The sequence below is a fragment of the Pezoporus wallicus genome, unplaced genomic scaffold (assembly GCF_028554395.1).
Source record: "Pezoporus wallicus isolate ANWC-B61680 ecotype Strahan unplaced genomic scaffold, APGP_CSIRO_Pwel_v1 contig_7293, whole genome shotgun sequence".
NCBI classification, from domain to species: domain Eukaryota; kingdom Metazoa; phylum Chordata; class Aves; order Psittaciformes; family Psittacidae; genus Pezoporus; species Pezoporus wallicus.
In genome coordinates, this window is record NW_026637242.1 from 159,731 (window position 1) to 403,523 (window position 243,793).

At 38.9% G+C, this 243,793-nt stretch overlaps 1 protein-coding gene across 1 annotated transcript; it reads right to left on the minus strand.

Moving 5' to 3' along the window:
- Nucleotides 1-92,234: 92,234 nt before the first annotated feature.
- CHSY3 (chondroitin sulfate synthase 3) lies at nucleotides 92,235-240,628 on the minus strand. Its single transcript, XM_057404373.1, has 3 exons — nucleotides 239,857-240,628; nucleotides 237,887-238,170; nucleotides 92,235-94,305 (listed from the first exon to the last, which is right to left on the minus strand). The coding sequence occupies exons 1-3, from the start codon at nucleotides 240,557-240,559 to the stop codon at nucleotides 92,743-92,745; spliced, it is 2,550 nt and encodes an 849-aa protein (XP_057260356.1). The 5' UTR covers nucleotides 240,560-240,628; the 3' UTR covers nucleotides 92,235-92,742.
- Between the last annotated feature and the right edge of the window lie 3,165 nt (nucleotides 240,629-243,793).

Here is a 243,793-nt window from a genome sequence, read left to right on the forward strand (position 1 = left end):
TGACCTAGAATTTCAATATTGGATTTTGAATCCAATTTGAATTTGAAGTAAACTGGACTTGTTGAGTTAAATCAGACACATTTTCTCCATTTTACATTAGCAAAGGAACATTTGGTGTCACATAAGCTGGCTTTCATGCTTATTCAGGAAACTTTTTTATGCCTTGAAAGTTTTTAGTCTGCATGTGTTAGTATGTTCGGTGCATTAACCATTTGCACAGTTCACCCATTAGAATCTGAGCTTATTTTTTTTAAGTCTGTACTAGGATGCTGTCATCTCTACTAAGGGACACCAATCACAATTAAATAATATATTTATGGTGTGCACCTTGTGGGTTTTACAGGGATATTGCAGGATGTAGGTACTCTTACTACAAGCTAGTTGAATCTTTCTTTTTTCATACATTCCCTTTATTACATCAAGTAGGAGTATGAGCATATTACAGATGGACAGACAGAAAAGGCATAGCTGAAGGTTGTTTTACCTGTTTATATCTTATCATATTGTAAGCATTCTGGCTGATGTACTCCATAAGGCTAACATTCTGCTATTTTTTTGATAAACTTTATAAAGAAGAAATGCCACCTTTGCTATGGTTGCAAAATTAGTATTAAAATCAACTATATGTTCACCAGCTGTCATCAGTACTGCATTTGGAAACATGTACTCCTGACCAAGAACTGCACAGTGATATTTTGAAACAGCTGGCAAAATCTCTTTCCTTCTATTCCTCTTGAAGTATAGCACTTTACTGGTAAATGCTTTGCTGAACAATTTGTGGAGCTCACGGTGTGAGTCCTTATAATTAGAATGAATTTGCAACACTGCTGACAGCACCATACCTGCACTTTGTCAAACTGATCCCACTCATCTCTGAAATAAATAGATTAAATGAAGCTGTTAAATTCTGTATGTCAGAAAAGTTATTCATCAATCCTGAAATACATGACTATGTGTTCTAGTAAAAAGACTGGAAAAGTTTTGTTCCATGGCCCCATTAATTTTATTGCAGCTAATTATATATTATACCTTATGGAGATATTTCTTTCAGATATCGCTTATTATCCATAATGGACTAACTCCTCACTGAGCGTTAATGTCTAGAAGTAAATTGATCAGGAAAAACAGTTTAAGTCCTTTCTGGTTGTAACATGAAAAAAACAATAACACAGCGTAGGGTGTAGCCTAAGTTATTCAGGGATAAAGGAGAATCAAAGTTGTTTTGCTTGTTTTTTTCAGAAGAATTTCAAAGGTATGACTGAGTTCTGTATTTCTGACTTACTGACATGATAGTCAGTAAGTGGTCTAACAATCCAGAATTTTTTTAAATGCATCTTTTTGCTAACACAGAGGGATCTCATTTAGTAAGTCATGGAGTACTAAGAATGAACCATAAAGGCATTTCTATTGATCTTACTATGAAAGCTCTGAAGAGCCATGTACCTACAGATAAGTACAATTTCATCCACTCTGTTTCTATTCACATGCAATAGATCAGTTTACAAAAAATCCTTAGGAAAAGATAGGAAACTATTTGCTAGGCATATACAACTAGAATTTAGGAATATCTCAACTCAGGTCATACTCAGTATGTTGAATTCAAGACTGCAAAAGTGATCAGCCTTTCTTATGAAATTTAGGCAAATTCCTTTGAAACTTTTAAGATAGTGTATCCACATTTCAGTACACATGTAAATGAAAGGCTTATGAACCAACAGGGCAAATAAGACCTGATTGGTAGCAATTCTGATAAATTTCAATCACATCTTGATCTCTCTGCCTTTGCCATCATGTTTGTCACAGTACTTGTTAGTTTAGGGTGTTTTTTTAACCTTATGACACAGCATTCAAGGTTTTCTAAACTCAAGAGTGACATCACATATCCATTCTTACTCATATATGAAGAAACGTTTTAATATCTCGTAAAATATTGGGAGATTTCATTATACTCTAAATTCAATGTAAGTAATTGTATTTGAGATAAGTTATGGTACTTCTGGAAAGCTGAAGATACAATGGCTTGGATTTAATTTTCATTGAAGGAAATGGAAACACTTTAACTGATTTAATGAGTCTTGGGTTTGATCCAAGATGCACTTTGACTTAATTGGACCATTCCTTGGAGTAAGTGCAATACCTACTTGAGTACTCATATGCAATGAGCGTTTGTAAGATATAGTCCTTAGATGTGAGCATCTGAAAGGGAATAAGAAACATTCTTATGCTGTAACTAGTTAAATTTCACAAGAGATAAACACCATTGAAGTTTTGCAAAAGTAAGAGTTATTTTTATGTTAACATAGTAGAACAACACATCAGGCATTTGCCTTTCATATTTCTGCAAAACATCAGTAGAAATACATACTTTTTCACATGTTATTACAAACTAAACTTCCAAGGGACTGAAAGAAATAGATTCAGAACTATGTATTATAAATCTAGTCTTGTAGCTAAATATAGTAATGCCTTGGTATATTTATTTAATGACACAAAATAAGCAGTACATACTCTCCTTCACTCCTGTGAGATCTGTTTCCCTCTTTACCATCTGTAATAAGATTATCAGTAGAGATAAAATATGGAAAATATGGTTTTAATATAACCTTAATCATAATGTGTTAGACTATATTAATGTGAAGCTTTTTCTACCCAGCTGTGACACAATGCCTTTCCTGATTCCCTATCCACTGCAAATGTGAAATGCCTTCAATTCATCATTGAAGAGGCAGGTTAAGTTGTTATTATCAAGTAACTCAGCTTGACACAGAATCAAGCCAAAGTAGCTGGGTGCAGAGGAGATGATCTGCATGTACTACCTACACAGCCAGTGATTTCTGCAGCCCTCCACAATCTTCTGTACAAAGTAAAAAATAGTATTTGGCATTCTAAGGACGTATTTCCTCTCATCTACACAAATTCAGAAGGAAAAATTTGATGAGAAAAATCAAAGATAGAATATTATGTAAGAAAATGTTTCCATCTCTGTCCAAGATGTCCAGTCTTTCTTACAAGTCAGAGTACAGAATTAAGTGCTATCCAGCTCTGCTCTGCCAAATATGCCAGTGTAATCTGTATTTCAAACAATTTAAGTTTGTTATTTTTCCAAATTTTATGAATCTTTCCAAATTTTCCAAATTTTATGCACTGGATTGAGTTAATCTAAAAAAGCCTTTACGTTAACAGTATTAAAAATGTAGTAAATAAATGACTTTAATTTCTCTTTAAGACTTTTTTCAGATGTACTCTAAGATATAGTAATTAACAGGATTTAAAGATAATCACAATAGGTTGGTAAAATTTGAGTTAGGTGACATCCACTAAGGGATGGTGCAGATGCGAAATAAGAGTTGCAAGCTGCAGTGACCTGTGACTAGAACTGGCTTAATACAAGTGGCATTATAGCTGAACTGTACATTGTTAATATCATACAGGCACTGATATATGAAAAAGAAGGTAAACCAACATGACCAGGAATAATTGTAGGGCAAAATCACTGGGCTGCTTAATACATGGCTTTTAATTTGCTACAGTTATATGCATAAGAGGCTGAGTAGTAATACAGTTCTCTTTATATTCCTTTCTGTAGCTAGAGAATACAATCTTCCATTAGATGGATATATAACAACGACCAGCCATTTAAGCTTTCTATCCACAATTTGCATGTTGATCTTGCACGTATTAAGAAGGCTGACACTCAAAACCCCCTTGAACAAGGTCATTATATGTCTCCTGAAACCTTGCTTACATTCCTGTTTTTGCTGCTTTTCCTCCTTTGGAAGTATAACATGAAAAGTGAATAGTGTAACTATGGCTAGAGAGTATACAGCCAAAAATTCTGGTAAGACCGCCAGGCCTGGGCCACTGGATATGTTAGGTATCTAGACAGAGTACTTCATTTATGCTATAGCACTACAGTGCTTTGGAGACTTAAAAATGTGAGCTGAAGGGAAATAACAGGAGATACCAAACATCACAAATTCACAGCTGTTGAGAAACCAACAGGCAGTATCTGTCTCCTCGAGCCCAACAGCTGATCTTCACTCAGCACTGTAAAGGGAATGAAACTCTGTACGATCCTTATCACACCACATGAAAAGAAAGTCCTTCCAGAAATTCAATACATCTACCAGCTTTACCTAGAGAAGACACACCAACCAGGCAGTTAAGAAACTAACGTGCCTGTGCTGTCAAGAGCTTCTTTTTCAAGACTTGTAGCAGATACATCATAAATTTGCTATATGAAGAACTGTGTGGAAACAGCCTACAGAATTTACCTGAGCATCAAAATTTAGTAACAACACCACATGCAGGTTCTGCAGCTCTGGAGCAAGATTACTGGTTCTTTTTAAAGACTGATTGCTATTCTGCAGGCCTGTGTGACACTAAAGAATGCAGTGATCTGGAGGATATGCAAGTTCATCACAAAGACTGCAAGAGATCACAGTGATTATTTAATTTCACCATTTCCCCAGGAGCTACGAATCCTCTGGAAGATAAACTAGCTCTGAGAATGATAAAACGAATGACTCCAAGGAATTGCAAGGTCATTTCAAGTATCTTTTCTTCTAATTAGGCTCATCTAACTTCTCTGTTGAATTTGACAATCTTCCAACATTTTGTGTCATCACATGAAAGTGTACAGAAACAGCTTTCACAAGTCTTTTCCATACCTAAGCACATTTGGTTGTAATAAACATTTGTACCAGTTTGCAATAAAATTCTGTAATCTGACGTAGTATCTCCACACATCAGCATCTAGAAATTGCTGCTGCGTAAGCTCTGATCTTGTGAATAATTCTAACTACTAAGATAGTGCCGTAACTTTAGAAATATCTGGTTTATTTAATTAAATGACACAACCCATATAACTGATTACAGAATTGGCATGTCAGCAACAGAAAGCCAACACAGCAAAACACCATTAAGGAAAATTGATGATCCTTAAGTCCACCTTAAGTCAATACTACTTTAACAAACAAGATTTTTCCATTTGTATTCCCTGAAGTTTATATGGCTAAATTTAAAAAGAAGATCATCTTATTTTCTGAAGTATTGTGTTGAAAGTGCAATTTCCTCACACGCATTTTTGTGATGGAAATTAAATCTTCAGAGAAATTAGAGAAAATTGAGAACTAGGTGAAAAATTAAACAAATTAGCTAGCAAAGACATACATATTCTTCCTTAAATTGTCTAGTAAATTATAAAATATGAATTTATGAGAATAATGTTTTCAATTCCAACGACTGAACTGCCCGATTAAAGTCTCATACTGCTTTCCTAAGAAGAGGTAGTTGAAAAGAAAAGAAAGCAAAGATAATGTAGTCTGTTAATCTTGATGGTGTATTTTGATGTTTTTGCATCTGCTTTTGCAGCACAAATTCAGGCCCCAAAACTTAGATCAATGAGATTCAGTATTCAAGACCTGATTTTTATGGAGCACTTTTGGGCAAAGTTGACAGAAACTGTCAAATTTACGACTTTTTTCTTTTCTTCTGACATTTCAAGGGAGAAGCAACACTGTCATTGCAAAACATGCACAGTATTTGGCCTGAGTTAATACAGTCCAAAGTTAACACTGAGCTGCACAGCTTTTTTTCTTTTTTATTTTTTTATTGATTATTTTATGATATTCAAAGCAAAAGGCCTTGTAAGAACAGCTCCCAGTTAAGAGTTTTTACACTGATTCAGAGATTTGATTGTATGACAGAAGCACAGAATCATTAGGATTGGAAGAGACCTCTGGAGACCATCCAGTCCAACCCTCCCTGCCAAGGCAGGGCCACCAAGAGCAGGTTGTACAGGAACGTGTCCAGGCAGGTTTTGAATGTCTCCAGAGAAGGAGATTCCACAGCCTCCCTGGGCAGCCTGTTCCAGTGCTCTGCCACCCTCAATGTAAAGAAATTCTTCCTCATGTTGAGGTGAAACATTTTTTGTTTTATTCTCTAGCCATTGCTCCTCCTCCTGTCACTGGGCACCACTGAAGAGAGTCTGACACCATCCTCCTGGCATCTGCCTTTGAGATATTTATATGCATTAACAAGATCCCCTCTCAGTCTTCTCTAAACAGGCCCAGCTCTCACAATCTCTCCTCATAAGAGAGGTGTTCCAGACTTCTGATCAGCCTTGTGGCCTTCCGCTGGACCCTTTCTAGAAGCTACTCAACTTTCTTGTACTGAAGAGCCCAGAACTGGGCACAGCATTTCAGATGTGGCTTCACCAGTGTTGAGTAAAGGGAGAGGACACACTCCTCCCGATGCACTCCAGGATACAACTGGCCCTCCTGGCCGCAAGAGCACACTGCTGCCTCATAGTCAACTTACCATCCACCAATACCTCAGTCAGAGAGTGATTCATTAAGACAGGTACAAATCAGTAGAGGGCCATACCTATGCTGCTTTCACTTCAACTGTTGCCTCATTATTTTATAATGGTGATAGTCTTACTATGGTTCTCATGTAGTTAAAGACGTAAAGCATTCACACAGAGATGCACATCTATTTTGAGAAGGAGAGTTTAAGTTGGCAACATGCACACCTGTCATCCCTTACCTGCAGAGATTCAGCATTCATACAAAAAAAAAACAAAAAAAAACATAGACAACCAAAACGCCATTGTAGTGTTCCCTACAATAGGTAGTAACTGAGTTTACTAAAACAACCCTTTTACATTTATTACATTCCAACATTATCTTTCACTAAACTTTTGTTTGTTTGTTTTTTGTTTACTGGCAGGAAGCCATGGTGTTACTGCTTTATATTCATAGCCAGTGTTAACCCAACTGTAAAATAAATTATGTGAACTATTTTCAGAAACACTGAAGTGGCAAAATGTTACAGAAGAAAATGTAGTAAAATGTCCCCTTTTTAATCATTTAATCAAATCAGGATTGCCAGAATTTGCTAGAACGAAGTTATTGTCACATGTGAAACCCATTCTCAGGAACAGAAAAGGCAATATTTGGATTCTGAAGTGCTAAATAAGTTATAAAACTTTATCACTCTGTATTTAAAATTCTTCTCTGCAAGAACAGAAGGGACCCACAAGTTTCTGTAAGAAAGAGTCAATTGTAGTTCACTAGAATATTTTGGAAGACAAAATGGTAATCTTTTTGCTGCTCTCCTCCCTGACTCCCTGTCTCCCTGTTTCCAGGAAAGAAACATGCTGCCTCTTAAATAGACCATGGAACTTCCCTGTGATAGATCTTATCTGTCAAGCCTCCATTTTAAAATAAGATATTATCAGGATAGCATACAGGTTCACATACTGGAAAAAATGGCTTTCTCTCTAGAACTTCCAACACAGCTACACCATGCAGCAAGCCCTGTGGAAAGACTGGAAAGTAGAAAAGGGCATCATTGCCATGATTGTGATGAATCAAAAGCGTTTACATTCCAGTCATCTGAACCACATACCTAGGTAGATTGGAATAGAGAACAACCAACCAAAGGAGTCACTACTTACTGCATTGTCATTAACAGAGAATGTGTACTTTTTTTAGTCATATCTGAGCATTATTTACTCTTGTCGTGGTTTAAACCCAGTCAGGTAACTTGTTCACTCACTCCCAGTGAGTGGTGCCGAGCTGACAACAATCGAGGTCAAATCTCAGTAAAGCTAGTGATAATTTTAAGAATAATTCCAAATTAACAAATTCCCAGTAACCTTATGTATCACCTTATGTTCTGTGAATTACTAGCAGTATAAGAAAGCCTCTCTCCCTCAGCTGATGGAAATTTTTACAGTTGCAAAAAAGAATGTTTAGATAGTCCATTCTACTCTTAATAATAACCGAGCATTTCACAGCTTAAAAATATCCAGAGTCAGGTATGCTACCTGTTTCAGCATTCCTTTTGTCCTGAAGAGTCTGAATGAACACATACTCTAACAAAGACTTTAACAATTCCCTTTAGAATTTGCTGTTACGTTTCAGAAGCTAGTAGTTTTGCCCCCTGTTGATCAGATAGTGATGAATTCAGATGGGAACTGGAAACTGAAAGACCAGATTGCTCATTTAACAAGAAGGAATGCTTTGATCACTGAGTCATCATCTAGCAGTGTGCATTAAGTATCTTACCCCATCACCATTTACAAGAGCTCTTTCAATGATCAAGGCAAGAAGGTTTCTTCTTCCCTTTTCTAACTATTTAGAAAAATTAAAAAAAAAAAAAAAAGAAAGAAAATAAAAAAGAAAGAGAAAGAGTCAAGCAGATTTTCATTTTGTGGCTGGCAAGGGAGAAATAGATTTCTAACACACCTTTCCCTAGAGGGGCTAGGGAAAGCAAGTTTCTTCATTTCAACTAGTTGCCAGCAAGAAACATATCAAAGGTGGCTGCTCTCTTTTACATATACTGTTAGCTCTGCTTGTTTGTATATTCACTAGAATGAATGAGACACCTTAGTCTCCTCATGTTCATACCCAGGGAGTTAGTGCCATCAGCCTGAAGAAATCATACACCTGACTAGAAAAGAAATGCACAAAATCCACTACACTGAGGTGAGATGCTAGGGGGGTCTGTCTCAATTCATGGCACAATACTTTGTGTGCTGAGCAGTTAATATTTCTGTAACTGGTGTGGCATTCCAGCTGAGTGAAAAATCTATATTTATTTCACTAGGCTACCAGCTACTACAACTGATGAATTAGAAACAATTTTCACTCGTTTAGTTATTTCAGAAAGTACAATTAAGGACAGCACTGTAGGATGAAAATGTATGTACTCAGGAAAGTGGAAAAAGACATACCACTATTTTAATTCCAAATGCCTCAGGGTAATTTAGAAAACACATTGCACTGTTATTTTGAAGCATAAAGATTCCACGGGAGGGGGGGAGCATTTTATAGTCTAATACACTTTTTACCGTAACACAAGACACTATTCAGAAATGGCAGATTGGCAGGCTCAAGTAACTAGAAATAAAATTAAACCAGAAATACGAATCTTCTTTTTTTTTTTTTATTATTTTAATTATAGGAAAAGGTGAAAAAACAAAGACAGGGTTTCTCCATATGGGCTCTGTAGCTTTGGGTGAAAGGCACAGCTCTGCCTTTGCTTTATTTGACCTTTGCTTTGCAGTAAAGGTTACAATTTTAATATTGTAATAATCACCTGCTGAAGTAGGAAAAGAAATTTTCCTCAACATAGAGTGACCATATTTCCAGCGTATATTTAGTAAAAGAACAACTTGCCTACCTTCGAGAGACATGCATCAACACAAACACAAGAAAAACTCTTAAGGTGAAAATTCTGGCAAGGTACTTTTTGTTTTCCACATGCAAGATGAAATCCCAAGCATGAATGAGGAGCTTCCTTGGCCTCTTGATGATTCAGATATACTTGTAGGTTTCCAGTTCTGACAAGACACTTGCACAAGCTGTGTTACCCTTTCAGACATAAGCAGTCATAACACTTCTATTACACACTGAGAACCTCTTGAGGGACAAGCCTGCACTGTAGTTGATCAACAGTTCAGTTCTCTCAAAATGAGCAATGTCTGCCAGCATAGCTTCAGATGCAACTAAATAGCTAGTATTATCCCAAAAATCAACTTCACAGTACCAAACTGAAGTTTTGCTTCTAGATTATTTGTCCCTAACAATCCAAATTGATGGACAAATCCAATGTCAGCACTTCCCAGCAGCCCATACTGCGTTAGTCTTAAATTCTGGCACATTTCAAACTTAGTTTTTCTGTCCTTTACAAATCACAGCTTGTTTTAGCTTACATTTACTGACTTACTCCTATCACAAGACCCTTCAGTCTTTAGCTCTATCATCACAGAAGGTACAGTTTATGCTATCTAGAGGCCCTTCTACAAGCTATTGATCTAAAGCCATTATCTTTTGTTGATCTGAACCCTAGCTCCACCCTAAAGTTTACTATTCATTGCAATTATATATAGCTACAAGGCTTGTCTTGATGCAGTGCTTAAACTAGCAGCTCCTTCTGAATGCAACTCTCCTGTAACTGCCAGAAAATTCTAAACCAAACCAAATCCCCCAGCATCAGGCCAGGCCCCTGTATGGTGCTTATCTGATGTTTACCTGTCAAAGACATAAACATATGTTTATGTCTTTATAAAGTTTGTCTGATATTTATCTGTTTACCTGATCAGATAAACAAATGATGTTTATCTGTCAAAGACATAAAGGGACAACGTTGGTAGCATGATCTGTAAAAACGAGCCTTACTTAGGTTTACTTAGACTTTAACTTAGAGCCAGGCTTAGTCTGTCTCACTGACTCCTTACTGGAGTATAGACATGTTATTTGCACTTGTGCCTCCTTTTCTAAATTTGGTATCAGCAGAGCTATGTTGTGGTACAGTTCAGATACAGATTGTTAATTATGCAACTCATCTGCTGTGAGCACCACAGAATAAAAAGAAACCTTAAAGAAAATACTGGAAAATAATTCTTCTTATAGGGTGCTTGGGTCAGTTCTGTAAAATGGATAAAGAATGACACTATATTCTATTTGGATTTAAATAGGTTATGCAGTGCCTGGGAGAAAAGGGCACAACGGCAGCTAGTGAGCTTAAGCAAAACTGGGAGAGCATGTAGGAGGAGCTTCATGTACAACTCTTTCTTTTTGATTATGTCTGTGTGGATCTCTCTACCTTCTGAGGATTCAAAACTCTGCATAGAGTGTCAAAAGCCTACCTGTTGTACATAATGATTTAGATTATTACCTCATTACATGTCTCTCCCTTTTCATTTTTTTGTCTGTATAATTTTTCAGTTCCTTAATCACTATGAACTTAAAGATTACCTGTGTGGTGTATACCAGATACAGCTGATATGCCTGTTAAAAGTCTATGTTCAGATATTCAACAGGTTGTGGAGGGTTACAGAAGTATTCCCCTGAACCAACTTGTACTAGGGTATTTGTGCAACAAAATGCCTTTGTCAAATTGGCTGGATTTCTGAGGCATTTTAGAAGGTGAAAATGGGACAGCACTATCTCATCAGGTTTAGATTTCGCAAGCCATTTATAAGACTTTTTCCACACCATTCAAGAACAGTATTTGCAGCAGTCTTCTCGCTGTCATAACTATAGGGCACATGACCTACAGGCAGGAGTTACCCTGCATCAGATCAAATCAGCATGAGTACACTGAAAAAAATCTCTCCAAATTACACCTAGGCACCTGTTCTGACCTACTTATTCCAGACACTGCTTATCCAATGAGTCTACTCAAATGTCTGGCCAGCAGTTAGCAAACACAGTATTGTTGTTATATTTCATTGAGGTATAGCCAGAGAATACTGGAAGGATATTCTTCCATCCTGACAGACGTCATCTTTTTTTTACACCCTGCCCTCAGTCTGTTCCCAAAGCATTCATTTGTATGCCCCATGCAATGGGGGCAATGTACTGAAAAACATTCTTCTTCATGCTGTGGTAAACAGTATTAAGCAAATGTGTCTCAGGTTGTAATGGTCTTTTCCACACATCCAAATGTATGACCATATTTTTTCACATCACCTTAGTAGACCGAAGAGGTACGTACTCTACTGTGCCCCAGAGAGTCCTACAAATTCTGGTAATAGCTACATGATTTGGGAAAAATGTAAATATTTTTTTGGGAATGTGAACTGCATTCAAAGCCTCGCCTTACAAAATGGTATGTTTTGAGTGATTAGAGATAAGGATACAACAGCAAAACTTTGTAGACATTTTTCTAACACATGAAAAAGACAATTACTTGGGTTTTTGAAGGCTAACTGGGACCCGATAGCTGTTTTTTTCCACCTTTGTAAATACAGATGATTCTGAGCCCTGGCAAAATTGTATACTATTTCTATTAGGTTTCATATACTGTTATTTATATCCTTCTGTTGAATAGGTTCTTCTGAGTAGCTATTATGTGAACAAAGAATGCAATGCTATCTCTTGCATGCAGATAAAAGGTGGCATACCATATTCTATGAGCTAAGAAAGAACAGCTAGTAGATCTTTGCCATGCAATTTCCCCCCTATCAAAGAGAACCTTCACCTCCCCACCCCATCTCCCATATCATCTGATTTCTGAGCAGTCTGGCTCCTGACAGCCGTGGACTCCCTGGTGGTACCTGCTGTGTCTGATGTTTTCTTCCTGGATTCTTCAATCAATCAGTGTCAAACCTGAAAACAAAACAACATGTTCTCTCTTTGGGCATCCAAACAGTTTGAAATGGTATGTTTGTGAAACAAACAAAGTTTTTCAATATGAGGCCTGGAAAGATAGGAACACATACAGGTGTCATTGCCCAATGAATTTTCCTACAGGTACAACTTCATTTGTCAGAATGTCCATTTTCCTGAAAGCAGCTCTAGGGTTGAAAAATGAAACTAAATGCATTCTGAAAACAAGATTAATTATGGGAATTTGTCTCTCTTTTCAATAACATTATATTCACAAATCAGAGCTGCACCACTGTTTTAATAGCATAAATTGATTGAATTCTGTCTCGAAAATAGGGAAAGGGGTATGGAGCTAAGCTATACAAAGGCCCATTCCTATATCCAGAGTTCCACAGCACATATCAATGAGAAGAAAAGCTTTTACTGTTGGTGTTTTTAAGAAGCCTTTTCCATTGTAAAAATAGTTTGTCAAAGACCTACTTCCTTTAAGAAAAGAATGTATTAGGAATGTATTATGCAGAAAATCCTGAGCATTTAAGAGAGTTAAGTTAGCCTTGCCAGGCTAACTCTTGCTGATATTTAAGTCTGCTTTGATCAACTCATAAGAGAAAACACATATGAATTCATGGAAAGGCATTAGGCAGTGGTTTGCATTGTCTGATGACCTCTACTTCAGAGTCATTCTGGTGCGAATATGTATAGAAAGAAGTCATAAACTCCTTTATAGGCCTCAAATTTTCTTGCAAGCTGTCACTAAGATCTGTGCAAATAAAATGAAAATTAAGAACTTCCATTTTCTTGACACAAAGGACTATCCTCTGGATAAGAAGTGAAGCACAGCTTTTCCTTCTTGGTTGCCCACAGTTACTCTGAAATACCAGAGAACAGCAAGTGGATCATGTCTACACAGAAACTTTAAATTGGATTGAAACTGGGACAAAAACAATAGCTGTACTCTGCAGCAGTCCTCCCATTTCAAAGCTAAATTTTCAAACTGTTTTTTTAATCCTTTCATGGTGCAAAATCGACATTTAAAAACTTATATGGGCTATAAGGTTGACCTGTTCATTGAACAAACACTTTACAGTGACTGCATCAGGTTAGCTGAGGATTAAAAATATATGTTTATTTAATGTGTGCATTTCTGAACTCCAAAATCTGAGGTAACGAGGACAATGAAAGAGAAGGGTTTTTTTGGATGACTAGCATTTTGGGCCTGGCCTGGCACCTGGATACAGAACACAGAATAGTCTTCAGATACTTTTGTTTTGCTTCAACCTTAAGATGCTTCTGTTTTACTGCAGAAGTTTGTTGTTTTAGCTTCGGCTCCTAATACATCTGATCTGTAGAGAGTTCTTTCCACAGCTTGGTGTGCTGATGGTGACAAGTCAGTACTTTCACTGAGGTGCTCCCTCAAAGCCCTGGCTCTGCCAGGCCCACCCCACTTTCTTTTCTCTGGAGGTCTGATGTCTGACTTTTCCTTTGGTTCTCAAGTTTAGTGTCCTGGGTTCAGCAGTAGCAGTCATTTTTTCTCCTTCTTAGTAGCTGGTGCACCGCTGTGATTTTGACTTTAGGCCTGGGAACAGTGTTGATAACATCAATGTTTTTAGTTACTACTCAAATGTTTTAGTCTGACCAAGGACTTTCTGAGCCTCATGCTCTGCCAGGGAGGAGGGGGAGCCGAGAGGAAGCAGAGACAGGACACCTGACCAAAATTGACCAAAGAGGTATTCCATACCACAGCACATCATGCCCAGGATGTAACTGAGAGTTACTCAGAAGGGCTAGGGCACTGCGTGGTTGGACCAGGTATTGGTCAGTGCTCAGTTGGGCAGGGTGGGAGTGAGTTATTGTCCTGGGTTCAGCAGTAGCAGTCATTTTTCTCCTTCTTGGTAGCTGGTGCAGTGCTGTGTTTTGACTTTCGGCCTGGGAACAGAGGTGATAGCGATGTTTTGGTTTGGCCAAGGACTTTGTGAGCCTCATGCTCTGCCAGAGAGGAGGGGAAGCCAGGAGGAGCAGAGACAGGACACCTGACCCAAACTGACCAAAGAGGTATTCCATACCACAGCACATCATGCCCAGGATGTAACTGGGAGTTAGCCGGGAGGGCTGGGGGACTGCAGGGTTGGAGGAGGTATCGGTCAGTGCTTGGTCGGGCTGAGGGGGGCAAGTTATCAGTCGGCTGGTGCTGAGGTGTTGTATTCTCTTCCCTTGTTATTTCCTTTATCATTATTATCATCGGTGGTAGCAGTAGTGATTTGTGTTATACCTTAGTTACTAAACTGTTCTTATCTCAACCCGTGGGAGTTGCATTCTTTTCGATTCTCCTCTCTGTCCCTCCGGGAGCAGGGGGAGGGCGGGGGGGGGGGGGGGGAAGAGAGACAGTGTGGCTGGGTCTAAACCACAACATTTAGCTAAATATATTTATTTTCTACATTAAAATGCATGGATCAATCTGGAAAAAAATGTAGAAAAACAATTTGAATGTCAAGGGGCAAGCCCTGACATGGGGTCAGGTTCCTCTCAATCACAATGGCAATTAGACCTATTCTAAAAGGCTTTATTCAGAGATGATTAGGATCAAATCTTGATGAAAATTAAATTGTTGTCCCCTTGGGTTAGTGCCAGAAAACAAAATTTGCTTTTAAGTAAAGTGTGAAAATCGTCTGCAGAGGGTTTTGCTCTGGGTCCATAGGCTTTGGTTTTTTGAGTCTTGGTGTGAAGGTGTAATGAGAACTGACAGCTTGAAAATAAAGCCTAATATGCAGAAATGATTGAAATATTAAACTGTTATAAATTGCAGATATTAACGAAGTGCTAAATGGACATGGACAGTGGGATTGAGTGCACCCTCAGCAAGTTTGTCGATGACACCAAGCTGTGTGGTTCAGTTGATGCACTGGAGGGAAGGAATGCCATCCAGGGGGACCTTGACATGCTTCTGAGGTGGGCTGATGCCAACCTCATGAAGTTTAACCATGACAAGTGCAAGGTCCTACACCTGGGTTGGAGCAATCCCAAGCGCAGCTACAGGCTAGGCAGAGAAGAGATTCAGAGCAGCCCTGCGGAGAAGGGCTTGGGGGTTTTGGTCGATAACAAACTTAACATGAGCCAGCTTCAGTGTGTGCTTACAGCCCAGAAAGCCAACCGTATCCTGGGCTGCATCAAAAGGAGCGTGACCAGCAGGTCAAAGGAGGTGATCCTGACCCTCTACTCTGCTCTCGTGAGACCTCACTGGAAGTATTGTGTGCAGTTCTGATGTCCTCAGGACATGGAACTGTTGGAACAAGTCCAGAGGAGGGCCATGAGGATGATCAGGGGACTGGAACACCTCCCGTATGAAAACAGGCTGAGGAAGCTGGGGCTGTTCAGCCCAGAGAAGGGAAGGCTGTGTGGAGACCTCATAGCAGCCTTCCAGTATCTGAAGGGAGCCTATAGGGATGCTGGGGAGGGACTATTCATTAGGGACTGTAGTGACAGGACAAGGCGTAACGGGTTAAAACTTAAACAGGGGAAGTTTAGATTGGATATAAGGAGGAAGTTCTTTACTGTAAGGGTGGTGGGACACTGGAATGGGCTGCCCAAGGAAGCTGTGAATACTCCATCCCTGGCAGTGTTCAAGGCCAGGTTGGACAGACCATTGGGTGACATGGTCTAGTAGCGTGAGGTGTCCCTGGCCATGGCAGGGGGGCTGGAACTAGATGATCTTAAGGTCCTTTCCAACCCTAACTATTCTATGATTCTGTGATTCTATTGTTCTATGATTCTAAATTCAGTACTGCTTAGTTTTTTTTAAGATCTGTCACCTGTATGGGCATGTGAGTCATTTTGGTCCTCTGTTCGTTAGTGCCACAGCACTTGTCCTGTCAGAATGCTTCCATCCAGACGAAACCAGTGCAAGGAAGGGCATTATTCCGAGCAGTGAAACACCAGATCATGTCATTTGGCTTTTTCTTCACTCTCCTTCAATGCTGTTTTTCAGGTAACCTTAGTAACTGACCTCCTCCTCAGCAACAGGGAGGGGCTGGTGGGGAATGTGATGCTTCAGGTCAGCCTTGGATGCAGCGATCACAAGACAGTGGAGTTTGAGATCCTCAGGACAGTGAGAAGAGCGTACAGCAAGCTCACTGCCCTGGGCTTCAAAAGAGCAGACTTAGGCCTCCTCAGGAACCTGCTCAGTAATGTTCTATGGGATACAGCCCTAGAGGGCAGGAAGGCTCAAGAATGTTGGCTTATTCAAGGATCACCTACTCCAAGCTCAGGAACAATGCATCCTGACAAGAAGGAAATGGGGCAGGAAGCACAGGAAGCCTCTATGGATGCATGAGGAACTGCTGAGAAAACTCAGAAGGATAGCGAAAGCCTATAGAAGGTGGAAGCAAGGGCAGGTGGCCTGGGAAGAATACAGCGATGCTGTCTGGTCAAGAAAGCTAAGTCCCAGTTAGAATTAGGTCTGGCCAGGAATATCAAGGATAACAGGAAGGACTTCTATAGGTGTATCACAAACTATGATTAGGGAGACTACGGATAATGTGGGCCCTCTCTGGAAGGAAACAGGAGCACTGACTTCCTTGGATTTGGAGAAGGCTGAGGTTCTCAGTGACTTCAGTCTTCACTGACAAGTGCTCTAGCCACACCACTCAAGTCTTGGGAGACAAATGCAAGCACTGTGAGAATGAAGACCTTAGGCCCACTGTAGGAGAGGAGCAGGAGCAGACCTCATAGCAGTCTTCCAGTATCTGAAAGGGGCCTATGAGGATGCTGTGGAGGGACTCTTCGTCAGGTACTGTAGCGATAAGACAAGGGGAATGGGTACAAACTATAACAGGGGAAGTTCAGATTGGAAGAAGGTCTTTACTGTTCCTTACTGTAAGGCACTGGAACAGGTTACGCAAAGAAGGTGTAAATGCTCCATGCATGGCAGTGTTTAAGACCAGGTGATATGGTCTAGTGTGAGGTGTCCTTTCCCATGGCAGGGAGGTTGGAACTAAATGATCTTAAGGTCCCTTCCAACCCTAACTATTCTTTGATTCTATGATTATACTACAGTTCCCACATGCGCATGAAGCTTTATTACAGCAACGATCACCTACTGTGGGCCTTAGAGTAATTCCAGTTAGAGGCTAGAATATTCTTTTTAAAAGGGATCTTGATAGACACAAGTCCTAGTACTCTCTGGCCCTTCAGATTCCAGTATAAACTTACCAGCACACCATAGGATCCTGGATGACACAGTGTCCTTAGACTGAGAAGAATACAAATGGAAAAACAGGACTGGAAGATAGCTAGAACATTGCTCTTGCCCCAACTCCCATGGTAGCAATCATTGTACCAGTGAGGCAGTAGTACTAAACAGACATGAAGAGATAAATATCTTGTTTATCTGACATATATAATTTGTCACTCTGATGGGACAATATATGGCAATTTATTGTGGCAATTTTTTTAAATCCCTATTTCCCTGTCAGTTAGAGTTTGCACTGTGACTATTGGTTGTATTTTAAAATAAAGCTGAATTGTCATGATTTAGTTTTTTCAGTACTTAAAAAGACAGCTCCTAGGCAACTTAGTGAAAACAAAGGGTTATACGGGATAGAAAAATACAGCAACATCTGAAGGAATTCTGGCTAGATGAGAATGTAAGTACAGTAAAAATGAAGTCTTTGTTACCTACATTAGTTAAAATTATACCACTAAAACCTATATACCTTTAATTTATAAAAATATTTTCTTGAAAAATTCAGAAAGAACAATAGAGCACATTTTAGGTGTTTAATACTACAGTCACTATGATACAGGCTTAATAGTACATCCAAGAGTAAAGTGACTCTCTCCTCTCCAACAGAATATATATTAAATTAATGCATTGAATGAATATATAAAGGGTGCTTGAGTCATTTGTACAGTATCAAGAGCAATAAGTTTTGGACAGACAATTTTAAAAATAAATTCAGCATTCTAACAGTAACCTCCCATCTGTATCTCATTTACTGTTTTGCATATAAACTTCTCTCACTTTGAGTTTACACAAGCTTCTACAAATTTCTTCCAAAATCTAGCACTGGGTTTATTTGTTATTCTACTAACAGTGGTGGCCTCAAAGAGTCACTTCATTAACTTAATCTGTTGCATCATTTTTAGTTGCCACTAGTAAAGACACCAGAGAGGTGACAATCTGATTTTAGTAAGGGACATGGCAATTCATCAAGTGACAGGAATAAATGGGTAAGATAAACAAATGTAACCCAGAAGTCAGGAGGAATATTTCTGTACACAAAACCAGAAATTCCAGTTTATAATTATGTAGTTTTATTTTACCCATTCCTGACATCTGGAAGAACACGCTTCCTTTTTTGAAGGGCACTGCAATATAAATGGTTTGCAATTTGTTTTTCTCTGTTGGGCCATAGGACCCAAAAACTGCAGAGGGTTCAGTCAAATCAAAAACAAACACCGTTGCTGGCTTATATCATAATGTTGATAATGATGCTGACAGGAGGTAAAAATCAGCTACGTAATGAAGAAATTGAGGTTGTAAGAATTTATAGCTTGCCTCCTAGGCACATAGCCTCAAAACAGGTTCATATCTGTTCATGACTACATATTTTGTCCTGAATAAAGAAAGGCCCCAAAAAAGGGCCTTTAGTACTATGAAAAGAGTACAGGGCTACTAAGAAAGTGAGAAACAGCAAGACAAGTGGGAAAACAGCAAAACAACAACAGAGAAAAAGAGCTTGAAAAAGGGATGGAAATATTGATCTATACATAAGAGAGTAAATAATGATGTGGTTTTTGGGAATAAGGAGAGAGACATTGGAAAATGAGCAAATATGAAAGGAAGTGACTCAAAATGGTTTCTATTAAGATAAAAAATGAACGTTTGTCATAAAATTATTATTATCCTTATTATGCTTTATAGAAATTACAAAAATCACAGCAGAAAGAGTACTAGATAAGATCACAAGGGAGTAATAACGGACTTCCAACTGTTGCTACTAATTACATGAATTTGATGCAGTATTTTAAGGGAATGAGAAAACTTACACTCTGGATGATAAACATATAAATGATTTTAAGTAACAAAAATACTGTCAAGTAAAAAAAAAAAAAAAACAATCCAGCAATAAAACCTTTAAATTTAGGTTGTCCAAATCACTTTTCAGAAGGGACCTGTGCTCCAGGGTGCCCCAAAATTTTGGGCACCAAAAATCAGATACCCTAAAACATGTTATTGCTTTAAATGCGTCAATCCCACTCAATATGTGAGAAACAGAGCCTTTAAAGTAATTCATAATTTATGAGAATTCTGGTCTGTTTTGAAGATGTGTCTAAAAAATGTTAAATGCATTCTCAGAAAAGAGATTTGTAATGGCATAGAAGGTAGGTTTCTGCATTGGCAGAGCATGAAGGAAAGCAATACAGTTAAACTGTTATTCCTAAACCAATAGCTTCTTGAAATTATTAATTTAAATAATGATCAAAAAAGGGATTTTAATATGTTGGGTAGGAAATGTACAGTGAATTGGAGAAGGTCTTTTTTTCTGTTCCACGGTAGTTCTGGGTGTTACCTTGTAAAGCTACAGCTAAAAATAAGTTGCAGACTTTATGATCTCTCAGATTGAGTTCACTTCTTAAAAAAATTTATTGGATTCTCTATAATTTCTATTTTTCTGATCCTCTTACAAAAATACAGGAAGGAATCTGCTCAGTTATACAACAAAAAGAGAGGATTGCCTTGTTATGAGCAGCTAAAACATCTCAGAGACAACCACATACAATCATGGGAGTAAGTTACGACACTTGATTGATTAACCATTGAATCAATCACTTAAAATCAAAGTACAATAATTTCATATCAATGAAACTTCCCTGTATTCATATTCTGAAGAACAGGAAGCCTTATAACCATTCAAACTAGACTAGAACCTGACGCAAAAAGTGGCCACTCTGTAGTAGCTGATGCTCTAGCCGTGCAGCAAAGCTGCAAACCCTCATAACAGAAAGCCAGCATGTATCTTTGTTCTCCAAGGTGCTTCTAACATTTCACTGGCTGAGGAGACCTCAGCTGAAAATTTTGTAGCAGACTTCTGTGTGTCTCTGCACTTGCATGAATAACTATTATTAGGTATTTTGCAAAGCTGGAATAACATAGGCTGTTTATTTGCAAGAGAGCAAGATGAGACATTTTAGTTGTCATATGTAGGAAACAAAAATATTTCCTTTACAGTACAAAGACATTTGCAGCTGCCTCCTACACACCCATTTTGTGATCAGCCTGTATCCACTCAGAGCTTGGGGATAGACAGCAAAACCCATGTAAAAGGCTACTATGCAGGAACATAGTTGTCCTGGAGAACAGTAGCTTAGAAAAGACACCAGTGGTCGCCTGCTCACCCCTTTATTGAGCTCCTGACCTGCACCAAGATAATGTCATTTCAGCAGAATCCAATATATTCCTACCTGTCTTATTTGTCTAGCATCCACACAGGCTCATTTCTTAAATTCATATGTGTGCACAATCACAGAACAGCTAAGGTTAGAAGGGAACTTGAGAGTATCTGGTCCGACCTCCTTGGGCTGAGCAGGAGGGTTGGACCAGATGGACCAAATGGACTTAATGTTCGCTACCCAGATGGCTTTTGAAGATCTCCAAGGATGAAGGCTCCATCATCTCTCTGGGCAGCCTGTGCCAGGCCTCAGCCACCCCACCAATAAGAAAGTGTTTCCCGACGGTCACACAGAACGTCTTGTGCTTCAGTGTGTACCCACTGCTTCTTGTCCTGTCATGGGGCACCACTGGAAAGAACCTGATTCTGTCTTCTTTGTATACTTGGAGAGAGCTAGTAACTCTGTCCAGGTATCACAGTATCACAGTATCACAGTATGTTAGAGATTGGAAGGGACCTCGAAAGATCATCTAGTCCAATCCCCCTGCCGGAGCAGGAACACCTAGATAATGTTACACAGGAATGCATCCAGGCGGGTTTTGAATGTCTCCAGGGAAGGAGACTCCACAACCTCCCTGGGCAGCCTGTTCCAGTGTTCTGTCACCCTCACTGAGAAGAAGTTTCTTCTCAAGTTTAAGTGGAACCTCTTGTGTTCCAGTTTGTACCCATTACCCCTTGTCCTATCATTGTTTGCCACTGAGTAGAGCCTGGCTCCGTCCTCGTGACACTCCCCCTTTATATATTTATAGACACTTATAAGGTCACCTCTCAGTCTCCTCTTCTCCAAACTATAGAGACCCAGCTCCCTCAGTCTTTCCTCATAAGGGAGATGTTCCACTCCCTTAATCATCTTCGTTGCCCTGCGCTGGACTCTCTCCAGCAGCTCCCTGTCCTTCTTGAACTGAGGGGCCCAGAACTGGACACAATACTCCAGATGCGGTCTCACCAGGGCAGAGTAGAGGGGAAGGAGGACCTCTCTCGACCTACTAACCACCGCCCTTCTAATACACCCCAGGATGCCATTGGCCTTCTTAGCCACAAGGGCACAGTGTTGGCTCATGGTCATCCTGTCGTCCACTAGGACCCCCAGGTCCCTCTCCCCTACACTGCTCTCTAACAGGTCGTTCCCCAACCTATACTGGAACCTGGGGTTGTTCCTGCCCAGATGCAGGACTCTACACTTTCCCTTGTTATATTTCATCAAGTTACTCCCTGCCCAACTCTCCAGCCTGTCCAGGTCTCGCTGGATGGCAGCACAGCCTTCTGGCGTGTCAGCCACTCCTCCCAGCTTAGTGTCATCAGCAAACTTGTTGATAGTACACTCAATTCCCTCATCTAAATCATTGATGAATATATTAAATAATACCGATCCCAGTACTGACCCTTGAGGCACTCCACTAGTTACAGGCCTCCAACTAGACTCAGCCCCATAGACTACAACTCTCTGGCTTCTCTCCTTCAGCCAGTTCGCAGTCCACCTCACTACCTGATCATCCAGTCCACACTTCCTCATTTTAGCCGTGAGGATGCTGTGGGAGACTGTGTCAAATGCTTTGCTGAGGTCAAGGTAGACCACATCCACCGCTCTGCCATCATCCATCCACCGTGTTATTTCCTCATAAAAGGCTAAGAGATTGGTCAAACATGATTTCCCCCTGGTGAAGCCATGTTGACTGCCCCTCATAACCTTCTTATCCTTGATATGCCTTAAGATGGTACCAAGGATAAGGTGTTCCATCACTTTCCCAGGGATGGAGGTGAGGCTGACCGGTCTATAGTTACCCGGGTCCTCCTTCTTGCCCTTTTTGAAGACTGGAGTGACATTTGCTTTCCTCCAGTCCTCAGGCACCTCTCCCGTTTCCCAAGACTTGGTAAAGATGATGGAGAGTGGTCTAGCAATGACTTCCGCCAGTTCCCTCAGCACCCGCGGGTGCATCCCATCTGGACCCATGGATTTATGGATGACCAGATTGCTCAACTGTTCTCTAACCCATTCCTCATCGACTAAGGCAAACTGCTCCGTCGACCTGACTTCATCTAAGGTCTCAGGGGTACAGGGCTCTTCAGGACTGCCCGCAGCAGAGTAGACAGAGACAAAGAAGGCATTCAGTAACTCTGCCATCTCTTTATCTTCTGTCACCAGGGCACCCATCTCGTTCATCAGTGGGCCTACATTGCCTCTGGTGTTAGTTTTGTCTGCCATGTATTTGAAAAAGCTCTTTTTGCTGTCCTTGACCCTTCTTGCCAGGTTTAATTCTAAGGATGCCTTAGTCCTCCTAGCTGCCTTCCTACATCCTCTAGCAGCAGCCTTATATTCCTCCCAAGTGGCCAGCCCCTCCTTCCATGACCTGTAAACTCTCCTCTTCCACTTGAGCATACCCAGCAGTTCCCTATTTAGCCACGCAGGTCTCTTGGCCCTCTTCCTTGACTTTCTACGTGTCGGGATGCTCCGATCTTGAGCACGGAAAAAGCAGTCCTTGAATGTCAACCAACTATCTTGGGCCCCTTTACCTTCAAGCAGCCCTGCCCATGGGATTTCCCCTAGCAATTGCTTGAAAAGGCCAAAGTTTGCCCTGCTAAAGTCCAGGGTTGCAATTCTACTTGGTATTCTACTAGTCCTGCCACACAAGATCCTGAACTCCACCATCTCGTGGTCGCTGCAACCAAGGCAGCCCTCAACCCTTACTGCTTCGACCAGATCCTCCTTGTTAGTGAGGATGAGATCCAGCAGCGCTCCTCTCCTGGTCGGCTCATCCACCATTTGCAGGAGGAAGTTATCATCCATACACTGGAGGAACCTCCTGGACTGCGGCTGGGTTGCCGAGTGGTCCTTCCAGCAAACATCAGGGAAGTTAAAATCCCCCACGACGACCACGGCCTGTGACTTTGAGGCCGCTCTCAGCTGCCTGTAGAAGGCCTCGTCAACTTCCTCACCCTGATCCGGTGGTCTGTAACAGACACCTACAACAGTATCCCCCCTGCCAGCCTGCCCCTTAATTCTCACCCACAGACTCTCAACTCGCTCATCATCTGTCCCTGGACAGAACTCGGTGCATTGTAGTTCCTCCCGCACATAAAGAGCAACCCCACCACCCCGCCTGGCTGGCCTGTCTTTCCTGAAAAGGACATAGCCTTCCATGACTATATTCCAGTCATGTGAGCTGTCCCACCACGTCTCTGTAATTGCCACCAGATCATAATCTCCTGACTTAACACAGGTTTCCAACTCCTCCTGCTTATTTCCCATGCTGCGCGCATTGGTGTACAGGCATTTCAGGGAGTGAGCTGAGCACACCGATTTCACCCTAGGATTGTAGGAGGCCTCCCAGTCTTCATTAATTCTGGAGCGCTGCCCCACTGGGGCAAGCCCAGCTACAAGCCCATCCCCCTTCGAATCTAGTTTAAAGCTCTCCAAATGAGCCCTGCTAATTCGTGCCCCAGCATCCTTTTCCCTCTGTGAGACAAACCTTTCTCACTTGTCATTGTCCAGACTGGTGCCCTATAAAACCAGCCGTTATCAAAGAATCCAAAGCCCTGCCTGTAGCACCAGTCTCGAAGCCAATTGTTCATGAACTGAATCTTCCCATTCCTTCCCACATCAGTGGAAGATGGAAGGAGAGAGGAGAAGATCACTTGAGCCCCAGACTCTTTCACCATCCGCCCCAAGGCCCTGTAGTCTTTCTTCATCCCCCTCAGACTGCAGGAAGCAGCTTCCTCCCCACCTGTCTGGAAGACCAGCAGCGGGTAGTAGTCTGTCGGGTGCACCAGGTTGGGGAGCGCCCTGGTGATATCCCTGATCCGGGCTCCAGGCAGACTACACACTTCCCTATGATGAGGGTCAACTCTGCATATCGGGCCCTCTGTTCCTCTCAGAAGGGAATCCCCAACTACAATGACCCTTCTTTCTTTCTTAACAGAGGCAGTCTTGAGGTGCAAAGTCGACTCCCTTTTCCTATGTGGCCTTGTGGGCTGGCCTTGCCCCACATTCTCACCTACCTCTCCTTCAAGATCCAGGGCCTCGAACCTATTGCGGAGGGACACCTGGGGAAGCAGGGCAGGAAGGGGGGAGGGTTTCCCACGACCTCGAACTGGAACTCGCTTCCAACCCTCGTCGTCTTTTTGGTCCCCTACCTCTGCGCAACAGCTACAGGGCAGGGGCTGCCTCGGGCCATCCCCCTCTGTGTGAGAAGGCAGGGGGTCCTTCCCCTTTTGGGGGGTATCTCCCTGGAACCGTTTCGACTGGCCCGCCAGGGAGTTACTCCACCAGTCGATCTCCCTTTCACACTCCCTGATGGTCCTCAGTGTCTCAACCTCCTCCTTAAGTCTTGCCACCAGGCTAAGCAGATCTTCTACCTGCTCACACCTCCCGCAGGTGGAATGCTGTCCTCCCTCCCCCGGCAGCAGCAGGCTCTGGCACTCCCTGCACCCAGAGACCTGAACAGCCACGGTCTGGGACGGGGTCTCTGTCTGAGTTGCTGTAGTCACATTACTGCAAGCTCTCTTTCTGGAGGCAACCATATTGGTGCGCAGTCTGGGACACCAGCAACAGGGTCAGCAACATGACCTGCTTGTTCCTCCCTGCGCCCGGTCGCTGCCTTCTCAAAGGCTTTTTCAAGGCAAGCAGCAGGGGAGTGGTCGCCGTCACCGTGTGAACGCCCCCCGTCACGTCAGCCTCTCTCTCGCAAGGGCTGCTGGGGCTTCGGGGATCGGGAGATGTCGGGAATCGCGATGTCTCTGCGCTATCCCCTCTGATTTTCCTAATCTCCGTTGACCCTCGCGTCGCTGAAGCGTGCCGGCTGTGGCTCTAGCTAGGCTAGCTCCGATCAGCTGACATCCACATTGATCAGACTTCCTCCTAGCCTTCTCTTCTCAAGGCTGAACAGTCCCAGCTGTCTAGAAAGGCCAGTCTGGCATTCAGTACCTTCAGACTTTTCCATATTTTTCCTGTTTGCTCAGTCACAGTCACTGTATTTCTCCCAGCTTACATGTCCCTGCATCCACCTTCCATCTGTGACTGTGGCCAGGAGCTACTTGTTCACCCACTCAGGCCTCCTGACATTTTTGCCTGATCACCTACCTGTTCATTGGGATGGACTACACCTGAGCACAAAGGAGATGACCCTTGAATATTAGCCAGTTTTACTAGGCCATTCTTCCTTCCAGGGTTTCTTCCCATGGCGCTTTTCCAAGCAGATCTCTGAAGAGGCCAAAATCTGGTCCCCTGCAATCTGGGGCTGTGATCTCATTTTTCACTCTGCTCACTACCTCCTCTCTGGAATCTGAACTCCACCATCTCACAGTTGCAGCCACAGCTTCCTTCAGCCTTCACACTTCCAGTGAGTCCCTAATTGTTTAGTAGGAGATCCAGTAGTGGACCTGTCCTTTTTGATTTCTCTATCAGTTGGGTCAGAAATTGTCACTGTTGCCCTTAAGGTAATCCTCTTAGGTTGCTTATGTTGTGATGTAGTTAAAGGCTCCCCTGAGGACCGCGTCCTTCGAATGTGAGGCTAATCTTATCTGTCTGTATAGGGCCCCATTCTGCTTTTTATTCCTCATTAGGTGGCCTATAGCAGACACCCACTACAATATCATCTTTACCTGTATTCTCTTTAATCTTTATCCATAAACTTGCAGTTAACTCCCTATTCTCTCCCAAGTAGAGCTCCATGTACTCCAGCTGCTTTGTCATGTAAACGGAGATAATCTTCCCCCTCATAATCTTCCTAGTTTATCTTTCCTAAAGAGCCTGTATCCCTCCATTGCAACATTTCACTCATGAGAGCTATTCCACCATATCTCCGTGATCCCAACAAGATCACAGCCCTACAACAGCCCACAGTTGCATAAGTCTCCAAATCATGATGCTTATTCTCCTTACTGCATGCTTTAGTATTCAGGTACTTCAGAGAGGAACCACCACATACTGATTTCCCAGAAAGGTTTTGGAGATTTGTCTGTAATGCTGCCTTGTAGGCTTTTCCTTGCTTATATGCAAATGGTGGAGATGACCCCCTTTAAGCCTCATTTGTGGATTTTGTGATCCCTTCCGGTCATTCCACTGGGTGCTGTTTGCTTTTTAAGCCTGCCCATCATTCCTTCCAGGAGTGTTAGTAACACTCTTCTTTCATCATCATTCACAGTTTCAAGCCCTTCTTACCAGCTCAGACATCCCGACGGCAGAGATATCTCTGTCATGCTTAGTGATGTGGAGCCCATCCCTCAAAAACAGCTGATGATCTGTAAAAAGTGTACAGTAGTTGTAGAACTCAAAACCCTGTCATGAGCACCAGCTCCACAGCCAATTATTGATCTGCTTATCAGTGTCCTCCTCCTCACACCCTTTCCTCTCACAGGCAGGATTGAGAATAACACAACCTGGGCCTCCATGCCCTTGACTACTGCCCCCCAGAGCTCTGAAGTCACTTTTCATTCTGTGCAGGTTGCCCATGTCAATATCATTCATACCCACATTGAAAAAAAGCAGGGGGTAGTAGTCAGAGGGTGAGACAAGCTTTGGCAGTCCCTCCAGAACATCCTGGATCTGAGTTCCCAGCAGGTAGAAAACCTGCAGATGACAGGTCATATTGGCAGATTGATGCCTCTGTCCTCTACAGCAGTGAGTCACCCATTAAGATCACTTACAGCTTTTTTATGGTGGCCATGCTTGGTTTACTGTTAGGGAACCTTGTTCCTTTGCTTGAAGGCACATCTAGATCCTCTTCAGCTCTGAGGGCAGTTAACCTATTTTGTAGTTGTAAGCCCTAAAGTAAGGCAGGAGCCTTCCCCTTCATGCTTCAAGCCAACTTCAATCCTTTGCCTTCTACAGAGGCTGCACTTATACTACAAATAGACACTGCCTAGGGGCACCTCAATAGAGGTGCAGGTCTGGGGCTTTTCAAATTGTTGTATCTCAGGGAAGATCTTTGTTTATCTCCCTTTCATCTTTTCTGATGTTATGCAGATTTCTCAGTTACTCTCATTGCTCCTCCACTTAGAAGGAACTCCCCCAAGATGTCACACATCCTGCAGGATGGAGGGCCATCCCACATGGTGGAGCTTGGAGCAGGTGATCCTTGAATATCAGCCAGCATTCTTCTGCCCCTCTGCCCTTCAGGGATTTATCCGATGAAACCTTAGGTTCCTGAAGAGGCCAAAGTCTGCTCTTTTGAAGCCCAGGGCAGTGAGCTTGCTGCACACTCTTCTCACTGCCCTGAGGATCTTGAACTCCACCATCTCATGATCACTGCTGCCAAGGCTGCCCTGGAGCATTACATTCCCCACCAGCCCCTCCCTGTTGGTGAGCATGAGGTCAAGCATGGCACCTCTCCTTGTTAGTTTCTCTGTCTCTTGCATGAGGAAGTTGTCTTCCACACAATCAAGGAACCTCCTGGATTGCTTGTACCCTGACATGCTGTTCCTCCAAGAAATATCAGGGCACAAGCACCTCTCAGTGTGAGGACAGAACACAGAAATACTCTTGAGTCCCAAATAAAGAAACATGATGTATATTCCTGGTCATCAATTCAGAAAATTAGTGGCATGGTTTAAACCCAGATGGTAACTCAGAACCACACAGCCACTTACTCACCCTCCTCTTGCTCCCTCTCCCATGGAGAGATGGGGAGGAGAATCAAACGAATGTAAAACTCACATGCTAAGAACAATTTAATAACTAAAGCACAATATACTACTATTACTACTACTACTAATAATAATAAGGGGAATAACAAGGGGAAAGAATATAAAACTAAATGGGGAAAGTTAAAACAAAACAAATAATAAACACAAGTGATGCACAATACAATTGCTCACCACCTGCCAACTGATACCCAGCCTGACTCAAGCAGCGATCTGCCTTTCTGGGTAACTCCCCCAGTTTATATACTGGGCATGACGTGCTGTGGTATGGAATACCCCTTTGCTAGTTTGGGTCAGGTGTCCTGTCTCTGCTTCCTCCCAGCTTCTTGTGCTCCTCCTCACTGGTAGAGCATGAGATAGTGAAAAGTCTTTGACCAGGGTAGGTGCTACTGAGCAGCAATTAAAACATCAGTGTGTTACCAACATCGTTCTCAGACTAAACCCAAACCACAACTACTAGGAAGAAACTTAACTCTATCCCAACTAAAACCAGGACAAATATTTATAAATGAAATATTGTCAGTTTAAGGCTAGTTGTCCAAAATTCAAGAAAAAATTTAAAAAATAATTTGTAATGAAAGGACCTAATATCTTCATAAGCAGTCATAATCTGTTACGGGTCCAACTGGAATATCAGGTGGAACTGGTTCACAAGGTGAGATTCACAAGGGTGTGAGATCCAGTATCATGCTGGAGTCAGGAGACTGCTTTTCAGAACTCACTCATGTCAGTACCAGTCTCATAAGGACAGGAAATTATGTTTGGCAGCAGAAGGAAGAGATTTTAAAATAAAGTATTAAAATACCATCAGTGAAAAGTCACAAGAAATTAGTTGCCAATATCTAGAAGTGTACATGGGCTCTTAACTAATTTGAAAGAGCATCATATTAGTTAGGCTGAAGAGCCTACAAAACCTTTTAGCCAGGAGACCAAAGGATTTTATCTCCTTATAGGAACCAGCATTTAAAATTGGATTCTTTCATGGAAAATATGCCTCATCTTACTGTTGTTATACAAAAGCATAGAGAGAAGAAAATATGAAGACTCTTCTCACCTTTGTTCCCCACGATAGAAGAGTTCTTCAGTGACAAATGAACTCTCAGATGAGATTGGTAAAGAGATTATTTTTGCACTTATTGCTTCAATCGTCTGAGTCTAAACTTCTTACTAAGAAACTGACTTCATCCTGGAAATTAACAAGGAGTTGTAAAGTAGTTAGATAATTATTTTTTGAGCTGTCTGACTCACAACAAGATCAGGGAACAAACTTTCACTTCTTAAATTATGCCCTTACTTAAAGGCAGGTTGACTGGGTAATGAGCAATATGCAGGAACTGCTGCGCTTTCTCTTAATTTGATGTCATCTGAAAATCAGAATGAAGCCTATAGTTTTAGGGGAGTTATTTCCATGAAAATGGCAGGTGCTGTTGGGAAAGAAAATAAAATTGAAAAAGACTGGCCAGCAGAAGCAAGAAAAGCAGACACAAATTCACAAAATATGGACACAAAGGAAATAAACTGTAAGGAAGGTCTGTCTGCCCTGTCTTTACCTATGGAAAACTCATCTCTAGTTCTGCTGAGTTCCTTACCTCCACCTTCCCCAGCCATGTGGAGTTCCCTTAGATTCATCTTGACCATCACTCCTTTGTGTGTAATTATCACTTGAAATCAAATAGAAGTCTACAGTCCCCAGCTCTATAATTTCAAAGTCTGTCTGCAAAGTTCCTATTACACTTTGGGGCCCTATAAAATCTTAATAGCAAAAAAGAACATTTAGAAAAACCTTAGGGCAGGACAACAACAATATTTATTGTGATGATCACTAATACCAGTAACTGCAGAGCTCTTTATCTCATTTAATTTCTTTCTGAATGTCTTTCCAATGTCAATATCCTCCTGTTTGAACTTGGAAGTAATAATACTGAATCAGTTTCAGCATCACAGGGGGAGCACGAATAAACTCAAATTGTAAAGAAAGGCAGTTACACAAATAGATAAACCTCATAGACTTGGGCAATGTCTTTGTCCAAGTGACAAAGAAGTATTTAACCATTTTTTTTTAGAACTAAAGCTCCGAGTTATTTTTTGTAGCAACTAGGAATTGGGTTTATAAATCACATATTTCACTGCTACGTTTGGGTTATTTTTTGTTTTTTGGGGGTTCTTTGGGTTTTTTTGTTTCGGATTTTTTTGTTGGTTTTTTTTTGGTCTGTTTTCTTTTTTTAATTGGTGTTGAGAGTATAGCCAACAAAATAATTTGGAAGTTGGAGAGGCAAATGACCTAATACTTTAACAACGTACTGATTGCTAATCTGCTGCATTTGGGTTGATTTCTTTTGAAAATCATCCCATTTTATTACAGTGTTAGTCTTCACGGATTTTTTGAGGATTGTGCTCATCAACAGCACATGAACCATTGTGCATGGAAATAATTTGCTGGATATCATATGTGAGTTTTGCACTAGAGTTTTTAACAGGTGTTTTGATTCCCCTGCTTACGTCAAAGAGGAGGCCTTTACTTCTGGGAGATTTTGAGCACTTAGGGTGAAAAGAATCCTCAATTCACATCATTGAGATGAGTTGCTGTGCCACTGGTACAACAGAACAATGTCTCTGCAGTCTCCATATTTAAATATTGCTCTTTGAGAAGGAAAAAGCATTGCTGAAAACTTAAGGTTGGTTTTGGATGATATTTTTAAAGCCATGTTAATAACTCCCTGAATTCTTCAGAAGTACGATTTCCAAAGATGCTTGGCCAAGAAAGCTGCCTTGTTCTCCTCATTCTGAGGATCCTCTCAAGAGCTTAAGGAATGTTTTGATAAATTATTCTAGTCTTCTGTTTGAAGCCTCTACAGTTCCACTTCAGAAGCTGTACAAACTTTTACCCCAAATTTCTTACAGAGTGAAAGCATGGAACACGTCAAGGTGTAATTCAGACCTCTCCAGGCCTTCTTCTCTTCTGAAAAGGGAAGATCAGCCAGACTGTTCACAACACTTTCAACATAAAAGGCTTATTCCTCACCATGTCAAAGACCTTTCAAAAAAAGTGCATGCACAATTCATCACCCACTCCAAAGATATTGATATGATGCATGATTTAGTGGCACAATGAATTAATTTCTGTGCTGTGTTTCTCTGCCTTCTCTTAAGCATTTATAATCAGGGATTTCACACTTTTCGAAAAAAGAAAGAAAGGGCTGTGACAGTTTAGATCTGATCATTTAGGATAAATTTCTTAACTATGTCATCCAGAGAAGTGAAATAGGACCTTATAGGCAGAGAAATCCATGGGATCTATAGGTACTTACATCTGGTATGTATCAGCTCTCCCTCCCTAACTCGCCTAGGTCACAGGTAGTCCATCACAACTACTTGGTCAAAATGATCTTCATTATCTAATAATATTCCTACTTTCTAAATGTGGCTTGGTTTCCAACATAACAATCCAAGTTTTTAACCTTCTTAGGATGTCAGAAAAAAAACCCTCACGTCACAAGAAACCAGTGGTAAGGCTTAAGGGACCTTCCAGCAATTTACTAATGTCAGCTTCGTTAAGGATTTTAGCTGGGAACCTTAATTCTCAGCATTTTCCATTATTTAGGCTTTGTGGTAGGTTAGCATTTAAATGATGATAACAAGCAATGGCAAGGAAGCTATTTACTGTGCTGTATTCAATGGATATTATTAGAAAAAAAAGACCTAAGATTTTAAATTTGCTGATAATATCTTGAGGAAATCTCTTCTTGTGTCTCACCCAGAAGTGTCAGGAAAGGTATTCTATTTTTGTTTGTTTATTTCATCTGAACATATGAAGTAAGCTGTAATGGATACAGTTGCGTTGCCTTGAAGTGTTTCAGGGCCATACTGGCTTTGCGTTTTACAGATGAGAAGATGTAGAGAATGTTGACCAAGTTTTCTGCCACTTTGGCATCTGTTTAGGACTGTGTTGTTTGAGGCTAAAAATGGGGAATATCTGTTCAACTGAATAACTTGATAGAAAGCTGAATTAAAAACAGAAAGTCCATTAGTGTCATGTGTTTCAATTTTCCTCAAATATGACCAGACAAGTATTTAGAAATTCAGTATGCAGGGTTTTTTTTCTTTCCTTGCAAAGAGAGAAGGAGAAGAACTTAATGGCCAAGGTGACAGTTTAAGTAGAGCAAATGAAAGGCTTTCAGAGGTTACTGCAGTTTCTATTCTTTGGACTTTGTCATTTCAGATTAAAGAGAAAACATTTTCAGATCTGTAGGCACAGACCTCATGCATCTTGACTGATCTCTATGTTCATTTGAAATGGAGCATAATTTAAACGGGTGGAGGTGAGGGAGTGGTATTTGGTTTGGTTTGGGATATTTGTTTTTTTGTTTATTTGTTTTTTTTTGGGGGGGGGTTGTTTGGTTGGGTTTTTTTGGTGGAAAGTGGTTTTTACAAAATTTGGTACAGCAATCAACACCAACTAGGTTGCAATCTCTTCTCATCAGCTTCTGCTTCTACAAGGATCTTAAGAAAGGTTTGTCCTTTCAACCCCTCACTCTGCCTTCTCCAACTGCTTTAATTCCACATAAAAATGGAATTTTTAAAATTTGGCTTTCAAACTAGACTGTGAATTCACCTCTGTCTGTGACACCGTAGAACATTCTGCATAAGCCTCCACATTCTGTTTCATCACATTAAAATATGGATATCCTGTGAAAGGAATTTGTAATGTTTTGTTGGTTTTTTTTTTGTCCGGCACTTCAATTTACCAGTGTCATTATATGCATGTTTCAGATGAAGAAATTATAGCCGTGTCTCCAACTGATGCTTTGCACCATTTACTATTTTTTTCCTGTGTTGCTATTTATTCCTTTATTGACAATTTGCTTACCTTAGTCTTGCTATTGTTTCATCATTTGCTTATCATCATTTTTATATACAACACAAAAAAGAATGTTTCATAAATGTGCTTAGGAGATGAAAATATTCTTTTGGGTGTATTATATTTAGTTTTAAAAAGATATATCCAAAAACATTTTAATATATAGATTATATAAGCAAATGCAGGAGAAATCTTTATTCCAATCCCAAAGAGTCCTAAGCTGCTGACAAGCTCAGAATAAGCATTAGTTTTGTATAGATTAATGATTAAGCAATAAAAGTAATTTCTGAACTGCTCATTGTTTCAGTATTATTCCATTCTTTATAATACATATTGTTGTTGGTTTTTTAAGCTTGCAAAACCACATTCAGATAGATGGACAGCCAGATTCCTATTGAAATAAAAATCTGACATTTAAATAAGCTCATAAAGAGTTTAAAGAGTATGTATTTTAGGAATATATTCAATAGTTAAGAAGCACAAAATTTAATTGCTATTTCTAAAAATGTTTAACAAACATAACATCAATCAAAAGCTAGCCAACCCTAGCTGTTATCATTATCTCAAAGTGATTGCAATCATTTGGAGATTGGATGTTTTTATGATTAATATAATTTGTACTGCCTGTATTTCCTAAGTACTTTCTCTGCAAAAATGACCACAGCAATGACCTCATCTAGAAATATAATGAGCAAGAGGAGGTTCTCATGTAATTTGCTACCACATATGTAAAATAATGATGCCTCCTGGCTTGAGACATATGGTTGTCTCATTATTCAAAATAATAATAAGGATCATCTGCTGCTTCTTACATAATAGAATTGGTAATCATTGTTGTTCCCTGATAGCCTTATAAATGTTCACTAATTAAATGCCAGACTACCATCTGCAGGAGCACTACTGGTGCACACTATATTGTGGATACTTGCTGGTAGCAAGCCTGCTAACAAAACACTGTAATGACAGGAAAACAATCTAACTTCCGACATGCACAGAAAAAAGAAGTAGGTACACCCTGATAAGGATACACCCTTCAAATGTAGGTGATGGACCGTCTAGGACTTGCTGAAGTTCAGAAAAGTTGATGTGATGTCCCAATAAGGAATGGATTGGTTCCGTTATTTTGGTGAGCGTATGTTCTCTCTTCTTACCTACTGATCATTATTACGCAAATGGAGGGTAAAATCTTCCCAGATCCTACTAGGAGCACAATAGCTCTGAGAAGAAAAGTAAAGGAAACTGTAAGGACCAGAATACATTATGTACTTCATTCAGGAGTACATCAGTCTTTCCTGCTGTTTCAAAGAGGAGAGATTTAGATATAGATATTACTGTAATGTCAATGGTTTACTTCATAATGTTCGGAGAAGAAGCTAGAATATTTCTTTGACATCGTATTTGGAGAGCACTGACCCATGGAAGTACATGTTAATATCTGAATGGACCTTCCAGCTCAACATGTAAAGGGAAAGAAAGTTTCACATAAATGTAGAAGAGGTAGGTTAAAACAGAAACCTTGTCAGTACCACCAAAATAAAATTTAGAATTTTGACAATGATTTAACTCCTTTGTGTATAATACTAGTGCAACAATGCAGAATGCAAATTCACAGGGGTTCATTCCACAAAGAGAAAACTGAGCGAATTGCAATCTAATCATGCTTATATAGTGAATTATCTGATTTTTCAGGGTTTAGTTGGAATACCAATAATAACTCAAATTAAGAGATTGTTTTGAGTGCATTCATGCAGGTAGTAAAGCTAAAATAAAATTAAACATTAATTCCAACTGTACCATGAGGCTGCTTCACCTAAAACTAAATTTTAATAAACTCACTGAAAATTAATTATTTTAATGTATCGGTTAAATTCTTTAAAATATCATATAAAATTGGGGCTAAGTATTGGTTTTGTTCTAATTGGTGCAATTTTTCCATTGACTGCTGCTGAACACAAGTCCCAGTGCAAAAGAAGATATAAGAATATGATGTTTGTGTAGGGTACAGAATTTACCATGTTGGAAGCAACAAGCCATTAATTTGTTTTAGCTGTCTGTGGAACTGCACTACATAAAAATATGCAATATTCACATACCACTGGCATGAGATTTTTTTAAGAAGTAAGTTTTTTTTTTATGGGTAAGAGTTAAGGGTTGGTTTTTTTTAACTATTAATTTTTGATTCAGACTTAAAGCCTTTGATTTCCCTTTTGCTTTTTGCTTTCCTCTTGACAAAGGTTTCATGAAAATAACTAAATATACTACTACAATTAACAGCAAGTTCAACATGCACAATTCATAAACTATTGCAGACTAATGGTTCCATCATTATACATACATTAGGAATTCCATCATAGAATCAATTTATCCTATGAAAGAATGGAGTAAGACTTTTGTCTTTTTTCTATGTTGGGATTAATAACCCCAAAGTCACCAGGATCTTTAAAATATTTAACGCTCAGATTCCCCTCTGGTTAAGCCATCCTTTAGCAAATGATGTAAGATTAGAACAACTGCTACCTTTGTCCAAAACTTAATTTAAAGATATGAAGCTGCTTAAAAAATAAAAGTGAATTTGTGGGATATATCTTTTATGAATGATAAAAGCAATCTCAATGACTCTCCAGTGTTTATGCTTATGAAAAGTAAGTTTAAACATGAGGTGAGAGGAGTCTATGCCTCAATTTATAGTTTATAGGTGAGCTTGAAACCCCTAAGCTAAAATACTTTGAATGGAAAATCTGATAGAGCCATCAGGGCACAGGACAATTTAGTTCCACTACAAAAAAAACATTTCAAGTAGAAAGTAGCAAGCTGGATTCCCCTGGGAGCTTACCAGATAGTAAGTCCAAGATTTGTAAATCATATAGAGCAGTAATGGAACATGAAGCTTCAGTCTATATGTCATTAAATCTGTGTTCAGCAAGTTAGATCTTTGGTGTGCTTTCAGCTTTTTTCTGGAGACAAAACGATATGCAGAACTAAGAGGCTGAATGGGAATGCTTTTAGAGTTAGGCCTACCTTATCAATTAAAAAAAACCAAAAAAAACCCTACAAACAAACAAAGTAACAAACGAAACCAGAAAAACTACAGCTCAACAAGTTCATAAACCCTCCAGGCAACTTTTACTCATGTAATAGGCATTCTCTTTGGACATAATCTAGGGCTAAGTGTGGCAGAAGGGTAATATGCTGCGAAGTATATCTGATAAACATTGTAGATACTATGTACAAACAGCTTGCTTCAGGGGAACATGTTTTCTTGCTGAAAACCTCTATTTAGCTGAACCTATGTAATGTAGCATCTGTTTACAATGAGATTTTTGTTTTTTACACTAGTTATGTTCTGAAATTGAGCACTGACTACTGAATTGATGGTGCTGTAAGAAGACCACCATTTAAGACCAGTTTGAGAATGAGAATTACAATGTTGAATTAACAGAAAGAATATAACAGCAACAAAATGTGCACATTTTTCCTTTAAGTATGATATCTTTTTTAGGTTTATAGGGATGAAACACCAATTTGCTTCACAGCTCGCATACAAAGCTCTCTTGTATTCCCTCATTTATAACCTGGAGCTGCAATACAAAATTCTTGGTATGTCACATCTGTAAGAGTGTCTGTGTAAAATTCCTGTGAAATGATAGTGATTTGGTTTGGGAATTGAAATTGAATTTGAATTTGTAAGTTTCAAAGTTCTTGGGAAAACTTACTGTCCTGTCAGTTTAGGAGTGATGTTAGCATCACCAGCCAAAAGGGAGGAGGCAGCTTTTTTAAGTCATTTAAAAAAGCAGAATTAGCAGAGCTTACTGCTAGATCTCTTCTGCACCACTAGAGTAACTAGATGTCACATTATTAGATCCTGCTTCTGACGCTCACTCTTGTTGTCAACCTGTTGACCAAAACATTACCAAGATCAGGTGATTCCCTTGCCAGTGTCTGAAATCAGAAAGTCAGAAAGCACGCCTACCAAAGTCATACCCAAACAAAGTGCAGCTGAAACACTGTTCAGCTGTTTGGGGTGTCACATGTTTGGTTGCAGCATGCAAGTTTTTGTCAATTATTTATATGGCATTAATCACTCTCAGAGTGGAAAAGAAAGAGCACTCTAAAACATGCCAGCTTTTGTTACTTCTGGTGCTTCAAATTAAAATACCAGTATCAGACAAGAAAATAACTGATGGTGCACATTTGTGGAAATAGATACCCTAAATGCAAGAAATGTCAAGGTTTTACCCTTTACTAAGCACTAGTGTCTATATATGCCCACACATTTCAAATGATCTTTATACAGGATGCTCTACAGCCCAGAAGTCTGTTCTGGTGCGAAGGTATAAAGAGGAAAAATACCTGCATAGGGTAGCATAGAACAGAAAAGATTGAGATCTATTTGGATATAAAAAATAATAATGACATCCCTGCAGTTTTCTTGGTTATTTGCCAACTTGTAGCAACAATCAGAATTTACCAGAGTTGAACTGAGTGGTTAAATGTATTAGTTACATTAAATGCATATAATTCTTGATTCCCAGTACTAATCTGAGTGTCTTTCTTAAGGCCTGAGACGAAGATATTGCAAGCACGAAGTTGTGAGGTGTTTAGTTTTAGTTATGCAATGCATAGAAAAAAGTCACATCTTAAAATGTTCTAAATAAAGTACAAGATTCAGATATAGACCATGTGAAATGATGAAGAAAGACAGACAACCAGATGTGATATTCAGTGTACTGTGGTGGAAAAAAATGGTGGTATTTTTGGAATATCAGGCACAGGCATGTGGGAGGGAAAATCAAGAGTGAGGATCTGCCAGGGTGATCTTGGACCAATAGTCAAGAGAGAGATCAGAGGCACTACAATTCAGAAAGCAAAGAACAGACTTTTCAGAGTTGCAAGTGTGAGTAGAGAATGTTAATTCCTGGGAAACTTAACCTGAAGAACAAAATCAGTTTTTGCCTGACTGCAATTTTTCTATTGAAAGAACCAACTTACTCTGTAGTTGTTACAAATAAACACTTTATCTCTTTACCTAAGTAATGTTTGCAATATAGCATTTCACATTTCTTAATGTGAGGGAGACATCCAATGCCTGATGTTTCTTTCAACATGCAGAAATGAGACAATAGAAGTTAAAGATTTAAAATTTCCTGACATGTTTAATGATCTCTTCATGCTTAAAACTAGTATATCATGGATACAATTCAAGTTAATTTTCCCCAACATTTTAGTTCCCATGTGTATGCTTTACCATAAGCTAATACGTAGCAGAGGAGCAGATTTGCCATTAAATTCAGAATACAGATATGTGACCAAAATTTAGTGATGCTGATAAAAACCCTGGCGGTTTGTTGTGTTATTTTATCTTAAAAATGAGAACAGGACACAAACAGAAAGCAATGATACAGAAGTTAAGCAATACAGTAAAATAGTGCGTGGACTGATGTTTTAAGATGCCTGTTAATATTCATTGTCTTACACATGACCTTATATAGGAATGGGATCTAAAAAAACTACGATAAATCTAAATTTCCTCAAGACTGTCAGACCTCTGAACTCTGAGATCAATAGGTGTGAATTAAGATACCAAATCAAAAAGGTACCACCACTTCCAGGAATGATTCTTTGATTTTAGTCTTTAAAATGTACTTGAAATGTAAGTCCTTCTACAGCAAAGTGCTTGCTGATAAATACAGCACTCTCCTGGTTTGGAAAATTCAGAAGGAAAGAAAAAAGGAAAGGAAATAGATGAAATTTTTATTTATACTATGTAATATATATATGTACATAAAGACATGTGTAGATACAATTAAACACACAGATGGCCTTTAGAATACTCCTTTCCTGCATGGCAGCATATTTCAGCCATTTCACATTATTTCAAGGGCATCAAGGGCAAAATGAGCATTGCTAGAACAGGTTTTGCATTTCAGTCATTGTGATGGGCAGGTAAACTCAGCCCAAAGCAAAGTGAACAAAAAAACTCAGGCTGCAAAAGTAATGACTTTTCTAGGATATACAGTATGCAGCAGAGAAAAAGGCAACAAAGATGACAAAAGGACCAGGCGGCATGACTTAGGAAGAGCAGGTAAGGATACGAGACTTGTTCAGCTTAGAAGACACTGAGGAGTGACCTTAGGGCTGTCTGCAAATACATCAAGAGGGGTACCAGAGAGGGAGGTACTGATCTGACCCCTCTGGTGCCTGGTGATAGGACACAAGGGAAAGACTTAAGGCCACATCATGGGAAGTTTGTAGTGAATATTAGGAAAAAGTTCTTTACTGAGAGGGTGGTCAAGCACTGGAACAAGCTCCCCCAGGAAATCTTCCCCTGGCCCCAAGCCTGTGCTCAGGAAGTGCTTGGACAACAGCCCTAGGCATGATTTAACTTTTGGGTTGCCCTGTGTGAGGTCAGGAAATAATTTTAAAGATCCTCATGAGTCCCTTCCAATTCAGAATATTCTATGATTCTAAATGGAAGCTTTAAGCTTGCTAGTGTAAATATTAACTATTTATAATCAAGTTTTATTTCATATAAAACCATAAATTTATTTCTGTGACTTTTTGTTTTTATTAATTACAACAGACGATTCTTCCTTGGATATAAGCTTCAAACTGTTTTGTGGACTTTTTTCTTTATATAACAAAAATTAAAATAAAATCCCATGATGTTTAAAGGCAAGCTTTATCCCAGAGCATGGAAATGCCCAATAGTCCTCTGGCCTTATTTCCGGGAAGGTTTTCGTATCAAAGTAAATATGAAATGTCTCCTTTGGTGTTATATAATGCATTTAATAAAGACGCAGATAAGTTTTATTTTAAAAGCTGCAGTTTATTGGTGTTTATAGAGTCAGAAATACACCTCAGGATTACTGATTCCTGAAATTTCTTCTGACATTTGTAAGAACTAGTTATTCATATACTCTTCAGCTAGCATCTGGCAAGTGTTATCAAATCAGAAGCTGACAGCAGAAATAGTGGTAGGAATGGGACTATCCTTTTGTTGGATTATTCTCTTTTAAGCTCCCCTTAAAGTAATTAAAGAGTAAGGCATTCATTTAGAGGAAAAATCATCCCTGCAAAATAGCAAGATGAGAGCAGAAGGAGAAAGGAGGGGGTGAATGCTCTGTGACTCGATAAATTGTTTGAAATATTTATTTTATTTTTTCTATTATGCATTAGGTGTTAAAAGGGATTATGGAAATGTGGTGGGATAAAGACGAATGTGCTGTTCTTGTGTTGAATGACTTCCAGGACAGCATCTAATTGAACTGTTTATCACTTTGGAAGGTTGTGTGAAACATGGCTGTCAGAAGACTTCAGAATAAATTGCACTTCATCCTAACATAAAAACAGAATGCCACCTTCATTTATGATTTTTAAAATTCCAATGTTGTTATTTAATCTTAAAGGATCATGCCAGGGCTGTTGAAATCAGTGAATCACCCACTGTTTGCTACATTTTTCTGCTAGCAGTTTTCAGCTTAACAGGGGTTTTATACAAAATAGTCTTGAGGTAAAAAATAGATCAAGTGATTTTGGGGAAGGAGAAGAAAATATAGCAATATAACAGCATACTTAATTTAAATTTACAAGACTATTCCTACACTGAAACAACTAATAATAATAGTAGGTTTTATTCCAAAGGATTTACCACAGGGCATTTACACACACAAAGATGGACTATTTGGTAACCTGTGATATAGCTCAAGCTGGGGTTCCTTTGCTGTCCTCATGAACAGGCACCCTAAAGCCATTGTGGCTTGTTTATATTGTGAAGCTACAGTTCCCCTGCAGAGGCAGAACTACATTTGAGACCTTGTGCCCATTCAGATTTCAGTGCTGGAGCTTCCAACAGGGACAGTCCTGGAGCTGACAGGTTCTTACTGATGGAGTCACCTGGCCAGCAGGTACCTGGGTAGAATCCATTTCACGCATCATCAGATGTAACCTTTTACTCTGTGAATCATGCTACATTGAATCCAAATAGTTCGCAGAAAATTCATTGAACACTCAGAAAAATTACAGAGCTTTGCACCAAGTGCACTGAGCTGATTGTCAGCTCCTGAGGCAGAAGGCTGTCAATAATATATGGAGTACTGTTTCACTTTTTCAGCATTTTCTCAATGTGCTGCTAATGTCAAGATCACTATGGCAAGTGTCTTGCAGATGGGACACAATGATTAAGGACAAGAAATAATTAGCTAAGAGCTTTGCCTTCCCTTCACCTAAGTGTTTCCTAACTAACTCAAGCATCTTCTCAGCTAAATTGTGCCAATGAAAATTTTCTGCAAAGTTTTCTCTGCGATTAACAGTGCCAAGAGAAACTTTTGAGTGTGATTTGAGAGAAAGGAAATACTTTGACAAATATCCCAGGCTGAACAGTTGCTCTTGGGAAGAAAAATGTTGCTAGTGAATATCAAATTGTCGGTGCCTGTCTTGCCTTACCAAATTTCCCAGTCAATCTTTTGTCAGAAAATCAGAACTATCCTTTTTTTACTCACTTCTACACACACAGCTGGCTTTGTCTACAAAGAATACACACACAAATTTCTAAAACAAGCTCTTTGTGCAATTAAGGTAGTTTTATTTCCAAATAAATTAATTCGGTTTTGGCATGCATTTAAACTTAAGATTTTTTTTCCTAAGAATATTCCTTTTTTTTTCTTTTTTTTTTTCCCAACAAAACTGGTTGCTTTGATCTGTATACTTTCTGCTGAATGTACATGAAATTCTGCAGCTCCGCGCTTGAAGCCCTAAACATCTTGAACTAAACGATGACAATGCTCTGGTTTATCTGACCAAGTCCTTTTTGCAAGAAGTCACATTTCATTGAAATTATCCTCAGAGGTCATCTTCTAAGGGATATTTTTAGGAGATTCCTTTATTTTTATATTTTTAATTAGATTAACCTACACTTGCAATTGTCTTCATTTTTGTAACGTAGCAGTGCTTAGCTACCTTCTGCTTTCTGCTGGTGCTTTCCAAATAGCTTAAGCATGAACGACAGTCATCGACTTGCTTTATGAACCGTTATGAATTTAGGGACAGACTTTGCCATGGAATTACCCAAAAAAGGTTGCCAAAACACCAGCAGCACTTCCTCTCCATAGAGAAAAATCCAGGGGAGCTGCAGTGACCTGATTCTGCAATCCCTCATTGAAATAAAAGCATAATATGCTGAACTAGATAGAGAACATTTGGCAGTCAGAGGCATTGTTATGCCTGCACTGGTGTTGTATTAGGGCCATGACAGGATGGCTTAGCTAGCAGGGTTTCTTAGCAGTCTATACCTAAAAAATTTAGAAGTATATTCCCCCTCCACAGAACCCAATTGCTGTCAGTCCTACAAGTGCTTTACAAAAGCCTAGCACTTTTATACTATTATAGCTGACAGGAAAGGACATGATCTGAAGTGGTTTCAATATTTCTCACAAAGAGGCCAAGCAGGGCCAGTCTTCCATCTGAAACTCCATTATGTGCACAGTTTAATTTAACAAGTAGCTGTATTTCTGCTGTGTACTTTCTGTCCCTCATTGCTATGTTGTTTGTTTCCAGACTGAATTGCTTTTATTGATTTTGTACTGTTTTGTCTAATGATTTTTCCTGTAAACCCCACTTAATATGATATATGACCCCCATTCCTCTGCTGCAAATCCAGTTGTGAGGTGCTTACTCTACCAGTAAATCAAGTATTTTAAATATTACCTCAAAGGGTCTTCTCACCAAATTTCTCTGTCACATCTTAGAGTTCTCCTCTGCCTTTTCTTCCTCGTCACTTGCCGTTTAACATCTTTATCTCTTGACATACACACACTCCCTTTTGGAACACACTTCTCACAAACATCTTTTGAGGATAAGATATCTGGGGGGACTGCAGTAGGCTACCTTTTTTAATATTTAGCATGTGGCTCACATGGTTTGCTTATCCATAGCCCTGACAGTTACAAAAGTAGGCTGTAGATGGTTTAAGCATTTAAGTGTCAGAAGGAGACTTCAATCTGATTTGATTTACTATCCACATAATTAGAAACAAATAAACAAAACCCCGTAAAAGCTGTGGTTTGAACTCACATCTCCCTCATAAGCCTAAATAAATTCAGATTACGGTATATTTTACCTTGTTTCTGTGGTACAAAACTACAGAGACGATAAGTTGTCTTGAAATCGGCAAGCGGCTAACTCATCACTTCATATGCGCTTCCCATGGATTAAACCTAAAATGTCAAAACCAATAAGAGTAACCTGTGTTGAAGACAAAGGGATTTTTCTGGCATTAGTCCAGGTGAGCTTTCATTTATGTCTTACATATTAAAAGCTAGAGCAAGGAAAAGATTCCTAGTGTCTCCTGGTTATGACTGCATAAAAAAACAAACCTTATGACACTCTAAAAATAATCCTTTTTCTTCCCCTTTTTATATTAACAAACCCTAAAAGGAAAATGTAACAAAAAGCAGAAATAACTGGTACCTTTTCACTTTACTTCAATCACCAAATCTAAGCTGATTTTTGGTCTAAAACCTCTGCTAGGATTAAAGCATTGTTATTAAGTCCGATTACACAATAGTTTTAACAAGTTTTCTCCTCCAATCAGCTTTAAAGAGTGTTATATAAAAACCTTAAAATCAGTAAATGCATTGATCACAAGATCGAATCAAGACTTACCCATTTTAACTGCAAAAACGATGGTGGAGCTAAAAGAAATTTACAGAATATACCAGAGCAAGTAAATCTTATTTTGCATTAGTTTGATGAAGCAGAAGTGGTTAAGTGATACTAGATAAAATGGATTGTACTGAAATAGCTTGACTTGACAAAACTTACCTACTAAATGCTGCCATTATAGCTATCAGTTTTCTGTAAGTCTTTAACACTGACAATTGCCTCTTTTCTCACAGTTTATACCTGAGCAGCCAAATGCAGAACATGAAATCAGATGCATGTAGGCAGGAATTGCCTTATAAGTGGATTCAGATGACATAATTTCTGCATGCAAAATTTATTTTGTCAGTCAATTTTATATGCTGCAGATGTAGGTAAAGTTACAGAATTTTATTTCTTTGGCTTGTGTGTGGAGGTGTTTATTGTCCTTTCTTCAGTAACAGTTTAGCAAGTGGCTGGTGCAGGCTACAGAGGCTAGAAAGTGCCTGTGCACTGCATGCTTAGATATCTTTTATTTGAAATGGGCACAACATCACCCTGCCCTTGGACTCTGCATAAAGGACATGATAGACAACACCAAGCCCACTGAACACTGGTCTGATAGTTTGTTCAAAATTAAACTAGCACTTTGTTTCTACTTGGCTATGCATGATGAAGTATTCCATATCTAAGTGATTGCATTTGTTCAGATACATATTTTAGCTGTGTTTTCTGTTTTATGTCAATTCATCTTGACAAGCTGAAGAACATACATACCGTTACAGGTTATTTTCTCAGAACAATTTTTTCTATGCCTCATATTTCCTCAGGTCTTTACCCCAAAATAATTATTTGATTTTGCTTTATGCTATATAAATATGCAATGCTAATAGATAACCTTACATAGTTTCCTGGTTTTAATTCCCCTCTTGATTCCAGTGCTTGAATCTGGTGCTTAACTCCTGAGGATATATTGTAAAGTGAATGATTCATTCAGAAGTAAACAATTGTTCACAACCTGGTATGCACAGTGTAACTTCACAGCCATCTTGTTGAAAGTATATTTGAGCTAATACAAACTGGGTTTATGTGAGACTAGAAAGAGAAAGATAGAAAAACAACCCAGCACACTCATTCTTCATTCACGGCATCTAGGGAAAAGAGCATATGGGTCTCTTCAGTACTTGCTCTCATCTTAGTCTCAGCAATATTACTTCAGTGTGTACTCCGTAAAGAAAACAATAAGCTTCACAGACTGAGAATGTAATTTGTGTCTACTGTGTCTTTAAGGAAAAGACGGCTTAATGCTAATAAAAGCCTTAAATAACACTTATAGGGGTTAGTATACCTGTATTTATATAATTATATAGAATTATTTTAGCTCTTAAATCCAAAATACTGTACAAACATGGCATATTCTCTCTGAAGTCACTGAAGAGTTTTTACCTGTTAAGCAAAATTCTAGTACAGAGGGAAAATTTTGCTCATATCAAGTTCTAGCTATTATCAATTGCAAATGACAATGATTAAAAGATACAATACCATTCACTACATTACCTGCTAATATCTCTAGAAGATTAAATATTCTTGAATAATTCATCCATTGCTTGTGTTAAACAAAAGGATATCTTCAGGAGCAGGGAAGCAAAAGTCTTTTCCCAGCTATACCTTTACTTTCTATATATAATCTCCTGTTCCTGTGTGCACAGCTGAAGAAGGCATATGCCTGGGTCTTTTTGAGGACTGATGCACAATCTTTTTGTGAGATAGCTTCCCCTAAAAGCTGTCCAGCTGCAAGTTACATAGCAGAGGCAAGAGTTCTACTGGTGCCTGTCTTACTCCTCCTCAACCTCAGTATTTATATCAAATTCCACCAAAAGATTGCACGGCAAGAATTTGACAGGGAAGAGGTAGTACTTATCTGTAAAGTCAGAGTTGCACCAAAAGGGTATCTTCAGGAGATCAAATACCACCACTTGGGAGAGGTGTGTGCCCTGAAATGTGCATTAGTCTGTTGCTACTTCTCAATCTCTAGTGAGTACAGTATGACCAGATCAGGAAAGACAGCATGCATCATTACAAGATTACAAGCACTTTTAATTCAGTCATACTGACCTTCCAGCAGTGAGCTTAAAAAGAGCTGAAAACCTTTCAGTGATAAGACTGATTGACATTGAAACTTAATTGTCCCTGGTGTTCATGAGACTAAGGGCCTCGCCTTGTCAATGCTTGCACTGGTTTTGCTAGCACCAGTAAACAGAATGTTTTATCAGCTTTGACAGTTATTCCTGAGAGCAAGGATTTAAAATGAGCTAGTCAAAAAAACCCCAAATATCCCAGTTGCTATTTTTAAAAAATAAGTATTTGATATTTCTTACTGAGACAGGTAACTTCTGGAATCCGCAGTTTATTTGTTCACAGTATTTTTGGGTCTTGAAAATACAGTAACAAATTTGCGTACTGAATTTGTATTAAATTTAAATTCAATACCCCCCAAAAAGCTAATCAAAACCCAACAAAACTAATAAAAAACCAAACCAAAACAGATTTGTCAGGAGTTATTATGAATGACAAATAAACAGCACAAGTGGAAACTCATCCACTGTTAGACCTGTTGGTGAGATTTTTCTGCTAGAAACTGTGGAAACATGCACTGATACACTCTGCCTAGCTCTTCAGTCCAAGATATATTTGTATTTCAGATATGTTCACCATGCAGTGAAGTTACACAACCTAAAAATGAATTTAATTAGTTCAATGAAAAAAGTTGAACTCAGTGACAGACTAAATGAACCTAATCTCTTACAAAAAGGCTGGAAATGCAGGGGGAGCATCCTACATTCAAAAGCAATTTTGGAATCTCTGTAAGGCTGAATTTGTTTTCTAATATTGCAGGTCAGTTTGCGGATTAGTGGAAATGCAGTGTACAATGGGTGCAAGCAGAAAGCTCCTGAATCTAGGTGTGTTTAGCAAAAATATCCAGAATTATTAGGCACCTTCTGATTCCTATTAAATTTCAACTGAAAATCTTTCAAAAATAGGAGCCTGTCTATCATTCAAAAAAGAAGAAAAATCATCTGAATTGATTCCTAACACTCCTTAGTCACCACTCCTTAAGGAAATGGAAAAAGAAAAAAACCCAGGCCCCTAAAACACTACATGAAATATTGATAAATGCATGCTGTCAAAGCAGAACTTTATATTCTGCCAAATGTGTGTCTATATCTGAGATGAAAAAGAGAGAACTGAAAAGGTACACCTGACTTGCTTTTAGAGATCTATCAAAGATTTGCCACAACCAGTAAAAAGGTATATACAGAATGAAAGACAGGAAAAAAACAGTAAAAATAATTATTGGAAACCAGATCAAGACTATTACTATGTGAACCAGGTGAGATATGCCTCTTCCTGTTCCCAGTCCTGGAAGACCCTTATGTACAGGTATTAGTATCGGTGCCTGAGCAATTCGTATGTATCTTTAAAAGAGAGAATATTAATCGAATTTTTTTCTTTTTTTTTTCTTAAAAAAGAAGGTAATGGTTGGACTTGATGATCTTAAAAGTCTTTTCCAGCATAGTTGATTCTATGATTCTGAAGTTATATCTGATCACATCTGTAAGACAGGATTTAAGTCCAGTAACAATAGCTCCCAACCTTTCTTGTTTTGCACGCTCCCTAGCAGTTCCAATAGTGTGTTAAATAGAGTGAAGGCAAGACTACATGCAGACTGATTTTCTTCTCTTTCATAAAGACGCTAATTATAGGCTATGGAGCCTGTGGTTTCTGTCCGTCAGGTGTCTATTATCTGGACACAAAGCTCCCTGGAGTACTGGACTTTCTAAACATCATCTTATTTACCTAACAGAAAGCTATAACCTACATTTACAGCAGTGCTTGCCTAACAGAGAAAAGCACCCCAAGCCATCGTTGCTTTAGGTGGCATCACCTGAACAAGCTGAGCTGGAAACTCCTGATTTGAGCAGAAACACAGTGTAGACTAACAGGAAAACATTCTAAATGACTGCCGAATACATAACCCGTACAAGTCCATAAATTATTTTCACAATGCAAGATGCCTCTGCCACAGAGGATTCTGCCACAATGGACTTTCATATGAGTGTGGCTTCAACCAAAATAAAAAGTTTTGCCTTTAGCTCTATACTATTTTGATCTTAGCAGCCACTGAACAACACAAAGTAAAGCAATGTGCAATGGTGATTGTACATCAATGCAAGTAAATGTCGATATTTTGATTGAGATAATTATAAGGAAGTATAACCTCCTTCCTGCCTAAAGTGTGTTTCTGTTTTTTCACAGTTATATCAGATTTGACATTTTAAATTATAAAATCATAGTTATTTTATAATTTTAAAAAACTTCATGAAAAAATAGAATTCCAGATCAAGTCACAAAACTGCCAATGCATTGTCTTTCCATATTTACTTAATCTAAAACTTCCAATATTACTAACATAAACTAATCCTCAGAGGGGCATATTTACCTACTAACTACCTACATGGAAATGAGAAAGGGCTTATTAGTAAGAGCTAAGGACTGCAGTTTGCTCATCCTTCCACATACAAGAACACTGACCCAAGCTCACATTTTAGAAAGAAAAATTCCAGATCTGGGCCCAAGTTTATGATCCTATTTGTAAAGCAGTTGCCATTTTGGCAACATCAGGCACTAAAACCATGTAGAGTCTAAACCCATTCATAATTACATTCTAAATTGTAGGTTTGATTCTGTCTCATTTATATGAAATATTCCTCCTTTTATATGTTCATATATTTATACTTGTCTGTCTATATATAACATAGCACCACCATCTATAAATGGTAATATCCAACAATGCAAGAATAAGTTCCAACTGTTGATTAAAGCATACTTAATAATTTAGACTAAGCAATATTTTTATGAAAAAGTTTTGAAGACTACATAAGAAATGCAAGTCCTGACCAAGCAGGATGTGTGCAATGTGTCTTATTCCACAGGTTATTTCCTGTGATGTATTTATGAGTCTTCTATAACTGTTCTTTCAGGTTCGTGAATGTCCTGTATATCATCACGGGACAAAACAAGGATGTGCCATAACTCCCCCGCAGTTTTTGATAGTAACTCAACTTCCAGCTGTAAATGTAATTAATACACACAGTCTGTGATGTCTGTAGGTGATGTTTTGTGGCCAGTATGTCTAGGAAAACTGTAAGAGACATGACAAGTATGAAGAAATATGGAAAACTCACTCCAAAACCATATAAACGATCCATTCTCCATAATATTGTTTTGACCCATTCCATCTTTCACCATTAGGTGAAAGTCACGATTTGCTTTATTAGACTGTTACAGATTTATGATTTGTTATTACCATCACAAGTATTTCTCTTGCTTACCATTCAGCCATAAAGAATAGAAAAAGATAAATAATTCTTTAGAAAGATGGTGTTCCTTATCTTAATTAGATATCATAACAAATGAAACCCATTCATTGAAAACTAAAACAAAGCAACACTCCACACCAAAACCACTTTGTATTTCTAAATGCCATTTGTTAACTTGTAACATAACTGTTATCAGTTTAAGAATTGAGTGACAATAGCAATTATAATGTAATTAATAACATTCAAATGTTATTAATGTTACCACCATCACCTGAGGAAATGCTTATCAACTGTTTAGATTTTGCTATGGGAGCAGCCTGGCTTCTCTCTCACCTATGTGCTCTTCTAAATGTATCATGATCTTTGTGAAGAGCATGTGAGACAATTAAGCCCATTCTTCTTTTGAAGTTTTTGGCTACAAAAAGATTTAACTCCATTTTTAATGCAATCTAGTATTCTTACTGATGTTTTATTAAGGCTATCCTTTGGCAAAAAAACGCTATCTGTCAAGACAACTCAAAATTAAAAATCCTATTCCCTGATCACACAGGAAAACAGAATAGGACAAGGCTCAGCTTAGCCACTGAACTGCTCTGTGGTTTTCAAGTGCCCTGTGCTTCGCAAGCACCCAACTACAGCACAATCAACTTACCAGAAGGAAGAATTAGGAAGAAAGAAAACACTCTCAGCAAACCTGGGAAATGCAGGAGAAGTTTTATTTCAGTTCTATTTGTGTTTTCCTTCAGTAAGTCTTCATTTTCAGCCTGTGTCCAAAAGCACATTTTATGGCTTTTGCTGCATGCCACAGACTTGGTTTACTCAAGCACTAGTTCCTAGAGGAGTAAAAGACACTTGATGCTACCTCTCCTAACCCACATTCCCCAATGAGAATTGCTCCTATCACAGTTCTTCTAAACTGGATGAGCTCTCAGTCTAATATTCTGCGACTTCCACAACCACAGAAAAGCAAAGAGAAGTGATGCTAGCCCTTCAGTCTCCCACACCCTGCTTCAGCCCTCTTCAAATGCATCTTGGCAGCTCCCACCCCTGGTTTCCACCCACGTAGCTTAATTAGGTCACCAGCTTCCCACATGGTCCAGCTCGCCACCCTGCTTGCTGAAAGGGCTGGTGTGGTGGCAATCATGAGGTTGGGTAGGCTGATGGAGAAAGGAGGCGGGTGATCTTGCAAGCTGTGCTTGCATGACGTTTGGGCATGCATATTGACCTCCATCAGCAATATGACATCTGCCATGCTGTAGGCACTCCTAGAGGCTAGGTCTCATTAGCCAAGGATTATCTATCCACTCCAAATCATCGAAAATGCAAGCTGAGGTCTTGCAAGTGGCACATTTCTAAACAGGAATGGAGGTAAGCCAGGGACAGAAAAATTTCCTAATCAGGACTCCTGTGTCTCAGTTAGATCCTAATTTTCAAAGCACTGCTGTTATGCAGCCATATAATAAAGCATTTAACAATAATAGGAATTCTGATTAAGCAAAATGCTGTGCCACATAAAACAAGATTGCAGAGATTAAGAGCATTTGTCCCTAGCTGCCGTACACAGATAATGCCTTTATACATGGAGATCATTGGTCAGCATATCTAATATTTTAAATACCCAAAGAACTAAAATAAGATAGTTAAAAATGACAGAAAAAGTTTTTTTAAATCTAAAGACAGCATCTAAAACCAGGAAAATGCACAAAATAACCATTAATCATTAAGACATACTTTTACTGCAGATTGTGCAAAAAAGACCTATAACATAGAGAGAATCAGAGAAATTATCCTCACACATTTTTCACATACATACATTGTCATATGTATACATACAATGTACATTTGTATACAATGATACAAATAGCGTACATATTAATCATCTACTTAAAGGCGTAATGGCATTCAATTTCTCTCGCAGAAATAAGGTACTTTACTTGAAAGATAAGTTCAGACTGGAAAATAGAAGTCCTGGCCTTGAAAATGCCAAATGCCTCTTGGGATATACTCGCTTTGGTAGAAAGGAGGATACTGCTAGAACCTTCGGCACATATCTTGGGCTTTAATTGCCATCATAGGTAAAATGATGAAGCTGAGTGTTAATACTGATTTGTTATTATGCTAATCTTCTATTAATTAAGATTTTAATCCATGATGATGGGTAAAATATAATTTTCTCCACTTTCAAGATTGTATTTCAACACTTCAGTTATAGGCATCTGTAATAAAGCCCCACAAAAATCGAAGATGAGTCAACACAAAGATTTGTCTAAATTTTGCATGGTTATGCAAGACTGTAGAAGACAGCTAATGCTTGATATTAAAGCCAACATTTCTTCCTAGAAAAGTTTAAGAACTTGCATGGTGTTCTAATGGCTTATTACATGCTGAGTTATAGCATAGTTTGGAGTAGAATTTCACTTTAAATATAAGTCCACCTGAGAAAACAAAATGTGGAGGAAGAAAGCAAATTCTTCAGTTTATCCTATTGTTCTCAATGCTGACAGAAATTTTTCTGTCAGAGTAGATGGTTCAGACCACAGATTTACAGTAGATTTGTTCTACTTTGTTTTAGGAAAAACATCTCTCTTTTCCACTTCCATAAGGAAATGTTAAATCCATGTATCTTACTTTCATGGTATTTAGTGTGATGAGTCCGAATGTGAATTGTTTTCTTTCTGAAGCTTATTTTCTATCAAATTGTATTAATTTTCCATGTAAATGTCCAAAGGATAATTTAAAATATGTTGCCTAGGGACATCACATCAAATGATAAAAAATTGACGTTCTGCATAAAATTAATCATATTGAAAAGACAACCAACCCTTAGCCTATTGCCTTTTAGGATAGTTTAGGACACCATGAACATGCCTGTTGTGTCTACGACTGCAGTTGTTAAACTATCTGTTCTCTTATTTTCCGTATCTGATAAATACAAAGAGATTAATCAAATTTATATTAGATGATATTGGGTGGTAAAGAAGTTAAAAAAATGTCTCATGGTTTGTTTTTTTTTAATTTCCTTCTTATTATGTATGCACATCACTACCATCTTGTAGAGCAATAAAGATCTCAATTTCTACATCCTTGGCTTGAATATGGTAACTGTTGAAAAGTTAGCAGAAGTTTCAGAGGGAAATAAAAGAAAAGATAAAATCCAAACAAGAGGCAAAATATCAAAATTCTTGAAAAATATATTGATCATCTCTGCCAGTTAAACAATGTTTTTTGGTGTAATTTTGCCTTACTGTGAATATGTCCCATTCACCTCCATACATAGACATATAGAGCAACCCCCTTTATGTACAGAAAATATTTGATGCTGAATTTTATTTATTATTGAAAATATCAAAGATTTATATTCTACATGCAGTCATCAAGTTTATCTAAATTTACATCTTGAGTTGTGGTTGGGTTTTTTTTTGTAATGGTTTGAGTATTCTTTTTATTTCTTTTTAGAAAGCTGTCACTTTCAGTTTCAGTGTAATATACTCATTTAAACATTTCCTTAGTCTTCTGTATAAACACATCAGGTAACTTTGCAGAAATTGGAAAGACTTTGTTCAAAATTTTAGAGCTTGGTGCATGTTACTCAATGTAGAAACTGGTATTTTTTTTAAATTTTTTTAGGCTAAAAATAGATGTTGTGTGAAAGACAGGAAATATCAGAGTGAAGATTTTTTCAAAAAATATTGTCACTGAATGAGTCTTCTGACCTGAGACCTACAGTATAATGGCACAGTCTGATCCATGAATTTATATTTTCATATTTATCAAGGCATCATCTTAATTCTATTTCAGTGTATAAACTTAAGAGACATGTTCTCTGCTTGATGCTATCACAGGTTATTACTGGTGCATAAGAATATGGATTCTTCAATGCTTTAACTCCATGGAGGGTAGAATGTGCCACTCCTGCTTATGACAAATGCCACCCTATTGTATGAGAGCTCTATTTGGGGCTACAGAAACAATCAGGTAAGCAATGTAAACACTGTAGCAAGATTTTTAATAGCAAACATTTTCAAACAGCTGCTCAAATGTTTGCTTTAAATTAATCTTTTTGAAGTTAAATTCTAAGTAGCTGCCCTTAGACAAAGCTACCATTATCAGAAAGCGCAACTAAACTTCTTCCCCACATTGGCTTATTCACAAGTATGGAAAAAGAAATATTTGCTAACATTTTTTTGCCAGTTTGAATTCTTTAACAGTCTTTCAAATAAAAAAAACCCTGATCCTTTAAATCTTAATAGGTTTTGCCCTTATTGCAACTGTTAACTGTGTATTACAACATATAACCCCCACAGACCACATAAAATATCAGAAAAGCACAGCAGCAGGTGACCAGAAGGGAAGATGTACGTGCAGAGGGACATGCAGGGTTATAGTATAGCAGAGTGAAACCCATCCATGATACATCCCCACTGCAGCTCCAAACTGAGCAGTGGCATGGTCTTAGTTTGTTGTTGCCCTGGGTTCAGCAGTAGCAGTCATTTTTTCTGCTTCTTAGTAGCTGCTGCTGTGCTAGTGGAAAAATGGAGGGTTCAGGCCCTGTCAGCATGGGTTCATGAAGGGCAGGTCCTGCTCGACCCACTTGATCTCCTTCTACAATAAGTTGACCCACTTGGTTGATGAGGGAAGGGCTGTGAACATCATCTATTTGGATTTAAGTAAAGCATTTGACACTGTCACTATCACTGTTCTCCTGGAGAAACTGGCTGCTCATGGACTGAGTGGAAACTGGTTGGCTGACCAAGCCCAAAGAGTGACAGTAAATGGTGTCACATCTAGTTGGTGACCAGTCACAAGTGGTGTCCCTCAGGGCTCGGTGACAGGGACAGTGCTGTTTATGATCTTCACTGGTGATCTGGACAAGGGGATTAAGTACACAGTCAGTAAATTTGTGGATGACACCAGGATGGCTGGGAGTGTTGATCTGCTGAAGGATAGGAAGGGTCTGCAGAGAGATCTGGACAGGCTGCACCTATGGGCTGTGGCCAGTGGTGTGTGGTTCAACAAGGCAAAGTGAAGGAGGCTGCACTTGGGACACAATAAACCCATGTAGATGAGACCCTCAGTGATATGGTTTAGTGGTAGTCTTGGCAGTCCTTTGTTAATAGGTGAACTTGATGATCTTAAAGGTCTTTTCCAACCTAGGTGGTTTTATGATTCTATGAACACACAACTTCGGATGAAATAGAAGTGGTGCATAATACTGCTGTAATGAAGAAAAGACAACCTGCTTTTCACATACGTCCTCTTTTCTCATTTTGTTAGGAGTGGGAATAGTTTCACAAAGATTTCACTGAGAATTGAAGACTGATATAGTAGAGATACGATCCAGCATTAGAAGGTATTTTGTATGCATTTGTGGTTCTTTTTTGTTGGCTGCAAAACCTAATTTCTTATTAATTTGTTACCAAGCCTCTCATATTCATGAATCCATGAATGAAGCTGAAGTAAGAAAATTTTCATCAAATGCAGCGAAATGCAGAATAAGTTGGCAAAGGCTGGCATAACTGTAAATTTCTCAAAACAATAACTGTTTTTCTCAGGTGTAAGAATTTGCAATAGTTGAAAGGTCCAAGATTTTCAGTAGGCAGCTAGCCAAGTGCTATACCCTGCATTTGTGTATCTTTTACATGAATTTATTTGGCAAAGTTATAGACAGTAACTGCTACTGCACTTGAACACTTCTGTATTTATGAAACTGCACATATTTAATCTGCATAAATTTGTCTTCTTTATCAATGTTAAGATTATATCTCCAACATCTATCCCTTTCTTTCAGCTAAAGACTGTCAGCTGTAGAGATGGAATCTTCCTAAAATTTTTCCTTAGTTGAATTTTATGTATTGATATGCAACACTAACCACAGCACTTCAGCACTTGTATTTCCAACTTGATACATTTCAGTATCTCTGTTATCAGGCTCCTGTTGCAAATACAGCCAAGTGTAACTGCAGGTATAGAAAATGACTCAATTTCCTGTGCAGAAACCAATCTCTTTTCTAATGGTGTCAAATTGTGCTGCTTATTTTAGATGCTAAGTTTTTCAGAATCAAGTGCACTGTCTATCTGGGTGGATTAGCATCCTGCTGCAAAGCTGTGGGGTCAGAGCCACTTGTTTCAGAGGGTTATTGCCAAATGCGTATAAAAGTGTTATATAGGGAATGCAGCTCATCACAGGACACAACATAAGATATAAACTAGATTTTTAAAGTGTTAGAGGCTCAAAAAATACCTATTGAATCTACCTTCACTGCACCTAAAATGCTCAGAATGTACTCCTGTGGGATTTCCCAATGCAGATGTCCCTAACACGATATTTTAAAGGAGTAATATACATGCTAACTAACTGGGACTTTCCTTTGCAGAGAATGACAGTCTCCTGGGAACATAATTTTACTCTAAGAGATGTCCATATGCAATACATGACTTTGGGGTAGAAAGAACAACAATGAAACACAAATTGAGTGCTTTGCCAGGAAAATACACTTTAAAAAAAATTCAGAGTGCTGCATAGACAATTGTCTATCAGACAGAAGCCATGTGGTGAAAATGTGTATGAAGTACACTATCATCATATGCCAATTTATTGGCAGTAATGACCTGAAGGGACAAAGTGGCACCACCAGTGAATGAAGTGGTTCACCAGCTCCAGGATTACAAAGACAATGTCTTTTTCTCTTGTCTCAGCTGTGGAGAAACTGTCCTGGGAGCTCCAGTAATTCAAAGAGGATGTGTCCTACCCCCACCTGTACGGACCAGCATCTCAGCTATTTAAAGTAAGTGTTCTTTCTTACCCTCACTTGAGAGGGAGGGCATAGATGGGATACAATAGAAGGTACCCTGCAGTTTTACCTGTGGGACCATAAAAGGAACATGAGGAATTGGGATGAAGACCCTGCCTTGACTCTAGAGACAGAATTACAAGGAAAAACAGTCACAAATGGGGATCCTTCCAGGAAAGCTGCTGCTTTCCCAGGTAGAGTGGAAAGGCAGATTTTTACTCCTAATCTGAGTCGAATTATGGAAAATAGTTTGAATCCATTTTACACGAAGCAACTAAGTGAAGAATCCTATGACCAGGACTAGAGAGGCGCTGCCTCCAGCCAGGTGGAGGAGAGGGACAACTGGGTTTACCAGACTGTGTGGATCAGATGGCCTGGCACATCAGACCCACAGGAGCATAAGGCTCTAGTAGTTACTGGTGCACAGTGTACCTTGATTCCATCAAGCTATGAAGGGACAGAACCCATTTTTATTTCTGGAGTGACAAGCGGATCCCAACAGATGACTGTACCGGAGGCTGAGATCAGCCTGACTGGGAAGAAGTGGGAAAAGCATCCCATTATGACTGGTCCAGACGCTCCATGCATCCTTCACATAGACTATTTCAGGAAAGGGTATTTCAAGGACACAAAAGGGCACTGGTAGGCTTTCAGTGTAGCTGCCTTGGAGAAAATTAGGCAATTGTTCACCTGCCTCTCAGAGGACCCTTCTATTCTGGGGTTGCTGAAGGCTGAAGAAAATCATGCGCCGATAGCTACAACAGTGCACCGGCAACAACATTGTACCAACAGAGACTCCCTGATTCCCATCCATAAGCTGATCTGTAGACTGGAGAGCCAAGGAGTGATCAGCAGGACCTGCTCACCCTTTAACAGACTCATACAAACAGTGTGAAAGTCTAATGGAGAGTGGAGACTAACAGTAGGCTGTTGTGGACTGAATAAAGTCACACCACCATTGACTGCTGCCGTACTGGACATGCTAGAACTTCAGTATGAACTGGAGTCAAAGGCAGTCAAGTGGTATGCCACGACTGATATTGCCAATGCATTTATCTCAATCCTTTTGGCAGTACAGTACAAGCCACAGTTTGCTTTTACTTGGAAAGGCATCCAGTACAGTTGTACTGTACTGCCCCAGGGGTGGAAACACAGCCCTAACATCTGCCATGGACTGATCCAGACTGCACTGGAACATAGGCAAGCTCCAGAACACCTGAAATATATTGCATTGACATTATTGTGTGGGGTGATACAGTGGAAGAAGTTTTTGAGAAAGGGAGGAAAATGTAAGTGGCGAGGAGAAGCAGACAGGCCAACCCAATATGGGTGATAAGCAACTTCTACTTTATTTGTGACGCAGTTCACACATATATAGGAGTGGTATTCAGCCATTCCTTCTTGACACAACAGTATTGGTTAGCCCCCCACAGCTTCCTCCACATTCTCCTCCCATGTCCGGTCTCCGGCTACCTGTGGGGGCCACCCCCTGCCTTGCTTGCACAGTCCTCCAGAACTTTATGGTCCTGCTCTTAGAGTCATTCTGCAACAGGAAAATAGTCCAAATCCATCTGAAAGACAGTTTTCCCATGAAAAAAAGTAAGGTCAAGAAAACTGCACGGGAGATCAAGGTTTTGGGAATAAAATGGCAAGATAGACAACATCAGATCTAGCTGAATATGATGAACAAGATAACAGCAATATCTCCACCAACTAATAAGAAAGAAACGCAAGCTTTCTTGGGTGTTTTGGGGTTCTGGAGAATGCACATCCCAAATTACAGTCTGATTTTAAGTCCTCTCTATCATGTGACCCTGAAGAAAAATTATTTTAAATGGGGGTCTGAGCAACAACAAGCCTTTGAGCAAACTAAACGTGAGATAGATCACGCAGTAGCCCTTGGACCTGTCTGGACCAGGCCAGACGTAAAAAACGTACTGTACACTGCAGCTGGGGAGAACGGTCCTACCTGGAGCCTCTGGCAGAAAGCTCCAGGGGAGACTCGAGGTCAACCCCTTGGCTTTTGGAGTTGGGGATACAGAGAATCTGAGGCCAGCTATACCCCAACTGAGAAAGAGATACTGGCAGCCTATGAAGGGGTTCGAGCTGCTTCAGAAGTGACTGGCACTGAAGCACAGCCCCTCCTGGCACCCTGGCTGCTCATGCTGGGCTTGATGTTCAAAGGCAGCGTCTCCACTACACATCATGCAACCAATGCTACATGGAGTAAGTGGGCTGCACTCATTAAACAATGAGCCCAAATAGGAAATCCCAGTCATCCAGGAATCCTAAAAGTCATCATGGATTGGCCAGAGGGCAAAGATCTTGGAACATTGCCATATCAACAGAGGAGGAAGCCACGTGTGCTGAAGAGGCCCCACCGTATAATAAACTGTCAGAAAGTGAGAAGCAGGATACCTTATTTACTGATGGGTCCTGCCGTATTGTGGGAAAGCGTTGGAGATGGAAGGCAGCTGTATGGAGTCTCTAATGACAAGTTGCAGAACCTGCTGACGGAGAGGGTGAATCGAGTCAATTTGCTGAGGTGAAAGCCATCCAGCTGGCCCTGGACATTGCTCACAAAGCCTCACAAATTCCTTGGTCAGGGTAAACATCCCTTAGCAGCAACCGAAAACATCGGTTTCACCAACATTGTTCCCAGGCTGGAAGTCAAAACACAGCACTGCACCAGCTACCACAAAGGAGAAACATGACTGCTACTGCTGAACCCAGGACACCAGGACACATGGTTTCCTTTTTATAGGTCATTAGTGCATGTTTTTATGTGAAGATAAGATTAGTTTTTCCTGCTTATACTACTTTGCACGTACTGATACGGGATGATATTTTCCCTCTCATTTACAGTCATGCAGCATTAAATGAACTATTTGTAGCTCTCCCTGAAAGCTTTCAATGGAACTGTTTCAGATAATTTAGTACCACCTTCAAAGAACTAGTATCTAGTTATTTTCCCAGCATCTCAGGTTTCTCTACCTAAGCACAAAACGAGACCCTAGCAATCACTAAACTTGACTGAGAAAGCTTACTATATTATGCAGAAATGCAGGTTAGGGAGCATACAGGCATATTTTATACATAAGCCTATGAATGGGATGCACCCAAAACTGCTTGGGGAGGTGTCTGTTGTCATTATGAGGCCAGTCTTGATCCTCGTTGAAAGAGGATAGTGATCAGGGAATCAGAGGAGGGAGATAGCTCTTGAGGACTGGAAGAAAGCATGTGTCACTCTTGTCTTCAAAAACAGGAGAAAGAAGAACCCAGGGAACCTTGATCCCAGGGAAGGTGTGGGGAAAAGCCCTGTAAGCTGTTTCCAAACACAGGAGGGAAAAGAGGTGATTGGAGTAGTCAGCATGCATTTTAAAAAGGAGAAATCATCCCTGACCAACTTGTCAGCCTTCTACATGGCATGGCTGGTTTGATGGACCAAAGGGGAGCAGTGGATGTTCTTTATCTGGACTTAAGTAAGACTTTTGACAGTGTCCACCATAACATCTTCATAGGTAACTTATGAAGTACAGACTAGACAGAACTGCCAAGAGTCCAGTGAAGGTCTATGAATATGGTTAAGGGTCTGGAACACCTTCCATATGAAGAGAGGCTGAAAGAACTGGAGCTATTCAACTGAGAGAAGAGAAGGCTCTTATGTCTGTAGAAATACCTGATGGGAGAAAGGAAAATAAGGAAGCCAGATTCTCCTAAGTGGTACTCACTGTCAGGAAAAGAGGCAAAGGACACACAAATTGAAATTCAGTAGAAGCTGTTTAAACATGAGGAAACACTTTTTTAATGTGAGTGTGGTCAAACACTTCCGCAGATTGCCCAGAGAGGTTGTGATGTTTGAACTTATGGAGATAAGGAAAACCTGACAGGAGCAGCCCTGAGCAACCTACTGTAGCTGACCCTGCATTATGCAGGGAGTTTGAATGCATGATCTTCAGAGGTTGCTTCCAACCTCAACCACAACCACACTATGTTTCTGCAATTGCTGTTTTAAAACAATCTATGCACTTTTAAATCATCATTTTCATCTCATTTTAATATTTTGAACAAGAACAGTGTCAAGAACTGCTCCTCAAGAACAGCACATAAAAAAATGCACACAGCAGCACCTTGACAGAAGAGAATATACCTGTCAGAATGCATGATAGTCTTATTACACACTTTAAACTACAGAACATGACTTTATGCAATATTAAACATAATCTGAACAGAAAAAAAATGGCTCATCATATGAAGTTTTCTTCATTTTAAGTTAATCACAATGCATATTCTCAGACTTGAAAGGCTGATGTTGCCCTAGTTTCTATTTACTGTAGGTAAAACCCCCATAGCCACATAGTGATTAAAACCATAAGCACACAGGTCTTGTTCATCTTTTACAATATCTATAATTCCGTGAGAGTAACAGCTACTGTTCTCTGTTATAAAGTGAAATGTACTGACATGAAGTATAAGCCTGATGAAGAGTAGCTCTTCTATGTATGAATGAAAAATATGTATTGGTTCTTCTTCAGTGCTCTAAAGCTGTTCATAGCAAACAAGGTTGAAGTGATGTGATGCTTTCATTCTAGTTGTCCCTTTTCAGTTTTCCTTAATTTTCTCATATACTCAACGCCTCCACGAATTCGTGCTTGCATGAATACATGTCATTGGAACCAACATTCCCCACATTTAGTCTCAAGTTTAAATATGGATTTCTGCAGTATAAGCAAATGTAACTGGTTTTCAGATATGTGACCATGTGTTCTGGTTTCAGGTGGGATACAATTAAGTTTTTTCCTAGTAGCTGGTGCAGTGCTGTGTTTTGGGTTTAGTCTGAGAACAATGCTGATAAGACGCTGGTATTTTAGTTATTGCTCAGTAGCACTTACTCTGATCAAGGACTTTTCAGTCTCTCATACTCCGTCACTGAGGAGGGACACAAGAAGCCAGGAGGAAGCAGAGACAGGTCACCTGACCCAAACTAATCAAAGGGGTATTGCATACCACAGCATGTCATGCCCAGTATATAAACTGAGGGGAGTTACTCAGAAAGGACTGATCGCTGCTAAGGTCGGGCTGGGTATTGGTCAGCTGGTGTATTGTGCATCACTGCTGTTTATTTTCTATTGGTTTGTTTATTTAGGTTTTTTTACCCTTTTATGTTATTTTTCTTTATATTTCCATTATTATTATTGGTAGTATTATTAGTAGGAGTATATTGTACTTTATTTTAATTATTAAACTATTCTTATCTCAACCTATGGGTTTACATTCTTCTGATTCTCTTCCCCATCCCACCTAAGGGTGTGGAGAAAGAAGGGTGTGAGCAACTGTGTAGTATGTAGTTATTGGCTGGATTTAAAGCATGACACAGTGAAAACATTTCTCTCCTTGCATATTGCTCAGACAAACCCATAACTCAGAAACGAGAAACATTAATAGAAAGGAAAGTAGTTCATTTCATAGAGACTTCTGTTAGCAAGGATGTAATTTCAACACATGCATAGCTCGAGATTACTCAGGAGATGACAGTCCTGATCGGACACTCCCTGATTGCCTAAGCACCCTTTTCCAACCAGATTTGCATATCCCACATGCCCTTGGTCATCGTGCTTGTAGTAAGCATGATTAAAGCCCTTTCCAAATCTTCGCTTGTGAAGCCAAGCCATCAATCCATTTCAGCACAAAAATTGTTTAAATTATGTTCTTCACAGTGGACAAAAGTTTTCTTCTATGAGTCAAGGCATTTTCACGTTCAGTTCTCACTGGCTCGAGGTGTTTGGCTTCATGGAGCAAAACCAACCTAACAAAATTCATCTGACAGACCACAGTTTTATGGGAGGTGGAAAGGTGTAACTGTGCCAATGACCTGGAGTCACCAGCTTTTATAAATTCTGCCAGTAGAGGTAGGAGATTAGCCTTTTGCAAGCAGGAGGATTATTAAAAAATATAAAATAGAAAAAAGTATCTCAAAACAAGACATAGCAAAGTGATTTCCTCTCATTTTGTTTTTATTCCTTCTCTCCTCCCATTAATTTTAAAAACCTCAGAGATGTAGATCGCATAAAGAATTCATATATTGCTACTCTGCTGCAATGTAAAGCACTAGCTTCCTCTAGAAATTTTGGGAAATTTGTTTCGGATAAATAGTGATGACGTAAGTAAGCCAAATTAATTATTGCCAGGTCAGCTATTTGGCTTAAGAAGTGTTGTACAGAATGAAAACCTCCAAAATAAAAACCCAAAACAATTGAATAGGGAAGCAGCAGTCAGACCAGTAGCCTGTAGATGGCTTACTATATCCTCAGAGTTAAGATACGACAGCCACAGAGGAGGGAGATTTGGAGAAAATCATTCACTGAGAAGGATTCATCTTACAGTTTGAAACTGCTTGAGGTCTTGAACTTGAGGAAGGACAGGGAGATTTTATTCCTTTCTGGTGTTATAAGTGTTCAGCAAGACTTTCAGACAGGAAATGATACCCCCTTGATAATGCCTGGTGGATGTACAAGAATGTTCTGAGGAAAGGTGATTTACATTTTTTTAATGCTCCCACTTCCTTACTTGGCATGACTTTTAGTTTATTGTTTATTAGTTTATACCTCCCAGGTACAGGAGATGTTCTCAGCTATACTTTCTGACATTGATTTGGGAAACTTCTGTAATTATTTGTCATGCAGAATCAGAGATGACAGTGTGAAAGGCTAGAGTTTCTTCTTATGAGCTTTGTTTACAGAAAAATCCCAGTGTGACATCATAGTAAGAAAATTATTAGTTATAAAGAAAAACAAGGCAAAAGAAAAAAAAATCATTACCCCATCTCACTGAGTATTAGAGGATTCAGTGGAATTTCTGAAAAGATTCTATTAGTAATCAAATAGAAATAGAAATAGAAATAGAAATAGAAATAGAAATAGAAATAGAAATAGAAATAGAAATAGAAATAGAAATGTTTTTTGGACATTTTAGAATTATTTTGATTAAAACCAGACTGCATAGTCCTTGGCTCTGCACGAACAGTGCGCCATCCGGCCTCTCCTGTTCTATGAAGGACTGCAAAAGCTGGCTGAGAGCAATTCAAGGGAATAATTATATCACCCTATAAATTAAATCTCACCACTGCTATTCCCAGAAAATCTGACAAGCAACGAGAGCAAGGGGAGCTGCAGTGAATTTTCAAGGAAAGACTGTGTTCACTTTTGAAGCAGATATTTTCAGCACATTTGGTTTAACTCTTTGTTACAGCCACAAGAAATATAGTCTGACAACAAAGAGAAGAAAGTTGCAATAAAATGTAACCAAGAAAAATGCTGAGATGCTTGAAGACGTTGTCCAAAGCAAACATTGCTATGCAGAGCTCAGTTTTATGCTTTCAGACCTTTTTGTAAACTCGTTAAAATGTGGTTGGAAAAATGAAACTCATTCATGTTTTAATTTACATAGTCCAGAATACTGCAAGGTGGTAAGCCAAACAGAGACATGCTGAAATCAAACAGGTTAGTGTGAAGACCTTAAGGCAATTTTCATAACTACAGCTAAGTCACTAAGGCAGCTGGGCCACTGAGTGAAATTAAACATAGTAAATTAAAGGCATATTAATTTGCTCTCTGTATTTATTGTTCTCTCCCTTTTAAGTACATCTGAGTAAGCTCAGGATCGATTTAATAAAATCTCTTTTGACAGAATTTTTCTATTCTCCTTCTTCTACTTTCCTGTAAAAAGGATCTTATTGAACACCAAAAACCAGATTACAGCTAGTAGTGAATGAGGCGTATGGTCTTCAGGATCTCTCAGGTCCTTGCATTATTTGTTTACTTTTCTCCACCAGGGTTTCAGAGGATAATGAACTGATCATTATGACCTGGAGTCTCTGTATTCCTTTTCATATATTTGAGACAATAACATCTTTCTTTTTTATTTATTTTTTTTTACTACCTCAGTAGAAGTTTGATAATGATAATGAAAACAAATATGAACAAAAGACACCTGTCTTTTCCATACCTAGACATTTCTTTCATTTTAATAACCTGCCAAAATCTGCCATCAGTGGCATAATTAGGATAGAAAATTAGAAGTGCTTTTCTTCCATTTACTTCCATCTGACACTTCTGTTACTGGTATAACCAGTGCTCCCTTTCACTGCCCAATTATCTCCTAAGTAGCAAGGTAAATCTTAGAAGTTAAGAGCCCAGGAAAAAATAAAGTAAAATTTTTTCACCCTTAGTGTCTTAACAGTTGGGGTGAACAAGTACAACTATGGCCAACCTGTCATCCCAGGGAAGTCACCATGCTCCTCTCCTTCTGCCCTGTCCTGGCCAGCACCAACTTTTCAGCAGCAAACTCAAATAGAAACTAAAGTCCCAAAAATGATCAGTTCCAGAGATGCTTCCCCAGCTCTGCTTCTGGCCTGGCAGTGCTCAGTTTGTTCAAAAGATGGACCAATCAAAAAACTGGCAATGCAGTATTAGTGCCACCATAACAGATTCATCTCAGGGAGCAAAGCTCCAGTTTGGATTCAGGACTGCAAGGAGCTATTTTCAATTGCAGTGGACACCACTTAACAGTCTTTGTGCAGGGAGGTGCTGTGAAGTCCTTCCCAGCAGCTTGGCTAGCTCCTCATGCTATTTGTAATTTATACAGAAAGAGATAGTAAAGGGAAAGTACTCAGGCTCTAAGAGCATTTCACATTTTGCAATAAGCATGTCTCTGGAAGTAGCTACAGCTCTAATATAGTGGTATAAATACCGACTTAAGACAAACCTAAAATAAATCAGAAAAAATAAATAATTAAACAGATAACCGAATATTCCTCTGCTTTTCTTCTTTCCCTTTCTGTTCCTGCTTTCTCCCAGATTCCCACCCTTTTTGTGGCCACTTTTAAAACAATTTAAACATGAGGACTTTAAAACTGCTTTGTTTTTCTCCCAGGCTGTGTAGCAGTGGTGGTAGATACTGCAGCTCTGCAGTGAGGAAGCTTTTGTCAACCTTAAGAAAAAGTAATTCTGTGTCATGTCTGCAAAATCATCCTAGTCTGTCAAATAGAGCATGGCCTGAGTGGATTATATCCTGGCCTTGATTGCTCAGCATTATAAGAACATGGCAGGACAGTGAGGCTTTCACCATGTTAAAGTTAAAATAAGTCATCACCATAACCTCATGTCTGTACAGCTTTAGCTGTAAACTAGAAGTATAGAGCCTTCTCTCTCTTACTAGTTTTTGATCAGAATGCTAAACTACATTAGATATTCCATATTAATGTGTCTTAGTCCCAAAAAGCTATTTCCTTCCACTGCAAAGCTTAACACATTAAGTGGCCAGCTTTGAGTACAAAGTCTACCCTGTTCCTTCATGCCACTCAACACCACACTTTGCATTTCAAGGAGAAAAGAAGACTGTCCATCATTAAAATCAGTCTAATTACTCCAATCAACCTCACCACACTTCACAGAGAAAGGAAGTTCTTGCCATTTATAAAATAGATTAAGCTGATACCAAAGTGAATCAATCAACAGGTAAAAAGCAGGCAGAATGTTAAAGAAACACATCCAAAAGATTTAAAAGTCCTTTTGTAAACAAGAAGGATCATCATTATCTTCATCTTAGTGGAATATTGGAATATCAAATGTTACCAAAACCACAGTGTTTCTGTCAAATTCACATTAATTTCTCCAGTAGTTCCTGGAAACCAATTACCTATTAAGGTGCTTTCTTTTTTTTCGTTTCCTTTCATTTTCTTTTTTCTCTCTCTTTTTTTTTTAAGATGTAAAATTTAAAGTAGTTAAAAACCTGTCTTGTTTTATTATAGGTGGGTAAAACAGAATTACTTATTTCTATTCATCTACAAAATGAACTAAAGAAAATGTATCAAGAATTTCTAAGAACCATGGTACAACAAAGCTGAAGCTTTTACCAGAAAAGCTAAGGAAAAAGAACAAATTAAAAAACCCCAATATTAATTGAAATACTATAATTTTATATATCGTAAATGGTTCAGTATGTCATTCCTATCCTTACATTCCAGCAGCAGCTTTAAAGTGGTCAGTTCATGTTCTGAGAAGTATTCAGCTTAATAGAGAGTGGTCTACCCTACTCTCTAACTGAGCTGACACTGGTCTGCCTTAATGCCCAAACAACCTGGTGCAAGTCAGCTTAAGTGCCAAGCCCTTCACTGAAGTCAGTTATCTCACCCTAGCAACATCGGATTTGCCCATGGGAGAGTAATGGCAACACAATTATGAACATTCTAACACTCAGGGTCGATGTATTGGAATTGCGAACTTAGAAATAAGTACTAAGTTTTATTTTCAGAAAAGGCAATCCCATCAATTGGGGAACCAAGTTGCTAGAATCATAGCATCATAGAATCATAGAATAATTAGGGTTGGAAAGGACCTTAAGGTCATCTAGTTCCAATCCCCCTGCCATGGGCAGGGACACCTCACACTAAACCATGCTGGCCGAGGCTCTGCTAGGGATGGAGCATTCACAACTTCCTTGGGCAACCCATTCCAGTGCCTCACCACCCCAACAGTAAAGAACTTCCTCCTTACATCCAATCTAAACTTCCCCTGTTTAAGTTTGAACGTGTTACCCCTTGTCCTATCACTATAGTCCCTAATGAAGAGTCCCTCCCCAGCATCCCTATAGGCCCCCTTCAGATACTGGAAGGCTGCTATGAGGTCTGCACGCAGCCTTCTCTTCTCCAGGCTGAACAGCCCCAACTTTCTCAGCCTATCTTCATATGAGAGGTGCTCCAGTCCCCTGATCATCCTCGTGGCCCTCCTCTGGACTTGTTCCAACAGTTCCATGTCCTTTTTATGTTGAGGAAATAGGTAACTAATTCATTCTAATTTCACAAATATTTTTCTTAGACTTCTGACTGTCAGACTGTGGTCCTGCACCACTGCACACCACCATGTTTCTCTTACAAGGATAACTACATAGCTTCGGGTTCCTGCTCTGTTAGGGACTAACACTTTGAATTATCAATGTATTTCCACCCTCTCCTCCCCCTGTCCCACCCTCCTCTCCTTTCTTGAAGAACTGCTCAGTTGATCTGACAAAATATTTCTCTTATTCCTAGGGTAAAAGGATGTAGGTTAGTTTCATACAAATCTGTCAGGCTCACTTCATCTGCTTGCTACAGTGCAAATAACTTGACACACTCGCTTCAAACAAAGACAATAAGGCAGTTTAACTAACTCAACAAGTTTCCTCAGAGGCAGACAACAGAGGTGTGGAGGAAAAGCCCTCTCTGCTCATTGTCCTCTGGCAGAAGGGTTTGCTGTACACAGGGGAAAGTCCATGCTAGGTTTGGGGCAGGGGCTACAGCTGCATGAACATGCTTCTAACTCACTTGACCCTGAGCTGGGCCAAAGCACTCAGATTTTCCCCTCACAAACAAGACTGTGTGTAGACCTGAAGAGGACAGATCCAGTCTGCTGCAGATTGAAGTTATTTCAAAGCTACATAATATAGCTACTTCTAGTAAACTAGCTGTTATGACCTGTTGAAGTTAACACATTAAAGAAGAGTGCTTTTCCATGTGGAGAAATGTGGTAAAGGCTGGAGGAGGATTCTTTTCAGCAGCATTATTACATGGTTAGAAACCTCTGAGGTCTCTGTAGCTAAAAGGCAAGGCAATTCAAGGAGAGTAACAAGAAAGAATTTCCTTGTCAACCTGGCAGAATAATGACAGTATTTGGGTATGCAAACTTAGTGAGGACTGGTGCAGGTTTTCTGAGCTGTGTTATTCCCAGAGTATGCCCTAAATACAATGACTGTAATTTATAATTCTGAACATGAATATAAAAATCCAAAGCAGGTACATTTATTATGGAGTTGTCTAGTAGCACTAGAGATGTCTTACTAGTATTCTTCTTAGTATGACTCCCTCATCTCAACCCATGCATGGATTTACAACAGTGAAGGCTGAATCAAAACTGAAAGAAAACAGGAGCTTCCACTACTGAGAACTAAGCATACACTAAACTTACCAATATAAATTCCAGTTACACCCTTTATTTTAATTCTGGTCGTATGTGGTTTTCTGAAGTCCTGACCAGGTTGGAATGAATTTTTTTCCTGACTGGGAAAAAAAAAAAATCTGGAAAAAGTTATGGAAATTGCTTTTTTTAAATATCAAAAACCACTACACCACTGTATGAAAAATATAATTTTTCCCACTCAGTGCTGAGGACTGGCATATGAACTACAATAATAAGGGATAACTTTAAATATGCCCTTTGTAAGCCCAGTTTAGTTTCACAGTCTTGCCATAAGTTTTCTCTGATTTGGTTTTTCATATGGACACGATTTTTGTTGAGATCTTACTAGACTTTCAGAAGTTGATATTTAAGGATCACATCCTCAAACCTCAAAAATGGTCCATCCAACCAAGCAGGAAATCAAGCATGGGTGGCAAAAGGCCTGCATGCATAAGCAAGGAGCTCTTGACTGAAGTTGGACATAACAAGGAAGTGAAAGCAAGGAGGTGAAAGCAGCAGCAGATGGCTCAGGAGGAGTATAGAGCCATTGTCCCACCTTGCAGAGATGGTGTAAGAAAAGTCAAGGCTGACCTGGAGTTGCTGACCAGACTGAGCAAGGAACAGGGGATGTGAAGGAAAACAAGAAAGGCTTCCATAAATACATAAACAACAAAAGGAAAACTAAGGAAAATATGGGCCCGCTGTTGAATAAGACAAGGGAGCTGGGCATAAGAAAGGCCAAGGTACTCAGCACCTTATTTGATTCAGTCTTTATAAATAAATACAGCCTTCAGGAAACCCAGGCCTCTGAGATCACAGGGGAAGTCTGGAGCAAGGAAGATTTAGCTTTCATAGAGGAAGATCAGGCTGGGGAGTACTTAAAAAAAAAAGGACATACATAAGTCCAAAGCGCCTGATGGGATGCACACATGGGTGCTCAGGAAGCTATCTGATTTCATTGCTAGGACACTCTTGATAATTTTTAAATAATCATTGTGACTAATATAGGCACTCAAGGTATGAAAGAAAGCAAGTATCATTCTTACTTTCAAACAGCGCAAGAAAATGCAGGCTAGTCAGCCTCACCTTGATCCCTGGAGAGGTGGTAGAACGACTAATCCTGGAAACCATTTCCAGGCACATGAAGAGTAAAAACATGTACAATTACAGTGAATAACTCAGAACCCCATAATCTTCGTGGAACATACAAAGGTGCAGCTTCAGGACAGACTAGCTGCCTTTGTGAGGATTTTATTTCTCGGCTTGCTGAAATTGAAATGTTAATGCCATTGAGATTTGTTTTTATTTCTTTTTTCTTTAATTTAACGGAATTTTTAAGGGATAATTGCTTTAGCAGCAGTAGCTCTAATTCTAGCAATTAGCAACGTCACTTTTTTCCTTTAAAAAAATCCAGCTGAGAATGTGAAAAGAAATGATGAAAGAAATGAGATTAAAGGTACCAAAAATTTCCCATAATGGTATATTTCCTTTAATCACTCACTTAGCAGAGAGACAGTAAGATGATTTTAATTTTTAAGCTTGGCATGCAGTTTAGAAAAGAAGAAAAACTTGACCACATGAAGGAATCGTACAGACCTCAAAAATTTCTTCCGAGCCTAGGAGATCATCCCTTCTTCACCTCAACAAAACCTCAGTATTCCATTCATAATTCCCTTTATCCTGATGTGGTGCTTACCTAAGGCAGGTGACTGACAACAAAAGCTTAGAGTCTAGCCAATAAAGACATAACTAAACAAACTTGTGGCATCTGTCCTACGTTTTGCTGCCTTTCTCTTCTTGCACCCTTACTCTGTATTGGTAAAACTAAGCAACTCACTGGCTGCTGCATCTTCTATTCATCCACCACAGTGCTGGTTAACTGGGAAAATAAAAAGAAACTCAGTCATTTACATTTCCAAAGAGCTTCCTGAATTTTTTATAGAAAAGCATTGTATTCCCAGACTCTCTCAATTTTGCAAGCCAAACTACTTCCCTCTTGGGAGCAGGCAATGACAGAGGAGCTTGGCATCTCTTCCTCCCCATCCTCAATCTTCATAAAGCAAACACTAGTAGTGCTCAGTAAGGCCAAGCTGAACAGTGATGCTCTAACTCTGTTATCAAGTGAGATGCAGTGGGCAGATAGTATGTCACTTACAGAAGCACATCACTGGTCAGAGACAGTGCACTATGGCATGGGCATTAGCTTTTTATATTGCTTTTTATCATCAGTCTCTCCTCAGCACATGGGTATCCCAGTGTCTCAGTCAGCTGCTTTTGACTCATACAAATCCACCTCAAAACCCTTTCTATCAATTACAGGAGCATTTTACACAGATTCTGGGCATGGAATTGAAATTAATGCATGCCAGCTGTATTGGCCAAACTGAAAGAGGAATGTATTTTTAAAGGAAGGGTAAAGAGACAAGGCATTTGGGTGGCCTTTAGATGAATAGCTATGGTAAACCTAGCATTGCTCAACGGCTCTGTTTCAGATGCCATTAATATACTAAGCAGCTGCATATTTAAGCCACTTTTAAACCACTCTCCTAGCCTTTCAGGCTAACTGCAATTCCTTCTTCTCAGACAGAATGCAGCATATTTAATAGTCTATTATATAATCTGAGGTAGTCCAAAGCGGTATACAGCAGATACTTTATGAAACACCTATTTCAACTCAGTTTCATTTCTCAGCACATCACATCACACCACATATTAACATAATACAAGATGGCCACTGACTGTACATTTTTTTAGAAGAATATTGCTAAATGGGGAAAAAGGCAAAAAAATGTGGTTGCTTCAGTTTATACCATGAACAAAAGTCTTTACTACACTAGAATATAGAGACTTTCACTATATTCCAGTTTTCTCCCTTTAAATTCCAGCTAATGGGACATGCAAAGCAAATTTAAATCTGGATAGTTGCTTGGGTACTCTTGTGACAGCATTTTGTAGAAGGAAAGAAGGAAAGGATGAAAGAGTGAGGTCTCACTGTTACATGTTGCTTGCAATAAGGCAGAAAGTCAGTGATTGAATGACAAACCATTGCCTAGGAAAAAAAGAAAGAAGAAGGAAAGAAGAAGGGAAATCAAAGCAATGGGAAATAGGAAATTGGCATATACTTTATGGAATAGTTGATCAGGGAGAAGACAGAACAAATAAAATATGTATCTTCAAAAACAAGCATCTGTGAAAAGGTTAAGAGAAATTTGAATATGTATCAGTTAGATCTTCAGATATTTTGAGCTCTGATTTCCCTTTAGAAAAGGCCTATTATCATTAAGCTCTCAAAGTAGAAGGTGTGAATGTAGACTAAATGCAGTGATAAACTACAACCTAGAAAAAATTCTGCAGAAATTGAATTTTGGCTGTGAAATGAATACGGGATCAGGCTGTGTTTCAGTTAGCGGAATTTGTTCTTAACCATCTGTTCCACATCTTGAATTAAAATTAGAGCCTTCCCTGGAGTGGTTTTGGAGTCTTAAATAATCCTGCTTCAAGAAAACAGCTAGAACAACAAACAGGTGGGCTTGGCCCTAATCAACATAGGTGATGTCCAAACGTATTGCTCTGGGTAGCAGCAGCAGGAACATCCAACAATGCCTCTTCTCCAAGCACACTGCAGATTTGCTTTTGTGGATGCCAGGGCTGTAAAGAGAAGCAAAAAGCTTATTACTGCCTTTTGACATAACTGAAAATGTACAAAGAGGGATGTAGAAGGGAGGGGGTTTAGAGAAAGACATTAAATTTAATGATTTTTTTCTGGTAAATGAATTATAATTGTTATAGACAAAATTCATCTACCTGTCCAGATATCATTTATTCTTTGCAAATTTTAATTTTAAGGTATTTTCAAAGGGAAACACTTTAAAGAGGATAACTTTCCTTAAACTAATGCTCAGGGGAGTGAACCAGCTGCACTAAAATGTCTAGCAGCTGAGTTCAGTTTCCTTTAAAGAACATGTTATTACGGCAAATACAGAATGAAGGGCAGGATGTGTGCTATCAAAATATTAGTACAAGTTCTGTTTTGACAATTCAGTGCCATATGCTTGACTTGTAAAAGATCAGGAGAGGGACTTTTTACAAGGGCATGTAGTGACAGGACAAGGGACAATGGCTTTAAACTGACAGAGGGTAGATTTAGATTAGACATTAGAAAAAATTCTTCACTTGAGGGTGATGAGACACTGACACAGGTTGCCCAGAGAATCTGTGGCTGCCCTATCACTGGCAGTGTTCAAGGCCAGGCTGGACAGGGCTTAGACCACCCTGGTCTAGAGGAATGTGTTCCTGCCCATGGCAGGGGGATAGGAGCTAGATGATCTTAAGGTCTTTTACAATCCAAACCATTCTATGATTCTATGATAAAATTCCTGAAATAGCTCCTCCAGTCCTCTGCAATGAACTTCCAGATACCCCACAAGACTTCTTTGTAATTTGTTTAGTGCCTGGCCACTGAATTCTCAGTGTAAACCATAGAAGCTTAACTTACAGCGTAATTCAGCTATGAAATTCAGTGTACTGTCAACTTCAGTAATAATGCAGGAGTTGACACCCAGTCCCCTTGTGGCCGTAACCGTGGGTTGTCTCCTCATTAGAGGAATGATGCTGTTTAAGTGAGGAGTACATGTTGACACTTTCCTCACTCATGGGGGTTTCAGTCTGTACTAGACTTTGTAAAATTTTCTGGTGGTTTGAACAATAATGTAAAGATGGACAAATATGGGATAGTTAGTTTCTGTGTTTCTTCTGAAGGCTATTCAACACATTTTACCACTTTTTTGAATGTCAGGTGAATGAATTCTGTGAATAACCACAGAACCATAGAACCATAGAATAGTTTGGGTTGGAAAGGACATTAAGATCATCTACTTCCAAACCCCCTGCCATGGGTAGGGAGACCTCCCACTAGAACAGGTTGCTCAAGTCTTGTCCTTTTAAACTTACGCATCTTTCCTCTGCTCTAATGGATCTTAACAGTGAGTTTGTCTTTGTAAACTCATTCTCTCCATACTTATTTTTCTGATGTTTTTCCCTGAGTCATCCTTGCCTTTCAAAGAGCATTAAGAACCATCTGTGGCTGAATAGTAAGGCCTGTGAACCCCACAGTTCACATTCTACCTTCAATAGTATTTTAGCTTTTTCGCAGCTCAGAAGTCCTTAAGCTGTTAATGTCCAGAAACTAAGGCTATGGTGGTAATGAGGATGTGCTGGAGTTAAGGACTGAATTGGTGTGAATCCAACAATAGCTAGGGCTGATTTGTCTTACTCTTATTTGTCTATATTGTCTATATTGTACATAGTGGATTTTACTTCTGACACTTCTTAAAAGGTGTAGTTGATACTTTAACCCAGCATGTGGCAAACAAGGTGTAAAAGCCAGTGCCTTCCTTGCCCTGGTGAGATATTGTCCTACAATACGAGGCATCACCCATTCCACACCAGTCAACTTGCAGGATAATCACAGCTGTGTTGCAAAGCAGGGCACACCAAGACAAGTTTCTCTTTCTCCAGCTCAGAATATTGCCCCCAGGACTTCAGACAATTTGACTGGCATCTGCTCATTGCTAAGTAACTACATGTTGTAGGACTTATGTGGGATGCTAAGCTGTTCCTCTTCTTTTTTTTTCTTTTGCTTTAACTCTGCACTTGCTTATAACTTAGCTCTCTTTTCTGCCTCTCTCTGTCAGAGATGGCCTTATGATTACCTCAAATATTCAAAGCTGCACAAGCAGTTTGCCTGAAATTTATTTCCTTCAGATTAGACAGGAAAGCTCAGCTCAGTTCAGCTGCTGTTCAGGTGAGAGAGCTTGAGGATAAATCAATATGCCTGGGATAATTCCTCAAGATCCTGCATATGCCCAGTGTTTTATAGGTGAGTCCCAAAACTGTCATTCTCATTATGTAAGTAGAGTAACTAAGATTGCTGAAGAAAGTATTGGATTCTTTGCATATCTTTCAGTTGGTATAAATTTTAACATTAGACTGCTTTACCTCACTAGCCTCCCAGCAGTGAACAAGGTAAGCAGAAAGAATTATTTAATACTTCTTAAACATCTGGGCCAAAATTTTGTTTCAATGTAAATCTTTTCCAGTAATTTCACTGCTCTGTCTTCCTTATGATTACACATTAAATGAAACCATGACCGTGAAAATAATTACTGTACCTAGAAATCCTGTATGGAATCTCTGGCCAGAGCCAGACAACTTAAAATTTACTCATCTCAGACTGGAATAAATTTTAACAGATTTGGAGAGTTTGTGAATACTATATCATCATGAAAATACCATATCATCTGTGATACTTAGAAACAGCCCCTGATGTGTACCCAAAAAAATACAGTAAATTTTTAATGAGGAGAGAAGCTGCTGAGATGCTGCATTCAAAAATACAGAATACTTCTGATCCAGTATTTCCTTCTTCTTATTATGGGACTGATCAATTTGGGTAATACAAACCCTTAAGATATAAGGGGCACAAAGACTTAAGTTGCTTATACTTCCAAGAAATATACCTGTGGAGATTGTTTGGAAAAACAACTTTGCAAAAGTCTGCAAGATATCTGAATCACAACTTTACTGGGACAATTCTTCTTACCTTGGTAAGCTAAAACTAAGAGATATTACAGAACTTTCACCATTTTACTTCAGCATGTACTCAGCAAGTTTCATAAACTCGTTTTTGTAAAATAATAAATTATTTAGTTCCTTCGCCATTTAACTGAATTTTTTACACTGAGAAAGAAAAATCCTTTAAAACATCAGAAATGACAGTCTTCACAAAAAGTCACATGAACCCACACCATCTTTTGCATAATTCAAAGACAACACAGCATCTGAACTAAGCCACTTGTGATCCTTTAAACCTAAATATTTCATAATAAAGGTTCTGCTGGAAGTTTGAATCAATATAACTTCTACTCCCCACATTCACAGTGGTCATGTACAAATGACTAACTCAATGACAGAAAGAAATTTTGGGTTTTTGATAACATTCTTCTTTAGCATTCTGATAATATTTCCTGATTGTAAAGATCTAGCCATAATTTTGTGGGGGTGGAATTTTACACCTGACCTTATATGGTATAAAGAACTCAAACAATAAAAAAATACAGTATTAAAATCTCTGCCATCACAATATTGTCATATTATTTTTAAGTGTGTCGTGGTTTAAACCCAGCCAGTAACTCAGTACCACACAGCCACTCACTCACCGCCCTTTTTCCTCCCTCGACCAGGCAGGATGGGGAGGAGAATCAAGAGATAAGAGCAGTTTAATAACTAAAATAAAGTAAAATATAGAGATAATAGAATACCAACAATAGCAATAATGATAATAATAGGAAAGAATTAATAAAAAATTTAAGGTTCTAACAATGCAGGTGATGCACAATACAATTGCTCACCACTTGCCGACCAATAACGTGCCTGACCCAGGTAGGAATCTGCCCTTCTGGGTGACTCCCCCCAGTTTATAAACTGGGCATGATGTGCTGTGGTATGGAATACCCCTTTGGCTAGTTTGGGTCAGGTGTCCTGTCTCTGCTTCCTCCCGGCTTCTTGTGCCACTCTTCACTGGCAGGGAACGAGATAGCGAAAAGTGCTTGATCAGAGTAAGTGCTGCTCAGCGACAACTAAAACATAGGGTATGTTCTCAGACTAAAGCCAAAACACAGCATTGAACCAGGTACTGAGAACCAAAAAATAACTGTTACAGCTGACAGCAGGACAATGGGCCCATCTTTTATCTGGGTCTTTTATTTATTATATTTCATTATTATTTTTTTCCAAAAGATGGTTTTAATATTGCCTATGTATTATGTAGTACATTTGATCGTTTGAAATGAGATGAGCTCATTAATCAACAGCTCATAATAACTGTAAAAGAAAAACACAGGAAGCATCGCTTCAGGTTCAGCTCTCCTGGAAACTGAGAGCACACACTGGCAAGCACTGTCTTCTTCGTTCCTATTTCCATTCCTCTCTCTTAATTTTAATTTTGTTTATAGCACAAGAAAATCTGCATGCAAGTTAAACCAATGTGTGTCACATCTTAAAGAGAAATAAATCAGTAATCAGGCAATGCATTTCTGGGCAAATATAACAAGCCTACAGTAACGCTGAAAGGCAGGAGAGTATAAATCAAATGGCTCAGAAACATGCTACCTGAAGAGCTTTATAAGAATGACCTTATATATAAAAAGAAGTGCAGCAGTCAGACCTGGCTGTGAGCTTAGGAATTCTTACAGTCATGAATATGAAATTACCTGCAGTCAGTGAAAAAGCTTCATGTGTGCTACACACCTCTATTTCACACTTCACTGTGTTTTCCTTACATACAAAGTAACGATTACCCAATGCAAATGACTAAAAGTGTACAAGAGAAAGAGCAGCAAACCCAGTTTCCAAAAAAGACTGGTGTAGTGTTTTACGAATAGGGGAAGAATATGCTAGTGCACCTTGGTTTTGGGTGCCCAGATAGTGTGAGGAAAAGAAACCTGGAGTATTCCATATTTCCGCTCTAGCTGGTGAGAGTTTGTGTATGAAAATCTGCCATGAAAATTTACTCTTAAACTTTAGATGTCATAAGTACAGTTTTCACTGTCTCACCCACAGCAATTAAAGTTAAGCATTTTCCTTTGTAATTTCTTCAACTTCAGGGAAATCAGGATCTGTTCTTCTCCAGGCAATAGTTTCAGTATTTTCCTGCTGAAAATATTATACGGAAGTTATTTTATAGGCTATGTATGAATATGATCCTGAGAGACTTAGGATTTGCAGATGTATTCATTTGATGTAATAGGTGTGATATATGAGAAAAAGGATCACATTTTTTTTTCATTGCAAAAGAATGAATATGTATTCTTCATACTTCACTGATACAGTGAAGAAATAGGTGTTCATCTGTTTTTTCTCCAGGCATGCTCAGTTTTCTATACATTGACAATAAAAATTTAATTAGTTTCAGGCAGAGAAGTTGTATCCTTTTGTTAGTCACTTTATTTGTTGTCTACTTATTTAGTGCTGAAAATAGAATCATAGACTCATAGAATAGTTAGGGTTGGAAAGGACCTTAAGATCATCTAGTTCCAAGCCCCCTGTCATGGGCAGGGACACCTTCCACTAGACCAGATTGCTCAAGAGCCTGTCCAATTTGGCTCTTTTTCTAAAAGCATTATCTAAAAGATAATTTAGTTCCCTCCAGGAAAAAGGCATAAGATTGTTGAACACTCAAAACCAGTACTGAGTAACCCCCTTACATATTTGCCTACATTTTCTTACTTGAGCTCAAGTGAGATTCTGTGTTTTTTGTTTGTTTGTTTCAGTTTAATTGCAAATACAGGTTGTAATATGCTGATTTATCTAATTTTTAAATCTGTAAATTTGTTTACTATTTTCCCAAAAATAACTTAAGCTGGGGCTTAAAGTGCTAAAAGGAAGAGTATCTATTTGGAGCCACATTATCTAGTTCTTTTTGCATCCTAAAAATGAACCCAGAGTTGTGTAAGAATATGTCCATTACTCATTTCAATAAGATTATGCACTGCATGTAGGGCAGCCCAAAATTCTTTTTTATTTGTAGATTTTTTTTTATATTTGTACTTTTACATTTTGTTACATATGTAGAATTGGGCAGTGCAGCTTGGAAAGCAGACAGCAATTTTCTTCAACTCATGTTTCTCTTACAAGTTATTAAAATGCTTTATTTCCAAAATAGCAAACAACGCTCTCTGTGGAGAAGTAAAAGCTTGTGAAATGCCATCCATTGAAACAACCAGAGAAATGTCAAGGGTGCCTTTAAGAGGCACAGAATATGATTTTTGATGATTTTTGATTTTAAGAAATACTTATTTGGGGAACTAGGAAATGAAAATCAAACGGAAGAACATACACTGAGATTCCCACCTCAGTATCGAGGATTAAGCTGAAGCTGCCATGACTTAAAACAAACCTCTGAGTAATTCTATCATCAAAGAGTGGATGTAAAACTAATATAACTAGAAAATTTAGATTTTTCATTACTAGCCACTTTTGGATAGTCTTCCCAACTGCCTTAAATGGATGCTGGAATGAAGACTGGTAAAGCATCAAAGCATGTGGAGTAGAGCAGAAGGCACTAGTGCTGCTGCCAGCTCTAACTGCTGCGTCCACAGAGGTGGTAAGATGACAGGAGGAAAGGGCAGCTCTGCACTTGGTGTTTGCTTTTCTTTACACACATCGCAGCCTGAGTTAATTCCTGGAGGGGCCATCTCAGACTTTTCCCACCCACTGGTAGGTGAGGGTGGAAAGGGAACCACTGTGTGCATAAATATTGCTTGCACTCAGTTCTGGGAGAGGGTTTGAACGTCCTTCCAGAGCGAGCAGACGCTCCAAAGGCAGAGGGTGTAAGCTGGGTCAGAATCAAACCTTAAATAAATATTTAATACTGGCTTCAACAGAAATCAGCTGTGTTAATCAGGTGCCTCATCTAGGTACCCCATTCAAGTCTCAATACTATACAGTTAGCATTCAGAAGTACTCCTTCCCTACTTAAATGTCTCTTAGTAGGGCCAAAGCATACACATCTCTTGTGTACACATACATGCACATACACAGAGAATTTCTGACAAAAAAAAAAGATGAACTTGAGTGACAATAAAAGAGCTCACTCATTTTTATGTAGTCAGATGCTGCTTAACAAACAGTTAACTTTGGTACTAAAATGGTGAGGGATTTCATGCATTCATTCTCTTAAACTAACCAGCAGTTTAATGCAACTACATTTTTACTGGCTTCAAAACACACTGCAAGAGCAGAGAGAAAGCTGGGGGAAAGTTACTGGTTCATACATGCAAAATGAAGACCACAGTCCACCAGTTTTCAAAACAAAAACCCATCAGAGTTTCTGTTTGCTGACAGCTGGCCAGAACTATAACACAAATGATGAAATACTATGCTGCATTATTGGTGCTGTTTCTTCACTTCACAAAGTATGGCAAATGTGTGGGAGGTGAGACAAAGATGGGACTTCTAACAAAGCAGGGAGCTGTGCCCATTAACAAGTTTCTTATTCCCACTCTCACTCTGTCACAGTTGTCAGCTCATCTCAGATTATGGAAATGCTTTCAGTCTACCTTTCTCCCTGTCATTAGTTTTACATTTTGTTCTTTCATCAGTGGCTCTTAACTACTGTAATTTTGTTCTACAGTCATCAATAAACTCCTGCAGTGTCCCTTTTTCATGTTTTCATCCTATTGAATTGAAGGCAATGACTCCAGGAGTTGCTAATGGAGTTAATGCAGAACTAAAATACTCCACCACACACAAATAATTAGGTATCCATATCATGGCTCTCACTTTTGTGCAGGTATTTCAGGAGACAAGGCTTCGATGTGAGTTAAATAAAGGCCAATGTCTGCCATATGTGGAAGGAAAGGAGAACAAAACTGATTTCAATATTTTATCTGGACCTGGTTGTAGCTTCAATCATTTTCTGGTCACTCTCTTCCTCCTGTTTGGAAGTGCCAGCCACCAGCAGGAAAAGCTTTAGCTATGTCACTCTTATAGGGATGGCCTTGGGGTGACACACTTTGCTCACTCCCAGCTGACAAAAGTAAAATGCTGAAGAGAGTTACAAACACAAATATTGTTCTGAGGATAACTTCCAGCTGACAGCTTCAGAGCAAGCATGTTCAAAGCTAGTGTGAAGACAACCTCTATAAGACAACTGCATTTTCCTTTTCTCTTTTCTTTCTCTTTTTTTTTTTTACTGATCCATGAAGACATTTTTCCTCTTATTAGCACTGTTTCTCTCCCTTCTTTTTGAGGCAAGGAACTGAAAAGTGTGTAAAGTCTTTCTATGATCAAATTAATTGCACTCTTGAGACTGAAAAAAGGCACTTAAAGTAGAAGATCCACAGAGCAGTAAAGTATCTGTAAACAGAGAACAATTTTCTGGAACATATGTTTTTTGACATTGACTGCTCTAGTTATAAACATCTAAAGCCAGAAACATTCAATTGAACTTTGAATTGCAAGGCAACTTATTGATCTTAATGCTAGAAACCAGCTAGAAACTATGTTTCTTTGCAACTGTATTTATAGCTGTTGTCGTGGTTTAAATCCAGACAGCTCGTTCACTCACTCCCTGGGACTGGAAGCAGTCAAGGCCTGAGTGTTGTCGTTCCCCCCCCCCCCCCCCAGGGGCTCTCCCTTTCCCCGCTCCTGGAGGGATGGGGAGGAGAATCAAAAGAATGCAACTCCCACGGGTTGAGACAACAACAGTCCACCAACCAATGTACAACACAGATCACCACTGCTACCACCAATGACAACAATGATAAGAGAAAATAACAAGGGAAGAGAATACGATACCACCTGCCGACCCAGAAGACCCCGTGTCCTTCCTGGTAACTCACAGTTACCCCCCCGGGAATGACGTGCTGTGGTATGGAATACCTCTTTGGCTAGCTTGGGTCAGGTGTTCTGTCTCTGCTTCCTCCCGGCTTCCCCTCCTCCCTGGCAGAGCACGAGCCTCACAAAGTCCTTGGTCAGGGTAAACATTACTTAGCAGCAACTGAAAACATCGGTGTTATCAGCACTGTTCCCAGGCTGAAAGTCAAAACACAGCACTGCACCAGCTACCAAGAAGGAGAAAAATTGACTGCTACTGCTGAACCCAGGACAGCTGTTCAGTCATTTTTTTGCTATTTAGTGCTTATACCAACTGAAGAATTTTTACATGAAGTAAAGCAAATGGAAGTTACTATAAGAGAAGTAAATGCAATGCTCAAGTTCATATGTCTACGATTACTGTTTCCATGCCTTGTGAGGGATTGCCTGCTATTGTATTATAGATAAAAGCATTCTCTCTGCAAAGCTGGCCTCATGAGATCTTAAATTATTACATAATTTTATTAAAGGGTGAAGCACAAATACAAGCTAAGCACATGAGCTTTTTTTGTAACTGGTGTGCACTGAAGCCCACAGCAGACTTGGTGGCCTATTGTACACAGTACAAACACAGACCAAGAAGTAGAAAGGATGTCAAAGGTCTACTAGCCATGTGTCAAATAAGAAAGCAAGGGAGCAAAATGAATATGCATTAGTCAGCAATGGCAAGCAGAATCCACTTCAGACAGCTATGTAAGATGTCTGTTGAAAAATGTAAGTGGTATCTTACATTAATGATGAAAGAGATGTGTTGTGTATGGACTGGAAGGGCAGAAAAGCAACATTCATTTTAGGGAATATATTAGATGGTTGACTGGTGTAGTCCTGAGTTCTTATCTTATGCTTACTTAAAGTATATAATGAAAAAACTATTATTGCATTGTATGTTTTGGATTTGCCTGGGTTTCAAATAGTTCTCATCCTAGCTTTAAGTCCTAGCATGACTTCCACAAAATTATTAAGCTTGTTAAAGAAAGAGTAAGGAGATTGACAAATTTTTATGCACACAATAAACATAACTGCAAAAATGCACTTTTCATGTCAGTCACAATCCCTCTAATAAAACTCCTGGAAAGTGTGATATGAAAAATAAAGCATGTGCTGTCAACCAGCCAAAGGTTACTCAAGCTAGACAGGCACCCTTCTATGATTGTTAATTGAAACGGATAATTCTGAAATTGGTAGGATTTATATAGGGTCAATGGTGACGATGATGTTTAATAGCATCCTGTTCTAGGAAAGGCATCTTGATCTCGTAGGTTTTAGCAAGTTATCAAATTGCATTGCTTTGATTAAACTTTGAGCTGCAAACCAATTGTTCCCATGATCAAAAACATACTATTTTACAAACCGAGTCACATTTGATTCCTTTGGCATTTCCTCAAGAACAACTGTGACAGCAGAAGTTTTGAACCAGCTTCTGTTGTCTTCCTCTGAGCCATTTCAGTTCTGAGAGCATGGGCTTTCTCAAACAGTTCCCTAGCTTCAGTGATGTTTGTGTCCTCACCTTTTCCTGCGAACAAATTCACAACCTGTTTTCCAGAGAAAGCAGTAAATTTCTTCCTGACTTCTCATCATTATAACCATTCTGGGGGGGGTCTGATCATGGATGCCATGAAGGTAAGCACTATGTGCATGCAGTCATTATGTCTCTCCAGCCACTGGGAATATAAATTCAAAACACCTCCAGCATCTTTCCACTCCCCTTTCTTTCTTGCATTGCTTAATGTGCAAGCCTCAAGCTATATCATCCTTTCTTTGTGTGACATTGGGCAATGTCAAACAATCCTTTTCTTCTCTAGGTAAAGGAAGAGGTGGCACAAAACATCAAAAGAATTATTTCTGTTACCCTGAGTTTCCTCAGGATGTCCTGTATTTCTCTCCAGGCCTGGAAGCACTAGTTGCCTATTTGCAAATATAATGCCATAGTTGCCTGTGGAATAACAATAGCACAAGTCGTGACTGCCAGTTAATTTCATGTGACCCAGAGCAGGTATAAAGTTGCTGTAGTGTGTGCTCACCAGCTGTGTGAGACCAGCATAGCAACCTTTTGTCAATGTCTTCATAGGGTTTTCTACCTCCATCCCAGTCAGGAAAAGGTGAAGACAGGCCCTCATCATGGGTGGAGTGAAAGATTTCACTCATTAAAGAGAAGTAGCGATTTATTGATTGACAAAAACCAGTGTTTAACAAAGTTTGATTGTATATTCAATAGTGATTTAACAAGATTTGACGGCAAGACACACTTGAGTATCTACTGCGTAGAGAGCAGGGTCAGACAAAATCCTCCCATTGAGTCATGAGGTTCAGAAATGACCTATTTGCATTCTAAACTCCTTCTCAGAATGGAGTGTGGCTGGATGCAGATTTAGAGCCAGACTTGGTCAACATTTTATGTTTAAAGTATCATTGTGTGCAATCAATACTTCATTATCACTTAGCTAAGCTTTCATATAACTTAGCTAAGTTTTCAAAGTTTATCAAGCCCTTAATCACTTACTGAGGGTCTGTTGCAGTAAGGAATATCTCAACTTCGAGGAGTAGCCTTGAGAGGCGTCCCTATACATGCGGAGATTCTGCTGTGCAGCCATTCAGGACAGCTCAATGGGCTCTGGGTTATCCACTATTTAATAAGTAAGATAATTGAATCACAGTTCATATTTGCATACCAACTATTGGTCCGTTCCAGCTTCAATTAATTCTGTGATTATGTGAATCACAGGCCTCTGACACCAGTAGGAAAGTCTGGAGATAGAGTGCCAGGTTAAGGAATATACAGAAGTCCATGGGAACAGATAGGATAAACTCACAAGTACTTGGGAAGCTGTCTGATGTCACTGCAAGGTCACTCTTGATCATTTTCGAAAGGTGATAACACTCAAAATTCAGTGGGATTGAGTGGCCCTCAGCAAGTTTGCCTATGACACCAAGCTGTGTGGTTCAGTTGATAAAACTGGAGGGAAGCGACTCCATCCAGAGGAACCTTGACACGCTTGAGAGGTGGCAAATGCCATCCTCATGAAGTTCAACAATGCGAAGTGCAAGGTCCTACACCTGGGTTGAAGAAATCCCAGGCACAGCTACAGGTTGGGCACAGAACAGGTGGTGTTGCTTGATGAGAACTGAAAATGAGCTGGGTTCAGTGTGCGCTTGCAGCCCAGAAAGCCAACTGTATCCTGGGCTGCATCAAAAGGAGCATGACCAGCAGCTCAAACGAGGTGATCCTGCCCCTCTACTTTGCTCTCGTGAGACCTCGCTTGGAGTATTGTGTGCAGTTCTGGTGTCCTCAACATAAAAAAGACATGGAACTGTTGGAAGAAGTCCAGAGGAGGGCCATGAGGATGATCAGGGGACTGGAGCACCTCCCGTATGAAGACAGGCTGAGAAAGTTGGGGCTATTCAGTCTGGAGAAGAGAAGGCTGCGTGGAGACCTCATAGCAGCCTTCCAGTATCTGACTCCTCATCAGGGACTGTAGTGACAGCACAAGGGGTAACGGGTTAAAACTTAAACAGGGGAAGTTCAGGTTCGATATAAGGAAGTTCTTTACTCTGAGGGTGATGAGGCACTGGAATGGGTTGCCCAAGGAAGCTGAGAGTAAGGCGCTTATTCATCTTCAGGGAACTCAACCCCACTGTGGAAGGGAGGGTGCCCTCCAGGGGCCTTGGTGACCTCACCACCCTGAGAATGCTGACAGAACCAGTTTTGCAGTAGTGAGGTATGGGTGCGTTTTTCCTCCTCATTTCTCTCCCAAACACCTTTCCTGATATTTTAACCTACTTTACAAATGCTACTGTCAGAAAATACTACAACAAAGCAACACAGTTGTCCTGATTGTTGGCAGGAAAAGAGGTATTTTAAAAATGTGACCTCACAAAGTCACACGTCTCAGAAGCTAAGCACCTCCCACTTCTTCAGCATTTTCTCTCTCCATTTTCAGCGGTTCACTTCTCTTTGTCACTGAGCCCTTTAACATCTGCTGAATCAGTGAGTCATGTATACTTCAGCACTAACTTTGGAGATGCAATTTAAATTCTGGAAAGGTTTTCTGCTCCTGCTCCTGGCAAGAAACTCAAGATATCAGGAGAAAAGACTGACGGAAGCAGCAATAAAATTCAGGATAGTTTTAAGAGAAGTGACAGGCAAATGGAAAAGTCTTGCAATGGAACTGGGAACTAATTCAACTAAGTGCTGTACTTCAGCAATTTTACACAGCAGTGACATCATTAGAGTGTCTAACTTAATCATATTTATATGAAAAAACTACATGGAATATATAATTTAGGGTTAAATGCATAAGCTCTCAACAAAATTTGTGCCCAAAATTTAATTCCTTGTTATGGCAGTGCTAAGAAGGAGACAGATCTCCTTAGTGCTCTAAGTTTCTCATCACTACCTGAGTACAGCATAAGCTAGAAAATGAGGGTGGAATAGGAAGGGAAAGAAAGATGAGGCAAGACAGCAGAAGTCCCAGGCGCCAGCCTTTTGCAATTATAAGCTAAAAAAAAAAAAAAAGTACTGCCATTTCTCTACCATCAGTCTTCAACTGCTAATACTAAACACAGGTTTCCCATCTTATTTACTCTGTTCCGAAGAAAAAAATCCCAGGAACACAGCATAGGAATAGGTCTTTAACTCACAGGGTGGGGTCAAAACAACATGAAAACAAATGCAAAAACAAATTTTAGGCACTGATAAAAAACAAACAAAAATAGGAGTATTTTAATATTATCCTGGCATTTGCTCCCAGGTAAAGCAGGAGGGTGCCATGCTGTAGAAATATTTCCCATAACATGTTCCTCATGCTTCTTAAGCAGCACTGCAAAGCATTCTGTACCTAATGCTTAGGAGTTTTATCTATGCTAGTCCTTTCATTGTTTTTACTAAACCTTTCTAAGTTCTTCTTTTCTTCCTGAAGTTTCTTTCCTTATATTTCTTGTGATATTTTCCCCATCAACTTTAATGTCTATTTTAATTAAATTTTGTGCTTACAAAGGTACTCTGTTTTCTGCACAGTATCTTCTTCCTTTCAAATATATGTGCTCTTATTTCTCCCTCTCTTTATTACTGCCTGTTGCTCTTACATATCAAGGCTAGTAAAACTGCTTACATACTTCTGTCCCATCACCCACGAGGATCACAGATACAGTATTTATGCTTTCTTTCCACAAGACTTAATAAATGGGCTTACTCACCTGGTGTTAAGCTAAATCCATCTGGTAGCTCCCTGTACAGCACAGCAACATATCAAGCATAAAAAAAAAGTTTAAAGGGAGTCTTCTTTTTGAGTTCTTGAATACTTTGCCCAGCGCCATGTCTCTCTCCAAGTGAACTCTCTTCTAAGGATGCTCTAGGCTAAATCTTGGTATCTCTAGCCTCCTTCATATATGAGGGCAAGATACAGGGATCTGCCCTTGTGTCCTTCCCTTAAACACCTCTTGACCATGACAGAAGTTATGACTGATGTAATTCTACAGCCAACAAAAATCTTCTGCTACTGGCAGTTCTGGAGGGGAACTCCATTTCTAACAGCATCGCTAATTCAGTTTTACCAGAGACATCTTCCTATAACTGTCTGGTTAAACGCGTCTATAATGTCTGGATATTCCCCAGTAGCAGCACATGCCAAGTGCATGGTTCATCACTTGGCCCCAGTTATTTCAATAAATTTACTTAACATTTTCAACACAAAATATTCAATCATAGCTCATATTCATTCAGGATTTCTCATCAAGCAAAACCATTGTATCAATGCAAATAAAAGACCATAGGAGAACATACTTTATTTCAACCACACAGCTGTGGTTGCAGGGTTACGCCAGCTGCATACTACTGTCCAGAAGCCTTTGCTTAAAGAAACTCTCATCTTAAGAAGTGATGTGCTACATAACATTGCAATATATGAAGTTACAATAGAAAGACTAGAGCATCTTAGGCACAAACAGAACAGACCTGTCAAAGACTGCACTGTCAGTAAAATAAAAATAAAGAGCGTCATGCCTAAAAGGGGAACAGAAAAAAGTCGTAACTTGCAGTTCCACTATCACTTTAGAGAACTTGGGCTTGTTGGTGATAACGAGCCAGGTGTGAAAGGTCTATACTTGTGGTATTGCTCCTGATGGCTTCAGCATTTGTCGCTGTGGAATGCAAAGTGTCACAACTGGAATGCAAAGTAAGGCAAAAAGTTTTCTGGTAGAAATGAAAGCTGAGTTCTACTTTAAAACAATTTTTTGTTTCACTGTCTTAATATAACAAAGACAAATAGACCTCTCTGGGTTTACATCCTTCCTATCCATCCTATCACCCATGAAACACTTCTTACTGAATTCTCACTTACTGCATTCCTTATTTTTTGATTGAACCATTGGTAGCACTGTGTCTGGACTTTGTAACTACTCCCAACAATCACACACTAGAAGCATGAAAATGGATTCCTGGATACCACAGTGCTTTGTACAAACTTACGCTTCTAATTGTTATGCTTGTCCAAGACAGCCACCTAGGAGAACTGTCCTTACCTAGACACAGTTTTAGAATTTGGTTCCAAGTTTTGGTTTTGAGGTTGAACTACACCCAGCAGCTCTCTCTCTCTGGTCACTCATAGTTCGACCATCATCTTCAAAGCATTTAGTCAACTTTTCTTTATTCAGCAGCGTATGGACAAATGTGTAAAATAAGTATAGTTTACTGCTCCATATTATTCTAAGCAAGGGTGAAAGCAAGTCATGAAGGCTTCCCATATAACCAAAAATAAAAATGGTCATGAACTTGCTTTCCCCCTCTCCCCCCAATCATCTTTTTTTTTTTGTTTTGTTTTTTTCTGGGGACTCCTTGCTAAAGGGATGCCTTCAGTGAGTGCGTCCAGAAGATGTGAAAGCACATGTATTTATACATACTATCTGATTATGCCACAACAGAATCCCTCTGAATTTGAGGATCAATGTTTTCACATGTTTACATAAGACCAGTAAGTCTTGCCTGCTGTTGTGGGAATACAGGGCCATGGCCTTCTTGCTGGATGGACCGACAACCCTTCTGCTGGATGTGCCTCTCCAGCCTGTACAAAGGCCACCTCAGGCAACGCTGGCCTGGATGTCATCACTGCTTAATCTCTCGACATAATTGATTCTGCAGTGCATATAATAAATACAACATGCAAGGGACCGCTGCCATTCAGTACTCATGCTTTGTTGTTAGGATGCTCCTCCACAACGCAATCAGGTTTATTCATGCTTTCTGGTGTTATTGATAAAGATTATACTGGTGTTATAAAAATAATGTTATGGACACCAAACCCACCTTGTTATGTTCCAAAAGGGCAACAGCTAGCTCAGTTGGTGCCTTTGCTGGATTTATTAGAAAGTATTAAGGGTAAGCAAGAAAATAAAGGAGACACTGGATTTGGTAGTACGGGAAAACCATTATGCTCTATGTAGCTGGATGCTATGCCCATAGCTTTGAAGTCAATTAAAGTTATTGCTAGACACAGCTGATTTGTGAACACTACCACAGGCATCCTACACAGAGCTGAGATCTCCCTACCAGCACTACAAAAGAAACAAAATCCAGCAGCCTACAGCATACAGCACATCTTTTAATCTCTGCCTTAGATGGTAAAGCTCTCCATTAATGCTAAATAAACACCGAATAAGCACAGATGTTTTCAGTTCATCTTCAAAGTTCCTATAAATGGCAAACATCTGTTGAATAATCAGGTGCTTAGAACATAAGAATGTAAAATGAAGTTTGTATCATACAGTCCATATATGTGTTGTCTTCATAACCACTAAATTTTCATAACCATTATTTATTTTATTAATATCATGGAACTCATAAATTCACATATTCTACTAATTTTCCTATATTTAAGCATTGGAAAGTTTTTGCATTTCATTTTCTTGGTGGGATTCCAGTATGAAGGAGACCAGAGGAAGGGATGAAGTAACATTCGTAACACTTTAACTTACAATGACAGGCAAAGGGAAACAACTGGAAGCAGAACTGGAAACTCCTTTACCAAAAATACTCTAGTTCAGCACTTTTATATGGCAGTGACATTATAAAACCATAACAGAAATATCATGCTAACTCAAAAAGTTTCAAATACTCTAGGAATATATACTGCAAATTGGAAGACCCAAAGAAAAGAAAAATAGCAAGGAGAGAGTGAGTCGTGAAAAGCCAAATCATTAATCAAGTGAATAAATGCTGACAGAAGAAAATGTAAAGAAAATTATTTTAAGAAATGAAAACATTAAATATGGACTGATTTGACTTTATGTTACTCACAGACTTATGACAGAGTATGGCCTTCAGTGATACTCAGTTATTGTGAATAGACTTTTGTCAAGTATCTCACTGTGCTGCAGTTTGGGACCATAATCATCACTTCTACACTCCCATCATGGTTGACTTTTGTACATATCTACTATAAACATTTTTTGTTTTCTTCTTGTCTGATTCTCTTTTGAAAACAGAGCAGAAACACAAAACATTCCTCCAGTCAGTGGCTCCTAGTCGGTATTTTTTCCAAAACTTTTAACAGATTTCTATTTGCAGGAAAATCAGATGTAGTAAGGTAGCATTTCTTTTTGGAGCAAAATCTGTGTGGCAAACTATGTCTTAACTAATCAGTCTAACTACTTCTTAAAAGACCAAAAGAAGTTTAAATTGCTTATTTACTCTATTTAAACAAAGTGGTTGTTAACTCATGCCCCTTGGAAGGCTCCACAGTTCTTCACGATCTGCAGTACACTCCTATGAACAATTTTACCAGCATTACAATTTTTTAAAGGCTCTTGAGGCACTGCTAAGTACACACTGGTACAAAGGCTTCAGAAGATACTTTTTTGTACACCCTTCTGGTCTTCAGTGACAGCAGAAGATGCCTTTCTATGTACTGCTTTTTGGGAAGACTCTTTGGCACCTTTTTCCCCATATGTTCCATGATATGGTATGACTCTGAAGTATGTGGTCCAAGCACCCTAGCCCCATTGAGTGGAAGAACTCAGCAAAATGAGTCTGCAAACTGAGCTCAGCAAACTGAAATTGCTAATTTTGCTCTCTTCTTCACAATGCCCCTTGAGAGGAAACGGTAAAGCTGTGGGACTAGACTCCCTTACCACTCAAGGACAGGGAGACACAGGATCTAAACAGGATACCTCGACACCTCAACCCAATGAAACCTCAGTACAGCATCCTCCTCTCACTCCTCCCAATCACTGATTAAAATGGCCCTTTTGCTTCCCCAGCACAGCTGGTTTCAGCAAGTGTAGCTCTTCCGTGCTGGTTTGCACTGCCTGTTCGCAGCTTCAGGAAGTATCTGGCAGTACTGGTGGCAGCAAGGAGGTGACTTGGTGGAAGGTGCCAACTGCCACAGCTGAGTCTCATGCCTCCCCCTGGCCCTCTACCTTTCTCCAGCTTGAGAACCAGTACCTTGGTGGAGAGTATACTCAGCATGTCTTAAGAAGCCCAACCTGATGTTTTTCCTTCATCCAGAAGATGCAAATACTCTGTTAAATTAAGTGAATGGAAAAAGATATCAGGATGGGGGCGGTGAGGGGATTTCTGAGGTTTTTGTGTGAGGATTGCTGAAATTTTCTTCTAAAGAAAGGCAGTGTCAGCAAAGCTGAAGTGCGAGCACTTCACAACCTACTTCCCAGCAATGAAACTATGGAACCCATTCCCAGGCTAAGTTAGGGAAAAAACGGTCACTGTGTTCTACTGTGGATTAATTAGTTATGCATTTACAAAGGGACATCATACACAGAAATTTCATTTTACAATCAAGATATGATTCGGACTAGACAAAAGCAAACAGGTAATTAGCACAGACATTCCCATCTTAAACATACATACAAAACATTAACACTTTTGTGCTTTTTTTTTTCTTTTAATATGGTCTCCTTAGAAGGCATATTAGTCCTTAAACAAACTAACACAAGTTCTCAAGTTACTTCAGGATAGTTATTTCAAAAGACAATGCAATATTTCATAATAAACATTTATAATCAGGTTTTTAACAAAGTAATTCATCATATAAACAAATGAATTGGTCAGACACTAAATAAATATTTGTACTGGTAAATAATAGCGTTTTGCTTATATCATGTAGGACCTGATCCTGCAAGCCCACTGCATACATCTTTATCCCCACTGAATGACTGATGCAATTTCTTGTTCTAATCTACTATTTACTTTGAGCTGAGCAAATATGTTCTGGCCACTACATTAGGTAATTGAGATAAACACTGGAATACATCCCAGCAGACAATGATTTCCTTAGACGTCTTTATAAATAATCTTTTTTTCATGTTTATGAAATCATCACAAACATTTATCAACAGGCATTCGGGTTTTAATATTTACAATCATCTGATTTGCATCAGTTAGTCAAGATTGATCAAATGAATTGTGTGTATGTTCCTTGTTCTTGGCTCTCTGACTGAACAACCCTGACCTTTGCACTCAATTTAAAGAGCAATTTCCTATAATTATTACATAGCTAATACCAAACTTTAGTTTCTCCAGATATTCGAGCTAACAATACTGAGTCAGGAATCAAGAGCCTCAGGGACAATAACAAGCCAAGCTTCTCCTTGGGGAGGGCAAACAAGCATGAGTTAACTTTTATCTATTCTCATCTACCACACTTACTACCTTCTCCAAGGCAATGGGGATGGCCTTTTTAAAGAATACAAAAAGCTGTGGCCAGACTTTTAATTCTGAGTTCACTCATTTACAGGGATGCCTTTTACCTTGCATGGTAAATCCAGAACAGAAAACCACAGACAGAACATTAACTGACCTACACACCCTCTTCGTGCCTTAGGAAATTTACCAGGATACCTTCATACAGGTAGATACGTCAGTGAATTCCAATCTGTTAGATGTTTCTTGAAAAGAAACACAGAAGGAATCAGTTACAACTGAAGAACTTACAAACTTGAATTCATTAATTGTTTACTTTTCCTTGCCCAGCCACCTCTATTTGAAATATAGTTTAAAATCAAGGGTACTGAGGCTATTAGATGTACTTGCTGTATTTAGTTTGGCTGAATTCTGATGGTTTCTTGGACACCTTTAAGCTCTTACCACATTATAACATAAAAAGTGCCAAGTACGTGGCAAAAATAATGACAGTTGCAAAAAAAAAAAAAAATGCTGCCTGAACTGAAAAGAGGAACATACTTTTAAATTACTCTCTCTATGTATCTATATATATAGGGATATACACACACGCACACACACACATTTTCACATATATACCCCTATATAAACACTTATCTAAAATACAGAAATTGATTTTTTTATTTCTTCTGTTGGTATCATTTTAAAGGCTTTACTCCATGAATCCACAATATGACAACTTCAGGCTGTCCAGAGAGATAAATCTTAACACAGTCTTACAACCTCAATAATATAAATATATTGGGAAGGAACTTTGACCAGCAATAGTAAATTTTGCAACTTAAATAATTATTCCACCATTATTTTAACAACAGATTGCTACCAAGTACCAATATTCATTAAAACCATAAAAATAATAATAAAAAAAAAGATAACAGCTTTAACTTCTAACACTCTGTATCAAGTGCAGCTTTTTGAAGGGAATGTAAAAGAAAATTATGTGTTAGAGACTCATTCTAAAAAGAGAAAAAGCAACTTATACTATGTGTTTCCAAAAAAGTATACTGTATGCCGGCACTTTATCATGACCATGTTGTCATAGTTTCTTCTTGCCTGCAAATGAAGGATGTAGGTTCACAAATCTTCTAATATGTATATAAGCATTTGATTAAGTCCTGCTCCTCATGAAAATAAAGCTAATTTATACTTAGAGTGAACAACAATGAGGAGTTTATTATTATAGGAAGACATTTAAGGACCTTGGTAGCCAGTACCAGTTGCACTCACAAGTAGCTCCTCAGCTTTTCTTTTTTTTTTGTTTTAAAAATAAAGGTACAATCATAGTTATCCATTTACTTTAAAAATTCTAAAGATGAAGTAGTGTTTATACATATGAGTCCTCATATAAATTATAAAACTCAAGTTTATCTTATTGAGTTCCATCCCCAGAAGAAGCATAAAGCACTTTTGTGGTACCTTCACAAGTAAATATTTTTATCGCATCAAATCTGTAAAATGCAACAAAGATGGTACTGCATCTCAAGCTGAAAGAGAATATTCTTCTGATGCAGTCTCTTGTGATGGATGTGTTCATATGATTTCTGTGACTTGACTGAATTTCAAATAAAGGAAACATGAAGGAGTTCACCTTACCAGTTCAGTAGGTATAAGAAACAGTGAACAGCAGACTCATCGTGTTTGAGGTCAATAGTCTTTGGAAGACAACGAGACGGGAGTTTAAAACTACAACACCAATCAAATAATAATAATGATAATGAGGTAAACTCCCCTAAAAAGGCCAAATAGGCTAGGATGTCAGGAGAGAGTCTGATTGTACCTGACACCTAAATGTTTCTGTAGCCAGAGTTCAGCAAGCTGCATGGTAGAGGCAAAAGTACTTGCTTTGGACCCTAAGCACATTTTATATTGTTTTGGCTCTAAACTGGGGTCACACTGAACTGGATGAAAAATATGGACGACTCCTACTTCTTGACTTCTGAAAGCCTTCAAGCCAGATGTTATCACTTTAGTAAAGAGGTCTACATCCTCAAGTCCCCAGCCTTGAATTGAGGTATCAAATCCACCAGCAGTAAGTAGATCACTTTTGTAAATACAGGTAATTCCAAATCCATACTCTCTCCAAAATCCGCTTCTTTTTGTGAAAACAAAACTACTGTCAGCTGGAGGGTTGCCTTCATATATTATTTTTGGATCATATTGGCTAAAGATGATAGGGTAGTAAACCTGTTCTCCCTGAATAGTGTTATCTCTGCATCGCTGGAGGAAGTCTGGTGTGAATACCAGATCAACATCACAGAACAGCAGTAAAGTGCCATTGTCAAATTGAGCTGAGGCCATTTCGAGACCTAAACCTCTAGAAAACTTTCCTGCCATTGGAATCAGGGTCATATCCGCCTTAGGATACTTCATGCTGTATTCTTTCATTAGCTCTATGTGTTTGCTGGAGTCTTGGCCTGACTCAGAACTGAAAAGAATAATTGCCAACTTCACATTCTCCCTGGGAATGAGACATGTCTTCTCAAAGTTATCCATAAATCTTGAGAAGATGTCAAATCTTCCTGTGAGAGGGACAAGAATATGAATTTTCTTGTCACTGCGTCCTCCAACATTTTTGGTGCCTTGCAATGATGAGGAAAAAATCTTCAAAGAATTTGAAAGAAAAGCAAAAGATTGAGTGTCAGTGTTGGTATTCTCCAGCAGGCTTACATCCAACTCCTCTGCTTCTTTGAAGAAAGGTTTGCTAAACAATTGCTGAAGATAAGCATGGCGTCGCACCGGAACAGTAACTTTCCTTCCTTTGTGCCTTTTGTACAAAAGCAGTAAATCCAGGATGTATTCCACTCCACGCAGAGGATTAACCCTGCGGTAGCCATACTGTATTTCTTTGAAATCAATGAGCCTTCCTCTAGTCCTAGAGTTCTCATTTATCATTTCCATGACTTGCATCACGGTGTCATCTAGCGCAGCCCGCAGCGCACTGCTAAGGCTCTGACGGGGTGGCTGGTTCTCTACCATTGCGTAAAGAAACTTTCCTGTCAGGAACTCCCACTCGATGACTTCATTCCTTTCACGTGGCTGGAAATGATTAAAAGATGGCACCACCCCCAGTTGCCGATCTTCCTTATTTACTTCACTGTTACTGAGCTTGCTCATCAGGGCACTTTCTCTATGGAGCTGGATGGTCCGATAGCGCAGCTCAGAAATTTTACGACTCAGTATGTAATTGTGCAGCCTGTATTGGTAGGCTGGTCTTTTGTTTGGATGAAGTGTTATGGCTGTGTGAATCTTGCTGTTGTGAAGATCTTGAATGTAACCCTTGCGGTTGTGTTCATAGTTTTCATGGAATAACTGCTGCATCTAAATAGAGAGAGAGAAGGAGAGAAAGAATGTGAAAGTGCTTTTACCCATAAAAGGACCTACACTGGCACTATTGATCATTATCAATTCTTATAGATCATGGTTGTTCTAAGCACAGAACTTCAAAGTATTCAGTAGGAATTATTTACATTGTTTTGGCCTCAGTTTCGGTACTGTCCACAGTAAGCAAATGCTGTTCCCTTAACTACAGGAAAGGGAAGATATCTTGGCTTTATCTTTACCTCATCTAACTGCAAACCCAAAGGGAACATTTACCTAAAGGTCTACAGGTAGTATTTTTGAGTTCCTATGTGCAGGCTGAATGCTGCTATGCATGAAACACTAAGTCTTCACCTGCATCTAAGCTCTTACATCTTTAAGGCATCTGTAGCACAGAACCTTACTGAAGAGTTAGCAACACTGGTAATGTTTTTTAAGAGAAACTTGGATTTATGTCTGTTGAACACAAAGTTGTTTGCATATCCTACAGACACACATGCATATTAAATATGAATTAATATTAATATATTACTGAAAAAAAACCTGAATGGACTTCATTTCAACAGGAATAATTTTTTTTCCCGTGTGGACAAATAATTCAGTTGCTGAAATACAAAAAGTGAAATATGTGTATTGGCAGGGATACATTTAGTAGAGTATGCCATTTAAGCTATAGATCATACTAGTGTAACACCCTCAGTAATTTCCAATGTATTTCTGTGGCAAGAGAAGACATTCTACTTCTGTCAAATTAGCAATTGTAGTACCTTCTAAATAGTGAATCATATTTTGAGATAGGTATTGAACTTTGTCTTTTATACATTGGGGAAATCAAGAGAGGTGAGGTCTGATAATACAACGTCTTAAACTCAAAACATTCAGCTCAGGGACAAGAGGATTTGGACTATTTCTTTGCTATCATAACAAATAGGAACTAACACTATCAGTACTGAGTCAGCGTTTATTCAGCAGTGGCAAAATTGAAATATGGCTTCCTTGAGGCAAGAGATGGACACTGGCAGGACAGGCAGTTTATAGATTAGGGACTAAAGTAGAGAAAAGTGCCTGGGAAAGGGCTGGATGAGGGTATTTGCTCTTTGGAAGAATAATTTTTGCTCCTTCCCATACAATTTAAATTCTGAATAATGAAAAAAAAATCAGCTGATCAGGTGAGGTTTCCTTCTCTCCAGTTAAAAGTAGCACTCCCTTCCTGGTCACTTTTATTTAAAGCTGTCTACTGTGCGCTTTGCAAGAAGACGGTGCTTTTGTATTATCCACTTTTTCTGGAAACAAGTTGAATCCATGCTTTTCATGTTTAGAATTTCACATTAAAATCTCTTATAGCAAAATAAAGAAAAAGAAAATGTATAATGCTGGAAACAAAAGCAAGAAGGGGAGGCTGTTTGGCTGCTGAATGGTACCAGTATTCTTTCCCACAAACCCGGACACTTCACACTTTCCTAAGTCCTCTAATCATAAGGAATCACTTGAGTTTTTCTTCATCCACAATAAAGGATTGTATTTGAGTATAACTGAAATAAACATTATCAGATTGTGATAGTTTTGGCTGGGGTAGACTTCATTTTCTTCATAGTAGCTAATATGGAAATATGTTTTGGATTTGTACTGAAAACAGTGTTGATAACCCAGGGATGCTTTTGTTACTGCTAGGCAGTGCTTACACAGAGTGTAGACCTTTTCTGCTTCTCACACCACCCCACCAGTGAGTAGGGCTGATCCCAACTGACCAAAGGGATGTTCCATATCATATGATGTCATGCTTAGCATGTAAAGATGGGGGATGAAGAAGGAAGGGGGAACATCTGGAGTGATGGTGCTTGTTTTCTCAGATAACTGTTATGCATGAAAGAGCCCTGCTTTCGTGGAGATGGTTGAACACCTGCCTGACAACACAAATGAACTCCTTGTTTTGCTGTACTTGTGCGCACAACTTTTAGTTTACCTATTAACCTGTCTTTATCTCAACCTGTGAGTTTTCCTACTTTTACCTTTATGATTCTCTCTCCCATCCACTGGAGAGAGTAAGAGAGTGGCTGTGTGGGGCTTAGTTGCCAGCTGGACTTAAACCACAATGCACATTTAACTTACAGTACCTGAATTTTCACTGTAAATTTATATAATGTATTTTATCTAAAAGATTTTTAACAGATGACAAACTACCACTGTGTCATGGTTTAAACCCAGGCAGTACTCAGTACCATGGAAGCAGGTACCTGCTCACTCCCCACATCCCCGCTTCTCTCCCCTAGGCAGAATGGGGAGAAGAATCAAAAGAATGTAAACCCCACGGGTTTAATAACTAACGTACAATATACTAATAAAAATGATAAGGGAAATAACAAGGGGGAGAATATAAAACCAAAATGGAAAATGAAAAAAAAAACAAAACAAACAATGAACACAAGTGATGCACAACACAATTGCTCACCACCTGCTGTCCAGTACCAGCCTGACCTGAGCAGTGAATGGTCCCTCCTGTGTAACTCCTCCCAGTTTACATACTGGGTATGCCATGATGTGGTATGGAATACCCCTCTGGCTAGTTTGGGTCAGGTGTCCTGTCTCTGCTTCCTCCTGGCTTGTGCCCCTCCTCACTGGCAGAGCATGAGACACTGAAAAGTCAGGGTAAGTGCTACTGAGCAACAACTAAAACATTGCTCTGTTACCAGCATTGTTCTCAGACTAAAATCTAAGCACAGCACTGCACCAAGGAAGGAAAAAAGAATAACTATTACAGCTGAAATCAGGACACACTGTAAACTAAATTCTGCTCTCTGATTGTGGAAATTCTTCAGTAACCCTTGTCTTATTACAAACCCAGATTCACAGCAGATTAATTAGGAGCACTCATTTAACAGGAACATTCTATTAACATAAATACTACATTTTTATTACATTCTAATTTCAGATGCCTCAGTTTATTAGATATGCTCCACTGAAATCATAGCAAGAGGTACTCCATTATACTAATGATTTTGCGTTTGATAACCAACAACAGATTAAAACAGCAATGAAAAAAAAATTGAATCAACTCAGTAATACAATATTATCACACATATACAAACCCACACTAATCCATTTTAAATGATGTTACTGAATACTTCTAATAGATTTCAATACAGAGAAAGCAGTTCAAAACAAATATGACACTGACATGACAAACTAATCCTGAAGATAGGTTTTAATCTTGATGCCACAGAAATTTATTTTCAATACTGAATGATAAAAATGTCTTTTTGCAACTCAGATGATTAAAATCTAGATTAAAGCAGTTCAATGTGATCCAACTTTGAAATTTCTAAACAAGGTGATCAAGCTTAGGAGGCAAAGGGCAAGATGATTAAGTTTCTTTCTTGGAGAATGGACCTGTGCAAGGGCATGAACTGGTCAATGCATTCATAAGTTATCCGGAAAAGGAGGTGATTTGCAAGGTGGCAAGATTAACGAATATAAACTAGAATTATTCAGTCTGCAAAAGTTCTCAACGTTTTTTTGAATGGCAAGTTAATAAAATGGCAGATTAAATTTTGCATAGATAAATGCAAAGTACATGTTAAAAAGGCATTCCTAATTATACCTGAGGAATGTCAGACTGTGTCTAATCTGTCAGAACTTTGGAAAGAGAACCCTGTCACACAGTAGGCAGTTTTGCGCAAATGTCATTTTGATGTTCAGTAGTGACGAAATGAAAAACAAATAGTATGAGCACAACTCTAGAGTGAACCTGAAACACCATTATATGATTCTGTTCTTAGTGCACCTGCAACTTGAAAGATGTGGGCAGGCACTTTGTCAATATCCTGATGTTCCATCTGAAGTTAATAACATGTAAATAGAGAGGCACTAAGGCCACCAGATGATGGCACATGTAGATCATTAGATGACTAGGGAGGAAGGGAGTAAACCAAAAAGGGCTAATCCTGAGATCTATGAAGTCAGTAGCACCATAAGGGAAATGCATAGGAATAGCTACCATCTCTTCTCACAGGAAGAACTATGACACACACAACAATGCTCTCAAGATTCAAAACCAGAAATGAAGTATGTAGCTCAGCCCCAGAACTTACTGGCACAGCAACCTCCTGATGGCAAAATTCTGCACAGCTTCAAAGAGTGAGCCAACAGCTTAGCGGGTGATTCACATCATTTCTATATTAAATAAAAAGGTATACTTTCTCCACAACACTTCTCTACTGCAGAACCTAAAGCCCCAGCTGAGGCTATAACACAATATGTCTTGTCTTACACCCCTGCCTCAGCTTCTTCTACCAATTACTGCAGAGAGAGGGTATTTTGTCAAATGAACATTTATAGCGACACAATACAACAACTTCATGTTCACTAAAAGCAGTAAATAGGAGAAGTTGTCTTCAATTCAACATAATACATAAAGGCACAACAATTTATTTTTTCATGTCACGTGACTTCATGACTTTCCTGAAGAGTTTGCTATCTTCTGTAGAATTACTATAGCACAACTAATGTAAGAGTTGGCAAGGACTTCTGCTTGCCTCTTTTCACTCCACGTGAAACTAGAAGTTGGCAAGAAATGTGAACAATCTAATGGTGCTCTGAGGAACTGTAAACTGCAAGCAGGAATAAAAAAAAAAAAATAGAAGAAACAAATTAGAATAAAGGCAATGCTTTATTATCATGGCAGACAAATGCAATAGCTAATACGTAAGCACGATGTAATTTGCATTGCAAACTCTGAAATCATTGAAATCTCTGTGATTTACTGATGCAATAAAAAGGAATATTCTTATTATAATATACACAAGAGCACAAACCAACCTACTTTATTATTGCAAGACTACCACATCTAAAAGACTGAATGCAAATGGTGCATTTTAAACTTACACATTTTTTCTTTGAGCATTGTTTAAAAACAATTCACCCCATTTAACAGAGATGGCATGAAATTTAATCATTCCCTAATTCTTCCTAAATTGGTCAATGAGAAACTTAACACGAGCCGGCAGTGTGCGCTCACAGCCCAGAAAGCCAACCGTATCCTGGGCTGCATCAAAAGAAGTGTGACCAACAACTCAAAGGAGGTGATCCTGCCCCTCTACTCTGCTCTCCTGAGACCTCACTTGCAGTATTGTGTACAGTTCTGGTGTCCTCAACAAAAAAGGACATGGAAGTGTTGGAAGAAGTCCAGGGAGAGCCATGAGGATGATCAGGGTTTGGAGCACCTCCAGTATGAAGATAGGCTGAGAACGTTGGGGCTGTTCAGCCTGGAGAAGAGAAGGCTGTGTGGAGCAGCCTTGCAAGTATCTGAAGGGGAGCTATAAGGATGTTGGGGTGGGACTCTTCATTAGGGACTGTAGTGACAGGACAAGGGGTAACGGGTTCAAACTTAAACAGGGGAAGTTCAGATTAGATATAATGAAGAAATTCTTTACTGTGAGGGTGGTGAGGCACTGGAATGGATTGCCCAAGGAAGTTGTGAATGCTCCATCCCTGGTGGTGTTCAAGGCTGGGCTGGACAGAGCCTTGGGTGACATGGTTTAGCGTGAGGTGTCCCTGCCCATGGCAGGGGGTTTGGAACTTGATGATCTTTTGGGTTAGTTAGGGTTGAAAGGTCCTTTCCAACATAACTATTCTATGATTCCATGATTCTGTGATTCTAAATCTAAATTGTTGACAATTTTACCTAAACTGGATTTCTAATAAATTTAGAAATAAAATGAATAGGAACTATTCCTGGTCTTAGAGGTCAGCTCTCCTGAAGATTAAGATCTATTCACTATTTCCAGAGACTACAAAGGGCATTTCATGCATATGAAGAACACATGTAAAAATCTACTGAGTTTGAGATGCTACTGTTTGGCTGAAGAGCAGCAAGATGATTACCCTGATTGAAGGATAAGTTAAAAAAAAAAAATTATATATAATAATATGTATTATAATGCAACGCTAACCTATGGGTGGTCTTAAGCTTCTGGACAAGAAAATGGATTTCAACAAGTCATTTGCTATGGCGCTGTAAGAAAATCTTTCAGCCTAGAGCAGATAAGGACTAAGACCAGAATTACTAAATACATATGAACTGGGTAACATAGAAGCAATAACCAGCTATTCTTAAGTGGGCAACTGTCAGTCTGGAGGGAAGTCATTACAGAAGTTTCTGAGGAACAATATCACACCTAGTGACACTGGCACAAAGTCTTGGACACTGCTTGTGACACAAAGTTGAGGAAATCATGAAGAGAAAAGAGGAGACCAAACAGGAAGAGCCAGAGAACTTGGAGAAGCAATCCTGCAGAAATTCAGCTGTTATAATAACACAGTGCACATAACCCTGCCCCTGTGATTTTAAGAGGTAGATGACAAAAAAATCTTAGGAATGACGACTTTTTACACTGGAAGTGACTGACAAGTAAGGAAACCAAAAGAATGTTAATAGACGGAAGGTTAAATGGAGAGATTATGAAACATCAATATGAATCCTCCGCAGAAAAGGAAAACAAGATTTTGTTTTGCATCAGTCAGAATATTTCTGAAAGACACATCAGGCAATTTCACACAATTCTGAACCTGCATCTTTATCAAATATGTGGGACCAAATCAAGGCAAAAAAGATCTGTCAGGACCAGAAACTATGCAATGAGAAGCAGGCTGAAGCTTTTCACTGTGTTACACCACACAGCATTACTATGGCTGTATACGAAGGTGCACAGGACGGCATTTCACAGATAGATGGCTAGAGCTACTCCCCTCAAAAACAGCTGTATTGCATCCTTTCTGTTCATCACTTGTAGAGACCAACATACTTGTATGATGTGTTTGCAAGCCTCTGTCCATCCATCTATCCATCCCTGTTTCATGGTAACCAACCACGACTGGGGCCAGGGAATTAACATTCCGTAATGGACCTGAGGCTGTGCTGCCTGGCTGTGCTTCACACAATAACTTCATTCCTATTGTAAAGACTAATACAAGGACAGAGTCTCAGCACATGATCTCCACTCCTGTCACAGAGCCTGACGTGAGAAAGTAACAGCCCCCACTCACAATCCTGCCACATGCAATGCATGAAACCTCTACCACTGAATGAAGAATGGGGAGATTTTCTTTACCTCAGTTTTATGAAGCAGTACAAAAAGTTAATGTTTCTATAGCCTTTATGCTTCAAGTACTCTGACTAACACAGTGGGAGAGAATAATTTTATACAGCAAGAGAAAGTAGCTCTCCTTATGCTCCCACCCCAGTAACAACACTATAAACAGTATGAGGCTCCTTGCTCATGAAAAATCCTTATACTGTGGTGGTTATTTTATAAGGCATAATCATCCTCACTGGGAGATGAGCATCTCTCCAACCAAAACCAGTCTGACACAACAGGCTCCCTGGCATTTACGAATTCCACTGGAAAATAAATGTAACTGAAGTATCTGCATGCCTGTACCTTGCTTAACGTCTTATCCAGGATAGAAAATGTACATTGCACATTGGTCTGTAGTAGCTTGAGAGGTCTTCCTTAACTGATTCAGTCATAAGTATCCTTACTTTTGAAGTAATTCAACAATTCAAATTCTGAAGAAAACACCAGGAAAAAAGCCATTGTCATATCTGATTAATCTGGAAAAAAAGAATTATATCAAGCTTCAAGTCTATAAACCCTGAGATCTAAGTGCTGAAGTAAATTTTATCTATGTAGAAATGCTTCTCTGCGTCGCTACTTGGTCACGTTTCTGGCTAAATGAAAAATTCTAAGTTAAAGCAATTATTTTAATTTAATATTCATAGTATATTTATCATTATAGCCCCCAAAAGTGAAATGCTCTGAGGTATTGTGTATCAGTTCAGTCAATTACTGGGAGACAGAAGGTTTTTCCTCATCTTGTTTTTGTTTTAGAACTCTTTACTGTTTTAGATATTACTGTTTGAAGCTAAAAATTTGAGGCTAAAATGAAAGCAAAAAATATTTTTAAAGATGTTTTTATTGCTTTTTACCCTCAGTTTTACCTAATGCTCTGGAGAATCTATTTTGATACAAAAGACAGAAAATACAAAAAGCCCTATGCTCCCCAAAGTCCACAGTTATTTGGAAACTGCACTTCAATTTCCATAAATATTAAAACAAATATTAGGAGCATCTTTATTTTAACTAGAAGATTTATCTATACAAGCCGTGTACCAAAAGAGTTCTCCCTTTAAGCTTAACATCATAGTTACTTACTAACAGATAATTAATATAAACTGCCTTTGCACAGCAGCAGGCATTCTACCACCATCATTCTATCACCCTTAAACACTCATTTTTTTGCAAAGAAAAAGTTTTGGGAGCTTGCTGAGTAATACTAATATGGTGCAACTTCACGCAACTTTGCCTTTCAACTCTGAAACTGATCCTACTTGAAGAGCAAGAGTCTGGACCAGGTGATTTCCAAGGTTCCTTTAATTTTTTCTATGACCCTAGAATTCTATATTAATAAGTATTCTGATATTAAAGAATTTGAAGAAGAACATGTGGCAGGAATTTCTAAAGTACTATCAATATTAGGGAATTTGCACCTAGAATCCTCCAAAAGCCTTTTGCAAAAATATAAGCTTTCAGAGACTGGAAACACTGACAGTTCATAGTATTTTTAACTTGTTAATACAGGATCTATGTTATACAGCACATATGCAGTCAAACATATAGAATGATTCAAATTTTCTGGAGTAACTTAGCTTTAAAGAGATTTTACTTCCTTTGTTCATTTATCCTATTTTCTCTAATACAATGAAAAGGGCTGTATAACATAAGAAGAATACGATATTTCTTTTGCTAACAAGACTATGTACACATCTATCAGATAAATAGCAAATAAGAATAGTCAGCTTAACACTGAATACTCAATACTTATTTATGGGTCAAAGTAGAGCTGTTAAAGTATCACCTGAGCAGCAAAATCAGTTTGGTAAAGGTCTTTGAAATAGAAGCTAGTAAGAAAGAGGTATTTTAAAAAGTCAAAACCAAAGTTAAAAGATAAAGCATCACAAGAAGACAAGGATGGGATGTCAGTCTATTCTGGGGAGTAGTGAGGACTAATTCACTTCCATGACCAAGCTAGATCTAGGAAAGCCTGGTGTACTGGAAAGAATTTCTTGATCAGAAAACATACCTTGCCCCACACAGGAGAATGCAGATCTCTGCCAATAAAATGCTTCTGAACAACAAAGACAACAAGGCAGAGAACTGCACATAGGGCTTGCTTTGCCAGAAAATGTGTATTCTTTATGTCAATAGATGAATACTAATGGTATGTTCCTAACAACACTGCAACTTAAGTTTTGCCCACACCAATCTCCTCCCACTGGGAAGTTAAGCCATAACAGGAATGCTCATACAGATGGAATTAGGGAATTTATCTACAGCGAACCATGAGAAATAAGCACTATGCTCATGAAAAAAGACAGCTTTTCTAATACTGAGGGACTGCTAGACAAATCAGCCCTAAAGGAGCCTGGGACTGCTGGGCTGTGGCTGAAATGCCAGGAGATTACAGTTTGTTATCCTCTGCAGACTGGAAGCAAACAGAAGGGAGGTTGGTGAGTTTCTCAATACACAGTTTGTTCAGATATCTGAACAAACTTAAAAGATTTGCAAAAGAAGAAATATAACAGAATGTTGCATTTGCCATCGCTGTTGCTAGTCTGATTATTACTAGAGGTATTTTCTCTTCAGTATAAAGTGTTTTTGTATCTGAAAATATTCATAACTCAGAATAGTAAATCAGATTAGTAATAAGAAAATAAATCAAGCACTGAAATGAGAAAAGATGTTTAAAAAAATCATTGAGGTCCTCAGGAAAAAATGTGATAGGCTGAAAAAAACCCTCCATAACTCTATCCGTGTTTCAACACAATCCATAATTATGCATCTAAAACTTTATTTCCCATGCGGCACAAGAGTAATGTAGATTGTTTCCTTTTTGCCATTCACCAATTACAATTTTATTTTCTTTAATCTTAATAAGTTATTATTCTTCTACAAATACACTTGAGAAAACTGCTCATTTTACCCTTTAAAGAAGCTTTTGAACACTTTAATTATTAGAAGAAAATCCAATAATTGCTTGCATAACCAATTAAGTTCAGATTTATATTCCAGAAGTATCAGATAATGCTGAAATGATGCATGAAGTACAGCATTATGACTTCCATTAAGTATCCATGAATTCTGTGTTTAGGTTCATCATCAATCAAACAAATCAACTGTCTGAATATATTACACATTTGTTTACATTACACATTAATGCCCAAACACAACAAAAACAGTGCAGGAAAACATTTGGCCCCAAATGTCTTTGTTTATTCACAATCAGCAGTTCTTCACAAAATATTAAAGTATTTTGAATCCCCAGTCCATTAGCCTCATTTGGATAGACTTCCCACACAAAGTAAAGAGACATATGTAACTGAAATACTTGGAAGCTTAGAATAGGAGTAATACTTGGTTATATCTTTAAAGATGGAGACTAAGAATAAAATCTGGAGCAGCCATGTTAAATTGCACTCAGCAGGAAGCAGCAGACAAGAACTCATTTCAAACTTTTATGCAGTGCTGGTCTAAGGATAGAGGCAACAATGTGAGATAGGGCTACCACATGTTTGTAAAAATAACTAGCATAAAAGGACAATATAAACATGGTTCTAGGGGAAGAAAACTTTGACCTAAAAAGTTGCCTGGAAGCCTTTTGGACATCTTATCTGACTGGTTTCCTTGCTCCAAGCTCAGGCCAGGTTTGGATTTCTGTTTTATGGTAATGGATGCAACATACTGACAAAATCCAAGATATCAAAAGAGATAAAGGATGACAGAAATTTGCAGACTAAATAGACAAATCAGAGCTTGCGTGTTACTAAAAATCACAAGGAAGAACATATTGTTAATATAAAAACAGCACTGGTAGCAGAGCGCTGACTTTCTCAGCAGTCAGACTCACCTCAGTACCTGGCATGATTATGAAGCAGATCCTTCTGTAAAGTATGCTTAGGCACATTGAAAATAAGGATGCGATTGGTGACAGCCAACATGGCTTCACTAAAGGTAAATTGTACCACGAAATGTGGTGGCCTTCTACAACAGGGTTACAACACTGATGGATAAGGAAAAGCAACTGACATAATCTATGTGAGCTTGTGCAGAGTGTTTAATACTATTCTGCTTGACATCCTTGTCTCTAAATTGAAAAGGCATGGACATGACACATGGACCACACCATGGATAAGGAATAGGTTGGATGATTACACTCAAAAAGTTGTGGTCAATGGCTCAACGTCCAAGAGGAAATCAGTGATGAGTGGTGTTTTTCAGAGGTTGGTGCTGTTGATGGTTGATGCTTTCAGAGGTTGATGCTGAGGACCAGTGCTGTTTAACATCTTTATCAGTGACATATTCAGTGGGATTGAGCACACTGTGACATCAAGCTGAGTGGTGTGATTGACATGCTGGAGGGAAGATATGCACTCAGAAGGACCTTGACAGGCTTGAGAGGTGTGCCTGTGCAAACTTCATGAAGTTCAACAAGTGCAAGTGTAAGGTCCTACACCTGGATCAGGGCAATCCCAAGAACAAATACAGGCTGGACAGAGACTGAATTGAGAGCAGCCCCGAGGAGAAGGACTTGGAGATGTTGGTTGGCAAGAAGAGGAACATGAGCTGGCAGTGTGCACTTGCAGCCCAGAAAGCCAACAGTATCCTTGGCTGTATCAAGAGGAGCATGAGGGAGGTGATTCTACCTATCTACACCCTTGTGAGACCCCACTTTGAATGCTGCATTCAGCTCTGGGGCTCCCAGCATAAGAAGGATGTGGACTTGCTCAAGTGAGTCCAGAGGAGGGCCATGAAGATGATCAGAGGGCTGGAGTACCTCCTGTATGAAGACAGGCTGAGAGAGCTGGGCTTGTTTATCTGGGAGAAGAGAAGGCTCCAGTGAGACCTTACAGCTGTTTGCAGTACCTAAAGGGGGGCTACAAGAAATCCGGAGAGGGTCTTCTGTAAGAGCAAGTACTGATAGGATGAGGGCTGATGGCTTTAATCCTGAAGAAGGCAGATTTAGATTAGAAATTAGGAAGAAGTACTTCACTGTAAGGGTGGTGAGACACTGGAACAGGTTGCCCAGAGAAGCTGTGGCTGTCCCATCCCTGGAAATGATCAAAGCTAGGCTGGATGGAGCTTTGATCAAACCTGGTCTATTGGGAAGCATCCCTGCCCATGGCACAGAGGTTGGAACTAGATTATATTTAAGGTCCCTTTCAAACCATTCTGTGATTCTATATGACAGCACAAATGTCACCCCACTTCATATGATTCCAGTATATCTAGGCTTAACAGACAAATGACAGATAACACAAGCACTAAAGTGTGTTAAAGCACTCAGCCATGCCTTTATTTATATGAATTTATATGGACATGGTTTGGAAGACGGAGCTATGACAAAGGGCTGCCCAGAATAGGAAATACTGTTGACTAATAATCTCATACAATTGAAAAACAGGCATAAATATTATCATTACAGCAAGCCAGTGAGCAATGCCTCATGGTGCCAAATCTCCCTATCCGCATGAGGTAAGAGGGAGCAAATCTTTCTTCTTCTACTTGTCTTTGGCCACCTTACAGGGTTTGTCTGCTTTGTCCAGAAGTTTTTTTTTTTTTTTTTTTTTTACTTTTAGGGTAACCTTTCGGGATGCAAGTGTAAATATAGTGTTCAGTGATATGTGACACAATGTCACCAAGAGAAAGGAGATTTACAGGGCCTTTTTCTGCACAGGTAATTAGGTTCCCCTCTTTCCTCACTCAACTAGTAGTGGTGCTTTGTATTCCCATTATGCAGAGGCTTTGCCTGTCTGGGTGCAGGGTCCGTCCTTCTGAGGCAGAGGCAGGTGTCTGAGGTTGGCACTGGGAGCAGAGCCACAAAGATAAATCACAATAAAACCTGCCTCTAGCCAGATTTTTCTTATGCTAGGAATATCAACTTTACAAAGGAAACATATATTCATACAGCTACAATAACACAGGACTGATTTACAAATAACAGATAGCAGAAATCAGATGTCTTTTTTGCTAGGACAAAGAAATAGAAAATCAGCAGATGTAAAATGGAGAGAAGTAACAAGTCTGTGTGTGATAAAGTACCTAAGGGAGCCAAGGCTTCTTAACATTTTTGAGGCTCTGAAGTTAGCATGAAGCTAAACGGATTAAAGATACAGATAATAAGAACATCCAAGACAACATTATAAGGGACAAGAGAAGTGAGAACCCTTGCTGATTCGGGGCAAAAGCAATTTGGTAGCTCAATAATGGTCCATTGCAAGCTCTCAGCATGAGCTCACTGCAAAGATCAAGCCTAGAAAATGCAATATGAATAACTCTTCACAGAGAAATGTATTTAGTAAAAAATAAGAACTTGACCACCTTCACATATATCATATTACATTAACATACTGAAGAGAGGATTTTGAATACCTCTGGATAACAAACCAATAAATGTAGACTGGGGAAAGAAGATTATTTCTTTTTTAAGTTGATAAGCACATCTTGGGGGACACTTAAATATATTGCAAAGTCCCTTTTCAACTCTCACATTAAGTAAGAAAACAGAAGCATCAGCAGACCTACCTAGTATGGAATAAGTCTCTCTTCTGTCTCTGCTGATTAAACATTTTCTTTTTATAATGAAATTAAACATTTTCTTTTTATAATGAAATTAAACATAGAATTTATAGCAACCTCTGCAAAATTTGGGAATGACTGAAAACTGATTTTAGGGCCTGGTAGGCCTAAAAGTGGCTTCCCAGATGTTACCACTGGCGAATTAAAGACTCAAGCAGAACATCCAAAAAGTCAGAACCCTCAAAAAAAAAACTCAACAAGCAAAATCAATACGGTAAGACTTTCTGTTAATATTTCTCCAATCCCTTGAGAAAAAAGCTGCTCAGCAGTCTGCATTCTGATAGTGTGAACAATAGGGCAGATTTTATCATTTTTTTATTTGATTTTCCTACACTTTCACTACACTGAGTCATTACGCAGCTGAGCAAGTGAACAGCCTGATCTCCTTGTCAACCTAGTTTCCTCTTCTCTCTTTGTCAGAAAGGGGAAAAAAAAACAGGATGTTCAAGTAAGATTTTACTTCTCATGCTGTAGTCAAGGAGATTAAGTATACCTTCCTTCCAGCTGGTTTTATTAACATTAATGTTTATGATAAATTATGAAATGTCCTTAAGCCAAACATCCAATTAAATAAGTATGGCAGGATGCCTGTTACAATGTTTTTCTCAGAGGAAATTGTAATTATATGGCCATTATATTTTTCCACAGGCATAACTGTGTTTTCTGACTGGAGGGGATGAAAATATAAGATTAATTAACATATATTGTTACAACATCATTGAGAATTTGTCTTACATTAAAAATAAACAAAATCTAAGCCTACTGAGTTATATGCTTCATGGGGACTGGATATGTCTTCATCCTCTCAGTATTATAAAATATCCTGAACAAGATACTCCACTGCTGGATTTCTGAATTGGGAAGTGCTGCTGATTAGTAAAAAGAAACAGTCTTCCAACTAGAGAGTAGCAATTTAAAACCCATTTTATAATGCTTTCTGTGTCTTTATGGTTGAAAATGTTTCTGGTTTTAATACAAAATTGAAGATCTATATTATGAAAAAGCGGTATTAGCCTCCTAATGGCATTTTCTAATTCAAGTCATAGAATTCAAACTAATTTATCTTCAGGTAGTAAAAGACTGCTCTTTCGTTGGCTCTTCACTGATAAACCCTAGCAATTTTAATACAGATAACAAAAGCAAGTCCAGCTTGGTGACTAACTCATTAAGAAATTCATGTTCTACATGTACTGTGTCTTGTATAACATTATATAACATTATATCACATCACTGTGTTTTATACCAAATCTGTCATAGCATAATCAAATATACAGAAAATAGTTATAGGAATGCTTACTGTTGAGATTTCAGAAGAAAAAAGAACAAAGAAAAAAAATGGACAAATGGAAAGTGCAATAGGGACTATTCAGGAAAAAAAAAATAAAATTGGATTTTACCAATATGATTGACCTCAATAATTCAGAAAATAGTTGGTCCTTGTTTTTATTAAATCATTGGTTGTCTTGATTTGTGTTTTGAATGGAAGACATACAGCAGAAGGGAACAGGAAAAGGAGAGTAAAAATCAAAATAGAATGCAATAGTTCAGCTTAATTTTCTTCTGTCTCTTACTGTAAAATGTTATAACACCTTGAAAGAATGAGACCAGAACTATAGACAGCTGGGGTTATTTCTCTGAGATAACATTAAATTTATCTTAATGGGTTGAATATTAAGAAAATCATTCCTCTGTCAAGGCGGCCAAGACTTCTATTTCACTAATGATAGTGACACAATATTGTAACGTAAACTCTTTCTCACACAATTTCATTTTATGATTAGCTTGAAAAAGCATTACAAAACTCTTTGAAACCCACCTAACAGTCTTACTGCATTTGTTTCCTTGGAGGTATGCCTGCGGGGAGCTGTTATTTCTGTTACAACCAGGCCTACCTATTCCTATAGAGTAAAACCAGACAAAGCTTGTTTAAAATACTGAACAGAATGGGGAAAAGAACAAAGGACTATTGAGAGAGAGAACAGGATTAAGTTTGTTCAAAAATATGGCAAAATTTCTTTTTTCCCTATATTGTGACTGAAAACAGATGTGCAATGTGGGGATTCAAGTGGTAAGGCAGAAGTAGTATTGACAAACAATTTACACTGAGATAGAGGTTAGGAGGATCGGTTGAACTGTTCCTGTAACTGTTACAAACCGAAGTAAAATTTGCCTTCTGAGAAAAGCTATATACTATAATGTGCAAATACAAGAAAGAAATAATGTATTGGAACTTCCTACTAATCAGCTAAAATGCACTAACAATTAGAGACATACTGGTTATTTTTCCTACCACTACTGTGAATATGCTGATGTCATCAATTGTTTGCTGAAAGATTTCAGTAAGCTGAAAGATTTCAGCAAGCAAGTAGAAGATTCAACAATCTTCACTTTGGAAATCAGTTTTGTTCTTTTTAGTGTCATCTGGATTCTTTAATATTTAAAACATTTATCAACATATTTTCCTTACAGATATCCTCAGCAGGAGGTTGGGAAATCAAAAAGAGGTCTATATACACAGATATGGCACCATTTGGAATTGCAGTGACCTCTTTCACCAAGTACACATGTTGTATTTAATCTAATTGTAAAAGGAAAAATAATGCTGTTAGTAACTGAGATTTAAGCTTTTTCATACTTAATTACCCTAGCTATGCAAGGTATATGTTAACGTATTTCTATCAGTACCAGTCTGAGTTATAGCTACACTGATGACATAGAACAGCTCAACAACACAATAATGAAAAACCGCCAATGTAGCCAAAAGGATCTTTATATATTTACATAATTAGAAAGCATGTAAATTGCATCAACTCATTTCTATATTTCAATCATATTGAAAAACCTCTTTTCCCATTTTATAATTTTATTCTTTCTCTCATTCAGCTTAAAGAAACTGTAGGCATATGAACTGTTCCTCAGTTCTTTTTCAAGATAGGTGTCTACAAACTAGTGACTCCTAATTTTAAAATGTCCATTTTAAAACATAATGAAATGTGCCTTCACATTAAATTCAGTTTCGTATAAAATACATTTAGAATAATAACTACTGAATTTTCAGCAATTTCCTTCCTGAAAGTCCTTCCTGAAAGTCCTTCCTGAAAGTCCTTCCCATGCAAGGTTTCCAAGAAAAAGCAAAACTTGGATGCATCACACACAGCAAGGAGCACTTTCAGTTAGTAAAGCTAATAAACGGGATTATGTCTCCCTACACACCTTTTCTCTTATGAAAACTCAAAAGCGTTGGTACAAGGATAGAATTAAGCCTGACCTCCAGTGTCTGAGTGTATGAGACCTCAATGCTCTACTCTTTACTAAATTCTGGATGTAATTTTCCTCTTCCTTGCCAAGAAACAAAAATGAAAAATAAGTACTTGCAATCCCATCCATACGACATAAATAATTACTCTTATCCAATTTTTGACACCACAAGAAAGTTCAGGATCAAAGGTATGAGACACTGCAGCCTAGGGCTGGAAGATAGAGTTCAAAGCACAAAGGCTCAAGGTTGGGTGAAGTATAGGGCTGTTTTGACTCTTGGCTGCTATAATTCAAAGTTTGGTCTCCTAGATCCTTGGCACAGGCATCATCCTTTGAATTAATGAAGGCCAATTAGAAAAAAAAAAATCCACTCTTCTTTTAGCTACTGCTGAACAAAAAAGGAACGTAAAAATGAAAACTCCTGCTGTTGGCTCCAAAAGATGCATGCTCTGAAACCTACAGTGTCTTCTGCATCTGTCCCCCTTGATACCTGTGATCATTTCTAGTGTATTTTCTACTTAAAGCCTTGGTCCTGGCAGTGCTTATCTGCCAGGTGCAGTCTCCATTTCTCTATTCTTTTCCTATCCAGATTCCTGCGCATTCTTGTCCCTCTCCACACTCCTTCCTGCCACACAAGAATGTTTCTGTTTCACCCTGAGTCACTGCATTGGTGCACTTTGGTGGAATATTTTCACAAAACATAAACAAAGCTGTTCATGGCAGAGAAAATTTCAGACCAAGTGGTTCAAATCTAGCAAAATTCTAAGCAAAGAAAATAAAGCTCTTTTCTAGGAAGATTTATGAAGCCTATAATTAATAGCAGCACAATTAGTCCAGGATACACAAAATAATACCATAGTCTCTGTGTAAGAACAGAGACAGCCTTGGGTTTCTTATACAGAATTAAGTTTTCCTTCTACTCGCTAAAGCAAAAGACAAATAAAGCAAAGAAAATAAATGTCTTTGATCAAAAAAGTCTAGGCATGTTTACTTGATGCGTTCTGCTTTATCAGAAAATTTCTGTCACTCCTATTACTACAGTACCTGTGCTTGATAAATGATCATACAGATTGTGACTGTTTCTATGACCCTCCACCTGGACGCAAAAGGGAGACAGAAGCCTGAACCAATAAAGTCTTGAAGCAGAACTGCAGCATCCCTGTGACTAACCTTTGATGGAAGCAATCCAGCTTACACTTGTAGGCTCAGCACTGTGTCTATTATGTTTATAGCTGTCTACTCATTATCTTTGCTGATAAAAGAAAAAAACCCTTAACACTTACACTAGCAAAGTGCTTTGCACAGATGTTCAAGAGCTATGAAAAAAATTACAGGTTAAGCTGATTTTGTACTTCATTGTATTTTAAGAGAGATGGTTTTCTTTTTCTGGCTTTTGAAGCCTATTTTTATATATATTTTAATTATTTCTATTCCATCTGTGCAGTTTAATTACTGATTTATTTCCCTTTTTAGCAAGATCCCCATCTCTGTATATTTAATTACTCTCTATAGTGAGGAATGCAAATAACTTCATTTTCCTATGAAACTGATGATGCATCTTTTAAAGACAGGACATGCCATCAAAATTAAAACAAAAGTCCCAAATAACTAAACAAACTGCAGAGAGTAAGAACTGTAATTGCAGTTTCCTTTACTAGGCTGTATGTGTTATCAGTTAACCATAAAAACCTGCTTTGTGGATGACACAAAATACGTATATACTAATTTAATGTCCAATTCCGCTTCATTTTTCATAAAGCTTGCCCAGAAATGCATTACAATTGTCTTTGCAAATCCACAAACTCTGTCTCAGGGTCTCTGAAAAAGTCTGTCACTTTTCAGTATAAACATTAAGATACAACTAGTACCATTTCCAGTTCAATCTCAGACAGACTCATTCTGATTTTGATGTAATTCTGCACATACAGACTGGCAGCACTTCCCCTTGAGAATGCCTTTTTTTTTTGTAAGTCATAAAACATAATGTGAGTACTCTTATGAACATCCCCAAGGTTTCAACACAACCCTGTCTAAATAGCACAGGTGCTTGAACAGTCATAAGGAAACACAGCAACAGTAAAGAAACAGCATAATAGATTCAGCTCACAGTTCACAGTTGGGAGATTATGTATGTGAATACCTAAAATTCTAAAATTTCGGGAAATGGTGCAGTTAGCTCCTTAAATGATCACCCAGATTAGTAAAACTAGAATGGTTGCTTTAACAGATGAAATATTTTCCAGTACTTCTTACTTTTTTTTTTTTTTTTAATCCTGGCTTTTCTACACGTTAGAAGTTTCCAGCCAAATGGAGTGTGAAACATCATAAGCATTTATCCCTATGGCTCATAAATCATTTCCTTTCCAAGAGCAATTCTCAAGAAATAACTGCATTTCAATGGTGACATTCTAGTATAAGCGAATGATGTACAAAGCCTGAAGAAAAGCAGTAATATTGCCACATGCTAATATGTGTATCAATTTAAATTCTGAAAGTCTTTTAAGAATGCATGCAACTTTTCAGTGGGCTGATACAAATGGGATTGAATTGCACCTGAAAAAAATAATCTTTTTCATTTGACCTAGTATTTTACATTTGACCTAGCAATAGTCACACTGATCTGATAATGATGGAAGAAGGCAAAAGCTGTATACTACCATTCTGTGTAAACAGAAGCTGCATTTAATTTATATCAGAGCTGCTGTGAAATATAAGAACTTGCCAACCACCTTATGGTAGCTGAAGTGTTTTGTCAGAAACAGCTGAGAAGATCCTTCCCTAGGAACTGGCAGACTGCACACATAATAGTTCATCACTAAGAACACAGGGTTTATGTGAAATAAATTATTACCCCTTTGATTGTAATTATCACCAATGAAAAACTTCAGAACTGTAACTTGATGTGCTGTACTGGGTTTGCATGGAAAGCATTCGGCAGCAGAGTGTATACGGCGATGGTTTCTTTGAGAAGGTGCTGGCAATTTCCCCCATGTCCAATAGAGCCTATGCCAGCCAGCTTCAAGACAGATCAACTGCTGGCCAAGGCAGTAGCACCTTTGGAATTACATATTTCAGAAGGGAGAAAAACTGGTGCACAACTGTAGCTGGTGGAAAGAAGTGAACATGTGAGAGAAACTACTGCATACACCAAGGTCAGCAAAGAAGGAGAGGAGGAGGTGTTCCAGATGCTAGAGCAGAGATTCCCCTGCAGCCTGTGAAGAAGACCATGGGGAGGCAAACCGTGCCCCTGCAGCCCATGGAAGTCCATGATGGAGCAGATTCCACCTGCAGCCTGTGGAGGACCTCACACCAGATGCCCGAAAGAGGCTGTGATCCCACTGGAAGCTCATGCTGGAGCAGGCTTCTGCCAGCACCTGGCTCCGCGGAGAGAGGAGCCCAAGCTGGAGCAGGTTTGCCACAGGACTTGTGACCTCATGAGGGATTCACGCTGGAGCAGCTGGTTCCTGAAGGATGCACCCATGGAAGGGACCTATAATGGAGCAGCCGGTTCCTGAAGGATGCACCCATGGAAGGGACGCACAATGGAGCAGTGGAAGAGTGTGAGGAATCTTCCTCTGGGGAAGAAAGAGCAACAGACAACTTGTGATGACCTGACCACAACCCCTATCTCTCTGTGCTGCTGGGTGAGAGGAAGTAGAGAATTCGGCTGTCATACGAGTTGTACTTGCATGGTGCATTGCCAACTGCAAAAGGTATTCAATAAATTGGCTAAATAACATCAACAACAACCAACACTGACCACAGATATACCTCTAGATGCACCATGATACTGTTTGGGTGTCACTGGACTGACCCCTACAGACCTATATGAGCTCAAGCTCATGTATGGGTTTCTGCTAAATCCAAACTACTTCCAGGAATGTGAGACTTCTAGTTTTGTATCCTTTTCTTGCCTTTCCTTGTTCTTCTCTCCCCAATTGTGCTGTTTTTCTTTCTGGCCTCTTCTGTGGAAGTGAGAGGGAAAGGATATTCATTGAAGATTAAAACACAGTTCAGTTAAATGAAACTCCACTCTCTCCATCTCCAAAACTTTCCAAAAGATTGCTAAGAGAACCTTTTTTCATTAAAACAAACCAAACCAACTCTCTGCAGTTAAAGAAAACAAAGAATACTGAAAAAATGCAAACCTTCCTCAAAACTTTGTATTTCAAATGCTTTAGTGGTTTCCCACCTTTCTGTATTTTAATGTAGTGTTTAAAAGTTTTAAGTAGTAATTACCTGACAGATAGAAGTCTCTGTATCTGAACCATGTATGAGGGCTTAGTATTTTTCAGTGAGAGAAGGACACTAATACAACTGAATTTCTGAGTTCATTTAATCTACCAGAATTAGCATACTCAGAATAAATAGACATTTGCAATATATCAAGGAAAGACCTGTTTATAAACACAGGCAATCTGTCAGTTATCACCAGAAATTAATGAGACTTTTCTAATGTGGTAGGAAGCTCCACAAGCCAACGGTCTGAAGTGTACTAAACACTTGGACATGCTTTCACAGTTCATTTACAGAAGCTGGCATAAGCCAAACTCATATATTTTCTCTAGGTCAGTTTATCTGACAATATTTAATAGAAGAGCCTTGTTTTGGAACAGTGGATTTGACATTTTCTTGTGCACCCTCCTAGGTAGTCCTCCCTGTGCGTTTATACACAATTCCAAGGCCAGCTCTAGCAATCTTCCTGACTACCATTACAATCGCTGCCAGTAGTATTAGGAGTGGAGCTAGAACAAGGCAATTAATGACGCAGGTGTCCAAATAAGATTCTGAAAAACTCTGAGATGCAGCCACAGGCCACCTCAAAGGAAACATAGGACAGTATATGCTACAGCTGTGGAAACGGAACCAGGAACTGCTGTTCTGGAACTTGTTAAGAAGGTACCTTGAATAACCTAATATCAGCGTTTTAAGCAGCTACTCCCCACCTCTACCTCCAATAGGTTTACATATGTTGAGGCCAGGAAGCATCAATACGATAATTTACCTTGACTTTCTATATTACACATTCTACAATATTTGATGATGAAATTCCTGAAACAACCCTATAAATTCTGAGTAAGTCATATCTTTTGAGAAGACCGTCAGTCTTAAAAGACCTGGAGAGAAAAAGCTTACATACCTACTCACAAGTTGTTTCAACAGTTAATTGCTTTAATTACTAAGCATTGTGCCTTGCTTCCTGTCTAAATTTGTCTTGTTTAAACTTTTGTTTGCTTTTGTAACTTGTGATGTCTTTCAGATTGGAAAGTTTTCACCATATCAGAACATCCTTCCCATGTAAAATTTGCAGTATGAAAAGTGATATGGAATACCTGGGAAACATAAGGTGGAGATAGCTTTGTGGAATTGCAGTGCTTCCACCCAGAATGCCTTGAAATTTGGGCCTTTTAGTAAATCATTCATACATACTTAAAACAACCAACCACTGCTGAATATTCTGAGCGCAGAGAGAACAAGTACATAGATAAAGGAAGGGAGAAGAATAATTTCTTCTGTATACCAGGAGTTTTCAACTTTTTGTTTCACTGTTCATACTTGTGGCTTATGTATTTCTAATTCTCTCACTCTTGGCTATATAATTCACAGTATTTACAGAAGACCTGAATACATATTCTTTTATCATTTAACTGCCCATTTTGCCTGCTTTTTTTACTACACAAAGCAGTAATTTGAAAGGCAGAAAATTGGTCTGCCTTAATGTTCCATGAACTTACTAACACAGCTTTAACAAGGCTCAGAACCAATCAAACCTGCAAAGGGATTAGTTCAGACTAATCAGCAGTGCAACATATTTCCAATTTTACCAAAGACCATGAGTGGCTGTTAATTCAGCCAATATTTTGGTCTTCAGCATTTTACCATCTTCTGAAGTAATGTAAGGAAATAAGCCTCCACATCTTCAAACCAGAAAGAAGGATAAATTTTTATCACTATTAAAAAACCCCAACTGCTCCTGGGTCTCATGAAACTTTTCATCAGACCCCATACATTGCTAAACATCAAAGACAGATATATACAAATACTATCTCAGACCTCAAATCTAGGTTAAACCAATGACACTCAGATGATGGAGAATATAAATAAATTCTATTGCTGGCTTCTCAAATTACCCTTATTTGTCTGAATATTGACGGACAACACGCACCCAGATAGCTAGCAGCAACCTGAAGTGAAGAGTGGCAATGTCAACAAGAAGTGAACAAAAAAGGCAGGCACGTGAAACACGAATTAAAAAAACCCAAACAGTTAAATATTCACTGTTCTCAGTCAAGCAGAAGAATTAGGCTCAAGAAGGGTATGGAAGCACAGGAGAAAAACAGCAATGGGTGAAGCCGGAAACATGCTTCAAAGGATTCAGAAGAATTCATGAACCCACTCCCAGAAACTAAACTGTAAAAAAAAAAGTTAATAAATATTTCTCATTGGTTTTGCTAGAGAAAATGTTTTGCTTTCAGAATGTAGCTGGGCCTGATACTGTGTCTTTTTAAGTTTTGTATTTATCTTTCAAATATACTTACAGCACCTTTAGCATTGAGTTTTCCATTACAATATGTAACTCCAGAAGAAAGATATCAAAATTTGAATTGCCAGCATCTATGATTATAGTTAGTACTTCATCACTCATATAAAAGAATACTTTCACCCCTTGTGCCCTGCATTTCATACAGAAAAAGTTAGACAGGTTTGTGTCATTGTACTGTAAGAGATTTTCGTGGAAACTCAATCATAGAAGTAACAGGAAAATTAAACAGTCTCTTCCTAGAATTTTATCTTTAAAAAGATTGGATTGACACAGCAAGACATTTCTGTGTTTTCTGCCTTTAACTGCAGACACTTGGACATTCTTAATCTTTAGTAAAGACATAATTTCTTTCACCTTTTAAAACTGTAATTGAGATCAGCAGGTTTTAAAACAAAATGGAGCTTTAGATACTGTGAAAAAAACCTGCTTCCTTTTCTCCTTCACATGTTTGTTCCTGGGTTCCAAAAAGTAACAGATTGCATGATCCAGCCTTTAAAAGAAAAGTTATGGAAAAGCCATAAAGGGTGAATAAGAGAAGCAAATTACATAATTCATAAATATGAAGTATTCTGTGTATTTCATAAAGATCTATTGCCTTATATAAAATTTTACATTTAATATGTGAAGTAGTTTATATGTAATATATAATTTATAGAAGTTCTTCATACAGTTAGTGAAAGAATACCTACAGGAGTTTGAATTTCCGTACAAACCCAACCACAATATCTTAATGCTTCAAGCATAATTTGCAATAGCAGAAATGTAAGACTGATTAACTAAAATGTACATACGGTGGTGACCACCGATTTCCTTGAAAGATCTGCTATCTACACAGACAAGCCAACCAGAGATTTTCACTTCCAGATGTATTTAAACTGACATTTATTTCTTCATGTGGAAGGAAACCAACAAACAACTCCTGAGATGAAATGAACTCAGTATGAAAATCTGGCAGTAAGGGAGGATGACTTCCCTGTTTTCATTACTGGTTTTGAGAAAGGAATGACAGGACTCTTTATGCAGCTTAATGAACATACTAACTTCTTGTTAGTCTGGCACCATCTATTGTGTATCTTCTGAACTGTAGATCATTTGGACCTCAGTCTGGTAAAATGCTTTTCAAAGAAAAAAGATGCTGTGATAAATAAAGCAATCTCATTAATTCAAATGCAGTTAGAATGCGCTTGTTCTCATTTGGAACAACAAACTCTTAAAAGCTTAATGTTACAGGGTTTAGTTTTGCTTTCGTTTTTTTAGGAGTTTTTTTTGACTGAAAGCATTATTACTAGCTGGGTCTATTTTTGTCACTTGATGCCTCTCATACTCCTGTGAGTGCACTAGCTTTGAGCAGTTTGGAACTGTACGTAGAACAGAAAGGATGAACCCTTTTGTATTTATTCAATTTTTAGTATATTTTTTAACTGACTTTTAACCTTGCTGCTTGCTGCATCTTCACATTCCCTCTTCTAAGCACTTTGCAGCTCAGAGTGGGAACAGTAAACAGCAGAGCACAGACTTCAGCTGCTGTCCATAAACTCAGAGCAACACATTTAAAGAAGGTGCTGGTACAAAACTGGATTTACTGCTGCAAACGAAGACCTCCCCACTGTGTTGCTTCTGCCCATTTGGGTGATCACAGCCATACACAGGACCCAAAGGACAGATCTTGCCCTAGGTTTTCTCTTACATGTTTGGGTCTTACTCCCAAAGTCCCAGATCTCTCCATGCCATATTTGCTTTATTTTGATCAAACAATAGTTACTTCATGTTTCAAGTGCCAATCTGTTTATTCCTTCCCCTTTGTGCTGACAGGTTTTGATCTTTGATTGATTTTAATTATCTTATGCTATTATTTTAGCCCACCAGGAAGTTACAGTAACACAGCTGAGTTTTCTAATAAGACCCTTCAGTTGTTGCTAAAATTATTACCCTGCTTATTCTCCTATAGCAAAAATACCAGCAGCTATCTCCACAATCTTAATTACTGCTCCTAAGAACTCAGTCCACTTCTTAATGTTCTTTCCTTTGTAAGGTGACCAACCTCCCCATCACTGCACCCAACTTCAGCCCCAAACTCCCTCTCAATTGACTCCACTGTAGTGCCAGCACTGTATTCTAGTTTTCTACAGTACCATGCATGCTTTCATTCTCCCTCCTCTGCCATCATTTTTGGAGGCATTGTGCCCTTGCCATTTTCTTCCTTTCACAGGAGGAAAATACCAGAAATGCAGTTTAACTAAGTAACACATCCAAGACCAACTTGGCAGCAAGTAAGCTAAAAAAGGGTCATCCATTTTCATGGTCTAACAGACAGACCAATAGACCAGAACATCCATTAAGAGTATACAGTCAAGCTTACAAACCCCAGGCACTTACATGCTTTATAGTTAAACCTGGTATTAGATTCCATATATTATCTTTGGCAAAGAAGTAGCTTTCCAAAAGGCAAGCCCTGATTTGAGGCATCAAAGTGAACAGTATCTTCTCTGTGCCCCGTTGTTGATGCAGGAAATCAATATGTTCCCTTTAACATCGCAAAATCTTAATTCTGAATTAATCTGCTTGCACCTTTCAGCCTTATTTTTGTTTTGCTTATTTTGGTAAGAAAAAGAACCATTTAGTATCAGTATTCTTTTCACTTCTGTGTTCAAGTAACCCAGACATGTCTCTATGTCTTTCCTGTAAACCACTGAACTTCTTTCTTTGTTCCCCCGGACACTTTAACTCCTGGACAGTTTTTTGGCTCTCTTTTGAATTATTCACATTTTTCAAAATGCAAAGAAAGCTATATACCCTCAGGTGACATTCACAGGCTTTCTTGGTAGAAGTTTCTATTTAGAGGTTCTTCCTTTTCAAAGATTGAAAACTGGCTAACTCTGGCAGCCACACTGTAAACTCATGTTTTGTGTCTTCTTCTCTGACCCCTGAGGTCTGTATGGTGCTGTTTTCAGGGACAAAGAGCCTCCTAACACATTTTATAGGAAGTGTTTACTTCCCATGTTTGTGAAGCACCTACTCTTCACTTGCCTTGGTTAAAAGCATACACTAGTCAAATTTACTATCACTTATCTTCTCTTTTAACCTATCTTCTAATTGTGCCTTTCACCATCTGTGTCAGGTCTAGCAGAAAATGCTATTCCTAGAAACAACTGCTGCTGATCTCTCCCAGTTGACAAACATTTTTAAAGAGCTGACACATTGTTAAATGTATCATAATGGCTTTAACATGTACTGTCTTCATAGCATACAATAAACATGATTAAGAAAAAAATACGACAAGCAGTATTAAACAGTTAACAAAAATCATTAGTTCTACACAATTTACCTTTATTAAGAAAACCTGAATCTCGTCAAGGGATGCAACTGAATCTAGCTGACAGTATTTATTTTCAATGGAGAAGTTCTGATGAACAGTAATTGCATTCTTCACTTTTGATTCCAACGAATTTTTCTTCGAAAAATTACAACTAATAGCGAACTATTGAACTTAAAAGATGTCAATCTGGTTCCAGAATGAATCTGCAGAAACAAGTTATGGAAAAAATACAACCTATAAAGAAGTAGCAAACAGGGACCTACAGCTGCCAATGCGTGAGCTTGCAGAACCACCTCTGAAATACAAAACAAGCTACATTCAAGCCATTTTCTTCATCTTAACTAAACTTTGAAATGAGTTTGACCTGAAAAAGCTGCAGGGCACATGGTTCCGTATCTCATCCACAAAACAAGGACAAAGCAAGACAATTTTTTTATGGATGTGCAAAGAGGAAATCAGCAGCAACATATAAGAAAGTAATCTGGCAAGTTCAAAACAGCTGTCACAGTCTATGACAGTCATGATACAATCTAATATAATCTCCGAGCTCAAGATCAGAGCATCCCGACATGTAGGAAGTCAAGGAAGAGGGCCAGGAGACCTGCGTGGCTAAATAGGGAATTGCTGGTATGCTCAAGTGGAAGAGGAGAGTTTACAGGTCATGGAAGGAGGGGCTGGCCACTTGGGAGGAATATAAGGCTGCTGCTAGAGGATGTAGGAAGGCAGCTAGGATGACTAAGGCCTCCTTAGAATTAAACCTGGCGAGAAGGGTCAAGGACAGCAAAAAGAGCTTTTTCAAATATATGGCAGATAAATCTAACACCAGAGGCAATGTAGGCCCGCTGATGAACGGGATGGGTGCCCTGGTGACAGAAGATACAGAGATGGCAGAGTTACTGAATGCCTTCTTTGTCTCTGTCTACTCTGCTGCAGGCAGTCCTGAAGAGCCCTGCACCCCTGAGACCTTAGATGAAGTCAGGTCAATGGAGCGGATTGCCTTAGTCGATGAGGAATGGGTTAGAGACCAGTTGAGCAATCTGGACATCCATAAATCCATGGGTCCAGATGGGATGCACCCGCGGGTGCTGAGGGAACTGGCGGAAGTCATTGCTAGACCACTCTCCATCATCTTTACCAAGTCTTGGGAAACGGGAGAGGTGCCTGAGGACTGGAGGAAAGCAAATGTCACTCCAGTCTTCAAAAAGGGCAAGAAGGAGGACCCGGGTAACTATAGACCGGTCAGCCTCACCTCCATCCCTGGGAAAGTGATGGAACACCTTATCCTCGGTGCCATCTTAAGGCATATCAAGGATAAGAGGGTTATGAGGGGCAGTCAACATGGCTTCACCAAGGGGAAATCATGCTTGACCAATCTCTTAGCCCTTTTATGAGGAAATAACACGGTGGATGGATGATGGCAGAGCGGTGGATGTGGTCTACCTTGACTTCAGCAAAGCATTTGACACAGTCTCCCACAGCATCCTCACAGCTAAATTGAGGAAGTGTGGTCTGGATGATCAGGTAGTGAGGTGGACTGTGAACTGGCTGAAGGAGAGAAGCCAGAGAGTTGTAGTCTATGGGGCGGAGTCTAGTTGGAGGCCTGTAACTAGTGGAGTGCCTCAAGGGTCAGTACTGGGACCAGTATTATTTAATATATTCATCAATGATTTGGATGAGGGAATTGAGTGTACTATCAGCAAGTTTGCTGATGACACTAAGCTGGGAGGAGTGGCTGACACGCCAGAAGGCTGTGCTGCCATCCAGCGAGACCTGGTCAGGCTGGAGAGTTGGGCAGGGAATAACTTGATGAAATATAACAAAGGAAAGTGTAGAGTCCTGCATCTGGGCAGGAACAACCCCAGGTTCCAGTATAGGTTGGGGAACGATCTGTTAGAGAGCAGTGTAGGGGAGAGGGACCTGCGGGTCCTAGTGGATGACAGGATGACCATGAGCCAACACTGTGCCCTTGCGGCCAAGAAGGCCAATGGCATCCTGGGGTGTATTAGAAGGGCGGTGGTTAGTAGGTCGAGAGAGGTCCTCCTTCCCCTCTACTCTGCCCTGGTGAGACCCCATCTGGAATATTGTGTCCAGTTCTGGGCCCCTCAGTTCAAGAAGGACAGGGAGCTGCTGGAGAGAGTCCAGCGCAGGGCAACTAAGATGATTAAGGGAGCATCTCCCTTATGACGAAAGACTGAGGAAGCTGGGTCTCTATAGTTTGGAGAAGAGGAGACTGAGGGGTGACCTTATTAGTGTATATAAATATATAAAGGGGGAGTGTCACAAGGATGGAGCCAGGCTCTACTCAGTGGCAAACAATGACAGGACAAGGGGTAATGGGTACAAACTGGAACACAAGAGGTTCCACTTAAACTTGAGAAGAAACTTCTTCTCAGTGAGGGTGACAGAACACTGGAACAGGCTGCCCAGGGAGGTTGTGGAGTCTCCTTCCCTGGAGACATTCAAAACCCGCCTGGACACATTCCTGTGTAACATTATCTAGGTGTTCCTGCTCCGGCAGGGGGATTGGACTAGATGATCTTTCGAGGTCCCTTCCAATCTCTAGCATACTGTGTGATACTGTGATAATACTGAAAAATATTTCACAAAAATATTATTAATTGAAAAAGTAAGGTCTTACCATACTACTATTTCAATGGCATGACTAATGGCATGTTTTTTTCTCCTTTTTTCATTTTTTTTTCTTTAAGAGACACATGAAAGTTGTGATTAAAAAAGAAAAAAATCAAATTAAAACCATTCTTTGTTCTCACAGCCAAAGCTTCTCCTTCTCCTTTTCCCACTTTCATACAGAATCCACCAACAAGGTTACAGGAAATACTGAGAACGTCAAGGTGGTGTCAAGGTGGTCTTACTTTTTGCTGAAGAGCTATAAAGAAATATCTAGGTCAGGGAATTATAAAGACAAGAGCAAACAGTATAGCCCCAGCTTTAGCGAAGATAGTATGCATTTTGGGGACTGCAACAGTGAAGCCTCCGCAGTGAACGAAGTTACTTCTACCTGAATGTAATGGGCTGAGGTCAGCATCCAAAATAATGAAACAGTGTAACAGTGCTTTTACAGTAAATTATGCAGTTTCACAGCTGTAGAGCTTATTACCAGTGACATTATAATTTTGCAATAATGCCTGAAACGCATGGCTGAAATCTACTATTGTGACCATATTTTCAAACAGTGTATAGCTAAGGTCTGTACTGAAGTCTTATCCTGTGTTTTAGAGTTCATTAGTAAATGCGCAGACTACTATAAAATAGTAAGATATAATCATATAAAAGCTCATTTTTACTCTAAAAGTAAAGTATTAGAGTCAGATATATGTAACTTAGAAAATAAAAAGAAATGAACCATCATAAATGGTTTAAATACAGTTAATGTTAGTTGGGAGAAGACAATTTAGCCAATTTCTTTTTTAAAATAAATTGCACTGTAATTGCAAGAACACAAGAATATATTCATTAAATGCATGGACTATACTCATCATGGGTCACACAAAGTGACCACAAGAATAAACTCTTAACATACTAGCTGCTACCTCTAAAAAGGATTTTTAGTAAGTGTTTGTGAAACTTACAGAGGAGTAGTTTCTGTTGATAAGAACACTATTTAAAGCATTCACTAGAAGTAAAAAAAGTTACATATGCCATAAACTGTCACCATTGGCCTCACAATTAACAAAACTGATCACACAGGGATCACAACCAACAAAACTCAGGAAACGGAGCCTAATATGGCTCTATTTATGTCTATGCATTTAAGAGTATATAACTGATTCATCTGAAAAGTAGATTTTACAATTTTTCAGCTTTGACTTGACATCTAAAATTAGAGGTGGAGAACACTGAAGATTCTGAGAATTTAAAATGAAAAAAGAGTGGAGGAATTGAACAAGTAAGACTGTTAAAGAAAAAGAGCCAAGAACAAAAGAATCCAGCATTAAGAAAAAGGCAACAAGAGGGTAAAATACTGTTTAGCCAGATTAATGTTTACTGCACATTACATAAACATCTTTGAATAAAGCCATACATGTTACAGTAAAGCAGATATTAAGGTCTTAAGCTTGTTTACAACAGTCTTCACAGAAAACAAGGACATCAAAATAAACGGGCTCACTAAAAATACATTCTGGAAAGAGGTGGAAACACTGTCCTATTATTCAGCTTATTTCCATTTCCAAGAGAGTTTTCAAGATTGAAAGCAAATCTATCATCCTTGGTTTACCCTATACATAAACAAAACAAGAGTATTTAGGGCAACATCTGCCTGAATTTACCACCAAATGTTCTCTCTAGCCACAATCTGTAAATACGTTTCCTTGGGCTTAAAATTTAAGATAACTGATCTCCTCTGGATCTAACTTGCAGCGGTGACAGTATCCTACAAGGACATAGGCGTTTACGTACTCTAACATATTTTGAAATATTTTATTTATTTTTCAGAGACCATGGCAACAAATACAGAAATGCTGTGTCATCTCCCCTCCCCCCCCCCCCAGTGGTTATTTTATTTTTCTGCACTGATTACTTTCAAATCCCGTTTAAAACAGTCATTGGTTTGACTGTTTCATTCGGATTTGTTTCAAGGGAATCTAGTCTTTATATAATCGGATGCTTTTCTCTGTTGATTATATTTCAGACTCTAAAAGACTAGGTTTTATCCTAAACCTTTTCACCTTCCTATTCTTGTCGCCTTACCACACAATCCAAGTCAACCAGAAGTGTTTGATGATAGCAATATATCTAAATGTGGTTAGAAAACACAGAGCAAGAGCTGCTGATTTTATGGTACCAGAGATTAAAACCTCAAAGAGAAAAAAAAATAAAATAATTCACATGACCCTATTTTACAAGAGCTCCCAGAATCTTAAATATAAAAATATGCATATAGGAGCTTCGTAATTACCGGACTTTAGCTGTAAAATTACAATTCATTATATATATATAGCATCACTATAAGAGGAACCAGATTGATTCTATGTGTTCTTTTTTTATTTTTGTTAACTCAATCCAAATCCATGGATAATCAAATCAGCTTTCCTGTCAAATGATGATGATGGCTTGGCTTCGTGAGTGAAGATTTGGGAAGGGCTTTACCCATGCTTACTACAAGCACGATGACCAAGGGCAAGTGGGATACGCAAATCTGGTGGGAAAAAGGGCTGCTTAGGCAATCAGGAAGTGTCCGAGCAGGACTGTCATCTCCTGAGCGATCTCGAGCTACCCATGCGCTGGTCTGCCCGCATGCAGGGTTGGATCTGCAGCTACTCATGCACCTTGACACCTGCCGTTTCGACCCTTGCCCGTCCATACAGACAAGTGAGAGTGAGCCCTTCCAGCCTGCACAGTGGATTTTTTAGGTGAGGGGCAGCTTGCGCAGAACTGGCCCCACCCTTTACACCTGAGGTTTAACTGCCATGGCCTAGTTAGCTACGACTGTGACAGCAAAGGCGTCAGGTCGTAGGCTTTGTAAGAGTGTCCTTCTCTTGGATGTAAGACCATACAAGGCTAGACGAGCTCCATCAGCCTGGGTTTGAAGATAGGAGTTTTCCTTCTCCTATGAGGAAGGCCTGTCTTCACTAACTAAGATTCAGGAAGACCTTCACGATAAGCATGGTACCCATGACTAATGCAAAAATCAATAAACACAAAAACCACGCAACATTTGTGGCATATACAGTTCCCCTAGATACTTCCTTATGCAACAGATCAGTAGCAGTTTACCCCCAGTGGTTTTCAGTGCTCTGCTTTCAGGTACAACGTAGTTTCAGAACAAGGAGTGGAAATTCGCATGGATCACTGAAGTGGCTTAAAGAACATTTAACAGCCTTCCACGCTACACTCTGTATGTCTGTGACATTAAGTACGTCTGCTAGCTGTACGACACAGGGTAGGGCCTGCTTAGTTAAGCTCCCATAATCCTACTGTTACTTTGCTTTTTCAAACATCTGTCACTCAGAGCTCTCCTCCCTCACCACTTCATTCATCTTGGCAGGCAGCTCTGCAGGAACGACCAGCAACAGCTCTTTGCAGATCCTGGCAGCAGATGACAACATGCTCTAACAATGCATGCTGGAGATGCAAGCACTGCCTATTTCAGTGTGCTCTCTGAAGGCCCTCGGCCAAAACCCAGTCTTGATATGTTAATTTCAATTATTTAAATGAATTAAAATAACAAACAAGAGAAAAAATGAGGTCTTGCTCTGCCTTCCAGAAGAGGCAAAGGCCTTTCACGCAAAATAGAAGTCCGACTCATTGAGAACAGAGAACTTGATAAATCAGGTTGCACTAACAACAGTTAGCTTAAGCTTTTAAAAACACTTAAAAAGAATCTTAAAAAAAAAGCTTAGAGAGTGTTTTATAGACAGTAGTGAGCCCTAATGGGATTATTAGCAATGATACTGGTGGAGAAAGTCCTAGTAATACCCATCCCACTGCTAGTAGTATGCCCACAACTTCAAATAGGTTTACATTAAGAAAACTTGAAACCCTCCAGATCAATCTATAACTTTTATATCATGGAAAAACAAGAGTTTATTATTGCTCAGTTTTCAAGCACAGAAACTAGCATACCTTCATAATCAGACAAGGTTTTCCTTTCTCCCACATAAAAGCAGCACAAACTTATACTGTGCTGTGAAACAACACATGAAAGGAAATGATCCTTTCTACCACAAACTCACTGAGTGAAAATACCACCATTTCTATGTGTTCAGGCCAGTAGCTAGTTAGCTATTTGTTACGTCTGAATCCCCTACATGAAAAAGTAAAATGTTATTTTTCAAAGGAGCTAATATTTAAATTTGAGTGTGGTATCAAGAGGTTAGGTTGTATCAAGAGGTATCACCTAGCTCCTGAAAAGCTGGGATTTTACACAACTGAGCAGATAATGTTCTGGGTGTAGGGGTGTCTGTTTGTTTCCCTGTGTTGGTGGGAGGCAGCTGCACAGTGCCATGTGCCCATCATGGCTGGTTACAGCTGGTTCCAAAGAACTCCAACAGACCCACAACAGGATACATCTGAGCCCATTGACCAGGCTGTGAAAGCATATTTAAGAAAAGGCTAAAAACACTGGATAGAGAGATGAACAGGGAACAAACAGTGAAAAAAACCCAGAGAGACCATAAAGGACAGACAAGGAGGAGAATGAGCAGCCATTTTAATTGGCAATAAATTAATTTTCTGCAAGCTAAGTCTGCTTTGCCTGTGATGGAAACTGTGAAGTGATCTCCCTGTCTTAATCTTTTCTCCCCCACCCACTAGGGCAAGGGAGTGAGTAAGCAGCTCGGTGGGAGTTTGGTCTTTAGCCAGGGTTAACCCCTCACAGTGGGTCAAATGCTTTACAAGCAGCTTCTAGTTTTACAAGGCCAACTACCAGGACAACAGTGTCCAAACACTTTTTGTGGCATGAAAACCTTCTCTGTTCCAGACACAACAATATATTTCATCACAAGGCCTGTTCATGACATAATTTCCTAATTTTGTCTGGAGAGAACTGACAGAACACAAATTGCCAAGAAAACTGAGCCAGTAAAGCAACCCTGAATCACAATTCTGTACTGCACCAGCACAAAGCTCACTATGAATATATCCTAAATTTACTAAGCTACATAAGCCCGTGACCAGTAGCTATATCTGAGCAAATATTTAAACTTCCTTCTATGTAACTAAAATTTAGTACAACCCACAGAGTACCAGGCCCATACCATATGCTTAGTGGACAAATGATAATGTAAAACTCATTTTAGGATGAAAGAATAAATGAAACAAAGTTAGTAAAAAATGTAACTGATACATTCAGTCTACATGTTTTTCAACATGCCTTTTGAGTGATGGCTGACCTTCTTATCTTAAGAATATGAAAACTTACAGAACATTCTTGAAGACAGAATTTAGTGACACAAAATGACTGATATAAACCTAACTGGTTTTCCTTAATTCTTCTTGAAAAGTCCTCTACTGGTTATAGACATTCAATGCTCTAGACCTCATAAACCAACTATTGCATAACAGCCATCAGGAGATCTTTTAAAATAATCCACAAAACCAAACAAACCAAAAAAACAAACCCAACATTAAACGACTGTAGAAGCATGTTTTACTCTTTAATTTCTGACATGGGATAGCTGTACTCTATAATCTGATTATAGAGTATGTGAAAATACCAAATAGAAATGGAAAGTCTGGGAGCAGTGAGGGGTACACAACCTCCTTAATAACTTTTTTTTTTTTTTTTTAATCTGAGCCTACGGTAGAGAGCGGCTAGGTCCCAAAATCAGGTTTTGCCTTTCTTCTCAAGATGGTATCATCAATGTAGATCAGAAAGCATTAACAAAGTCACTTAGACCAGCAGGAACAGAATGATAACAAGGTCCTTTGTGTTTATAAATGCTTAAATTTAAGCCTTTTTCACTACTTTAAGAAAAGACCAAGGAAAAACATGGTGTTTGATGCAAAGAGATGTTCCTTGTCTCCATAGCGGATTGGGTAAGTGTCAATATTAAACCATAGCAGGAGAGAGGAAGGGAATAAAAAGGGAGTATAATGAACCTTGGGTAATGCTGAAACAGACTTCCTAATAAGGGTATAGGATGTCCATAAAAGGAGGATTCTAAAAAGAACCTAAGCAAAAAATTTATCTGGAATAACAGAAATTGATCCTGCAACCATGAACTAAGTGATCTTGGGAAGTCTGCGTAAGACTGATTGTTCCAAGAGTTAATGTTAAGAGCTTCCTCTTCAAGTCAAACAGCAGTGAGTATAGGTGAAGATCATCTCTACTGAAGAACTGACAGTATGTAGACAGAATCCTTGTTGCTTATTTAAGAAAAGGATAAGAGAAAGGTCAACTATTTTCTTACTTAGCCAACGCATAGCCTAAAATGAGGTTACTTTTACAGATACAGCTTTCAGAAGACAAGGTACAGGTGGTATGCTGATCATCATGCTTAGATGAAGCTAAAGGGATCTAAAAAACCCATTCTGAAACATATTATGTACTGTCACACTGTACGTTGAATATTACCTTTAATTTGGGGCATAATTTTTAAATTAAGATATCAACAATCTACAGAGGTTGGGGAAAGCATGAAACTAGCACATGCTGGAAACACAGCTAGAGAAAACAGAAAAAAATACAGAGATAAAGTAGCAAACTTACAGTATTCAAAAAAATCACTATCAGGTATGCGGTTATAAGCTTTTCCTCATGTCTGTTGGGACTCCAGGGAAAAGACATGAGGAACAGGATTTAATTTGCAGCAAGGTTATTTCACTCACATCAGAAACAGGCCTTTTAGCTACAGATACAGTGGAAAAACTACATGACATCAATCAATAGGGTTAGAAGAAAGACTGAGAGAGTTGGGGTTGTTCAGCTTGGAGAAGACTCCAGGGAGACCTTCTTGCAGCTTTTCAGTACCTGAAAGAGGCCTTCCTTTCAACATGGGGAGAGACTTTTTAGAAGGGCCAGTTGCGACAGAATGAGGGCTAATGTTTTTAACTAAAAGAGAGGAGATCCAGGCTGGACATGAGGAAGAAATTCTTTACAATAACAGTGGTAAAATACTGGAAAAGGTTGCCCAGATGAGTGGTGGATGCACCATCCATGGAGACATTGAAGGCCAGGCTGGATGTGGTTCTGGGCAACCTGATCTAATTGAAGATGCCCCTGCTCATTGCAGAGGGGTTGAAGTAGATGATCTCTGAAGGTGTCTTCCAACCTAAATTCTATGATTAGATTATTGTATGTTAGAGTGTCCTACCTGGGAAGTGTTTAAGAACGTATTTCTATGTTCTTAAATGTATATAAAGGGTGCTCTAAGTAGACTTAAGCAGGCCTCAGTGAACTGCATCAGTTGAGATCAGATGACCTTCATGCAGTTATATTTCTACGTGTCTAAATACCTCTGAAAAAGTTAAGATCCACATGTTAAGCTCACATCAGAAAGAACAAATCAAAAATTAAATATATTTTAATCGTGAACTATATTAAAAATGATCCTTTGTAAAAATGTCTGAGTATTCATGAAATAATAATTTACATACAGAAACACGTACTTTTACACAGATGTTTCATAAAAACTTCTGAATTTTAAATAGTATCAAGAATAATTAAAAAACAAAACTCCAAAGCTGCAAATGATTAGTGTAAGATCTGAGAGACACCATCAATATCCAGAAAAATACCATATTCTTTCTGGAGGACTTCTGGTAACCTCGGAGTTTTCTAAACTGCTCAAATTCAACATTCACAACAAAAAATTGTTTCTAACTCAAAGGCTATACTTTGTTTGACTGTAAAACACAAAGATAGGTCAGAACATTCATGATTTCCCCAGAGGAATGCCTTTTATGTACTAATGATACAGTGCAGCACATGAGAATTGCTTTATCTACTCTTGAAATCATCAAAGCTTTTATATACATTAGGCAGAACAAAGACTCTCTCCCTTAAATTTTTCCTCCTGAACACGACTACAAAATTCCTGCTCAGAGGCACTGAAGTTTATTTTATAATTCTCATTGCTTTCCTGGTCCTGTTTACTGACTGCTTTTTAAAGAGGAGAAATCTCAAGTTTTCTTTTTAAAATGCTCCCAAGGACAGAGATCATGCAGCAACTCATTTGTAATCAAATGGCAAAAAGGCTGTAACACTACATTGCCTAGAAGAGCTCAAGCTCTCCAGCATGTTGGCAGCAGCCATATGTTCCAACACATTTCTTCCAGTAAAACATCAGAGGTCTGAGCAGAAACAATATGGTATCAAGGACAAGCGGCAGCCTTCCAGGGATTGAGATTATACCCTGTTAGAGCTGTTTGTAGCTTGTCTTCAGAGAGCTACTGTTAAATTCAACTTGGGTGGGTAAAAACATGCCCACTTGAACAGACAAATGTGGAAATCCCACTTGTGAAGTCAGCACTATAATCTCCCCATTTCTTTAATTTTTCCACTCTTCTCCAGTCCCACTGTCACTCTAACTCGGGTTCATAATGACACACTGTTCTAGTTTCTTCCCGACATTTTTTCCGAACATATTGTCAATGAATAAAAATTTCAGACATTTTATTCACATTTTAAGGGTGATGTAAAAATGTCATAATGTGACTGTCTCTCACTATGGAACATGCATGCACGTTCAAATCATAAAAGAGTCTTCATGCACTTTGATGTGCTCCACATCAATGGACAACAACTACAAACAGGATCTTGGCATTTTAATAGGTACTCTAATAAAACTTCCAGCTCAGTACTAGCTTCTAGTCAAACACAAGAGACAAGAGTTTTAGGAACTAAAAGGACAATAGAAACTGTCACTATCCTAATCAGTGAGTGCTCTTCTAACCTTCTTCTATTTATAAATTTAGAAAAGGATATAGCAGAGCAGAAGAGAAAAGGTCACACAAACAAAAGGTACGAAAGGAAGAGATGAATTAGAAAAAGACTTTTAAGAAATGTGAAAGAAAAAAACATGAAAAAAGGAAAAAAGCCCCACAGGAATTGCTAGCAGAGGATTAGCCAGTCATAACGAAAAACCATGCGACATAAGCTACCTAGAAGAAACTGCATCACCAAGTCAAGGATATTATAGTGTCTTCACAAAAATTCAGGTAGGCAAAGCCAAGCCTTCCATAATCATGACAAAAGTGAAATAAAAACCCATTAACTATAAATAAAAATGTAGCTTTTACATTCTAATCAAAAATAAAACATGAAAAAAAAGCCCACTGATACTATTCTCATATGACTACAGTATTTACTGAAGACTAAGTCTTTAGGAATAGAAAGATATTTTGAAGACAAATTATTCATTATTCCTTGTATCTGTCTGAGCTTTTTTATCACTTACTTTTCACTCTACTATCATGCAATATTGATTAAACAATGTTGAAGTTACTGCTTTCACTCTATTCCTTCACACTTGCCCTATTCTCTCATTTTGGAATGCAAGTTTGGTCACTTTCCTGTTTCTCATTGTAAACTGTTCTGCCACTCTGACCTTTCAGCTTAGAACTGTATTTGCTGCCTCAGTAACTTTTTTTCCCAAACCCAGACTAGCATTCCCTTCTCACAATATACACAGGTGAAGCGTGCCTTCGACATATGAAAGGTAACAAAGCAATCAATCAGGTGAGGAAAGAAATACTGAAGAACTACTCATGTAAAGCACCTGCTGCCTGGATCCAGAGGGCAGGCATCCAGCTACTAGTGTGTATGCACACACTAGCCCAGCAGATGGGCTGCAAGGAGAGTATGCCAAGAGAACATTTATCATGTGTGTTCACAGAGCTGGTTTTGAGGACACGTTTTCCCCTATGCCTTCTCACTAATATTTCTGTACTGAATGAACAATTTTACACACATGCTGCAAATGACACAAGGCTGAAAGCTTGTTTTGTGGTGCCTCTGTGAGAGGAAATACATAGTAGGGAACAATAGCCCTGTTTGTTCTGCAATTCTGCAATGCAGAGATCTACTGTTTGAATGGGCTAAGGTCCTGCCTCATATGTCTTTGTCTTGTTAATTTTTAAATATATATATATGTGCACACTTCCGTGACTAATATGACCTATAGCCCTGTAGGCAGAGTCTGGATTTATACCTAACTAATATTTTTTTTTTTCCCTGGCATGGTTACAGTCAAAAGGCACACCTCCTTGGCTGATTTATCTGATATAGGAAAGGGTTCAGACTTCATTATCACACTCCTCTTTTTAAAAAATGCTTCCTGTAAATTTTTTGCAGTTTGGCTGAAGTATAACTTTAAAGTGTTAAGAATACTAAAAGGAATTCAGCCTATCCAAATAAATTCCTTTTAATAGAGGCTAAATGAAACTGAAATTTCGATTTGAAAAATCATAGCAGTCAGGTGAAGTTCCCAGCAACTGGAAAAAGGGTAATATAACTCCCACTTTCACGAAGGGGAAAATGGATGACCAGGGGAATTACAGACCAGTCAGTCTCATCTCTGGGCCTGGCAAAATATTGAAGCAGATTCTCCTGGAAGACATGCTAAGGCACATGAAAAACAACAAGGTGCTTGGTGACAGCCAGCATGGCTTCACTAAGGGGAAATCCTGCCTGACCAATTTGGTGGCCTTCTATGATGGGGCTACAGAACTGATGGACAGGGGTAGAGCAGTTGATGTCATCTACCTGGACTTGTGCAAAGCCTTCGACACTGTCCCACATGACATCCTTGTCTCTAAATTGGAGAGACATCAATTTGATGGATGGACCACTCGGTGGATAAAGAACTGGCTGGATGGCTGCACACAAAGAGTTGCGGTCAATGGCTCAATGTCCGGCTGGCGACCAGTAACGAGTGGTGTTGCTCAGGGATCGTTGTTGGGCCCGGTCTTGTTCAACATCTGCGTTGCTGACATGGACAGTGGGATTGAGTGCGCCCTCAGCAAGTCTGCTGATGACACCAAGCTGTGTGGTTCGGTTGATACCCTGGAGGGAAGGAATGCCATCCAGAGGGACCTCAACACGCTTGTGAAATGGGTTGATGCCAATCTTATGAAGTTTAACCATGCCAAGTGCAAGGTCCTACACCTGGGTCGGAGCAACCCCAGGCACAGCTACAGGTTGGGCAGAAAAGAGATTCAGAGCAGCCCTGTGGAGAAGGACTTGGAGGTGTTGGTTGATGAGAAAGTGAACATGAGTCAGTTTCAGTGTGCACTCACAGCCCAGATAGCCAACTGTATTCTGGGCTGCATCAAAAGGAGCGTGACCAGCAGGTCGAAGGAGGTGATCCTGCCCCTCTACTTTGCTCTCGTGAGACCTCACTTGCAGTATTGTGTACAGTTCTGGTGTTCTCAACATAAAAAGGACATGGAACTGTTGGAACAAGTCCAGAGGAGGGCCATGAGGATGATCAGGGGACTGAAGCACCTCCTGTATGGAGGCTGAGAAAGTTGGGGCTGTTCAGTCTGGAGAAAAGAAGGCTGCCTGGAGACCTCATAGCAGCCTTCCAGTACCTGAAGGGGTCCTATAAGGATGCTGAGGGACTCTTCATTAGGGACTATAGTGATAGGACAAGGGGTAACAGGTTCAAACTGAAATAGGGGAAGTTTAGATTGGATATAAGGAAGAAATTCTTTACTGTTAGGGTGGTGAGGCACTGGAATGGGTTTCCCTGGGCGGTTGTGAATGCTCCATCCCTGACAGTGTTCAAGGCTGGGTTGGACGAGGCCTTGGGTGGCATGGTTTAGTGGGAGGTGTCCCTGCCCATGGCAGAGGGATTGGAACTGAATGATCTTAAGGTCCTTTCCAACCCTAAGTATTCTATGATTCTATGAAATGCACTGCAACTGAATTAAACATTTGTAAAGAAACTTCCATAAGCTTTACTTAAATTGGTTGAACCCACTTGAACTCAGAACCATAACAGGCCTCAGAATTCTTGACCTCCCATGTTTTGAATGCATACACTGAATTTTGGGAGCAATTCAGTTCTGCATAATGGAAGTAGGAGTGATGGCTACAGAAAAGGCCACGTTCTACAATGATGCCAAACCTCACCCTTCTTTAGGTCTAACAGAAGCTTTGTGAAAGACCATTAATTTTTTTTTTTTTTTTTTTTTTTGCATTGCCATACTTGTCTATTGCAATATGGTTTGGAAAACAGAAGAAAAAGGCATTTTGCCATCTTTGTACTGTGAGTTTGTCAATCTCATTTATGGGTACAACCCTTTTCACAAGCATTCTCCAGATATTTTCAGAAAAACATGATTCCTTTCAATCAGATGATATTTCAAAAATCTGTTATAAGTCTGTCTATGTGACAACATAACACAAGAGCTTAAATACCCCCACAGATGTGGGATGTCGGTACTGCAAAGCCCATCTGTGCACAGCCCCTGCTCTAACAAGTCCCATGACTTTCAGTGGAAGACCCAAGTGGGGTCTTACGAGAGTAGAGTAGAGGGGCAGGATCCCCCCCTTCACCCTGCTGGTGACGCTCCTTTTGATGTAGCCCAAGATACGGTTGGCTTTCTGGGCTGTGAGCGCACACTGAAGCTGGCTCATGTTCAGTTTCTCATCAATCAAAGTATTTTACTAATTTATCAGTTGCCTAGAAAAAGCAATTTTTATGAAAGGGTACTGTTTCTGTGAGTCAGATGAGGAAGACGGTACAGTACAGGAGAAAATATTTCAAAGAGCAGCACCAAATTTTGTGCGCCCTAGGAACAGTTTTTTTGGTTTCCAGGAAATAGAAAATTGAACATGTCAGTGAGTAAGAGAACATCAACAACCAATGGGCTAAAAGAAACATCACTTTAAAAGAGGGATTTTTTACTGTCTTACTCTTTGCATCATGAATAAAAAGAATTTCACTCCTCTATGTGGATCTCAATGTACAATCTAAAGCATCAAAAAGTGAAAGCTTTAGGTTTCTTTTAAAAATTGAGCATTTAATTATGCAAGATGTTTGTCAAGGACAGGCTGTTGTTATCCAATCTGACTACAGTTTATTCTGTTGAAGAAAGGAAGAAATGGACTATGCACTATATATTGTAAGAATTTATAGCTCCTAAAGTTATTTGAAACTGTTCCTAGCACATATTTTTAGGCTTTATCCCCTGCCAGCCATTATAGCAAAACCCTTCAAGATGCTATTAATAAACCAGCAGTGAATCTTTCAGAGTTCTATCAAAAGACACTAAGGCTGAAATGTAGCTTTTACCTGAGGCAATTTAGGTAAGGCTGTTATGACTGTGATGTTTTAGAATCATTTTGCACACAATTGCTGCCTGAACTTTTAGAGGAATGAATTCAAAATGATTTCTCCAAGTAATTGTAAACCCTCTGACCTTCACTTGCTAGCTCCATCTTTCTTCATATGTTACCCTGAGCTGCAGAGAGCGCATATTTGCTTGACCTGAGTGTAAAACTATCAGGTCCTGCTTTCCACATTTAGGATAAAAGCTAAAACAAAACCAATGACCATCACTCTGGTGTCAGCACTATCTAACTCCATGCAAGAATGAGAATATATTTTAAATACCAACAGCTCCCATTAAGGCTAATGGATAAAATTGCTCCTTCAGCAAAAAATTTAGGAAAGGTGTTCAGCTTCAGTGTGAGAGCTGGCCAAACTCTGGCCAACAAATGGATATACCATTTGGTTACAGAAACCTGTTCCGACCTCTTTTATAACCTGCAACAGAATTGCTTGCTCCTCAGAGAATACTGTTCTTCTATGCACACTACAGGGAAGACTGAGGAGATTGTTACGTCTTTTATATTCTTCAGCATTCACATCTCTCTAATCCAGGGATAAATAGTTACCTGCAAGAAGAACTTGCCAAACGAGACCTACCTGCAGTGATCATACAAAACACAATCTATTTTCTGCTTTTTGACCTGCTGAGGGCCGCACTGCAGAAAAGTTTTACATGAGGGAAAAAAAAGGCAGATGGAGGCAAACAACTTGTGCCCTATTCTCCTGCTGATAAACTGCTCTTCCCCCCCCGCCCCCGGCTGGCTGTCTTGCAGTGAAGTTCTTCCGAGACATTGGCACTTCATTTCAAAACAGCCTTTCTTCTGGAAGACAAAGAGGGTTTAGGGCTTTCTTCTTTTTGTGAAAGAAAGCAAGTCCAGCTTATTTATTTGAAACAGAGTGCAAAGTATACCTTCTGGTTGATATGTCACCAAAATTCATCAATTTGGTGTCACAAGATTATAAAGCTGGGGGAAAAAAAAAAAGAAAGAAAATAAATTAACTAGTTTACGTACACACACAAAACTTCTAAGCCAGGAATACAAGGTCCCCAGGCATTCTGTGGATGATCACATTCTAAATTACATCAGTGTTTTTGGAAGAGCAGAAACATCGTTCTGTGGATGAAGATTCACAGGAAAATACAATGTTGTAGTTTAAAATCTAGTACTGGCATCTTAACTAGACATCTTAGTTACACTTTTTTCCCCATGGTAAAAATAAAATATTTTGAATCTACAGTTCTGTGTAACTTCATTAGCTGTTGCACAGATCAATGGGACTTATTCAGAAGGATGACACACAGAGCTCTAGAAAATCAAGTTCCGTTTCCAATCTGTGGACAATCCTGTTACTTGAGGAGCTGCACTCTTCTCTATAGATACTGAGGCTGGAATGGAGAGCAGTCACATTTCCAAGGCTTGCTGCTACTTACTTTTGCACAGCTGAGAAGTGTCTAAGAGCCGGCTTAGCTGTGCTCAAGCCACTGAAGCTACTCTGTTGCCAGCTCTCTGGTTCTGCACCACAATTACATCCACCTGCCCCTGCCTCTGCACTTCTGTCTGCAGCTTTACACCACCTGAAATCTAGGCAGGTGTTTCAGCAGTCAAACTCAGGCTATGGAACCACTAAGCATAACTTAACTCTTCTTTTTTTTTCAAGCTTCCAGTTAACGTCAGAACTCTCAGCAACAGCACAGACCTACCCAGGTGAAAATTACTCAACATAAAGCTCTATTGGCTATGTACTACAGGACAATATATTATATTAGACTTAATAGGTTTGTCAGATCTAAAAAATAACATTTTTTTACTTGGTCTGGTAATTAAAATGCAGTCAGGAAAAGAAGAGAAGTATGTTCATGCCAAGCTAGCTCAGAAGTTCAGGCTGCCACCCTGGGGTGACAGTAGTCACAGACAAAAGTTCACACCTGTGAGAGAAAGTGTTGGTTTTGCATATTGGGGATGGGGCTTTGCAATATTAAGGTTTTGTAATATTAAGGCTTTGCAATATGAGGACTTTCCAATATTGGGCCTGGGGCTAAGCTAGTAAGGGAATGAAACAAAGGGTTTGATACTGTGACTGAACCAGACACACTCTGTGGTTAAAGACAATGTCATCTTCGGGCAACAGACACACTGTGGTTAAAAGGAACACTATCTTTGTACAACATATGAAACTAAGCTGGTGCAAACTGGTTCTGTAGTTAAACAGCAAGTTGGGGTACCAACTTACTGTTTGCCAAAGAGTTATGAAATCAAACCATAAAAGGAGATAAACAAATAAGAGGAAGTGGCATACAAAATTGAGTAAGGAGAGATGCAAACAGAGGCAGGACAGTTAACATGCAGATTATACGTGTCGGATAGGCTGTAAATCTTGGGAGTACCCAACCAATAGGGAAACAAGGGAGGGAACTTGCGGAAAGGATAGAAGTATAAATCAAAGTTCTGCTTTTACTGTGTGTGCCTACTTGCTAGGACACCAGTGTTTGCAAAAATGTTAATGAATAGCTGCTGCTTCACTGTTGTGTCTACTCTGAGCTTTTACAAGAAAAGTTTTTATCTAGAGACCATTTCTCACAGTAACTGTAACTTTTTTCAGGATGACTAGAAGGCAGTAATTGTCAGTACACTCTGTAGTGGTGCAAAACCATGTCACATGTGTCAGAAATTTATAAACTAAATATTCGCATAAAAACATGTAGTTTGTGAAACATGAATCACAAAGATTTAGAGTTCCAACCCTCTCTGCCATGGGCAGGGGCACCTTCCATGAGATCAGACTGCTCAAGTCCCTGTCCAACCTGGCCTTGAGCACTGCCAGGGTTGGGGCAACCACAGCTTCTCTGGGCAACCAGTGCCAGCGTCTCAATACCCTCATAGTGAAGAATTTTTTCCTATTATCTAATACATATCTCCCCGCTGTCAGTTTAAAGCCATTCCTCCTTGTCTGTCACTACATACCCTTGTAAAACATCACTCTCCAGATTTCTTGTAGGCTTTCTTTAGGTACCGGAAGGCTGCTCTGAAGTCTCCCCTAAGCCTTCTCTGCTCTGGGCTGAACGAGCCCAACTCTCTCAGCCTGTCTTCACAAGAGATATGCTCCATGCCTCTCTTCATCTTCATGACCTCCTCTGGACTCGCTCAAGCATGTCAACATTTTCAGTTTTATAACATCTCAAATTTTCATTTTAATGTCTCCAAATAGAGAGTAAATGAATCCCAGGAAACCCCTATCAGCCTTCTTTTCTTCACAGGAACAGCAACTGGATGACAAAGGAATTGGATCTGTATCAAATTACTGAATCCTGTCTGTTTAGTATTATGACTAATAATATATTGATATAAGACATTATGCATAGATAAATACACAACAATCTCTACAATTGTTATTGAAGTTGCCTACCTGAAATTCATCTCACTTTGTCCTGCTAAAAATATGAAACTATTGAAAATCATTAATCAGGAATTGTTCTAAAATGAGGCATTAGAAGTAGCTTTGCATGGGTGAAAAACACCTGAACATCCACTTGAGACAGAATTAGATTCCTCAAGAAAATACCAACCACAGGAATGGTATTTTAGTTTGGTTAGTGGCAATAACATACGGAGAAGGAAACCAGTCCTTAGTTTCCAGGCACAGAAAGCTATCTTGATCTAAGGGGTCTTCTATGCTTTTCCAGTGGTGGAGAGCTCAGCTGAAACTTTTGTCGCTTGTTTTCATGATTTAACCCCAGCTGGCAACTAGGACCCACATAGCCACTCACTCACTCCTCCAGTGAGATGGGGAGAGAATCATAAGGGTAAAAGTGAACCTATTTACTTGATAATAAGTGCAGACTTACTTGACTAGGATGTTTATGTTGACAGATAGACAATACATCTATCAGCAAAGTTTTACGTGTAAGAATTAAACTGTATATTTCACCATAAGGAATTATGCTCAAATCCACCTTGTCCTGGTTTTAACTGTAACATTTTTGGTTGCTGTTTTTTTTTTTTTTTCTCTTCCTAGTAGTTGATGCAATGCTGTGCTTTGGCTTTAGTCTGAGAACTGATAACACATCAATGTTGATAACACATCAATGTTTTAGTTGTTGCTCACTAGTGCTTACACTGATAAAGAATCTCTCATGCTCTGCCAGTGAGGAGGGGTACAAGAAGCAGAGACAGGACACCTGACCCAAACTAGCCAAAGGGGTATTCCATACTACAGCACGTCATGTCCAGTGTATAAACTAGGGGGAGTCATCCAGAGGGATCAGTCGCTGCTCAGGTCGGTCTGGGTTATTGGTCAGCCAGTGGTGAGCAATTGTATTGTATAAAGCACAACTAATGCACAAAACCAGTGCATCACTGGTGTTCATTAGTTTTTTTTTTACATTTCCCCTTTTTTTTGTTATTTCCCTTATCATCACCACCATCATAATAATTATTATATTACTATTATGATTATTGTCATTATATTGTACCTAGTTATTAAACTCTTCCTATCTCAGCCTCTGGGGTTTACATTTGTTCGATTCTCCAGACCAGCGGGGGGTGGGGAAAAGGCAGGGGTGAGTGAATGGCTGTGTTGTACTGAGTTACTGGCTTGGTCTAAACCACAACACATCTGAAGATACTTACTCCAGTACTTAACTGAAGTTTCATCCTGCGCTAATTCCTGTTACATGCATTAGATGTGCTGTCATTTAATTGGATTCTCTCTACTCTCACCAGTTGCCTTTCGTATCGTAAAGCTACTCTCCCATTTCAGATTATTGCTTGTTCCACTCACCCTTGATTACTTTCACTGCTTTTTTCTACCTGGATGGATTTTATCTCTGATACTTATTTTACCAGATTTTCCTCTATTAGGACAAGCACCCAACAAGCCAGTTTATTTTCCATTTGTTTCTACTCATTCATCATCTTGATTCTTTATATTCACACTCCATATTTTTCTTCCATGTATCAGCACAGATATAATTAAAAAAGAAATTTAAAAAAAAAAAAAAAAGGATAAAAAAATAGAGAGGAGAGTGCTTCAATTTGACAGTATTACTGAAAACACCACTCATGAGCTCATCCACCCTCCACCAATTGTAGGCCAGAATACTGCACTGAAAGGAGATGTAGTCATGGAATTGTGAGAGATTATGGTTTGGTATCAGGGTTACACCGAAGAAACTGTATGTCAGGTTGATAATATCACATCAGTTCCCACTGCAAGTCTGAAAATCTGCAAGTGCAACTATTGCATGTGGCATTGTTTTCATTCTCTCATGAAACACAGGATTCATTGTTTGTGTGATCCCCATTCCTTTCATGATGTGCTGGGCCACTGTGTATTTTGTCCAACACAGTGGCTTCAAGCATCACTATAGTGTTTAAAATCCCCTAAAATTAACTAATTTCTCTTTTTGTGACGGAAGAGAAAATAAACCTTCATTCATCAATGTGGATTGTAAGCCAATGGCACTGTTCACAGTACCCAAACTAGAACCCACTATTTCTTTATTCAGATTTGAGATTTGGTATTCCTGCCACCTGGAAATATTTTAAAAATTCCATACAAGAAATATTTGCCATATAATTGGTTTAAATCAACAGTTCCATATTACTAGAGACTGAGGTTGATTTTTGTAAATTTATTGTAACTTTGTAAATTTATTTACAGTGAAATTTCTCTCATAAATGTTTTCAATGCAGAACTGTCATGGTTTAAGCCCAGGCAGTAAGTCAGCCACGCAGCTCTCTCGCTCACTTCCCCCCACACTTTCTTCCCTCCCCTGCTCCCAGAGGGACGGGGAGGAGAATCGAAAGAATGTAACTCCCACAGGCTGAGATAAGAACACTCCAGTAACTAAAGTATAACACAAAACACTGCTACTGCCAATAACAATAATGATAAGGGAAATAACAAGGGAAGAGAATACAATGGCTCACCACCCGCTGACTGATACCCAGCCCAACCTGGCAATGATCTCACCCTTCTGGGTAACTGCCCTCAGTTTATATAGTGGGCATGACATGCTGTGGTATGGAATACCTCTTTGGTCAGTTTGGGTCAGGTGTCCTGTCTCTGCTTCCTCCTGGCTTCCCCTCCCCCCTGGCAGAGCATGAGACTCAGAAAGCCTTTGGTCAGACTAAGCATTTGAGCAGTAACTAAAAACATTGGTGTTATCAGTGCTGTTCCCAGGCTGAAAGTCAAAAACACAGCACTGCACCAGCTACTAAGTGGGAGAAAAATGACTGCTACTGCTGAACCCAAGACAAGAAGACAATCACATTAGGCTTCTTAAGAAGAAATAACAAACAGAAATTCCCTTATTACTATTGTGATTTTTATACATAGCATGGAAGTGTAAAAAAATAATTCCTTATGAGTTGTTCAGCTAATCTGCTGCCTCCCTTTCCAAGATTGTACAAGGATTTTACACATTGAGATTGTACTTAAACCCCATATGCTTTGAAAGCTTTGTATCACTGTATGTTTTGCATTACTGGTAGCTCACCCCGTAATTCATACACATTGTTTATTAAAAAAATGTTATTTTGAATGCAGCAAAACTCAGAAGTCATATTTAATCACACACATAAGTGCATTGCTGCCTAAACTAGACCTGCATTAGAACAGAAACAATAATGACCAAATTCCTCACTGTGAGATACTAATAATCTGTTCAACTTTTTACTGATACAAACATTGCAACAGTATTTGACTAAAGCAAGAAATTGTTGGCTGTCCTAGATGAGTAGGAAAAGCACAATTAGTTCAAAAGCAATTAAAAAAGTCTCTTAGGTTTAGGGCTGGCTGGATCATTTGTTGTTTGGGTTCGGTTTCATCTGAAGTTCTAAAACAAAACACATAGAGATCACAATTTATTCTATTAAGTTAAAAAAGAAAATAAAAAAGCATTTCTAATTAGCTGTCAAATTTTAGTGATCAGGTGAGTCGTAGCCCTTCATGTCTGTTCCCACATCATACGATCAGCCTTGAATTGCACTTCCCAAAGATATGGTTCCATCTATAAATATCTTCAGTATTTTCCCTGGAACACTTCACCAACCAAAAAATCATCAACAAACATGGAAAAATAATAATAAAAAATACAAGTTCTTTCCAAGTATTTCACTGTTGAGTGTTAAAGTCAAATTCTCTTGTATTTTGTTATAAGAAGAGTACATTATCTCAGTCTGTTAGGTTTGTTGCTTAAATATGCATATTGTTCTAGCATGAAATCACTAGAAATCACTAAACACACAACTGTTAGCAACTGTCCAAAATGAGTTAAATATAAGCCAATAACAAAGAGCACTGTCACAGGACATGAAATTGATATAGGTATACTTACATGTGTACTTGTATAGAACTTGTGAAGAAAGTCACAGAGAGAAAATAAGATTAAAAAAAAAAAAAAGAGCCTGAAATTATTTTTAGACTGCAAATAGAATTTAAGAACTTGAAAGATTTTTTTCTTCTTTAATGGATACACAATTTACAGCTATCTTAGAACTACTGGAAGTGACAAACATGTACTGAAGAGTAGAACATCTTAGAACTACTGGAAGTAACGAATATGTACTGAAGAGTAGAACATCACAACTGGAAACTGGGGACATAAGAGGGAGTTCTACGTATAGTATACAATCTTGAATCATTACATTTTTAGTGTCAGGGTTTGTGTTTACTTAAAAACAGAACAGTGTTCAGATTAATTCCTATTTAATTTTAAGCATTTATGTTAAAAACCGTAATACACAAAGTTTAATCTCCAGTGAATAGTAAAAGCATCTATTAATAACAGACAGACAAAGCCAGCTTTAAGAGCTGTAGTAAGCAATGTGTACTGTCTTCCCATATATACAGCTACTGGGTGGAAGTCTAATAATAAATATTGTTCCTCTTAATGGTTTGAAGGCTGTATTTATTATATACTAGTAGTAAAATACATTTTGTTTCCCCTGTAATATACACAACATCTTTAGCCTGTAAAATAATCTTGAGAACATATTCCTTGGAAAGGCTTTGGAAACCTTGAAAATTAGTATCAAACTGGACAAGATACTCAGTTTACTTCAGTGATTTTAGTATGCTGTACTATATTAAGGCAAGTTCTCCAAAAACTACTCCAGTAAAATTCAGCAAAATTTTAACAACTGCAAGACAACACTGCACTACAATTAAGGTGTCAAAAGTGTGTGTAATGCTATAATCATAGCTTTAAAAAAACAAGCATTTCAAGCAATAAACTGGTGAAGCAAGTCATTACTTAGGGAGAAAGTAAATATTCAGTTGAAATGAAAAGCAAAGTAATCATGAATATATGGTAGCCGATTTTGAACTCCACACAAATAAGACTTATGACAGAATTCTGATATAAATATACTCCTGATGTCAACTTACTGTAAATCTCAAATATCCATGGTCACACAATTTAATTCAATTCTTGTAGGACAAGTTCTTAGTTACATTAGACCTTAAAACTTGGAAATTCATGTGGCATCTTTGGATAGATACACCAAATCTTCAAACACGCATAGCACTATGTTTCAAATTCACTGATTTCTATCATTTCATTTAAGCTAGCATGAGAGCTTTTCAAATAAACTGATCAACTGAGGAAAGCATTATTCTAAAAAATAAATAAAAATATTGAACACCACGGGACTGCAGCATGAGAAAGTTAGATATGCATATAATTGCATAAAATATATGCATATACAATTTGGGGTTGCAGAAGCAGTACTCTTCACTATCTCTGGAACCAAATTAACGTGTTTTGCTTGAAGTAAACCATAGTATATTTACTTGTAATTTGAGAAAAAATAATATCTTTACTGTATAATTTTATATATATTTCTCTTCACCAATTATCCAGATGAAGTTATCTGGAAACATCTATTTCAACCATTTTTTTGAGTTTAAAGCATGTGTTTGGGGCCATTTGTTCCAAATGAACTTTTCAAGATGGAGAGATGAAACAAAGACAAATTCATGTCAAAAAAGTTCTTACAGATTTTTAATAGGGCTCAAAAATCTGTAGGATGTGTATACATACTACACTAGAAGAGTAAAAAGTGGTATCAACGCTCTTTGGAAAAAAAAAGACTGTTATTGTCAGGTGCAAACAGTCTGCATTATAATGGACAAGTTTCTGTTGCACCACAATTCTTCAGGCATATTCACATATGTAAGTACACCTGAACAAACCACAATTGCTAGTATGTTAGGTAGTTGTGTTTTTTTTATATTGGTGAATTCAATCATTATTTAAAAAAGAAGAAAGTCCTGCAATTAAATTAGCTTCCTGAGAGGCAGGAATCAAATCTCATGAAGCTGAAGAACTGCAGCAGAATATTTACTCCTTACATCTGTGACTTTCCCTGTGACACAATTCTGCCAAGTCATGACTAACCCATCAAAGTGATCATATTTATTCATTCTAATAACATACTTAGCATAATAAAAGTTAAAACCACCATCAGAACAGTGTGTTCGATCACAAGACTACACTGCTTTGATAGCAATTAAACCTCCTTCAGGAGAGTCCCTACCAATAAATCTTAGCCAGAAAAGACAAATTTTCATGCAACACACTTTGATCAAATAGGTAGACAGCCCTGATATTTAATCTCTGCTTTATTTTTAAAATACAGGTATACATTGCAATGGGAAAATTGTTCACTCAAAGAAAAAATGCTAAAAAAACCAAAGCTTTCCTTGATCTATTTTCATAAATACACTTTCCCACACCTCCTCAAAAAAACCTACCACAAAACACCGCCACTCTCTTCCTGGGCATGTTCAAAACTTACTAAAATTTTTAATACGCCTTATGAGAATAAGCTGATAATTTTCTCTTTTATAAAGGAAGAAGTAGGGTAGATGAATTAATGATAAGGCTTATATTAATTTGGGGTAACCTATTTCATGCTTGCAATCCTAATTTCACTCATTATGTGCTCATTTGTTCCATCTATTTGTTTCCTAAGCATTAGTTTTCCTTCATCCAAGTAAAAAGGTACATGGATACAAAACTGCAAATTGTACCATAACGCACATGAATGAGGGGAACAAATTCAGATGGCATGGTCAGTCTTCACAATGACACATTTTTAGATGTGACTGTACAACATACCTTTGAATATAGGATCTACATACTTAAATGAGACTTTTTTTAAAATATTCTTTTTGCAACAGTTAAAGTCTAAAGCATAAATTTCCAACTCAGTAAAATTCAATATGAACTTCTCAAGAACATAGTTATCAATATTCTGAAGGGCAATACTAATATGATTTTACCAAAGAAACAAGACACAGTCATATGGACACTTGCGAATTTTGACTTCATCAGTTTAGTGGTTTTTATATGTGCTAATACTGGTTGACACAAGATTTTTATTCTGGACTAACCAACTCTAAATTAACATCAAAGCACTACTTAGAACCAGAAAAGAAGATCAAACAAAGATCACCTTTGCCATATGATGAATGTACACATAAGTTTTCACAGTGTAACAGCTGAAGGAACAAATACCATCTTCCTCGTGAATGTTTTATTCTACATGAGTGAAAAATATTTAAATTCACATTGCAGTGTTTTTTGAGCTATTACACAAATTTTAAATCGTAGTGTCACTTAGAATAAACCTAGTTCCCATGTAAGCCGCTCTATTATGGAGATGATAGAATGATTTCAAATTTATGTTGTTGGTTTGGTCCAGCAAAAATGATGGATTTTTAGATAGTTATTTCACAATATCTCTGGAACAATTATGTTGAAAACTTGGCAGTAGGAATAATTAAATTGATGGGACAATTTGTTCATCAATAGTTTCCTCTTTCCTCAGTTCACCTGAAAAATTTAATAAATCATTCACTTAACAGTCAGTGGAAAATCTTCCAGTGTGAGAAAAGGTGATTTAAAAATAACAAAGCACACTCACTGGAAACAGAAGAGAAAATACATATAATTTATTTTACACACAATGTAATTAATATGTGTATTTGTTGCAAATGTAGAGGCTGAGCTCAGTAACAGAACAAAGCCAGATAGTCTACTTTGAAATCAGAAACAAATTTGTAACCAACATAATCCTAATAGCCAAAAGATGAACATTTCTGTTATCTATAGGGTACTCTGTAGGCAAGGAAGAGGCAGAAGAGTCAGAACAAACAAGTGAAGCTGAACTTGGGAAGAAAAGGAACTAGAGGAGGAAGGCGCTCTTCGTTCTGTCTTTGCTTCTCCATCCTACTGTATTTTTACTTGGCAATAAAAAAAATTAGTTTTCCCCAAGTTGAGCCTCTTTTGCCTGTGACCCTAACTCATAAATTAGTGTCCTTGTCTATTTCAACCCACTAGCTTTTGTGTCTTATTTTCTCCCCCCTGTCCTGTTTAGGAGTGTTGAGTAAAAGAGCAGCTGGGTGGGCATCTGGCAGACTGTCTGCATGCGCGTGCCCCAAGATAGCCACAAAATACCTGGAAGATTAACAGACTTAATTACATTCTTTTCTGCACAACCCAAACAATATATTCTCAGTATATCAGAAAATTAGTTGGCAATGCAATGCCACCTTAGTAGGAGTGAAGCTTACACATACACACACACACAGCTCCCCACCAGTCTATACCTTGTCCCTTCTCTTCCCCCTCCTTGACCAGGTATTGCTGCAGAAGCCCAAAATTAAAAAGCAGTTTTTAATCCTCTGGTCCCATTATAAAATTCAGATACCTTACGAATATGGCAATTCATCACCACTCTTTCAGTGGAAGGTGCTTACCACTGATAAGCACAGACTGGATTTCTCATGTATCCTCTGCACTCAAACGTCTGCAGTAATAGAGGGGTCTGCTATCATAAATGCAGTACAGCTACAGCATCCACATGACAATTCAATCACAAACAAGAAAATTAGAAGTAATACAGAATACAGCACACACCCATGTACTCAGTACTGCATAAAACATACACTGGATTTAACCAATTTTAAAAATAACATTATCCTCTAGCTACTGGATAGCCAAATTCTGCAAGTCCAATTCCCTTCTGAGTCCTATTTCTAATATGGTTCTTATATAGCTAAAATTAATAAAAAACTACAGTGTTTTTCATTAGCAAAATGTTTCCTGATGGAAAAAGTATTTTTTTTCTTGTCTTGCTTTGTTCTGTTGGCAGAACAGAGAAGATTTGCATGAGAAGATTTGCGCACATCTTTAAAATAATATGCCTTTTACTTGTTGCAACTAGAACAACAACTACCAAAAAAAACAATTAACAAAATAATACAGATTTCTGATTTGCAGAATGTGTTAGAGAAGATAATTTCCACTTACATTTAACAACCTAAGAACTTAGAGACTGCTTTTTCAGTAAATGCCACTAAATCTCATTTTCTTAACTAACTGGAGCTCAGTTACTATCTGCTTCATATTTCCATATTTCACCTTTACTACTGGTAAAGATAGATATTTGCACATACGCATGCACATACATATGCACAGGAAGTGTATTTGCCACTTCAAACCATAAAACACTGAACTTCATGAAGAGAATCCTAGTTGCTTTGGCATTTTCCTGCTCATTTTTCACTCTCTTCATAAGAAAGAAAAGTTCTATTAAGTCAATTTAAAGTAAAAAGGAGTCAATGTTCTCCATTAGGACACTAACCTTTCTATATCCAAGTCTATCTGTATGCACTGTATCTCTATACTACTGGTTAGTATGATCTGAAGTAGGATGTGCTTGTAGCAAAAACACTGAACAACAGTGAAAAGAAAATGGCATATGATAATTACTACTTGTAATTAATACCTGTACTACTGCATGTCTTCTTGCTTTTTTTATTTCAAAGAAGAAAAATGAAAAGACCACGGAATATATATTTTTTTCACTAAAGCAGATTCCACTTGACTCAGAATGATTACTACTGAATTCAGCAGAACAAGCTTCTGCAGTTTTACATAGTGGAAATGTTTATTCGTCTGCTTTTCTCTGCACAGTATGAGGGATTCACATACAAGATTACAGGAGTTACAATAATATTCAGTGATAAACAGCATCAACTAAGGCCATAGTCTGGAACAGTTAGCTTCTCCAGCTTTATTTTTTTTCTGGATATTCTTAGCCTACAGCAGCAGTGTCATGAGAACACATAATACTGTCAGGTTGTGAATAATTAATGTGAAGTGGAGGGAAGGGGGAAATTTAAAGTACTATTCTAGCAACTGCAAGTATACTAGAACTGAGACTCCTTTCACATTTGCTAAGGATTCATTTGCATTTCAAATCATCATTGGACTTGCAGCTGAAAGCTACGGCAGGTTTTTTGGCTGGTTGGTTCTTTTTTGGTTTTGGTTATTCATATAATTATTTTTTCTTAAGGCTGCCAGAATCCACACAAAACAATGGGCTTCCCCAGACATCCATTTCAGTAAATCTTAGAATTTAGATTTAGAAAAGTTTGGGGGTTTTGTTTTTTTGTGGCTTTTGGTTTGGTTTGGTTTTTATATTTTCAATTACCAACAATACAGAATTAAGGCATGTGAAACTAATAAAATAAGCAGGTATACCTTAGGGAACATTTACTCAAAGAAATGTAATACTCTAAAGAAACAAATACTATCTGAAATTAATTATCAGATTAACATCACAATTTCAAAACAAAAATAACAGCTTTCTTATCTTCACAGTTTCATGACTGAATATTCTGTGTGGTTCACAAGCTTAACTCTACACTGATAAAAGCCTACCATTAAAATAGGAAAATCAGGAAACAATCAACATCAGACTTCTATAGTGTTGAGGTCTCAATGTTTATTTGAGTTGAAAGCTAAATAAAAGGTTTTCAAATAACCACAAAATAATAGCAATTAAACTGTCTGAATTGTCTAACAAGTCTTATGGTGAAGACAGAAAGATAATTAATTCAGTGAAGCAAGAACTTATGTTGCTCTAGTACTACATGTTTGTTATAAAGTTCTCTCACTTTTTCTATAGATCAGCTGACAGAAGAAAGAAGTTGCTTAAGCAAATTAAATCATAGACTGTCCCTGAAGGAGACAAAGCAGATAGGCTGGAGCTCACAGTTACTATCTGCATTTCATAGAATTTTACCGGATTCCTCTTGTTAACTCTGTTGTTTTTATTCTACCCAATTCTCACTGTCAAAATTCTTACAGTCTTTTAATCTGGCCCAGTTACATTCGGCATTGCAGAGGCCTCCACAGTAATGCTGAATGCATACAAATGGATGATTTTGAGAACAGATTATTCTATACTGCCTGCACAAATACACAGTATTACATTCAGGAAATCACATTTAACTACTTAGAAACTGACATAGGATAGGCACTATACAAGAAATACAGATGAATTCTATCAAATAGGGAGAATAGCATATACTTCCACTTCAGAAGTAGTAATGTTAGCTATTTTAATTCCTGACAATTAAATGCTGTGTAAGGATTAAAATCTATTCAGCATCCATTAAATGTCAGTTCACTATAGGTGGATTTCATGTAACCCAAACCTTTAACACTGTAGTAAATTATTCTCCTTAGATATGGAAACAGACCTGTTAAGAGTATGAAGCATACAAGCACCTTAAAAATATCCCAACTTCTTCACATGGGTGTATCTCACAGAGTGTCTTCTTTTAGATGGGCATTTTTTTAATTTAAAAACCCAAACAAAAAAATTCAACAGAAGATGCAACAAGAAAAGTTGCAGAGATATGGTACAAAAGCTCAGCATTCAGAAAGAATTTCAATAAAGTTCACCATTTTATAAACAAAATAGTGCAAAGTGGAAGAAAAGCTATTTTACTTTCTAAATTACTGTACATTTACACTGTTTATAGATGAAAAACCGAGCAAATAAAGTTTAAAAATAAGTTTCTCTAACTTAATTTCTAAACCAATTTCCTCCTGACTGTTTCCTTTACAGATATAGTAAGGAAGGAAATATATTTGAGATTATAACAGTGCTCTGAAAGACACCAAAGGACTTTCTTCTTCTAGGAATATTTGCATACAGTAAAAATATAGAATTACCTGGAATACAACAGCATTAAGGATAATCCAATCTAGTTCTTTTCAGAAAAAAACCTTTAACAAAAAGCCTCTCAAACCCAGCTACCAAAGGTATACTGAACATGTTACCTAACATTATGGAAATTCAAATATATTTTTATACTGTTCAAAATATTTAATGTTACAGTATGCTCAAGCACGATGGCCAATTAAAAAAAAAAGTAAGGTTAAACAGAGGGTCAACAAAATCCCTTTGTAAGAATTGTCTTAAAGCTTTTTTCCTCCTTATTTTGGCAAGTTTCAGAATCTGATGACATCCTATTTTAATACTTCTAGATTTTCCCTGAAATTACTGGCAAATAAAGATGGATGTCACATTTCTCATAAGTGAAAATCAAAGTGAACTCTTCCTATTAGATCCCCTCCACCCAGACAAGAAGACAAATACAGTATTTTTAAACTAACGTTTGAGGCTTCTTAATCAGTGACAAGACTGTTAACAACTCTAGGCATTAAACCTTTTCATGAAGAGATGATAAAACTATGTCCCTCCAATGGCTTTCAAGCACATCAATTCAAAACCAGTACAAAATGAGACAAAATAACTGACTTATCCTACAGATATATTTTTATTTGACATATGTATCACTAAAAATAGGAAAAAAATCATGTTCCTCTGCTTTCCTTCTACAAGGTGTTTAAGACCAAATGTTGACAGAATTGCACAGGAAAGCAGAGTGACAAATTCTCTTCATGAGATTGGGAATGGTCAGTATTCCTTGTATTTCCCTGCCATGGATTCGGAAAGGCTACAGATAAATCCTTAAAGTAATAACTGCTGCAGTACAGCCTTTTTCTTTTTTTTTTTTCCTCAATATATGAGATAGCAAGGGCTGTCAACGTATGTGATGTCTGAGTTGACTTGAATGAAGCAATCATTTTAAGTTAACACAGAGCAGCTGGGTTCACAAATTCACTTCTTTAAGGGCTTGTAGGTGAGCTCATAGGGCTAGCAATAAGCTTCATACATGCATATGTCCGTTTTTAAGTAGAACCAGTTAGGCAAAATTATCCATTTTCCATTTTCAAAAGCAACAGTTTCCCCTGTTCAAACTATGTCTACTAAATTGCTTAAAATCCCATTGATGGAAAATACAGTATTTTTAAAAGCTTTACTAGTAATCAAAATATTTATTTTCAAGTCACCTTGCTAATTCAATATATGTATTCACCCATTGAACAAACATTGCCAGTAAGAAAGGATAAACTGATAGTTATTGATAGAAGAAGCCAGCAACAGGACTTACTGCCATTCTCTATTCTACAGGAGGTGTGGGTGTTGGGGTGTTAAGCACTGTGTGGGGGGCTACTACTGTATCCACTGTATCACCACCAAGCTGAAAGCACAGCATTTGCACATGCAAACATTTTGTCCCTGTATTTAGTCACACTGCTTTGTTATAGACATGCAATAAGCTCTCACACTCTTTCCCGAATCAAGGTACAGCTCAATTCTTGCGGTAGTTACTACTGTTCAGTATTATTCACTACTGCTAAGTAACAATGTAAGTAAGCATTCTCCTTACTAACAGAATTTACAGCTTCTATTTAAGAAACGCATCAGAAAGATGATGTTCTTTAGAAAAAGTACACTCTTCTCAAATGTGAATAGAGGTAATTTGCAGTTAAATATAGTTAAGATGCTACAGGTTTATAGTCTTTCTCAGTAAGCCTCAAAAAACTTCTGTTCAGTAATATCTGATGTATCGTCTGTGTGATATTGTCATTTTACTTAATCTCTGCCTTAAATACAAGCAGCTTCCAGTACCTTCCAACAAGAAACAGCCATCATTCAAAGAAGCGAAAAGAACAGACATGAGGGTCTGTATTTGCTGCCTAAAATGTGACAGCTGCTGGACTGCTTTGCCTATACAGAGAAATCTGACCACAAAGCAGAAAATAATTCAAACTGTCTGTAAAAATAGCCAGCCTGGAAGAACTGAAAGACATTTTCCTTACATATATATTGCAAAAATGGTTCTTAAGCTTTACTGCCACTTTCTTCTTCTCTGAAAGAAAGCTACCTTGTAAGATTTCCCTCCAGAACGCCAGACACAATGCTTCTCACAGTTCTTACCTGCTACAGACTTACAGGACTGTAAGACTTGGCAAATTTGTAAAATACAATCACCTATAAACCTAAATTTTTCTTGCAGTCCTTTCTTTTCTAGCAGTTGCTGCATCATACCATCGGAAACTTCATGGATCTCAAGTTTCTGCTCTCATCTGCTGTTGGCTTTGGTAGGACTCTATGTTTACTCTTCCCAGCTGTCTCTTCCTGTCAGTGCTTTGATTTTAGAAGTTATTAGCCATACATTGTCTCTCCTTAGCCTACATGATTCTTCATAAAAAAAACACAGTTGCTTGTAGTGATGTTCACAAATTAAAAGGAAGAAAAGAAGCGATGTAACAGCAACACAGTTGCTCTGCAGGTCTTGACTGAGAACTGCTACTGTAACACAAATAATATCTTCTGTCCTTTTAAGATTAAGAAGGAGGGGGAAGGAGAAGAAAACACAAAAAAGTTCCCCACTAATACAAGGCATCTCCAAGAAGCAAGCAAAAACTTACCAGAAGACATGCTGACACTTTTTATACAACACTAAACTGCTCTGTCTGATTTCATGTCATGAGAAGTTCAGGCAACCTAAATGCATAAAACAACTAGCTAAAAATCAACAAAGTTCTTACAAGAATATGCTATTTGTCCATTAATTAAGTCTAATCCTTTGTTTAATTTTAAATAAGTTGTTTTCCTTTCAAAATTAACATATGCTGATTAATGGCACATTAATTTGGGATGCTCTAAATATAGAGTGATAAACTGAAGTTCAGCTGAAGGGGTATCACAGACAGCAGATTACCTGTAAAATCTGGCCATTTTCTGCTATGCTTGCTGGAAGCTTTTCTTTGTATTGATCTGTTTCTGCACAAAATTAAAATGTGCAGTTTACAGGACCATAATGTTCGAAGGTACATTCCTATAGAAACTACATTATACAAGTCAGAATACAATTCCAGAATTATTTAATTCCATGTAACATGGGGTTTCTTGGCTTTTGAAACTCTAAGGACAAAATGGCTCAGGAAACAATGACACGGATGAATAGCTCTGCGACTGGCAAATATAATTAGCCTTCCCTGTATATATATATACCATTATATACCACAGAAAACAGGTGGAAGACTTAACCCACTTTGGATTCAAATAAAATAATTTTACACTAACTTCAACTACACGCATACCAATGTGGGAGAAAAAAAAAAAAAATAGATGCAAGCAACATCTTCATTATTCAATTTTAATTTATTGTTTTCATGTTGGTTTTCTTTTCATTTTTTTATGGTGCCCTTCCAATGAATTTCTGCATAATTTACTACTTGTAGTCCATCTTTGTAAGTAGAATTACAAGATCGCAAATGAAGAATTTTACAAACAACATAGATAAAATCTAAAGAGGTTTCTTTTCCCACGGACTATTACCCACTTCTAGTGATACATGTGGGTGCTAGGGATATAGATAGTAGTAGCCTGGGGAACATAAAGAAGGACTACAGAGCCCTGGGAGAGGTGGTTAGGGGCTCTGGAGCTCAGGTGGTCTTTTCATCAATTCTCCGGGATGCAGGGGAAGACCTAAAAAAAGCTAGGAGGATTAACCAGGTTAATAAATGGTTAAAAGGGTGGTGTCACAGTCAGGGGTTTGGGTGTCTTGAACACAGGACCCAAGTTTGTAGGCCAGGTCTAGTGGGGGCTGGTGGAGCTGGTCTGATAAAGAAGGGAAAGAGCAGTTTTGGTAGGAGGCTTGCCAGGCTGGTCAAGGAGGCTTTAAACTAGATGTGCTGGGGGAGGGGGGCATCATTCCATTCCAACACACCCAGTCAGTTGCCAGAACCTATAATAAATGCTTGGAGCAATGGAGAGATATCCCAGCTGCTCCAACCAATGAGCCGGCTTCAGCTGGAGCTCGGCTCAGATGCCTCTATACAAATGCCCGTAGCATGGGGAACAAACAAGAGGAATTAGAGATGTGTGCACATCCACAGAGATATGATATAACAGGCATCACAGAAACATGGTGGGATGGCTCCTATGACTGGAGTGTTGGAATGGAGGGTTACAGTTTTTTTAGAAAAGACAGGCCTGGCAGGCGGGGAGGGGGGGTTGCCCTTTATGTTAGGGATAGGCTGGAGAGTATGGAACTCTGTCTGGGGACAGGTGAGCAGTCAATAGAGAGTTTGTGGGTCAGGGTTAAAGGGAGAACAGCTGTGGGAGACATTACTGTGGGGATCTGTTACAGACCGCCTGATCAAGGAGAACCTATGGATGAAGCACTCTATAGACAGGTAGGAAAAGCCTCACGCTCACAGGCCCTTGTTCTCATGGGTGACTTCAACCACCCTGACATCTGTTGGAAGGACGGTACGGCCCAGCACAAGCAATCCAGGAGGTTCCTCGATTGTGTGGAAGGCAACTTTCTTCTGCAAGTAATAGAGGAGCTGACAAGAAGAGTTGCCATGCTTGACCTTGTGCTCACCAACAGGGAAGGGCTCGTTGGAAATGTGACGCTCCAGGGCAGCCTTGGATGCAGCGATCATGAGATGGTCGAATTTGAGATCCTCAGGACAGTGAGAAGAGGGTGCAGCAAGCTCACTGCCCTGGACTTCAAAAGAGCAGACTTCGGCCTCTTCAGGAACCTGCCTAGGAAGGTTCCATAGGATACAGCCCTAGAGGGCAGGGGGGCCCAAGACTGTCGGTTGATATTCAAGGATCACCTGCTACAACCTCAGGAGTGTTGCATCCCAACCAGAAGGAAGTGCAGCAGGAGGGCCAGGACCTCCTTGGATGGATAAGGAGCTCCTGAGGAAACTTCAAGGGAAAAAAGAGGCTTATAAAAGGTGCAAGCAAGGACAGGTGACATGGGAAGAGTACAGGGATGTTGTCCAGGAAGCTAGGGACCAGGTTAGGAAAGCTAAGGCTTAGTTAGAATTAAAGTTAGCTAGGAATGTGAAAGATGACAGGAAGGGATTCTTTAGGTACATTGTAAATGAAAGACAGACTAAGGGACAATGTGGGCCCTCTCCGGAAGCTATCAGGACAACTGGCTAGCCTGGATTTGGAGAAGGCTGAGGTCTTAATGAATTCTTTGCCTCAGTCTTCACTAGCAAATGCTCTGACCACACCACCCAACTCTTGGAAGGCAGACGCAGGGACTGTGAGAATGAAGACCATAGGCCCACTGTAGGAGAGGATCTGGTTCAAGACCATCTCAAGAACCTGAACGTGCAGACGTCTATGGGACCTGATGAGATCTATCTGCAGGTCCTGAAGGAGCTGGCAAATGAAGTTGCTAAGCCACTGTCTATCATATTTGAAAAATCATGGCAGTCAGGTAAAGCTCCCAATGACTGGAAAAGGGGAAATATAACCCCCAGTCAGTCTCACCTCTGGACCTGGCAAAATATTGAAGCAGATTCTCCTGGAAGGCATGCTAAGGCACATGAAAAACAACAAGGTGCTTGGTGACAGCCAGCATGGCTTCACTAAGGGGAAATCCTGCCTGACCAATTTGGTGGCCTTTTATGATGGGGCTACAGAACTGATGGACAGGGGTAGAGCAGTTGATGTCATCTACCTGGACTTGTGCAAAGCATTCAACACTGTCCCACACGACATCCTTGTCTCTAAATTGGAGAGACATCAATTTGATGGATGGACCACTCGGTGGATAAAGAACTGGCTGGATGGCCGCACACAAAGAGTTGTGGTCAATGGCTCAATATCCGGCTGGAGACCAGTAACGAGTGGAGTCCCTCAGGGATTGGTGTTGGGACCAGTCTTGTTCAACATCTTTGTCGCTGACATGGACAGTGGGATTGAGTGCGCCCTCAGCAAGTTTGCCGATGACACCAAGCTGTGTGGTTCGGTTGATACGCTGGAGGGAAGGAATGCCATCCAGAGGGACCTCAACACACTTGTGAAATGGGTTGATGTCAACCTCATGATATTTAACCATGACAAGTGCAAGGTCCTACACCTTGGTCGGAGCAATCCCAGGCACAGCTACAGGTTGGGCAGAGAAGAGATTCAGAGCAGCCCTGCAGAGAAGGACTTGGGGGTGCTGGTAAATGAGAAAATGAACATGAGCAGGCAGTGTGCACTTGCAGCCCAGAAAGCCAACTGTATCCTGGGCTGCACCAAAAGGAGCGTGACCAGCAGGTCGAAGGAGGTGATCCTGCCCCTCTACTCTGCTCTCGTGAGACCTCACCTGGAGTATTGTGTGCAGTTTTGGTGTCCTCAACATAAAAAGGACATGGAACTGTTGGAACAAGTCCAGAGAAAGGACATGAGGATGATCAGGGGACTCTCATATGAAGATACGCTGAGAAAGTTGGGGCTGTTGAGCCTGGAGAAGGCTGCGTGGAGACCTCATAGCAGCCTTCCAAGTATCTGAAGGGGGCCTATAGGGATGCTGGAGAGGGACTCTTTATGAGGGACTGTAGTGACAGGACAAGGGGTAACAGGTTCAAACTGAAATAGGGGAAGTTTAGATCGGATATAAGGAGGAAATTCTTTCCTGTTAGGGTGGTGAGGCACTGGAATGGGTTTCCCTGGGCGGTTGTGAATGCTCCATCCCTGACAGTGTTCAAGGCTGGGTTGGACGAGGCCTTGGGTGGCATGGTTTAGTGGGAGGTGTCCCTGCCCATGGCAGAGGGATTGGAACTGAATGATCTTAAGGTCCTTTCCAACCCTAACTGTTCTATGATTCTATGAGTCTACAATTATTAGGTTTTTTAGTCAATAACTGAATGGCTTGGGGTTCAGAAATAATACTAATTTTAATAACCTTAACAGAAGAAAAAAAAAAAGCACATTTATTCTGATGAATGCCCATATATGTCTTTCAGCCACATGCTGATGTGGCTGCGCTAACCAAAAAATGTTACACAAATCAAGTTATATTTACAACACAGATTAAGAAAATCAATCGAAGAAGAAAAAACTTGCACAGTATATACTTCCAAAGTTCCCTGGTTTATAAGAAATGGAAGGTATAGACATCCTGTTTACACCATTTTACTAATAAAGTATCTTCTGCTGCCTACAACTGGTTGGACTGTCAGGTATGTAAATAAGCAAAACTTCAGAGAGCCATTATTGTTGCAAAACTATTTGCCGATTTGCATGGCAAGAGCATAGGCATTTATGTTCATGTCATCCCAAGAATGCATTTTCAGTATATTTCCATTATATGAAAGTCACCATGAAATTAAAATCTAAACCTTCTGCATGAAAATCAACATTTTTCCTAAGAGTTTAATTGGCATTTCTCATTTTGGCTCATAAGAGCCTTAAAACTAAGAGGCAAATGACTGCAGCCCGGGTGCACTTTCTTGTCTCTTTCACACTAACATTACAGAAGGCAAAATAAAGCTGTGGTGTGTCTGACTCTGATAATCTCTCTTTTGTAAAGCAACTCAGAACTATCCATAATAATGGAAAACCAAGGTGTATTATCTTTACAGGTGTTTATCATTATCATGAATATTTTCATAAAAGCAGAGAAAAATACTGGACAGGTCTTAACGGAGCAAAGGTGCTACCTTCTAATAATTCCTAATTAAAAAAAAACAACTATGTATTTTATCATTAAAATAAGATTTTTATTTTGTTTTTAGTTAAATATTTTCTAAGTCTTTGAGAAAGAAGTCCTAGGTAGGAAAAAATATCCCAAATTTGCATATCTATTCTTACAGGATAGGCATTTGATTCCAGCAACTCTTCTCAAAAGAATATAAAAATGAAAACTTAATGTAATGCTACAAGAATACATGGGGGCACAGCGATTAACTATTTATCAAAAATAGAAATTAATTATGTTAGGAAGTTCTAAGAATATTGTAAGACTCATCTTCCTCTTTATTCACCCAGAGAAGTCAAGCTATTGAGCTTTTGCTCTTTATGTTCCAAATGTGCAGTTTACACATCAAGAGGATAAACCAGCTGTCACAGTAGAGATGATAACAAACACTGATTTCTGTCAGCATTTTTATTATTTATATTACACTCTAAGTTTCAAAAAAATAGCAATGATATCATACGTATGAAGGCAGTAGTAAAAGAAGTGGTTTCCAAAGACATTGGTTGCAATTTATTTTAATTTCATTAAATGCTTTACTACTTTTAAATTAAAAAGCTGTTTCAATAAATAACTTCTGTACTATCTATATTCTTTATAATACCAGTGTTAAACATAAACAGCCTTTTTTTAATTGCTTTTTTAAAATTAACTTGCATCTCTAATTTTTCTTAGAATTGATGGCAACAGTGAGAATATTTATGAAAAGAATTTGATTTGTGATTTCCTAAAAGTGAACCACCTTATCAGAGCACTGTCTGCCAGAATAACTATAGCCCTGTACTGAAACATCCATGGATTTTTACTGAATTAGGCTGATGTTAAAACCTAAAATGTAAAAATGAAAGGTAGTACCTTTTGAGATCTACCCTTTCCATAGCTGTAATTTCATGAAACGTATTGGGGTCTTTGATGTTCAGAGATAAAAGCAATATATGCTATGCCAAATAAATCAAAAGGGGAATTACACAAAAGACAAAACTATTTTTGCACTTCCTATAAATGCTATATTATAAAGCCAAATAATTATTAAAATGGTATTTTGCTGATACTGACCAGACTGTTTTCAATGAAGAAGTAATTCCTATTTTAGGACAGTGTATGATATACAGACAAACCTACACAAGTCTAATGAATCAAATAGAATTTAAAAACTAAGAGCTGTCCTAACTTTTATATAATTACACTTGAGTGTACACATACATGAATACTCTCATTCCAACTACTACAAAATAAATACAAACAGACAAAACCAGCAGGAGTTATTATCCTCCCTACAAACAAACTTCTAAAGCATATTTTATGTTTATATATCAGAATCCACAGACATTCATGATCAGAATTACCATTCAAACTAATTGTCAAATACAGAGATTGTGTAATTCCCAACAATTTTTTTATGGCAAGTAACATATTGGTCTATAGCCAAGCTGGCAGTTGTTAATAATTAAATTACACGGAGATTTTAAGTAAGTTATTTCAGAACTAAACAAGGAGATGCTTAAGTGCTTTGTAGTATTAACAAATAAATACTAACCTATACCTGTGACAAAAGGAACCATGTGCATACTTGCTATTCACAGAAAACTGGCTTCATTCCAAGTACTGAATTAACTTATCAAGTGTTCTGCTCATTATTTCTAACTTTCCATGTTTATTTTTTGAGTTGCCTTACAACTCCCAGCTAAGGAGACTACAGTTCCTTCTATATTTAAAATGTTTATCTTGCTAGCCACAAAAGGGCAGCTTTCCTAGAGATCTGTTCCTAAGTGAGAGGCCTCAAGTTACATATAAAGTCTCTCCACAACAATTATTCAATGCTACAGTCCACAAAATCATGTATAGGACACATGAGCTTCCAAACAGTCTCAACATCTTCTTCTGTTCATCTGCATAAACCTGAAGAAATCGACAGCTACAATATCACCAGATTCTAGGAAGCACAAACTTTTAATATTTATACACTATCTAGCAAAAGGAAAATAAATATCTGCTAAGAAGTTTCAGTCTGTAAAACAGTGTAATTAAATATATTCATTTATTGTGCTTTTTATGTCAAGTAGTTGGTGACTGACAAAGCTAAAGGCCAGCTTAGGGCTGGACCACAGATTTATTTTGTGGGTAGCTATTCTGTCTGACAGCAATACCATTTCAATATGTCCATCACTGCCAGAGACTTCTGGCCCCTTAATATATGAGTCAGGCTATGTAAATTTAACTTATTTTTATATGAATCAAGTTAATTTTCATTAAAACAGGACAGGGTGCAATTCCAGGGACAACAGTCAGAGAGAGATGTGACCTTCTCTGGAATGACAGTGGTAATAGGAAGTGATGGCCTTCAGCCTGCATATTTATATAAATCTCAACTTTTCTTTTAAAACAAGTTTATTCCAGTCTCAAAGAAGCTGCACAGAGAAAACATAAGAACCCCAAAAGCTTCATGACCACGCAATCAAGGGCTGAAGCCTTGGTATAGCAGTGTAAGGTTTCTGCTTATATCATCACTTCTATTGATATTTTTTAACAATTGTGGGTATTCAATTCATGATTAACAACACAAGTAGTGTAAATAAGGTAAACTGAAGAAACTGGTAAACAGAGAAACTGAAATCTAAGAGCAAAGTAGAAGTGCACTCCACAAACTTGTGTTTATTTCAGTTGAAATTATTGGTGAGCATACTGTTTTCCAGAGTACTACACAGTGGTGTAATCAAGCACTTACGAATTCATAATTAATATACAAAATATAACTCCAGATGTCTGAGAGATGGTGTTTCCAAGAAAGGAGAGCTCAGAGCTTCCAATACTGATATGGTAAGATTAATTTCCACAAGCAAAAAGACATCAGAGGTGCTTTTCTGTGATGATTAATACTATTATTTTGTTGCTATGTAGTAGCAATTTAAATAATCTAGCAAATTATTAAGCACAGATACACAGATACATTATCAGTCTGTGTGGCTTTAAAAGCACCATTGTTTGCCATCACCCACACATTCACATATATCAAGTAGTTTCTTATATTCAAAAGCATTTAATTTTTTTCTTATATTAACAGCCTAAGCCAAACACATTAGTAAAAACAGCTGTGGAAAAAAAGAGGCAAGAAAGAAGTCTTTAACACTGAAAGCAACACATTGCTATCTTTTATCCTTTATCTTTGCATGAACACTAGGTACTATAGGGCTTTTCTCTTTCACCTTTGATGGGGCACAGCTTTAACCAGTGGAGCCAGACAGTTTGCTTCAAGTGCCCCGTAGCTGCCATCAAAGGCTTTCTGGGTCAATGAATTGTATTCACTGAGGTGAAGCTAGGATGTGCAAAGGAACAAAACAATAGCACAGGATCTTCAAGAGAGCAAGACATCTCAGCACAAAGGTAACAGTGCAGTAAAGTCTTGAAAAGCCTGAAATGAAGTTTTCAAAGGGCAACTTTTGACCTAATGAGAGATAACCATGAACTAAATTATTGCTTGGTTCTTCTAGACTTTATGTAGATGTGGTGCTGACATATGCAGTTCACCTCCTTTTTGATTGCTCATAAATAAGAGAACTGTTCCCCTAAGGCAGTTACCTAAATATCATAGCCTCCTCATCTTCTCAAAACACACCTTGCTGGAATCAGAACCTCGAAAAAACAAATGTGCTTTTAATTGGATAATTAGGGATGCTGATACCCTGGTCTGCAAAATTGCCAAGCCACTTGGACAAAGTTCCTTTCATGCATTGATTAGCATGTAAAGAAAACAACTAAGAGGTACTATACTGAAGAATACTGAATCTCACATGCTCTCTATTAATCAGACATTGATTAATTAGGCTGAAAAGGAACAACTGAAAAATTAAATTGAACAGTTTTATACAGCATCACTCAAATTCAAAGTGTAGTGTAGGCTACAATACACTAATTACATTTCATTGCCTTGTGCACTTCCACACTGCTTAAAATGATTTAACATAAATCAGATCATACTTTGTTTCTGGTTAAGACAAAAAAGATTAATCATAACGAGAACTTGTAGCTTAATTCTCCAATATTTGATGCTTAGACTGGTTCTCATTTAAGAATGGATGGAAAATGGAGAAATACTGCAAGACCAATTCTAGAGTAAGTAATGCCAAAGGACCTGTTTCTCTTCTTTATTAGCCTGACCTACAGTGATGGTATCTCACAAATATGTGACTATGGTTAAGTTTTAGGGGAAGTTATTAAATAATTTGGTGCATTTTAATGAAGAAAATGTTAACATACACTGAAGAAAAAAATAGAAAAAGATGCAACCTGTATCACTGTACTTAATATCATTGATTAGCATTGGACACACAATACTGTTTGACACCAAAATACATTTAAAACATTAAATCTTTTTAATATTTTTACTGTCCTTCTAAAAAACATCAAAGCCTTCAAATAATTACAATGTCCATCTTCAAGCAGACCTGCTAGCAGTGTTCATGCAGTAACACCTAAGAGTATTTTAAAAACCTGATGAGCACATGTATTTGGCATTTATAATTAAATTCTGCCTCGGAATGAGCTGAAGTTTTGCTCTCAGTTCCACAGCTGGACCGGAATTCCACTCCTACAATCCCAGGTAAGGATTTTAGGCATATGCTCTGATTACACCAAAAAAAAAAAATAAAACAACCCTACACTCTACATTAAAACAATGTAGAGTTTTAAACATGACAGGAAGCTGACCATTCAAACTATTAGTGCGGATTTTGCACTGGAGCATGGGGAATTGCAGCATCCAGAAGCCTGGCTCCTGACTGGCCAGAGCCACCAAGGGAGCCTCAGACCCTCATGAGGCCTGGAGGGACAGCACCACCCTGAGAGGGTAAACACTGCCCTTGGGTAGGCTGCAGAGGTGAGCTCAGCCAGTGTTCATCGACACAGTACTCTAGAATGGCATCCTCTCAGAAGAAAGCAAAGAAAACTGAATCCTCTTTGCTGGCCAGGAAGGACACGGCTACACAGACTGCAGTCCTTCATAAAATGTCCTGGCATCTGGCTGTAGTGAGTGCCCAAGTCTGTTGGTGATGTCAGATGGTGGTTATGTAAGATGTCAGGAGGTTGATGATTTACTCTGCTTGGTGACAGAGCTACAGGAGAAGGTGGAATGGTTATGGAGCATTAAAGAATCTGAGGAGGAGACTGACTGGTGGACCCATTTTCTACCACCCCTAAGAGAAGCAAGCCAGCCACCCAAAACAAAAGAACTTCAGGATCGCCTACTTTCTTGCTATCCAGAAGGGACCTAGGAGACCCTCAGTGACACGCTTTAGTGGTAGTGTTGGCAGTCCTGGGGTAATGGCTGGACTTGATGGTCTTAAAGGTCTTTCCCAACCTAACTGACTCTATGATTCTATGATGTACATTTGCAAAACTACATGATATTGAGCTCTGTTAGTTAACTGCAATAGAAAAGCTTTAAATAGCAAACAGTACCATATGAATACTGAATGTACACATATTTCTTCCACAAAGTTTCTAAACTCATCTTCCCTTTTTTTTTATCACGTAGGGCACAGAGTTGTGATAAATATTATTTAGGTAACATGTATATAAAGATGGTAAGACAAATTCTACAAGAACAAAAGGGTGTTATAAATGTTTAAAAACTCATTGCAATGTTGCATGTTTTCTTCTTTTATAGGCACTTTTTTTTCATGTACAACTTTCTTATGGACAATACGTAATAAATGAAAACCAGCCAAACAAGAGATCATCAGACGTATCTCTGCAATAATTTGGACACTGTAGGGAGAAACTTACAGAAACACCAATTGATTAGTTTTGATCTATCACTGAATGCTGGTAAAGGCAACTACTGAAAAAGACTGGTATTCCCTCAAAAGAAAGAAATATCATGTAATAGTTGAAATGCTACACGTTTCATTAAATATATTAAGTACGTTATATGTAGTGTAGCAAGTATCTCATTAGCAGTTTCTGTACTTGTAGATCCGCTCCTTGTAATCTCCATCAGAGGGAGCACCATATAAATCTTAAATCTGATTAAAGACAGATTGATAATAAAAGCATATATTACGCAATGTACTGAACAGGTGCAGTTAGTGGCTTTGTAAATGGATGATTCAAAAGACATTTTTGAATTTCATCTAATGTGCTTCAATCAAAATGACCTTTATCTTACCCTAATTTCCTCTGAATTTTATCATTCTACAGATGCAAAAGGAATACCTCTGAAAAAAACATAAAGAATTGGCTTGCAGGTCTGAAAAAAAGAAATGGTAATTAAATGCCACGTAAATCAGTTTGCTAATGACAGACTAAAATGTACACCATATAGAATCTGTGTACTGTTTTTCTTAGATTTGTGAAAATGTGACTTTGAAAATTAGAACTCTTGCAATAAAGCATCTTCCCGTATCTGATTCTTAAAAATAAAATTCAATCTGTGAGACTGGTTTTTGGCATTTATAAATTTAGAAAGCAAAGGCTTATGCAATTCAAGGAAAACTGCAAAAGCAACCAACCTGAAATCTATTACATTTATTGCAAGTCTTTGTAAGAAACTCAAAACAAACTTCATTTGTCTTGAGAAAACATACATTCATAATTTTTAAAGATGTTCTATAACAGCATACAGAAATGTGCTGAATTAAGACACCTATTCATGGAGCATTTAATGAGTTTTGCACTGTTTTGCAATTACAGATTTTAAAATACAATTTTAATGTAGCAAGTGCATGAATATGAAGCTCACAAATCATTTTAATAGAGTATGAAATTATGATGCAACATAGTAGTCCCTCTGTATGAATTTCAGCCATGTTTCAAGTGAAACTCTTCTCAGCTAACAAAAACCCCTGTTACTTATCCATCACCAAAATTCTTTCTGGAGAGCAGCATTTTAACTGAGTGGAACAGAAATCACTCATGTAACTCAGATGCAGATTGAAAAAGCAGAAATAAAACAGGAAGAAATGTATCATTTATTCTCAGTTCAGCCTGTGCCTTTCAGAATTGTAGAAACCTGAATAAACGAACAGAATAAGAACCAGATCACTTATAATTTTACAATTACTGGGCACAATCTTATGCAAGGTTGTATTTCCATTTTACTTTTAAGAACATTTTCTCTACACAACTAGAGATACATGAACACTTAGCAAAACCCTGGATACTTTCATTCTTTTATTTTAGATTGATTTTACTTGGAACTTTAGTTGATTTACTTTTATTGTCTTTAAGGTATTCTACAAGATTCTTGATTAAATCCACCTAAAAGTCCAGCTTTTTATTTTCTGTAACAGGTGTGTGCAGCACTTTGAAGGAGACGAAATTCTGTGACACTTTCAGAATTCAGTATGTGAATAGGCATCACAGTTCATAAGTAACCCACAGGTTCATACTAAGGTTGCATCCCTTACAACTGACAATAGTGAAAAGGATGAAAGTATCCTTGTATCATGAAAAAGGAAGTGCATTTAAAGTATTGAAAAATCTGACAGTCCAGGAAGATCTGTTAAAGGAAGCTACTAATTCAATTAATCAGTATAGCTTACGCACATTAGGAAAAATGTTTCAGGTGTGAATTTAAATTTGAATTTCAAAGGCCTAAGCATGCAACACCCACGGAGTCAGAGTTTGGCTTAATCGACAGGACTGACCTGAATAAATTATTTCCTTATTTAGGTCTAATTTAACAATAAAATCTGTATCATCTGTATCAAAACCAAAACAAAACTCCTCCTAACCACCTGTTCATAGGTAATTTGCTACAGTGTAAATCCATATGATAGTTCAGAAAAATGAGAAGTGTGTAGTGCAGACTGATGAAACTGGTGAAACTGTCAAGGAGCCTGTGTAAATGCATTCTGCATGGGCTGCAGCACATTGCAGGTTGCAGTACTGCTGCATTTTAGTCTGACTTGAGTCTACTTTAGCCTGCCCACGTGTCCATTTCCCCCTTCCATCAGCAGCAGTGCAAGTTACTCCTCCTCTGGCAGCCCCAAACCATTCAGAGGCTTCCCCTACTCTGAGCAGAAGGTGGTATACATTTACTATTGAACCACAATGCACGTTCAGTTTCCATGCCTACATTGAAAGCTAGTTGTGCACTCCTTTGATTTTAAAGTTACAAATTAAATAAAGTAAATTACATGGGAGACAATTTTTATCTCTTTGATACCAGTCAAGTTGCTAAATAAGTATATATGATTTGTTTTCTCCCTGAAAGAGGTTCACATAGTGAACTGAACACATAGCGTCCAGCTGAACACATAGTGTTCAGTTTCCCTGCAGATACAGAACAAGTGATATTTCAATTCTCTTTAATGAAAAAATGCAACTTTGTAAAAAACCAAATAACTTTCTTAATGCTATAATAAAAATTCCTGGCATGTGGCCCAGACTCTGGACAGCATACAGCATACATCTCTTTTGCCCACTGCTTTGGGACAGTTATCTTAAGCAATAACCAAGAGGTACATACAATGCTAGCAAACTATTTCCTCAAAATGAAGATGCCTCAGTCTGCAAGGCTACTCTTGACCTTATTTAAAGAATTTTTTTTGTCATTATGCCTTTAATAATCCAGACCTACTTCCACCATAACTGGAAACTGAAAAATATGGAGATGATGCTTTTCAAAAGCAGACAAAAGCTATCCCCTGTGTCTTAAGGTAATGGTAAGTGGGAAATAATAAGGAGGAAACACATCTCCATGCTCAGGTTAACTTGACTACAAATCAAGTATAAAGATGTACTTCTCCACTACCTACTCACTAATAATCTCATTGCCCAGACTGTCTTCATGCCTTAAATAAGAGTCTGCAGGAGGAGACCAAGTACACACACAGGAGGCATTTTCAGATTCACTTGGCAATCTGCCCAAAATAATAAGTCATCATTACATAAATGCAAAGTAGTTAAAAAAAAAATAATCTAAAGACAGAACTAACCCCACAAACTGATATGGATGCTTAGTTTAAATTACTGCCCACAATTAACAGGGATTTTACATTCCCTCTCTTCTACTCTGTTGCATGCTTGCCCATGAGTGGGGATGCCCCCACACGAATGTTTCATCAGTCCACAGACATTTATAGACAGTAGTGGATAAAGATGACAGATTACCAGGCAACAAAATAGTCCGTACTTACTTGGTGTAATACAGACACAGTCAAACCACCAAAGAATTCTATCTTACTGAGACATTCTTAGATAGTTGCCTCTATCTGCAGAACAAAACTGAACTTCAAAGGCTTGACAGCATCATGAAATGAATTCTAATCCTCCTGACATTCCATCAAATACACTCATTTCTATTGAGAACATGCAGGCTATTAAAAAAAAAAAAAAGTAATTCATAAATTGGAGTCATAAAATTTCATGAAGTGCATTTGTAAGAAGTGATTCAGAAAAAACAATGAACAACTGAAATGAGCAATTCAGTTCGATTTAATCGCCAATTATGGGATTAACACAAACTCTGGAACTGATTCTTGACCGACATTTGACTAACAATGGTTTCTTCAGATTTAAAACACAGACACATACTATCATTACACACTCTACACAGAAAATAGCCAGGAATTTTCTATCACTTCCCTTTGAAATTTCTCAGCCAATGTGTTAGGAACATAGACACAAGCATTTTAGCATTTCAAGGATGACCTGGAAAAAATACTCCTGTGGCAGCTACTTCTCTATGGTGCATGGGACAGCAGACAGATTATCCTGCCATCTCTGAGATGCAGCGGGGTTGCTGAAACGGGTCCTATCTAATTTTTTTTTAAAAAAAAAGGATACAGCTGATACATAGAAGAAATGCTACCTCTTATCTGAAGGAGGTGGTTTCTTGCTTACTTTGGTTCCACTTCTTGAAACTAGAGGCAGAGAAGGCTGATACCAGGGCCGCAATCCTCACTTGGTGTAGCAGAGGGCTTCCATTAACCCCCTTGCACTGTGGAGGGACATAGGTCTGCAGCTCATAGGGGACAACTCACAGGGCATTAACTACAATGAGGGGCACTGGCAGGCACTTCCTTTTCTGGAAAAGCAGCAGAGGCCAAACACAGCTCTTCAGAAGACCAGAAAAGCTGCAAAAGCTTTTGTATTGTACAGCACACTGCCAGCTATTTTTGCCACAAGCCAACATATAACCAGCGCTGATTTTTCACACTCACAGCCCTGTGTACCGTCCCTCAGAGGAAAGATCTGGCAGATTATTCTCTAAGATGCACATTTAACTCCAGCCTACAGTTTATGCAAACTGCTTTTCCTTACAGAATATTCATATTCAATTTGACAGGAAACTGCAATGTTTCCACAAAGTTCTGTAAACATCCATCTTGCTCACTAAAAGCATCTACACTTCGCATGAATTTCTACAGAATGGTTCAACAGAAGTTGTGGAAAAGAATGCTACTGTTGTGTTCCCTGAGGAATCTGAGCTTCACAGAAATTGCGTGGTATCCTGTTTGCCTGAGCTGCAAGGTCAGTTTCACAGTCAGCTCTGTGGAGCTCTGTTAACAGGTATGCCTCCAAGAATCTTAAAAACTACCTTTACAAACAACATTCTAATTGTTAAATTTTCTGTGTTAATGATCCTTTCTCACTGACATACATTGGGTACATTTTTGAAAGAGAAAGAATTACTTTGGGGGGTCCTCTTCAAAATGCTGAAAGCTGAGATTTAGCTTCACTGAACATAGCTTCTTGCTTTGATAATAAATGGCTGCTATGCTCCTTCCACACCAGCAAACGTTTGCCATTTTTGTGCTACATATTTTGTATCTAAGCATCATATATTCACCTACAAATGGTATTTAAAGGGGAAAAAATGAATACTTGGTTAATTATGTCTTTTAAAACAGTCAGCGAGTATGCAACAACGAATCCAAGAATATTTTTTTAAGATCCATGAGTTGGCTTGGACATGTTATAAAAAATTGTTGCATGTTCTAATTAATGATATATACAGGTATACACACACAGATGTACACACAATATTATTAATTGCTCTTTAGAATCCTACTTTGCTGTTTCTTTTATTGCATTACTGTACACCTGAATCTGTATCTTGAAAATCTTACTTTCTCTGAAGGAAGCAATTTTAGTAAACTTCCTTACTTTTTAGCAAGAGGATAAGGACATGCATGTATCTACAATGTAAGAATTCCTTCTCACCTTCAAGCCTCCTTCAGTTAATACTCGTGTGGCAAAAACTGGCTACAACTGAAAAGGGATTGAAATCACATATCTTCTATAAACAAATGTCCAAATCAGGAATTAAGGATTAAGTATGCAAGCACTGTATCAGCAGTAACCATCATTGATCATGACATTCAATTTCTACATTGTGTATGTCTGTATATCTACAGTGTGTCTAATCCAACTACACAGCAGATTTAATTAAAAGGCAGATTCTGTCCTTTCATGCCCTTCCCCTTTTAAATCTGCCAAATTTGTTACTCCAATCTGAACTTCAAGTTGAATCAACACATGCTGCAGCATCAGTCAGCCTTTCCCTTTTAACTGAAAAGCTGTTTTTCTATTTCCTGTCCTAAATATTGGTACACTAACAACCACCTTCATTCTAGAAGCTGGTAGACACTTATACACATATATATTTACGCATAATACATATATGAATAAATTCCTTAAGATTTGTTCACTGAATCAGTCTGGAGCCAAAACCTAAAAGTTTTATCACAAATCAGAAAATTAAGATTTTAAAATATTAATTAAAAATAGCATTCCTGAAAATAAGAAACACAAAATATTAACTTCTGGGGACAACTTTGTGAGATTAAAGCATAACAGAAGACAGATTAAGTATTACATACTGATTATATGAATGGCTGAGGTCAATATAATGCACATATTTGAATAGTCAAGCAAATAAATTAGGATGGGAAATACCTTATGATTCTGTATCCTGGAAAACTGAAATTCATAGTCTGCATAATGAACATTGATAATACAACATGGCATGATAAAAACTTCCAGGTTTGACTGTTGGTTTCTGTAACTTTTATTATTCTGATTTACTGGCACATCTAATTGTGGATTCTGCCCTTGCCTGACAAATCTTCTTGGACCTTTAGAAGTGCCTTGGTTTCTTTCATATACAACTCCTACAATTCTCCTTCTACCAGCATCCTTACAGTCTTACTTTCAGCAATCTCTCAACAAAGAGTACAACTGAAAGTTCCATTTCTTAGCCTAGCTGTTGATAGAACAAAGGAATTTTCTTAATTTTGCAGGTAAATAGAATTTCCAGAATAAAGTTTTAAAATACCTACTCTTTGGGTTTTCTTACTCCTACTGAGGCATTGTACCTTCTAAAGTATGCAAGCTAAAACATGCAGCCCTCCTCCCTTTTTATTACCACACACCCTAACTGAAATGCATCTGGATCCAGCAGTTCTGCAAAGCATCCCCATATACTCTGAAGCTAGACCTGTGACTGTATCATTTTTTGGTAACACCTAGAGAACTCCTTCAAGATTGGAAACCCACTGAACTGGGCAGTGTCCAAACACACTGGAAATCATGATTTTTTTTTTCACAGTTATTGTTTAGTCTCTTAGAAAAAAATGCACCTTTATTGAAAATTATGCAGCTGGATGCTTTAAAAGCAAGAAAAAAAGTAAAAATCATGTAGATGCAAAAACAAGACAGTAATGAATTTCATTCCTCTGAATTACTATAACCAGGTCATCAGATGAAAAGTAAGCATATCTTGAAAATTTTCACAAGCTTGCTTCCAGTTTATAGTATTACAGAATGAGTCAATCTAGGAACTGAATAAATCCTAGAAGCTGGCATTGTAGAGCCTTTCAAAGACAGTTTTTTATAGAGTTCAAAATAAAATTTCGTGGTATTGAAATGGAAAATAAAAGGAGATCTGTCAAAACTGCAAAAGCTAGCTGATTGCCAAATCTAACTTTTAAAGAGAGGTAGGTTAAAATTTAATGATATCAGTAATCAGAATAGTGTGCATACACTTCTACTATGCTGCTATACTTGTGATTCTGCTCCATATTACAAGACCTTTCATGTAGGATTGTGTCCTGGGTTCAGCAGTAGCAGTCATGTTTTACCTTTGTGTTAACTGGTGCAGTGCTGTGTTTTGACTTCTAGCTTGAGAACAGTGTTGGTGAAGCCGATGTTTTCGGTTGTTGCTAAGTGATGTTTACCCTGACCAAGGACTCTGTGAGGCTCATGCTCTGCCAGGGAGGAGGGGAAGCTGTGACGAAGCAGAGACGGGGCGCCTGACCCGGGCTAGCCGGGGAGCCCGGAAGGACAGGGGCTTCCGGGTGGAACTCGCTTTCTTGGCCGGTGGTATCGTATTCTCTTCCCTTGTTATTGTCCCTTATCATTGTTTTAGCTGATAGTAGCGGTGGTGATTTGTTGCTGGACTGTTCTTGTCTCAACCCGTAGGAGTTGCACTCTCTCGATCCTCCTCCCCGTTCCTCCGGGAGCGGGGAAGGGGAGAGCCCCGGTGCGGGGGGGGGGGAGACGGACACGGACCTCGATTGTTGTCAGCTCGGCACCACTCATTGGGAGTGAGTGAACAAGTTACCTGACTGGGTTTAAACCATGATAGTTCTTTTTGGCACCCAACGTGGGGCACGAGGGGTTGAGATAAGAACAGATCTGACTGGATTTATAGTCACTCGTCACAATGCTGATTTATTGGCTCTCAAGGTTGCTCCTCTTGATCTCACAGTTTCAGTATATGATATCTTACGTCCATCCGGTATTTGCTGTATTAGTGTTTTTCAAGTGTGGGGCTTGGGCTAAGGTTTTTATCCCATTGTACGTTATGGTAATGACTTGTAATACAATAGAACCATTGATCATGAAACTGATCTGGCTTATGTTCCCAGTGTGGTCACCACCTTTATACTTTGGGAGGTATATGATGGAGGTGCTTAGCAATTACACATCTTTTTTCTCCTTCTCAGGTGCTCAACCTGTGAAGGAGACATCCTTTACCCTCCCAGTCGTCCCCCCAGACCATTTACATTTGAGAGTTTTGAATTTTTTGAATGGCATTTTAATGCTGTTGAGACTTGTTTGCTGATGGTGATGGGAATCACCATGCTAACACGCATACAGAGTGTGTTTTGCCCACTACTGATTTCAAGAGTTAAGCAGATTCAGGTTTGGGTCTTGTCTGGGGTCAAACGACGATGTAGGAGGACCGAGAGATTTTCCCTGAGGCTGGACAGCCATGAGTGGCAGGGTGTGTGGGATAGTATGGGCAAGTATCTAGGTCAGTGGGCCCCTCCAGTACTTTGGAATTTCACTACCGAACAACTGCAAAATCCAGAAGAATTAGTAAAACACTTAAATGAGGTGTGTGGTCATTCTGGCCATATCAGAGATGGACAAATCACGGCAACATGCTGGGGCTTGGCCTATGCTTACAGGGCCTTGTTCAACACTATCCAGCACCTTCAAAACGAAAAGAATGTCGGCGGATTTGAGGGCAAAGTGACAGTCGCTACTCAAACTTTGGCTGCAATGAACTGCGCAGCTACCCCAGTGGCAAGTACAGCAGCTGCTCAAACTTCAACTGCAACAGACAGCGCGGTTACCCCAGCTCCAAGCACAGTAGCTACACCATCCCCAGCAACAAGTACAGTCGCTACTCAAACCACAGTGATAATCACTGCAGCCAAACCAGAGGACCAATTTGTACCAATATCAGTTGCCCCTGTACGCAAGAGAACAAGCAAAAAGGAGGCAAAAAGGGTGAAGCGAGATGAAGAACCAATGAATTCACCACCCGGTCCAGAATCTGATCAGCAGTCATCATCACATGACGAAGATGAAGAAGAAGAGGTAACTTCTCGACCTCGGACCTCAACCGAGCTGCGGAATATGCGAAAAGATTTTACCCGTCAACCAGGGGAGCACATCATCACCTGGTTACTCTGATGCTGGGACAATGGGGCCGATGGTCACGAACTAGAAGGTATAGAAGCCAAGCAGCTGGGATCACTTGCTAGAGAAGGGGGAATTGACAAAGCAATTGCAAGAGAGAAAAAGTCCCTCAGCCTTTGGAGGAGGCTCTTGGCAGCTGTGAAAGAAAGGTTTCCGTACAAGGACGATGTTACGAGTCGTTCGGCCAAGTGGACTACTATAGACAAAGGCATCCAGTCTCTGAGGGAATCGGCCATCGTAGAGATGATCTATCACATCAAGCCGAATAACGGGGATACACCTATAGATCCAGATGAAGTTGAATGTACACGACCCATGTGGCGAAAACTTACACGGAATGCACCGTCATCATATGCCCATTCATTGGCAACAGTGACCTGGAATGACATAGTACCACTAACAGTGGATGAAATGGTTCATAAACTCCGAGAGTTCGAAGACAACCTCACCCCTTCCATCATCTCAGCTGTGGAAAAACTGTCCCAGGACCTCGAACAATTGAGGGACGATCTATCTGATTTATCCAGCTCCTCACGTGTACCAACACACGTCTCAGCTATTAACAAAAGGCGTCCTATTGTTCAAGAGAGGAGATACAGAAGGTATACGCTATGGGGTACCCTATGGTTTTACCTGCTGGATCACGGAGAAGACATGACAAAGTGGGATGGAAAACCTACTTCAGCTTTGGAGGAACGGGTGAGTGAACTGAAGAGGGGAGCAAGGGCCAAGACTGATCGTCCCATGAGAGCTACGGCTTCAGTCTCTGGTGAGCAGTTTCCCAGATGGAGTGGAAGAGCTGATTTTACTCCAGCTCCTGTGATAATGAAGAATAATCCCTTTCAACACGACTTAAGTGTCCAATGCTGTGACGACCATTAGAGGGGCCCTGCCTCCAGCCAGGTGGAGGTAGGGGACAATTGGATTTACTGGACTGTGTGGATCAGATGGCCTGGCACATCAGTCCCACAGAAGTATAAGGCTCTAGTAGATACCGGTGCACAGTGTACCCTGATGCCATCAAGCTGTCAAGGGGTGGAACCCATCTATATTTCTGGAGTAACAGGAGGATCCCAAGAGTTGACTGTGCTGGAGGCTGAAATCAGCCTGACTGGGAGGGAATGGCAAAAGCACCCTATTGTGACTGGTCCAGAGGCTCCATGCATTCTCGGCATAGACTACCTCAAGAGAGGGTACTTCAAAGACCCAAAAGGGTACCGGTGGGCTTTTGGTATTGCTGCTTTGGAGACTGAGGAAATTGAGCAGCTGTCCACCTTGCCTGGTCTCTCAGAAGATCCCTCTGCTGTGGGGTTGCTGAAAGTTGAAGAACAACAAGTGCCAATTGCGACCACAACAGTGCACGGCGGCAATATCGCACCAACCGAGACTCCCTGATTCCCATCCATCAGTTGATCTGTAGACTGGAGAATCAGGGGGTGATCAGCAGGACCCGCTCACCCTTCAATAGCCCCATATGGCCAGTGCGAAAGTCTAATGGAGAATGGAGACTAACAGTAGACTATTGTGGCCTGAATGAAGTCACACCACCATTGAGTGCTGCCGTACCGGACATGCTAGAACTTCAGTATGAACTAGAGTCAAAGGCAGCCAAGTGGTATGCCACGATTGATATTGCCAATGCATTTTTCTCCATTCCTTTGGCAGCAGAGTGCAGGCCACAGTTTGCTTTTACTTGGAGGGGTGTCCAGTTCACTTGGAACCGACTGCCCCAGGGGTGGAAACACAGCCCTACCATTTGCCACGGACTGATCCAGACTGCACTGGAACAGGGGCAAGCTCCAGAACACCTGCAATACATTGATGACATTATTGTGTGGGGCGATACAGCGGAAGAAGTCTTTGAGAAAGGGAGGAAAATAATCCAAATCCTGCTGAAAGCCGGTTTTGCCATAAAACGGAGTAAGGTCAAGGGACCTGCACAGGAGATTCAATTTTTGGGAATAAAATGGCAAGATGGACGTAGACAGATCCCCACAGATGTGATCAACAAGATAACAGCAATGTCTCCACCAACTAATAAGAAAGAAACGCAAGCTTTCTTGGGTGCAGTGGGGTTCTGGAGAATGCACATCCCAAATTACAGTTCGATTGTAAGCCCTCTCTATCATGTGACCCGGAAGAAGAATGATTTTAAATGGGGCCCTGAGCAGCAACAAGCCTTTGAGCAAATTAAACGCAAGATAGTTCATGCAGTAGCCCTTGGACCAGTCCGGACCAGACCAGATGTAAAAAATGTACTGTACACTGCAGCTGGGGAGAACAGTCCTGCCTGGAGCCTCTGGCAGAAAGCTCCAGGGGAGACTCGAGGTCGACCCCTCGGCTTTTGGAGTCGGGGATACAAAGGATCTGAGGCCAGCTATACCCCAACTGAGAAAGAGATACTGGCAGCCTATGAAGGGGTTCGAGCTGCTTCGGAAGTGATTGGCACTGAAGCACAGCTCCTCCTGGCACCCCGGCTGCCCGTGTTGGGCTGGATGTTCAAAGGCAGGGTCTCCTCTACACATCATGCAACTGATGCTACATGGAGTAAATGGGCTGCACTAATTACACAACGAACTCGAATAGGAAATCCCAGTCGTCCAGGCATTCTAGAAGTCATCATGGACTGGCCAGAGGGCAAAGATTTTGGAATGTCACCAAAGGAGGAGGTGGTGCGTGCTGAAGAGGCCCCACCATATAATAAACTGTCAGAAAGTGAAAAGCAGTATGCCTTGTTTACTGATGGCTCTTGCCGTATTGTGGGAAAGCATCGGAGATGGAAGGCAGCTGTATGGAGTCCTGGACGACAAGTTGCAGAAACTGCTGACGGAGAGGGTGAATCGAGTCAATTTGCCGAGGTGAAAGCCATCCAGCTGGCCCTGGACATTGCTGAACGAGAAAAGTGGCCAGTACTTTATCTCTATACTGACTCATGGATGGTGGCAAATGCCCTGTGGGGGTGGTTGAAGCAATGGAAGCAGAGCAACTGGCAACGCAGAGGTAAACCCATCTGGGCTGCTGCACTGTGGAAAGATATTGCTGCCAGGGTGCAGAACCTGGTGGTGAAGGTACGTCATGTAGATGCCCATGTACCCAAGAGTCGGGCCACTGAGGAACACCAGAACAACCAACAAGTGGATAAAGCGGCTAAGATTGAAGTGGCTCAGATGGACTTAGATTGGCAACATAAAGGTGAATTATTTTGGGCCCGGTGGGCCCATGACACTTCAGGCCATCAGGGCAGAGATGCAACATATAGATGGGCCCGTGACCGAGGGGTGGACTTAACAATGGACACTATTGCCCAGGTTATTCATGAGTGTGAAACATGTGCTGCAATTAAACAAGCCAAGCGGTTAAAGCCTCTTTGGTATGGAGGATGATGGTTGAAGTATAAATATGGGGAGGCCTGGCAGATTGATTATATCACACTGCCACCAACCCGCCAAGGCAAGCGCCATGTGCTTACCATGGTGGAAGCAACCACCGGGTGGCTGGAAACATACGCTGTGCCCCATGCCACTGCCCGGAACACCATCCTGGGCCTTGAGAAACAGATTTTGTGGCGACACGGCACCCCAGAGAGAATTGAGTCAGACAATGGGACTCATTTCCAGAATAACCTTACAGATATTTGGGCCAAAGAGCATGGCATTGAGTGGGTATATCACATCCCCTACCATGCACTAGCCTCTGGGAAAATCGAATGGTACAATGGGCTGTTAAAAACTACACTGAGAGCAATGGGTGGGGGAACTTTCAAGCATTGGGATACACATTTACCAAAGGCCACCTGGTTGGTCAACACCAGAGGATCTGCCAACAGGGCCGGCCCAGCCCAGTCAGAACTTTTACATATTGTAGAGGGGGACAAAGTTCCCGTGGTGCATATGAAGAATTTGCTGGGGAAGACAGTCTGGGTTATTCCTGCTTCAGGTAAAGGCAAACCCATTCGTGGGATTGCTTTTGCTCAGGGACCTGGATATACTTGGTGGGTAATGCGGGAAGATGGGGAAGTCCGATGTATACCTCAAGGGGATTTGATTTTAGGGGAAAACAGCCAGTGAACTCAATTGTATGCCGTTGCCTGCTGTGTAATGCTTTTATAGCCCATCAACTAGATGTCTCCAGGTCACCAGCAACTGGCCCTGACTTCCCTCCAGCCATCATGCCAACAGAGAATGAACTTGGAACATCATGGACCGAATGGACTCGGCAGCATTATAGGGATTGGTCCATGCACTAAGAAAATGATTTTTTCCTCTTGGTCTGTATGTATATGGATGTATATATGTGGGAGAGCGATGGTGTATTGAAAATGTGGGATCTGAGCACGACGTGAATGGTATGGAATAAGGGGTGGATAATGTCCTGGGTTCAGCAGTAGCAGTCATGTTTTTCCTTTGTGTTAACTGGTGCAGTGCTGTGTTTTGACTTCTAGCTTGAGAACAGTGTTGGTGAAGCCGATGTTTTCGGTTGTTGCTAAGTGATGTTTACCCTGACCAAGGACTCTGTGAGGCTCATGCTCTGCCAGGGAGGAGGGGAAGCTGTGACGAAGCAGAGACGGGGCGCCTGACCCGGGCTAGCCGGGGAGGTATTCCATACCACAGCACGTCATGCCCGGGGTGAGGGGTAACTGGGAGTTACCCGGAAGGACAGGGGTTTCCGGGTGGAACTCGCTTTCTTGGCCAGTGGTATCGTATTCTCTTCCCTTGTTATTTTCCCTTATCATTGTTTTAGCTGATAGTAGCGGTGGTGATTTGTTGCTGGACTGTTCTTGTCTCAACCCGTAGGAGTTGCACTCTCTCGATCCTCCTCCCCGTTCCTCCGGGAGCGGGGAAGGGGAGAGCCCCGGTGCGGGGCGGGGGGGAGACGGACACGGACCTCGATTGTTGTCAGCTCAGCACCACTCACTGGGAGTGAGTGAACAAGTTACCTGACTGGGTTTAAACCATGACAGATTGTTGTTAGCAATAGGAAACACAGAACACGATTATTTATTCTAGCAAGCATTAAATCAGAAATATCTGCTAAATGTCTTTAAAAATCCATGGTTACAAACATAACAAAACCCCCTCTGTCTGACTATTATAATTGAGTTTCTTAAGGCTCCTCCAATTAGAAACCGCAGAACATAACATTATCATAAAAGTGTAAATTTGGAAATAAAAATCCATTTTTCTAATAGGTCTCAACACAGTGACTGGCAATGACCATCAGCTGTTAGAAAGATAAAACAAGAAAAGTATTTCTAAATGTTATTTATTCGACTGAAAATGGAGGTTTTGATTCTCTTTTTTTCACATATTCTCTTATAGTTGAGCTGTTCTAAAACAAGATAACGTTAAGACTCAGAAAGCTTTTTTAAAAATCCCTTATTCTGTTACATTTGTAAAAGCTATTTAAACATCCTATTTATGACATACTCCTACACAAATATTTTAAAGCCGTTATAGTTCTGTAGAAGTGAGAACTTCTTTGTCAGTGACAGCTACAGTGACAGAATGAAGCAGAAAGTATCTGCTGTATCATTTGAGTTTATGCATGTTGGCCAGTAACTTTAGACAGAAACTGCAAAACACACTTCCTGCAAAAGATGTAAGCTCAAGATACAAAATGAAAAATTTCTTTCTCTGTAGGAGTAACATTTAAAGGGGTTTTATTGTCAAGATTTTTATTTTTCCCTGCCAAATGCTGGATCCGAACTCCTTCACGAAAGTAGTCCACAGCAACATCCTCCAGATTGTTTGAGAAAACCAAAGCCATGCTTCAGCTTCTTGCTGATTCCTAAAGCCTCCTTCACAGAATAAACTTTCTTTCAGATTTTCAGTTATCCTGAGGTAGATAAGTTATTCCAGTCAATCAAACTGAAAAGTATTTTTTTAAAACAGTATTTTTCTCCTACACGCTAAGAAAAATACACATTAGTCTCTATCAAAGTTATTACGAACAAAGCCTGCGATGCTATTTTCTTTACCTGATGTGTTATTATCAAAAATATTTCCTGTACATTTGAGTAAGACAATTGTTAGAAAGATCCAAATTAGTAATATGTAATTTAGAAAAAAATACTGCGAATTCCTCTTTTTTTCTTTAGCATTATTTTGGATTTTACCATCAAATTTGATCATAAAAATAATTTTATTCTCCTCAGTTGAATACTGAGGTTGTTTTTTTATTTTAATTTTCACTTTCCTTTTTGATTTTTCAACTCGTTTCCACAAAGGTATGAATATTTAAGACAATTCCATTCAGTCTCCACATTCAACTGTGAGAAACAAAAGTGTGACCAGACCAAATTATTGAATAAATACAACCCACTCTTATAAATAAAACACGGTTTGAATAAAAACCACTGACATTAATATTAAAAAAAAAAAATCAATTAAACTAGAAATAGGAACGGAAATGTGTTTTTTTTTTTTCCTGTTTGGAACAGGAAGACACTTTCACTCCTGAAAAGAGATGATTTAAAAAAAACACCTTATGCCTTAAACAGTACACAATGTAGACACTGCTAGAACTATGAACCAATATATCTCCGTGCCCTTTATGCATCTACAAAGGCACCTAGTCAATATTTAACACAGAGAACTTTTTTCTTTTCTCATTTGGTCTATGAAGAAATAATTTAACTTTTTAATGTTATTTTGTGTATGGGGCAATCCTATGTATGTGGGGAAGGGGAAGGGTTGACCATATAAGTGAATCTGTGTACTTCAAAAGGGCTATGAGTCATAAACGAAGTTATATAGTATTTTCTGGCTCACCCATTTCTTTCCACTTTCTTATCGCAAGGACTACTTTTTTTTTTCCTTTTCTGGGTAATAAGTGTTAACATTAATTAATTGGGCTTTCAAATTGTATTCTCTTAAGATCTCAAGAGCATCCACCAGAACTGTGGTGTACTGCTGGTATCCTGGGCTTTTCTGCAAGGCAGAAGAAGGAGGAAACCAGGGCTCAGCTCAGTCAGGACATCTGATGGTTCATCTATCCTGCTCACTGTGCTGGGGCTTGCCCTTGTGACAGCAAGAGGGTGTGTTGTGTATAGGAGGTTTAAACAGTTTTAACAGTTTCAGAGATAATGTGTTGCTTCAAGTCTCAGCAGTCAAGAACTCCGTGCACACTAAGAACAAAAGGAAAAAAAAAAAAAAAAGAAGGGTGCTATATAGCACTTGTCAGGACAAGAGATGGCAACCATACCTTCAGAAAGTGAATTTAGTTGCCCCCATCCCTGGGTCCTCCTCTCCTCAGTTCACTTGCCATATTCACAAATAATGTATATCCATGTTGTTTTCCCAAAGTCAGCCTGATAAAATCAGCATCACCTCACTCACCATACTTCCACACGTATTCTTGATAAGCAGGATGAAGACCAGCTCTGAAATTTTGAACAAGGTCAGAAATATATATGAAAAACTGGTATTTAGTTTTAGAAATATGAGTCAGAGAAGAGGAGCTTCTTTTCCTGTGCTAAAAGTAAAATTGTTGATTTGCATTTATCAGGAACTCTGTTAAATCCAAGTCAGAATTATGACTTCTAAAGTTTAGCAGCCATTGGACTGAGGAATCACTAAATACGCATCGTCTAATTTTCTAATCTAGTACTTTACCAGGAAAAAAAAAAATAAAAAAGTAAACTGAACTTAATTGTTCAGACTTAGTTTTCTATTTATTGAAAGTTCAGAAGGAAATATTGCCATTGGTGTGGTCAGGGAAGGTTCAGTAGAAAATATTGTCATTGGCCTGGCCATGCCCAATTCTAATTTCCAATTATTTTTTAATGAGATAATATATTTTTCCAGAACTGGAAGCAGGATGGAGTATGAATAGCGAGTGAGGTTCAAGGTGGGTTAATATACAGTATATTTCTGTAGACTTACTCTAGTACTACCACTGTCCTTAATATCTGATTATGTTCATTTCTTACCGCATTGCTTTTCTAAGATTTCATTAGCAGACACACTATCATCCATCATCATTAAGGTTTTTATACAGGCTGTCAATTAGGAGTCATATCTTTGTTTCCAAATTAAACTGGAAAAATCACCAAAGAGTATGATGCATACGAATTGTTTAAACTCATGCTCAATATTCTTCAAAGTAAAGAGTTTAAGCACAATTCAAATGCCAAATCTGCAGTCCAACTCCTAATGAAACTGAATAAAAGAAACTATTTCAGAGGTAATGCTCTGGAATTCCCCCAACTCTAAAAAAAAAAACCCAAACCAACCCCAAACTTAACAAACTCCAGCCCCCCCAAAAAAACATTGAAACATTTGGAAGGTGTAATTCAGTAACTGCAACTATGCAGCTTATGCAACTCTGTCAATATAAAGAGTCTGCCAAACTGATATGGACTGATCTCCAGAGGAAGAACTTAAGAGGTCAACTACAATTCTCAGGGAAAAAAAAAAAATTCCAGGCAAGTGAAGAAACTATAACATCTATATAAACTTCTGGTATATTTTTCCTGACACATTATTTGGAGACAATCAGGATAAATTAGCTCTTAAAGCCTGAGGCTGCACACCCTGCTCCTTCTCAAAGAGCATCCAGAGTTCCAGCTCTGTACTATGAAATTTATCCATTTTCTTCTGAGAAAATGAAAGTGCAAATTTTTTACTTTACTGTGCCTTCTACACAATTAACATAAAAGACTAAGCTACCATAACCCAAAACAAAATTAAGCTACAAGTAACACTGAATAGGAGCTTTGTGTTATAAGAGATTAACAGGTTTTTATATACACCTTTTTATGCTGGCAACAACATAGGCTCTGGCTTAGAATCATAAAATGGATTGGGTTGGAAATGAACTTAAATATCATCTAGTTCCAACCCCACCACCACCCCCCCCACCCCCCCAACATGGGCAGGGACATCTCCCATTAGACCAGGCTGCTTAAAGCCCCATCCCACCTGGCCTTGGAATAGGGCAGCCACAGTTTCACTTGGAAACCTGTTCCAGGGTCTCACTACCCTCACAGTGAAGAATTTTTTCTTAATGCCTAATCTTATTCTCCCCTCTGCCAGTTTAAAGCCATTCCCGTTGTCCTGTCACTATATTCCCTTGTAGAAAGTCAATCTCCACATTTCCTGTAGGGCCTCCTATAGAAAGGCTGCTATCAGCTCCCCCAAGAGCCTTCTCTTTCCGTGTTCTTCGGATACACTAAGGACATTCATTTAGAAAAGCTGAAGTTAGATTGAAAAAGCCTCAAAACTAAAACATTACTTTCTTAATACTTTCTCCAGCCAGCTCATTTAACTCTACTGCTTGCTTATTCTTTCTACCAAGAAAATAATTTTGCCTATTGCTGCCATAAAATCTCAGGTGTGCTTTCTGTCTGTTAATACCCTCTTAAATGTAAAAATCTGAAGAGTTTTTATTAATATTTTTTAATATATTCACCAAATGCCAAACTAAGCCACAGGAAGCTTTCCTTTAAATTAGATGGGGGTTAACATGTATTTAAGAAATTACTCAACCTACAGACTGCCTTTCAGAATAAATAAATAATGAATGAAACCCATTGCATTAAGTTCCAGGTTTAAAAATAAAAACACTTGAAGAATGTAAAAGAGATAGCTGCAAAACTAGTTGTCATATCTTGTAGCAAACACGGTAGTGAGGAGAAAAAGGATAGATAAATCTTCCCTCTGCAAAAATATAGACAAATCAAGTAGAGGGTAGAAAATGTTAAAAATAGCCTTATTTCAAATGCTTTATATACAGTGAAACTCTGAAACCCTTTACAATGGAACATAATTATACAGAGAGGAAGTACCTTAATTAGAAGAAATTAGATGATCTGACTAAAGCAACAGAATAGTCAAAAGGAGGTATGGAATACAGCCCAGACCTCAACGTCGTTAAATTTGGAGTAGGCATCTCCCTTGATGGTGTTTACCTACCTGAACAATGTGATGCTTGTTTTAGTACTGAACCTCATTCCTGCCATCTTACGCCTCACAGCTGCCAACTAAGCCACTCTATAATGATCATACAAAATAACCAAATGACCAAATACAGTGAGAAGAAAAAAATAAAGGTAGCTGTTCTTTAATATCCAGCAATGAAAATGAAGTAAAAATTGGACCTCCACTCGGCACAACATTCAAGTTTACATTTGTGGAAAACACATTAAAACAAGCTTTAAAAAGATTCTTCCCTGAAATACAATCTATGAGATTTTTTTCCATTCAATAGAAATCTCAATATAAAGCAGTTTGATGATAAAACTTGAGGCTACTGGCATTTAGAAAAAAAAGTTAAAAAAAAAAAAGGCTGTTCAAAAAAAAACCTTAAAAAAAAAGTTTAAGAAACTTTTTATAATATAGCTTTTGCTAGACTCTATTAAAACAAACTCAGAACATTTCAGTGGAAGGTGCAAGTTTCTAATTAGGTATTTCAAATATATCTTTATAATTTTGATGCTTTTTTTCTTTTTTTTTACTTAAGCAATATACCTGAGCAGTATAAAACTATATTGTGCACTGTACTGTAAAAATACTTCAACAATCCAAACTTGCTGGAGAGAACAGGGAGAGGATACAGTGGAAAACTTGTGCTTTTTGCTCTCATCCACAAAGCTTTGAGCAATTCTGATTTCTAAAGTTCTCAATTAGCCACATATTCTTAGTAATGTATTTAACTTTTATACTTAAATATTTAATTCTTTCCTTATGACTAGACACAGAATTCTTTTTAAAAATTGCATTATCTTGCACAGGGTAATAAACCAGATCATGTATGATAGAAGTCTGCTAAGAAGTTGTAGAATCATTGTCAACAGCTTATTTGGATATTTATAAAGCGCTCTTAAGAAAACATGACTTTCTTGTGTGTTGCTCAGACTGATGCAAATCTTCAGAGCTCCTTTAAAATCCTGAGGAATGGTCTCTCAAATGAGAATCATCTGGGCAACCAGCTCTGAGCCTGAGCTTTCTTAAATTCCTCATCTGGTTGCTCTGATGTCAGCTAGTTGGGAAGAACATGACCCTGATTAAGCCACTGGAATTAAAACTGCCAACACTTTTGAGATTCAGTTCCCATAAGTAGCAGTTTTCTGGAGTTGGTTAAAGGGACAGCTAAGAAGAACGGATGGAATGGAATGCTTAATGAGGCCGGCCAAAAAGTAAATCACTTTCTCTGTCTCTCGCATATCCGCAGCACTATGAATAGTCTCATTGCTATATTTTCAAAGAACAGCCAGCCAGATGGTATTTTTCTGATGAGTCAGAGCTATGATTAAAAAACCCCAAAACACACCAACCCAAAACACCTAAATAGCTACAGCATGAGCTGTAGGGTTTTGTGTTTTTTTTTAATCAAAATACATTTTGGGCAATAATATAATTTCATTGTGATTTATGTGTTTGTGCAAACAAACATTTTACAGATGGTAAAATACCGTTTGCGACCGACACTGACAATCCCAAGGGAGGCAGCAAAAATAAAAATACTGAAGACTTGGAATTACTATTATGTATGAAGCACAGCTGAAAAAAAAGAAACAGAAACAAAACAAAAACAAAAGTACCAAAGAAGCAGCTCTGCAACAACCTACTACAGAGCCTTCACTGAAATTCCAGTTCCTGTTGGAATAAGCACATGAACAACCAACCAGTAGTTAGAATTTAGTTTTAAACTTGTTATGAAATCTCAGCCTGTGTTACACAATACATAAAGTACTAAAGATTCACAGGAGAGGTATGAAAAATCTACAATCACTTCCTGATCCCATTAACTTTATGGAAGGAACATTACTAGAGTGGACAAACCACAGAAGCAGACTTAGCTGAAATGTTAACTCTCCCAGAAAAAAAAAGAAAAAAAAAAAAAGAAAATGAGAGATGTCTTCCTAGAGGTAGTAACTAAAAAAGCACTTAAATGCATATATTAAAAGCAGCTGCTGAAAAGAAACACATATTTTGCAGGATGTAACAGATAGAAGAGAAAATACCCTCTGATTCCAGAAAGTACTTTGATGACTTCATCGAGAGGAATCATAGTTAGCAATAAGGCCCTTGAGAGAAGGATGAAAAAAAAAAAAACCAACAGAATTAGCATAGATGTTAGCAAATAATGTAAAATTAACTCAAAAGAAGACTATCAAAAGTAACACAGGATTTTAGGAAAACATGGAAGAAAAAATAGCCTAAGAATATAGGTAGTCTCAGTCAGTATACAGAGTAAGAAACATGTTAAATAGCTATAGAAAATCTTCTTCCCCTTTTATGAAACAGGGGGCAAAGAAAAGAAAAAAAATCACAGATTGAACAGATCTTTATTTTCATTTTGCTCCCCAGCTCAGAACTGAGGGTGTATATATGGACACCATCACAGAAGACTGATACCTTCTTGAATGTGAACTGAACAGAATGTGTACTGATGCAGACCACCAAAACCAGTAAGTAGCATAATATAAAATATTTTTTTTAACTCAAAAAAAAAACCCCAAAAGCAACCAAACCATGAGAAGAAATCAGAAAACAGTGAATACCGACAAGGTTTTAGCAAAGAATGAGAGAAATATGAAATAACAAGAAAAAATTATAGAAAAAATAATAGTGAAAAGAAAGAATGAACACAGAATAATAAGAAAAGTAATACAAGACTAATACAGTATGAAAGTGACTGGCGAAAGAACACCTAAAAAATTACTTTGAACACCTCTTTCCAGACGTCTCTGATAAAAACATTACAGCGTGACAAATACACTTGAGATTGCAGTAAAGAATCAACTCCAAAAAAAAAGGTCTAGGAAAAGGATTCTTTTAACGAAAAACAACCTTATGTTTTTACACAGGAGAAAGCAGTGATAGATAAAACCAATCCATTATTGTAAAACGATGATGTAAACAATAATTTAGAGACAGATATGAAGCGTGACTTGATGAGCAACACTGAGAGTTTAAACAGGGAGGAGTAAATAGTCACAAAGCAAACCACAGAACTAGAACGTAAAGGAGGATACACAGAGGACCTAAAAAGACCACCTATGTTAAAACAGAGAGTAACAGTATCAGAAATCAGCATGGACACAGTAATTATACTGCAAGGGAACACAGACAAGAAAGAAACAGAAATTGCTATTAGGTAAGAGAAACACACTTAGCTTAAGTGACAGAATGGTTGAAGGGTGCACATATGCTATAGAAACACAAGTGATGGCCTTTTTCTTGGGCAGAAATATTAATAAACAGATTGAAATAAATATAATGCACAAAAAAAAAAGAATGTGAGCATAGCTTCAATAAAGCAAGCATAATTTGAATTACATCACCTACCATTTCAAATAAATAGCAGGCACCTATAATCTCAAAATAATAAAAAAACCCTGCAAAACCATCATAATTCTGTGTCTAAGAATGTCAACTTTCAAAAACCATTTGGAAGAACATAACAGAATAGAAATTACTTAGATAAACTAAAAAGTTTGCTTTTTTTTCCCTCATGGCATGTGACATACCATGGTGATGAAATTAAAGGCATAATATATACATCTGCAGATGAGATAGAAAGCAGCACTACTAGTAAACTCAACACTGAAATCAAACTGCACTGTAATTGCCATAATTATTTCTTACACAACTCCATTTTTTTCCAAGGGAATGCACAAATATCCTGTTGTTTTCAAAACACAGTGTTGCCTCTGGGAATAGGGCCATATTTCTGTTTGTGATATCATGGAGAAAGAGCTCCCTGTGCTAGTGATTAATGTACCGTGAGACTGAAGTGGTTCACACACTCCTTTTTAAAGCAACAGTTGGAAGCACTGATCAAGAAAGCCATGGCAACTTGACGTTAAATACTCCCTACAGTTTTAGTTTGAAGAAATTAAAAAAACCGCAAACCAACAACATCTTTTATATAATTTTAGTTTGTTCTTTTTTTAATCTAGTGCCAGCTCCTTTTGACAGTTTATACACCAGAGAATCCCAGTGTGCATAATATAATCAAAAATCTTTCATAATTCAAATGCTATCACATAACACATAATTAAGGAAGTAAGTGTGCTTGCTCAAGTAACGTAAAGGACTGAAAAATAAGGTTCATTTAAACTACAATTACACCAACCTTTACCTATATTTGACCAATGCTTGCATTGCCTGAATCATCTTTAAGAAATCCGAGTTATGTGTTTACTGCTTGTTTATAGAAAACCTCAACATGTAGTAAATCAGTAACACAAATGCTGCATTGTCTTACAATTGCCAAAGTCTCACGTTTCACGGTAGATTTATCTTGTTATGTAATCTAGTGTTTTACAAAAGTCCTCTCCAGCAACACTACAACACAAAGAGTATAAAATCTTTGTGAGTGCCAAGCAATACAATGTTTTTGGATTGTTAGAACTGAGAATCTTCAGAACCATGTATGTCCTTTGTAGATGCAGAATTTGCCTGAAATACTGTCGAAGGTGACAGTGCTCTGATAGAAATAACCAGTCTTCTATTCAAAACAGAGGTTCACAGGTGTGGCAAAATGGAGAAGCCATTTATTAAATATTACCTGCATCTTTGGTATTAACAAAGTTACCCTAAGAAGTGTTTATTGTATAAACACTCTATTTTGCAGTGAAATGGACAAAGGAAGACAAACACCCTGACAGCAGTTAGTAGTAATCATTTCGAAAGCACATTTGTTTTGCAGCATTCAAGTGCTTCTGTTCTTCAAAAGGAAAACTGGAGCTCATCAGGATCTTCTTGGCAGGCAAGAGACTTAAGCTGCTGAATGAACAAAGCAATGCTCTGTAAAACTGAACTACAACAAAGTAAACCAGTACCTCATTAAAAAAAAAAAGCAGAATGCTTGCAAGAGAGCTGCTACTTCAAATTCTGACGCAAATCCAAGCACAGCCATGAACATCTGTGTACCCAGAATGTGTCAATAATACATGTTGCAATGCGCTTATGACGAACAAAACACTTTCAAAACAGCAATCCTTAAAATTGGATTAATATTAAACAAAAAATGTACTTATTTAATATTTATTAAATAGTAAATTATACCGTTGTAATGTATCTCAGCAATATTTTAACATTGTCAAAATAAAATTTAGTATAGACTTAACAGCAAAATTAACTGCAATGTACTCGAAACCACTACTACTACTATGCTCAAATATTCACGTAAATGCCTTATATTTATTGACACAAATAACTTAAAAGAAAGATAGTGAACTGCCATTGTAATTAGCATACTGATTTTAAAACTTGTGTTTCTTCTCTGCATCATTACATATACTTCTTCCTTCCTAAATTTAACTGCTTTGGTCCTGTCACTGTTCAGTCTCATTTATTAGACAACAGTTTCTCTGGACTCCTGGAGTGAAGTAACGCTTTTCTGCCATCAAACATAAGTGCTCTTTCTCTTCTTTCCCCTTCAACAACTCACTCTCACCTCTTGACTGTGTGTACCTACTGCCTAATTCTGATGTCCTTCCAAGCACAAGGTAAGCCAACTGAACTCCATTAAGCCATTTCAAAATATTACTGTTTCTGGGGTCATTACACTTCTGCTTCAGTGAACAGATGCAGCTTCTGACTCAGGGGAACATAAACTGGACCAGGAAGGGGTGGGACTGCTTTCCTCTTATGGTGACATAGAGTTGAGCATTCAACACAAGCTGTGCAAATGTGCAACCATACACTTAAGTCTGTAATGGTATAAAGCACAAGACCATTTTTTAGTGGCTTCAACCTAACTCTAGTTCAAAATAGAAAAGAATGTGGTTTTCCTGCATGTATTAAGGCAAAACAAACTTAATCTCTTTAAGTAACAGTAGCATACATTTAAGGATATATATGGCTATACAAGGATATATAAGGCTATATAAGGATATAAAACACCCCAGCAGATGGTAATGTCATTGTGAGCCCACTCATGAAAGATCTTCAAATAATCATGGGGGATATCAATAATTCAGAGAGGTACTTCAGAACTCAAGGAAAGCAAATGTTACTCTGACCTTCAAGATGGGCAAGAAGGAGGACCAAGGGAACTTGAGATTTTGATGGAACAGCTAATCCTGTGAACCATTTCCAGGCACATGAAGGACAAAGAGGTGATCAGAAATAGTCAGCATGGATTCACTAAGGGGAAGTCATGTTTGATCAAATTCCTAAAATAAAAAGTCTGGAGACAAGGGGAGAGTAGTGGGTATTGTGAACCTGGACTTCAGAAAGACTATTGAGACTGTTTCCCTACAGAGGTCTCCCTAGACAAGCTGAAGAAGGATGGCCTGAATGAGCAGACCTTCAGGAAGACTGAAAACCAGCTGAATATCTGAGCTCAGAGGATAGCAATTAGTGACACAACATTGAGTTGGAGGCCAGTAACTAGCAGCATGCCCCAGGGAACACAGTACTGAGTCCAGTTCTGTTCATTAATGAACTTGATGACAAGCGAAGTGTGCTCATAGCAAGTTTGCCAAGAATACAATATTGATAGGAGTGGTAGTAGAATGAAGTGTGGTTGTGCCATCCAGAGTGACCTCAACAGGCTGGAGAAATGGGCTGATGGGAAACTCGTGAAGGAACCTCATGCACCAATACATGCTGAGGGCTGACAGGCTGAAAAACAGCTCTGCACTAAAGGACATAGGGACCCTGGTGGACTCCAACTTGAACATGAGTTAGAATCATATCAATGTGGCAAAGGTGGCTCCTGGTATGCTGGATTGAATTAGAAAAGTTTTCCCTACAGGCTGAGGGAGGCGATCGTCTAGTCCACCCTAGTGCCTGATCGTTTCAGGGCTGATCAAAGTTTAAAATGCAACATGAAGGATATTGTTGAAATGCCTCTTTTTAAGGAACTGATGTCCTTTCCAACTTGAAGTTTCCTAGGAGACCATTTTCCATCTCTTGTTACATGCCTCCTGCTGGACCCATCCTCTTCTCCAACTCTGGATCTTCCAAGTGACACCCTGGGATAAGCCTCACATGTTTCCACAAGCCCCTGAACAACTTCACACTGGAAGGTTGGGCACAGATAAAAAACTTTTGCCCTGTACCCTGCCACAGCTCCTCCAGCACTCGAGGCAGCGACCTTGCAAGTGCCCTGCAAGGTCCCTGGCACAGTGTTCTTGCCAGAGAGGCTTGCAAGACCACCTGGCGCTGAATCCAGCAAGGGAAGCCAAAGACAACAAGAAGGGATTTCCTAAATCCAGTGGCAAAGAGTATACTAGGGAGACTGTGAGCCCTCTGCTGAGTAAAACAGGAGACCTGATGGCACAGCACATGGAAAAGGCTGTGATACTGAATGTCTTCTTTTTCTTAGTCTTTATGAGCAAGACCGGCCATAAGAAATCCCACCTCCCAGAGACAAGGGGAAAAGTCCAGAGAATGGAAGATGCACCCTTGGTGGAAGAAGATTGGCCCAGAGACTACTTGAGCAAACCAGACATATGTAAATTCATGGGCCCAGAGGGGATGCAACCACAGGTGCTGAAAGATGATGTCACTCTGTGCGAGTGCTGTAAATAGTCTTTAAACAATCATGGCAACTGGGAGAGGTGCTCACAATGTCAGACAAGGGAAAGATCATGCCAACTAAACAAAATGCTGAACATATCAAATTTTTCGAGAACTCTTATGGCAAAGTTGTAAGCAGAAAACAGATACTTGAAATCTAACAGAAACCAAGGGAAAGGGATGTTGCTTTCTGCCATCCTTTTGGAAAAATCGTCATGCAAAACAGTCCTCTTAAAAGCCAAAACATTTCATGTAACATTTAAAGGACTGCAGTTGCGAACTCTAACATTCCAAATGCTCAGAAATGCCAGTATGTAGGTTCCTAATGCAGCCATAATTTGGATCAGATGTATTCATAGAAAACAACCTTGGGCATACATCTCTCCAAAAGGGCTGACACTTCCATGAGAGTGCAAAAAGTACTGCAGTTGTTAATGAAAGACTATTCACTACCCTTTTTTTCTCCTTAGGTCCTATTGTGTATCACTTAAATTACGCTCTGAAGTAACATTAGTTTTTTTTTTTAAGGCTTTTCTGCAGTAATCATAGCTACAGTGAACATGTCTCGGAAACACTAATACCTTCCTCCCTCTCACAACAGACCAATAAGGTCTTTTCACTTTAACAAATGGAGAGATAGAAACAGGTTAAGATCCTAAGTATGCAGTAGCTCTGCTTTTCGAATTTGAGACATCTAGATTTAATTTAAAAGCAATTAAAATTGAATTGAAATCAGAATCAAAACCATTTCTGTCTAGAATTTTTTGTATTGCTCAGCTATTACAAAAGGTTCAGCCCAAAAACTTCAGCCACACACTCTTCCACAGAATATAAAGCACAAATTAACTTATTCAAGGCTGTACTCCACTTTACTGCTTCTCTCATCTACTTTCCCAAGGGAGGTGAAACATAACATCTCTCTGTCCACAGCAATGGAGCAATCACTTCTTGCCATCAGGTCACAGATTTGGTCCTGTTAGTTTTGGAACAACCCCAGGTAAGAGTTTAGCCCTTCAGGTTTCAAATAATTTAAGATCAATGTTGATATACACCACATTTCACATTACATCTGCATATATTTACACGATCATACTACTATCACTAAACTGTAAAATAGAAAAGATTATGTTCTACAATGCATGGCATAGGATTGTATCATATGATGCAATACATAAAATATGAAAAATACAAAATATCGTGCAGTATATTCTCTATATACACACTTTCCTTATGCAAACGTAGAGCGAGATAAAATGACATGCCCTTCACTTACATTTTAAGGCACCCAATCTAATAAAGCTGGGTTGATAATTACTACAATCCTCATAGTGTTGCTTAAGCTTGTATGCATGGCACTCCACATCACAGCACAACTGATGCTGAAGCAGATGCTGACAACACTCTGTATTGTACATATTGTACAGTTCAGCAACATTACTTGAGAAAACAGAAACTATAAGAAATGGCAGGCTGGGGAAAAGCCAAATTCACAATAACTAAGAATGAGTTCTCCTGTTTCACTTACATTTCCTTCAGTTATCAGTATTTTTACAAAAACATGTAACATTCTCTAATAGCTCAAGCAAATGTCTAGCTTATCATTTTGGCCACAAATAATGAATTTGAGCAGAGGGTTATTTACCTCGTTAGAAACCTTGTACAGCTTTCTGCCTTATCACAGCAAGAGCAACAAATGTAAACATCCTTGGAAATTATTTTTCAATTAAAAAGGGCTAAGCTTCACATAACCTTCACAGTTTCTGTTCCATTCAGAATATCTGACTCTTCTCCCAGACCTTAGCGGATGTGGACATTGATACAACAAGCACATAAACTTCCAAATAATTAAAAGTAATTTGAACAAAAATACACTGAAGTAATACACTGAACACAACAAAATTCCTTAGATTTGTTATATCAGACAAAAAAAAAAACAACAAACAACAAAAAAAAACAACAAAAAATCAATCAATCAATCAAACAAACAAACAAAAAAACAAACAAAAAGACAAACAACCCAGAAAGAATAATTCTGGCTCAAGGTGAGAAAAAAAAAAATCTTTCTTCAGAGAACCTTACTTTTATGGCAGTACAGTGCAGAAGCTTTTGGTTTACATAACAGGGTCACATAATCCTGTCTGACACATGCAGGCTGGTCAATAATTTAGACATCTATGTATATTAGATGACAAGGTGCCACAGCAATAGTACTCTGAAGATTTTGTATCATGCCATAGGTACTCAGATGCATTTCTTTCTTAACTTTGGCAGCAATTTCTGTACAATGAATTCTTGATTCTTTTTAGTAACACATTAGTAAAAAATGAGTAAAATTTATGGTCCTTTAGTATTTTCAGTGAAGAGCAGCTTTAAAACACATTTACATTTCATTACCCTTTCACAGAACAAAGCTTGTGCCACAATGGTATGCTAAAAAACAAAACCCAAGGTCTTAAATGCCAAACATCCATGTTCAATACAAGAACACTGAAGTGCTGCACATTTGTAACAGTGATGTGGTCTCTCCCCTTCAAATGTTTCTGCAGTACATCCATCAAAAAACTATTCTTCCTCTCCCAGGAGATTACACTGGCTACTGAAGAGTCTGTAAAGGACTGCTAAAAAAGGTATCTTTACGTACCTTTTATGAACTACTTTTCATGGAAAGTCTGCAAATAGAAGATTATCTTACTGTCTCTAAAATCGATTCGGCAAGGACTTAAACTTCCAAACACTTAAATGTCATTTGAACAAAAATACACTGAACCCCTAGGCAGTGCTTAAAATCAGGCACTAAAGAGGTGGATTCTTGTCTTTTGTCTTTGTTAGCTGGAAGGCAACCTGAGAAAAGAAGTTGTTGTCTCCACCACCTAGACTTAACTCTGATCTTGTGCTCCCTCTTTTCCAGGCTGCTGACTCTGCATATCTTTTTCTCTTTCATTTTCTTTCACGAGAGAATCAGGTTAAAAGGAGGTCCTTTGCTTTCTCCGGTGTGCTGTATCTTAATCATAAACACAACTCTTTAAACAGAGAACTTCATCTCTCTTCTGGACTGTGGGTAGCTGTAGTGGGTAGCTTATTGTGTAGCACTGCTCACCTGTGTTCAGGAGAATACAATATATCTTTTGGTGAGTACACTACTTCCTCTTAATTTCTTCTGTTCCCATATGTAGTAATTAATCTGTTGCTTTTATCTTCATGAGCCTTGTGTGTTGTATTTAGGGTGGAGAACAAGTGATCATTGTCTGGATATTTATGTATTTATTTTTAGTAAGTAGCTACTGCAGGTTCTTGAAAGGAATTAAGACCTTTCCAGCCTATTAATGTTACCAGTTGTTCACTGGGTTTCCATTTTCAGTTGTCTCCTGGATTAAATGAATCTGTAGGTAAGGAATCTTTCCTTAAAGAGCAATAAGAGATTCCTCCTTCCCCTTTTCAAGTTTCTGTCTTTTGGGTGCCCTTATTTCCTTTGTCTTTTTTTCTTCAGAATTTTAAGCACATCTGAGCTTAAATGTACATGTGAGCATCTTTTTTTTACTACAAGAATGGTATTCTTCTTTCCCTTTAATGGTCCTCTACAGATTCCTCTGTGATTGTTATGTGCAGTCCTTGTATCTTCCAGTCTTGCTTTGAATTACATAAAGGGAACCTGGGGTCTCTACTGATTTTCCAAATTAGTAAGGATATAGATGTTGCACATTTTGACTGGTAGTAGTATAGTAACTATTACATGTTACTTCTCTGTTGGCTTGGGGGTTTCCTTTTTTTATTATTTATTTATGTTATTTTCCATTGAACAGGTTAAATAATCTGGTTATTTTAGGCAAACAGAAAACAATTTAATTTTAAGATGTTTCATTATTTTGAAATACTGCTTCTTGGATATTAATGTCTTGATTCTTATTTGGGTAACTCATCAGTAAGGAAAAAATTTAACAGAAAAATACTTGAAAACACTGTTAAATATAACTAAGTCATCCTTTTACTTAATATTATTGCAGGTTAAATGTGAGGAAGAATTCCCTTCTGACACAACTGTAGAATTGCCATTTTTTTAGCATCTGAGGATTTACATCATTGCGAAATTATGTTTCTTGTGGAGCAATACAATATATACTGCAAAATTACAGTAATGACATTCCTATTCCAGTCAAATACAGTGGTATATGTATTTTTCAGTACTTCAGGGCAAGAAAGAGTTACATGAAGTAACTTAGATAAGCAGGAAGCACAGCAGCATGGAGTCAGCATGCAGTAATATAGCCTGTATCTCTTGGGTTTCAGTCAATTATTGAAGGGTAGCATAGCATGCTGTGTAACTGTGAAGCTCTGAGCCTCAGAAAGCCTGTCATGTTTCAGGTTGACACAATGTAAAAGTAGATTTATAGTAAAATGACATAAGAATATGAGCACTTGAGGAAAAAAAAAATATAGCTGTTTTTCTATTATTTATTTTCATAATGTTTCATATTTTACTCCATTCCTATCACCATCTTTCACAGCCATATTCAGGATAGGGAAGATAAGGAATTGAGATTTCTTCTTTCCTGTTTGTTCCCAGCAGAAGTGAAATAACCATGATTTACAAGCAGTTATGTCTGTAATGATACTTGTCCAGCTACAGTGAAGGCATAAAACTCATCATGTTTGCACCTGATTTAAAAAGAGTCCTGGTAATTCTTGTGGACAAGTCACTGACAAGGGATCCTCTTAAATGTGGGCATGTGGTTTCAGTTGCACAGAAATGCATAATGATGATTTGTCTCCAAAACTATGTTAGAACCAGGGCAAGATTAGACTTAATTAACTTACTAGAAGTAGCGAGAAGCTTTAATCTTGGTAACAAGTTCTTGAGATGTAATTTTATTGTTCAGCATGATGTCTGGTCAGGTGTTTTTTAAGTTCAGCATTAAAAACAGAAGTCATCATCGCTGAAGTCCTTTTGTCCTCAAGAAGCTTCTGATTCGTGTAGCCTGTAAAAACTGCTAAATTTATTCTCAGTAGGATCATGTTGGAAATGGGGTATCGCATACTACAAGCATTTTCTGTTCCATTAAGATTGGTTAAAGTGAGGCATTTTTCAGTAGCACTTTGTATGTTTCTTTTTCTTCAAGTTTTTTTCCCTCAGTGAACACATCTGTCACTTTCTAAAGCTACAGTTCAACGTAATGTTTTTGGAAACAGAAGAGTTCAGAGAAGCCTTATTGTTAAGAACTGACAGTCTGATCTATTTCTGCTTCCTCTAAAAAATGTGTATCATAGATTGGAGTTTCTGCATCTGAAACCAATTCTCTAATTCACCAGTTCTGTAATTGCTTCTAGAAGGTGAAGTTTAAAACTGCAGGCTATCAGTGTCTTCTTTAGTGCCTTTTTACTGACTGCCTTGCATGCAATCCTTTCAAATGCCATCAGCACAGCCCAACAGTATTTTCTGCTTAGATTCTCTAACAATTACCTCTTGGAGCCTTAGTGATTATTGTATAAAGAATATACCAGTAAACGTGACTGGAAGATTCAGCCTCTCCTTCATGGTCTTCACATAATTTTTTTTTTTTTTTTTGTAGTATAGTTCTCTGCTGATCACTTAAGTTGCCAATATTTATTCCAAATGTGTTGCACTAAGAAAGGAAAAAAACCCATGGTAACATTACTTTTCCCTCTTGAATCAAAATCCTAAAACATGGGAAATAAGGAATGTATTTTTCGGGATAAACATGAACTTCCTGAAAACTTTCTTATTGCAAACTTTCTTATTGCTGTTACTTTAATTATTATTTTACGGCATTCAATCTCTTTTTTTTTTTTATCCAAGCACTGATCTTGTTACCCGTTTTCCATGTTACCACTTTTCACATACATATCTGGAATGTGAATAATGTGCATTTTTAAGTAACACCGTTGTTGGGCTCTATTCTCTCACACCTCACCACAAACATGTCACTGTCAGCAGTAGAACTTCTGTCGTACTGGAAGGAGATCTGCTGCTGCAGGCACTCATCTACCGTACCACACAATGACACTTCTGCAATATTTGACAATTCCGGAAGGAAGTTTCCTGTGCTGTCAAGAGTCAGTTATCAGTCCTTCTTGTGAGCAACAGGAATTATAAAGCCAGGTTGCTGAAGTAAGTTGAGCTCTAGGTGTGGAGAGGAAAAAAAAAACAAAAAACAAGATTTGCAGCTTTTAAGGTATGTTTAAGGAGAAAGAAGTTGATGGAAAAAGAGGTGGCAGTTTAGGTAAAATGTAATGTGAAAGATAAGACCAGCAAAGGTCTTTTGTTGAAGCATACAGTTGTGAACAATGTTGTTCAGCCTTTCAACCAAATTCATTAATACATTTATTCTTATTCCTGTAAGCAAGCTCATACGGACCTTGTAGGTTAAATATACTTCAAATGGATTTGGAAGTTTATTATACTCAGAATAAAATAGGTAGTCCCTTGATTTGTAGTTGTCCTGGGTACAGCTGCAACAGTTATTTTTCTCTTTCTTAATAGCTGATGCAGTGCTGTGTTTCAGCTTTAGTTTGACAATAATGCTGAAAACACATGGATGTTTTAGTTGTTGCTAAGCAATGCTGTCCCTGATTGAGGGCTTACTGCCTGCCAGTGAGGAGGGGCATAAGAATCTGTGAGGGAGCAGGGACAGGGCACCTGACCCAAACTAGCCAAAGGGATATTCCATACATCAGCACGTCATGCCCAGTATATAAACAGGGGAGAGTCACCCAGAAGGGCAGACTGCTACTTGGGCTGGGCTGGGTATTGGTTGGCAAGTGGTGAGCAATTGTATTGTGCATCACTTGTGTTTATATCCCTTTCCTTTTTAGTCTTATATTCTCTTCCGTTGTTATTTGCCTTATTATTATTGTTGGTATTAGTGTTAGTAGTAGTAGAAGTGGTTTTGTGTGGTACCTTATTTACTGGACTGTACTTATCTCAACCTGTGAGGTTTATTTTCTTTTGATTCTCCTCCCCGTCCTGCCCACAGGGGAGGAAAGCGGGGACTGAGAGAATGACTGCATGGTTCTGAGTTACCGGCTGGGCTTAAACCATGACAGTCCTTTTTGATGTCCAACGAGGGACACAAAGGGTTGAGATAACGACAGATCTGACCAGACTGCATCAAAATGAATTTGTGGTAAGCATTCATTGTTTTGAATTAATAGTCACTCGTTACAGTGTTGATTTATTTGCTCTTGGAGTTGTCGTTCTTGGTCTTAGAGTTTTGTTATGTCACACCTTACTTGCAGCCAGTATTTGCTGTTTTAGTGTTTATCAGCTCTGGGGCCTGGGCTAAGGTTATTGTCTTGTTGCGCTTTATGATAATGGCTTGTGATACAATAGAATTATTGACCATGAAACTGATCTGGTATGCGTTCTCAGCATTGCCATCACCTCTATACTTTTGAAGGCATGTAATGGGAATTGCTAACGATTACACCTGGTTTTTTGTGCCCTTGGAGGGCCAGCCTATGGAAGAGACATCCTCCTGCGCCTTCCCCTCCCCTACCAGGCTATTTTCAATGGCATTTGAAAGTTTGAAAGATTTTTAATATCCTTTAAGTACTCTTGAAACCAGCACGCTCCTTTTCCTGGGAACCATCATTTTGTTGAATATAATTCAGGTCTTGTCTAAGGTTAAACAGCGATCTAAGAACACCATCAAGAGATCTTCCCTGAGGCTGGACAGCTGTGAGTGGCAGGGTGTGTGAGATAGTATAGGCAAATAACTTGGCCAGTGGGCTCCTCCAGTGCTTTGGAACTTCACCGCTGAACAAGTGTGAAATCCAGGAAAACTATAAAACTGATGGAAAAGGTGTGCTGTCGTCCTGGCAATACCAGAGAGGTACGAATAACTGCAACTAGCTTGGGCTTGGCCTGTGCCAACAGAGCTCTGTTCAACATTATCCAGTACTCTCAAGGGGAAAAAGATGTCTCTGGATCTGATGGCCAAGCAACAGACAATGCAGCTACTCCAAGCACAGCAGCTACCCCAACACCAGTGAAAGACACTGCAGCCACTCCAACCCTAGTAGCGGGCACTGCAGTGAAACCAAAGGACCATGCCACCATCAGTTGCCCCTGTAAGCAAGAGGAAAAGCAAACGAAAAGTATGAAAAGCAGCTTGTGTAGTAATGGAAGATGAAGACTCAATGCCAGAATTAGAGGGGAGCAACACCTGAACAAGAGGAATGAGAAGAATTAGTACAAGAAACAGAGAAAGAGGGAGAACAACAGGTAATTTCCCAATCCCTGTCCTTGAGTGAGCTGCGAAATATGCAAAAAGATTTTGACCATCTTCCAGGGGAGCACATCATCACCTGGATGCTCCGATGCTGGGACAATGGGGCCAACAGTCACAAACTAGAGGGTAGGGAAGCCAAACAGCTAGGATCACTTGCTAGGGAAAGGGGAATCAACAAAGCAATTGCAAAACAGAAAGGAATCCTCAGCCTCTGTAGGCAGCTCTTGTCAACTGTGAAGGAAGGGTACTTCTGTGCTTCTGTAATTCACTGTGTGAAAACCTATACATCATACATTTATATGATAGGGAAAGTGTGAAATATATGATGGTGCTTCTTATGGGAAAGTGTTGCTTACAGAATTAGATTTGATACCTTTCCTATCCTTCAGGAGATGTAATTTAGTCTATAATACATTGAATTACTATTTGAGAGGAGAGATAGTGAGAGTCACGCTTTCTCCCCTTGAGGCTGAATCACTCTATTTTTTTCTAATATAACAAATCTAAGGAATTTTGTTCTGTTCAACCAACACTAAGCTAATACAGCCAGAGCACAACTTAAGGTTTGGAATTTTATTTTCTTTAGCTGAAGGAAAAATTCATCTACCATTACTGTATACTAATCTAATTTGCCAAAGTTTTCAGCTGGACTTAAAATTTGTGTGCCCACTCTCAAGCATGGACTAAAATTAAAGGTGATAGAAAATCCACATTCTAAGTATCTTTCCATGATGAAATTACTGTTAGTTTTAAAATCTAATTAAATAGAACTCATAGTAGTAGTTAGACAGTACTGCACTACTGTGATTATGAAATCACACTGGAAATAATTCTCTTCCAACATCAAGGCAAATGCTATTTAGTAAAAGACAAAATATTTTATTTTCAGTTCAAAGTATCTCCTCTAGCTCAAGGTGTCTCCATTTTTTGAGATGAAAATAATTTTTGCTTGTGTGAATTTCCTCTATCCTTTATCCAAAAATGCCATAGATTTCTGGAAAATAGTCTGCTCTGGATCTGTGTTTTCTGGCCAAACTTCATAATCTTCTCCCGGCAGAAGTTCTGCTCTATTTAGGGGTATCCAATGTCCTCCAGAGAGTGAGAGCACAAGACATGCATTACAAGAAATTCATGCTGTGAAAAACAAGGCTTTAAGGGGGAAAAAAATCACATGGCAGTTCAAAACTCAATGAGGGGTTGTTTTCTGGGTTGTTTTTTTTTCCTCATTTAATAATTATTTTTGGTTAACATTTCAGGGCAAAATCAGTAAACCACATCCAGGAAGTAGCCATCAACACAGAAGAAACTCCTCTCATTTGATCCTCCTCTCTCCTGTGTCAGCGTTTCTATACTTGCAATTTAGGAACAACTAAAACTTGTTACTTTTCATGCATTACTACTCAATAGTTGCCTTCAAGCATCATGAATCAACTTTAATGTTGTGTCTTCCCTTCCCCCTGCCACTTCTTCCTGTCCTTCAGATATACACATACTGCTTTTTACCATCACACAAGCCATGCACTTCTCACAAGACATAGATGAAAGACTGTGACTTAAAAAGTCATTGCTTTGGAACATACTTTTCTGGTTGATACATTCAGATATTAAGAACTTCACAAAATGCATCCTGGATGAGGTTCAGATAACAAATATAAGTCTTCCTAACAAAACATAAGACCAACTGTGTAAGCATTAACAGAAGCATGCAGAAAACCAAAAACCATGTGTTCTACCATCTTCAGGAAAGTTTCAGTTTGAAAGAGCATTTAAAATAACTACAATCTAGATAGCAGGCAACGGACTAAAACACTCTTGCTAGAAAAGACACAAAGTTCTGGAGGAAAACCAAGTATGTTACACACAAATGTGACTTCTGCAAGTCTTGATAAGCAGCATCAAGGGCCAGGTTTAAAGCTCATGTCAGTCTGAATTTGCAGTTATCTTGTTGTTTTAAATAGCTCCTTCCATATTTTACCCTCCTGGGAAAAAAAAAAAAATACCCAAGAGTCTTCTGCCTCATACCTTTCAGAAGGCTGTTACACAGTTTCCTACTTTTCATCTCCTCTCTTCCCTCCACTTTTCTGGGCCTTAGGACACACATTTCAATACCAGAAGCTGTCACCTCCAATCTCAGCGATCACTTACCCTTGGACAACATAGCTGTACAGAGGTCTGTGCCAACTAATAATGTACACAAGAAGGACAAGGTGTGTATTTGGGGGAACTGTCTTCCCACCAGGTTAATCAGCAGGTTTCCCAAAATACATTTTCTGAATCAGATACAAAAAAGAATATTAACACACAATGATATTGAGGTTAGGAGTGCCTAAATCCTGGACTTCTGTCATCATACAGTACAAGTTTTCCCAAATTACCCTGTAAAGTTCCCTGCAAAATTCATGAAAAGGGCATAGAGCTTAAAAAAATGTAAAATAAACCTTGCAACATCTAAAATATCCTTGCCATCTCCCCGTATGAGTACACCGATTAAGTCAGCCAAATTAAATGCCTGAGAGGGATATGCCTGTTTCTCAGGACTTTGGGTTGCAAGTGATGTGTTAGTGCTAACATCAAATAGAAAACTGATGAGCACAAAGAAAGATCACAGCTCTGTGGCTGTGATGGAGATACCTACTTGAATAGAGATGTTAGCTTTACCTGTGCTTTTCTGATGGGTTGGGCATTAAAACTAACGTAATTTGCAATATTAAAACACACAATTAAATTCAAAAAGCCTCAGACATGAACAAACATCTGCTAAGGCCGTCAAAATAAATGCTTCTTGGCATGAATAACAATAAAGCCATGAACATTGGGTGCTTATGTTCTAACAACCTAAGAGAATAGGTGAGAATACACATCTCAGCCTCCAGCATCTAAGGTCATCCCACACAGAATTTGGAACTTAATTTTATTTGCTGAAAGTCGGAGTCAGTGTTTAGTGTTTAGGTCTCTAAAGAAACCAACAGCTGTGAAATACCTGTTGTCAGACAAGCCTTGAGTAGTTGTAAAGGCTAAGGACTTTAAAAGAAAAACAGTGTTTTGTTTGTCTGGGACAGAAATCTCCATAAAATCTCTGCAGCATGTGTAAGGATTATGCTTGTTTCTATAAAAAGCTGTGTTGTAACAAAGAAGAATACAACAGTTTTATACTGCATACAGGCAAGACAAGCATGAAATTCACAACTAAAAAATAAAGAAATATGAATATTCTGAAATTAACACTTGAAAAACAATTGTAGTTTGACAAGATTACCAAGAATTATATGACCAGTTGCCCTACTCTAGCTCATACATTTGCTTAATGCAGGACTAAATGTTTCAAAATATTGACCTCTTACTATTCAACATCATGATGTCAAAGCTAAATATCACACTTCAAAAAGTCAAGCTGGGCTCTGATTACTGCACCCCACGTTCAGTAAACTAACCTCTGACACAGCTTGAGCAGGAGGAAACAGCACATGCTAACTGAAATTTTTGGATTAAGGTACAGTGACTTCCAATTTTTCATATAGCCTGTGGTTTAAGGTGCATATTGTCTGGAAGCTACTGCATAGCTTCATAAAAGCCGACAGAAAACCAGACTATTACGTGGTTCCCAAAAGGCTGATGGTAAAGCAGTAACTTATAAAGATGACTTTGACAGCCTAAGTGGCTGTCACAGTACATTTGCACTTCTAAGACAAGTGCCCTATGTATGATTCACACAATTAGCACCATGCTCAGTGATTCCTGAAGGTTGAAAGATCTTTAGTTGATGTCTTTCCTGAATATACCCAAATTATGTAAGGGATTAGCTAATTCTATTTCCCAGATTACAATGGATTTACAATTGATTTACAGGCTGGTGAGCATAGATCATTCCATCTTTGAGCAAGACACATTGTGGTTGATCAGCATTTGAGAGGGACAGCCCGCAAACTTTTAAAAGCAGAACATAAAATTGGTATTTAGTACTACTGGAATCAATCTAAAATTTCAACAGTGTACCTGCTTCCGTCTCTGTATAATCCTGAGATTTTACAAATCCTATGTATGGCAATTGCTTCTTCTCTTCCTGTTATATTAAAGACTCAATCACCAGAAATCAGAGATGCTTCACAGAAGTAACAGCAAAAGTAAATTCAGAAGTGCTTTTCTAAAATCAAAACATTTACTTCACAGAGTAAAGTTAGTCACTACTTGAAAGCACAGGCAGATATTCAGTTTTCCTGTAATTATTTGGGGGTTTAAGCATCACTTCAAGGTTGCCAGAACAGAATGCTAGTGTCATAAGCACTTGCAGTATTTTTAAAGTACGTTATGGTAGCTGGGTTTTTTTTTTAGTATTATTACTTCCATATTGTATATCTACTCATTAAAGTGAGAAGAGATTAAAGAAAATTTATAAAATTTTAGATATGTCTACATAAAATTATCTTGATAATAGCATAACTGTTCCAATCTGCATAGCTTATTTTCATGCACAAAAATGGAAGCTTTTCCTGCCATCTCAATCAGAGTACCCATAGCCACTGGCATCCAACACTGTTACACCCTCTTGAAAGATGCCATTGTTACTTCCTCTCTAGTCAGTTATCAGTTATGGTTACCAAATAGTAACTTACTGTTGTAATTTTTACCAGTTAAAACAGAGCAGTATTTTTGAATAAATCCCTACTAATCAAAACCAGTAAGAAACATGCTCATTCCCTTCCTCCCCAGGAAACTGCCTCTTGCCAGTTTACCAGTTTCTCTTACCAGTTTACCAGTTTCTCTTACCAGTTACTGGTTTACTTAAATTTTTCTACAGATAACAGGGCAATGACTACACCTTACAGCTCAGCAATAAAACAACAGAAGTGTACCCATTTGTTTTCTTTTGTTTTTTTTCTTTAAAGATTTTAATCTTATCTTGATCTTCTTGCTAAAACCCAGACACTGGACACAACCACATATACTCAATAGATTTGCTGAGACACATTAATTCAACTAAATGGCAAGCTGCCCTTCTCAGAATGGGCACAAGCTATAGATACTTACAGAGGTTAACTTTCCTCTACAGTCAATATCTACAAGTATATTTCCAGTCAAGGATAATGCAGAATAGGCATCCCTTCTGTAACTAAAGCCAGTGCTTGCAAATAAAATGCCTTAGTTTCATCTTGTAGTTTAACATAACAATTAACTGCTCTAAGCGTGGAGTTACTGGGCCTCTGACTAATCAATAGTGTGAAACAAATTCTCTGCATGCAGTACCAACAATGAGCTTGCTAACTGTTTTTTTTTGGTTTCTGAAGTTTTCTGAAGACAAATTTAATCCCATGAAGACCTAAACCCCATCCTCTCCTACAGGTATGCAGTTCAGCAAAATCCCAGATCTTATATACTTGCCTTCTATGACCACTGCGTACTTGTCACAGTTACATCTGATTTTCCCACTGCAAAATGTTATGTCCTACTCAGCCTGATGATGTTAGCACTGCTAGAAATGTAGTGCCTACTGCTTTGTCAGTTTTGGGGTAGGTGAACAATTATTTCCATAGACTGTCTTGTGTTACCTAGATATCATCTGTTTTTTGACATGATATCGCTGAAAGAAACTACTAGATCAACCAAATCATATTAATGATAAAATATACTCTGCTTTTCACCATGGGAATGTTCGGATTTACTTCAGAAGCCTGAAGCATTAATCAACCCCTCTGTCAACAAATACAACCCTGCATCCTTTTTGTAAACAATTGTGTAGGCTACCATGAGTCAGAGTAAACATGTTAGCCACGTGCTGTAGAAGATGCACCACCATTCACCCTGTACTTCTGTAGTCTACTTACATTAATACAATCAGATCACAGACTAGCAGTGGTTTTCTTCAGTGGTAACGAAGAAAAGGGAATATGATCATTATTGTCAATAGGGAGCTTTATATGTCAGGGCAATATAGGACTTCATATATAGATGAAGCCTGCAAAACACCGACTATAAATATCAGCCTTTCAGTATTTTTCTCCAGGATGTCACTGTTCAGTTCACGTACTTCTTTGGGAAATAAAACACATATTCCACTTTAGTTGGCTTTGGGGTTGTTTGGGGTTTTTTTTTGACTTGTGTTTTTATTTTTCATCTTTCACTACTTTAAATTAACTTGATTTATGGAATATGGCTCTACAAAGCTTTTTATCATTTTGTAGAAGCTTTGACGGAGCACATTTTCATACACTGCAAACACCAGCAAGTTAACATGACTATCATTAGTACCACATAGCAGATTAAAAGCCTTCACCCGTTTATTAGCACCTAAGCAAAGCACTAAGCATTCACACAGGAGTGTGAAGAAAAAGAATATAGGAAAAAAAGGAAAACAAGCATGTGTTCTCACTGGAGGGAGCAGCTTTTCAGGGCTTCAAAGAATATTTGCACTTCCCCTTTCTGAAGTATTTTCATTAAAACTTCTTTTTGTATACCTAACTAACTTAAAATTGACAAGGAAGGATCAAAATCCAGAATTTGCATTTAAATTTCTAACAGTTTTGCACATCCTCACTGAATCAGGTAATTAGAAGCCAGCTCTGTATCCGTATATATCACGCAAAAAAACAGGGCTGTAGGTCTGGTATTTGTTCAGGTCCAGAAAGCTCAAGTTCTCCAAAGAACTCACCAGGCAAGTTCAGCATAGGCAGCAACAAAGGGGGTGACACATCTTTTCAGTTACGGTTGCTCCAGGACTTGCAAACATCACATGCAGGTGACTATAAGCAGTGCAATCACTGATGTTTAGAGAGGCAGCTATTTTACTTGCAACTATACTATAAATCAGTGCCTATTTCTGTTGCCTTGGCTTTTTCTAGTAAATTTGAGCTGTTCCAATGCTAATTTTATGATTTTATGAAGGTCAAACAAAATCTTTACTCACTTCTATTGAAGCTTGAACAGGATAACTTCTAAAACTCTGCCAGCATGTTTAAATTCACTGTCAAATGAGAGCTGGATTAGAGCACTGGAGCATGACAATACCATTCTGGGTTTTATGCTAATGGATTTTGTTGGTCTTGAACAGACCTCAAAAAAAAAAAAAAAAATAAAAATCATTCTCTGCAACTCTCCTTCTGAGAAACATAACTAATAGGCTCTGTCATTTACAAAATTACACTGTACAATTCTCTGGTCAATTACACTACGAAGTACATCTGCTTATTTAACAACAGCCACAGTCTGAGTACTCATTCAGACATATGCAGTGAAAAAACACAAGATTTTTGATAGAGAAAATCAACATGTCTCCTATTTACTTAGAGGAGAATATTTCCTGTTACTGCAAATAAAATTTTTGGAAAGCACATTGCAAAGATGTTACACAGTGATCAGTGGAACATATGGGATATTGTAGACAAAGCATGAAAATACATGGATACATATACATATACATATAGCATCCTTCCAAAACATAAAGGGAGCCCACAGGAAAGCTGGCGAGGAACTGAAAGAGGGGAGATTTAAATTAGATATTCAGAAGAAATTCTTCACTGTGAGGCGGTGAGACACTGGAACAGGCTGATCACAGAACTTGTGGCTGCCCCATCCTCGGAACTGTTCCAGGGCCAGGATGAATGGAGCTTTGAACAATCTGGTCTAGTGGGAGGTGTTCCTGCCCATGGCAAAGGGGTTGGAACTAAATGATCTTTAAGGTCTCCAACCCAAACCATTCTATGGTGCTATGATATACCTATCTCCATATTGAGTATTATTGACTGCTGAGTGGCCAGTGGTAATCTTTTTTTTTTTTTTCCCCAAGTCTTAGAGAAAAAAAGTCTTAATAGGAATTTTTTACTTCATAAACGGGCTTTTTAAAGTCTTTCTTCATTGTTCAGCTACCATTTCTTTTGCAAGTTACAGCTGAGAGGTACTTTCTAAACCTACCAAGTGTTGCAGCTATCTACTGATACAATGTTCTACTTTGGATTTTCCATCCCATTTCTTCTGAACAGACAAAAATGGCAATTTCAGGGCTCAGAGCTGCCCATACTATAGGGCCTGAGAAACTCTTTGTTTAAAGATCATACAAACATTCATGCTATGCTCATGAATCATCTGACATAAATGCACCCTAGCAACTGCAGGTCATGGCATCCATATGGCTTGGGATTTTCCTCATGTGACACAAAGCAGCTGGAATCAGGGATTTTGGCCACAAGTCTGACTATCCTGCAAACAAGAAAGGATAATAGCCTGCCCTTAAGTACCTAATTAAAAAGCCAAAACAAACCATCAGCTGCCAGCTAACCACAGGACTGAGTACTCATTCACTCTCTGTGTGTGTGTGTGTGTGTGTGTGTGCGCGTGTGTGATTTCTTTGCACTGCATTAGCCCACTACTCCTCTTTTATTCTATGTGCACCCTTTACTCTGTGTGTTTCATTTCTCTGTATAGCTTTACACTACTACTCCCCTGTTGCTCTCTAAATCTGCAGTAATGCACCCTACAAAACACACAAGCTCCAAGCAAGATCCCAAACATCCTAGCAGCAGCAGGAATTATAAAATGCTTGTGCTTTGGAAGGACACAGCCTCAGTGAAGGGAAATACGTCTAATCTTCACAAACAAGTGCTATTATTTGAACTCCCTAATGCAATATTAAGACTGACACTATCACAATTGTAACAGCATCAGAAGTATTACAGTAAACTGATCTTTTGTATAATGTCGGGTAGAAAAACTACTGGAACCTTAATTTCTGTTGCTGTTTATAGTCATGTATGTGTATAGGTATTATCTAATACAAAGATAAAGTTAAAAAATACATCGGCTGCCTAGGCAAGTGGTCAAAATGCTTCGGTTTTCCTCTTTCTAGGTATGACTTAAGATCTTATTTTGAATCTGAGTTCATACAGCTGTTTGTTTTTTTTTTTTAGATTGTGGCAGTTATTCAATGGTGTGTTTCACTAACTTTTCATCAGCTACACTTCCCATGTAGGTATTCATCAACTGCAAAGAGATAATTTGATTTTTTTTCTTTTTTTTTTCTTTCTATTCATGGGTCTGAGATACACAAATGAACTGAAACTACAGAAATCACGTAATTCCGCCCACTGAAACAACCTCTGCAATACCAAAAGCAAATTCAGCCTTATTCCCAAATACTGGATTTTCCAACTGAAGGCCATATGCGTCAGGATTATAACGATTATAACGATTATACAGAAAACATGAATTTAACATGCAATCCTCTAAAAGACACATGCCTCAGAAAAATAATAATAAAAAAGTGTTACTCAGATCCATTTGGAAAAGCATCTAGGTGTTCACCATTTACCTTGTTTCACAGATTCCATATAAAATTTGTTCAGGTGGCAGACAAAAACCTTTCCTAACTGGAAGTACTGTAAATTTAGACTAGGCTCAGAGCCAAGACAAATACTTTCTGTCTTGGGAATTAAGACAAATAATAAGACCTGTTACCCACTCAGAAACACAAAACACACTCAAGACTGTTGGGTCAGAAACTTATTTCTCCCAGCAAAGAGAAGGCCCTTGAAATCCACGCCCCATTTCTCCATTTTAACACTGCTTCCAAAGTTTTCCACTAGCTTCTCAGACCACATGGTATTCTCTGCTCTTTCAGGCAGATGCAGCTCCTGTATTACAGAGAGAACTGTCGTTAGTGGATTCAGCTCTCAGCTCCCAATGCCTTTGAGCTTCTGTCCTGATTCAAAGCTCAAAAATGGCAATCCTGGCAGTGCCCTGTGCAACCCAAAAATAACACCCAGTCACAGAAGTATTCATCAGAAATAACCAAGAGTCTGGGTGCAACTGCAAGTTTTGACTGACATTTGCCCTACCCAGTGTTAAAATCACAACCAAATACAAGCTACATGTCTGATCACACGCAAACAGCAAGGATCCTCCATAGGTTAAAATACAAAATGTTTTTTTTAAAGAGAATTTTAATTAAGGAATTTCAATTAAATTCTTATTATTACTTTTCTTTCAAAATATGAATCCCCCCTGGTTTAAATAGACATAGTTAAATAGAAACTATTACATTTTTACTAGTGATTTACGATATGGAAATGAAGAAGGATCAAGAGTTCCTCCATCCACTCCTCATTTCACTTTAAAAGCTAAAAGACTGAAGGGAGAGTCCTACCTTGCGCTACTATTTTTTATGTTCTTTTACTTTTCCCATTTTCCTCCCTAGTACAATAGAAATTTTAACAAGAACATTAGCAAATGTTCTTTCAAACTTAGAGGTAGCATATAATCCATTATTTTGTGAGTTCCCTAACTTCTTTTGTCATAACTAATTGGGTTTTTACTGCTTTTTAGTAGACCTCACTGCCATCTCATTTGTCTTCTCAACAGATCTTATTTGCCTACAATTTAAAATAATTCATTCTTTTGTATTGCAGCCGGCTTTGTATTGCATCTCCTCCAGTCTCTCCTCAAACGCATGGAATGCAACAGCATTAGCTCATTGAGGCCTTAAGCAAGCATATTTTCCTGCTAGTGCTTCCAATTAGTAACATGCTATCTTTGCTTTAAATCTTTCACTTATCTCTCCTTATACTGTCACACCTAAAGTTTTGAGCCTTCCAAGAGATCTGTAGAGTGTGTTGATCCCATCATTCAGTACTTTGCACTCAAACTAAACTGCTTTTAACACATGGTTCCTCTAAATTTCAGTCAAACACCATTTAATTTTTCACTCATTTTATTATTAGGTTGTTGAAAATATATCTTGTTTTATTTTTAAAGCATGCAGTCATAACCAAGTTTAACTATATAACTATGGCAAGTACAAATCAGAAAATTTCATATAAATGATGTGGTTAACAAGGCACAGCATGCTCATTGACACATCTTCATAAAACGTATAATTATATCCTGAACTGTATGCATTTACAACACAGTAATTTATTACAGCATAACTCACAGTGGCAATTTTTATCAGCCTGTCAGTATCATTTACAGCTTGGGTAGGATTTCATATCAAGAAGGATATCTCTTTTTTGTCAGATTTTATTCCTCCTTAACATTATTTGCTGCTTTCTAGCTATCAGAAGACTCCAACAAAGATTTTAGGACACACGACAACGACAGACTAAATTAAAAAGATTCCAAACACAAATTACAATTTTGGGTGTGACCCCTTAGGCCTTTACCATACAAAAAAATATTCAGTTTAATTAAAACCTGTCAGCAAAAAGGTGCAATGTCCAAGGACAAAACCAGCTGGTTTTGACAGCTGTTTCTGACAGACAAAACCAGTCTGTTTAATCCAGACAGCTTGTTTTTTGAATCATCCCTTATATTTACCCAGTGTCTTGTGTATAACTAATAGCCATTCTAGAAAATCATAAACCAGTTAATGAGATACAGATAAAGGCTTAAAGGTCTCTACTATAATTCTGTCTTAATGTCAGTCAAAATCCTTTTGCTAAGGAACTCCAAACACGTTTGGTTTGTCCTCATAAACAGAAGGCTTTTATGTCTGCTGAAAAATATCAATGGTGGAAGAAAGTAAACATTGTAAAATAGCATCAGTTAATAAATTCAAGAAGAAATCTTCCAGGAGATAGTTTGCATCTAATTCAGTTATTTATTATCAGTAGCATTCAAGAAATGATGGGTACTTTTATAGTATGAAGACTTGAAAATACACACGATTGTGCTTATGCCAACATAAAAAATTACTGCCCAATCTGCAGGAAGCCCTTCGAGCTGCTACTGCACTCAGTGCCAGGGGATGATGACTACAAGGAGTATGTGCACAGCTCTCCCACCCACCTGTGCAAGCAGATGGGCATGGAGAGGGCCCGCAGCCAGTTCCCACTGCAGCGCTATAGCATGTGCAGATGGCCTACCTTCAATCACCCCTTGGCTGGCAGAGGTGGACCTGCAGGGACTAACTGCACACAGCCACAGGTACCTGCTCTGCACAGCAGCAGCATGCAGCTCAGGGCATTCCAATGTCACCGCCCAGTGGGCTCACACCCCCAGAAATTCTTGGGAGACAACCCTGCTGATTGTAGGCAAACTGTAAAGATTACATTTAGAGTATTTTGTTTTCTCATTATGAAGTCTTCTTCCAAGTCCATACAATTGTCAAAAAAAAAAAAAATCACAGAATCATAGAATAGTTAGGGTTGGAAAGGACCTTAGGATCATCTAGCTCCAAGCCCCCTGCCACGGGCAGGGACACCTCACACTAAACCATGTCACCCAAGGCTTCGTCCAACCTGGCTTTTAACACCACCAAGGATGGAGCATTCACAACCTCCCTGAGCAACCCATTCCAGTACCTCATCACCCTAACAGTAAAGAATTTCCTCCTTAGATCCAATCTAAACTTCCCCTGTTTAAGTTTTAACCCATTACCCCTTGTCTGTCACTACAGTCCCTAATGAACAGTCCATCCCCAGCATCCCTATAGCCTCCCTTCAGCCTTTTCTTCTCCAGGCTGAACAGCCCCAACTTTCTCAGCCTAAATATAGCCCTTTGTCCCGCAGTACTAGTATACAGTTTTGTATCAACAGTAAGTTTTGAAATCATGCAGCATCAAACTCCATTATGGCAAATGGTTTCACTAAAATGTCCCATGCCACATTTTGCTTCTCCTTCTACTCCTCCTTTCCTTTTATTAAGGTTTCAATCAAAGTAATTAAAAGATTTAAAAAAAAAAAAATATCTCACAAGAAAGTTTATGTCTCAGCATGCAGGGGAGCGGGAAGAAATGCACTCAATCATTTAATTAAAAAAGCATGGAACTGTCAAATATGCTGTCAAATCAGGACGGACCTCTGACTTCAGACACATGTTGAAACAGAGTACAAGGCTACCGTACCCATTATTTGCTCTCTGGTGTATAAAAATAAACCACAGTATACAGTTATGCTATTAAAGCCTGTCTTTATAGGCTACAAAACACATTCATGATGATTAGGAATATGCATTAGAAGAATTCATTATTTGTCATACTAACCCATTTAGAGGGTTGTCGGCATGTGTGGAAAGATGTGTATTAGAGACAAGAGAATTCATGTTCTGCTACCTTATCAAGGTCACAATATGCTACTGTACAGTAATGAATGCTCCACCTGTTTAGAATTTTGGTACAACCTTTGACAGCAATTTTTCACATTTATCCACCGAACGAACACCTTCGTACAAGTCTATAATTAGAAATTCTATTTTAAGACAAGCAAGACAAATTTAAATTGCATCCTGGTGCTTCAAGCTTTAAGTGTTTGACAAAGCCACCTGGTTGGTTTAAAATATATGGGTTTTATTACCTTTCCATATATGCTTTTAATTCACTGGCAAATGGAAAATCTTGAGAAAGAGAACTAATACAGCAGCTTACAGAATCAAATTTCACAGAGCAATTTCAGAGGGACGTTCAATTAAGTACACTCAGTTGTTTCCTTTCACTGTATTGACAGTAATTTAAAAATGTGCCATGATATCCAAATTTAGTGTGAAGCTTACAAAAACCCAGCACAAAACAAAACACAACACAAGCCACACAGATTTATCCCAAGAGTTGGCATAGACCTAACATTGCTACCAGGGAGCAAAACACCATGGTGGAAGTCGTCTCTAGACTTTCATTAGCAGGTAACGGAACAACCTAGCTCTAAACGGGATCATGGTGTAAGATTTATCACAAATTTAATTATGAATTCCTAGAGTAATATATTACACAGTCTCTTTGCGACTCTTCAAGTCACATCACTCTATCACACTTCTATACCCATAAAGCGACATAAAAATGGCTTGCTTAATGGCAAATGTCAGTGCTTTTTCTTAAACAGGATACTTGCATATACATCTCTCCTAAAAAGGTTCAGATTTCATCATGTAATATACAAATGCAAAAATAAGCTACAGCAAGTTTTGAAACATTTTTACATTTGGTCCATACAAGTCCCAGACAGCTAACCAGTCACCAAAGGACAACAGAGGATGATGTAAAGGTGCATAAAATACTGCAGAATTTAAGACAGAAAATGTATTACTCAAACCATTCAGTAACTTTGAAGTATTTCCTATGGTGAAGAAGTTGGATCACCCACCTGTACTTAAAAAAACAACACATGGAATTTACATTATCAACCAAAATACAATATCAATTTACAAACATATATTGACATCTGTCAAACAACCTAAGAGGGGTTCAGCTCTGAAAAAGATAAACCTGATTTGATGCGCTCCTTGAAAGAGCTTCAAGTAAAAGTTTTTGCAGTAATGCATTTCTAACTAATGAATATTTTCTAGCAATATACAAAATAGACACAACTATCATTTTCAGTAAAATTACTGTTTTCTGTATTTAAAGCACTTCTCAGTCTTTGCTTCCTCAGCCTAATTTGTAAAAGGCATAAATAAATTTAACACAAATTTCCATAAAGAGGCAATCTGACTCATCTACACAGTCAGCTTTCTTGCTCACTCACCCCTCACAAGGCTTCTAAGTGTCTGAAATCAAGCTGTAACAGATTTCAACTTATACATTACTGCTGTAAATTCTGTCTGAAAATTGGTTTCCTGGTTATTTAGGGTTTTTCTTCCCCTCTTTTTCAGACAGGAATAACTACTTCTGGAGAACCAGAATAGGCAAGAAATGAGGGTTTTTTTCACATATAAAACAAAGCATACACATTAATGTTTCAAGGTTTTCCTCCTGTAACAAGAAAAATATTTTTCTATTAAACAGTCCCATTCATGCATTTTTGTTTGTTCATATTATGTACCAGGCATCTTTCTTGAATCTTTCACTTACATAAGCAACATTATTATTTCTCTGAGTAGTAGATGCAGGCTTTAACAAAGGGACATGTTATAGGCACTTCCCTTGTGACAGAAGCCAAGGAAATATTCATACAGAAATCACGCACTTGGGATCACGTCAATAGGATTTAAGATTGCAGCCTAGCAGGGCAGACAGATACTACCCAAAACCATGATGAGATCAGCTGTAAAAGTAGATTATAATTCTCTCGTAAGGTAACATGACATTTACCAGGGGTTTTTTATACTTAATAAAGAGTTATCCTTCCTATAAAAGCAAAGGAAAGAAAGGAAAAATAACTATTCTATAGCAGAATTCTGTGTTTGGTTTTTCCCTTGTTGAAATGCAGCCAAGTCTTCTGGCCCACTTTCTTCATCTAACCTCAACTGTGGTACAAGCAGCAGGAAAGAAAGCTCATATGTCTTTAAGAAAGAGAGAACAGCCATTAGTCTAATTTGTGATCATCAACAGCATGAGACCACAAACCTTAATTCTCATTACATGTTAATACCGACTGTCACTACAGAAAGAATTTAATTCCGATGACAACTATGCATTTCAATATTTTGAAACATTCAGGTTTGCTGCATATATTGGTTTGTTAATTGTACATTATTATACAGCACATTCTGTCTTAATAATCTCATGAATTAAATACTTTTCTTCTCAACACTGTGAGGAAAAAAAAAAAAGCCTAGAAAAGGGTCAGAAAACTGACTGGAAGTCTCTATGACTTCAGACCAACCTGACAAAGAAAAACCCTTTTTTCAGCTTCTGGAGACGGTATTACTGCAATTTGGTATTATCAAATGTGCAAGTCAAAGAGTTTATATGATTTACACTACTTTTTCATCAGTGAAAATTAGTAAAATTTGGATACCAGTGTGAAACAAGGAGTCTCAATGCTGTGCACGAGCACTGGAAAGATACTATAATCCTGTTCTATGCCTGAACCAAGTTAATGAAAAATAAAATTTAATGGCCAATTAATATAACCAACCAATGTATTCCACTTAAAATTGTAATAGACAGTTAAACATTTTCATGTGTTTTTTTTTAAAGGCTCCATTCTGATTAAAAACAGTATTTAAGCTAAGGACTTACATCATTCTGCCTTTCTCAAACTTAAGTCGCATTTATTTTTTTTCTCTACTTTTGGCATATGAATGCTCAAAATTCCACTTTTCTAAATAACTTGGGAAATTCTAGTGCCATAACTTTACTGTTATGAAGTTCAAGATTATTAAATTATGAAAATAAACCATTTTTTTCCTACCATTTTTCTCTTCAAGTAAATTCCTGTCTTGGTTCAGAGTTAATTTTTTTGTAATGGGTAAATGTACTTAAGAAACGTGCCTACTATACTGATATTTGTATAGCATGCTGTATTTGTAAAACAGAATTATTAAAACTCATAAAAGATAAAATTGCTGTGATGACACTTCACTCAAACAATTCATGACTTGGACAGATCTCCCTAGGACTGCATAGCATTGTAGATTAATTACTGACATGGGTCAGCATTTTAGTGTCCTTTCGACACAAATCAAATGAGCTCTTACACACCACCTCTTGTCCAGTCAAGATAATCTCACAAATTCTAAAACTGGTTACTGACATGACATCAAATGTCATGTCATTTCTCATTTGTCAAATGACAAATCTTATGCATTTAAGGAAGAAATGGACACATTGTAAAAATGGCAATATTCAGCTGAGATGTACAGACTTAACGTTACTACTGCTAGTAATATTTGACAGAATAGGAATTAAGATGTTGCACTCTTTTTATTATTAAAGAATTAAAATTACTAAATAGGATTAGTATCAAATTGTTCAAATTACAAATATAAAATATTTAATTTGCCTTCCTTAAAGGTCTGGTCACAGTAAATAAAACAGAAATATACATTATCAGGCCAATAAGTAATCAAGCAGAGGGCAAGTCTTCCCTTTGTCAGGGAATAAAAAGAGCTGGTATCCAGAGACTGTAAAAACAAGCATCAGTGACCTACCATACTTAGTTTCTACTTTTTCCTTGTTAAATAGTAAATACCAAGCCTGCATTTGCAACCCTTAGAATAGACCTTTTCCATCTACCTAGTATTTTCAATCTGGGGCGGGGGGAGAGGAGGAGAGGAGGGGAAAGCATATGCATTTTTGCCCACCTTTTCTGCATACTGCTTAACCTAAAGCACTTCCATTCAAACAGGATTACAATACAAGGATCTTTCAGTTTTTTTCTTACTATTTTGTTGTTCTACCCACTCTCACATACAGCCTAAATCACTTTTTTACCAGATTCATTTACTCCTTACAGCCATACCATTACTCAGGATACAAGCTGATAACCACAACACATATTTTTCCACTTTCAACATTTTGCCTTTGTAGACCAAGCAGACCTGCAGAGTCTTCTTTGATCCCTTGCCTAACCGGAGCAGTATTTTACTGCAATCTTGTGGTCAAAAAAACTAATGGAGAGTGCATTGGATTAGTTGCCTTTTGCATGTAGACCTAAATTGGCATGTTACAATCCACTCGTAAAATAAATCCATCTTCCTTTAGGTATTTGTCAGAGACTGGAAATTGACATTATGCTATCAAAAACTTTTTTTAGCAAAGATTTCAGAAAAAATCTGCTTCCCAGAAATGCAGAGAAACTACATTATCCTCATGAAATACAAACATTACAATTCTTATTCAAAGAATGCAAACTATAAATTGTTATCATGCTTCCATATGAACTATATAATCTACTTTAGCTTGAGAGCACATTAGTAACACAAAAACATATTCTAAAAATAACTGCAATTAATTAGTCAGTTAAAAACCTCAAGAAGGTAAATTTTGTTAAGCATTGACAAAAAAAGGAATCTTTGACAGATGCTTGAAATATTAAAAAAATCTTGGAAACTAAGAGTTAAGTATCGTGGCCTGTTTCCATTCTGTGGTCATATTTCCACACCTGTTTTTAGGCTTGAAGCTTACTTTAAAACTGTAACAAATAGTAGAGAGAACTGCAGCATGAAGTTCTTATTAAAGGTTTTACTAAAGATTATGAAGGTTTTATTAAAATTAGGTTAGCATTTTCCTAACACTCACAGTTCCAAAGAAAAAGAAACCATCTCATTGTAGTGATGTGCTAAGACTCTATTAGGTGTTTGGACTAGGTTCTCCTTCAATTTTTCAAATGTATAATTTGCAGATGTATAATTGTATTGCTTTTATATTAGAAGCAGCAAGTACAAAAGCAAGCCTGCAATTTTTAACTCACTTCAGAGTCACCCTTTCCTTGGGAGGCTGACTACTTTAGACACTACACAAGCACAATTGGCTCAGACCACTGTGTGCCTGAGTAGTGTGCAACACCTGCTCATCCCAACACAACTGAAAAACTCCTTCCTGCTGTGCACACCTTGGTAAATTCAGTCATCTCCCTCTTTTTGTACCATTTATATTTAGCATATCTAAACCTAGTATATAAGTAAAAAGACTACTCCAAGTCAAATGAAACTATTTAAGGCTAAAAGGAAGGAAGATTAACTACTCCAGGGAAAGCATTTCAGGCTGACTTTCAAAAAGCCTATTTAATGATCTGTGTATAAAATACAGAGAATAAAAATGAAAGATTCTTACTAGAATGGTGGTGACAACTTCCTAGTCTGTGTTCATTACAATGGCATTTCCTTTAGCAAATACCTGAGGTAGGCATCTAGATGAGGCATGAGCAATTAAAAAATAAATAGACCAAGAAAACCAAACTATTGATAAAACTAATTTTGCAAAAGGGACAAATAGATAGAATTATAAAACCATTTTTGTTAAAAATTACAGTTTTTCAGAAGCCAAATTGGAAAAACAGTTTTTGCAGCCTGTATTAGGATCACCTGAAACTATTTCACCACATAGAATGCAAAGATTGTCCTTGCTATTGCTTTTGTCATGTGGTTTTACTTTATTTCCTGTAATAAGTAAGAACTATCCCCCTTGTCTTTTTCTGACATATCCTGCTCTTGTACCATACTAATGGACAAATAAAACTCACATTGCATACACAAATGCAACAAAGATATAATTGCTACAGCTGAGAGCTTAGAAGACATTATAAATAACACGGTTTGAAACCAATTTAAACATTAATGGCCTTTTGGTAAGAGAGAGGGCTTCTCTCAAACACTGATATCTTTTTTTTTTCCTCATGCAGAGAAAGCCAATTATTTTCACTTGTAATTACTTGATGAACACAGAGAATATTGATATAAAGGACACTTCAAGTATGTATTAGAGATCTTTCCAAATTTTGTTTAACACTTTTGAAACTGTCATATAGTATTTCTATCTATTCCAGTAATAGTGTAAACAAACCAAAAAACGTATCAAAAGCGCATGTGTTTAAGTATTCCTTTACTTAAAAAAATACTCATTAAAAAGTGTGCTTATTTGCACAGCTGTAACATAACTAATAAAAGGAAGCTTACACACAAAACATAAGAATCTACACAGAACATGATGTTTTGAAACATGAGAGCATAATGAGAAGAAGCTGAGAGAAGACAGAATGATATACAACAGGTTTCTTAAATAGGTTTTTACTTTTAATCATTCTTAATCAACTGAATTTGATTGTGTAAGTCAAAACAGTATGAGAATAGAACACCATCATAATGTCAACTATTTCAGAGAAGGCAGAGGAAAAAAGGCACATAGTACTTACTGATTCTAAACTGAGCGAACCAGAAACAAACCAATCTAATTGCAATAGCTAAACCACTGCCAGCGAATCAATCTGATTATTTACTAAAGTCTATTAGAAGCCAGGAGATACTTTCACTGAAGATGTATCATCACAGAAAAGGTCTATCTATATCTGCCAAGCATCCAACAAAGTTTACTGTCAGTTCATGCCCTACATGCTAGCCAAAAGACTAGGTTTATTAACCTACAAGATGAATACTTAAGATTAGGTGTTCACTCTTCAGCAAAGTGAAAAAGGCGAATCAATACATCCTTCAATTACTGTATTAGTTAAATACTGCTTTTAAACACTTGTTAACTACTTACTTTTTTAAATACTGTCAAACAATATTTGTTTTTATTTTAACCACAGATTTTATCACTTATTTTTGACCAAGTTAAAAAAATCAGCATCTAGCAAAATAAAATCTTGATAGATCCTCAGAATACTTGCTTAAAAGGGAACCCTGATAAATCTCATTCTTGCTTAAATTGTTATAAAGTGGATTCTAAATCAAACATTTAAAAATGTTAGGAAGTTTTTGGATAACCATAAAGACCACTAAGCATAGTGGCAGAACTTAAGAACCAAAAGGAACACTTCCATTATCAGAAGGGAAAAGTTTCAACACTTTATCCCAAGGATTGACAGATGCAATAAAGAAAAAATGTATGAAGCAGGAGCAATGCTGTCATTCCACTGTAGTCAACTCATGAATGCTGTTGCTATAAGCTTGAACAGTTAACACATACTTGTTGTCTTTGAGCAAAGTGTAGTGGTTTAGTTTTTAATAAAAGGTTTAGTAACTACTCTTTCTAAAAGTAGCAGACAACCACAGAGTAAGTTTAATCTACCAGCAAAACTGCTGAAATCAAGACACTACGCGTGTGATAACAAGCCCTTCAATAGTGTTGAACTGTGACTTGTTGAGAAAAACAATCTGAAATCTCATGACACTTACTTGCTCAAGACAAAATCTGGGGAAAGGAATTTTGTTCCACAAGTTTAAAGGAAGAAATAACAGAATAGGTAGTTACACATGCAGTCACAGAAGTACTTTTCCATAAACAGAAAAAAACATATGTGCGTGTGTACATATGCCTCCTGCACCTGCACAAAACAAAATAATTACCATTCCTTGGTATCAAAATCCTGCATTTTGTAAAAGGCATTGGCTTACTTGCCAGAGGAATCTGAAATACGATACTAACATGGTTACAGTTAGTATAGACTTTAAATAAAAGGTGCAAATAAAACCTTAAATGTTAACAGTCTTGATACTGTAATCATGAAAAGTGTTCATTTTACAATTGACCGAATAATTGCCTGGTTGAAATAGCAAGAACCAGAGCCTTTGGACAGAGAGATGGACTTGGGCTTGCACATTAGAACTACTGGAAAAGAGTAGCAATTTTTGCTTTTATCCAGTACCTGAAAAGCAACAAGGAAAACATGGGCCTATCAGGTATTAAGTGGGGGCTACACGGAAGAATTTCTACCTAGAAATGGTTTCCATAAGTTGATTAGGAGTCACTAATGCTGAAACTTTATACTTGTTTTTTTCCCTCTGATGCTCATTTAGACTGGATCTACACCACAAATTTTTACAGAAGTCTGGTTCCTAACCAGCAACAGACCTAGTAGGATGGACACCCTCAGTCCTGTCTGACCTAACTGGTGAAGCAACCAGGTACTACAATTGCACGTTTCAATGCAGCACGCAACAAGTAAACAAGATACACACGTGCGTTCTGAAAGAAAATGAACATTATCATCCTACTGCAGACTCTACGTGACTTATTGTTTTTAATAGTGAAAGGATGTGAACTCATAGTCCTAACAAATTACAGACCAAGAATGCCTGAGTGACAACACTAATTCATTAAAAAAAAAAAAAAAAAAGACAAAAAAAGAAAAGAGCAATACTGGCAAACCACTATAAAACATACCTTCATCCATTTAAACCTACTCCCATACTTTACCTTCATTCATGGATCATTGCTTTTTTGTACAGCTTTATTCACCTTCAGTTGATTTGGGTGCCTACTACCTCTCCTGTAAAAAGAACTAAAAAACTAAACTAACCTGGAGAGCTGTAAAGTAATTTCCAACCTGTTAAAGGGACTCAGGGAGAGGATTTTTGTTATTAAAACCACAGTCAACTAAACCCTTCATTCAAGTTTCATTTATGTTAGGTATAAACACTTAATAAACTAGCTCTTTTAAATAATACGACTACATTAACTGCTTCTGCCAAACATATATCACATCTTAACTAGTGAAACTTTAACTCAGAACGTCCCATCACCATGTTTTAAACTGGCTGCTTTTTGACTTTATTAGCATTTAGTAGTTCTTTTAATTTATTCTTTCTTCACCTACTTACAAGAGTTCCAAATGGATCTGCTTTGCTATAAACCAGTCATTCAGAGTCACAGAAAGCCTCCCTTTGTTTCCAACTGTAACAGCGTTTGTTTTAGTGAGCAGTCCTCAACTTTAAAGCCTTGCCTCAAAGCTATACTTGCCATCCTAGACATACTTGGTTTTACGAGGCCTTCTACAGGCAGCTGAGAGCGGCCTCACAGTCACAGGCCGTGGTCGTTGTGGGGGATTTTAACTTCCCTGATGTTTGCTGGAAGGACCACTCGGCAACCCAGCCACAGTCCAGGAGGTTCCTCCAGTGTATGGATGATAACTTCCTCCTGCAAATGGTGGATGAGCCGACCAGGAGAGGAGCGCTGCTGGATCTCATCCTCACTAACAAGGAGGATCTGGTCGAAGCAGTAAGGGTTGAGGGCTGCCTTGGTTGCAGCGACCACGAGATGGTGGAGTTCAGGATCTTGTGTGGCAGGACTAGTAGAATACCAAGTAGAATTGCAACCCTGGACTTTAGCAGGGCAAACTTTGGCCTTTTCAAGCAATTGCTAGGGGAAATCCCATGGGCAGGGCTGCTTGAAGGTAAAGGGGCCCAAGATAGTTGGTTGACATTCAAGGACTGCTTTTTCCGTGCTCAAGAACGGAGCATCCCGACACGTAGGAAGTCAAGGAAGAGGGCCAAGAGACCTGCGTGGCTAAATAGGGAATTGCTGGGTATGCTCAAGTGGAAGAGGAGAGTTTACAGGTCATGGAAGGAGGGGCTGGCCACTTGGGAGGAATATAAGGCTGCTGCTAGAGGATGTAGGAAGGCAGCTAGGAGGACTAAGGCATCCTTAGAATTAAACCTGGCAAGAAGGGTCAAGGACAGCAAAAAGAGCTTTTTCAAATACATGGCAGACAAAACTAACACCAGAGGCAATGTAGGCCCACTGATGAACGGGATGGGTGCCCTGGTGACAGAAGATAAAGAGATGGCAGAGTTACTGAATGCCTTCTTTGTCTCTGTCTACTCTGCTGCGGGCAGTCCTGAAGAGCCCTGTACCCCTGAGACCTTAGATGAAGTCAGGTCGACGGAGCGGTTTGCCTTAGTCGATGAGGAATGGGTTAGAGACCAGTTGAGCAATCTGGACATCCATAAATCCATGGGTCCAGATGGGATGCACCCGCGGGTGCTGAGGGAACTGGCGGAAGTCATTGCTAGACCACTCTCCATCATCTTTACCAAGTCTTGGGAAACGGGAGAGGTGCCTGAGGACTGGAGGAAAGCAAATGTCACTCCAGTCTTCAAAAAGGGCAAGAAGGAGGACCCGGGTAACTACAGACCGGTCAGCCTCACCTCCATCCCTGGGAAAGTGATGGAACACCTTATCCTTGGTACCATCTTAAGGCATATCAAGGATAAGAAGGTTATGAGGGGCAGTCAACATGGCTTCACCAGGGGGAAATCATGTTTGACCAATCTCTTAGCCTTTTATGAGGAAATAACACGGTGGATGGATGATGGCAGAGCGGTGGATGTGGTCTACCTTGACCTCAGCAAAGCATTTGACACAGTCTCCCACAGCATCCTCGTGGCTAAAATGAGGAAGTGTGGACTGGATGATCAGGTAGTGAGGTGGACTGCGAACTGGCTGAAGGAGAGAAGCCAGAGAGTTGTAGTCTATGGGGCTGAGTCTAGTTGGAGGCCTGTAACTAGTGGAGTGCCTCAAGGGTCAGTACTGGGACCGGTATTATTTAATATATTCATCAATGATTTAGATGAGGGAATTGAGTGTACTATCAGCAAGTTTGCTGATGACACTAAGCTGGGAGGAGTGGCTGATACGCCAGAAGGCTGTGCTGCCATCCAGCGAGACCTGGATAGGCTGGAGAGTTGGGCAGGGAGTAACTTGATGAAATATAACAAGGGAAAGTGTAGAGTCCTGCATCTGGGCAGGAACAACCCCAGGTTCCAGTATAGGTTGGGGAACGACCTGTTAGAGAGCAGTGTAGGGGAGAGGGACCTGGGGGTACTAGTGGACGACAGGATGACCATGAGCCAACACTGTGCCCTTGTGGCTAAGAAGGCCAATGGCATCCTGGGGTGTATTAGAAGGGCGGTGGTTAGTAGGTCGAGAGAGGTCCTCCTTCCCCTCTACTCTGCCCTGGTGAGACCGCATCTGGAGTATTGTGTCCAGTTCTGGGCCCCTCAGTTCAAGAAGGACAGGGAGCTGCTGGAGAGAGTCCAGCGCAGGGCAACGAAGATGATTAAGGGAGTGGAACATCTCCCTTATGAGGAAAGACTGAGGGAGCTGGGTCTCTATAGTTTGGAGAAGAGGAGACTGAGGGGTGACCTTATCAGTGTCTATAAATATATAAAGGGGGAGTGTCACGAGGACGGAGCCAGGCTCTACTCAGTGGCAAACAATGATAGGACAAGGGGTAATGGGTACAAACTGGAACACAAGAGGTTCCACTTAAACTTGAGAAGAAACTTCTTCTCAGTGAGGGTGACGGAACACTGGAACAGGCTGCCCAGGGAGGTTGTGGAGTCTCCTTCCCTGGAGACATTCAAAACCCGCCTGGACACATTCCTGTGTAACATTATCTAGGTGTTCCTGCTCCGGCAGGGGGATTGGACTAGATGATCTTTCGAGGTCCCTTCCAATCTCTAACATACTGTGATACTGTGATACTGTGATACCCCTTCCTAGATAACCACATTATTTTCCATACTCTCTGCTTTCTTAACCAAGCACTTTGGTGAACTTTCCTGGTACCACACAGTTTTGGTGTTAGACAAAAGCAAAACATAATAAAGCCACCATCACCTATGCCAAACTCAAGGCTGCATCTCTCCTACATGCCACAGGTTTTTGTTACAGATATAAGAAAAGCATGTAGAGATGCAGATTTTGATCAAAGCAAAGAGAGAAGGTGGGCTGCTTCCACCTCAGCTCACACTACCTGTTATGGACAGTAACTTTTAATGCCTGCATGTGCTATGGCTCCTGGAGCTTCTGCAAGAGTTTTATGGCTCTTCTCATCATTCAAATGCCAAATGGGCACTGGAAACAGTTTTTTTTCATACCTGCAGATGTAGTAACACATAACACAGGTCACTGCAAGGAGAATCCAGAGGCAGTTTCAGATTTGCAATCTGCATTAATTCATTTAGTTAGCAAAAGCTGAGCTCTGCGAAAGTTGACATCTCTTCCAAGAAAGCTCACGGAGCTGGCAGAAGCAGGCTGCTTGTATGCTGTGGAGAATGCGCTGTTTGTTTCGTATTAGTTGCAGGACTGGTGCCAGCTTCAAGACACAGGCATGATCTAAGCTGCCTAAGGAATACAGGTACACATGAGATTTAACAGACATATATTTACCACTTCTTACTGAAATTGAAAAGCTCTGAAGAAGCATTAACAGTGGAAATAATCCTTGCATTTATGCAAGCCTTGTTTTCATGGGAACATATTTTCCAGCCTATCAAAGAAACCCTTCTATAAGTCTGTATTTTACCATAGATATTTCAAAGAAATTGCCTCAAGCTGTCACATTAAAAAGTACTGGCATGCTCTCCTAGCATTTTTGTATATATATACCTATATATGTACATACCTCTGTGTGTGTACCCATGCACATGTCATCAAGCTTTAGTTCCTGAAACAATTAATTGGAGTCTCCCACTTCAATTCTTCATGAATTAAAGCATTAATAAACAGTACACACAGGGGTTGGGGTTTTTTTTCCAAATTAGGTATGAAGTCATAGCATGAAAAGATCTGCACTACATGGTCAACATACTTCAAACAGAAACATCAACTCTACCAGCATACTCCAGTGTCCATTTAGTATTTGTCCTGGCTACAATGACTGTAGACCAAAAGTGGAAACTACTGCATGTTTATCTTCCACACCTATTCAGCTTTGGAGTCAAAGAACTGACTTGAAAAAGAAAGTCCAGCGTTCAAAGATAGTCCCTTGAGCTCCTTTGAGGATTTCTGATAATCTGCATGTTTATTTGCAATATTTTCCCAATGAATGTCAAAAAAAAAAACAAAATGGCAAATCAGAGACTATAAAGTTGAAAGACCAAAAGGCAACTTTCCTCTAAGATGCACTGAGTTGGAATGAAAGCTCTCAACAATTAACATAAACTCTGATGAAGTTCTTTACAAGATGAAATGTTTCTTATTCACTAATCATTTGCCTGCTAGGAGGTACAAGCAGACTTGGAACAATGGCTAGCATTTTCCACATGATGTGCACAAGTAATATAGCACATTCTCTCTTCTGCTACCACAGCATCTGCCCTTGCTGTGGAAGTCCCTGCACTAACCAGGAACAGTCCCTTCACACAGGAAAAGGCAATTTTTATACTGCAACATCATATTTAGTTTTCCAAGAGCAACAGGATTACATATGTCAGTCAGAAGCTTAACAGGTGAAAACGGTCAAAGATTACACTGACCTAGTGGTAGTAACCAACTGCAATCTGGTGAGGAATTTACATTGTGACAAAGCCTCAAAAAATGGTAAATGTAATCCTGAGCTGCAGTAGTGAATCTGAACATTGAGCAGCCCTGTAGAAGTTACAGATCAGTTCCCATAGATAGTACCACACCTAATTCAGATCACACATTAAAAGAAAAAAAAAACAACAACAACAAAAAAAAAAAAAACAAAAAAAAACACACAAAAAAAAAACAAACAAAAAAAAAAGGCTGAGGCAAATGAAAGGAAGGATGATTAAGAGAACAAGAGCAATAGAAAGCATGGATTCTTGTACCTCACCAATTTAAGCTCTTAGAGCTTACCAATATGGATGAAAGAGATGAAACAAGAGCTTTCTAAAGTAAATAGTAACAAAAAAAAAACCAACAAAACACTCATAGTAGAACAAATGGCTGCATATTTGCCTCAAGTAAGTTAAAATCACAAGTTAAAAGCATAAGTAAGTGCAATGGCAACTGCATTTTTGTAAGAGTATTCCAGTGTTACTTACAGGTAAGTGGAAAACCCCAATACTTTAGATAAAGCCCAATACACTTATAAAGTGCGGAAGATATCTCAAATATCTTCTTAGAGTATGTGAATGAATGGAAAAATCAACCTGTTAAATACAATAGTGTTATTGGTTTATGATCTGTACAGATGAACAGAGCCCAAAACCTCTGCTGGACATCTCTCATTACTACGTATTTATCCTCACAGAATAAAGAATAATAATTATACTGTAAAACACACAATTTTTTTCTTAAACTGTTAAAAAAATAAGAGTGACACTGTATGATTCTACCCTTGTACTAGTCATTAAAGCTCCTCTTCACATGTAAGTACTTAACCAGCAACCCTTTTTGTTACCTATGTACACGATCCTAACGAATGTGATATGAATGAAAAATTCCTTCATTAGTACAAGGTAGCATCTAGTGTGCAGAGAAAGACTTTGACCAAGCTGATTAACAGAATTATGGCTAAACAGAAATAATTAAATAAAAATCAACAAGAAAAGTACAAATACCTTCCTCCCCAAACTCAGGGCATCACATTTTAGTTTCTTTCAAGTTTGAAAGAACACAAAGTGTACCTACGTTGAAGGCAACATGGGTATTAAAACTGGTAAAATCACCAGCTATTTTGTTTTCACTGGCCACTCCACAGATTTATGGCAGATACTCCAAACAAATCTTTTCAATTACCATTTCCATGAAAACCACTAGGTCTCCAAATGATGCTTAGCAATGGAAAATTAAATACTATTTACCAAAATTATGTGCCTAGTACTAAACTAAATGTTTCTATTAGTGACACCAAAGTTCTTTTAAACTAAGATGAGCAGGAAGCTCCTGCGTTTCTGGACTCACCTGAAGGAATGCTACTGCTGAAGCATATTTTCAGACACCAGAATAGGCATCACCAATGTTGACAATATGAAAAATGTGAGAACTGATCTCTAATCAAGTCAATAACTAACCTACACTCAGGAACATATTATAACATGGTTGTTCCAAGGGGCTCATTTAGATTTTCTTCCCTTCTGAATTAATGAACTTTTATCAGTATTTTATCTACAGCATACACAGCTAAGGCAAATCTTATTCAGACCAGTGTGGGAGTCCAAGTGCTTTCACATCATTCAATGCACTAGCACAACACAGTCAGTAGGTGAATAGCTTAGAAGATATCTGGCATGTCTTAATAGAAAGCAAGCAACATTGTAACACTGGATACTCACACACAGGTGAGGGTCCTACAATCCCAGATAGGTCTAGGCACAGCAATTGTGATAATGATCATCAGTCTCTAGAAACAGCTGGGAACAAGCTAAGTAATGTAAGTTTAACAGTCATCATGATCATTCGTGATTATTTGCTCAAAGTGAGTCAAAAAGACAAATGGCAATACACTGCATTATTCTTAAAAATATATATACACACACATATATACACATCTATTTGCACACACAGAGGTAAGCACCACATCCTATTACAAGGCAAAAAGTCATGAAAGAAGTTTTACTTGTGAGGAGGCAACTCCCAGTCATGAGCAGCTGACTGGTAGTATTTGCCTTCTAACACACCAAACTCAACAAAGGTATGTTAGTCTGCTACTCCAACCTACCTTCTTCCAGTATTTCCCTCTCCTGATTCTAGCATTATGTGCAGCTAAAACAATAAACCTGCTGCTGTTCAGAACACTTTTCTGATGAAGAATTAGGAAATTAACTAGCCCAGGCTGGACTGGGCTAGTTAATAAGCATACTGAAGAAAAAAGAGCAGCCCTTACTCATTCAAAGCTCTCTGCCCTATGAAGACCGTATGTCTCTAACATCTCTCTCCCATGACAGAGTTGTCACCTTCAAGTATACATTCCAACAGCACAATGTGGATAGGAATTTAAGAACACAGCCTGAAGGCAGGTTTATTCTTGGATTTAGTACAGTAAAAACTAAGGCTAACATTTGGAAGAGGGAAGCAAGCACCAACTTACCATGGCCAGGATGAAAAAATGCTCAATGCATAGTTTCAGTACAGAATTCTTTCTTTAAGGTACAAACAAAAATAACTTTTTTTTTGCAAAGATGTAACAGACACGTTCTACAACTCTAAACAAATCTCAAGCATCAAATGCCACAAAAGAAAAATACATACTTACACAACCATGTTGGGTACAGTAATACCGTATTTCCTGATATTACTACAGACAAGTATTAAGACAGTTCTTACTGTTTGACAGTATTTTCTATTAGTTAGCTACCTTCATTTAGGTGCAATTATTTCCCCATAACACATGAAGAAAAATATATTCAATGACAAAAAATCAGAGTAGAAGGAAAGAAGAATCCAAAATACTAACACCTGCTTTCACTCGTTCCAGGAAATCAGATTGATACCTAACAATTTATTTTAAAACAAAAGTTAAAAGTACCGATAGCACATAACAAAATTGTTTCATTTGCTGAGTTAAGCACTTTTCTAGAAGCTTTTTTTCTTCTAAAAGCGACCTCTGTTCTAGTCAAACTCCCTGACTTCTGGAACCAAGACTCTTGCATTGAGACTCAAAAAATTTTGCCCCAAAGTGATAAGAAGTGACAGAAAAAGTCACTGTGATTCATCATGATCAACAACGGGAAGCTGTGCAATCCTGCCATGATAAGAGCTAGTCTGTAATATAGACCTGTTTGGTGATGGAAAATTATTATAGGAATAGCTGCAGCTACAGTCAGTAGCTAGAAAAAAAAAGCTTTCAAGGAAACTCAAAAAGCTATGTTAAATAGAAGCTGGAAGCCCAAATACACATATATACAGAAGAGAAGGATACAGATATAACTATAAAGAGAAATGAAGAATAAGCTGAAATCTAAAATCTTAGTCTTTACAGCAGACAAGCTTTACAGTAGACAGAGTGCAATAAATTCCTAGAAGCAAAGCTTAAAAGCTCCAAAGTACCTTCACTTATGCTCCTGGGAATTTTGTTATCAACTAGGCACAACTTTTAAATATATGCATACGTACATACAAATGCACATTTCTAGGCACAGAGATTTACATTGTATACCTCATGTGGTCGTTAATGCCACTGATACTTCCACTGCATTGCAGCCATGTATGCAAGTAAAGAAATGCTGCATTTCTTTACTGCATCTACTTCCACACCATGAGGAGCTCACTCACATACACTGCACTCAGAAAAGGCCTCATGAACAAACACCTGCCTGATACCAAAAAATGCAGAAACAAATGGAGCATAATCCCCGATGATTAAATTATCATCCTTCAGATATTAATTTACCCTTGAATGGTTGTACAAAGAAAAATAAAGAAAGAAACAACAAGCAAAAAATGTAGGCACTCAGATGCACTTTAGAGCAATCTTAAGAATACAAAATCATTCAAACTACCAAATGTACAAAAAAACAAGGCACAAAATGACAATCCTACATTCAAATTATTAAAAGGCATACTCAAGTTTCTAAATCAAATATTTTGTCACAAACTAAAAAGAAAAAAGAAAAAAGAAAAAACAATCTGTCCAGTTTTTAACTTCAGTATTCTAATTGCCTGGTTAAACCAGCACATTCCAGAAGACACTTATTTTAGGCACTACTTTTGTTTAAGTGTTCAGAAAAATTAGTTTACTAAAGGTAGAACTTCAACCAATTTGGAAAATGACTGTGGAAAATGTGTCGTGAAAGCACTAAATAAAAAATAACCACAATCAGTTCTGTACACATGAAAGAAAAATTAATTTCAGAATACCTAGGAAAGACAAAATTTTGCAAATAAAGATAATAAACTATAGAAACTAATGCTTCCCATGCTGTTTGGTTTACTTGATTTTAAGGTAAAGTACAGAAAACTGTTTTAGGGTAAAAAGTAAAAACATCAGGATTTCATTGTGCTCTGCTTCAAGGATTCACTTAAAACACTGAATCCACTGTTGGCCCTAAAGAGGCAAGTTCCTCATCTGTAGATCTTTCTTAGTATCAAGCTCATTCCTTGTATAACGTGACAGGCACTGTCAAGAGTGATGATGTGATGGTTTTAAATGAGATTACTGTTACAATAGTTGTGCAACAATTTCATTGTTTCATGTTGAATGCTACTTTTAAACACAGTTGAACAGATGGTCCTCTGCACTAGACTTCTACGGAAATACCACCTCTAAAATACCAGTTACACAGAAGTCTTAAGAAAACATTTCCAATAAATGACAGCAAACATGAGAAAAAAGTTGAACTTAGCTTAGGCTTAAATTTCCATAGACACTGAGATACGGTTCAGGATACCCACAGGCAAAACTAAGGGTACAATTTTAATCAATTAAGAACTTATCCTAATGATTTTCTTTTGCTTGTCTGTGGGATGCCCTGGTAATTCAAACAAGTTTATTCTTAAAGAGGAAAACCTTTGAAATACTTGTGTTAAGAATGTACAAACATTCAAAACAGACTAGAAAACCGTTAGCTAGCCCACATAGTTTTGCACATAAATAGCTGCTGGCATCTTAGAAGAAAAAGGTGCATCCACACTTTCTTCACATCACAGACATTAAAACACACTCCCAGAGTCCTCAAGCACTTCAGCACCATAAGTCAGAATTATACAGCTGTTAAAACTCCAAAAAGGCGTTAAGTAGGATTTCCTCTTGTGGCACAGCAAGAAAGAACATCTAACCTGCAGAGACAGAAACCCAAGAGAAGCTAACGCTCAACCAGGATGAGAAACAGCCCCTTTGGCTCCACAGCTAAAATGGCATCATACAGTGGACCACAGCTGCGGGCTTGTGTGTGCTCGCACACTCCTCTACGGTAGCTGTGGAAATATCATTTCCATCCTTCACAACAAAGACCCCCAGAAAGGTATCTCCAACTCCTACATGGATTTCTATTCTATTTATATAACTACCTCATGAAGCTGCCCAAAACCAAAGCCTAAGTGGGGGTGGGTACTGCTGTTTCAAGACTGATCATTCCAGTACCCAAATGAGCAAAATACCATCTTATCATTATCAAAAGCAATACACCTTTAATGCTTCTGTCTGGTGTAGTGTTCTACTCAAAGTTGAGCTGCGATCCATGAATATCTTCACCAAAGAGGGAAAGACAAAGCCCCAAAGGAAAAATTAAAATGCGTCTGTAAGGACAACTAAAATTAAAAAGGAAATGATAGTTTTTCTAGAGGAAGCCAGAAGATGGCTTGCACAGGTTCTAGCACCTCCAGAGTTGGTCACAACACCAGCACACCGCAAAGGGAACCTTTCTGAGCATGCATTTTGATCCACATAGGCATTTTTCCAATATATTTCCGGTAATATTTACTGCAATAATAATTGAGCAACTGGTCTACTGGAACGTGGCCCTGCCCATGGCATGGGGGTTGGAACTAAGGTCCTTTCCTTAATAGGATATTAACAAAACCCAAGATAGCAGACAGCTGTATTATTGAAAAAAAGTTATAGTAATGAGACTGTATTCTATGGTTGTCATAAAACTTTGTAAGAGAAAAAAAAAAGAAAAAAACAAAGAGAAATAAAATACAATCATTAATGTGGATTTCTTGTATGTATAAAGTATAGTATGTTCTTTCAGTATCAACATACACATTACCAAAAGTTCAAAAGTATATAGGGTGCTTTGCACTAACGTAGTTTTTTAAGTTTAATATAAACATAGCTGGCATTGGACTTGATCTTTATGGTTCCTATCTAACTTGAGATATTTTATGATTTTTATGACATTTTTTCCTGCAGAGAGACAAAAAAGGCTACAAAAAGAAATGCTTTACAAACTTACCATTAGAATAAATGTCCCAAATACACTGATGACTGCTCTTTAAATCCCTCAATACAGCTGGTTTTCATTTTCTGAAGAAAAACCTTCTTTGATAGTCAGTGTTTATACCCTGACAATGTTTGGTTTCTGCTTGAATTGTTATCGCCACTTAATTCATGCACTGCATTTTATTTTGTCCTCCTGTGGAAATACACTATTTGATTTCTTATAAACTTATGTTACAAATTACAAAATGGTCTTCAGAAACCAGAAACATAATAAAAAAATAAAGGGAGGGATTGGGGCAGGGAATAAAGCAATCAGCCTTTTTTTCCAAACTGTCCTCTCTAGTCAAGTCCCTCCTAAACAGCTAAGTGAGGAACCACACAGCATTTCATTTTCTTATTTACTGTTTTTCTTTCCAAAGAATAAAACACACATGAGCCAATAAAATCAAGCTAATCTCTTCATTCATTTAAAGAAAAATAAATCAAGGCTTCAAAATTAGTGGAAGAGACAGTGCTAGCTTGAAATATGGATTCTGAGAGTGCAAAACCAAAAGGCCCTTTTTAATCTCCACTTTTACGAATCTGGGGAAGCAGAAGTTGTTAACACCTAACGAAACCAAAAAAAGCTTTTTACAGAGATATTTTAGACAAATTTGGCAGGCTTATTACACTTAATCGTTACAGAATCATCAGAACTGAAGGATAAATTAACATATAGTTGAAAAATAAACCAGAGCAAGGACGGATCTTCTGTAGACAGAAAATGATCAAACAAAACTACGCTTCTAGCAAATATTTCAACACAGAATACTAGAATCATTAAAAGGTTTGGATTGGAAGGGACCTTAAAGATCATCTACTTCCAGCCCCCCTGCCATAGGCAGGGAGAACTTCCATTACACCTGGTTGCTCAAAGCCCCGTTCAACTTGTCCTTGAATACTGCCAGGGATGGGGAAGCCACTAATTCCCTGGGCAACCTGTGCCAGTGCTTCAACACCCTCACGGTAAAGAACTTCTTCCTAATATCTAATCTAAATCTACCCTCTTTCAGCTTAAAGCCATTCCACCTTGTCCTGTCACTAAATGCACTTGAAAGAAGCCCCTCTCCGCATTTCTTGCAGGGCTCCTTTAGGCACTGGAGCTGCTCTAAGGTTTCTCTGAAGCCTTCTCTTCTCCAGGCCAAAAAAGCCCAAGTCTTTCAGCCTGCCTTTATAGGAGAGGTGCTCCAGCCCTGTGATCTTCTTTGTGGCCTCCTCAGGACTCACCTGACCAGGTCCACATCCCTCTTGTGTTGATGCCCTAGACCTGAACACAGCACTGCAGGTGGCGTCTCACTATAGCAGAGTAAGAGTGGCTCAATCACCTCCCTCAATCTGCTGGTCATGCTGCTTTGGATGCAGCCCAGGGTATGGTTGGCTTTCTGGGCTGTGAGAGTACACTGAAGCCAGCTCATGTTCAGCTTCTTGTCAAACAATACCCTGAAGTCCTTCTCCGCGGGGCTGTTCTCAATCCAGCCTCTGTCCATCGTGTATTTGTGCTTGGGATGCCCCAAACCAGGTGCAAGACCTTGCACTTGGCCTTGTTAAACTTTGCGAGGTTCACACTGGCACGCCTCTCAAGCCTGTCAAAGCTCCTCTGGATGGCATTCATGTAGCAAGGAAATGTACTAGATACAGGCTGCTGTTGCTTCCAGCCAGTATGGAAGCAACATGGAAGTATGATGTTGCCAAGAAGGGCAGTTTGACACTGTCCTACCCCTTCATTCCTCGCTGAACACGACCACCTCTTCTTCCTCCTGATGTTCATGCTCTGCTATGAGTACTGATTCAATTGAAACAAAGACTTTTGTTCTGGCTGAGGTTTCAAGTGGATCCCACACCTGCTCCAGCTCACCACAGGGCTGCACGTGTCCTGCAGAAAAGGACAGCAACTGAAAGGAGCAGCCACCCCAGTAAAAGCCCACATTTGTGTCAGCTTAGAGGAACTGTTAAATTCCAGACTGAGGGCAGGTTTTTGTCTCCTCCATTCCACATAAATGCACTAAACTCCCTGTTATTAGATTCATTCTGTTTGCAATTCAATGACTAATTCTTTATCTAAAGTAGAGGAGCTCCATCAGCAGAGCCAGAAGACTCATCACCTCAGCCGTAAACCATCTGGTATGTGAGAGAACCAGCCTTTAGCCCTGGCTTCAAATCTGATAGAACAAGAATTAACTCTAGAAGTCCCAAAATACAAGAGCAGCTCATGGCAGGCTTGTACCCCTCTTCTGTTTTTATTCATTCTCACAAAAAAAAAAAAAAGTCAAAGTTGTAACCCTCTCCTTGCCAGCAAGCATATTATGCATTAAGCTACCTTAAGGCTGCAGAATAAACCTGGAAAGGCAGCCAGTCTTACCTACACCAGTTAAGCCACCCAGCAATGATCAAGCATTTCTGGTTTTCTCTTGAGCTCTGATTTCTCATTCTTCCCAAAAAGAGACCTTCCAATGCAGTTCTTAGAAATCAAGTAAAAAACAATGCAACTGTAATTCAACTCCTCTAGGGCTTTTCTACTTCTATGAATTTTAATGGAGTTGTTTACAGTTTTTATTAGTCTTCAGCAACACAGGTTAAACACAACTTATGCATTTTCCCAAAAGCAACAAAGTTCATAAAAATCTTGCAGCTCAACAGGACTTGATTTAATACACACAAGACGTCTTCAGGACAAAAGTAGAACTGGCTATGCAGAAAGTCCCAGCCCCAGGTTTTGCACACATCTCTGAGGGAACAACTCACCTCTTGGCACACACAGAGTGTTGCTGATCTATGGCAGGAATGGAACTGCAACAGTTCCAGTGCCCTAGGGAAAGTCACCTTTGTCACCCAGTAATTTACGAGTCTGCAACAGCCTATTCTGTTCACGTGCAGTATCAGACTGCTTGCAACTATCAGCTGAACAGCACAAACTGTGCCATAGCATGAATGCACCTTCTCCTTCTCTTGGGACACCCTATTCTGCTCCTTCCCTCTCACACAGCTTTAATGCCGGGATAACATCCTAAGCAGATGTTTCTTAATCATCTGCATCTTGTGGATCATCTCCTGTAACAGCAACAGAGTTGAAGATTCTTCTGACAGAGGCAAATACTAGTCAGAAATGTAGGAGCTGCCATTGCAACGATCAACATGTTTTTCTTTTTTTTATTCTTTATTATATAGAACTAGGGCCTTCAAGAGCAACTGACAGTAAAGACTGGTGTCTTTCTATTACAGATCCCTTAAAAACACGCTTTTTTCAAAAAGTTCACGGTTTCAGGCCCTAATCCTACCACAAAAAGCTGAGCTTTGAGTCATATAACTCAAGTCTCTGAAATTGAAGTAAACATATTTTTTCACTCTATCTCACGTTCAGTGTCTGAAGCCAAATTTTTACTGACATTTAACATCAATTATACCCATGGTGATAATGTTACCTATTATCAGTTTTCTTTTCTTCCGCAGATGTTTTCCCAAGAAGACAAATAAGAAAAACAAACCAAAAACCTCCTCCAAGATACAACTGTCAAGGAATAATCATAATTCTGCTATCTGATACAGATCAGCAGTCATCATATGCCCATAAGGATTTGAAAAATGCCTTGTACAGACATAGTCCAAACACATCAGAGGATAAGATTAAGCTGCCAATGTAGCATGTGGTTTGGAAGTCTGATTAAGAACCGCTAGTCCTACATTGATAGCCATCTGCACAACAAATGCCTTCCCTGCTCTACCAATGCAACAGGTATATTACTTTATACTGGCATTTACAACATTTATTGAAACAGTTTCTGAAAGCACCTTTGTATTGTCAAGTATGGGACAAGATTCCCTCCTTCAAGCTTTCCACCCAGTTAGTACCAACTATTAAATATTTACTTTCTTTCCCCTGTTTACATGCACTGTCACCTACCAAACCCATTTTTAAAATGACCACCTTTACCCAGGCCATTCACAGAAACACTAATCCACCAAATTAATCATTTTTCCTGTATTTTCGTCATTAATAGCACATAACCTCTTTCAGTGGCCCATTGAAATGGCTTTTCCTTCTTAACAAGGGGGTGCCACAAGGACAAGCACATATTAATAATAAAGAACAGGTTAAAATAACTGAAATCATATGCATCGTATTAGCTATCACCCATTACCCTTTCTGGCAGTTGCATGATTGGTCTGTTTTTAGCTATATGCCAGTAGCCACAACACTTTCAGAGAAAAAGGCCTGAATTTTAGTTCTGGAATTGAAAAAACTTTTCTGGGTTTTCTGCAACGTACCCTTACTACTTTAGAAAATTCTGTTACTGAATGAAGTTATTCGTTCCTAAAATTCAGCATAGGGAGAGCTGGTATGCTGCTTGTGTCTATGATATACTTCTAACATTGTTTTTCTTAGTGCAGAACAGTGTTAAAATGTATTACAGACTCATACAGTGCAACAAATTTAATTTTTGTAAAGGATTAAAAAACCCACAACCCCTACTTCTGCTTTTGCCAGTAATGAATGCCATTAAAATATGTCTGGGTAATTAAGAAAATACAATTCTTCTTCAAATACCATAAAACAGTTTAACAACCTGTGATAAACATGAAAAACAGATATGCTGCATGCTTATCCAAAACCAAGTTTTTAAACAGATCCAACCTGAACAGCATAAGTGAAATGAAGCAGCACCCTGTCAAGGATTGTCTGTAGAAACCTTCAAGGTAGTGCTTTAGAAACTTTCAGCATGACATGACAACATTTACATAATTACACTTACTTATGGGCGCAGCAATTGTCACCAGCGACAAGAAAGACAAGTAGAAATAAATGTGCTTACAGCAACATGTTGTGAATGCTTTCCTCTCTTTTTCCTTACAGTCTGCAGTTTAAGGCATTAAAACACAATTATTGTGGAAAGAGATTGTACATTACCTACTTATGCTGCAAGATAACTAAACAAACAGCACATTGCAACTTACAATCACTTACCTCATAGGACCAAACACACTGAGTTCCTCCAAACCTTCTGACACACCTGCCCACCTCCACGTCTTCATGAGTGGTGTACATTTCTCGAAGGCATTCACCTATATGAGGCACCATCCTCCTGAGAACCTCACGGCTGAAGATCATTCCCGGCCCTCCCATGCAGAAATTCTCTCCAGGCTCCAACCCGAGTTTTCCAAGTTCTTCGATGTTACCCAGCCCAGTCTGTCCCAAATACAGAGGTTTACTGCTGTTCAGTGAGCGAAGAAACTCCTCCAATTTCTCACCTGAAAAAGAGACAAAATGACTAATATTTCTCTGCTTAGTTTGCAGACTCTTTTCCTCAGCCTCAAGCTTTTTTAGAAATGTAGCAGGCACCTGGGACTGTTACAGAAAATGGCTTTCAGAGCAGTAACCTGCACCTAACGAAAAATATCCTGGACAAGTTTACCCTTAACAGATTTTTTTTTTAATTAATTAACATTACAGTGACGTTTTCAACCAGTCAAAGGCCAGAATATGATCTGCCCTTAATTTTGTCAGTAAACAGTGTTCTGTTCAACCGCTACTGATGGAAAGCGCTCCCTTGCTATTTTAGAACTCTCTCTCATCCTCTAAAGTAGGACAATTTGCCAATATAGTTTCAGGCTGGGAGGAAGCGGAGGGAAGGGAAAGTGACAGTTATTATTTTAATAGGATTATTTTTTTAAAAGACCAGACCAAATCTAAATTAACTGAGATAAATGTGTTTGATTACAGAGTAATTGTCAGAACAAGCTCTTTCCAATGTATTTCCAGCGCTACAATGTCTACATACCTTTCCTGAAAACCCCTTACCTATTTAAGAAATTGTGATTTCAGATTTACTTGAAAGTTTCCAGATAGGTTTAACTTGGAACCTTGGAACCAATTAAAGACAGACCATTACAAATTCGAAATGAGACGAAAGAAACCACTGACAACTTTTATGTCTGCAACCGAGTATTCACACATATATACACATGTGCATGTGTAAGTCTTTCACAGATGAATGGCAGTTGACAAGCGAACAGCCCATTAAACAACTGAAACACAATTAAGTGACAAGTACGGAAGTATACAGCTGCCTCAGGTTAACTTTCAACAGTGCTTTCAACAATGCAAGCCCGCTCACAGCTTAGGCTTGTGCTTACAACTTTAGCTTCATTCCTTCCTAGAGCAGCACATTGCACTAGCAACAGCAGCAGCAAGCATAGATCAAAAGCAGGCTGTTTGCAAAACATGGTGCATCCTAATGGTGCTATTAAAACTCGCGCGGAAATAGGGCCAGTGCTTTTCCAGAGCCACAAGCTTCAAAGGAGAACAACAGCTTTACAAGTAGCGTTCACAGTTTGCTCAGTGCTAGAGATCCCGTAGCGAACTCTAAATAGTGCTGAAAACATCATTTCCAAGCAGCACCGAACCGAACCGTGGAGGGGGCTGCCCTGCCGGCGTGGGACGCGCCCGGACGGCGGTGCGAGGCGGGATTGCCGACAGCGGAGGCGAACAGGGCCGCCATCACCCGCCGCTCCCTATCCGTGCCCGACACCGCCGGGGCGTGCCGGTCCCTGTCCTCCGGCCCCGGGAGCGCCGCACCTGGAGGGGCCGCGCCGGTAGCGAACGCGGCGGCCGCAGCCGCAAAAGTCAACTCCCAGACCGGGACCGCTCAGTGTGCTCGCCGCGGTCCAGCCAGCTGCCTCTGTTCTACAACGCGCTCGGCCCCTCGCGGACACCTCGGGGTTCCCACTGGGCCCACAGCGCCTGAACGGCACTACAAGCCCCGCGCATGGGAGCTGGAGGCAAAAGCCGCCGGGGCAGCGGTGAGACGAAGTATCCCTTGCGTGTGGCCCTTCGACACCGGGCGGGAGCGGCTGTCCACACCCTTCCGTCAGACCCTGCCAGGCACCCAAGCCTCCGGTTCCCTCCCGCCCACCGGCGGGGCGCGCCCCGGTCACCTTTAATGTAGACGTCGTCGTCCGCCCGCATGAACCACTCGTACTTGTCCAGATAGTGATCGTGCATGTACTTGATCATCATGAAGGACTTCTTCTGCGGCGGGTAGGAGTCGTCCACTCCAGGCAGGGCGACTACGGGCAGCTGCGGCAGCTCCGGGGGCGCGGCGGAGCCCTGGCTGGAGAAGAACTCCACGCGCCCCGGCACGGAGCGCGCCCACGTCCGCTGCGCGGCCACTGCTCGGCTGCCCAGGTACTTCTGGGCCGTCATGACCCCCACGTAGAGGAAGTTGCGGGGCTTGGCACAGCCAGGGGAGCCCCCCCAGTCCCCGCTCCCGTTGTGGCTGCCGCCGGGCCGGCTACCCCGCTTCTCACCGCCTTCCTCCTCCTCCTCCAGCTCTCCTTCCCCGCCAGCGGCGGGGGTGGAGACCGCTCCGTGCGCCGCCGGCGGCAGCTCCCAGGGGCTCCTGAAACTCGTGCCGCCCTGCACAGCCGCTGCCTCCGGTGGCGCCTGCTGCCCGCCCGCCGGCCCCCCGCCCGTCCCTGGACCCGCCGAGCGGCCGTAGTAAGAGCAGAGGCTGGAACCGCGCCTCTTCTTCTCGGTCAGCTCGGCCACTTTGGGGGCGATGAGCCAGGAGGCGGCGGTGAAGCCCAGCACCAGCCCCAGCACCACGCTCAGCCAGGGTCTCCGCGACCGCGCTGCCATGGCGCGGACGGGGCGGTTCCCGGAGAGCCGCTGCCTCCCGCTGGAGGCGACCCCCGTCCCGCGGCGGCTCCCGGCGCTGCTCCCTGCCCCGCCTCGGCGGCCCGGGGGGCTGCGCGGCGCCCGAGTCAAACTTCTGCGGACGGGAGGGCGGCGGCGAGGACGCCCGACTCTAGCGGCGACCCCTCCGCTCCGCTGATACCTTGTCACCGCGGCGGCTGGTCCCTCCTCGCCCCTCCCACAGCTCAGCCTCCTCTACACGGCAGCGGCGGCCACCGCTTCGCTCTCGCTGCTCCGCTGGCTTCCTCCGTGGTTGCCGAGCGCCTCACCCCGGAGGGCACAGCCGCCGGCAACCGATCTGCGCCGGGGAAGCGGCGGCCGCTGCCGTCGCTCCGGAAGGAAACGATTTTTTTAGGCGCTGATCGAGATTCCCCCACGCCACAGCCTCGCCACACAGCCCGGCCCCGGCGGCCTCCGGCTCCCCCTCCATCGACCGGGGCCGGGCGCCCGCTGGTCTGTGAGGCGAACGTATGCCCAGCGGCGCCGCTCAGATCCGGGAGCGCACCCGTGCGCCCTGATCCCTTTGGGAGCTTCGCAAAGCGGGGAACGCGTCTGCGGCCGCAGCTTCACATCGCCAGAGGGCGGCCACAGAACGCTGGGTAGAACAGTCCTGCCTTGGTTTCTCAGCCGAAGGGTGGTCAGACAAAGACAGGTCGGGGACGTAGTTACAGGAGGGCAGCCGCCTGCTCGGCCCCTGCTCTACCCTCTGCTCTCCAGCCTGAACAGTTGACAACTTTCCAGACAACTGTAGCTCTTCCTGACCATGTCTTTTCCTGTGGCATGGATTCTCACAGCCCGAGGATGATATTGTTATTGTTACTGTTAATCATCCTCATTATTATCATAATTACTATCATTATCGTTGTTATTATTATTGTCGTCGTTGTCATAATCATCATCATTACAAGCTCCAAGACGCTGGAGGATTGCCTCCTCATCTTCCTGATGGCAGGGTGACTACACCGTCCACAGCCCAGGATGACTGACAGCAGGAATTAAAACTTCCAGGCTTCTGCCTATAGTAGAAGCTTTATTTCCAAAATTTAAGATCTCCCTCATATCCTCCATATTTATTTGCATCCCTAATTTAATTATGCAAGATGTTCATCTCCCGCAAAAGCCCAAAATTGTTCCTGACACCCATTTGTCATTTCACTGAAATACATCCAAGTTGCTGAAGATCCAGTAGTGTATGTTTAGTTGTCAGCAAAGCCAACTGTTTTTGTAGCTAAGTCTGTGGGATTGTCTAGCACTTCTTGTATCTCTGGCAATTGTCAGACACATATGTCAAGGTGAGAGGAGGAGTATAGAAGCTGGTATTTTATGATGCTAACAAAAGTAAGTGAATACTGAGAGAAGAATTTCAAGCCTTTTTCCAAAAAGACAGAAATTACTTTGCCTACCTAACACAGAAATAAAACATATTCTGCATAGTCTTTAGCTATGAAGAAGTCACTTATTGAAGTAACTTTTGTTTTTTCCTTATGCCTCTGCCACATGCAGTGTGCACTTGGTAGTTTTAAGATGCACAAGCATCAGGTTCAGGAAACATACCCTCTAGCTTCCTCAGGGCTGAGCACCCTTTCCAAAGCAGCCCATCATTAATTTCCTCTCTATGTGCATTCAGGCTTCAGCATTTGTAATGCCAAGCAGCAAGGCACTAGGTACCAGGCACACATATGTATTCAGTCCAACTGTGTCCTGGTAGATAAATGTCAGAGCAACAATGTGGCAGATCCTGGGTCTTTCACCAAGCTAGAAACAGGCAACAAGCTAAGCGGGAGGGCTGGCCTTCAGAAAGCCTTTACCGCATCAGTATTATGACTGTTTCAACTTTTCATGAGTCTTTCACTTTAAAATACTATCAATCTCCAACTCTCCCTGCCTCACTCCTTGCAAACAGTTGGGGGTTTATGGGTCCCAGTGAAACATGCACGTTACAACCTCCAGTAGTAAAGACTCCTTTAGACCTAAGTCTCCTACATTTTCAGACGACTTACTGCTGTGGGGTTGCAGAGGTACGATGTATGCCCCTAAGCTACTTCCAATTGCTTATGCACACACTGAAATGTCTCCAGTCACCGTTGGCTGTGTCTGCTGCTCAGGTCTGATAGTGCTTGTTTTTGTCACAAAAAGATATGGAGGACCTGTGAGAGGTGACTATAAAGCCCTTTACATACTTCCAAGAAGAAAATGGACTTTAAAATGTTGTGTATTATAAAAATAATTTATAACAGAATTGCATATAAGGATATTTAGAGCAGAAGTGTTACGGCTGTGTATTTTCTTAGTTCAATGCTATACCAGAATTCTGATACACTGTAGGGAAATCTTGAAATTTTGTGGGGTTTATGGACAAACCAAAACACAGACTAGAGCACTTTTATAAGAGCAACGGTGGCATCTAGTGGTCAATACTACCAGTCCTGCAGCTGTGTTCACTAAAGGATGCTGAATGCTTTTCCAATTAAAATTCTGTTTTGCCTTTCCAATTGAAATATATACTTGATATAATAACTTGCTAAGCTGGGTATCGTGAGTTCACATCTACATGGCTTCTTACATTTTATAAAGTACTGGATAAAAGTATTACACCAATGTCACACTGCGTTTTGAGGGGAGAGACCAGGGACAGGTGATAGCTTTGAAAACTTAAAAGATAATTTTGTAATAAAAAATTTATTGGAAACTAAAAAATCTGCTTCTGACCACTGTACCATGTGTTTTTAATTATAAGCTCAGAGGAGGCTCTTTTTTTTTTTTCTTTTTTTTTTTTCTCCTGTAAAAAAAAATGCAATCTCACATTTCATCCCTGTACTATTACATCCTCTGAACAGATTTTACACATGTCCTTCGATGAAAGAACTGCAGAAACATAGGGGTATCCTTGTTCTTAGTAATGCTTTTAAACTAAAATAATAGGGGATTTTAACCCTAGAAGAAGTGGCCAATCTTTGTTACATAACGATAGCAGCAGAAGCCAGAGCTCAGACGGGTGGGTATCAACTTCCCACTTTCACTACTTTTTTGAAGTCATTCTGGCCACACAGAACCCAGTCATTTTGTCTTCAGCAGGCACAAAGCCCCAGGCTGAAGGGGTATCGAGACATCTGTAGTGTCAGAGATGAACACAGCTGGTCTTCCCCAAACTTTTTATCCTTTGCCTTAGTAGTAGTC

What these genes read in the sequence shown, in the direction of transcription:
- CHSY3 (XM_057404373.1), bottom strand. Translation starts at nt 240,559, where the DNA reads ATGGCAGCGCGGTCGCGGAGACCCTGGCTGAGCGTGGTGCTGGGGCTG. An exon ending in CGACGACGTCTACATTAAAG is followed by an intron (nt 238,171 to 239,856) that starts GTGACCGGGGCG and finishes TCTCTTTTTCAG; the next exon opens with GTGAGAAATTGGAGGAGTTT. An exon ending in AGTGTGTTTGGTCCTATGAG is followed by an intron (nt 94,306 to 237,886) that starts GTAAGTGATTGT and finishes CTCTCTATTTAG; the next exon opens with ATGCAGCAGTTATTCCATGA.